General features: G+C 39.7%; 1 non-coding gene and 1 pseudogene across 1 annotated transcript; both read left to right on the top strand.

Annotated features, from left to right (window-relative positions):
* The first annotated feature begins 57853 nt into the window (after window positions 1-57853).
* LOC139319998 (U6 spliceosomal RNA) lies at window positions 57854-57946 on the top strand (annotated as a pseudogene).
* A 39379-nt stretch (window positions 57947-97325) lies between these two features.
* On the top strand, window positions 97326-97432 carry LOC139319996 (U6 spliceosomal RNA). Its single transcript, XR_011600664.1, has one exon. It is a non-coding gene; the product is annotated as a U6 spliceosomal RNA (small nuclear RNA).
* Window positions 97433-288358: the final 190926 nt, after the last annotated feature.

The following is a 288358-nucleotide window of genomic DNA, read 5'->3' as shown; positions in this document are numbered from 1 at the left end:
AGGTGGGGGGGCAATGGTTTCTGGTACATGCTGCAACTCTGGAGTCCATTGCTACAACCAGAAGGCAGAGGCAGGGGGAGGCACATGATGTGGACCTCTGGATGTGCTTACTCCATCCCACTGTGTCATGCCCCCATTGGAACCTGGATCTGCAGGGGAAGATGAGCTGGAACAGAAGCCAACAGAGATCGAGGGGGTGGCTCGGTTGGCTTTGGGGAAAACTGGGAAAGGGCAGAGCCAGTCCAGACAGGACTTTTCAGGATTAGAAAGGCTTGTAGACAGGGAGGAGCAGGAGAGGCAGAGCTTGGGCGATGAGCAAGGACCACCCCCTCCTTATCCTAGAGCACAAAGAGAAGAGAGAAGACAAGAACAATGCAAACTGAGCCAGCTACACCCTGTCCTCCCTTCACAAGGCACTCCTGGGAACTAAGATGCAAGGAGATGCCAGTGGGAGGGGCATTTGTCGGGAAAAAGCATTAAATCTGTGGAGCCTCATGGGCACTTGCCGAGGCCTGGAGGTTACTGTGGCCAGACTTCTAGCCTTGGTTACTGCTTTGCTTACTAGACTTTACCCTTGCTTACTAGACTTTACACTTGCTTACTAGACTACTCGCAGTCAGAGGCTGTTGAAGGTGCGTGTGAGAGCTTTGCTCCAGGACTTGTAGTAAACATGGAATGTTTGGGGGCAAAGTTGGAGAAATAAAGGGGAGTTAGATTTGTTCTCTGGCTGTGTTGCTTTCGTGACATGCCCCGGGTCATCACACACTGTCTGTTTTGCTTGTTTTTGGAGAGCTGATCATCTTCTCCTCAAGCCCCTCACAGGTCACCTCAGGCCCCTCACAGGTCTTTCCCTTGGCCTTCACATGGAGCATGTTCCCCTCATGCACCCAATGCACCTTGGCCCTGTTGCCACCGCAGCCGCTCAACAGACCCACCCAGCATGAAGGAAGTGAAGTGGCCATTTTCTTGCTTATTGTAATTTTTATTTCTAGTTTGTTTTTTAGAGTTATATTTTTTGTTAGCTTGGGCTATGGTTTCTTTTTGCATGAAGACTGATGCAAAGAATATGTTAAGCAGTTCTGCTTTCTCTCTACTTTCTCTAACTTCCTTATCATCTTCTCTCTTTGGTGGACTGACTATTTCCTTGACTTTTCTCTTGTTATTTATATGTTGAAAGAAACTTTTTTTTAATTATCTTTGATAATAAAATATGAAATATCTTTTGTTGCAAGTCTTTGTTTATTCTGAGCCTTTGCTTTCCTGACTTCATCTTTGCAGATTCAGGCTATCTGCTGATATTCTGCCTTAGTACAAATCCATTTTTTGTACTTATATTTTTTGTCTTTCAGTTTACCAGAGACATCTTTGTGCAACCATGCTGGTTTCTTCTTGGATTTCTTGTTTTTCTTTTTCAGTGGTATTGTGCTGGAGTGGGTTTTTATGATTATATTTTTCAGAATTTCTCAAGCTTCTTTAGTTGTTTTCCTCTTTAGGATTTTCATCCAAGGATGAAATGAAAATGGAATTAAACAAGAAAAGTTTTTTTTCTTTGTAAAAGACCAGTTGAAATAAGAAATAGAGTACTTTAGGACTAAAGCCTGAATTAATAGTCAGAATGCTAAATTGCTTGTGGAAATCAACCAGCATTTGTGCCTTGCCTTATTCATCAGGAATCCTAAGAAATCAGGTAATCTCCAGACTATAGATCTTTCAAAAATTCATTTGTTACAAAGATGAAAGGAGCATCTCCATGAATAATTAGTGAAATGAAAGTGAGAAATATTCAGGGTAAGGTAAAAAGAATATTTGCCTTCTGTTTAATCTCATTAAAAAAATGGCAAACAAAAACGTAGGTTTAAATTTGTTTCTAGAATTCACAGAATCACTGCAAAATGTGATCAATAGCTGTTTTTTCTCCTAACTATAAGGAAGAAATGCATTACACATCTATTATGATTTACTCATAATTTGAAGATGTTTGTAAATCTTTAGGATTAAGTAAGATCTTTTTACTTCATGGTGATATGATAACTAGCATAAATCTTGTCTATAGGTTGTATAGCTGCATGTTGTAGTCCAGAGCATGTTGATAATGGAAGAACCAGGGATATGTGGGGAAATGCTGCCACAGTTTGGATGAATAGTACTGGGACAGGGAAAGGGGTGAAATCCAGCAGGTTCTGACAGGTTCTGGAGAACTGGTAGGGGAAATTTTGAGCAGTTTGGAGAACCGGCAGCAGAAATTTTGAGTAGTTCAGAGAACTGGCAAATACCACCTCTGGCTGGCCCCTGAATGGGCTGGGAGTAGAGATTTTGCAATATCCTTCCCCTGCCATGCCCACCACGCCACCAAGTCACACCACGCCCACCAAGTTACGCCCACAGAACCAGTAGTAAAAAAATTTGGATTTCACCACTGGACAGGGATCTATTAAATGACATGAATAGATAAATGGGGATAAGATTACAGAATACAGAAAAATGTCATTTAGTCTTTTGAAGAAACAAGAATGAGAAGGATGGTTGCTTGGTAAGAATTGGCTTAGGAAAAATCGCTAGGGAGATTCTCAGCCATGGTTGTCCTAAATGTGCTTCAAAAGGCAACTGGACTTTGTTTTTCCTTGGAGATGTTTCACTTTTCATCCAAGAAGCTTCTTCAGTAGGAAAAGTCCGAGTATTTATTAGGTAGTTTTAAGCATTTGTATTCATAGGTACATATGGAAAAGGAATGAATGAACAAGTCTGATTGATTTAATGGTTCACACTGAAAATTGAAAACAATTAATGAAGGGAATTACAGAAAATTACTGAATTATATAACTTCTGAATGTAAGACAGATAAGTTGTGCCAGAGAGATGGGGACATTGGCAATGCCTGATACGCCCCTTCTCGTTGAGTGGAGACAGCAGCCAGATGTGGGTTATGCTCATTGGTCAAATGTGGACTGAGCCTGTCAATTAATTATTAAATCCTGCCCCTATTCCTAGGGATTCCAGCTTTGGTGAAGGAGGAAGACAGACTCTGAGTGTGGAAAGTAGAAAAAAAAATAAACAAACTGTTAGATAAATTTTACTCTTAGTGCCCAGACTGATACTGGGTGGGACTGGCTGCTGTCTCCACTCAACGAGAAGGGGCGTATCAGGCATTGCCAACGTCCCCTTCTCCCTTGAGAGTGGAGACAGCAGCCAGATGTGGGACATACCCAAGTTCACTGTCCCAACTCATGGGAGGGAACAGTCTGGGCCGAAAAACTCCTCCCTGACCTCAACACCTTGTAATACTCTTCTCCCAAAATCAGCCTCTGCAGAGGCAAATTTATCTAATTTATAGTGTTTAACAAATGGAGAAGGAGAGGACCAAGTAGCTGCTCTGCATATTTCAGACAATGAAGCCTTAGAAGCCTAAGCAGCTGTAGTTGCAGCACTTCTGGTGGAATGAGCTGTCACCTTGGTAGGAGGAGGCAAAGATCGCAGTTCGTATGCCATCTTAATCGTTGTTCGAATCCATCGACCTAACGTCGAAGAAGATACCTTATTTCCTAATGAAGACGGAAGATAGGAAATGAACATTGACTCTGTCCTACGAATATCCACCGTCCGCTAGATGTATAACTGCAGTGCCCGTCTGACATCCAACATGTGTAATTTGTTTTCCAATGGATTGGAAGGTGAAGAATAAAAATCTGGTAAAACAATTTCCTGCAAACGATGAAAAGATTTAATTTTAGGTATAAAAGTAGGATCCAATCTGAGGACCACTCTATCTACATGGAATACACATAAATCATCTCGGACCGACAATGCTGCAAGTTCTGAAATACGTCGCGCCGAAGTAATCGCGACTAGAAAAACAACTTTTTCTGACAATAGACGTAAACTGGTAGAGTCTATTGGTTCATATGGCGAACCCATAAGTGAATCCAACACAATTGAAAGTTCCCAAGAAGGGTATCGATGTATTACTGGTGGACAAAGGTTAGCTGCTCCTCTGAGAAAATGACGAATCATGGGATCTTGTGACAATGAATTATTGGAATTATATGTCAGGATAAATGAGATAGCAGCCACCTGTCTCTTTTTTTTTTTTATTGCAAAAGTTTTACAATTACATTTTCACCCCTTTTTTCATCCCCCCACCTCCCTCCCCAAACTTCCCATCCTCCCTAACCCTCCCCCCCCCAGACTTCTCTATTACATACTCATAACTAATAACACTAATATATAAACCTGAACCCATCCCTCCCCCTATATAATTTTTCCTCTTTGTCTCTTTACATTAAAATATTTCTAATACATTATTTTCAAATAAAAGCTATTTGATACTTTCTAGTTTGGTATTTGTTCTGAACATATTCTATCCACCTTTTCCATTCCCATTCATAAGTCTCTTGTGAACAATCTTTTAAATACGCCGAAATCTTCGCCATCTCTGCAAAACTAGCCATCTTCAAAGTCCATTCCTCGATAGTAGGCAAAGCTTCATTCTTCCAATATTTACCTATCAGCAATCTTGCTGCTATTATCATATACAATATTAGTTTTATTTCACCCCGTGTAAAACCCTTAACTATACCCAATAAAAACAATTGTGGAGAAAATTGAATTTTTTTCTTCAAAACATTCTGCATGACCCACCAAATTTTTATCCAAAAAGCCTTAACTTTCCTACAGGTCCACCAAACATGATAATACGTAGCATCCAAACATTCACATCTCCAACATTTTGGCTGAACATTAGGGTACATACATGACAACTTTTTGGGATCTAAATGCCATCTATAAAACATTTTATAAAAATTTTCCCTCAGGTTCTGCGACTGTGTAAATTTAACATTCTGAACCCAAATTTTTTCCCATGTTTCCAACATCACTGGTTCTTCAAAATTTTGTGCCCACTTAATCATACAATCTTTAACTAATTCAGTTTCTGAGTCCCTTTCTAACAAAACATTATAAAGCCTTTTAATATGCATTGGACCTTTCTCTCTTATATGTCTAACCAATTCTTCCTCATGCAACATAATACCAGTTTTTTGGTCCTCTTTCCATCTCAATTGTAGTTGATTATATTGTAACCAAGTTAAGTTAATTCCTTCATCCAACAGTGTCTGTAATGTCTTCAGCTGCCATCTGCCCGCATCTGTAAAAAGAACCTCTTTATATAAAAACCCCCCGAGTGACATTATATTTGTATTCCACATAGTATGACCAAGATCCAGCCATAACGGTATTTTATAATCCCATTTGAGTCGGTGCTTCTTCCAAACTCTCATCAAAGATTCTCTAAGTATATGACTTTTAAGTACTTTATCTGCTTTGTCGTCATAAAATAAATAAGCATGCCATCCAAATTCAAGATCAAAACTTTCTGCATTCAGTATTCCAGTCTTTTTACTTCCAAACCAATCACTTGTTAAAGTTAAAGCTGCTGCATCATAATATAACTGTAGGTTTGGGAGTTTAAGGCCTCCTCTTTCTGGAACATCTTGCATAATTTTCAGTTTCACTCTCGGCTTCTTCTCGTTCCAGACAAACTTATTCACACCAGACTGCCAAACTTTCAGTTGTTTATCACTTTTAAGCACCGGAATCATTTGAAACAAAAACAGAAATCTTGGCAAAATGTTCATCTTAACTGCTGCTATTCTTCCAAGTAAAGACAGTTGCAGCTTTTTCCAAGTCTCCATATCTTTCTGGACCTCTCGCCACAACACCTCATAATTATTTTGAAACAATTTCATATTTGATTCTGCAACCTGAACTCCAAGATATTTTACCTTAGGTACAATTTCAAAACCTGCCCTCCTTTCAAGCTCATGTTTACGATCTTGTGTCATATTTTTTACTATCATTTTAGTCTTTTTTGAATTCAGTCTAAAGCCTGAAACTCTACCATAGTCTTGTATAATGTCGTTCATCAAGATTATTGATTCCATTGGTTGTGATAGGGTAACAACCAGATCATCTGCAAATGCCTTTATTCTGTAATCCTCTTGCCTTATCATTATGCCTTTCAAAATTTTAGAGTCCCGTATTGTATTTAGCAAGACTTCCAATGTTAAAATAAATAAAAGTGGGGACAACGGACATCCCTGTCTTGTTCCTTTTTCAATTTTAAACTCTGTCGTCAAACTTCCATTAATAATAATCTGTGCCTTTTGCTCTTGATAAATTGCTGAGATCGCCTGTATAAATTGGTCCCCAAAGTCCATCTTTTTTAAAGTCTTTAGTAGAAAATTCCAATCCACTCTATCAAAGGCCTTCTCTGCATCCAAAAAAGCCAGCACTGCAGGAATCTGTTTATTCTTATCAAGATATTCCAATAAATCTATTACTTGCCTTACATTGTCCTTCATATATCTGCCTTCAATAAATCCCGCTTGGTCCTCATGAATCACCTTTTGGATTACTGGCATCAACCTGTTGGCTAATACCTTCGCATAAATTTTATAGTCTGTGTTCAAAAGAGATATTGGTCTATAATTCTCTGGTTTTTTAGGATCAACTTGTTCTTTTGGTATCAAAGATATATAAGCAGTTGTCCAAGATGGGGGTATTTTACCCCCTTGTTGAATATTACAAAATAAGTCTCTAAGTTGTCCCACCATTTCAGCTTGTAAAGTTTTGTAATACACTGCAGTCAAACCATCCGTGCCAGGAGCTTTGGCTGTTTTTAACTGTTTAATTGCTGCTGTTATCTCCTCCTCTGTTATAGGATAATTCATTCTTTCCTTTTGTTGATCAGTAATTTTTATAACTCTCTTATCATTTAAATATTTTTCTATAAGTCCATTCTGCACCTCTTCTTTAGCATATAGTTTAGTATAATAGTCCACAAAAGCTTCTTTAATTAATTTTTGTTGAAAGATTTCTTTCCCTCCAATATCAATACTATCGATAGTCCGTATACTTTGTTTTTTCCTCAATGTGTAAGCCAACCATCTGCCCGGTTTGTTAGCGTTGCAAAATGTATTATGCTTCGCATATTGTAGACTTGTTGCAACTTGTTCCGCCATAAGCATTTGAAATTGGTCTTTCAAAAGTTTTATAGCACTTCGAATTCTTTCATCTGTTGGGTTTTTAATAAGTAACTGTTCTTTATTCTTTATCTCCATTTCCAACTCAAGTCTTTTCTTTTGTCGGAACAGTCTATGTTTAGAATTCATATAGATAAGTACCCCTCTCATATAAGCTTTACTTGCGTCCCAAACAATTTCAATTGGAGTACCTTTATTCAAATTTATTTCAAAAAATTCTTTCAAATGCTTTTTAAGTTCTATTATATTTTTTTCATATCTAAACAAGTTCTCATTTAATCTCCAAGAGCGTCTCTCAACCTTGTCCATCTCAATTTCTATCCATACAGGGCTATGGTCAGTCAAAGTTCTTGGAAAAATCTTTGTTCTTTTTGTCTTGACAAGTAGATCATTTGACAACAGGATAAAATCAATCCTAGAAAAGGATCTATGTCTATCAGAGAAAAAAGTGTAATCCAATTCATTTAAATTATGTATTCTCCAAACATCTTTTAGTTCCATATCTTCTTTCATATCAAAAAAAGTCTGTGGTAGTCTAATTCTAGACTTTGCCAAGCTCTTTTTGTCTAGTTTAGAATCAATTACTCCATTCCAATCTCCCATAATTAAAATAGATCTATAGTCCCATTGCAATATTTTAGTATGTAACATCTTATAAAAATAGTCCTGTTGTTGGTTGGGAGCATAAATTCCAATCAGAAGAATTTGGCCATTTGCTGTAAGCAATTCAATTGCTACAAACCTACCATCTTGATCTACTTCTATAACTTTCGCTGTTAATTTTTTATTTACATAAATAACCACACCATTCTTTTTCTGCGAAGTTGAAGATATAAAATGTGCTCCTAGTTTTGAATTTATCAAATATTTTTGATCTTGAGTTGTGATATGCGTTTCTTGTAAACATATTATATCATTATGAAATTGTTTCAAATATGTAAATAATTTCTTCCTTTTCTGTGCTGAATTCAACCCATTGACATTCCAAGATAAACACTTAAAGGTCATCAGCCTCTTTCTGGAGCGCAGAGCAAAATATTTGAAGTTCATCCGAGAGCTTCGATCTCGCTCCTCCCATAGCGCCACTCTCTTGTACGGTACTCTTAACTGCCTTCTTGTCTTGTCTTTCCTGTTGTTGTTGTTGCTTTTGTTTAAGTAGCTTGGATTGAGCTCTAGTTATACGTTGATCTTTAACTTCAGCCAACTGAATCAAATCCAAAATTGGAGAAGAGTCCAGCAAGGGCTCACTCAAAAAACCTCCTTCTGCACCTTGCACTGTTTCTAATTCCTGCTTAGACTGTTCTTTCAGTTGCCTCTCTTCACTCTCCTTAATCTCCAAAACCGTAGATGTACGTGGAGATGGTGTTCTTTCCTTAAGAATAGTACTATAAAAGTGTTGTGCCTTCTCCACGGTATTCAACCGATATCCTTCTCCCTTATATCTAAAAATTATCCCAGCTGGTGCGTCCCACCGGAAGGGTATCTGTAAGTTTTTCAATTCCTTAACAAGAAAACCAAATTCTTTTCTGGCTTTCAGCATTTTAGGAGGTAATTCTTTAAAAATTTCAAGTCGTGAACCCCCCACTTGTACAGAAGTATGAAAAGATTTTTGCAGGATATCATTTCTAATTTCTCTATCAGTAAAATATATGACCACATCTCTGGGCAGTTGTCTTTGTCTGGCCACCCAAGAGTTCACTCTGTAAATTTTATCTATTTTATGAAATACCAAATCAGGATTAGCTTGTAAAATCTTAGCCAAGGCTTCAGAGCAAACTTGTCTCAAATCCTGTCTCTCCTCCTCTCGAATTCCCCGAAGCCGTATGGCGAATTCCATCGCCCGGAATTGTATCATAACAATCTCATCTTCAATTCTCTGCATTTTATTGTCAACTTCATCAATTTTATAATCATTGTCTTTCATCTTAACATTAACTTCTGATTTAAATTCTTCAACTTTAAAATCAACTTTCCCAATAAATCCTACCAGGCCAGACGCCACTTCTGATATTTTTTTGGTCACCTTTTTTTGATTCTGATTCACCATGTCTTTAACTTCATTAATTTCCTGCATAAATTCCTGATGTGATTTTTGAAGTTTATCATCTATCTCCTGTTGAGATTTTTGAAATTTATCATCCAAAGTTTTAGAAATAAATTCTTTTAAATCTCCCACATCAAATTCTTTTTTCTGAGTTTGTAGCTGTTGAGCAGGGGGAAGTTGCGTTTCATGTTTGTGTGTGGGGGATCCCCCCCCTGATGCCTTCCCTTCCTGCTTCTTTGAAGCCATCCTGGCTCGTGATCTGGTTTTTCTAAAGAGGGAAGTTCCTTTTCCTTTCCCTCCTGCACAAAGACTTCTAAAAAAGTCCCCCAGATTTAATCAAATAAGGGTTAAAATAAAGCAAAGTCCAGTATTAAAAGGGGAGAAATTGTTGTTTCTCTTATAACAAGCAAGGCAACTTTGTAGCAACTTGGAAACTTTGTAACAAAACAAGATAACTTCACCAATCCACATTCGCTGGCTCATTAACTCTGAGGCTAGGCGCCATGTTTTTTCAAAGCACTTTCACTCACTCGCATTTCTCAAATTGAAAGTCAATAAAGTGCTGATACTTGCGTTTCCAAATTTCAGGATTCAGGTAGTTTCGCTGTTTATTAAATCCGGTTCTTTCACTTTAAGTTTCCTGCAGCCGGCTTGTTCTGCAAAAGCAGAATCGTCCCACGTTGCTCGGAGTTTCAGCAGGCTGGAAGGGAGCCACGCCTGTTCTCTCCCCAGAAACTTCCCTGGGGGGTTACAGGGGCTCAACCTGTGCCCTGCGATCTCTCTTCTTCAATCCTTTAGGATTTAGAAGTTTTCGAGCCGCTTCTTCGTTTCGAAGCGGCTCTACGGGCGGCGGGGCTGGCGGAGCTTCAAAGAGCGCCGCCGTCGCCGAAGACAAGGAAACCGGAAGTCCCGCAGCCACCTGTCTCTTGAGAGTGTTGGGAGAAAGTCCTTTTTCTAAACCAGCCTGTAAAAACATCAGTACCTGCAAAACAGAAGCTTGAAGAGCAGAAAAACCTTGGGTCTCACACCAAGATGTAAATGTGCGCCAAGTTGCTGAATAAATTCGTTGTGTTGATGACCGCCTAGATGCCTGCATGGTTCTAATTATTGGAGATGGAATGTGATTTTGCTGGAGAGCATCCCGCTCAACCGCCATGCGGTCATCTGTAGCCATTGTGGTTCCGGATGTGTGATTACGCCCTGGCTGAGGCAATTCGTGATACATGGTATCCTCCAAGGAGGAGCCACTGATAAATTCATGAGGTCTGCAAACCATGACCTTCTTGACCAATGTGGCGCTATTAGAATGATTTCCACCCTTTCCAGTATTAGTTTCCAAATTACCCTCGGAATTAGAGGAATTGGTGGAAAGGCGTACAACAGACCTTGTGGCCAAGGGGAGCGTAGAGCATCCACAGCTTCTGCAACGTCGAACGTTCTATCTTTTATGACCCTGGCCACAAGAGATCTCAACCCGGGTTACGATCCGGGTAGAGGAAAAACTTACCTTCAACTAAATCAAATATAGTTCCTAAATGAAGAATTATAGTCATCTAGGAACCATAATTCTAGAATCATAGTTCCCAAATGAAGAATTCTAGTCGAGAGTTTCAGATGGCTTTCTCTATGTTAACAGAGAAGCTGTGTGAGGCCAGTGTCTGAATGGTAAATTGGAGATCTGAAATGTCCTGCTGAGGAGTTAAACAGAAGAGACTTAAACAGAGCCTGGGGAAATAGGCTCGTGAATGCAGGTTGATCCGGAGGTAAGCCCTCAACCTCCGACAACTCTGGTTCCTGAGGCTCCATCTCTTCCGATACAGAGTGTCTACTGACATAGGAGATGGATGGAGAATCTGAGCCCGCAAGCGAGAGGGCATCTTTCAAATCGACTCTGTCCAGCGAAGCCGAATAGTCCGAATGGACCGAATACACTGTAATCGGTCTGGCAGTCGAGAAAGTATGAGTCAACAGGGATCGTTGCCCCATTGCTGCAATCATACATTGAATGTCCTCTGGACGTAAAGGGGTAGAATCATGGTCTCAGGCTGGGTCGGCCTCTGTAGAGGCTTGAACCAGAGCAGAAGATACAGGAGAATGAACCACCAACCCAGCTGGAGTGCTATACTCCACAGCAGGGCCGGATTTTCCTATAGGCTAACTAGGCTTCAGCCTAGGGCCTCAAGATCAAGAGGGGCCTACATTCAAATTGTTAGCAAAATTAAAATTACACTTTCATTATAGGTGAAAGGGCCTCATAAGTGAAATAGCCTAGGGCCTCTTTTCATCTAAATCTGGCCCTGCTCCACAGCATTGATACCCCACAGGTGGGGGAGATCCCAATAAGTCAGCTGACTCAACTGACACCAGGAAGTCTTGCAGCAACATCTGATCTGGGTCGGAGAGAGGTCACGTCTACGTTCCCCTGGAGAAACCCTGGCTGTTGTAGATGATGTGGGACCACTGTCCTTGGTCTTGACTACAGGCTTCCATAGAAGCTTTCCCTTGCGTCTAGCAGAAAACTTAGCCTGAGGTTTAATGGATACTCCATCCCCTTGCACATGCTTGGCATCTTATGCTTGGAAGCAACTGACTGTTCCCTTACTGTGGCCTGGTGGCCATGTTTTGACTTGTCCAGAGCCTTAGGCATGATAGGCCATATAACACCCAAGAAGTGGAAAATAGACTCCATGTTAAGCAAGACAGTCCTGTATCAGGGGAATGTCAAATTCTAGATGTATTCTGAGATAAATATGCGAGGCAGCAACAGAGAAAAGAGAAGGCAATTAACCCCAAGCCTGTAAGGTGAAGCAATGTCTGCCAAAAGGGCTGAAGGCAAGGTTAGGCCAGGGTAGCAGGCACAGCCAGAAAGACTGGAGGCCTGAGAGAAGCTCAACGTGTCGCCTCGCCCCTAAACATAATGGCGGCCAGAACTGCCAACTCAGGGATCACAAAGCTCCGTTACTGGTCAGAACAGCAATGTCAAACAGCTGAGATGCGGACCGGTAAGAGAAGTCAAAGAGTCGAGCAGGTATAAATTAGGGTGATTTTACATATCACCAAGCCCTTGTGATGTGACCACAAGTGGCAAACCACAGGGAGCGTGAAAACTCCACTTTGAAGCCGGTGGCAAGGTCAATCAGCTGAGAAGCGGTTAATAGTGACAGCGGGCAGAGCTTTGTTCATTTCCGCAGGAGAGAATCAGAACCTGGAGGAAAAGAACCGACAAGCGGTGATAGGGAGCGCAAAGACTCCACTCAGAACCCAGCAGCTAGTCTCAAACAGCTGAGAAGCGGCTCTATTGAGTCTGCTGGAGAAAAGCTGTGCCTGAATGAAAGGCTGACAAGCGGCGAGAGACAGGGAGTGCGAAAAACTCCACTAACAGTTATGTGTCTGGCAGTGACAAAAATGACTGCCCAAAGACCGTGGGGAGTGCAAGACTCCGCAAAGAGAAGTCGCTGTTTAAAATGCAGGGCTCCACTGGCAAAGCCGGTGATTTTTAGCCACCCATGGGAGCGGAAAGCTCCACCAACATACAGAAACTTACCAGTTCGATGAAAGGATGTCCAGCAAACAAAGAATAGCCAAGTACGACATCCAAGGTCAAATCCAAACAATCAGGTATGAAAGAAAACAGTCTAACTCTGAAAACTGTCAGAGCTAGCTATCCACAAACTGTGCCACCGTAAGAGTGGGAGTGCTAGACTCCACATTATTGTTACTTCGAACAGGAGGAGGAGATTCCCATAAATCAGATGGCTCAACTAATAGTGGGAAATCTTGTATTGACATGTGATCCTGGGTCAGAGAGGAGGCATGTCTACATTCTCCTGGAGACCCAACCGTTATAGCCAATGGGGCAGAGCCAGTGCCTTTGTCTTTGCCAATAGTTTTTCTTAGTAGCTTCTCCTTGCGCTTAGGAAGAGCCTCAGAACAAGGCTTAATTGCTACTCCTTCCCCTTGTGTATGCTTGGAAGCTTCCATTTTAGAATCCACTGACTGCTCTCACACTGTGGCACTAATTTTGACTTGGCCAGAGCCTTAGGCATGACTGGCCTTAATTAATCAATCGGGTTGAAAGGACCCCCTAAAATTTTATCAGCCCTGTAATAGGTCAACGTAAATTTAAAAGTAGTTTAAATTAATATAAACATGTTATAGATGTAAATTATATCTCCAACACCATTTCCAGTAGCCAGATGTGGCAGTCTTAGTTTATAAGGACAGAATATGCTTATAGCCAGTACAGAACTAAGGATTGGAGGCTTGATAGAAAAAAACTGTGCCCTTGCCCTTAAACCAAATGGCGGCCGAGCAGTCACCTAAGAACTCGAGCTGGCGTAACTGTCAAAAACTGAAGCACTGCTCAGTCTCAAATGAAGGCAGATCTGTCTTAAACAGTCTAATTTGGCCAAATAATCAAAGCACTGATAAACGGAGATAGCCAGAGAAAGTCAAGCCTCGTAGTCGAAAATGTTAATTAGCCTCAATCAGCTGTGAGGCAGTTTAAAATAGCAGGGAAAAACTCTGCGCTTTCTTAAAACTGCTGAAAAGCGGCAAGAATCAGGGAGCGAGATAACTCCTCAAATGCAAAAGTTTATGGCAATAGTGAAATAGCATCATCCATATTAATCATATGTTGAATGTCCTCTGTGCGCCAATTGATTTGCACTTGATCTCGAGCCTGGTCCACTTCATTAGAAATTTGGATAGGAACAGAGGATGTAGGTGCATTAAGCACTGAGAACGTGGGAGCGCTAGACTCCTCAGTAGTGGTTGTACCCATAACGGGATTAGAACCCCAAACTTCAGATGATTGAACTAAGAAACCTTAGAGTCAGTATAATTATTTCTTTTACGTGACTTTTTAACAGTCTTGTCCTGACTGATGACAGCACTGGGAGTCACCAAAGAATGTTTTGCGGTTGTGCGCATAGGAAGTACACATTCCTTTTGTTTCTGATTATGATCCTCCCTAAATGAAGCCTGTGATTGCTCTCTTACTGTGGCCTTTCGGCCATGTTTGGATTTTGAGATAGCTTTAGACATAATAATAGATTGGGAATCAGACCAAATCTATAATCAGTAAGATGTAAGTTATTTAAAATATTTATTATTTTTCAATAGTTTGAAAGGATAGATAAAGGCTAATATGTTTAATGTTCTCAGGTAAATGTAAAATTCTAGCTGCGCCAGTAATCAAAATAGCGTTTCAGCACTCAACTGGCACAGCCTGATAGGCTGGAGGCTCTCAGGAATGGAACTTGAGTTATTGCCGGTATTCAAATGGCAACCGGCTCAACTGTCAATGTGAGCGCGAGGCTCAACTGTAAGGCAGAGATAAAATTCCAACAGTTAAAAGCCGTTAAGGTAACTATAAGTACCTATGTAGAATAATTATTAAATGAGGCTTTAATTGCTCTTGGGAGCGTAAATTGATATTGGGAGCGTAATTCTCCTCTTTCGGCTAGATTTGAAGCCGCAACTCAGCTCTAAGCAGCTGAAATCAATTTATGTTAGAAAAGGTTTTTAGATGATCTTGGGAGCGTGAGACTCCTCTTTTCGGCTAAATTTTTAGCCGCATTTCAGCGCTAAACAGCTGAAATCAGTTAAAGTCAGCAGCAGCAAAGGGAGGCTGTTTTTAAAAGCGTCAAAGCCGACTTTGATGTAAAGATTGTAGCAACAATCTGTAAAGCTATGACTTTATTCAGTGGCCGACAAGCGGTTAGCATGAGGGAGTGCGAAACTCCACTTTAATGGTCAGCTTAAATTAGCTGTGACAAGGTGAGCGCAAGACTCAACAATTGGTTTTTTTTTTTTGTTTTTTTACATTTAAAATAGCTTCTGCTGATAAAGGCAAACTTAAACCCCCCGCCCCCTTAAGGGAGCGGAATGCTCCAAGGAAATGATTAACTGACCAGTTTCAACGATGTTTTCTGATGCTGAAAGTAGAAAACGTCCTCAGATGTCCTAAGAATCTTCTGAAGTATAGGTGAATTAAATTAAAATGTTCAGTAGATAAAAGAACTGAAGAAATTAAACAGAAATAACATTCTAACGCTGAAAAGCAGATAGAGCACACTTTCCACACAACTGTCCAGTCTGACGACTGAGCAAAAAAGCTGGAATCCCTAGGAATAGGGGCGGGATTTAATAATTAATTGACAGGCTCAGTCCACATTTGACCAATGAGCATAACCCACATCTGGCTGCTGTCTCCACTCTCAAGGGAGAAGCCTCCTTCCACACAAGCAATTTGCTTCTACCTACCTGTCTTAAATAGCTTGGTTCATAGTGTTCTGTCTCACTAAGGAACAACATAAAAGTCTCATCAATATCAGTCATGTTATGCAAAAGTGTTATGCAAAAGTGAAAACAAAATTTCACTGGACAATTAAACCCATATAATCTTCCCATGAGTTATAGTAATTGTAGGTCTAATAAGCCATGAAACTTCTCAGTTAATCTGCATTCTCCTTTTATCTTTCTATCTGCCCATTGAATTTTAGTAATAATACTTCAATTCCTTTGAGTAAGTATGGTGATAGCACTGTTTCAATAAGGCTAGAAGAAGCTGCAGTTGCTCCCGTGACACTCTGATCCTCTTCAGAAGATCATTGCAGACCTTCTGTTATGGGCTAGATACTAAAGGGCAAGAGTACTTTCCAGAACAAAGAAACTGGTGGAATTGGAAAAAAGTGAATCTGTCTGTGAATCTGTCTGTCTGTCTATGAATGTAATGGATATCTCAATCTTCTCCCCACCTCTCCAGGCACATCATTCATTCCAAGCATGGGACAGCATTGCTTAGTAGAGCATTTCCTTTGTTTAACTAAGGCTTTTTCATAAAGCTTACTCTTAGATGAATCTATATTCTTTATTTTAATTAAGCTTTTCCTTAAATCTATTTGCTGAATATTGCTGCCTAGTCATTTAGTGCAGTAACAAAAATATTTTGAACATTCATAATTCTGTTTTTATTACTATGGTCTTCTTAACCTGCTTCCTTCTAACAAACTAGTTTCAACTGTCATTTCATGATTAAGAACTGGCAGGGTAGTTTTGGTAGATCAGTGGCTGTATTGAAAATAAGTGAGACAAAATAAATAGTGAAATCAATTTGGTTTTTTTTAAAAAAATCCAAAGTCTGCTCTGTTCCTGCTCTGAAAGAAGTGTGTGTGTGTGTGTGTGTGTGTGTGTGTGTGTGTTGTATGTTAAATTTTACAGATAGAAGTTGAATAATATTGGGGGGGAGGGGAAATGCAACAGAGTACTTTATCAAGATAACAAGACTGAAAAAGAAACAGTCTTTTAGTTCAGCTTTTATTTTCAGATACAATTTTCACCCATAAGAGAATTTGGAAGTTGTTTTTAGCAAAATAAAGCCAATTTGCATTAGAAGAATTAGTACAATATGTTTTTTCATTTATTGTATTTATTTAAAATATTTGTATAATACTTCCTATTTTGAAAAACCTTAAATTTGTCACCTGATCATGAGTGAAATGAGCTATATATAAATATAGTAGTCATTACATATTGTACTAAAACTAATGACTTTAAATGGCTTAAAAAACTAGAGTAAGGCTATTTTGAACCTCCAGTACAGCTTTCTACGTGTGTGTGTGTGTGGGGGGGAATTCTGACTATTTTCCTTAACATCTTCCCACATGAATTTGATGTATCTGTCCACAGAGTTGATATGTTTGGTAAATGCTTCCAATTCATATGTTTTGATCTTGCCCCAAGTATCGTCCACATACCTATACCAGTGAGTGGATGGAATTCCTGTGAAGGAGTTTAGGGCTTTGGTTTCTACTTCTTCCTTGTAGAGATTTGCCACAATGGGGGACACAGGTGAAATCATTAAAGCTACCACTGTCTGTTACAACATTTCAATTTGTCATCCATATTATATGAAGTTTTCATTGTCTACATTGTATGGAACTTATTAGAGATTTTGGTAGGATTTATTAACCTACATTGTATGAACTAATAACTTCCAATATTATGAAAAATGTATTAGTTTTTTAAAAGCAGAACTAGTATCAAATACTCACAGATAGTCCTTTACTTACAAACACAACTGGGACCAGAATTTCATTTGCTAAGCAAGATGGTTAAGTGAGTTGCACCTGATCATAGCTGTGATGAATCATTGCAGTTCTCTTTTTTTTTTTTGAATTTTTAAATATAACAAAACATAAAACAACCATCATCCATTACAATTACAGAAAGTATGTCGATCGGTTAAAATTCTTTTGTGCTTAATCTCATATCCAGAATTTACAAATTATTTAATTTCTCTTATTTGACAATTTTATATATCCTTTTGTGTTATTATTCCCATTTGACAATTATTTAACAAAGGCTTGACTCCCATAAGAAAACATTTCATATATTTTATCATTACATTAATTTCATATTTTATACTTCATTTCCATGCCTTATTATCTAGCCATTGATAAAACAAATCCCATATCAAATAATATTGTTTGTCTTCCTGTTCTCTAATTTCAAATGTCAATTTGCTCATTTCAGCACATTCCATAATTTTCTTAATAGCTTCATCTTCAGTAGGTATTTTCTCTTTTTTCCAATTTTTAGCAAATACAATTTTAGCCGCTCTTAAAACATTCACAATTAAATATCTCAGTTTTCTATTATACATTTCTGGTAAAATCCCTAATAAAAATATCTCAGGTTTAAAGTCAATGTGTTTCTTTGTCATTTTTTCCAACCATGTGTGGATTTTAGTCCAATATCTTTTAGCTTCTGCACATGTCCACCACATATGGTAATATGATCCTGATGACATTTCCAACGTTTCTCCGATTTGTTCTTGAACATTCTGGCTATTCTTGTCGGAGGTAAATGCCACTTGTAAAACATCTTATACAAATTCTCCTTATATGCTGTAGACATTGTCATTTTATAATTTTGCAACCACAATTTTTGCCATTTCTCTAAATCAATCCCATGGCCAAATTTTTTTCCCCCATGCTATCTTTGTTTCTTTAACTTGTTCTTCTTCCAATTTTACCTCTAATAAATAACCATACAATTTTTTAATTATTGGTCAAGACATAGACCAATAGAAACCTTCTTGTTTAAAATCTTCTTCATATCTAGAATGTATTTGCAAATAAGAAAACCAATCCATCTTAAAACCTTGTTTTTCCAGTTCTTGCTTTAAGTTCACCCTTTTCATCCATTAATTCACTATATCTAACAATTTGTTCCCTTCTAAATATTACTGAATATGAAAATGCTTCAATCGTTGATACCCAGACTGGAATTTTCAAATAGTGTTGTTTTTTAATCTTCTCCCAATTTAATAACAAAGCCTCACGTATATGATGTCTTCTAAAATACCCTGTATTTTTGTTTCTTTATACCATAAAAAAGCATGCCACCCCATCAACAAATCATGACCTTCTAAATTCAATTATCTGGTATTTCTTAACATTATCCATTCTTTAATCCACATCAAACTTGTCGCTTGATAGTAAAATTCCCAATTAGGTAAACCAAAACCCCCTCTCATTCTGGCACCTTGTAACAACTTTAATTTTATCCTCGCCTTTTTTCCCTGCCAAATATATTTTAACACTATTTTATTCAATTCTTCAAAAAAGTTTTTCCCCAATCTAATTGGGATTGTCTGGAACAAGTATAAAATTCTAGGCAAAATATTCATCTTAATGGTTGATATCCTTCCAATCAAAGAAAGCTGTAAATTTTCCCATTTCACCAAATCTGTCCCTATCTGTTGTTTAAGTTTATTATAATTATTTTCTTTAAGCGTGCTACATCTTGCTGTCAAATATATCCCCAAATATTTGAGGATCACATTTATTTGTGATCTGCATCTTTAATATGTCCGCCAATTCTTCTTTTTGCTTTACCAACATATTTTTAGTCAGAATTTTCATTTTGTCTTTATTAATTTTCAAACCAGCTACTTTCCCAAACTCTCCTGTTTTATCTATCAGTTTAGTTATTGATGTTAGTGGATCTTCAAGAATAAAGACCAGGTCATCCGCGAATGCTTGCAACTTGTATTCTTCTTTTCAAATTTTCATTCCTTTTATATCTTTTTCTTCTCGGATACTTCTCTTTAGCACTTCTATTAATATGAACAACAGAGGGGACAGTGTACAACCTTGTCTGGTACCTTTTTTTATCTCAATAGAATCTGTCAATTCTCCATTTATCATTACTTTTGCCATTTGTTTATGATATATAGCTTCTATTGCTTGAATGAATTTTCTGCCAAAGCCCATCTGTTCCATTTGAAGCAACATAAATCACCAATTTATTATTATTATTATTATTATTATTATTATTATTATTATTATTAATTTAATTTGTATACCGCCTTTCTCCCAGAAGGGACTCAGGGCGGTGAACAGCCAAAATTAAAAAACATACAAATGCAAAAGTTAAGATAATTAAAAGAATTAAATCACTGGCTACCCAATTTAAAACCCCAAATCCATAAAATTTAAAATCCCAATTAAAAACCATTTAGGCTAGGCCGGCTTGATGAAATAAAAACGTCTTCAGGGCTTTACGGAAGGTCCAGAGGTCCGGGATCAATCGTATTCCAGGAGGCAGCTCATTCCACAGGGCGGGTGCCCCCACAGAGAAGGCTCGCCCCCTGGGGGCCGCCAGCCGACATTGCCTGACCGACGGCAATTTACATTGTCAAAAGCTTTCTGTGCATCTAAAAATATCAAAGCCATTTGCTTTTCAGGATGGGCTTCATAGTATTCCAAAGTGTCCAGAATTATTCTCATATTATCTCTAATTTGTCTTTTTGGCAGAAACCCATTTTGATCTGAATGTATAAAGTTGTTTAAATATCTTTTGAGTCTTTCTGCCAATATTGAAGCAAAGATTTTATAGTCTGAATTTAGCAGGGTAATAGGTCTATAATTTGTTATGGGTCTGTATCTTCCTTAGAGATCAATGTAATATATGCCTCAGACCATGACTTGGGTATTTCCTTCTTTGTCATCACTTCATTCATAACTTCTAAAAGTTGGAGACTCAAAGATTCCTGCAATGTCCTATAATATTCCACTGGCAAACCATCTGGCCCTGGTGCATTCCCATTCTTTTGTTTCTTAATTGCTTCAGTTAATTCCATCATCGTTGGAGCTCCTGGAAGCACGAAGTCGAGAACACCAGCCTGAAGATGACGAATGAGACTTCGTCGAAACGTCGCTAAGACACTTCCAATTTTACGTGGGAGAAGACCCGAATAACCAAAGACCTACATACAGACACCCGCGAAAACCTGAGAAAACAAATATATATATATATATATATATATATATATATATATATATATATATATATATATATATATATATATATATATGACTCTTTATTTAATTCTATACATTTCTATTGAATAGTCGAAAATTATGTTTATATTCCTATTTTTGCCTCCAGCCAGCTGTACCATCTTTGCCATACTAAATAATAATCAGTATCATCTTTCTCTTGCAGTTCTTTTGTGAGCTTATCCATTTCTGCACATTCTGTAATTTTAGCGATTATTTTGTCCTCTGTGGGTAACTGCTCAGATTTCCAATGTTGGGCAAAAAGTATACGTGCTGCTGTGAGGATATGGATGATCAGATATTTTATTTCTTTGGTGTATTGTGCTGTGATTATTCCCAATAAAAAGATTTCCAGCCTCATTTCCAGTTTTTGTTTTATGATTTCTTCGATCATTATCTTAATTTCTTGCCAGTATTGTTTTGCCTTTCGGCATGACCACCAGAGATGATAATATGTCCCTTTCTATGATTTACATTTCCAGCACATTGGAGACGTATTTGGGAACATCTTGGCCAGGCGCGCCGGTGGGAGGTGCCATTGGTAGAACATTTTGTAAAGGTTTTTCTTATAGGGTATAGACATTGTCATCTTATAATTTATCTTCCACAATTTTTCCCAATTGTCCAGTTCAATATTATATCCTATATTTTTGGCCCAAGTTATCATGTTCTCTTTGACCACCTCCTCTTCTAATTTGTATTTTATTAGATACTTATAAATTTTGGTAATCATTTTCTCATCTGTACTTTGTAATATTTTATCCAATTCATTTGGTTCATTTTGGAATCTGATTTGTGCCCGATCTGTTTTATATCTTGATTCTATTTGCATGTATGGCCACCAATCAATGTCTATACCCTGATTTTTTAATTCTTGTCTTGTTTGTAGATCTCCTTCACTGTTCAATAATTCTTTATAACTCCTCATTTTCTCTATATCCATGGTGTTGGGATATATTAGTGCTTCCATTGTCAATAACCATTGTGGGATTTTAGTGTAGTGCTTTCTAATCTCTTGCCATGTGTTTTTTCCATTTCTATCTCTCCATGCATCTTTTAAATTTATTTCCTCAGTCATCTTAAAAAAAGATTTTGATAATATCTTTCTACTGTCTTATTGTTTTATGTGTTTTATAGTCCAAATTTTCATCCACTATACCATTAAAATCTCCCATGATACAGATATTATCATATTCCAATTCAATTATTTTCCTGTGCAATTTTTTATAGAAGTCACTTTGATTATTATTTGGAGCATATATTGCTACTAGAAGAACTTTCATTTATGTTTATCTATTATCTCCACCATCAGAATTCTGCCTTCGTTGTCTGCATATATTTGCTCCACTGGTATTACATTTCTAATATATAAGACAACCACTTTTTTTACATTGTGGCAAAGATGTAAAGATTTTCCCTAATTTTGAATGTACCAATAACTGTTCGTGTTGCTTTTTAATACGCACTTCTTGTAGACAAATTATATCAAATTTTAATTTCTCTAATTTGTGAAATACCTTTCTTCTTTTAACAACTGAGTTAAGTCCATTTATGTTTATTGAAATCAATTTTCTCTCTTCCATATTCATACTTTATAGGCAGGCTTTACTGCTCTAGTTGATCTTAATTCACACTGTTCTTTGTGTTCCACAACCCCCCCCCCACTCACCTTCTGCTTTTTCAATCATTGCTAGTTCTTCTTCTTGAAATTCTATTGGTACTACTGTCGTTTGGAATTCCATTTCCATTTCCTTCTCTTTAAAGAATTCTGCATAAAATGCTTTCGATTTGTCTATTGTATCTATTCCGTATCTTTGGAGTTGCCACGTTAACACTAATCCTTCTGGTATCAGCCATCTGTAGTTCACACCTTTTTGAAGTAGTATTTTAGTCAAAAATTGATATTCTCTCCTCATCTCCCTCACTTTTCTTGGTATTTGCTTCAGAACCACAATTCCTTTCTCCTTGTACTTCAATGCTTTTTCTCTGGCAATCTGTAGTATTTGTGCTTTGATCAATTTCTTAGTAAACCTTATATGCACTTCCGGTGGTAACTTGTTGCGCATTGCATACCTAGTATAAACTCGATATATCTCATTCACGTCATCCATCATCTTCTCCTTGGTAATTTCCAATGCTCCTGCCAAAATTCCTATTATTATTTCTGCCAAATTCTCTCCTTTTTCTTCTTCTACATTTTGAAATCTGAGATAAAATTCTGATCTGTCCATCTCCCATCCAATTAGTCCATGCCTGTCATGTTCAACTTCTCCCAACCTGTTGTCTATATCTTTAATTTTTTCCTCCTTTTGCTCCTCATTTTTCTCAAGTTTTTGCAGTCTCTCTTCATATTTCAACATCATTTGCTGTATACTCGCCACTTTTTCATCTGTCTTTAATTGTTGTTGTTCAATCTTCTGGACTACTTGAAGAATCATTTGTGATGTTGTATCTTTCTCTCTTTCTTTTTCTTTCTCCTTCTCCTGCTGAAGTATCTTCTGAATAGATCGCTGTCCTCCAGATGGCGATGAGGAGGGTGTAGTTGAGGAGGATCCAACTGATGTTACTTTTCTACTCATTCTGTCTAGTAGTCACCAATAGCCAAAAGAAAAAAAAAGAGAAAGCCAAGAAAAAAGAGAATATATATATATATATATATATTTAAAAAAAAAGAGGGAAAAGGAAAAATTCTTCAGGTTCTTCAATACCCTAATCCACTTTAAAAAAGACTTAAATTAATCCCAATGTCAGTAAAGTTGAGCAAACTAAAAAAGAAAAAAAGAAAAGCCAAAGAACTGACTGAAGAGAAAAATAAAAATCAAAAATCAATCTTCAGGCACTTGTACACCTTAATCCAACTCAGTTATATATGAACAAAAAAAAAATCCATTAAAGATATTTAAGCAGGAGAAGAGTACAGAGAATTATCACTTAGCAGGAACAAAAAAAGTAATAGAAAAAGAAAAATTTCAATTTCTTCTGCAGTACTCCTGCCGAAACATTAACAAGTCTCTCTCATTCTGTCTCAGACTCCTACTTCTGATAGTTCCCCAAAGAGCACCTGAGTAAACAATACAGATGTGCTTCCAACTATCTTATCTGCAAGAAAGTTCAGAGTCCTTGAGTTGTAGCAAAATATAATACAATTGTTTCAACTTGTTGCTTCAGTAAAAAAAGAATAACAAAGTTTCCAGTCCAGTAGATGGCAGTATTACACACTCTCCTTCTTCCACGCTAATATAATCCAAGAGTTCTTTGTCAGTAAAATGGAAAGTTAAAACAATCTTCAAACAAAGAAAAAGAAAAGAAAAAATTAAATCCCAAAAGAAAAATACTTTAAATATTGCTGAGCACATTGTAAGCCGCCCTGAGTCTTCGGAGAAGGGCGGCATATAAATCAAATTAAAATAAAATAAAATAAATAAATCGAAGGCACAAAGGCTTAAAAATGTAAAACAGCTCTCAATTCTATCAGTCCTTTACAATCCAGTCCTGGTCAAAAACAAAACAAAGATTTATAGCTCCACCAATATAAATGGTTTAAAAATAAAAATAACTCCAGCTTAATTTCGCCGCTTAATTTCCTTTTATCTCCAATTTAATTTCCACTTCAATCTCAGGGTGTTCTTTTATATTGATTTAAATTGAAAGTCTCTCACCACATCAACTCACTGTCCTTCTATTCTTCTTCTGGAGCTATCCAAACTTCAGCAGCTACAATGGCTGCCACTCCGCCGCTAGAAAAAGGCTTCTCCCGGATCAACCAGGAGATCCAGTGTCCCTGGGATTGTCAGGATGTGCCTTCCACTATCGCAGTCAAAACAAGACTGTGAGATCCAAAAAGGACCGTCCGGCAGCGGGATTTTCGGCGGCGATCCTGGAGCCCAGGAATCCTCCAACCGTTCCGTCGTGACGTCAGCTCCTCCCCTCGAATCATTGCAGTTCTTAAGTGAATCACATGGTTCTTAAGTAAATCTGGCTTCCTCCACCAATTTGTCAGAAGCCAGCTGGGAAATGACACTCACATGACCTCTGGATCAGTTGTGGGTTGCCCCCGATTTGCACCGGTTCTATAGAACTGGTAGTAAAACCGGCGGGAGGATCCGCCCACTGATCCAGATGTCATCAAAATGCTTCTGCGAATGCGCAGAAGAGCGTGCACGCAGCCCCATTGTGAACCGATAGTAAAGGTAAGTAGAACCCACCCCTGCTCTGGATGCTGCAACCATGGTAACACATACCATTTTCATTTTTTTCATTTTCATTTTATTAAATTTGTATACCGCCCTACTCCCGAAGGACTCAGGGCAGTGAACAGGCACAAAATAAAACACATAAATACGAAAGTTAAAACATGATTAAAACCTAATTAAATAATTTTTGCCCGTGACAACTTAAAACTCCCAATAATTTAAAACAAATTAAAATTTGAGTTTAAAAATTTAAAAGAAGGGGAAAAAATTAGGCCAGGCCGGCCTGCTGGAATAGGAGTGTCTTCAAAGCACGGCGGAAAGTGCGCAGATCCGGGATCCTCCGTATCTCCGGGGGCAGCTCGTTCCAGATAGTAGGTGCCCCCACAGAGAAGGCCCTCCCCCTAGGGGCTGCCAGTTGACATTGTTTGGCTGACGGCACCTGGAGGAGCCCCTCTCTATAAGAGCGTACTGGCTGGTGGGAGGCTGTTTGTGGTAGTAGGCGGTCCCGTAAGTAGCCAGGTCCTAAGCCATGGAGCGCTCTAAAGGTGGTAACCAAAACTTTGAAGTGCACCCGGAAGACCACCGGGAGCCAGTGCAGCTCGTGCAGGAGAGGTGTCACACGGGAGCGCCATGTTGCTCCCATAACCACCCGCGTGGCCGCACTCTGCACCAGTTGGAGCCTCCGGGTGCTCCTCAAGGGGAGCCCCATGTAGAGAGCGTTACAATAGTCCAAGCGGGAGGTACCGAGGGCATGAGTGACTGTGTGTAGGGAGTCCCGATCCAGAAAGGGACGCAACTGGTGGATCAGGCGAACCTGATGAAAAATCCTCCCGGTCACGGCCATCAAGTGCTCCTCTAAAGACAGTCGTGAGTCCAGGAGGACGCCCAAGTTGCGAGCCCTCTCCGTGGGGGCCAGTGATTCGCCCCCAATAGTCAGCGATGGTGTCAACTGACTATATCGGGACGTTGGAAACCACTGCCACTCAGTCTTGGATGGGTTGAGCCTGAGCCTGTTCCTCCCCATCCAGATCCGCAAGGCCTCCAGACACCGAGACATCACTTCAAGGGCATCGATGGGGTGGTCCGGGGTGGAGATGTACAGCTGGGTGTCATCAGCGTACTGGTGGTACTTCACCCCGAAACCACAGATGATCCCAGCAGCTTTACATAAATGTTGAACAAAAGGGGCGAGAGGACCGACCCTTGTGGCACCCCACATATGAGGGGCTTCGGGGTCAACCGCTGCCCCCCTGCCAACTCAGACTGCAACCGGCCGGAGAGAAAGGAGGAGAACCACCGTAGTACAGTGCTTCCCACCCCTAACCGGTGCAGCATGATACCATGGTCGATGGTATCAAAAGCCGCTGAGAGGTCTAACAGGACCAGGACAGAGGAGCACCCCCTGTCCCGAGCCCTCCAGAGATCATCAACCAACGTGACCAATGCCGTTTCTGTGCTGTACCCGGGTCTGAAACCCGACTGGAAGGGATCCAGATACGTCGTCTCATCCAGGTGCTGGGGAAGCTGTTGCGCAACCACACTCTCAACAACCTTCGCCACAAAATGAAGGTTGGAGACTGGACGATAATTAACCAACATTGCCGGGTCCAGGGAAGGCTTCTTGAGGAGAGGCCTCACCACCGCCTCTTTCAAGGTGGCGGGGAAGACACCCTCACCCAATGAAGCATTTATAATCCCCTGGAGCCAGCCTCGCGTCACCTCCCAGGAAGCCAGCACTAACCAGGAAGGACACGGGTCCAATAAACAAGTGGTCGCATTCAGTCTGCCCAGAATCCTGTCCATGTCCTCAGGGGTCACAGGATCAAACTCATCCCAGATAACCTTCTCAAGACCTGCCCCAGTCCCTCCCCCTGAGACTACCCAGTTGGAGTCCAGATCTTCCCGAATCTGAATGATTTTGTCATACAGATACTGAACAAAATCCTCGGCTCTACCCTCCAAGGGGTCCTCCCGCGCTTCCTGGTGGAGCAGGGAGCGGGTCACCCTAAACAGGGTGGCCGGGTGGTTATCTGATGATGCAATAAGAGCAGCAAAATAACTACATTTCGCTGCTTTTATCGCCACTAGGTACTTCCTAATATGGGATCTTACCAGTGTCCGGTCCGATTTAGAAAGACTGGCCCTCCAGTCTAGGTGTCTTTTCTGGTGTTTCAATTCCCTCAGCTCCTCAGTGAACCAAGGAGCCAAATGAGATCAGTGCCGGGTCAGAGGCCGCAAAGGCACGACCCGATCCAGAGCTCCAGCGGCTGCCTTGTCCCAGGCGGCCACTAGGTCTCCAATCGAGGTGTGTGCCAGAGCCTCAGGAAATGGCCCAAGCGCCATCTGGAACCTATCAGGTTCCATCAGGCGCCTGGGGCGGAACCATCTTACCGGCTCCGCTTCCCTGCAGCGGGGTGCAGTGGTTCGAAGGTCGAGACAAAGGAGAGAGTGATCTGACCATGACAAGGGCTCGGTGACTATATCCCCTATCTCAAGATCACTCAGCCACTGTCCAGAGACAAAAACCAGATCCAGTGTGTTTCCCCCCCGTGTGGGTAGGGCCATGAATTAACTGGGTCAGGTCCATGGCTGTCATGGAAGCCATGAACTCCCGAGCCACCTCAGACGCCTCACCCATGGACAGCAGGTTGAAATCCCCCATGACCATAAGCCTGGGGGTATCAACCGCCACCGCGGCGATGACGTTGAGTAGCTCGGGCAGGGCTGTTGCCATGTGGCAGGGAGCCAGGTATGTGATCAGCAAACCCATCTGAACCCCATGACCCCACTTCACGAGGAGGGACTCACAGCCGGCCGTCTGAGGAACAGTGGCGTCCCTCGATCTCAGACCTTCTTTAATAATAACCACTACTCCCCTGCTCCTGCCCTGTAACCTCGGCCGATGAAATGCGAGGAAACCTGGTGGGCACATCTCGACGAGGGGGACCCCCCCTCCTGGCCCAACCAGGTCTCCGTAATACCCGCCAGGTCCGCTCCCCCCTCACAAATAAGATCACAAATGAGGGGGGCTTTATTTACTACGGACCTGGCATTGCACAGTATCAGCCGAAGGGTCGGGTCCTGAGGGTCTGTGCAACCTGGGGAATGGGTGGAGCCTTGGGGGCCGGAGCATGTCACCGCTTGTAAACAGCGGGTACGTGCTCCCTTGACTCGATATGGCCCCCTGCTCCCGCCATACCTACCCCTCCCACTCACGGTAATGATATTCAGAACACTATCTGGACAAACTATGACTCCCCCCTCGACCCCGAGATCCCCACCTCCCACGCTGTGCTTCCTTGCCTTCCACCCCTCCCCTTTGTGGGCTATCCCCCATACCCATGACCCGTATTCCAATCAAACCCTCCCCCTCCCTAGAACCCCTTAAAATATTTACAAAAATTTTTGATATAAAACCCCTCAACCCTCTCGTTTTTGCATGCCATCTCTTGGGGTTCCAAAGCCCATCATCGAGGTGGGCCCTCGATAAAGTGGAGGGCCAAACTTGTGAGAGGGGGGAGTCTCGCAATGCTAGTAGGTCAGCTTTCTTGTACGTCATTGTACGTCCGAGTCCAAGGTGGAAAAGAGGGCCAGTCCAGGGTTCATAGTCCAGAGAGACCCTTCAGGGTACAGATGGATTTCATAGAGTTTCATAGAATTTCATAGAGCTGGACTCCACTGTCCTCTCACAATAGGGAGAAGGTCCAATGTCCTTTCCACTCCAATGGGGCAATGATCAAGCCACCCTCTCACACTGGCTGGTCTCACTGGAGGTAGTCATACCAGGGGTGTTACTACAGCTCCTTTGCTGGAGTAGAAATGGATCCCTCAGCTCCCACATAGTCTCTCTATCCGGCTAAGGTGTAGGTGAAATGAAGAATAAGGGGGAGGTCCCGCGTGATTATTCTGGAAGCAGTCCTGCGGGGGGGGGGGATGGGGGGGGAGGGGGAGAGGGGGAGAGCAATATCCCCAGAGGAGGATAACAACATCACCTCCTCCGCCATGTTGGCCACCATCATGCTGTCATATCTCGGCTACGGTCATCTGCTGCTACTGCCTCGAATCCGCCGCCTCCAGTTGACAAGCAGCCACATTCTGATCACATGATTGTGGAGATGCTGCAATGGTTGTAGGTGTAACTATCAATTGTAAGTCACTTTTTTCAGTGTTGCTGAAATTTCAAATGATTGCTTAATAGATGGTTGTAGTTGAGGACTATTTATAGTCTTTAAAGACATTTTTAACTACACTAAATAACACTACATGTCATCTAATTTGGTTCTTGGGTTCCTAATGCGCATAAGTATCTGTCAGAAAGGAAAGGTCACACAAAAGCATTTAGCTGGTCAGGAACCTCAATAGTAGACAGTTCTGGCTTGTGTAGAGGAGTCTGCATAATTAACTCTACAAACAAGGCCTTCTCTCTGAAGACTTTGTGCTGTCCCCATAGATGCCTGTCCCACAATGCATGTGATGTTGGAGCACAGATAACATAATCATTCTTCTGATTATATGTTGCTTTACTACCAAACATAACAGAAGTGAACTAAAACAACATGTTTCCTTAGTGCTAATTGGGTGTTACCTAAATGAATGCATTTGCAAATTGAAAAATAGCTGTGCAAAGAGCTAGTTTAATTGAACTTCAATTAGAAAACAACCCTTGTCAAATGACAGATGATATGATGTCATGACAAAATATAACTGATACTCAGAGGATCTCAGAAACTATCAGAATTTTGTTGCCTCACTTCTAAAACTTTCAGTTGATAGAATCATCAAAAAACGGTTGATCTCACTGGGGTCTCAAGGCATTTTGCAGTGAGAGGCAAAAACTCTGTCTGCTCAGATTAGCAATTGGTAGGATATTGCATCTAAATCAACAGCTTAACCTAAGGATAGAACATGGGAGCACGGGAGGACCCCCTGGAAGGCAGGGCTGAGGATTTCAGACAATATCTATATGACAAAATCGCTCAGATCCGGGGGTAGTTGGACTCTGAATGGGTAGATTCGGGCAGGGTGATGAGGAATAGTCTTGAGAATGTTATCTGGGAAGAGTTTGACTTTATGACCCCTGATGACATGGGCAGGATTCTGGGGAGACTTAGTGCGGCCACATGTTTACTGGACCCGTGTCCCTCCTGGTTAGTACTGGCTTCCCGGGAGGTTACACAAGGCTGGCTCCAGGGAATTATCAACGCTTCATTGAGTGAGGGTTACTGTCCCATGGCCTTGAAAGAGGCGGTGGTGAGGCCTCTCCTCAAGAAGCCTTCCCTGGATCCAGCAATATTAGCCAACTATCGTCCTGTCTCCAACCTTCGCTTTGTGGCAAAGGTTGTTGAGAGTGTGGTCGCACGACAATTTCCGCAGTACCTGGAGGAAACCTCTTATCTAGATCCCTTCCAGTTGGGTTTCAGGCCCGGGCACAGCACGGAAACGGCATTGGTCGCATTGGTCGATGATCTCTGGAGGGCTTGGGACAGAAGTTGCTCCTCTGTTCTGGCCGTTAGACCTCTCAGTAGCTTTTGATACCATCAACCATGGTATCATGCTGCACCGGTTGGAAGAGTTGGGGATGGGGGGCACCGTGCTATGGTGGTTCTCCTCCTTTCTGTCTGACCGGTCGCAGTTTGTGTTGGCAGGGGGGCAGAGGTCGACCTCCAGGCTTCTCATATGGGGAGTGCCTCAGGGGTCGGTTCTCTCGCCCCTTCTGTTCAACATTTATGTGAAGCCGCTGGGTGAGATCATCCGTGGCTTTGGGGTGAAGTACCACCAGTACGCTGATGACACCCAGCTGTACATCTCCACCCCTGGCCACCCCAACAATGCCCTTGAAGTAATGTCCTGGTACCTGGAGGCTGTGCGGATCTGGATGGGGAGAAACCGGCTCAAACTCAACCCTTCCAAGACTGAGTGGCTGTGGTTCCCGGCATCCCGATATAGTCAGATGACTCCATCTCTGACTATTAGGCGTGAGTCTTTGGCCCCCTCGGAGAGGGCTCACAATCTGGGAGTCCTTCTGGATACGCAGCTGTCCTTGGAGGAACATCTGATGGCTATGGCCAGGGGGACTTTTTGTCAGGTTCGCCTGATACACCAGTTGCGGCCCTTTCTTGATCGGGATTCCCTGCACGCAGTCACTCATGCCCTCGTCACTTCTTGCCTGGACTATTGCAACGCTCTCTACATGGGGCTCCCCTTGAGGGGCACCTGAAGGCTCCAACTGGTCCAGAATGCGGCTGCACGGGTAGTTACGGGAGCTGCATGGTGCTCCCATACAACACCTTTCCTGCGTGAGCTGCACTGGCTCCCAGTGGTCTTCCGGGTGCACTTCAAGGTGTTGGTTATCACCTTTAAAGCGCTCCATGGCATAGAACCTAGATATCTTCGAGACCACCTGCTGCTACCAACGGCCTCCCATCGACTTGTGCGCTCCCACAGAGAGGGCCTCCTCGGGGTGCCATCAGCCAAACAATGTAGGCTGGTGACACCCAGGGTGGGGCTTCTCTGTGGGGGCACCTACCCTCTGGAACCAACTGCCCCCAGAGGTAAGGAGAATCCAAGACCTCGGTGCTTTCTGCCGTGCCCTTAAAACTTTCTTTTTTCAGCAAGCCAGGCTGGCTTAACACTTTTAAATGTTTTTAATTGGTTTGTCATTGTTTTTTTAAATTACGGGGCCAAATTTATATATATCTTTTTAATAGTATTTTAATGTTTGTAGTCTATGTTTTTATTTGGCTGTATACTGCCCTGAGTCCTCAGGGAGAAGGGTGGTAAATAAATTTGATATAAAATAATAAATAAATAAATAAATGTAGTCAACATTACTGCTCAACTAAGTAATATAGGGAACAAGGGGAACTCCAACTCCAACTTCACCATCTGAAGGAGTGTAATGCTGCTGCCTATTATGAATCACTCAAAAGGTGGGTCCAATCTATCTAATACAGCATTTCTCACTCCCTGCAATTTTAAGATAGATGGACTTCAACTCCCAGAATTTCCCAGCCAGCATATTGAGGTTGAGAAAACACTGGCCCAAATGAACAGCCTCCCTAGAAAATGCTTTGATTGACAGCCTTATTGATTTAGATACCCTAGCTAATTCTTTAAAAATTACACAGAAATCACCTTACAAGCAATAGTTATCTATAAGAAAGCATTTTTGCAACCAGAGTACCCCATTTTTTATCTCCTGTTTTAAGGTCAAAAATAAGCATCACTACAATTTATTGTTTTGTCTCCAAAATTTGACAGCATATTCTCACAGGGACTAAAGAGGCGTTAAGTTTCAATCATAGGTTCCCTACCCTTGTCTTAGCTCTAATGCTATGAAAAGTAGTGATTTTATTGTTCTCAGGTAGGAAAATGTATGTACATTAAATAATATAAGTCATACCATGCTTAATAGAGTTTATTATTGCAATTGTCCCATTGAGAGGCAGACTCTTGTGCCACCTATATCACTTAAGTAGAGTTTGCACTAAATAAGATATTCGTAAACTTTGGTTGTAAGACTGAATTTAAGACTTTCTTTGCTTTACTATGTAATGGTTCAGTAGTTTTCCATATGATGAAATAAAAACCCTTTGTCCTGCAAAGAAACACAATACTGGCAATTACAGATTCCTGTGTGACAAATATAGAGCAGCATAAATATGGCCGATAGCAGCAGTTGCTATAACTGCAAATTAGACTAGTAAATCAAAGGAAATCTAAAACCATTTCATTTGAGGAAAAGAAGCAAATAAGCAAATAGGCCTTGAGAGTTAACAGTTCACAGGGGGAAAATGTGAAATTTGTCACATCTGATTTCCTTAAAAATACTTTTAGAAAGGTTGCCATTGATTTATCACAATGTCATTAAGCAGCTCATGGTGCATTTGTCAAAAAACTATAATAAAAGATGTCACTGGTATTTGTAAATACACTCTGTCTTTTGCAATAGTCCTAATAGTAACCTTGAGATTCCTGTTGTCAGCTGATACATGATGAACTCTATGACTTGCTATATATAACTGGTGCATTTAAGCATGCAGTTTTTATGAAGAAAGTATATACCTTAATAAAAATGGCCCCGATAAAATATTCACAGTGTATGCACAGAGTATGATGCCACCTTACTAGGAATGTACCGAAGTCATTTACTCCACTCAATCTGAGAGGACAGGCAAGAGAAGAAAAAAGTCAGAAGGTCAAACAGTTAAGAGGAGAATTCAAACCCCTGACCTGTTCAGATGTCAAATTTATAAATCTTTATAGGTGTTAAATGATAAAACTTGACCTATTCTGACATTGCCAACAGGTTTTTTCATCAGGTTCGCCTGATTCGCCAGTTGCGTCCCTTTCTGGATCGGGACTCCTTACACATGGTCACCTCCCGCCTGGACTATTGTAACACTCTCTACATGGGGCTCCCCTTGAGGAGCACCCGGAGGCTCCAACTGGCACAGAGTGCAGCCGTGCGGGTGGTAATGGGAGCGACATGGCGTTCCCATGTAACACCCCTCCTGCGCAAGCTGCACTGGCTCCCGGTGGTCTTCCGGGTGCACTTCAAGGTTTTGGTTACCACCTTTAAAGCACTTCATGGCTCAGGACCTGGGTACTTGCGGGACCGCCTACTACCACGAATAGCCTCCCACCAGCTGGTATGCTCTCATAGAGAGGGGCTCCTCCAAGTGCCGTCGGCCAAACAATGTCGACTGGCGGCACCCAGGGGGAGAGCCTTCTCTGTGGGGGCACCTACTATCTGGAATGAGCTCCCCCCAGAGATACGGAGGATCCCGGATCTGCGCACCTTCCGCCGTGCTTTAAAGACCTTTTTATTTCACCAGGCGGGCCTGGCCTAACTTTCTCCCTCTTTTTAAACATTTTTAATTTATAATTTTTTAGTATTTTTAATATTCAAAGTTAAATTTGTTTTAAATTGATTGGGGTTTTAAATTTGTCTGGGCCAAATTATTTAATTCAATTTTATCTCTGCTTTTTAAATTTTGTATATATGTATTTTATTGTTGGCTGTTCACCGCCCTGAGTCCTTTGGGAGTAGGACGGTATACAAATCAAGTAAAATGAAATGAAATGAAAATGAAAGGTTCCCTTTTTGGTAAGTTCAAAGTTCAAAGTAGTTTTAGATAGATTAAATTCTTTTATAACATCTTATCCAAAGGACTGAGTTAAAATTGTGTCTTGCTACTAGTGGGATATGGACAGATCCTAGGAGAGATCCTGACTTGTCTGTCTTAATGTGCATCTAACTTGCAAAATCTTTGCATTATATTCATGTTTCCAGCTTTACATATACAATATGATTTGTCTGCTTATGTTACAATATTCATTGCATTGATTTCAAGGATGATTCTAGAGCTTGGTTCCTTATTTGTCCAATGAGGAGCATGTAGCTGCCATCTTTATTTTTTTTTTTTTAAAAAAATGCATTTGGTAAAAGTAATAGTTACAAACACTAAGATATAATCAATTTTATGGACCCCAGTATTTGGCTTGTAAATGTTGACTGGAACAACAGACTTAAATGTTCTAGTACTGTGATGGCAAACCTATGGTATGCGTGCCACAGGTGGCACGTGTAGCCATATCAGTGGGCATGCCAGGTTAGCTCTGGCACACATGTGCGCAGTGGCCAGCTGATTTTCGGGCCTTTAGGGCATACCAGAAGCTGTTTCCTGCCTCCGGAGGGCCTGGGGGGGCGGGGAAGGCCCATTTTTCTTTCTCACCTGGCTCCAGATCCTCTCTATGCATCTGGGGAGGGTGAAACAGCCTTTTCCACTCCCTCAGAGGCCCTCTGAAGGCCTGAAATGGCCCATTTCCCAACTCCTAGTGGGACAGGAAGTGACTTTTTTTGCTGTCCCCAGCCTCCAGAGACTCCTAGAGAGCCATTGCGTACCAGGAGCGGGGGGGAGGGGGTTGCACACGCATGTGCAGGGCAGGGCGCATAGAATTATGGGTGTGGGCACATGCGCGCACGAACCTCCCCTGCACCCCCCTTCCTGGCACGTGATGACAAAAAGGTTAGCCATCACTGTTCTAGTATAATAAACTGACCATTCTTTGGAAGGACAGAGTGAAGCTGAAGCTCAAATACTTTGGCACCAAGAAAAGAAAGAGTTTATTGGAAAAGACTCTGATATTGTGAAAGTTTGAAGGCAAAAGGAGATGGGGACAGCAGAGAATGAGATGGTTAGATAGTGTCATTGATGCAATGAACACAAATTTGGGCAACTCTGAGAAACAGTGGAGGACAGGAGGGCCTGGTGTTCTATGGTCCTTGGGGTTGTGAAGAGTCTAACATGACTTAGCGACTGAACAACAACAACAGATAATAAGCAGTCCTATGTTTGTTTTTAATTGAACTATGAAATCAGCTAGTACTCAGCCCTATCAATTGATTTTGTTTCCATTTAAGATTAGCCAGGAATGCTTTGCAAATGAATTTATGTGGATAAACTTATTTTGTTAGCTGTAGAAATATCTTTAAAACTATGATGAAAAGATGCAATACTACTTCTGTATTAGACATTGTATTGACATTTTTCTTGTTATTAGTTTTTGAATTAATAAATACAATACTTAAAATAGAGTGATTTGGTGGGGTAAAAACATTCCATCTTTTTTCTTATGTATGGAACTGATATTTGAAAATAGCTGTGAAAATGTTTTCTATATGGAAATATTTGAGGGTGAAGGCGATAGAAGCAACTTTATATTAAATTCAATGACATGGCTGCAACACAATCCGTCTTGAAAACTGCATCAAAAAATCTTCCCTATATTTCTTTTTCTTTTTTTTTAAAATATACTTTATTGATTTTAAAATTTTTAAAAAAACATCAGATCTCTGTTGACATCTGAGGTGCCGTGTAATTACATATTTACATTATATACATTATATACATATCAAATACATTCGAATCTACCATTTTTGAAAATAGACGTAACCTTACAATCTCATTCTATTATTCCACCATTTGTACCACCTTTCCCATACTGCATTGAATTTTGAGTTCACATCATTATTAAGATCACTTGTTAATATTGCCATTTCTGCGCTTTCTAAAATTTTGTTTATTATTGTTACCTCTGGAGGGGTTAGTTTGTCCTTCTAGTATTTTGCAAAAATTAGCCTGGCTGCTGTTATAACATGTATTATAAGATGTATCTTATCTTTAGAAAATCCATCTCCGATCATTCCTAATAAAAAGATTTCAGGGGATAATTCTATTTCTTTTTCCACTATTTCTCGTAACCAGTTTTGTATTTTTATCCAAAACTTTTTTGTCTCGGGACAGGACCACTACATATGATAAAAGGTGCCAACCTCCTTTCCACACTTCCAACTGAAATTGGAAGCACTGGGAAATATTTTTGCTAATCTAGCTGGCGCTAGATACCATCTATGGAAAATTTTGTAATGATTCTCCCTATAGGTTGCTGATTTAGTCAGATTGTAGTTTCTGTTCCAGGCCTCCTCCCAGTCATTGAAATTTAATCTATAACCAATATTTTTTTCCCAAATATTTAATTGATTTCTGGCTATTCCTTCTGCCCTGTCCTCGCCTAGTAGAAAATTGTAGAATTTCGCTAACATTTTCTTTTCAATCCCCAACATAATTTTGTCCAAATTATTATACTTCACCTCTATACCAAATTGGTCCCTATCTTTTTGATATCTTGAGCTTATCTGTAGGTAGCTCCACCAGTCTAAATTAAAGCCTTGATTTCTTAATGTTTCTCGAGATTTAAGGATACCGTTATCATCTAATATGTCTTTATACGTGCCGAATTTTAGAATATCTCTTTTGTTTGAGGCGGTCAGAGCCTCCATGATTGAAAGCCAATTCGGTACTTTCACATAAAATCGTTGCCTAATTTCTTCCCATGTTTGAATAAGGGTCTCCCTTAATTTGTGTTTATGGAAATATGATTTTTTCTTGTTCTTTAAATCCCATAAATAGGTGTGCCAGCCTGCCTGTAGATCGTGGCCTTCTAACGTCAAGATTCTCTTGTTTTGTAATGTGACCCATTCTTTGATCCATACTAGTTTAGCCGCCTTCTGATATACCGTATTTTCCGGCGTATAAGACGACTTTTTAACACATGAAAATCTTCTCAAAAGTCGGGGGTCGTCTTATACGCCGGGTGTCGTTCTCCTGTAACCAGGCAGACCAGCCCGAAAGGCTCTGACGAGCCTTAAATGGCTCTGGCGATCCCAGCTCTGACGATCCCAGCTCTGACGATCCCAGCTGAGTTCCCTGCAACTCAGCTGGGATCGCCAGAAACCATGTAAAAGGAAAAAAGTTTTTTCCCTTTTACTCTGACGATCCCAGCTCTGACGATCCCAGCTGAGTTCCCTGCAACTCAGCTGGGATCGCCAGAACCATGGCTCTGACGGTCCCAGCTCTGACGGTCGATCCCAGCTCTGACGATCCCAGCTGAGTTCCCTGCAACTCAGCTGGGATCGCCAGAACCATGGCTCTGATGGTCCCAGCTCTGATGGTCGATCCCAGCTCTGACGATCCCAGCTGAGTTCCCTGCAACTCAGCTGGGATCGCCAGAAACCATGTAAAAGAAAAAAGTTTTCCCCCTCCAGCTTGCTTACCTCAGCTGCTTGTCGCAACGCTTGCCTTGCTTCCTTGCCTGAATCTATTCCATCAGCAAGCAACTCCCTGCCTGCAATCAAGCAAGCAGGGAGTTGTGGACTTCAACTCCCAGAATTCCTCAGCCAGCAAAGCAAAGCTGGCTGAGGAATTCTGGGAGTTGAAGTCTACAAGTCTTAAAGTTGCCAAGTCTGAAGATCTCTGTTCTATTGGGTAAGATTTTTTCCCCTTTGGGAGCTTTAAAAAAAATAGTCAATTGGGGTTATAATTGGGGGGTTTTTTAGTTGTTCTTTTTTAGACCTAGCCATTTAAAGTTTAGGAAGTTTTAAATTTAGCTTTCATATAAAAATAAAAATAAAATAAAATAATATTTGTGCAGCTTTCTGAGATTTAGTGTGTTTTTGTAGTGTTTCACTCTAACTACACAAACACACAAAATCTCACAAAGCTATATGTGGAATTTTGTGTGTGTAAAGTGTGAAAGTTGGTTTTTTGGACTTTTTGTGGCTGTGTGAGGTTCCTGCTTGTTGCAGGGGCCATTTTGGGTCTAGCACAGTTGCTTTTACATTGTGGGTGAGCCAGTTGTGTTGTGTTGTGTGTGTTTAGAGTGTGAAAGTTTTTTGGGGGGCTTTTTGTGGCTATGTGAGGTTCCTGCTTGTTGCAGAGGCCATTTTGGGACTAGCACAGCTGCTTTTACATTGTAGGTGAGCCAGTTGATGTTTTTTAATTTTTATTTGGTGTGCATTGGAAGAGGGGTAGTCTTATATGGCGAGTATAGCCCAAACCCTATATTTTAACAGGAAAAGTTGGGGGTCATCTTATACGCCCAGTCGTCTTATACGCCGGAAAATACGGTACTTCCCAATCAGGTAATCCAAAGCCGCCCATGTTTCTTTTCCCTTGCAGTGTCTTATATGCAATCCTCGCCTTCTTCCCTTCCCATAAAAAGTCTTGCACCTTCTTTTTCAGATCCAGAAAATATTTTTTATCGAGATTCATTGGTATAGTTTGGAATAAAAATATAATTTTGGGGAGAATGTTCATCTTAATTGCTGAGATCTTACCTGTGAAGGATAATTTTAACTTCTTCCATCTATCTATATCCTGCTTTATTTTTTGTAGTAATGGGATGTAGTTATCCTCCTTTAAAGAGGAATATCTTGAGGTAATCCACATTCCCAAGTACTTTATTTTTTTCACTATCTGAAGATCTAAGGACTTTTCTAGCTCTTTCTTATTTGCCTCTGTCATATTTCTTACTAATATTTTAGTTTTTGTTTTATTAAGTTTAAAGCCGGCGACTTCTCCATACTGTTGTACTTCCTGGAGCAATTTAGGGCCAGATTTCAGGGGATCTTCTGTTATTAAGGCCACGTGATCTGCAAAGGCTTGTGTTTTAAATGTTTCTTTCTTAATTTGCAGTCCTTTAATTTCTTTGTTATCTCTGATCTTTCTAAGTAAAATTTCCAGCGCCATTATAAAAAGTAGAGGGGACAAGGGGCATCCCTGTCTAACTCCCTTTTGTATCCAAAATGTCAGCGTCTTGTCCCCGTTTATTAGAATTCTCGCCCTCTGTTTATGGTAAATTTTTTCTATCATCTTTCTAAAGTTTGTTCCAAATCCCATTAGGTCAATTTGGTTAACCATAAATTTCCAGTTCAGGTTATCGAACGCCTTTTGGGCGTCCAAAAACACTAACGCCAACTGTTTTTCCGGGTGCTGCTCATAGTATTCTATGACATTTATTACAGTCCTCAGATTATCTCTCATTTGCCTCCCTGGGAGGAATCCCTTCCGATCATTATGAATCCAGCCATTTAGAATTTTTTTTAGTCTTTCCGCAATTATACTTGTAAACAATTTGTAATCTGAGTTTAGTAAAGAAATGGGCCTATAATTTGCTATTTGTTTTGGGTCAGCACCTTCTTTCAATATGAGTGTAATATAAGTTTCCTTCCAAGAGTCTGGGATTCTTGTACCAACTAAAACCTCATTAAATATTTCTAACAATTCTAGTTGTAGTTCTTCCTCAAATTTTGTATATATTTCCCCCGGAAGACCATCTGGGCCTGGTGTTTTATTTTTTTTAATTTTGATAAGAGCCAATTTAAGTTCTTCTATTGTGATTCTATTGTTTAGCATTTCCTTCTCTTCTTCCGTTATCTGTGGCAGGTTAGCTTCCATCAGGTATTGTTCAGTTTTGTCTGGGTCGATCCCTTCATCTTTATATAGGGCTTCATAGAATTCTCTCGCTCTTTCTAATTTATCCTCTTCTTTTGTCAAAATATCACCTTTGGAGTCTTCTAATGTAAGAATTTGATTTTTTTTCCTGTTCTTTTTTTAATCTATAAGCCAGCCACCTTCCAGACTTATTAGCGTTCTCAAAATGATAGTGTTTTATTCTCTTAATTTTTTGCGCCAACTCCTCCTGATCCAGAATATTGAGATTATGCCTTGCCATCATCCATTTTTGTTTAGCCACCTCGTCTCCCGGGTTTTGTTGTAATTTATTATCCGCTTCTTCTAGCTTCCTATTATAAGCCTCCCTAGCTTTCCTTTTTTCCTTATTTTTAAACGCCATATGCGATATCGCTACTCCTCTCACATACGCTTTCATGGTATCCCATACAATTTCCTTCGCCGTGCCTTGCTTGCCATTCTCAATAAAGAAGTGCTTAATTTCTTCATTTAATTTTATTATAAACTCTTTTTCATTCAAAATGTTAGTCCTTAGACTCCATCTCTGTTGCTTTCTCTTATTTGTATAATGCCAATTTACTTCAAGAAGTTTATGATCTGCCCAGGTATTTGTACTTATATCCACTTTCTTAACTTCTAGACCTAGTTTTCTAGTAGTCCATACCATGTCAATTCTGGACCAAGAGTTCTGTGAAGTTGAGTAAAAGGTATATTGGGAGTCATGCGGATGTAGTGTACGCCACATATCAATTAAATTTATTTCATCCACCAGATCAAAAAAGCTTTTTGGCAGAGGTAGCCTTTTATTTTTTTTTCCTTTCCCCACTTTTATAATCTTTCTCTGGGTTGACAATACCATTAAAGTCACCTAACATACATATTTCAACATGGGCCCAGTTTCCTAATTGTTCATGTAATTTTTTATAAAATTGTCCCTGTTTTTTATTCGGGGCATATACCCCCACCAACATCATTTTTGAATTACCTCTCTTGATTTCTACCATTAGAATTCTCCCTTTGGTGTCTTTATATTTTAATTCTGCCTCAGTTCCTTTTTTCACATACATAACCACTCCCCTTTTCTTTTTCTCTGCTAATGACATAAATAATTTGCCAAATTTAGTAAATTCTAGACAATTTGCCTCATCTTTTTTTATATGGACCTCCTGTATACAAATTATGTCTGGGTTCTGTTTTACCAATTTTGATAGAATTATCTTCCTTTTTTTGTGGTTGTTTAGACAGTTAACATTTAAGGATAAGGTTTTTAAGCCGTCCATTTCTTGTGTTGTGTCCGGTTTCTAGTTCTTGTTTGTCTTTAATGTTACTGCTCTTACTGGTCTAGTCTTCTTTCCTTTTTCTTCTGCTTCTTCTCCTCCTCCTCTATTTCTTCCTTTGTGCTTTGCTCTTGTGAGGTTTCTTCTTCCGTGTTTACTGTATCGATCTCTTCCTTGCTAATTTGTTCTTCTACTCCTCCTCTTAGTTGGTCTAAAAAATCTTGTGCTACACTTAAACTATCAATTTTGATTTTTCTTCCTTGCCATGAAACTAGCATTCCCTCTGGCAGGATCCATCTAAATATGATATTTCTTCTGTCCAGTTGGCTCGCCAGAAACCTGTAATTTTTCCTCACTTCCCTCACTCTTCTCGGTATTTGTTTCAGAATATTCACCTCCTTTCCTTTGAATACAATCTGTTCTTCTCTCGCAATATTGAATAGAATGTCCCTTACTTTCTTTCTGGCAAACCTCACGTGGACCTCCCTAGGGAGCCTATTTCTCCTCACATAATTCGTTTGGACCCTATAAACCTCATCAAGTTCTCTAATAATGTCTTGTTTGTCTTGCTGAAGGGCGTCCGCTATCAGCTCAGCCATTTTGTCACCTAAGTCCTCTTCCTTTTCTTCACAAATATTTTGGAAGCGAAGGTAATATGGACCCTTGTCCATTTCCAATTGTATCAGAGATTCTTCGATTTCTTTATTCTGTATCGCGAAGGTCTGGTCCACCATTTCTAATTTTTTTTCACTTTGTTCCATCCTTTGTTCTACATTTTGGATTCTTCTCTCATTATTAGCGATAGAGGATTGAATCTCATTCATTTTTGAATCCAAAACGTGAATGTCCATCTTTAATTTGGAATGATTATTTAACAATTTCTCCTGCATTGCGAGCATGGTCTCCTGAATTAATGACAAAGAGGATTGTACTGTTTGGAGAGTTGGGGTTGTTGGTGGCTTGTCTAATTTCTGCAGGCCTTCTAATGACTTCTGAGTCGCTGGAGACATCGTTGACAAGGTAGGGTTAGATGGAGTTTTTTTTGCCAGTTTTCAGAATTGTTGAGGTCATAGTTGCCATTTCTTTCAGAGTTAGCTTTTGTTCTCTTATAATTTTCTCAATATTTCTCCAAATGATCATTCAATGGCTTTTGCCCCTATTTCCCCTGTTAGTTCCGCTTCTTAAGTTCCTATTTGAGAAATTTACTATCTTAACTAAAAGGGATCAATTCATCAAAGCTTCTTTCTTAAATCAAGTTCTTTTAGCACAGAGAGATTCTCTAACTTCCTTAATAATTTAAAGCTAATAGGTTAAATCACATTACCAAGTTCCAAATTAATTCTCACCTATAATTACAAAACCAAGATTTTATACCTATATATATATTCATACCTATATATATGTATACCTATATATTCCGATAAATACTGTGATTCTTATATAGTTAAGTTAAAATGTTAATGTAAATAGTTGATATAAATAAGTTAATAAATACTATCCATGAGAATAAATATAATGAAATAATTAATTAGTTATTTATAAATCTAAATCCTTATATGTAAATATGTCTAGTAACAACAAGGTAAAATCAACACTTAATTTCTATATTCCTTAACAATTAACAGTTCTTATTAGCAATAATGTTTAAGGGATCAAAATTAGAGTATTAGAGACAAAATCACTGAAAGGAAAGGGAGGAGGAATAGGTATCAGAGTATCAGAATTATATATACAATAAGGATATAGAGATCCTCTTCTTCTTCTCTTTTCCTTCTTTTTTTTATTTCTTTAGTTCTTTAGTTATGTGTAAATAAATGTTTATAAAGAATAATGTTCACGTAGTCGTGAGTCTTCTCCTCTCCGCTCCTGGTGAATTCTGACACTACTCTATGATGAATCTCGCTGCTAGATCGTCTCCTTATCTCCTTGTCAGTCTTCTGCTCTCTCACTCCTGATGATGATGGCTGCACTTCCTGTTTCACTGAAGCACTCAAAAATAATTCAGTCTCCTGCTTGCATCCCCCTTCGCTAATTGATCACAGCGCCAGCCACACAAATATTTGCTTTCTCTTCTCTCTCTCCGCGCCCTCCAAAGCTCTCTATGCAAGCGATCTGCTCCCTCCGTATTCTCTTCTCCACGTCGGCTTGTCGGCTCTCCGCCTCTACGATCTGCTCCGCACTCTCCGTCGCCGCCTCTCACTGCACCGAGCTCTCCTCTCCCGACTCCACCGATCTCCTCTCTCGAAGATATATCGCACCAAGGTATGGAAGGTATGGAAAGCGTGATTCCAGATCTAACACGGCACCTCTGATCTCCCTCTTAGCTCCCGTCTTTTTGTTGGTTATTACAGCTTCAGGCCCGCCATCAGCTGGCCGACTCACCATGTTGGATCGACAGTGCCGCCCGGTCTTGCGAGAAGTGTTTGCGCCCCACTTTCTTGCTCGCCTGGCTCTCTCTTTTGTCCGCAGGGCTCTCTGGGTCCCATGCCCCTGAAGGGATCCCCAAAACGCAGTGACAAAGGGTGTTGAGGAGTAGCGGAAGTCCCCTATATTTCTTTTTCACTTCACTACTGATCAGAAGTGATTTCTTATCTTCAATTTAAACATTCTAAGAAGTTTTAAAATGTATGGATTGGTTTGAATCCACTTTCTTATCCACTTTCCCTACCCACAAGGCAGGGGTTATGCAGTTATTCCATGAAATGGAAAACTGTGCTCATCATTTATTTCAGTTCTGATAATCATGCTCTTTTACTTGGGAGTCAGTTTCATTGACTTCAGTATAGGCGACTATTGCGAATAAAGAGGTATTGGATTACATTGCATACTGGAAAAAACTATATATTGTTATGTTTGGAAATGATGAGCACAACTATAGAAATAGGAGCTGAATATATAGAGTATATAGCTGAGCACTAAATTTAGCACAAAGTTTGGTTGTCACCTTTTGACCTAGAAATTTTCCTGATATTGATATTTACACTTTTGGATTTTTCTTTAATTAGAAGTAGTGCACCATCTTCCATTGCCTGAAGAGATACTGTAAAAATATGGAACTAGGAGCCATTTCTGGGTGGAGCACAAGACATTTAAGAAGTAAACTGGATAAGCTCTTTCAAATTTGACATTGCACATTCTGAGACAAGCCCACCCACCCCAACTCCTCCCTCCCTACCATACAAGGAAGGACAAAAAGTTTTGAAATGATTCCCTCTGGGGGACTGTACTGTAGTGCCTGTGGGCTTCCTTTTTATAGTATTTTGTATATTTATAGTATTTAGTATATACTGCAAAATCTCCATTCCCACGCTACTCTGGGGCCAGCCAGAGGTGGTATTTGCTGGTTCTTCAAACTACTCAAAATTTCTGCTACCGATTCTCTGAACTACTCAAAATTTCCACTACCGGTTCTCCAGAACCTTTCAGAACCTGCTGGATTTCACCCCTGACACACACCCTTTTATCTTTATTAATTTACACAGTAGAACAGCACATATTTTTTTCCCATTAGCTTACTGATGCAGTGGTGAAAACCTGGATATTTGCATCTTATTGTTTTTAATAAGTAAACTACCACTGAATTGATTTTCTATCTCTTCCCACTTATGACTAAACCATGTTGCTTATATCTTTACAATTTATATTGTTTTATTTGTTTCCTAGTATGATTTGATTGCTTATTAATAACCTATGACTATCACTAAGTGTTGACTTATGACTCTTGATGAATGAATTTTATTTTTCTTTATGTCACAAGCAAATTCCTTGTGTGTCCAATCACACTTGGCCAATAAAGAATTCTATTCTATTCTATTCTATTCTATTCTATTCTATTCTATTCTATTCTATTCTATTCTATTCTATTCTATTCTATTCTATTCTATTCTATTCTATTCAGCAGGAGAAAGGTGAAACAGTGGACTTCCTTTTTTTTTTTACCAGATGAACTTGACATGTTCTGCTAGTTTCTCATTTTAGCCCATGCTCAGGAAGGAAAATAAAAATGTGGTCTATTCTGGTGTCTAACTCTTTCAAATAGTGAAAACATGAGCCTTTCTTTTTCATTTGCTACTAAAATTTAGAAATGTGCTACTTTCTTTCATCCTTCCAGTGATGGAAGAACTGTAAAATGGAAGTAAGTTTTTTTTTTTTTAATCATTGCCAAATGATATGTCCGAAGAAAAATAAGCAATGAATGCCTATTTTTTTCAGTGTGGCTGATTGGGCAAAGAAGCAGGGAAACCATTAACTATAAATATGATACTCCCTTTTTAGACAGAATAGTTTCCAAAAATCTCTTTCAAAAAACCAAAGGTATTTGAGCTAGCAAATTTCAAGCAGAAATTACCTCCTACTTAGAGTATTTACACTTTGTTAAATTTGGGTATAGATGTTACAGTAATGCTGTCTGGAGTTTTTAAAAATTTCTTAAATAATAATTCTGTGCATGTCTATTTAGTGAATTCTGTGGATCAAGCTCATTTGCCACATAGTTTAATATTATGTTGAAGTGTTCTGAAGAATCTGTACTTTTCATTGGAATGTACTTTTCATGTACATTGGCCATGTACTTTTCATTGGAAAAGTACATGGCCCATTCAAGTTCCTAAAGTTAATTAAGTAAAATACAATTCCAAGAGTTATTCAGCATTTGTGGTTCCCACTAGTTTGCCTATTGGTATTAAGTCTTGAAAATGGGGGAAAAACAATATTGACATTGAATTTAATAAAAATCATTTTTGTAGGAAGGGAAAGTCAATACATATTTAGCTACTGAGTGTTTCATGATTTCAGATTTATAGATCATTGTTCTGCACTAAGGTGATAATCAGATTAAAACGTTTTCAGAAATCCTTTAGGATAGCAGAGTCAAGGAAACAGAAAATGCAATGTTATATTTAAATTTAAAATAGGAGATACAATAAGTCCCTCCTTACATATTAGTAAAACACAGATTATTATTTAAGATAACAATTTCTCCAATAAAGCATGTTACATTTCTTCTGCAACTGAAAAGTGGCAACTTAGAAATCAGCATCCCTTCTCAGCATGGTTCTGACCTTCTGAGCTTTGAGCAATTATGATCAATTAATTGTATGTTTTGCTCTAGCATTAAGCTACATTTTTTGTTAGAAGAATGCAGAACTGCTCTTTCTGAATGTGAAAACTGAGCAACAAATTGCCCAGCAGACTTCAGTGAGACATTTGTGGCATCCAGAGAAAAGCTTTGATCGCTGATGGATGTTCTCTGTATTCTGTTTGTGACTGCCAGCATTCCTCCTCCTCTTTAAAGCCTGCTTATAGTGTTTCCTGCTCTTCTCCCACTGCTTTTCCAGTCTTACATAAAAGCTGCCAAGCTTCAATCTGAGACAAGAAGGAACCTGGCACATCATGAAGAAGAGACATATCTAATCCTGATTTCGCAAACAGATTGCTGCAATGTGTCTTTTAAAAAAAAGCAAGAGGAAGTATGGTGTTATGGCAACAAGCCTGAACAAAGGCATGACTTGATCATACATACTGTATGCTGAAGAAATGTCTTTGAATGAGTCTGAGAAGCTACATTCACATTTGTTTCTAAGTTAAAAACCACAAATTAACAAATAAACCAACAGAATTAGAACAATGCTGTGAAACATTCGCTGAGCATTGACTGTGTTCAGTAGAGCTCATGGTGAGCTAAAAAAAAAACCTAGCACACAACCTATCATTCTACCCACAAATATAGTCTTGGTTTCACAGACTCTTAGAAAAAATGCTCCATTTAAGTTCATTTACTTTCATCTATAAAATAGAAATTGAAGGACCTGCACCTAAATATCAACTAATATTTGTCTAATATTCAACATACTAAGCCTGAAACCTTGCTTCATAAACTAGAGATGCTTGCTTGTACAACATTTTAAGCTCAAAGCAAATGTATCACATTATAACTTAGTGTTGTATGTGTCTTCACCATGGTGTGTTCATGCAATGCTTTGGGTATTGTATGCATAATCTGATTGGGTTCTGTCCATCTTGTGGCTGAAATTTAGCTTCCTGTCTGTTTATCTTTTAGTGGAGGAAACAAACTACTCACTTAGAGTCTTAGAAACACTGTATTTCCTTTGTAATATCCATCCAACCCAAAAGGATTGTTTGTTTTTGAACATAAGCAAAGTAAGGCCATGGGAAAATTTGATTCAGAGATGTAATTTGAAGGTGATCCATCTGAATTACTCCTTCAAATTGAATCTTTGAATCAAGTGATCAAAATAGTTCAATGGAATGAATGAAAGTAGACATCATCAAATTAATTTACACGATTGATGATCTCAGTCTATTAGTGAGCTAGCCTTGTGATTACGATCTTACCCCTTATTTCCACACTAAGGACAGGCTCATGATATGTAAAATCTGTTAGGCTTCTTCACTAATTATTTTGCAGGGAAGTGGATTGACCAGCTTTGATGGGAACCACAGAGCCCAGGTAGGATTTGTAGTAGGTTTCATGTTTGTTGTTTTCTAATGATTCAAGGCTAGGGAGAAGGAATTTCAGTGTACGGTAATTGTGGAGAAAGACTCTAAACAAAGGCCACAAGAATAATATAAAGGATAATTACACATTAACAGAAAGCTAACATGTCTGAACTTTTCATAACAAATTTAAGGAATTAATTCCTATTCAATGTTTGGTCTGCATGCATATGCATTTTTCAGTTTTTATCCCAATAAAAGCTTATAAAGAAATAAAATCCATTTATATTTATTTGTTTGTTTGTTTTTATTGATCACATTTTTGAACCGCCCATTTCCCATAAAGATTACATTTGTTTCCAATTATCTTGAGGTACTTGTTCAACAATAACCTTAATAATATGTAGGAAAAGTTTATCTATGACAGCTTAAAAACAGTAAATCTGGAAACTATTTACTTGAGATTTAAATTTCAGGGCTTATTTTAAAAAATGTAAACAATTTGTAATACAAATCTCAGGTGTGAAAATATACTCTGATTGTGACTTGGTATTGACTTAAAGCTTCAAATGAACAATATTCAGATCTAACCAACATATTCCAGAAAAAGAAAATTGTGACAATGAGGATGAATTTGTTAGAGAGATTCTTTGTTGTTTTTATTTAACAATCATTCTATAACAAAGCAAAGGACTTATGGACAGTATAGTAGCTTATTTCATCACAACAGAACACTAAGAATACTTCACTAGCTCATACTCTCAGAGAAAAGAACTCTTCTAGGCATAATAGCAATCACATTTTTGGTCTACAGGGTGCCAAGGCAATTTTTAATTGCTAGATATCTGCAGAATTTCCATGGTACATATAGTATAAACTTTTTCTATGTGCCAATGAAAGGATTCTGAAAGGAGCACTTTTGATTCTTGAGCTTCTTGAGCTTAAGCTTCTGCTAAAAAAAAAAAAAGAGAGAAAGAAAGAAAAAGAAAACCAAATTATTTGAGACATTGGGTGAGACCTGAAGCCCATATGCTGTACCATTTGCATCTCTGTCCCACGTATCAGGAAAGGGGACAGATAAGATTTCTGTTACAGATATATGAATTAACTATAAATACCATGAGATGGTGTTTTGTTTCATGGAGTTACACCACTGCATTTTCACAAAAACGTGAAAGCAGAATAGTGAATGAAGTGAACACCTAGCTTGCTGAAGAAAATAGGATCCTGTTTCCCTTCAGAGTTTTCATTTCCAATGAACTTCTTTGAAGGCTTGCCCAGTTCTAGTTTTCATAATGATCATGCATGTATACAATGCAAATGAGACCTACTTGAAGATCAATTGATATGTTAATTAGATGAATCAAATCAATGGGAAAAATAAAAGTATAGAACTAATGAATAAATAGCATGACATCTTAATTTATATAGATGTAATTCATAAGCCAAAATTATAAGCCTCAAATGGATGATGTGCAGTCTATGGCACCCAGTATCAAATGTTCTGTCTGATATCCCATTGCTAATCAGGAATTGGCATGCAGTGTCAGAAACTGGAAGAGGTGTAGGATGTGGTGCAATTCCCTGATTCCCTCCCAATTGGCTGACAATAGTACCTAGCTTTTGGCCAGTGTTCAAATCTTGAAAATGTATCTGTAAGGTTTTGTCTCTCCAATCTGCCCAAGAAAGCAGGACTCTTGAAACTGCAGTTGTTCCAAAAGGAGATTTTATTGGAAGGTTTGTGACAATAAGAATCTAGGCAAGAACTGAAGCTTCTCACTTAAGACCAGCTATTTAAAGCAATGCTAACCAAGTCCTCCCACACTACATCATTGCAGGAAACAGAAACAGCAACTTCATATAGCGATTAATACAGTAATGCAAGAAATAGAAACAGAAACTTCATATACAGATCACTCCATTCCTCCCCCCTTCCTCCCACCAAAATGCCAGTGTCCCTGTAGAAATATCTGGAACCTGACTATCATGCAGCAGGATTGTCCTAACCTATGGACAAACTGAGGCAGCCACCCTAGGTAGCAAATACAATGAAAGATCAGCCTTTTCCAAGTTACATGTCAATGTTTCTCATATATACAGGCTGCTGGATTGAACTGAAGAGTAGCTATCTTTAGAGTAAGGAAAAAAAATAGAGAAAAATAAACCACTGATACCAAATGCTGAGCAGTGAGACTGAATACATAGTTTGTCCTTAAGAACATATGTTACTTACTACACATGGAAAATATGGGAAATCATCATATTTTTCATGCCAGGCAACATTGAACTATCCCTAATACCAGTGACCAATATTCCAAGACCTAGAATGTATCACTGCTTTGGACAATCGTTAGCAATATTTTTTTTTCTCATGGCCCCTAATTTGGAGGAAAATATCCTGCTTTCTAAAATAAAATATTGTTCCTTTCCTTGGGCTGACAATTCAGATATTTTTCTCCTTAAACTTTGTCTCATTTGGCTTGAGTATGTTCGTTGTAACCTTTGAAAGCATTGTGACTGGAAAAACACAGCTGTTAGCAAGATTTCCTAAAATGTCCATGAAATGCTTTCCCAGGCATTTGTCCCTGGTGTATCTAATGGAGAGATTATGCCAAAAGCATTTCAGTGCAGCTAAATACAGAAAAAGTGCTGCAATCCATATGTACAGTTGTAGATGTTGTTATTCCAGATATGGATTGTATAAGCTGTTTCCAAAAAAGCAAATCAAAGGCAAAAGTAGTAATGAGTATTACTAAACTAAGCATGAATTCTTAAGGATATTAGTTCTGTAGATCATCTTATAGAACAGTCTTGTTCTGCAGCTAACAGAATATATTCTGTTGGGTTTATTGTGACTCTCTTCTGAGAAATTGTGCATAGAATTGCAGGGCTAAGTTATTCTGACACATACTGAATTATACTTTCATTTTTTTTTATTGCAAAAGTTTTACAATTACATTTTCACCCCTTTCCCCCCCCAACCCACCCCAGCCTTCCCAACCTCCCTAACCCTCCCCTCCCCCCGGACTTCCACACAGTATACTCATATCAAGTAAAAAAAAAAACCCCTTTGTATAAAACTTATATAAAACTTGAACCCCTCCCTCCCCCTTATAATTTTCTTTTTTATCTTCATTACATTAACATATTTCTATCTTAATATATCATTTTCAAATGAAAGCTATTTGATACTTCCTAGTTTGGTATTTGTTCTGAACATAATCTATCCACTTTTTCCATTCCCATTCATAAGTCTCTTGTAAACAGTCTTTTAGATATGCTGAAATCTTCACCATCTCTGCAAAACTGGCCATCTTCATAGTCCATTCCTCGATAGTGGGCAAAGCTTCATTTTTCCAGTATTTACCTATCAATAATCTTGCTGCTGTTATCATATACAATATCAACTTTGTTTCACCCAATGTAAAACCCTTAACTATACCCAATAAAAACAGTTGTGGAAAAAATTGAATTTTTTTCTTTAAAACATTCTGTATAACCCACCAAATTTTTATCCAAAAAGCCTTAACTTTCCTACAAGTCCACCAAACATGATAATATGTAGCATCTAAACAGTCACATCTCCAACATTTTGGCTGAACATTAGGGTACATACACGACAATTTTTTGGGGTCTAAGTGCCATCTATAAAACATTTTATAGAAATTTTCCCTCAGATTTTGCGACTGTGTAAATTTTACATACTTAACCCAAATTTTTTCCCATGTTTCCAACATCACTGGTTCTTCAAAATTTTGTGCCCACTTAATCATACAATCTTTAACTAACTCTGTTTCTGAATCCCTTTCTAACAAAACATTATAAAGCCTTTTAATATGCATTGGACCTTTCTCTTTTATATGTCTAACCAATTCTTCCTCATGCAACATAATACCAGTTTTTTGGTCCTCTTTCCATCTCAATTGTAATTGATTATATTGTAGCCAAGTTAAGTTAATCCCTTCAGCCAACAGTGTCTGTAGTGTCTTCAGCTGCCATCTGCCCGCATCTGTAAAAAGAACCTCTTTGTATAAAAACCCCCCGAGTGACATTATATTTGTATTCCACAAAGTATGACCAAGATCCAGCCATAGCGGTATTTTATAATCCCATTTGAATCGGTGCTTCTTCCAAAATCTCATCAAAGAGTCTCTAAGTATATGGCTTTTAAATACTTTATCCACTTTGTTGTCATAGAATAAGTAAGCATGCCATCCAAATTCAAGATCAAAACTTTCTATATTCAATATTCCAGTCTTTTTCCTTCCAAACCAATCACTTGTTAGAGTCAAAGCTGTTGCATCATAATATAACTGTAGGTTTGGAAGTTTAAGACCTCCCCTTTCTGGAACATCTTGCATAATTTTCAATTTCACTCTCGGTTTTTTCTCGTTCCAGACAAACTTATTCACTCCAGTTTGCCACACTTTCAGTTGTTTATCACTTTTAAGCACCAGAAACATTTGAAACAAAAAAAGAAATCTTGGCAAAATGTTCATCTTAACTGCTGTTATTCTTCCAAGTAAAGACAGCTGCAGTTTTTTCCAAGACTCCATATCTTTCTGTACATCTCGCCACAACACCTCATAATTATTTTGAAACAATTTCATATTTGATTCTGCAACCTGAACTCCTAGATATTTAACCTTTGGTACAATCTCAAAACCTGCCCTCCTTTCAAGTTCGTGTTTTCGATCTTGTGTCATATTTTTAACTATCATCTTAGTTTTTTTCTGGTTCAGTCTAAATCCTGATACTGTACCATAGTCTTTTATAATGTCTTTCATCTGGATTATTGATTCCATCGGCTGTGTTAGGGTAACAACCAGATCATCTGCAAATGCCCTTATTCTATAGTCCTCTTGCCTTATCACTATACCTTTCAAGGTACTCGAATCCCGTATTGTATTCAGTAAGACTTCTAATGTTAAAATAAATAACAGTGGGGATAACGGACAACCTTGTCTTGTTCCTTTTTCAATTTTAAACTCTGTTGTCAAACTTCCATTAATAATAATCTGTGTCTTTTGCTCTTGATAAATTGCTGAAATGGCCTGTATAAATTGATCCCCAAAGTCCATCTTTTTTAAAGTCTTTAGTAGAAAATTCCAATCCACTCTATCAAAGGCCTTCTCTGCATCCAAGAAAACCAGCACTGCAGGGATCTGTTTATTCTTCTCAAGATATTCCAATAAATCTATTACTTGCCTTACATTGTCCTTCATGTATCTACCCTCGATAAATCCCGCTTGATCATCATGAATCACCTTTTGGATTACTGGCATCAACCTGTTGGCTAATACTTTTGCATAAATTTTGTAATCAGTATTCAGAAGAGATATTGGTCTATAGTTCTCCGGTTTTTTAGGACCTGCTTGCTCTTTTGGTATCAGAGATATATAAGCTGTTGTCCATGATGGGGGTATTTTACCCCCTTGTTGAATATTACAAAATAGATCTCTGAGTTGTTCCACCATTTCTGCTTGCAAAGTTTTATAATACACTGCAGTCAAACCGTCCGTTCCAGGAGCTTTGGCTGTTTTTAATTGTTTAATTGCTACTAATATCTCCTCCTCTGTTATAGGATAATTCATTCTTTCCTTTTGTTGGTCAGTAATTTTTGTAACTCTTGTATTAACTAAGTATTTTTCTATAAATCTATTCTGCACATCCTCTTTAGCATATAGTTTGGTGTAATAGTCCACAAAAACTTCTTTAATTAATTTTTGTTGAAAAATTTCTTTCCCTCCAATATCAATACTATCAATAGTCCGTATACTCTGTTTTTTCCTCAATGTATAGGCCAACCATCTGCCCGGTTTATTGGCATTACAAAATGTATTATGCTTCGCATATTGTAAGTTTGTTGCAACTTGTTCCGCCATAAGCATTTGAAATTGGTCTTTCAAAATTTTTATAGCACCACGTATTCTTTCATCTGTTGGATTTTTAATACGTAAATGTTCTTTATTCTTTATTTCTGCTTCCAATTCAATTCTTTTCTTTTGTCGATTCAGTCTATATTTAGAGTTCATATAAATAAGCACCCCTCTCATATAAGCTTTGCTTGCATCCCACACAATTTCAATTGGGGTACCTTTATTCAAATTTATTTCAAAAAATTCTTTCAGGTACTTTTTAAGTTCTATTATATTTTTTTCGTATCTGAACAAGTTCTCATTTAATCTCCAAGAGCGTCTTTCAGTCTTGCCTATCTCAATTTCTATCCATACTGGGCTATGGTCAGTCAAAGTTCTTGGAAAAATCTTTGTTCTTTTTGTCTTGACAAGTAAATCATCTGACAACAAAATAAAGTCAATCCTAGAGAAGGATCTGTGTCTGTCAGAAAAAAAAGTGTAGTCCAATTCTTTTGGATTATGTATTCTCCAAACATCTTTTAGTTCCATATCTTCTTTCATGTCAAAAAAGGTCTGTGGTAATCTGATTCTAGACTTTGCCAACTCTTTTTATCTAATTTAGAATCAATTACTCCATTCCAGTCTCCCATAATTAAAATAGATCTGTAGTCCCATTGCAATATTTTAGTATGTAACATTTTATAGAAATGGTCCTGTTGTTGATTGGGAGCATAAATTCCAATCAGAAGAATTTGGCCATTTGCTGTAAGCAATTCAATTGCTACAAACCTACCATCTTCATCTGCTTCTATAACTTTAGCTGTTAACTTTTTATTTACATAAATAACCACACCATTCTTTTTTTGTGAAGTTGAAGATATAAAATGTGTTCCTAATTTGGAATTTATCAAATACTTTTGATCTTGAGTTGTGATATGCGTTTCTTGTAAACAAATTATATCATTATTAAATTGTTTCAAATATGCAAATAATTTCTTCCTTTTCTGTGCTGAATTCAACCCATTCACATTCCAAGATAAACACTTAATCGTCATCTTTATCTTTCTGGAGCAAAGAGCAGAATAACCGAATGTCTTCCAGAATCTTCGGTCTTGCTCCCCCCATGGCTCCAGTCTCTTGTGTAGTACTCTTAGCTCCCTTTTTATCTTGTCTTTCCTGTTGTTGCTTTTCTTTAAGTTGCTTAGACTTAGCTCGAGTTATACGCTGATCCTTAACTTCAACCATCTGAACCGGGTCCAAGATTGGAGAAGATTCCAACAAAGGCTCATCCAGAAAACCTCCTTCAGCGCCCTGCGTTTCCTCTGGTTCCTGCTTAGACTGTTCTTGAGATTCTTGTTGAAGTTGCTTTTTATCACTCTCCTTAATCTCCAGAACTGTGGATGTACGCGGAGATGGTGTTCTTTCTTTAAGGATAGTAGTATAAAAATGCTCCGCCTTCTCCACAGTGTTCAAACGATGTCTTTCTCCCTTGTATCTCAAAATTATACCAGTTGGGGCATCCCACCGAAATGGTATCTGTTGATTTTGCAATTCTTTAACAAGAAAGCCAAAATCTTTTCTGGTTTTCAACATTTTAGGTGGTAATTCTTTGTAGACTCCAATTTGTGAGCCCCCCACTTGCACAGTAGTATGAAAAGATTTTTGCAGGATGTCATTTCTTATTGCTCTGTCCGTAAAATATATGACCACATCTCTAGGCAGTTGTCTTTGTCTGGCCACCCAAGAATTCACTCTGTAAATTTTATCTATTTTGTAGAAAACCACATCAGGATTAATTTTTAGAATCACAGCCAGTGCCTCAGCGCAGACCTGTCTCAAATCTTGTCTGTCATCGTCTCTGATTCCTCGAAGCCTTATTGCGAATTCCATTGCCCTGAATTGCATCATAACAATTTCATTTTCAACTCTCTGCATTTTATCATCAACATCAGAAATTTTATAATCATTATCTTTCATCTTAACATTGACTTCTGATTTAAATTCTTCCACTTTAGAATCAACTTTAATAATAAATTCTGCAAGGCCAGACGCCACCTCTGATATTTTTTTAGTCACCTTGTTTTGATTCTGTTTCACCATATCTTTAACTTCATTAATTTCCTGCATAATTTCCTGTTGAGACTTTTGAAGTTTATCATCTATTTCCTGTTGGGATTTTTGAAATTTATCATCCAAAACTTTAGAAATAAATTCTTTTAAATCTCCCACATCAAAATCTTTTTTCTGAGTCTGTAACTGTTGAGCAGGGGGAGGCTGCGTTACATGTTTGTGTGTGGGGGATCCCCCCCCGCTGCATTCCCTTGTTGCTTCTTTGAGGCCATCCTGCCACGTAAGCTAGTTTTTCTGAAGAGGGAAGTTCCTTTTCCTTTCCCACCTCCACAGAGACTTCTAAAAAAGTCCCCCAGATTTAATCAAATAGGAACTAAAGTAAAACAGACAGCATCACCACCAGATGGATTTGTAACTGGCTGACCAACCACACTCAATGTGTAGTCCTCAATGGAACTGCATCTACATGGAAGGAAGTATGCAACGGAGTACCCCAAGGCTCTGTTTTAGGCCCAGTACTCCTCAACATCTTTTTTTTATTATTAGAAAAGTTTTACAATTACATTTTCTCCCCATTTCCCCCCCCCAACCCTCCCTAACCTTCCTAACCCTCCCTAACCCCCCCTAACCCACCCCTCTCCCCTGGACTTCCACAGAATATAATCCAAATCAAAGTCCCCTTTTTATAAAACTTGAACCCCTCCACCCCCAATATATTTTCTCATCTTCACAAAATTCAAATATTTCTATCTCTATATAACACTTTCAATTAAAAGCTATCTGATACTTCCTAGTTTGATATTTATTCTGCACATAATCTATCCACTTTTTCCACTCCCATTCGTAAGTCTCTTGTGAGCGATCTTTTAAATATGCTGAAATCTTCGCCATCTCTGCAAAGCTGGCCATCTTCAAAGTCCATTCCTCAATAGTGGGCATAACTTCATTTTTCCAGTATTGACCTATTAGTAATCTTGCAGCTGTTATCATGTACAATATCAACTTTGTTTCACTCAGTGTAAAACCCTTAACTCTACCCAATAAAAACAATTGTGGAGAAAACTGAATTTTTTTCTTCAAAACATTCTGCATGACCCACCAATTTTTTTTTTTTTATTGCAAAAGTTTTACAATTACATTTTCACCCCTTTTTTCACCCCCCCACCTCCCTCCCCAAACTTCCCATCCTCCCTAACCCTCCCTAACCCTCCCCCCCAGACTTCCCTATTACATACTCATAACTAATAACACTAATATATAAACCTGAACCCATCCCTCCCCCTATATAATTTTTCCTCTTTGTCTCTTTACATTAAAATATTTCTAATACATTATTTTCAAATAAAAGCTATTTGATACTTTCTAGTTTGGTATTTGTTCTGAACATATTCTATCCAGCTTTTCCATTCCCATTCATAAGTCTCTTGTGAACAATCTTTTAAATACGCTGAAATCTTCGCCATCTCTGCAAAACTGGCCATCTTCAAAGTCCATTCCTCGATAGTAGGCAAAGCTTCATTCTTCCAATATTTACCTATCAACAATCTTGCTGCTGTTATCATATACAATATTAGTTTTATTTCACCCCGTGTAAAACCCTTAACTATACCCAATAAAAACAATTGTGGAGAAAATTGAATTTTTTTCTTCAAAACATTCTGCATGACCCACCAAATTTTTATCCAAAAAGCCTTAACTTTCCTACAGGTCCACCATACATGATAATACGTAGCATCCAAACATTCGCATCTCCAACATTTTGGCTGAACATTAGGGTACATACATGACAACTTTTTAGGATCCAAATGCCATCTATAAAACATTTTATAAAAATTTTCCCTCAAATTCTGCGACTGTGTGAACTTAACATTCTGAACCCAAATTTTTTCCCATGTTTCCAACATCACTGGTTCTTCAAAATTTTGTGCCCACTTAATCATACAATCTTTAACTAATTCAGTTTCTGAGTCCCTTTCTAACAAAACATTATAAAGCCTTTTAATATGCATTGGACCTTTCTCTCTTATATGTCTAACTAATTCTTCCTCATGCAATATAATACCAGTTTTTTGGTCCTCTTTCCATCTCATTTGTAATTGATTATATTGTAACCAGGTTAAATTAATCCCTTCGTCCAACAGTGTCTGCAATGTCTTCAGCTGCCATCTGCCCGCATCTGTAAAAAGAACCTCTTTGTATAAAAACCCCCCGAGTGACATTATATTTGTATTCCACAAGGTATGACCAAGATCCAGCCATAGCGGTATTTTATAATCCCATTTGAGTCGGTGCTTCTTCCAAACTCTCATCAAAGAATCTCTGAGTATATGACTTTTAAATACTTTATCAACTTTATCATCATAAAATAAGTAAGCATGCCATCCAAATTCAAGATCAAAACTTTCTGCATTCAATATTCCAGCCTTTTTATTTCCAAACCAATCACTTGTTAAAGTTAAAGCTGCTGCATCATAATATAACTGTAGGTTTGGGAGTTTAAGGCCTCCTCTTTCTGGAACATCTTGCATAATTTTCAATTTCACTCTCGGCTTTTTCTCGTTCCAGACAAACTTATTCACACCAGACTGCCAGACTTTCAGTTGTTTATCACTTTTAAGCACCGGAATCATTTGAAACAAAAACAGAAATCTTGGCAAAATATTCATCTTAACTGCTGCTATTCTTCCAAGTAAAGACAGTTGCAGCTTTTTCCAAGTCTCCATGTCTTTCTGAACCTCTCGCCACAACACCTCGCTTCGGCAGCACATATACTAAAATTGGAACGATACAGAGAAGATTAGCATGACCCACCAAATTTTTATCCAAAAAGCCTTCACTTTCTTACAGATCCACCAAACATGATAATATGTAGCATCTAAGCAATCACATCTCCAACATTTTGGTTGAACATTAGGGTACATGCACAACAATTTCTTAGGATCTAAATGCCATCTATAAAACATTTTATAAAAATTTTCCCTCAAATTCTGCGACTGTGTAAATTTAACATTCTGAACCCAATTTTTTTCCCATGTTTCCAACATCACTGGTTCTGCAAAATTTTGTGCCCACTTAATCATACAATCTTTAACCAATTCAGTTTCTGAATCCCTTTCTAACAAAACATTATAAAGCCTTTTAATATGCATTGGACCTTTTTCTTTTATATGTCTAACCAATTCTTCCTCATGCAACATAATACCAGTTTTTTGGTCCTCTTTCCATCTCAGTTGAAGTTGATTATACTGTAACCAAGTTAGATTAATCCCTTCATCCAACAGTGTCTCTAGTGTCTTCAGTTGCCATCTGCCCACATCTGTAAAAAGAACTTCTTTATATAACCCCCCCCCCCCCCGAGTGACATTATATTTGTATTCCACATGATATGACCAAGATCCAGCCATAGCGGTATTTTGTAATCCCATTTGAATCGGTGCTTCTTCCAAACTCTTATCTGCGCTCCTTCCGCCGTGCTGTGAAGACCTTTTTATTCCATCAAGCAGGCTTGGCCTGATCTCTTCCCTTTTTAAATATGTAAATTTTAATCTGTTTTTAAATTATTGGGGTATTTTAATTTAATTTGTCTGGGCCAAAAAGTTTAACTTGATTTTATCGGGTTTTTAAATTTTGTGTATTTGTGTATTTATGTATTTTATTGTTGGCTGTTCACCGCCCTGAGTCCTTCGGGAGTAGGGCGGTATACAAATCAAATAAATAAATAAATAATAAAGAATCTCTAAGTAGAATGCCAACCAAATTCAAGATCAAAGCTTTCTATATTCAGTATTCCAGTCTTTTTCCTTCCAAACCAATCACTTGCTTGAGTAAGAGCTGCTGCTTCATAATATAATTGAAGGTTTGGAAGTTTAAGACCTCCCCTTTCTGGAACATCTTGCATAATTTTCAATTTCACTCTCGGTTTTTTCTCGTTCCAGACAAACTTATTCAGTCCACTTTGCCATTCTTTCAATTGTTTATCACTTTTAAGCACCGGAATCATTTGAAACAAAAAAAGAAATCTTGGCAAAATGTTCATCTTAACTGCTGTTATTCTTCCAAGTAAAGACAGCTGCAGTTTTTTCCAAGACTCCATATCTTTCTGTACATCTCGCCACAACACCTCATAATTATTTTGAAACAATTTCATATTTGATTCTGCAACCTGAACTCCTAGATATTTAACCTTTGGTACAATCTCAAAACCTGCCCTCCTTTCAAGTTCGTGTTTTCGATCTTGTGTCATATTTTTAACTATCATCTTAGTTTTTTTCTGGTTCAGTCTAAATCCTGATACTGTACCATAGTCTTTTATAATGTCTTTCATCTGGATTATTGATTCCATCGGCTGTGTTAGGGTAACAACCAGATCATCTGCAAATGCCCTTATTCTATAGTCCTCTTGCCTTATCACTATACCTTTCAAGGTACTCGAATCCCGTATTGTATTCAGTAAGACTTCTAATGTTAAAATAAATAACAGTGGGGATAACGGACAACCTTGTCTTGTTCCTTTTTCAATATTAAAGTCTGTTGTCAAACTTCCATTAATAATAATCTGTGCCTTTTGTTCTTGATAAATTGCTGAAACCGCTTGTATAAATTGATCCCCAAAGTCCATCTTTTTAAAAGTCTTTAATAGAAAATTCCAGTCCACTCTATCAAAGGCCTTCTCTGCATCCAAGAAAACCAGCATGAAAGAAGATTTGGAATTAAAAGATGTTTGGAGAATACATAATCCAAAAGAATTGGACTTTACTTTTTTCTCAGATAGACATAGATCTTTTTCTAGGATTGACTTTATTCTATTATCAGATGATTTACTTATCAAGACAAAAAGAACAAAGATTTTTCCAAGAACTCTAACCGACCATAGCCCAGTATGGATAGAAATTGAGATGGGAAAGATTGAGAGAAGATCATGGAGATTAAATGAAAATTTGTTTAGATATGAAAAAAATATAACAGAACTTAAAAAGCAGATGAAAGAATTTTTTGAAATGAATTTGAACAAGGGTACCCCGATCGAAATTGTGTGGGATGCGAGTAAAGCGTATATGAGAGGGGTACTCATTTATATGAATTCTAAACACAAACTGAATTGACAAAAGAAAAGATCTGAAATGGAAGCAGAAATAAAGAATAAAGAACAGTTACTTATTAAAAATCCAACAGATGAAAGAACACGTGGTGCTATAAAAATTCTGAAAGATCAATTTCAAATGCTTATGGCGGAACAAACTGCAACAAATTTACAATATGCGAAGCATAATACATTTTGTAATGCTAATAAACCGGGCAGATGGTTGGCTTATATATTAAGGAAGAAGCAGAGTATACGGACTATTGATAGCATTGATATTGGAGGGAAAGAAATCTTTCAACAAAAATTAATTAAAGAAGTCTTTGTAGATTATTACACTAAACTATATGCTAAAGATGATATACAGAATGGACTTATAGAAAAATATTTAGAAAATAAAAGAGTTACAAAAATTACCAACCAACAAAAGGAGAGAATGAATTATCCTATAACAGTTGAGGAGATTATTGCAGCAATTAAACAATTGAAAACAGCTAAAGCTCCTGGAACGGATGGTTTAACTGCAGTGTATTATAAAACTTTGCAAGCAGAAATGGTTGAACATCTTAGAGACTTATTTTGTAACATACAACAAGGGGGTAAAATACCCCCATCATGGAAAACAGCTTGCATCTCTTTGATACCAAAAGAGCAAGCAGATTCCTAAAAAACCTGAGAATTATAGACCTATATCTCTTCTGAATAATGATTATAAAATATATGCAAAAGTATTAGCCAACAGATTGATGCCAGTTATTCAAGAGGTGATTCATGATGATCAAGCGGGATTTATAGAGGGCAGATATATGAAGGACAATGTAAGGCAAGTTATAGATTTATTGGAATATCTTGAGAAGAATAAACAGATCCCTCAACATCTTCATCAATGACTTGGACGAGGGGATAGGTGGGGAACTCATCAAATTTGCAGATGACACCAAGCTGGCAGGAATAGCCAACACTCCAGAAGATAGGCTTAAGATATAGAAGGATTTTGACAGACTTGAACATTGGGCACTATCTAACAAAATGAAATCCAACATGAAAAAAGTAAGGTTCTACATTTAGGCAAGAAAAACAAAATGCACAGGTACAGTATATGTGGTACCTTGCTCAATAGTAGTAACTGAGAGGGATCTTGGACTCCTAGTGGACCACCATTTAAATATGAGCCAGCAGTGCACAGCAGCTGCTAAAAAAGCCAACACAGTTCTAGGCTGCATAAACAGAGGGATAAAATCCAAAATCACGTGAAGTGTTAATACCACTTTATTTATTTATTTATTTATTTATTTATTTATTTATTTATTTATTTATTTATTTATTTATTTATTTATTTATATTTATATACCGCCCTTCTCCTGAAAGACTCGGGGCGGTGAACAGCCAACAGATAAAATATAAGAAATACAAAAATTTAAAAACAGTATTAAAATCTGTTTAAATTACTTTGGCCCACAATTAAAAGCACCCCTGTATTAAAACCCATAATTAAACAATTTAAAAATTAAAACAATTTAAAAGAATTAGGCCAGCCCGGCTTTTTGGAATAAAAACGTCTTTAGGGTACAACGAAAGGTGCATAGATCCGGGATCCACCGTATCGCCGGGGGCAGCTCATTCCAGAGGGTAGGTGCCCCCACAGAGAAGGCTCTCCCCCTGGGGGCTGCCAGTCGGCATTGTTTGACTGACAGCATCCTAAGGAGTCCCTCTCTGTGGGAACGTACTGGTCAGTGGAAGGCTATCGGTGGCAGAAGGCGGTCTCGTAAATACCCGGGTCCTAAGCCATGGAGTGCTCTAAAGGTGGTAACCAATACCTTGAAGTGCACCCGGAAGACCACCGGGAGCCAGTGCAGCTCGCGTAGGAGAGGTGTTACATGGGAGCGCCGAGTCGCCCCCATATCCACCCGCGCGGCCACATTCTGGACCAGTTGGAGCCTCCAGGTGCTCTCCAAGGGGAGCCCCATGTAGAGAGCATTACAGTAGTCCAGGCGGGACGTGACGAGAGCATGAGTGACTGTGCATAAGGCATCCTGATCCAGAAAGGGATGCGACTGGCGGATCAGGCGGATCAGAACCTGATAAAAAGCCCCCCTGGCGACAGCCGTCATATGTTCTTCTAAAGACAGCCGTGTATCCAGGAGGATGCCCAAGTTGCGAGCCCTCTCTGTGGAGGCCAACGACTCGCCCCCAATAGTCAGTGATGACACCAACTGACTATATCACCGTGGTAAGGCCACACTTGGAATACTGCATTCAGTTTTGGTTGCCACGATGTAAAAAAGAGCAACAAAGATGATTAGGGGGCTGGAGGCTAAAATATATGAAGAACAGTTGCAGGAACTGGGCATGTGTAGTTTAATGAAAAGAAGGACTAGGGGAGACATGATAGCAGTATTCCAATATTTCCGGGGCTGCCACAAAGAAGATGGAGTCAAGCTATTTTCCAAAGCACCTAAGGGTAGGACAAGAAGCAATGGGTGGAAACTAATCAAGGAGAGAAGCAACTTAGACCTAAGGAGAAATTTCCTGACAATTAGAACAATTAATCAGTGGAACAATTTGCCTCCAGAAATTGTGAATGCTCCAACACTGGAAGTTTTTAAGAAGATGTTGGATAACCATTTGTCTGAAGTAGGGTAGGGTTTCCTGCCTAAGCAGGGGGTTGGACTAGAAGACCTCCAAGGTCCCTTCCAACTCTGTTATTCTATTCTATTCTATTCTATTCTATTCTATTCTATTCTATTCTACTCTACTCTACTCTACTCTACTCTACTCTACTCTACTCTAAACATAGGAGAACATAGGAGAACAAACCCATCCGGACAAGATTCAGCGGTCCATCTGCATTTAAAAGACAACGGCCACTGTTTTGAAGACAGCAAAAACCACATTTTGGACAGAGAGGACAACTGGTTTGAAAGAGGCATCAAAGAGGCAATCTATGTCAAAATTGAACAGTTCTCTCTCAACAGAGGGGGAGGGATATGACATCATCTATCTCAAGTCTACAACACAGTCCTTTCAACTGTTCCAAAAAGGCTCCACCGCCATTTGCATTACTCAGGTGACCCTCCTAACATAAATAAACCTCTAGGTGGCCTCAATGTCTCTCTAAAGGAATGCAAATGACCAGCTGTCTAAATGGAAGGAGTATAAATCCTTCCATTCCTTCCATTCCTTTCTCCATCATCCAGTCAGAGCTGAACAATCTTCTTGGATGAGAAGTGAAATGTCTTCAAAGAAAAAACCTGAAAATCCAGTTGCCTCTTGAAAAAGCATATTTGGGACAAAATATATTAAAAAGCAGTCTAGGGACTGCCAACAGCCATAGTATTGAACTTAAACTATTTTCCATGGAAATTGTATCCAAGAGAAATGTTTTGTTTTTATACTAGGAATCAGGAAAGGGGTCCTCCTAATCCACCATAGGGGTAAATGGTTTATTGTCATGGTACTGTGTTTATCTAATAAAATCCACAAAGATAACAGAGATGTACAGTAAGTCAAAGGCTGTACTGAAACAGTTTGTTAGGGCTGTGAATAGTGAGTAATTCAATTTAATAAAGTTTTGGTTGAATCATACCTTCAAAATAGATTTGTGAACTAAAGTGAAGATTCTTTCCAAGCAACATACTAAACCAGGTGATTTCAAAATGCTTTCAAGCTTTCCATAGCACTTAAGGTTTTTGCTGCTTCGAAGATGACAACAGACAATATATAGTGTTGTAACTTCAATTTGGTACATGGAGAAAGTTGAAAGGGAGTCTGAATGGCATGATGGCTTTTCTGACATTGACACAAGTAACAGACAATGAGATTTATCACCGCATTAAACTGTCTGCCTTTCAGAGCAATTTTGAGGTGGCAAGGTTAACATCACTTTGGACTTCATTCACTTCCTCACCTTCAGTTTTCCTGATGATCTGCAGGAATGTGAGGGTATCAAGCTAACATCTAAAAACTAGAAACAAAAGAAAATTTACATATGCTTGGATTTTTACTGTTTTCTTATTAATTTTTAAAATAAACCCCTCCCATTAAGTAATTATATGAAGGCTGAAGATGCTTAAAAACAGTTTTTGATAAAGATTCCTAAATCATGTGTTTCTTACAGAGGGATGGCTATACATATACTAAGGTACTGTTTCAATATTAAAAATCAGTCATCTATTCAACTTCAGAATGAAAAGCCACTGATGAAGAAAGACTTTAATCCAAATTTCTTCTTAATAAAAAAATGACTAATTGGGTTACTAGCATATGAAAAAGTTGGGATGTTCAGGTGAAGGTTCAGGATTTTGAAAACAGAAGTTTGTATTTCATAGTGATTTATTGATTTTTCACTTTTCTCAGTGACATAGCTATTACAGTATAATTTAGCCCTATAATAAGATTTGCTTCACACCATAGAAGTGCAAAGTTAATGTAATGCTGACTCTTTTTATCTATCTTTGTGGTAGTCCCATGTAGTGTGCAAACAGTTAATTAATAAACTGACCAAATAATTATGGCAGCCACTTGGAATGAAGACAATAATTTCTTCTCAAAAGATATGGATGGAATATGCAACCCAACATCTTTAGAGAAAAATCATTGACCCCTAAACCCTGATCATGTTTCCTTTCTGAGGAGTATAGAAAAAATTAGTGGTCTCCTCTCTCTCCTCTTATATTTCTTAATTTTTTTATTTAAAGTATCTTTCTGAAATTCTTTTTCCAATTTCTTATAGTCCTCTTCTAATCTTGCTTCTTTCTGCCGTTTCTTTTTGTTCTTTTTCCCCAAGTACATTATTGCTAGGCCTCTAATATATGCTTTCATTGTATCCCATAAATTTTGAAATGATGTATTCTCTTTCTTATTTATTTTAAAAAAATACTTCCAATTCTTTTTCTGCAAAGTCCTGAAACTCTTTTCATTTAAGATTGTTGCGTTCAAAGTCCACCTTGTCTTTTTCTTTTGTCATTTCCATATTATTGTCATCGGGCTCTGATCAGCCCAAATATTTGAACCAATATTTACTTCTTGCACAGCGTCTGTAAGTCCCGTTGACATCCATATCATATCTATCCTCAACCATGATACATGTCTATTTTAATAAAAAGTATATTGTCTTTCTTTAAAGTGTTTTTGTCTCCAAATATCTTGAATATTTAATTCTTCTATCATTGTAATAAACGATTTTGGCAGTGTACTTCTAGGCTTTTTATTTACCTTCATTGTTTTATAGTCAAGTCTGCATCTACTACTGCATTGAAATCTCCCATTATACATATATTTTCATAGTCCAACTCTATGATTTTCTGATAAAATTCTTCTTGTTTTTCATTCGGTGCATATAATGCTATCAAAAGTATTTGTTTAAAGTTCTTTTTTATTTCCATCAGAATCCATCAGAATCCTGCCTTCCTCGTCTTCAAAAATTAACTTGGGTTCTAATTTTCCTTTAATATACAATACCACACCTCTTTTACTTTGATGTGTCAATAATGTAAATAAGAGTCTTAATTTAGGATATTGTAATAATTGTAAGTATTGTTTTCTAATATGTACTTCTTGTAAACATACAATGTCCATCTTCAAAGTATTTAATTTAGTCAATGTTCTATTTCTTTTAATCGCCGCATTGAGTCCATTTACATTTAAGGAAATTTCCTTTCTTCTCTTATATAACAGCTGGAAATATGTATTATTCTATGGTTTACAATACCAGGACTGCAGCAGTTTAATTTGGGAGGCATGGAAGAAAGAGAAAATCTCATGGTACTGCGTCCAGTTTCCACTCCAGTCTACAGATGCAGCTGTGCTCTGATTGGCTGTTTCAATTCAGGCACGAATATATAAGGAGCTGTCAAAGTACTTACAGCTGCTGCTCCTGTTAGCTGAGCAGCCTAGCTGGCCGCAATGCTAGCAAACCTGTTAAAATGCATTTAGCGAAATAAACCTGTTAGCTTTTACCTCAACCTGTCTTGCCTCAGTCTGTTCCCCTAACAGGGACATACAGCTGGTGATGGAAGGTGGGATAATTATCCCAACCCACCTGAAGTACAGACAAGAGGAGAGGAAGTCACTACGCTGAAGTCACTACTAAAGAGCTGAAGCGCAAAATGCAACAAAAAAGTCACCTGAAGGTTCCTGATTGAGCACTGAGTTCCCTGACTGTAGAAAATGACAGCCTTGCCTGTTTTCGCTGCCTTTAACCCAGAGAAACAATCCTGGGAGAATACTTGGAGGAATTTGAATGCTTCTTACTGTCTAATGACTATGGAGGCATCTCCAATGATAGGAAAAAAGCATATTTTCTATCATACTGTGGAGATGAGGTGTTTGAAACTGCAAAAAAATTTTTTGCACCTCAGAAATTGCACACAGTACCTTGGGATGTCATCCTAGAAAACTTGAGGAATCACTATTCTCCATCACCTTCCTCTAAAGCAAGGAGGCACACATTCTATCATAGAGACCAAAAAGAGGGGGAAACCATTAATCAGTACATTGCCGCCCTCAGAGCTGCTGCTCTTTACTTTGAGTTCGAATATCTAGAGAATTCATTAAGAGACAGAATAGTATGTGGCATCAGAGATTTAAAACTACAATGCCACCTCCTGACAAAAACAGTACTCCCTCTCCAATTGGCTCTGGATGAGGCAAGAGCTGCTGAGCTGTCCAACAAATCTTCCTCAAACATACAAAAGACTATTGCTAAATTTCCCGCCAAAACGGAGGCTGTGCATTCTGAGGCAATTGACACAGAAGGGACACAGTGGAAGAAGAGGAGGGAGACGTAAATTGCCTCAGCCAACCCAGAGACCAGAAAAACAACAAGGAAAAAACAACAAGCCATATGTCCTGCCTGAGCTGTGGAGGACAACACATGAGAGCTACCTGCAAATTTCGGAATGCAGACTGTCTGAGATGTGGTAGAAAAGGCCATTTAGATAAGATGTGCAGAGCCACACAACCAACTTCAAAACATTTTGAGACGCCAACCAAATTTTAAAAAATCACAATTCAAAAATTTGAACAAGGGTGTGGACTACTACACTGTAAACGATATTAGCTACCTCCCTGAGAATATAATTGGAAATGCAATTGGGAACAGGAAAAAGAAAAAATTTGTCACCATCCAATCTGAAGGGTCCCCATGTAAAATAGAGGTGGACACAGGGTCCTCCATGTCCCTGATGTCCTGGCCTACAATTAAAAGACTAGTTCCTCATTTTTCAAAAAATAACATTAAAGCCATAGACACTAAATTAAGAGACTATCAGGGCAAAATTATACCCATTCTAGGGACTTGCCCCTTCCATGTTCAATATGGAAGTTTTTCAGGATTCCTTCCCACCATTATCGTGGAAGAAGAACGCCCCAGTCTCTTAGGCCTGGAGTGGTTTCATTGCCTGGACCTCTCTATTTCAGGCATACATCAAATACAAGAGCCCCTTCTTACCAATCTCATACATGAGTTCAGCAATGTCTTCACTGAAGGCCTCGGTAAGTACAAGGGCAAACCCCTTTCATTCAATTTAGATCCCCAAATAGCTCCTATCAGACTTAAACCCAGGAGAGTGCCTTTTGCTTTAAGGCAAAAGGTAGACACTGCCCTAGACAAATTGATTTCTCAAGGGGTCCTTGAGCCTATAGACTATTCCAAATGGGAGACACCCATCATCACCCCAATAAAACCGGATGGCTCAGTCAGAATACGTGCCGACTATAAGTGCACATTAAATAAAGCCCTACAAAATTCCACCTACTCAGTGCCTGTTGTTCAACATTTGTTTCACTCATTAGGCCAAGGCAAAATCTTTGCTAAATTTGACTTGACACAGGTTTATCAGCAAATTCCAGTAGACAAAATAACAGCAGAGACACAAACCATAGTCACGCACAGGGGTGCCTTCAAATGTAATAGGCTCCAATTTGGTGGCATGTGGCCCCTGGGATTTTCCAATGCCTAATGGAAAGACTGCTCTAAGGTATCCTAGGGGTTGTCTCTTATTTTGATGATATTCTGATCACCACTAACGATACAACTCAATTAAGAGATCGCCTGAGAGCTGTCCTAACAAAGTTTCAAGGTGCGGGGCTCACTTTGAACCAAGAGAAATGGCAAGTAGCTGTAAAGGAAGTAGAATTCCTGAGATATAGAATAGATGCCTCCGGACTGCATCCGACTGAGGCTAAGGTCAGAGCTATTCACGGGGCCCCTATTCCAAAGAATAGAACAGAGTTACAAGCCTTTTGGGGCCTCCTAAATTTTTATAGTCTGTTTCTGCCTCACAAGGCTTCAGTAGCAGAGCCTTTACACAGGCTCCTTGATTCCAAAAGACATTGGTTGTGGGGCTCTCGAAAGACAGCCTCCTTTATTTATTTATTTTTTTAATACAATTTTATTGATTTTTTATACACAAATAAAATATAATAACAATTCTGTTTAACATCGGATTCACAGTGTTTATACATATATACATGAATAAGTGTCTGGTGTCATTTGTACTATACATTTCTAATTAATTTCTGCACCTTTTGTTTCTTCCTTAATTCTATCATTTATCCATTCGTACCATCTTCTCCACACAGTATCATAATCAGAATTTTCATCGTCATTTATCTCGTGAGTTAATTTACTTATCTCTGCACACTCTGATATTTTATTAATTATAAGGTCATCTGGTGGTAGGTTTTTCTTTTTCCAGTATTGAGCGTATGCTAGTCTGGCAGCTGTAGTTATGTGTATTAGGAGGTGGACCTTTTCCTTTCCGTACCCTTTCTTTACCATTCCCAGGAGAAATATTTCTGGATTCAGATCAATGTCTTCTTTAAGTATGTCTTTCAACCATCTCCAGATTTTGCTCCAGAACCTTTTTGCTTCGGGGCATGTCCACCACGTATGAAAGAAGGTACCATGGCCATGGCCACATTTCCAACAATTTGGCTGCGCATTGGGGAACATCTTTGCTAGTCTTGCAGGTGCCAAATGCCACCTATGAAGCATTATGTAGTGATTTTCCTTATATGTGGCTGCTCTAGTTAATTTATAATTTTTATTCCAGGCTTCTTCCCATTCATTAAAATTCAAACTGTGTCCAATATTTCTCTCCCATGCTCTCAATTGATTTCTAATTGTATCCTCATCTCTGTCTTCCTCTAATAAATAGTTATACAGCTTGGCCAACGCTTTTTTCCCTGGTCCCATCAAAATTTTGTCTAATCCATTATATCCTAATTCTAGGCCATACTCTTCTTTATCTTTCTGGTATCTTGATTTTATTTGCAGATAAGTCCACCAATCTAGAGTTATACCTTGGTCTCTCAGGGTTTCATTAGATTTAATATTTCCCCCCTCCATCGACAATGTCTTTGTATCTGCACAATTTCTCCATTCCCCACCTGTTGGGGTAAATCATTGCCTCTACCGTGGAAAGCCAGTTTGGGACTTTTGAATAGTATCTCTGCCTGATTCCCACCCACGTTTGTATTAGGGAGTCTCTAATTTTATGCCTGTGGAAATAGGTTTTCTTTTTATTGTCTTTGTCCCATAGATATGCATGCCACCCTTTCTGTAGGTCATGTCCTTCTAACACTAAGATTCTCTTATTCTCCAAGGTGATCCAATCCTTTATCCATATCAGCTTTGCTGCTCTGTAATACATTTCCCAATTTGGGAGTCCAAATCCTCCCACATTCCTTTTTTCTTGTAGAATTTTAAGTGAGATCCTTGATTTTTTTTCCCTCCCAAACAAATTCCCTAACGGTCTTATTTAATTCTGAAAAAAAAAAAATTCTTTAAAATTACTGGTAAATTTTGATATAAAAATAAGATCTTGGGGAGGATGCTCATCTTAATTGCCGCAATTTTGCCAATAAGTGATAATTTGATCTTTTTCCATCTATCCAGATCTTGTTTTAATTTATTAATTAATGGAGTATAATTGTCTTCTTTTAGAGATGAGCACCTTTTGGTTAGCCAAATTCCTAAGTATTTTATTTTTGGGACAACTTGTAAGCCCAAGGTTTCTTCTATCTCTTTCTTCTGCATCTCAGTTACATTCTTAGTAAGTATTTTGGTTTTAGATTTGTTCAATTTAAAGCCTGCCACCTCCCTGTATTTACCCAATTCCTCTAATACTTTTTGTCCAGATATTAATGGGTCTTCTAATATTAACACCACGTCATCCGCAAAGGCTTGCGTTTTATAAATCTCTTTTCTAATTTTTAGGCCTTTGATTTCCTCGTTGTTTCTAATGTTTCATAGCAAAACTTCCAGAGCCAAAATGAATAGTAGCGGTGACAAAGGGCAGCCTTGCCTTACACCTTTCTTAATTTGAAAAATTCTTGTCCTGTCACCATTTACTAAAATGCTCGCCCTCTGATTATCATAGATAGTTTTTATCATTTTTTCGAAGTTTTGCCCGAATCCCATTATTTTAATTTGCTTGGTCATAAAATTCCAGTTTAGATTATCGAATGCCTTTTGGGCATCCAAAAAAACTAAGGTCAGCTGCTTTTCTGGATGTTCTTCGTAGTATTCTAGAGTATCTAATACAATTCTCAAATTGTCCCTAATTTGTTGTCCTGGGAGAAATCCATTTTGGTCTTTATGAATCCAATTATTTAATATTTTTTGGTTCTTTCTGCCATTATACACATAAATAGTTTGTAATCAGTGTTTAGAAGTGAGATCGGTCTATAATTTTGAATTTTTTTTGGGTCAGCACCTTCTTTCGGCAGTAGTGTAACATGAGCTTCCCTCCACGAGTCAGGAATTTTTGAGCCCGTCAAAACCTCATTGAAAATTTCCATTAATTTGGGTTGTAGAATTTCTTCCAATTTTTTATATATTTCTCCTGGGAATCCGTCTGGGCCAGGTGATTTGTTGTTTTTGAGTTTGGAAAGGGCTTTTTTAAACTCTTCAGTTGTTATCTTAGCATTTAGCATCTCCTTCTCTTCCTCCGTTATTTGCGGGAGCTCCGCCTTTGCCAAGTATTGATCTATTTTTTCCTCCGAGGTCTCCTCTTCTTTGTATAGGGATTCATAGTACTCTCTCGCTCTTTCTAGTTTATCTTCTTCTTTATTTAAGAGATTTCCCTCAGCGTCTTCTAATATCTGAATTGTCCCTTTTTCATTTTCCTTTTTTAATTTATAGGCCAGCCACCTGCCCGATTTATTTGCGTTCTCAAAATAGTGCTGTTTTGTTCTTTTTATTTTTTGGGCTAGCTCTTCTTGATCTAGAATATTTAATTTATGTCTCCACACCATCCAATTTTCTTTTACTACAGTATCTCCAGGCGTTTTCTGGAGTTTCTTTTCTGCTTCATCTAGCTGTTTGATGAGATCTTCCCTGGATTTTCTTTTTAGTTTGTTTTTATATGCGGTGTAGGATATTATTACCCCCCTCAGGTAGGCCTTCATTGTGTCCCATACTATTTCACGGGGTGTCCCTTGGTTCTCGTTTTCTCCAAAAAAAGTCTTTATTTCTCCTTTCAGTTTTTCTACGCACTCTTTGTCACATAATAGTTTTGTATTGAACCTCCATCTCTGTTGTTTCTTTCTCTTTACATTTCTCCATTTTATTTCCAGGGGATTGTGGTCTGCCCAGATGTTTGGGCTAATTTCTGCCATCTCTATTTCTAACCCCAGCGTCCTGGTAACCCAAGCCATATCTAATCTCGACCATGACTGTTGCGAGTTGGAATAGAATGTAAATTGTCTTTCGCTTGGATGCAAAGTTCGCCATATGTCGATTAAATTCATTTCCTCCACCAAATCGAAAAAGGTTTTTGGTAAAGTCACTCTTTTGTTTTTATTCATTTTATTGTTTTTATGGTCGTTATCTGGGTCTACAATTCCATTGAAATCACCTATCATGCAGATTTCATTATGTTCCATATTCCCTAATTGTTCACGTAACTTTTGAAAAAATTCTCCTTGTTTTTTGTTTGGAGCATAAATGCCCACTAGTAACATTTTAGAGTTTTCTATCGTAACTTCAACCATAAGTATTCTGCCCTTTGTATCGTTATATTTCAATTCTGCTTCAATTCCTTTTTTAACATAAATTGCTACTCCTCTCTTTCTTTTTTCTGCTAATGAGGTAAATAGTTTACCATATTTTTTATACTCCAGACATTTGCCCTCATCCTTTTTTATATGGACCTCCTGTAGGCAAATTATATCCATATTTTGTTTTGCTAGCTTTGTAAGTGTTAATTTCCTTTTTTTACTATCGTTTAAACCATTGACATTTACTGAGATTAATTTCAAATCCTTCATTCCTGTTTTCCTTGCTCGGTTTTAGTTCTTATTTAGTCTTACGGCTCTTACTGGTCTTGTTTTTTTCTCCTTAGCTTCTTCTTCGGTCTTCTTCTCCTCCGCGGTTTCTTCCTCTTCTAGATTTGTCGCCTCTACTTCCTCCTTACTACTTTGTTCTTCTTCTGCACCTCTTAACTGGTCGAGAAAGTCTTGTGCTGTGCTCAAGCTGTCTATTTTTATTTTTCTCCCCTGCCAGGTGATTAGCATCCCCTCTGGCAGGAGCCATCTGAATAATATATTTCTTTTATTCAATTGCACAGCCAAAAATCTGTATCCTTTTCTCACCTCCCTCACTCTTCTCGGGATCTGTTTTAGTATTATCACTTCTTTTCCTCTGTATGTTATTTGTCCATCCCTCGCCATACTGTATAAGATGTCTTTTACTTTTTTTCTTGCGAATCTAATGTGGACTTCTCTGGGGAGCCTATTCCTCCTCGCATAGTTTGTTTGGACTCTATAGACGTCGTCCAGTTCTCTAATAATCTCGCGTTTGTCTTGTTGGAGTACTTCTGCAATTAGTACCGCCATCTTCTCTCCCAAATCCTCGTCTTTTTCTTCTTCCACATTTTGAAAGCGCAAGTAGAACGACGCCCTGTCCATCTTTAATTGTGTTAATGAATCTTCTAATTTCTTATTTTGCATCGTCAACGTCTGATCTACCATGTCCAGTTTCTTCTCATTTTGTTCTATTTTTTGCTCCGCCTTCTGGATCCTTTGTTCGTTGTTCGAGATTGAGACTTGAATCTCATTCATCTTCTGGTCCAGTTGGTGGATATCTGTTTTTAGTTCAGTGTGGTTATTGGACATTTTTTCCTGCATGGCCATCATTGTTTCTTGGATTAATGTCAATGTTGACTGAACTGTTAGTAATGTTGGTGTTGCTATGGCCTTGTCCGTTTTTTGTAATCCTTCCGTTGATTTTTGGGTAGCCGGGGAGGTCATGGATATGGTAGGATTTGAGGGGGTCTTCTTCCCTGTTTTCAGGATCGTTGATGACATGCTCGTCATTTCTTTCAAAATTATTTTTTGTTCTCTAATTATTTTCTCGATATTTCTCCAAATTTTCATACACTAGCTGTCACCTTTTTTTTTATACTTCTTCAAAGTATAGGAGGGAGATTTTTTTTTTTTCGATCGATGTCTATTTATCACTTATGTCACATGTATCACTTCCAATCACTATCTTAAATAAACTTAACCATCAATATCTATTCATCAATCTACATTACTTCTAATCAATGTCTTAAATGAATAACAAGAGTTGATTTATAACTTATAGTTATATAATTATAATAATAATTAATTGGTGTATTAAATAGTAATTAATTAATAGGGGCTTATTTCTACTTATTCGTAGTTAATTCAAGACCTGGTAATTCTAATCACAATAACCCATTAACTCCTAGATAAATCTATGCTCTATAACCACAATTCTTATGTCTAAATTACTGCTTAAAAAAGATTATTAATTCAAATTTCTATACTTCTGATTATCAATAAGTTAATATGTGTAGGAATTGTGATTCTAATATAACAGTATAGCAATATATAAAAATATTATTTGTACAGATATATATAAATGTAAATAGATATAATTAAATACAATTAAATGGTTGAATAAATAGATATAAATCTAATAAACTCTATAGGAATATATCTTGTATATAAGCAATTAATTAATATAGAGATCTACGCTTCTTGTTGATAACAATGTTAATATGCAGAGGATCAAAATATTTAAAAAAAGATTTTTCAGAAGAAAGAGGGAAAAGAGGGGGAAATCTCCAAGTTTTTAGTTGGGAGCAAGCAATATTTTCCCAAAAGCAAAGGGGTGATATTCTTTCTTTCTCACTCAGCCGCCAGTCTCATCCAGTCCTATCTTCTTCTCACGTTTACTTTGCCACTGTCAAAACTCTATGGTAAGCCTCGAAGCTAGATCGTCTCCGTGCCTGTCCTTTTCAGTTTGCTCTGTCAGACTTCTTCAATGGCTGCACTTCCTGTTCTCTGGCACAATTAGGTAGAGTCCAATCTCCAACTTAGTTCATCTTTCTGCTTTAACCAGCAAATAGAGAAAAGAGAAGTTCTTCTGAATTCTTTTAGCTTCCTTACTCCCTATGCCCACCGATCCTCTTCTTGCGCAGGTAATTTAGCGACCTCAATTTCTTGTTCTCTGCGCCGGCTTGTCGAGCTCCGTGATCTTTCAGTCTATTCTCCACTCTCCGTCGCCGCTCTTTTCTGTTTAAGCCCTTCTCGCCCGACTCCGCCGGCCCCTTCCTGATGTTCACTCTCACGTAGGCAGGGAGGACACGGTTCGATCTCGACACTGCAGCCTCCGATCTTCCTTGCTTCCCGTCTGGTTGTCAGCTACCACAGCTTCGGGTCAGCCATTGAAAGGCTGACTTCACACGCGTTGGCTTGACAGAGCCGCCCGGTTTAGCGAGAAGTGTGTGCGCTTCACTTTCTCGCTCACCCGACTCTCTCTATTGTCCGCGGGGCTCTCCAGGACCCGCGCCCCCGAAGGGATCCCCAAAACGCGGTGACAAACGGTGTTGAGGGGTGACAGTCACTCACTCAGCACCATGTCGCTGCAGCTCGCCAACCGGAAGTGAGGACAGCCTCCTTTAAAGCCGTCAAACATCTTCTCACCTCTGACAACCTACTAATACAATATGACGAACAGCTTCCATTGATTTTAACACGTGATGCCTCTCCTTATGGAGTAGGTGCTGTTCTAAGTCACAAGCTGCCTAACAACCTAGAAGCCCCTATAGCATATTTTTCAGGAACCATGTCCCCCACAGAGAGGAATTATGGACAAATTGACAAGGAAGCCTTGGCCTTAGTCACCGGCATCAAGCGCTTCCATGCATACTTGGAAGACATTTCACTTTGGTAACTGATCACAAATCGTTACTTGGAATCATTGCAGGAAACAAACAAACACCCGAAATACTATTCCCAAGAATGACAAGGTGGACAGTCTTCTTAGCTGCTTATGATTATATCTTAGAACACTGCCCTGGAAAACACCTAGCACACGCTGATGCCTTGAATAGATGCCCACTTCCCACAGCTGTAGAGGACCCCACCCCTGTTTGCAATGTGTTACTAATTGAAGAAATGCCTACACCACTGATGGCTAGAGACGTGGCTAGACACTCTGCTAAAGATAAGATAATATCAAAGGTTTTGGACTGGACTAAGAGAGGATGGCCATCAGGACCTGGCCTGAATATAAACCTTACAAGGAAAGGCAATTTGAACTGTCTACAATGCAGGCCTGTTTGTTATGGGGACATAGGGTTGTCATTTCTGTCACACTACAGAAGCAAGTGCTAACCTCATTACATGACAGCCACCCTGGCATAGTCCGAATGAAATCCTTGGCCAGAAGTTACCTGTGGTGGCCAAAATTGGACCAACACAGCTGTGAGTGGGTCTCTGGGTGTACAGACTGTCAGGAGTCCAGACCTAACCCTCCAAGAGCTCCCCCAATGGAATGGGACAAACCACGAGCCCCTTGGTCACAACTCCACATAGACTTTGCTGGCCCAATACAAGGGCATATGTTTTTAATTGTGGTTGATTCATTTTCCAAATGGGTGGACGTTAAATTAATGTCCTCAACAACTTCTGAGTCATTAATTAAAGCAATGGAGAACCTCTTTGCAACACATGGCATACCAGATTGCTTGGTTTCAGATAACGGTCCCCAACTAGTATCGGCACATTTCGAACTTTTCCTTGCAGGGCTGGGCATCAAACATTCACTCACAGCCCCTTTTTTTCCAGCTACAAATGGCCGAGTTGAAAGAGCTGTGCACTCTGTAAAAGAGGCTCTGGCAAGGATGAGGCCGGGAGACTGGAACTCTAAAATTTCTAAATACCTCTTAATACAACATGCTACCCCTTGTCCAGACACTAATCTAAGCCCAGCTGAACTCCTGATGGGAAGACGCATAAAAGCAAAATTGGACAAACTATACCCAACATACTCACCCGACACAACCAGGGAAACCCATCCAGCAGGGTGGATAAAAATCAATGATTTTTTTTAAAAAATAATTAAAAAAATCAGATTTTTTTTATTTAAATCGGATTTTTTTAAATAAAATGCTTTTTGAGGAAAATATATTACCATCCAAAGGTTATTCCATCATGAAATAAAGATTAGTTTTTTAATTATGTAGAATAAGGCTATATATGTTTAATTTCTATGGTAAATAAATTCCATTAATCCATTCACAATATCATGCTCTTCCAGAGGTTTTTGTAAGATTATTGGGCAGTTTCTCTGCCTACAAGATATTATCAATGATGCTTGGTTTACTTTTGCAGTTCTCAAAACTGAATTTGACTCAGCAGAGATCACATGCCTCTTCTTCACAGCAAAAATGTTATAACATGAACAGAGTTGAGAAAAAGACCTTAATCCTATTGTTCTACAAACCTGTGAATACAGAATCAACCCCTTCAGTGCTAAGTTTCAAGAAATTCAGTGAATAGAATAGAAACAATATTTTTCTGATTGTTTGGAGTGGAATAGATCTGCACAAGAAGAAAGTGAAACTAAGTGTAAGGAGGAAGGGGCAAGCAGACAAGCAGTACAAAATGAAAGTGAAACCTTCTGAGCATAATACTGCACAGCCACAGACAGACAAGTCTTTTTGTGTGTATGACCTGAGGTTTATCACATTCTTTCCTTGGAGGAAAAAAAAACTATAATGGCAGCAGGCCGTAAAAGAGACCCAGTTTGGCAATATTTTAATAAAGTTCCTTTACCTATCGGTAAGGCAGGCATGTGTGCAAACTGCAAACACTGCAACAAAGAAATGCAAGGCCTGGTGGCCCGAATGAGGCAACATCATGAGAAGTGCTGTGATGAAGATGACCAAAGAAACACATTTGAACAGGCAGGATCTTCAGGTTGGTAAACATTTTTATTGAATCATATTTCTAAAGACTGCCTTGAACTGTCATGTTTGAGCAAAATTATATTTCTTATTATTACTGCATGTTACTGTCATTTGGTACAGTTATGAAGAAAAGCAAATATTCCTTTTGGGGCAGTGCTGTGTACAATAAGCAGAAATTGTATAAACAATAAAATAACAGCATTGACTTTTTTTTTAGGGGAATTCATGGATTCTGGAAACTATCCACCTTCAAGATCACCATCTTCCTGTTCTACAGTTTCAGAGTTATCCATCCAGGATAGTGCTTCATTAGCATCATCATCATCAGACACCCACAACCACATATCACTATCACCTAAAAGAAAGAAAAAACCCTTCCCTCCTGGAACCACCATAGATAAGTTTGTGATAAAAACTAGCAGATTAGAAAAAGAGTTAATTGATGAAAAAATTGCCCAGATTGTTTATGCAACGAACTCTTCTTTCCGTCTGACTGAGAACCCACATTTCATTAATATGGTTCAGTCACTGAGACCAAGATACAGTCCACTCAGCAGAGCAGATGTTGAAACCCATCTCTGAAGCTTTAAACAAAATACAGAAAAATAGCTGTTTTATTGCTGATGCTGTTGAAATTTGGAAGGAACTGAGTGAACACTTAAAAACGGAACTACACATGGACAGAATTAAATTACAAGCGTTAAAAAAACGAATGGGACAAGTACTGTCTCCAGCTCATTTTTTGGCAAATATTGTCAATATCTAGTATCAGGGTCAAAACTTAAGTGCTGAGGAAGAGGAGTTAGCTATGACATGGGTATCCAGCAATCATCCATCTGCAATGCCAACTATAATAAACTTCAAAGCTAAGGGGGAACCATTCAAGAAATATATGTTTGCTGAAGGTATTTTAAAGAAAGTCACACCAGTGAACTGGTGGAAGTCACTTAAGCACTTGGATTTAGAGACTGTTCAAGTAATGATTTCACTTTTAACAGCAGTAGCTTCTTCTGCAGGTGTTGAAAGAATATTCACTTCCTTTGGACTCATTCATTCTAAATTGAGAAATCGTTTGGGACCCGATAAAGCAGGAAAGCTTGTTTTTCTTTCCCAGATTATGAACAAAGAAGAAGATGAAGATGACAAGTGAGCTACAGAAGACAGTATTTAAGTTTTTCATGTGTAGGCTGGGCTGACAGTCTAAGTTTCTTAAAATATATATATTTTGTTTAGCCAAATTAGTTAACAAACATGGATGTTTGTTTAAGCAAATAACTTATGCTGTAATGTTATTGTTTCAGTTGAATAAATCTATTTAAATTGTTATTATTAAGGTAATGGTTATTTTTCTCCTTCCTACATACAACAGAAAAATTGTCCAAATATGAATTATTAACCTATTAAACTGGGGATAAAAAAACTAATATGAAAAGTTGTTATTCTAAAAATCTTCATCTACTTGCATATTAAAGTTATACCAGCAAGAATTAGTCTTTATGTAGAAAACTATGATTTAAATGAAGCCTTACTGACTAGTGATTTAAATCGTGATTTAAATCGTGATTTAAATCAGTTTGATTTAAATCAAATCCACCCTGCCATCCAGGCCTCAGAAGTTTCAAATGTTCTGTCCCCGTACCATGCACACACCCAACCAGTCAGCCGAGGATTAAATAAACTCTTCAAACACTCAACGTCAGGGATAAGGAACTTGGCAGCAACTCCGTGGCTGCCTGCCAAGAACTTTTACTCCGATAACACGACAAAAATACACACAGTTTGAATAGTCCAGTTTGTAATTAAATCCACAGCAAATAGGTGTTATGTCCGAAGGTGCAAAGTGCCTCGCCAGAGATTAGCTTTGTCCGTCACAGAGTCCGAATGGCCACCACACTCCCTTTTATAGCCTGTGGGGTGTGGTCCAGTGACTCAGCTTAATCTCTGGCACGCCTCCTTTTCTGCTGCACCTGCTTGTCTCTCCGACGCTGGCGTGGGTCCAACCACAATGTTTCTTCGTCACTAACCGATGGCTCGGAAACACCTGGCTCCTGGCCAATCTCTTCTCCTTCGGGAGACACCTGAGGCATTGCCAGAGAGGAAGGTCCTGGAGAGGGAGGCCTAGCCGTCTCCTCTCCTTCATGTTCGGAGCCTTCTTCCTCCAATAAGATAGGCTCGGAGGATGGAGCCACAACATCAAATCAGGGGATTCTGTCTATGCAAGGAATTACTCAGGCCCTCCACTGTGGCTCCCTGGGGTAGTGACACATGTTACAAGGCCCAGGTCGTATGTAATAACCCTGGAGGATGGAAGAATGTGGAGAAGACACATAGACCAATTAAGGGGACGACACATTGACTTAAATGATTCAAATAATAAAGCACAACCACCAGATAAAAGGTTTCTTACAGATGAGCCCAGTGAGCCGGAATCAGAAGTCGAGGACTGCAATGCAACTCGAGGCGAGGACAATTTACCAGGACCTGAGGACTTTGTTCCAGTGATGGCACCTCCCCAAGCTGACAAAGAACCTACTGACACCACTTCAGGAACTTCTTCGGTACTTCCACCTAATCTACACGAACCAGAAGGCCTTTGGAGGTCAGGACGCGTCAGGAGAAGGCCTACCTACCTCAAGGACTATGTGTGCACCCTCTAGTGAGGAAGGGATGCTGTGTCTAAGCTCCACTCCGGTTTACAGACGCAGCTGCGCTCTGATTGGCTGTTTCAATTCAGGCACAAGTATATTAGGAGCTGTCAAAGTACTTACAGCTGCTGCTCCTGTTAGCCGAGCAGCCTAGCTGGCTGCAATGCTAGCAAACCTGTTAAAACGCATGTTAGTGAAATAAACTTGTTAGCTTTTACCTCAACCTGTCTTGCCTCAGTCTGTTCGTCCCTAACAGGGACATAACACATGGCTCTTTCTTTTCTCCTAGAAAATAAGATATCATTGTATTTTGTATTTAAAATTATTGTATTTTGCTAAGGAAATGCTCATTCTCCTGTATGCATGTATGAGGAAGTGTGTGCATTTGCAAAGACAGTGTGCATTTATTAGTGTGGATGCATGCATATAAAATAAAAATTATATGTGCCCATGCATATAGACCCATATTTAGGGAACGTAAGATAGGAGCAAAGGACAGTGGTGCAAGGTCACCATTGGAAAGAGCAGAAACATAAATGACGTAATTTTATTAACTGTAATAATTTTTCTTTAATCGACTACATTTCTTTTGCCTTGTTCATAATGGAGTGACAAACATCTCACTAGAGAATATATTTTTATTACAATGATTATTTGTAGGTTAAAAAAAAAAACATTGTTTGATTTTCTTCCAATGTTCTTTCTTTCATTTTTTATTCCTACAGGTGTTCCCATAGTATGGTTGCTTCACAAAAAGAGAAACATTTTCTCAGGGCTCCTAATTATCTGCAATACATGTTTTCATTTTAATAACATATTTTTAATAAGGGGTCCTCAGCAGAAACAATAGAAGAATGCAAATTAGGTTTAGATTAATTTAAATGACAAATACACAGTCAGAAAATGACTTTGTTAGATTGTGTGATCCTTACTCTAAGTAGATATTGAATAACTCAATTTCACTCTTCAATACCTATTTTATGAACAGGCTTTGAGTATTTAGTGATCCAGCTTAATCTGGACCATTATAGCCATAGAAGATGCATTCACACATCATGTTATATGAGTGCAATCCAGTGTGTCAGCCAACTGAAGTGGGATCAATATCAGTCTGTACACATAGAAGATTCCATATATTGAACAGTTTATCGTTCATTTTATACTAGATTTAAATACAACTGGTATCTGTTTGTATGCCAATTTCTGTGGGGTGAGGGTTAGACTGCTTAAAAAAATCAGGGGAAGTGTTTTAAAGCATTCTTCAGAAATATTTGAACACTCCTTTCTTGCCTGTTTCCTTAGTTTGCTCCAAATAGTGGCATCTGCAGTTAATCAACTCCTACCCTCAAAACAATGCTATAGAACACTGAACACCAAGACAACTAGATACAAGAACAGTTTTTTCCCGAATGACATCACTCTGCTAAACAAATAATTCCCTCAAACTGTCAAACTATTCACTAAGACTGCATTACTATTGCTATTGGTCTTCTCATCGTTCCTATCACTCATTTCCTCCCACTTGTGATTGCACGACTATAACTTTGTTGCTTATATCCTTGCGATTGATATTGATATTGATTGTTTCCTAGTATGATTTGATTGCTTATTGTACCATATGACTGTCACTGGGTATTGTGCCTTGTGATTCTTGACGAGTGTATCTTGTCTTTTTATGTACACTGAGAACATATGCACCAAAGACAAATTCCTTGAGTGTCCAACCACACTTGGCTAATAAAGAATTCAATTCAATTCAATTCAATTCAATTCTATTCTATTCTATTCTATTCTATTCTATTCTATTCTATTCTATTCTATTCTATTCTATTCTATTCTATTCTATTCTATTCATCACAATGATGCCAGAATGACATTTATATTACTAGATTTTCATGCAAATTTTACTATTATGTACTTGACCCCTGAGGTTTAATGTAAGCACTTAAGTCCAATATTATTATTATTTTTTTAAATATTTTTTATTTTTTCCCCCAACATAAATATAAAATATGTCTTTTAAGAATGAAGTCTTGATCTGGTCATAAATAGGTACAATCGCTTACATTTTTTAACAAACTCCATTCAAAATTTCCTCATTGCATCTTTTAAAATTACAAATCAAAACAAAAAAATTTAACATCAATGTTAACATCTTAATTTAGGCCATACTATTATATTACGACAAATGTTAATTCCCAAATAAACTCCACTCATTTTTATATCCAAATATAAATCAAAGTTCATTCTAACTCTTTCCTAAATTTCCTCCATTACTTCTTTTAACATCAATATCAAAACACAAATTTAAGAAATATTATAACCTCTTAATCTAAGTATTTATCTTACTATTTTATCACCACAAATTAATTTCCAATATATACAACTCTATTTTTATTTCAATTTATAAATCAAAATTCTATCTGTATTTCTTAATGACTGGACTCATTTCCTCCAATCTTTAGATCTTAAACTTTGTCAATTTACACTTAATTTTCTTTAGCTTATAATTTATTACACATTTCATTTTACATAGAAAAATCTCAAAATCGTTTCACTTCATTTTAATTGTCTTCCAACATATTCTTTTTCACCCCATATTAATTTGACTATTTTCCAGTATATTCTTCTCTATATTTCAGCTATTGTTTGGCTGATTTCCAGCATATTTTATTTTGGCTGATTTTCAGCATATTCTCCTCCACATCTCCACCTCTTATTTGGCTGATACCCAGCATATCTTGTTTTGAGTGTTTTCTTTTCAGTATATTTATCTATTATTTAATTATTTCCAAATATACTTTTCCAGGGGGTTTCCCAACCTATTTCTTAATGTTGATCATTTCCAACATACATTAAACTCAATTGCAATTTGTTACTTAAGTCTGCGTTTCTTATTTTATCATCCAATAGTTCATTAATCATTCACATTTAATCATATTTACCATTCTCAACTTTGTTTACCGTTTAAAATTAAAACATGTTAGATCAAACATATTGTCCACTTGTTCTCCCATAATCTAATAAATTTTACAATTTAAAATTACAACATATTGCATCAGACATATTCTCCACTTATTCTCCCATACTCTAATAAATTTTCTTAAGTTTGTCTCATATTAATATATACTCTTATGCTTTTGTAAAAATATCATTTTTAACTACCTTAACATCAAATTTCTATTTTAGTTACCTTCTTTTATTTTCCATCTTTATTTCTCCATAGACACCTCCTGCTTATATTTAAAACTCATTTAAACATTTAAACATTACATTTTAAGTTTATCTATTTTATTTCTTCATTTCCCTATCTGTCCATAAGTATTCCACTTCAAAATCAGTATATCCATGTTTGAAACTCTATATATCATTTTACTTTTATTGTAAAATCTGTTCCATGTAGAATCCATCAGTTTCCTTATTTTGTTCCTGCACCACTTCTTTTGTCCCTGCGCCAGTTAGTTTCGATTTTATTAGTTCCATTATATTTCTTCTTTCTTTATAAAACCACCCATAGGCAGAACAGGAATCTCAAAAATCCAAAAATCCATAGTTATTTTCTAAGTAATCCCAGGTAAGTAGCCAGTCAAAGTAGTTTTTTTTCACGCAGAAGGCGAGTCTCTGCAATTTACACTTTCACTTAGTCACAGCAATCTCCATTTTGTAGCAATTATGTAACCATCCGTTTGCCTTGCTTCATCTAACTTTTAAAGGTGTTAAATCCTTATTTGTCGCTTTTCTCTTTTTCCAAAGATCGAATCTGTTCCTATTTGAAGGAAAACTCAGTTTTCTAATTTGTTAATAGCCAATTCGTTCAAAACAATCAGTACTAAAGTAAATTCCTTAATGGGTCATTATCCCCTATTGTTACTTTACAAAATCTTCAAGCCCCGCAAATCTACAGCCGCTGTTTAAGGCTGGGGGTCTTATTAGTAAAAGTCCATAGTCTAAGGTTGTTTCTCGCCTGGGTAGGTGTCACTCACCCGGCTTCAAAGCACATCGTACTTTCTTTTGTCAGCGTTCCAAATTAGGCTCTCTTCCAGCGCTGACATAACAAGATGAAGCAGAGAGAGCAGAAGCTTGATTTATTGCTGAGATGAACTTTTACCTAGTTTTTGTATGTTACAGATAGTGTTTCCTGGGAGACGAGGATGGGGGCTACATTCCTGTGAAAAGAACGTGCCGGGATGTAGAGATGGATCTGCATGATGGCCAATGGGAGATTGGGGTTGGAGAGCGGAAGAGGAGGGGGTTGGAAGGAGGGGCCAGTTTGGCTGCAATTTGAATCAGAAATGTCGGATTCTGCTATTCTTAAAATAAAAATGATTCATTAGAGAGTTTGCGCTTGAGAATGAAGTTTATTCAAGATAGCACCGAAACCTGACAGACAGCCAAACTCACCTCCAAATCCAGGCTGGCTGAGTTTAAATCATCCCGTTCCCTCCCAGACATCTGGTCGGACGGACTATGGCTGAAGCCAAGCTCTCGGAGGAAAGCCTGCTTCAAGAAACGGGAGGAGCAGAAGCGGTCGTGATTCCAGCCAACTTGGAAAATACAAAGGTTCAACTTTCTCCACCTTCCCTCCCCGCAGAACTTCAAGCAAAGAAACGTGAGGCAGATAAGTACCCGGGGACTGTGCCAAAAGCCTTAGAGGCGGAATTTCCTTTTGCAAATGTAAAAGATAAAGAAAAACCCCTAAGTGAATTGGGAAGGGCGAGCTGGGGATGGGAATGGCAGCAAAGCCCAGACAAAGCAGCACCTCCCCACCCCAGGATGAGAGACGAGGCAGAGGACTATCAACACCAAGGCTGGCCCTCCAGAGCTCAGCACAGAGAGGAGAGGGCAGAGAGGGAGGAGCCACCCCAGTTCAGAGGGAAGTTTGATGGTGACCCAGACAACCTCGCCCAATTCCTCGATTCAGCTGAGATATACATAGAGCGGTTCGGACACCTCTACCCTTTCCCCAGAGCCCTAGTGAATGCTATCTCGAAAGGGCTGGAGGGAGAAGCAAAGAGGTGGTCAGCATCACTCTACAAATACAGGGCCCCCCAGCTACAAGATGCGGATGGGTTCTTGCAACTATTGAGAGCCCGTTATGAGGAGGAGGAGGAGGACCCCTATGTGGAAAATGAGCTCAGAAACCTAATGCAGAGGGGGAAGCCCATCAGAGAGCATATCCATGAATTCAGGAGAGTCATTGGGACACTGCCTCCCTTACCAGAGCGATTGCTGGTGTATTTTTTTAGAACAAGCCTAGATAAAAGAATTTCCCAAGTGACTGCCTATCGTGACATCCCAAACCGACTTGCTGAATGGTTCCGGGTAGCGATAAAAGTCGACAGAGGGCTGCGGGCGAGTGACACGTCAAAACCACCAGAGGGAAAGGAGAGAGGCCGACCAGACCAGGGGCCACTCAACAGACGAGAAACCCCAACATCACAGCCCTCCTACAGACCAACTGCCCCACGGAGCCCACTGAAATGCTACAGATGTGGAGGAAGCGGCCACATAGCAGCAAGATGTGGAACGCCTAGACCGGGACCAGCTCCACCGCCCAAAGCACGACCGGAACGAGGGCCCAAGCGCGTCACCCACGTACCGCGGGAAGCTCCCCAAATCCCTGAGTTTTTCGCTCATCTGACCGAAACCAGAGGAATCCCAGATGAGGGAGATCAGTCCCCCGAACCCTATGACACAGAAGACGAAGGCGAGGATGACCCGATGGTGAGTGGACCCGTCCATCCTTTTCTTTTCCCCATACGCCTAACAGCCCCCAAAACAGGTGCCCAAGAGACTTTCCAAGCCCTAATAGACTCGGGTAGCACATGGTGCCTAATCAACCTACCCACAGTTCTAAAATTGGGAATCTGAGCTAAACAGCTCAAACAACCAATTCGCTTCGAGCAAGTTGATGGGTCCCTAGTGGGAGGAACGTATGCCACACACTTGACTGAACCCGTGAGACTAGAACTCGCAGATCACTGGGAGACGATCCGCTTCATAATAGCCCCCAAGATGACAGAACCATGTGGCCCAATCATTTGCTGGCAAGAGGGAACCCGCAGGCTGAGAATAGCAAAGGGGCCCCAACCCCTGCCGCCCCGACCAGAAGAATTCCCTCCCACGCTGAAACCCCAAAGCAGCCCTCCACTACAGAAGAAAACACCACCAACACAAGGGTCCCTCCTAGAAGGTGCAGCAAAGCAATTGGCAGCCGCACCCACCACCGCTTGTAACGCAAACCAGATCCCAAGGGAGTACCAAGACCTTGCAGGGGTATTCAGCGAGGCCGAGTGTGACATTCTGCCCCCCCACCGCGAGACCGATTGTGCCATCGAGATTATCCCAGGAGCGAAACTACCTAAACCTAAAATGTATGCCATGACGCCCCGAGAAATGCAGGAAATGCGGGACTACATAGACAAAAACTTACAAAGGGGATTTATTGAGCCAGTGAAACCAAGGGTAGCGGCGCCGGTCATGTTTAAAGAGAAAAAGGACGGCTCCATGAGACTGGTGGTCGACTTTCGAAGTATCAACGCTGTTTGCGTACACAACTTGTACCCCCTCCCCCTCATGAAAGACATGTTAGCCCACCTAGCTAAAGGGAAGATTTTCACCAAACTAGACCTTCGAGAAGCTTATTACCGAGTACGCATAAAGGCAGGAGATGAATGGAAAACAGCATTTAACTGCCCCCTGGGTAGTTTCCAGTTTAAAGTAATGCCTTTTGGATTGCAAGGAGCCCCGGCAGTATTCATGCAGTTAATAAACAAAGTCTTACATGAACACCTTTACAAAGGGGTCCTCGTCTACCTGGACGATATTCTTATCTACACGGAGACCATGGACGAACATATACCCCTCGTCCGCCAAGTACTGAAAAAACTGCTACGGGCAAACCTATATGTCAAACTGCCAAAATGCGATTTCCACCAATCACGGCTAGACTACCTGGGCTACCGAGTATCAAATGAGGGGATAGAGATGGACCCAGCCAAGGTCCAATCAGTTCTACAATGGCAGCCCCCTCGCACCCGCAGACAACTGCAAAGTTTTCTAGGCTTTGTGAATTTCTACAGACAATTCATCCCCTCGTTCACGAAGATTGCCAAACCTTTGATGGACCTCCTAAAGACAGGAAGCCCAGCGATGAAACCTCGCCTGGGACAACCCCTACAGTGGGACCTGACCTGCCAACAGGCATTTGAGACGCTAAAAGGACTATTCGCGAAAGAACCTGTCTTAAAACACCCGGATCCGGAACAGCCTTTTGTCATCCAAGCAGACACAAGTGATGTGGCAGTAGGAGCTGTGTTACTCCAAAAGAACAACCAAGGTGATCTACAACCCTGCGCCTACACCTCCCGCAAACTCACCGATACGGAGAGGCGATGGGCGGCGTGGGACAAGAAAGCGTTTGCAGTAAGGTATGCCTTGTTGACCTGGCAGCACCTTCTAGAGGGAGGCCAGAAACCATTTGAAGTCTGGACTGATCATAAAAACCTAGAGGCCCTAAAAACCCCACGAAAACTGTCGCCCAGGCAAGTGCAGTGGGCACAATACTTCAATCGTTTCAATTTTGAGCTTAAGCACATCCCAGGAGGGAGAAATTTCCTGGCTGATGCCCTCTCCCGGATGCCCCAATACAACAGTGAGTGGGAGCAGGCAGTGAATGCCATCATCCCCTCCACCCAAGCTGCGGCCCAGGTGATCACCAGACGGCAATGACGTGACCAGCAAGGCCAACTTGCAAGTGACTTAACTGCAAAATTAAAAAATGAAACGCTGACAGACCCCTGGTATCGGGACAATCAACATCTCTTAACAAAAAGAGATGAACTAGCATGGAGGGGGACAAAGCTCTATGTCCCACAGAGTTTACGCATCCTGATTCTCAAGAGGAGCCACGACGTCAAACCAGCAGGACACTTCGGGTTCCTAAAGACTCTGCACCTAGTTCGAAGGCAGTTCTGGTGGCCACACATAAGAAAGGACGTAGACAGTTATGTAAAAAGCTGCACCATTTGTGCCACGATGAAGACAAGGCCAGGGTGCCCGCCTGGATTGTTGCAACCAGTAGCTGAGCCAACAAGACCATGGGAGGAGATTGCAATGGACTTTATAGTAGACCTACCAAGGAGCAGTGGAAATACAGTGATCTGGACTGTAATAGACTTATTCTCCAAACAGGCACACTTCATTCCTTGTAGTGGACTGCCTTCAGCCCGTCAGTTATCCAAACTGTTCCTGAAACACATTTACCGCCTACATGGAGTCCCCAGGAGAATCATTTCCGACAGAGGGGTCCAGTTCACAGCAAAGTTCTGGAGGGAGTTTCTACGATCCATAGGTTCATCCCAAGGGCTCAGCTCAGCATTTCACCCGAGCACCAATGGGGGGACAGAAAGACTGAACGCTATGGTAGAACAGTATTTAAGATGCTACGTCGACTACCAGCAGTCCAATTGGGCAGACCTCCTATCTTTTGCGGAGGTTGCATATAATAATGCTGTCCACAGCAGCACGGGGCTAACCCCGTTCAAAATAGTGAGTGGCATGGATTTTGTTCCCATGCCAGAATACCTGAGGGAGCCCCCTTCCTCAGTCAGTTTGACCGACTGGATGGCAATGTTGAGACAAACTTGGGAAAATCTTAAGAGGGCGCTGGCAAAGGCGGCTCAATCTTATAAGGAACAAGCAGACAAGCACCGAACTCCCCAAAGACCATTTCAGCTGGGAGAGAAAGTTTACCTCTCCACCAAGTACTTGAGACTTAGACTCCTGAGCAGGAAATTGGGCCCAAAATTTATAGGACCATTTCCTATAATAAAAATAATCAACCCCGTTACAGTGCAATTGCAGTTGCCACGGCTTTTGGGGAAAATTCACCCCATTTTTCACAGTAGCCTTCTAAAACCTGTAGTGGGGTCTACTTTAAGGCCAACGCCACGTGAACCCCCTGGGCCCCTGGTTATTGGGGGCCAAACGCACTACGAAGTGCAGCAGATTCTTGATTCAAGATGGCACAGGGGGCGCCTCCAGTACTTAATTAAATGGAAGGGTTACCCATTGTCAGAGGCTTCCTGGGTGAAGAGCGCAAACATTCAAGCTGATCGCCTTATAGCAAAATTCCATGCAGACCACCCGGGAAAGCCGGGAGGGGGGGTGCACAGCCAGGGAGGGGCTGATGATACTTATCTTGTTGTGTTTTTTCCCTATGGGATAGGTGATGTCGCAGAAGTGAAGCGAGAGGGGCCGGATGTCAGCGTTCCAAATTAGGCTCTCTTCCAGCGCTGACATAACAAGATGAAGCAGAGAGAGCAGAAGCTTGATTTATTGCTGAGATGAACTTTTACCTAGTTTTTGTATGTTACAGATAGTGTTTCCTGGGAGACGAGGATGGGGGCTACATTCCTGTGAAAAGAACGTGCCGGGATGTAGAGATGGATCTGCATGATGGCCAATGGGACATTGGGGTTGGAGAGCGGAAGAGGAGGGGGTTGGAAGGAGGGGCCAGTTTGGCTGCAATTTGAATCAGAAATGTCGGATTCTGCTATTCTTAAAATAAAAATGATTCATTAGAGAGTTTGCCCTTGAGAATGAAGTTTATTCAAGATAGCACCGAAACCTGACATCTTTCTTCTTTCCTCCTGCACAATTCTTTCCTGGTTTGTCCCAGCTTCGTGGCAGCCGCCACGGCTGCCTCCCCCCACCGCCGACTCAGAGGGTTCCCTCCAGCCTCCGAGGAACTTGCCTGTTCCTCTCAGCCGTCCGAGGTGCCCCTGTCCTTCCCCTGTCCCTACAAGACAGGTTTGGTCCAAAGACCCATCGGCAGCGGCTCGTCAGTCAGGATTTTCGCAGGGCTCATCAGAGCCCGCTATTTCCCTGACTGCTTCTCTGGGATGCCAAACCAGAAGTCCAAGCCTTGGAAGTCCCCAAGTTTAATGTAAGCATTTAAGCCCAATATTATTATGTCTTTTCATTATTACTCACCCACCATATCTCCCCTTAGTTATATACCTATGGAGAGGAATAACTGGCAGTAGTTTGTCAATTAGGCAGGTATCAGTCTAAAGGTCTGAATACACATGACCATGAATGTTCAAATCAGCCATGATTTGACTTTAAACTTAAATGTATTATCAAATTTAAACAATTCAATTTGATTTAATTTGCATTTTGATCTGCTAAAGATATACATTCACATATGCACATTGCTTCCAGTAAGAATTGCTGTGGAATTTAGAAGTATGCCTTCAGAAGGAGCGCTCTACCAATCAGTGCAAAGAATGACCAGGTAGATCATATTTTCTAAGGATATAGCAATAGCAATAGCACTTAGACTTATATACCTTCACAGTGCTTTACAATCCTCTCTAAGCAGTTTACAGAGTCAACATATTGCCCCCAACAATCTGGGTCTTCATTTTACTGATCTCAGAAGGATGAAAGGCTGAATCAACCTTGAACTGGTGTGAATTGAACTGCCAAACTGCTGGCAGCCACCAGTCAGCAGAATTATCCTGCAGTACTGCATTCTAACCACTGCACCACCACAGCTCTAATGCGCTATTTGTAGAATTATTCAGATATTCATATACTGTACCAACAATGGTTCATAGTGTGTCTGAGAAACATCCTGGGTATAGGAATATAGCATTAAAATGAATGAGTGCTGTGATGTCCAAGTACCAGTAGTTTGAAAAAAGTCAGAATTCAAGTAAATCCAAAATTAAAAAAGAAAATTGAAAGTGCTAAAAGAAGTGTTAGTTGAGAGACTTCCGGTTTGCGAGCTTCGGCGACGGCGGTGATTTTCTAAAGACCGCCAGCCCCGACGCCTGTAGAGCCGCCCCGCGAACGAGGAGCGGCTCGAAAACTCCGAAATCTCGAAGATTGCAGGAGCAGAGACAGCAGGGTACAGGTTGAGCCCCTGTAACCCCCCCAGGGAATCGCTTCTGGGGGTGAAAACAGGAGCGGCTCCCTTCCAACCTGCGGAGACTCCGGGCGGCGTGGGACGATTCTGCCTTCAGCAGAACAAGCCGATAGCAGCAAACTTTTAAAGTGAGAGGAACTAATTCTAACAAATAGCGGAAATATCAACTTGAATCCAGAAACCTGAAAATTGCAAGTATTAGTGCTTTATTGACTTTTTAAATCAAAGAGAAAGTGAGCGAGTGAAAGTGATTTGAAAAAATATGGCGTCCAGCACTTGAGTTAACGAGCTAGTGAAAGTGGATTTGCGAAGCCTCTCTGCTTTGCTACAAAGTTGAAAAGTTGCTACAAAGTTGTTCTACCTAAAGGAAAAAATTTTTCTTGCCAAAATTTGACTTTGCTTTACTTCAGTTTTACTTGATTAAATCTGGGGGACTTTTTTAGAAGCTTCTGTGGAAGAGGGAAAGGAAAAAGAACTTCCCTCTTTAGAAAAACTAGCTTACGTGGCACGATGGCTTCAAAGAAGCAGGAAGGGAAGGCATCAGGGGGGGGATCCCCCACACACAAACATCAAACGCAACTTCCCCCTGCTCAACAGCTACAAACTCAGAAAAAAGAACTTGATGTGGGAGATTTAAAAGAATTTATTTCTAAAACTTTGGATGAAAAATTTCAAGAATCTCAACAGGAAATAGATCATAAACTTCAAAAATCACATGAGGAATTTTTGCAGGAAATTAATGAAGTTAAAGATATGGTGAAACAGAATCAAAATATGGTGACCAAAAAAATATCAGAAGTGGCGTCTGGCCTGGCAAATTTTATTGGGAAAGTTGATTTTAAAGTTGAAGAACTCAAATTAGAAGTTAATGTTAGGATGAAAGATAATGACTATAAAATTGAAGAAGCTGACAATAAAATGCAGAGAATTGAAGATGAGATTGTCATGATACAATTCCGGGCGATGGAATTTGCCATACGGCTTCGGGGAATTCGAGAGGAGGAGAGACAGGACTTGAGACAAGTTTGCTCTGAAGCCCTGGCTAAGATTTTACAAGTTAATCCTGATTTGGTATTTCATAAAATAGATAAAATTTACAGAGTGAACTCTTGGGTGGCCAGACAAAGACAACTGCCTAGAGATGTGGTCATATACTTTACTGAGAGAGAAATTAGAAATGAAATCCTCCAAAAATCTTTTCACACCTCTGTACAAGTGGGGGGCTCACGACTTGTAATTTTTAAAGAATTACCTCCTAAAATGCTGAAAGCTAGAAAAGAATTTGGTTTTCTTGTTAAGGAATTGAAAGATTTACAGATACCCTTCCGGTGGGATGCACCAGCTGGGATAATTTTTAGATATAAGGGAGAAGGATATCGATTGAATACCGTGGAGAAGGCACAACATTTTTATAGTACTATTCTTAAGGAAAGAACACCATCTCCACGTACATCTACAGTTTTGGAGATTAAGGAGAGTGAAGAGAGGCAATTGGAAGAACAGTCTAAGCAGGAATTAGAAAATGTGCAAGGTGCAGAAGGAGGTTTTCTGAGTGAGCCCTTGCTGGATTCTTCTCCAATTTTGGATTTGATTCAGTTGACTGAAGTTAAAGATCAACGTATAACTAGAGCTCAATCCAAGCTACTTAAACAAAAGCAACAACAACAACAGGAAAGACAAGACAAGAAGGCAGCTAAGAGTACCCCACAAGAGAGTGGAGCTATGGGAGGAGCAAGATCGAAGCTCTTGGATGAACTTCAAATATTTTGCTCTGCGCTCCAGAAACAGGCTGATGACCCTTAAGTGTCTATCTTGGAATGTTAATGGGTTGAATTCAGCACAGAAAAGGAAGAAACTATTTACATATTTGAAACAATTTAATAATGATATAATATGTTTACAAGAAACGCATATTACAACTCAAGATCAGAAATATTTGATAAATTCAAAATTAGGAGTACATTATATATCTTCAACTTCGCAGAAAAAGAATGGTGTGGTTATTTATGTAAATAAAAAATTAACAGCAAAAGTTATAGAAGTAGATCAAGATGGTAGGTTTGTAGCAATTGAATTGCTCACAGCAAATGGTCAAATTCTTTTGATTGGAATTTATGCTCCCAACCAACAACAGGATTATTTTTACAAGATGTTACATACTAAAATATTGCAATGGGACTATAGATCTATTTTATTTATGGGAGATTGGAATGGAGTAATTGATTCTAAATTAGACAAAAAGAGCTTGGCAAAGTCTAGAATTAGACTACCGCAGACCTTTTTTGATATGAAAGAAGATATGGAACTAAAAGATGTTTGGAGAATACATAATCCAAATGAATTGGATTACACTTTCTTTTCCGATAGACATAGATCCTTTTCTAGGATTGATTTTATCCTGTTGTCAAATGATCTACTTGTTAAGACAAAAAGAACAAAGATTTTTCCAAGAACTTTGACTGACCATAGCCCTGTATGGATAGAAATTGAGATGGATAAGGTTGAGAGACGCTCTTGGAGATTAAAGGAGAACTTGTTTAGATATGAAAAAAATACAATAGAACTTAAAAAGCATTTGAAAGAATTTTTTGAAATAAATTTGAATAAAGGTACCCCAATTGAAATTGTTTGGGACGCTAGTAAAGCTTATATGAGAGGGGTACTTATCTACATGAATTCTAAACATAGACTGTTCCGACAAAAGAAAAGATCTGAGTTGGAAATGGAAATAAAGAATAAAGAACAGTTACTTATTAAAAACCCAACAGATGAAAGAATACGAAGTGCTATAAAACTTTTGAAAGACCAATTTCAAATGCTAATGGCGGAACAAGTTGCAACAAGTTTACAATACGCGAAGCATAATACATTTTGCAATGCTAATAAACCGGGCAGATGGTTGGCTTACACACTGAGGAAAAAACAAAGTATACGGACTATTGATAGTATTGACATTGGAGGGAAAGAAATTTTTCAACAAAAATTAATTAAAGAAGCTTTTGTGGATTATTATACTAAATTATATGCCAAAGAAGAGGTGCAGAATGGACTTATAGAAAAATATTTAAAGGATAAGAGAGTTACAAAAATTACTGATCAACAAAAAGAAAGAATGAATTATCCTATAACAGAGGAGGAGATAATAGCAGCAATTAAGCAGCTAAAAACAGCCAAAGCTCCTGGCACGGATGGTTTGACTGCAGTGTATTACAAAACTTTACAAGCTGAAATGGTGGGACAACTTAGAGATTTATTTTGCAATATTCAACAAGGGGGTAAAATACCCCCATCTTGGACAACTGCTTATATATCTTTGATACCAAAGGAACAAGTTGGTCCTAAAAAACCAGAGAACTACAGACCAATATCTCTTTTGAACACAGATTATAAAATTTATGCGAAGGTATTAGCCAACAGGTTGATGCCAGTAATCCAAAAAGTGATTCATGAGGACCAAGCGGGATTTATTGAGGGCAGATACATGAAGGACAATGTAAGGCAAGTAATAGACTTATTGGAATATCTTGATAAGAATAAACAGATTTCTGCAGTGCTGGTTTTTTTGGATGCGGAGAAGGCCTTTGATAGAGTGGATTGGAACTTTCTACTAAAGACTTTAAAAAAGATGGGCTTTGGGGACCAATTTATACAGGCGATTTCAGCAATTTATCAAGAGCAAAAAGCACAGATTATTATTAATGGAAGTTTGACGACAGAGTTTAAAATTGAAAAAGGAACAAGACAGGGATGTCCGTTGTCCCCACTTCTATTTATTTTAACATTGGAAGTCTTGCTAAATACAATACGGGACTCAAAAATTTTGAAAGGTATAGTGATAAGGCAAGAGGATTATAGAATAAAGGCATTTGCAGATGATCTGGTTGTTACCCTATCACAACCAATGGAATCAACAATCCTGATGAACGACATTATACAAGACTATGGTAGAGTTTCAGGTTTTAAACTGAATTCAAAAAAGACTAAAATGATAGTTAAGAATATGACACAAGATCGTAAACATGAGCTTGAAAGGAGGGCAGGTTTTGAAATTGTACCTAAGGTAAAATATCTTGGAGTTCAGGTTGCAGAATCAAATATGAAATTGTTTCAAAATAATTATGAGGTGTTGTGGCGAGAGGTTCAGAAAGACATGGAGACTTGGAAAAAGCTGCAACTGTCTTTACTTGGAAGAATAGCAGCAGTTAAGATGAATATTTTGCCAAGATTTTTGTTTTTGTTTCAAATGATTCCGGTGCTTAAAAGTGATAAACAACTGAAAGTCTGGCAGTCTGGTGTGAATAAGTTTGTCTGGAACGAGAAAAAGCCGAGAGTGAAATTGAAAATTATGCAAGATGTTCCAGAAAGGGGAGGCCTTAAACTCCCAAACCTACAGTTATATTATGATGCAGCAGCTTTAACTTTAACAAGTGATTGGTTTGGAAATAAAAAGGCTGGAATATTGAATGCAGAAAGTTTTGATCTTGAATTTGGATGGCATGCTTACTTATTTTATGATGATAAAGTTGATAAAGTATTTAAAAGTCATATACTCAGAGATTCTTTGATGAGAGTTTGGAAGAAGCACCGACTCAAATGGGATTATAAAATACCGCTATGGCTGGATCTTGGTCATACCTTGTGGAATACAAATATAATGTCACTCGGGGGGTTTTTATACAAAGAGGTTCTTTTTACAGATGCGGGCAGATGGCAGCTGAAGACATTGCAGACACTGTTGGACGAAGGGATTAATTTAACCTGGTTACAATATAATCAATTACAAATGAGATGGAAAGAGGACCAAAAAACTGGTATTATACTGCATGAGGAAGAATTAGTTAGACATATAAGAGAGAAAGGTCCAATGCATATTAAAAGGCTTTATAATGTTTTGTTAGAAAGGGACTCAGAAACTGAATTAGTTAAAGATTGTATGATTAAGTGGGCACAAAATTTTGAAGAACCAGTGATGTTGGAAACATGGGAAAAAATTTGGGTTCAGAATGTTAAGTTCACACAGTCGCAGAATTTGAGGGAAAATTTTTATAAAATGTTTTATAGATGGCATTTGGATCCTAAAAAGTTGTCATGTATGTACCCTAATGTTCAGCCAAAATGTTGGAGATGCGAATGTTTGGATGCTACGTATTATCATGTATGGTGGACCTGTAGGAAAGTTAAGGCTTTTTGGATAAAAATTTGGTGGGTCATGCAGAATGTTTTGAAGAAAAAAATTCAATTTTCTCCACAATTGTTTTTATTGGGTATAGTTAAGGGTTTTACACGGGGTGAAATAAAACTAATATTGTATATGATAACAGCAGCAAGATTGTTGATAGGTAAATATTGGAAGAATGAAGCTTTGCCTACTATCGAGGAATGGACTTTGAAGATGGCCAGTTTTGCAGAGATGGCGAAGATTTCAGCGTATTTAAAAGATTGTTCACAAGAGACTTATGAATGGGAATGGAAAAGGTGGATAGAATATGTTCAGAACAAATACCAAACTAGAAAGTATCAAATAGCTTTTATTTGAAAATAATGTATTAGAAATATTTTAATGTAAAGAGACAAAGAGGAAAAATTATATAGGGGGAGGGATGGGTTCAGGTTTATATATTAGTGTTATTAGTTATGAGTATGTAATAGGGAAGTCTGGGGGGGGAGGGTTAGGGAGGGTTAGGGAGGATGGGAAGTTTGGGGAGGGAGGTGGGGGGGTGAAAAAAGGGGTGAAAATGTAATTGTAAAACTTTTGCAATAAAAAAAAAAAAAGAAGTGTTAGTTGTAAAATAGGATACCTTCAGCTAACAATGGATCAGAGATAGGAGGCATCATGTATCTACAGTTCAGGATGCCTGAATAAAATGTATTTTTCTGTCCATTAATATTTGGATCCTTCCCAGTTGAAAAGTCATCATCAATGTCTTCTGTAACACAATTATGAAATCTTTCTTAACCCTGCCAATATATCACAGCCTTTCACCTTATAGTCCCTCCCGTCCAGTCCTGTGAACTGATTCTCAATTAAATAACAGCACATTAGGGCTCCAAGTAGAATTTCTTTGAAAGATGATATTTACAATATTAATTCAGAATCCCAGCATGTGAATTAATGATACTGATCATTGTCTTAAGGAACATAAACTATCCATCCATTTCCAGTTCTACCTTCTTAAGGATTTTTATTCTTAACAATTTATTGTTTGGCTTATTACTGTGAATAGCTTTCAACAGAAAGAATGTAACTTGAAGGCTAGAGTGGTCTGTTTTGCCTATTTATTGTGGTTGAACCCAATAAAAGCAGATTTATTTTAACCAGCCAAAATTTATAATGCTCGCCTTGGCAGCATATATACTAAAATTGGAATGGTATTGAGAATATTACCATGGCCTCTGCTAAGGGATCACACACAAATTCATGAAGTCTTCCGTAACTTCACCAAAGTTATGACTATTTTATTCAGAATTTCATATCCCAGTTATATTTATATATTTCTCTCTGAATTTATTGGTCATTCTTAGGTGCTTTTGAAAGTGTTTCAAAAGTACTCCTTTCAGTATATAACTGAGTTTGTAATGCTGTAAATAAGCATGGGAAACCCACATATGATAATCATCATTGATAGAAAGACAGCAAGATCTAATGAGTACACAATTAAGATACAATAATGCTTATGACTTTGACTATATTAATCTGAGGTCCCCAGTGTGGCATCTAGTAAACCAACTTTTCCATCACACAGGACTTTGTTTTTCATTTTTCATTTTGTTAGCTAGGGTCCAGTGTTCAAGTCTATCAAGATCCATCTGGCAGGTCTGAAGGCCTAATACAAAAGATGGAACCCTGACACCATCTGGAACTTGAGCCTATCATCTAGGGTGTTAGATATTCCTGCCAGTTTAGTATCATCCACATATTTGGTAAGTTCCCCTTCTATTCCCTCATCTAAGTCATTTATGAAGATATTGAAGAGTACTGGGTCTGACTTCCATTTGAATGGCTGGAAAATAGTGGAGCGCCACTGGGGTCTGTGAAATGCAGCCGGCAACTGCTTGCCAGGATACCCTATGGGGTCAAGCCACCCTGGAGGGGTGGTGAAGAAAGGAGAATCACTTCATCAATCATGAGGAAACAGCAATTTCTTCATTGTTCTGAAGAAAGCTCTCCCGAATGGCAGCAGGGATGATGGCCACTTTGGTCTGTCACAAGCTGGGACAACCGAGACACTAAGATTTTGTGCTGGAGTGATGCGTGGACAGAGCAGTGAAACTGAGTGAGATAACTTCCAACTTTTACCCCAAAGATTTAACTCAAATTAAAAATTTAAAAAAACAATCTCCAGATAGTAAGAAAGTGGCGATTGGATTTATGGAGAAGGATTAAAGGCTAAAAATTAAAAAGAAAGACTAAAGATTAAAGACTCAGACACAAAAGAAATATTTAAAGAATGTTTTAAAACACAGAATCCCTGGAAAAAGTTGAACAACATTGTGAAAAGTAATTATTGGGAGAAATTGCTTTTCTAAACTCTATTTTCAGAGTTTAGAGTCCCTTGGGAGTTGGGAGGCATTGAAATGTGACAAAATAAATAAATAAATAAATAAATAAATAAATAAATAAATAAATAAATAAATAAATAAATAAATGAATGAATGAATGAATGAATGAATGAATGAATAAATAAATAAATAAATAAATAAATAAATAAATAAATAAATAAATAAATAAATAAATAAATAAATATTTTCAACCCCCCTGAATGGCTGACAATCAGCTCTTTTAGGAGCAGAGGAGCCATCTACTGGAGGAAGAAGATTACTGCAATGTGGGAAATTTGACTGAAAATGATGAAAGGAGAAAAAGCAAACAACACTTGGAAGGCTATTTGACCTTGACTTTATCTTAGTAGGTGATTTGGAGGCTTGGAAATATCTACTGAGCTGTTTGAAGATTTTTAAAGCAACTGAACTATAAATACCAAAACTTTATTGAACCATTATTGAAGGTGGATTTGAAAGATTTGAGGAAACCTGGTGGGCCAAGCTGGATTTGATTCACTAACATCATTTGATAGATCATCCTACAAGGCAAAAAAAGAAAAACGATAAAAAGGGGGCAAAAAAGAAAGGAAAAAAAAGAGAAAAAGAAGAAAAGACAAAAGACTCTAAAATTTGGACAATTGGGAAAGTGTAAGTTGGAAACTCCCCTTCATGGATCATTGCCTTGTCATGGCGAAGGGGCTTGCATAGCTCAATGAAGCTATGAGCTATGTCATGCAGGACCACCCTGCATGGACAGGTCATAGCAGAGAGCTCTGATAAAATGTGATCCACTGGAGAAGGAAATGGCAACCCATTCCAGTATCTTTGCCACGAAAACCCCACGGATAGTACCAAAAGGCAAAAAAAATTGACACTGGAAGATGAGCCCCTCAGGTCAGAAGGTGTCCAATATGCTACTGGGGAAGAGCAGAGGGCTAGTACTAGTAGCACCAGAAAGAGTGAAGCAACTGGGCCAAAGCCGAAAGGACGCTCAACTATGGATGTATCTAGTGATGAAAGGAAAGTCTGATACTGTAAAGATCTATACTCCATAGGAACCTGGAATGTAAGATCCATGAATCAAGGCAAGCTGGATGTGATCAAGCAACAGATGACAAGACTGAACATTAACATTTTAGGAATCAGTGAACTAAAATGGATGTCAGATCCATGAATCTGCCGTTTCTCAAGGGGGAAGAGGGGGACCCTTGCATTTATTATTGCATTCATACTTTATGGCTTTCTCCCTGATATATCCTGTATCCTGCGACTTACTGATTTATACCTTCTAGCCTGGCACCTAAGCGGCCTGGCATTTTCTCACCTTTGGGGGAATGTAAGGGGAGGGAGGGCCATGTGGATTTCATCACTTGAGAGCCAGTGGAAGGATGACCCTGAGAAAATTCCCTTATCACTTTTTCAGAGCGCCAGTATAATAACATCTTTGCACCTGTGGATTGGCTGAATCCACATCGGACTGTTGGGAGAGGTTTCTAATTCCTTTATTCTAACTGCATGGCCTGAAAGCCCTCAAAGCCTGCTTTCCTTTTGCCCTGCTATCATCTCTATTCAATAAAAGGTTCCTTTTGAAATGCCAAGTTTCAAGAGTCTTTACTTTCTTGAATAAGGGGGAGAGGCCGGGCCTTACAATGGACAGGAATGGGTGAATTTAATTCAGTTGACCATCAGGTATACTACTGTGGGCAAGAATCCCTCAGAAGAAATGGAGTAGCCTTCATAGTCAATAAAAGCGTAGGAAAAGCAATACTGGGATACAATCCCGAAAATGACAAAATGATCTCAGTTTGAATCCAAGGCAAACCATTCAATATCACAGTAGTCCAAGTCTATGCCCCAACCACTGGTGTTGACTGGTTCTCTGAAGCCCTACAACACCTTATAGAATTAACACAAAAAAAATCATGTCCTTATCATCATGGGGAATTGGAATGCTAAAGTAGGAAGCCAAAAGATAACCGGAATAACAGGCAAGTTTGGCCTTGGAGTACAAAATGAAGCAGGGCACAGACTGGTAGACTTTTATCAAGAGAATACGATGGTCATAGCAAACACTCTTTTTCAACAACCCAAGAGATGACTCTACACATGGACATCACCAGACAGTCAACACAGAAATTGGATTGACTATGTGCTCTGCAGCCAAAGATGGAGAAGCTGTATACAGTCAGTAAAAACAAGACTAGGAGTTGACTGTGGCTCAGATCATGAGCTTCTCGTTGCAAAATTTAGGCTTAAATTGAAGAAAGTAGGGAAAAGCACTAGGCCATTCAGGTATGAACTAAATCATATCCCTAATGAATATACAGTAGAGGTGACAAATAGATTGAAGGAATTAGATCTGATAGACAAAGTGCCTGAAGAACTATGGAAGGAGGTTCACAACATTGTACAAGAGGTAGCAACTAAAACCATCCCAAAGAAAAAGAAATGCAAGAAAGAAAAATGGCTGACTGAGGAAGCTTTACAAATAGCTGAGGAAAGAAGGAAACCAAAACACAAGGGAGAAAGATACACCCAACTGAATGCAGAATTCCAGAGAATTGCTAGAAGAGAGAAGAATGCATTCTTAAATGCATTCAGTGCAAAGTACAGTGCAAAGAAATAAAAGAAAACAATAGAATAGGACGGACCAGAGATCTCTTCAAGAAAATTGGAGATATGAAGGGACCGTTTCATGCAAAGATGGGCATGATAAAGGACCAAAATGGCAGGGACCTAACAGAGGCAGAATAGATTAAGAAGAGCTGGCAAAATTACACAGAAGAACTAGACAAGAACGAGTTTAATGTCCCTGATAACCACGATGGGGTGGTCAGGCAGGATTTCAAAGAGGCAAAGAAACTAGATGTTCTGACCTAGGCTTCCTGAGTCAGTAAAACACATGAGTAGTCCCAAAACCTCTTTTATTGCAACAGCTGTGAATTCTGTTGATTCACAGATGAGTCCCAAATAGTTGTAAAGAATCCTTCAGGATAAGGCTGATAATCACCCACCTTTATCTCCCTTGACACGCTGCCAAAGATCTAATTGGTAAAGCCACATGGAGTCCAGAATCAAACAGAGCTTCAGACTTTAAACTGAACAGAATTAACAATGTTGCTTCCTGCAAAGGCCCACGTGTCTTTGTGCCTCTTTTAAGTCTTATGGGAGGGGCCAATCATCTCCAAGCCCTACTCCCGAGTTGTCCCTTTTGTTTTAACTGTTCTTGCCTTCTGGTAACTCTCCGCATGTGTGCACTGGGAACAGACTCCCCCTGTTCCTCTGCCTTGCTGAGGTCCGACTCTGGAGGCTCCGGAGGCAGCACGTACCTCCCAGATGGCCCTTTCTCTGCCTCCAATGCAGAGCTCTTGTCTGAACCTTCCCCAGACTCCATGACTGGCCAATGTTCCTCCCCAACCTCCTCACTGTCCAACTCTGCTGCCAGCTCTGTAGGCCGCTGGAGGACCACAACACTAGAGATCAAATTGCCAACAAATGCTGGATCATGGAGAAAGCTAGGGAGTTATAGTTTGCGATTGCGTGCCCCGGTCCCCTTAGCTCTTCCCGTTCCTCAGGCTGCTTAGAGTCTCAGGGCCTGAGTTTCCGGCTGATGTTTTGTAATGCCAGGTCCGTAGTAAATAAAGCCCCCCTCATTTGTGATCTTATTCAGGAGGGGGGAGCGCACCTGGCAGGTATTATGGAGACCTGGTTGGGCCATGAGGGGGGGGTTCCCCTCGTGGAGATGTGCCCATCAGACTTCCGTGCATTTCATCAGCCGAGAGCTCAGGGCAGGGGCGGGGGGGGTGGCGGTCATTATAAGAGAGGGTCTTGATCCGAGGGAGACCACTGTGCCTCAGATAGCCGGATGTGAGTCCCTTTTTGTGAAGTGGGGTCGTGGGGTGCAGATGGGTCTGTTGATCACGTACCTGGCTCCCTGCCATGTGGCAACGACCCTGCCCGAACTCCTCAATGTTATAGCCGAGGTGGCGGCTGGTACCCCTTCTGGTCATGGGGGATTTCAACTTGCCATCCATTGGTGAAACTTCTGAGTTAGCTCGGGAGTTCATGGCTTCCATGACGGCCATGGACCTGACCGAAGTAATTCACGGCCCTACTCACATGGGGGGACACACTCTGGACTTAGTTTTTGTCTCTGGTCAGTGGTTGAGTGGCCTTGATATAGGGGATATAGATACTGAACCCTTGTCATGGTCTGACCACTCGCTCCTTCGACTTGACTTTCTGACCGCCGCACCCCATCGCAGGGAGGCGGAGCCGACCAGGTGGTTCCGCCCCAGGCGCCTGATGGATCCTGATAGGTTCCAGATGGAGCTTGGGCCATTTCCTGAAACTCTAGCTCACGACTCGGCTGATGACCTGGTGGCCGCCTGGGATAGTGCGGCTGCCGGGGCTTTGGACTGGGTCGTGCCTTTGCGGCCTCTGACCCGGCGCTGAACTCACTTAGCTCCTTGGTTCTCCGAGGAGCTGAGAGAGATGAAGCGCTGGAAAAGACACCTAGAGAGCGGTTGGAGGGCCAGCCGTTCCGAATCCGACTTGACACTGGTAAGGTCTCATATTAAGACCTACCTAGTGGCGATAAAAGCGGCGAAATCTAGCTATTTTGCCGCTCTTATCGCATCATCAGATAACCGCCCAGCCGCCCTGTTCAGGGTGACCCGCTCCCTCCTCCATCTGGGAGCGCGGGAGGACCCCTTGCAGGGCCGAGCTGAGGATTTTGTACAGTATCTGGATGATAAAATAACTCAATTCGGGAAGACTTGGCCACTGACTGGGTTAGTTCAGACGAGATGACTGAGGCAGGCCTTGAGAATGTTATCTGGGAGGAGTTCGATCCTGTGGCTCCCGAGGACGTGGACAGGATCTTGGGATGGCTGAACGCCACCACATGTTTATTGGACCCATGTCCCCCCTGGTTGGTGCTGGCTTCCCGGGAGGTTACACGAGGCTGGCTCCAGGGAATTATCAACGCTTCTTTGAGTGAGGGTGTCCTGCCGGCCGCCTTGAAAGAGGCGGTGGTGAGGCCTCTCCTCAAGAAGCCATCCCTGGATCCGGCTGTTTTGGCTAACTATCGTCCAGTCTCCAACCTTCGCTTTATTGCGAAGGTTGTTGAGAGTGTGGTGGAGCGACAGCTTCCACAGTACCTGGATGAAGCTGTCTATTTGGATCCGCTCCAGTCCGGCTTCAGACCTGGGTACAGCACGGAAACGGCATTGGTCGCATTGGTGGATGATCTCTGGAGGGCTCGGGATAGGGGTTACTCCTCTATCCTGGTCCTGTTAGACCTCTCAGTGGCTTTTGATACCATCGACCATGGTATCATGTTGCGCCGGCTGGAGGGACTGGGAGTGGGGGGCACCGTTTTGCAGTGGTTCTCCTCCTATCTCTCCGACCAGTCGCAATCCGTGTTGACAGGGGGGCAGCGGTCGACCCTGAGGTGCCTTGTTTGTGGGGTGCCACAAGGGTCGGTCCTCTCACCCCTCCTGTTCAACATTTATGTGAAGCCGCTGGGTGAGATCATCCGTGGTTTTGGGGTGGAGTTCCATCAGTACGCTGATGATACTCAGCTGTACATCTCCACCCCAGACCATCCCAACGATGCCTTGGAAGTGATGTCCCAGGGCCTGGAGGCCGTGCGGGTCTGGATGGGGAGAAACAGGCTTCGACTCAACCCTTCCAAGACCGAGTGGCTGTGGCTGCCGGCGTCCCGGTATAGCCAGCTGACGCCATCGCTGGTTATTGGGGGCGAATCATTGGCCCCCATGGAAGGGGCCCGCAACTTGGGCGTCCTCCTGGACGCACGGCTGTCTTTAGAAGGGCATATGACGGCCGTGGCCAGGGGGGCTTTTTATCAGGTTCGCCTGATATGCCAGTTGCGCCCCTTTCTGGATCGGGACTCCCTACGCACAGTCACTCAAGCACTCGTCACCTCTCGTCTGGACTATTGTAACGCTCTCTACATGGGGCTCCCCTTGGGGTACACCCGGAGGCTCCAACTGGTGCAGAATGCGGCCGCGCGGGGGATTATGGGAGCGACTGAGCGCTCCCATGTGACTCCTCTCCTGCGCGAGCTGCATTGGCTTCCGGTGGACTTCCGGGTGCACTTCAAGGTGTTGGTGATCACCTTTAAAGCGCTCCATGGCTTAGGGCCAGGGTACTTACGGGACCGCCTTCTGCCACCAATAGCCTCCCACCGGCCAGTTCGCTCCCACAGAGAGGGCCTCCTCAGGGTGCCATCGGCTAGACAATGCCGGCTGGCGAACCCCAGGAGGAGAGCCTTCTCTGTGGTGGCACCTACCCTTTGGAACAATCTACCCCCAGAGATACGAGTGATCTCCGACCTCCGGACCTTTCGTCGGGCCCTAAAAACTCATCTCTTTCAGTTAGCCGGTCTCTCTTGATTTTATGATTTTATGGTTGGTTTTAAATTTTGATATGGATTTTAAATTGATAAATTTTAAACTATGGGCCAAATTTAATTATTTTAAATCTATTTTTTAATCGCACTTATGTATAAATGTTTTTTATCTTGGCTGTTCACCACCCTGAGTCCGAAAGGAGAAGGGCAGTATAGAAATTCGAATAATAAATAAAATAAATAAATAAATAAATAAATAAAAATAGTTATAGATTAGTTTATTATATTTATGTACCACCCCCTCTCCTGAGGGGCTCGGGGCGGTGAATAGCTAGCAAATAAAATACACAGATACAAAATTTAAAACAATATTAAAATCCAATTAAATCAATTTGGCCCATAGTTGAAAACCCTATATTAAAACCTCTAATTTTTTTAAAACAATTCTTTTTAAAAAGAGTAGGTCAGGCGAGCCTGGCTTGATGAAACAAAAACGTCTTTAGGGCAGTTTGGAAAGCGTGAAGGTCAGGGATCTGCTGTATCTCTGGGGGCAACTTGTTCCAGAGGGTAGGTGCCCCCACAGAGAATGCTCTGCCCCTGGGGGCCGCCAGCCAGCATTGTCTGGCCGACGGCACCCTGAGAAGGCCCTCTCTGTGGGAGCGTACTGGTCGGTGGGAGGCTACTGGTGACAGAAGACGGTCTTGTAAATACCCGGGTCTTAAGCCATGGAGAGCTCTAAAGGTGGTAACCAGTACCTTGAAGCGAACCCTGAAGACCAGCGGGAGCCAGTGCAGCTCACGTAGGAGAGGTGTTACATGGGAGTGTCAAGTCGCACCCATAACCACCCGCGCCGCCACATTCTGGACCAGTTGGAGCCTCCAGGTGCTCCTCAAGGGGAGCCCCATGTAAAGAGCATTGCAGTAGTCCAGGCGGAACGTGACGAGGGCATGAGTGTGCGTAAGGCATCCCGATCCAGAAAGGGCCGCAGCTGGCGAATCAGGCAAGCCTGATAGAAGGCCCCCCCTGGCCACAGCCATCATATGTTCTTCTAAGGACAGCCGTGAATCCAGGAGGATGCCCAAGTTGCGAGCCCACTCTGTGGGGGCCAGCGACTCGCCCCCAAAAGTCAATGTTGGTACCAACTGACTATATCGGGATGCTGGAAGTCACAGCCACTCGGTCTTGGACGGGTTGAGCCTGAGACTGTTTCTCCCCATCCAGATCCATACAGCTTCCAGGCACTGGGACATTACATCAAGGGCATCGTTGGGGTGGTCCGGGATGGAGATGTACAGCTGAGTATCATCAGCGTACAGATGACACTTCACCCCGAAACCATGGATGACCTCACCCAGCGGCTTCACATAAATGTTGAACAGGAGGGGCGAGAGAACCGACCCTTGCGGCACCCCACACACAAGGCGCCTTGAGGTCGATCTCTGTCCCCCTGTCAACAAGAACTGTGACCGGTCAGAAAGGAAGGAGGAGAACCACCATAAAACAGTGCCCCCTATCCCCAACCCCTCCAATCAGAGCAGCATGATACCATGGTCAATGGTATCAAAAGCCGCTGAGAGATCTAATAGGACCAGGACAGAGGAACAACCTCTGTCCTGAGCCCTCCAGAGATCATCCACCAATGCGACCAATGCCGTTTCTGTGCTGTGCCCAGGCCTGAAACCCGACTGGAACAGATCTAGATAAACCGTTCCCTCCAGGTACCTGGGAAACTGTCGCGCCACCACACTCTCCACAACCTTCGCCACAAAGCGAAGGTTGGAGACAGGACGGTAATTAACTAATACAGCTGGGTCCAGGGAAGGAGGGGCCTCACCACCGCCTCCTTCAAGGCGGCAGGGAAGTTACCCTCGCTCAAAGAAACATTGATAATCCCCTGGAGCCAGCCTCGTGTAACCTCCCGGGAGGTCAGTACCAACCAGGAGGGACACGGGTCCAGTAAACATGTGTGTTTACATGTTAAGGATATTATTGTTGTGTTACCAACCAGCAAAGTGTAGAGCACAGAGAAACATTGCTGAGAGCAATGAATAAGAGATGTGCAAACTGGTTTATCAAAAGTTTACTTTATAGTGAAAAAACAATCTCATAGTCTTTAAACGCGGCATGGGGGGTGGGGGATCTGGGCTCGAGGGGGGGGGTTAGAGCTTGTCTGGATAGTTTTTTTGAACATCAGTACTGTAGGTGGGAGGGGTAGATATGGCAGGAGCAGGGGGCCATATCATGTTAGGGGAGTGCGCACTCGCTGCCTACGAGCGGTGGCGTGCTCTGGCCCCCAAGGCTCTACTCGCTCCTCAGGTTGCATAGACCCTCAGGACCCAGGCCTTCGGCTGACACTGTGCAATGCCAGGTCCGTAGTAAATAAAGCCCCCCTCATTTGTGATCTTGTTCAGGAAGGGGGTGCGGACCTGGCAGATGTTACGGAGACCTGGTTGGGCCAGGAGGGGGGGTTCCCCTCGTTGAAAGGTGCCCGCCAGGTTTCCAAGCATTCCATCAGCCGAGGTCACAGGGGAGGGGCGGGGGGGGTAGCGGTTATCATTAAAGAAGGTCTGAGACTGAGGGAGGCCACTGTTCCTCAGACGGCCAGCTGTGAATCCCTTTTTGTGAAATGGGGTCATGGGGTTCAGATGCGTTTGCTGATCACATACCTGGCTCCCTGCCACATGGCAACAGCCCTGCCCGAGCTACTTAACGTCATCGCAGTGGTGGCAGTTGATACCCCTAGGCTTATGGTCATGGGGGATTTCAACCTGCCATCCGTGGGTGAGACGTCTGAGATGGCTCGGGAGTTCATGGCTTCTATGACAGCTATGGACCTGACCCAGTTAATTCATGGCCCTACCCACACAGGGGGAAACATGCTGGATCTGGTTTTTGTCTCTGGACAGTGGTTGAGGAATCTTGAGATAGGGGATATAGTTACCGAACCCTTGTCATGGTCAGATCACTCTCTCCTTCATCTCGACCTTTGAACCACTGCACCCCGCCGCAGGGAGGCGGAGCCAGTAAGATGGTTCCACCCCAGGCGCCTGATGGAACCTGACAGATTCCAGATGGAGCTTGGGCCATTTCCTGAGGCTCTGGCACATGCCTCAACTGGAGACCTGGTGGCCGCCTGGGATAGGGCGGCTGCTGGAGCTCTGGATCGGGTCGTTCCTTTGCGGCCTCTGACCCGGCGCCAATCTCAATTGACTCCTTGGTTTACCGAGGAGCTGAGGGAGTTGAAGCACCGGAAAAGACACCTAGAGAGTAGTTGGAGGGCCAGTCTTTCTGAATCTGACCGGACACTAGTAAGATCCCACATTAGGAATTACCTAGTGGCGATAAAAGCAGCGAAATGTAGCTATTTTGCTGCTCTTATTGCATCATCAGATAACCGCCCGGCCGCCCTCTTTAGGGTGACCCACTCCCTGCTCCATCAGGAAGCGCGGGAGGACCCCTTGGAGGGTAGAGCCGAGGATTTTGTTCAGTATCTGTATGTCAAAATCACTCAGATTCGGGAAGATTTGGACTCCGACTGGGTAGTCTCAGGGGGAGAGAGAGGGGCAGGTCTTGAGAATGTTATCTGGGATGAGTTTGATCCTGTGACCCCTGAGGACATGGACAGGATTCTGGGCAGACTGAACGCGACCACTTGTTTATTGGACCCGTGTCCTTCCTGGTTAGTACTGGTTTCCCGGGAAGTGACACGAGGCTGGCTCCAGGGGATTATAAATGCTTCGTTGGGTGAGGGTGACTTTCCTGCCACCTTGAAAGAGGCGGTGGTGAGGCCTCTCCTCAAGAAGCCTTCCCTGGACCCGGCAATATTGGTAAACTATCGTCCAGTCTCCAACCTTTGTTTCGTGGTGAAGGTTGTTGAGAGTGTGGTTGCACAACAGCTCCCCCAGCACCTGGATGAAACAACGTATCTAGATCCGTTCCAGTCGGGCTTCAGGCCCGGGTACAGTATGGAAACGGCATTGGTCGCGTTGGTAGATGATCTCTGGAGGGCTCGGGACAGGGGATACTCCTCTGTCCTGGTCCTGTTAGATCTCTCAGCGGCTTTTGATATCATTGACCATGGTATCATGCTGCACCAGTTGGAAGAGTTAGGGGTGGGAGGCACTGTGTTGCAGTGGTTCTCCTCCTTTCTCTCTGACCGGTCGCAGTCTGTGTTGACAGGGGGGCAGAGGTCAACCCCAAGGCCCCTCATATGCGGGGTGCTGCAAGGGTCGGTCCTCTCGCCCCTCCTGTTCAACATTTATGTGAAGCCGCTGGGCGAGATCATCCGTGGTTTTGGGGTGAAGTACCACCAGTACGCTGACGACACCCAGCTGTATATCTCCATCCCGGACCACCCCAACAATGCCCTTGAAGTGGTGTCCCGGTGCCTGGAGGCCGTGTGGATCTGGATGGGGAGGAATAGGCTCAGGCTCAACCCATTCAAGACCGAGTGGCTGTGATTTCCGATGTCCCGATATAGTCAGCTGGTGCCATCACTGACTATTGGGGTCGAATCATTGGTGCCCACGGAGAAGGTGCGCAACTTGGGTGTCCTCCTGGATTCATGGCTGTCTTTAGAAGAGCACTTGACGGCCGTGACCGGGAGGATTTTTCATCAGGTTCGCCTGATCCGCCAGTTGCTTCCCTTTCTGGATCGGGATTCGTTACGCACGGTCACTCATGCCCTCGTCACCTCCTGCCTGGACTATTGCAATGCTCTCTACATGGGGCTCCCCTTGAGGAGCATCCGGAGGCTCCAACTGGTGCAGAGTGCGGACACGCGGGTGGTAATGGGAGCGACATGGCGTTCCCATGTAACATCACTCCTGCGCAAGCTGCACTGGCTCCTGGTGGTCTTCCGGGTGCTCTTCAAGGTTTTGGTTACCATCTTTAAAGTGCTCCATGGCTCAGGACCTGGGTACTTACGGGACCGCCTACTACCACCAATAGCCTCTCACCGGCCGGTATGCTCCCATAGAGAGGGGCTCCTCCAGGTGCCGTCGGCCAAACAATGCCGACTGGTGGCCCCCAGGGGAGAGCCTTCTCTGTGGGGGCACCTACTATCTGGAACAAGCTCCCCCTGGAGATACGGAGGATCCCGGATCTGCACACCTTCCGCTGTGCTCTAAAGACCTTATTATTTCACCAGGCGGGCCTGGCCTAATTTTCTCCCTCTTTTATAAAAGATTTTTAATTTTTAAATATCTTTTAGTATTTTATATATTCAAATTTTAAAATTGGTTTTAAATAGTTGGGGTTTTAATTTGTCTGGGCCAAAACTATTTAATTTGATTTTAATTCTACTTTTAAATTTTGTATGTATGTGTTTTATTGTTTGGCTGTGCACCGCCCTGAGTCCTTCGGGAGTAGGGCGGTATAGAAATCAAATCAAATCAAATCAAATCAAATCAAATCAAATCAAATCAAATCAAATCAAATCAAATCAAATCAAAAAATAAATAAATAAATAAATAAATAAATAAATCCAAGTCTTTGCCAGTTAAATCAGTCCAGTGATACAAAAATCTTCTTACCACACAAACAGTAGTTGGTTAGAATAACAAACTCACTCTGGTAACAAACCACGATGGTAGCAAATCCATCCAACCGATGATAGCACAATGATTGCAACTCCACACACAATGGTAGCTTATCATCAACTGAATACGTTATAGTACCTTTCTTAAATACGTTCACAACTAATTACAGCATGACTCAGCATTACAATGAATCAGCAGGAAAACTTTAAAGTCACACAATACATATTCATATTAAAGTCACAGAACACATATATTGCCTGGACAACTTGTTAGGCTCAAACCATATCCTAACAATGTGGCTGCGCTAAATCTACCTAGAATCCTGTCCACATCCTCAGGAGCCACAGGGTCAAACTCCTCCTAAATGACCTTCTCAAGGCCCGCCTCTGTCACCCCGTCTGAAACTACCCAGTCAAGGTCCAATCCTTCCCGAATCTGAGCGATTTTGTCATACAGATATTGAACAAAGTCCTCAGCTCTCCCCTGCAAGGGGTCTTCCCTCGCTCCCTGATGGAGAAAGGAGCGGGTCACCCTAAACAGGGTGGCTGGGCAATTATCTGATGACGCGATAAGAGCGGAAAAATACTCCAATTTTGCCGCTTTTATCGCCACTAGGTAGGTCTTAATATAAGACCACACCAGTGTTCGGTCAGATTCGGATCGGCTGGCCCTCCAACCACTCTCTAGGTGTCTTTTCTGGCACTTCATTTCCTGTGAGAAATAGAGAAATTAGGATTATTCCTGTAAAAACGTATAGCCTAAGTTACGCCATTTTAAAATCATGTCAAGGCTTTATTTTACTCTGTATAACCTGATTATATAATTTAGCTGACATTTAAGAACATGAGAAAGGAACCGTGTAATTCCTGTGTTCTTGAGAATGTGTTTATCTGGCAGGAAATATGCTTCAGGTCATCTTGCCCTCATTAAAAAGGGGAAGTACGCATATGCTGATATTACATATTATACGTATAAGCGATATTTTAAGTAGGGTATTTTTATATACTGGAATTGTGGGGACTTTCCACAAGGGGAAAACATGTGATTACTTGTTATATAAAGTCTGAAATTGTACTCAAGGGACATGCTTGTATCCTGGTTTGTATCCTGTACAATGTAACCTGAAATTGTATAAAAGACTGTAAGCAAGACACTGAAATTTGCTCTCTCACTTTGAGAGGGACCTTTGCAAAGAAATTTTTCTTGTCTTATCTCTCAACTCTCTGTCAATTATTTTCCGGGTGACAGGTATTTCCTGTGTATTACAATTGGCGCTGAACAGGGACCTGAGGACCTTTCGTCTGGTGAGCAAATAAATCTAAAAAAAGCGTGCAAAACACTGTTTTGGTGTAAGGTTTGTTTTCTTGCCGAACGGGAGCAGCTTCTCTAAAAGCCCTGAGACGGAGACTTGGACGTTAAGAGAGGAGACAAGAGGAACGTTCCGGGGGACTGCACTGGGAGTGAGTGAGTATTCTTTCCTCTCTCTGGGGTTATTATTAGGTGTGCTTAGTGTGTGTGGTTTGTGTGTGAAAGTGACAGTATGGGGCTTTCTTGGAGTAAACGTGGTAATAATACTAACAATGAAATACCCTCCATCCCTCCGATATCACCTTTAGGGGAGTTGTTAACTCAGTGGACAGAGGACTGGTTGAAGGTTTATACCAAACAGTTGGATAAAGTAGCTATGATTAATTATTGTACTAGGGTGTGGCCGAAATTTATTTTGATAAAGCCTAATTATAGGTGGAGTAAGTTTGGGGAGTCTGACCCGTATTGGATTAATGCCTTGAAGAAGGTATTGGAAAGCAAAAAACTTATTTCTCAGTTGCCATATGTTGAACCGTGGTTTCATGTTCAGTGGTTTGACCCTTTTCCCCCTAGAGATTCTAGAGTGTTGTATGGGGATGAGGAAGAAGAGAAAAGGTGGGACCCTTTGGCTTATGCTACTTGCCCACCTTTACCTCCTCCATATAACCAGAATGCTGCTGGGGCAGTGGGTGGCCTAGATGAGGCAGCTGCTGCTGGGAGCAGTGGGGGAGGACCTTCAGCAGCTTGGCAATATCAGCAGTTAAAGAGGGAGTCTGAGGAATTGCCAGTACCGGTAAGACCTCCTTCCCCTTGTAGGACACGTTTACAAACTAAAAGAATGTTGCCTTTAAGGGAGATGCCAAATGGTTTAACTGGTGCAGGTCTCCCGGTTACAACATTTGTAAATGTGCCTTTAACATCTTCAGATCTGAGAAATTACAAGAGTACCATGCCGTCCTTGCAAGCGGATCCGATTAAGTTGTCAGAATCGCTAGATCTATTTTTAGGGCCCAATTTGTACACATATGCTGAGTTGCAGCATATTGGGTTATCTGTTCTCCCCTGAGGAGAGGTCACAAATATGGAAAGCAGCTATGGCCTATTGGGATAAGACCCAGGTCGGAGCTGCTCAACCCATTGCTGCAGAGACTAAGTTTCCATTAGCTGATCCTGGTTGGAATAATAACAATGTAGCTGACCGGGGGCAAATGGAGGACCTGAAGAGAATTATACTTCAGGGAGTTAAGACAGCTGTACCTCAAGGAAAGAATTTAACTAAAGCTTTTGAGGTGGAACAGCTGCGAGATGAAACACCTTCAGTGTTTCTGGAACGTATTAAGAACAATTTAAATAAGTATTCTGGTCTTTCTCCTGAAACACCAGCTTATGAGTCCTTAATGAAAATGCAGTTTGTGACAAAGGCATGGCCAGACATCAAGAAGAAGATACAAAAAATTGATGACTGGGCTGGGTCTGATATTACCGCTCTGTTGAAGGAGGCTCAAAAAGTGTATGTAAATAGAGATGAAGCAAAGACTAGGCAAAAGAGTCAGATGATGGTGTCGGTAATGAAGGCTGCAAATAAGCCAGCAGACAGGAAAGAAATGATAGGGCGAGGAAGAAGTTTTGGAAAAAATCCTTCCACTGTATTGAAACAGCGTCCTGGAGTAGGGAGAGGTTTTCCCCAGTTGAGAAAGCCTGGAGTTAGTGGCCAGGAGAGTAGGAAATGTTTTGTGTGTGGCAAAGATGGACATTTTGCTAGGAATTGTCCAGAGAAGAGGAGGTCCCAGAGGATGGAACCACGCCTCTACACCCTTATGGGAGAAGAGGATGATTAGTGGGGTCAGGGGCTTTTGATAGAGGGATCCCACCAAGAGCCCTTGATAAATTTGTTAGTGGGACCAGAAGAAGAGGAATATGTGTTTTTAATAGACACGGGAGCAACCAGAACTTCTATTTGTAAATTACCTAATGGAGTGCATCAAACAGGTGCAACCATTAAGATAAGGGGTGTTCAAGGAATACCTTTTGAAGTGCCATTATTGAATAATATGACTTTAGGTTGTGGAAAGCGAAAAATCTATCTAGATGTGATATTTGTACCAGAAGCTGGCATTAATTTGCTTGGGAGAGATGCGTTATCACTTCTTGGGTGAGAGTTAAAATTCTCCTGTAATGATTCTATAGTTAATGTGTTGACTGAAGAGCAGGAAAGGAATATTGACCCTATTGTGTGGGAACAGGAAGGTAATAGGGGTCTTTTAGATATCCCCCCGTTGACTTTGAAGGAAGGGACAGTTCCTGTGAAGGTTAAGCAGTACAATATTTCTATAAACTTGAGGAGGGAGTTAAAGCCAGTGATTGAGAAGTTGTTAGCTGATGGATTGATTGAGCTTACTATGTCACAATATAATTCACCTATATTACCTGTTAGGAAGTCTGATGGGTCGATTAGAATAGTTAATGATCTGCGAAAGATAAATTTATTGGTTGCCAATCGACATTCAATTGTAGGAAATCCTTATACGTTGTTAGGGAGAATACCACATAGTCATAAATATTTTAGTGTGATAGATTTGAAGGATGCGTTTTGGACATGTCCTTTAGATGAGGAGTCAAGAGATATTTTTGCTTTTGAATGGGCTGATCCAGATACTCATAGGAACCAGCAATATCGATGGTGTGTTTTGCCACAGGGCTTTTCTGAAAGTCTGAACTTGTTTGAACAGATGTTGGAACAGGTGTTGGAAAGGTTTTGTATTCCTTCTGGATTGCAGGTGTTACAATATGTAGATGATTTGTTGTTATCTGGAGAGAAGAAGGTTGAGGTTGAAAAAGGAACAAATGCATTGTTGAATTTCCTGGGAAGAAATGGCTTGCAAGTGTCTAAAAGGAAACTTCAATATGTGGAGTTAGAAGTTAAATATTTAGGTCATCTGATAAGCCAGGGAAGTAAACTGATTAATCCTGAGAGAGTAGAAGGAATAATAACTCAGCCTTTGCCAAAAACTAAGAAGGAAGTTAGGAAATTGCTTGGTTTGGTGGGTTATTGTAGATTGTGGATTGATGATTATACGGACAAGGTGCGGTTTTTATATGATAAGTTAATAGAGGAAGAACCTTGGACAGTTGTATGGAAGGAAGATGATGAGTCTAGATTGAAGGAATTGAAAAGATCTTTGATACAGGCTCCGGTTTTGAGTTTGCCAGATTTGAAGAAACCGTTTCACTTGTTTGTAGCAGTAGAAGATGGAATTGCAAAAGGGGTGCTTGCTCAAATGTGGGCAGGAAGGAAAAAATCTATAGCTTTTTTGTCGAAATTAATGGATCTGGTAGTAAGAGGGTGGCCGCTGTGTGTTCAAGCTATAGCAGCGACTGCCTTATTGGTGGAAGAAAGTAGAAAATTGACATTTGGGGGTGCATTAGTTGTGAGTAGCCCACATCAGGTTAGAACTATTTTGATGCAGAAGGCGCATAGGTGGTTAACTAATGCAAGACTTTTGAAGTATGAAGTTATTTTCTTGTCTCAAGAGAATTTGGTTCTTTCTACAGATAGGAATTTGAATCCGGCAGAATTTTTGTCAGGAGAAAGACAGGAGTGGGATTCTATAGAACATAACTGTGTGGAAGTAATTGACTTACAAACAAAGGTTAGGGACGATTTAGAAGATAGTCCACTAGAGAGCGGTATTAACTTATTTATTGATGGTTCTTCTTGAGTTGAGAACGGAAAGAGATTGAATGGCTGTGCTGTTGTGAATGGGGATACTTCGGAGATTTTAGAAGCTGGGAAGTTACCGTCTGAATGGTCGGCACAAACGTGTGAGGTTTTTGCTTTATTGCAAGCTTTGCATTTGTTGGCTAATGAAGTGGGAAATATCTATACAGATTCAAAATACGCTTATGGTATTTTAAATACTTTTGGTAAAATCTGGATGGAGCGGGGATTGATTTCTACTAAGGGAAAAGAACTTAAACAAGTTGATCTCATAACCGCTGTCTTAAAAGCAGCTGAGGGCCCTACTAAGCTTGCTGTTATACATGTTGAAGCACATAAGAAATTGTTGAAGCACACTTCGAAATTGATAGTGGGAAATAGGTTGGCAGATGAGGCAGCTAAGGAAGCAGCTTTAGGGGAAGAAGCTATTATGATTTTAGTCCCGGCATTGACTTTTGACGTGACGCCAGTATTTACTAATGATGAAGAACAACAAATGATAAATGAGCGTGTGCGTCAGGTGAATGGTAAATGGATTACTAAGAATGGGGTGCAAGTTTTGAATAAAGCTATGATGAGGAATGTACTTGAACGTGTGCATGAGGGAACTCATTGGGGAACACAAGCTCTTATTGATTTTGTTAAATGTACATATGTGTGTAGGGGGATGTATACAATAGCTATGCAAATATTATGGAAGTGTATACATTGTGTAAGAATTAATAAAAAGATTATGAGAAAACAACTTATGGGAGGTAGAGAGTTGGCTGTCTGGCCTTTTCAACAAATCCAAGTGGATTATACAGAAATGCCAGCGGTTGGAACTCTTAAATACTTATTAGTTATTGTGGATCATTTGACGGGATGGGTTGAAGCTTTTCCTTGTGCGAGGGCAAATGCTCAAATGACTGTTAAGATTATATTGGAACAATTGATACCACGCTTTGGGTTAATTGAATCGATAAATAGTGATAGAGGTACACATTTTACGGCCCAGGTGGTGAAGCAAGTAATGAATCAATTGGGAATTGATTGGCAGCTTCATTTAAGTCATTTAGCTAGTTCCTTTGGACGTGTGGAGAGAGCTAATCAGACTATAAAATCTGTGTTAAAAAAATTAATGCTAGAATTGAAACTGCCTTGGACAAAATGTTTGCCTTTAGCTCTATTGAGGATAAGAACAAGTCCGAGAAAGGATATAGGAATATCTCCATATGAGATGATGTTTGGATTGCCGTATACAGGGAAAGTTGGAATGCCCAGAATAGAATTGAAGGATGTTTTTCTAAGAAAATATATACAAGGACTGTCCCAGTGTTTTTCTTTTTTAAGATCTAAAGGATTATTGGCGCAGACCCCACTGCTTGACTTCCAAATCCATGAATACAAAAGTGGAGACTGGGTCCTGATCAAAGCACTTAAGGAGAAAAAGTTGCAGCGGTGTGGGAAGGACCGTTCCAAGTTTTGCTGACTACTGAATCGGCTGTGAGGACAAAGGAACGAGGTTGGGTGCATTATTCCAGAGTAAAGGGACCGGTGGCTTCACCATATGGATGGACGGTGGCTGCGAAATCTACAGATCCTCTTAAACTGACCTTTCGTCGACAACCCTTAGACAATTGATGACCAACGGATGGAAGCAGAGTTTTATGAAGAATTTTGTATTTGGCTAGGAGTGATATTAGTTTTTGTTGTATTTTTGATTGTATTAAGAAAAGATATAATTGACTGGTATAAATCTATACTTTGGTATCCAGTGGATGCAGGTTCATCTCGACAGTTTGATACTTTGGTGGTAAGATAATAATATTTTATCTTTTTGGAAGCTATATTGAAGAGGGGGGCTTAGTCCACTAGGAAGATGGGATATATGGTGTTTCTATTTATTCTTTTGAAGGTGGAGATAGGGATGGAAAAAGAGATGTTGGATGTGTTACATGATTATCCAATAACATGGCAGCAGTTATGTTTCCATACTGAACTCGAGCACCAATATTCTTTAATAGAAACACTGACCCTGATAGAAGGTGCTGAAGAAGCTGATATATGTATAAGATCATCTTTTGTGGATGGTATACCATTGGGCAGATATGCCAGTTGTAACAATACATATGACATAACCCCTAAATACACTGATTTGTCAGATAGAATGGAGTTTTTATATAATCAATGTACTGATTTATATGGTAATCATACTCCTTCATATAAAATATTCCGTATTTTGGAGGAGGGATTACACTTTCCATATTTTGAAATAAAAGCCCCTTCGAAGTTAATGTTTCTATGTGGAAATTTGGCTTTGCCTAAATTGCCTTATTTCTGGAAGGGAAGATGTGCTGTTGGTTATCTTAAGGCACCTTTACGATATACCAGAAGTATTGCTGAACGGAGAACGAGAGAAGGCAATATATTTCTGGATTTAATGAAGGTAGCTTTAAACAGTACTTCCTTTTGTATCAGGGGTGAGACAACTGTCTCTGATATAATGACTACATGTTTTGTGGGGGTACCAGTACCGGGAAAGTTTTTATTTGAAGAAGCAAGTATCATAATAGAACCAAATAATCTTAATTTGTCACATATTATAACATTATTTGGGAGTCCACAAAAGCCAACTAAATGGACTAATCAGAAGAAACTGGTGATTGAAGTTAAAACAATATTACCAGCATATGATTGTGTATTATATAAACATCCTGAGAAACGACCAGAGAAGGTAATATATGTTCCTGTGCCTACTAAAAAGGTTTTTCACTGCTCGGAGACGGAGGAAGTGGAAGCCATAAATCAGGTTCTATATTTACCTAAAGGTTGGTTTCTCTTTTGTGGATTGTATGCTTATGCATATATTCCGGCACATGCTGTAGGTGGTCCTTGTACTATTGGCCGTTTAACTACTGTTATGGCTGTTGCACATTTCAAAGATATAAACTATAAAACAGAGTTTTACTATGAAATGATGAATGCAAGTTTGTATCATACTGACCGTGTTCAGAAGAAAGTGATGACTAAGGTAACTATGCATGAAGGTGTTGAAACTGTAGAGGGACATGGAGATGGAGAAATTCCTAGGCCTGAAAGAGAACCTCATTTAATTATATATGCTCCTAAGGATCCTACTAAATGGCATATTACACCAATAGAATCATATGACCATGTTGGAGAAGGAACATATAAGGGGGTTTATAGAGGTAAAAGAGATGCTACACATTTGGAGTTTGATGCTAACTGTAATGATGAAGTGGTAGTACTGAATAAAGTTCAGGCTGGACTTTTGGGAATGTTTCCATGGATGTCTACACAATATAGCCAGAATCAACTTGGACACCTAGCTTGTGCTTTAGCTAAAAGTATAAATGAAACATCGTCTGCTATTGCTGCATTAGCTGATGAGATGGGAGAAATAAGACAATCATTATTACAAAATAGAGTGGCTATAGATTATATGCTATTAAGAATGGGTCATGGGTGCGGTTTGCGAGCTTCGGCGACGGCGGTGTTTTTTTAAAGACCACCAGCCCCGCCGCCTGTAGAGCCGCCCCGCGAACGAGGAGCGGCTCGAAAACTCCGAAATCCTGAGGATTGAAGGAGAAGAGACAGCAGGGTACAGGTTGAGCCCCTGTAACCCCCCAGGGAATTGTTTCTGGGGAGGAAACAGGTGTGGCTCCCTCCCAACCTGCTGAGACTCCGGGCGGCGTGGGACGATTCTGCCTTCAGCAGAACAAGCCGGCAGCAGCAAACATTTAAAGTGAAAGGAACCAACCTTAACAAGCAGTGGAAATATCAACTTGAATCCAGAAACTTGAAAATTGCAAGTATTAGTGCTTTGTTGACTTTTTAATTCAAGAGAAAAAGCGAGTGAGTGAAAGTGATTTGAAAAAACATGGCGCCCAGCATTTGAGTTAACGAGCTAGTGAAAGTGGATTTGTGAAGTCATCCTGCTTTGTTACAAAGTTACAAAGCTGCTACAAAGTTGCTCTATTTAAAGAAAAATTCCTTTTTTAAAAAATCTGACTTTGCTTTACTTCAGTCTCTATTTGATTAAACCTGGGGGACTTTTTTAGAAGTCTCTGTGGAGGTGGAAAAGGAAAAAGGATCCCCCTTTTCAGAAAAACTAGCTTACGTGGCAGGATGGCTTCAAAGAAGCAGGAAGGAAAGGCAACAGGGGTGGGGATCCCCCACACATAAACATGAAAAGCAGCTTCCCCCTGCTCATCAGATACAGACTCAAAAAAAAGACTTTGATATTGAACATTTAAAAGAATTTATTTCTAAAGCTTTGGATGATAAATTTCAAAAATCCCAACAGGAAATAGATGATAAACTTCAAAAATCTCAACAGGAAATCATGCAGGAAATTAATGAAATTAAAGATATGGTGAAACAGGATTATGGCAAGGTGACTAAAAAAATATCGGAGGTGGCGTCTGGCCTTGGAGAATTTATTATTAAAGTTGACTCTAAAGTGGAAGAATTTAAATCAGAAGTCAATGTTAAGATGAAAGACAATGATTATAAAATTTCTGATGTTGATGATAAAATGCAGAGAGTTGAAAACAAAATTGTTATGATGCAATTCAGGGCAATGGAATTTGCCATAAGGTTACGAGGAATCAGAGAGGATGATAGACAGGATTTGAGACAGATTTGTGCTGATGCTCTGGCAAGGATTTTAAAAATTAATCCTGATGTGGTTTTTTACAAAATAGACAAAATTTACAGAGTGAATTCTTGGGTGGCCAGACAAAGACAACTGCCTAGAGATGTGGTCATATACTTCACGGATAGAGCAATAAGAAATGACATCCTGCAAAAATCTTTTCTTACTTCTGTGCAAGTGGGGGGTGCACAAATTGGAATCTACAAGGAACTACCACCTAAAATGCTGAAAGCCAGAAAAGATTTTGGCTTTCTTGTAAAAGAACTGCAAAAACAAGAGATACCATTTCGATGGGACGCCCCAACTGGCATAATTTTGAAATATAAGGGAGAAAGACACCGTTTGAATATTGTGGAGAAGGCGGAGCATTTTAACACTACTAATTTTAAAGAAAGAACACCATCTCCACGTACATCTACAGTTCTGGAGATTAAGGAGAGTGACAAGAAGCAACTTCAACAAGAACCACAAGAACAGTCAAAACAGGTGGAGCTAGAGGAAACGCAGGGTGCGGAAGGAGGTTTCTTGGATGAGCCCCTGTTGGAATCTTCTCCAATCTTGGACCCGGTTCGGATGGTTGAGGTTAAGGATCAGTGCATAACTCGTGCAAAAGCTAAGCAACTTAAAGAAAAGCAACAACAACAGGAAAGACAAGACAAAAAGGGAGCTAAGAGTACCACACAAGAGATTGGAGCCATGGGGGGAGCGAGACCGAAGATTCCGGAAGATATTCGGTTATTCTGCTCGTTGCTCCATAAAGATAAAGATGACGATTAAGTGTTTATCTTGGAATGTGAATGGGTTGAACTCGGTACAGAAAAGGAAGAAGTTATTTGTATATCTGAGACAATTTAATAATGATATAATTTGTTTACAAGAAACTCATATCACAACTCAAGATCAAAAATACTTGATAAATTCCAAACTAGGCACACATTTTATATCTTCAACTTCGCAAAAAATGAACGGTGTGGTTATTTATGTAAATAAAAGATTAACAGCTAAAATTATAGAAGCAGATGAAGATGGTAGGTTTATAGCAATCGAATTGCTTACAGTGAATGGCCAAATTCTTTTGATTGGAATTTATGTTCCCAACCAACAACAGGATCATTTTTATAAAATGTTACATACCAAAATATTACAATGGGACTATAGATCTATTTTAATAATGGGAGACTGGAATGGAGTAATCGATTCTAAACTAGATAAAAAGAGTTTGGCAAAATCCAGGATTAGACTACCACAGACTTTTTTTGATATGAAAGAAGACCTGGAATTAAAAGATATTTGGAGAATACATAATCCAAAAGAACTGGATTATACTTTTTTTTCCCGATAGACATAGATCCTTCTCTAGGATTGACTTTATTTTGTTGTCAGATGATTTACTTGTTAAGACAAAAAGAACAAAGATTTTCCCAAGAACTTTGTCCGACCATAGCCCAGTATGGATAGAAATCGAGATGGGTAAGACTGAACGACGCTCTTGGAGAGTGAATGAAAACTTGTTCAGATATGAAAAAAACATAATAGAACTTAAAAAGCACTTGAAAGAATTTTTTGAAATAAACTTGAATAAAGGTACCCCAATCGAAATTGTGTGGGATGCGAGCAAAGCTTATATGAGAGGGGTGCTTATCTACATGAATTCTAAACACAAAATGAATCGACAAAAGAGAAGATTTGAATTGGAAATAGAAATAAAGAATAAAGAACAGCTACTTATTAAAAACCCAACAGATGAAAGAATACGTGGTGTTATAAAACTTCTGAAAGACCAATTTCAAATGCTTATGGCGGAACAAGTTGCAACAAATTTACAATATGCGAAGCATAATACTTTTTGTAATGCCAATAAACCGGGCAGATGGTTGGCCTACACTTTAAGAAAAAAGCAGAGTATACGGACTATTGATAATATTGATATTGGAGGGAAAGAAATTTTTCAACAAAAATTAATTAAAGAAGCTTTTGTGGACTATTACACTAAACTATATGCTAAAGATGATGTGCAGAATGGACTTATAGAAAAATATTTAGATAATAAAAGAGTCACAAAAATTACAGATCAACAAAAGGAAAGAATGAATTATCCTATAACAGAGGAGGAGATAATGGCAGCAATTAAACAATTAAAAACAGCTAAAGCTCCTGGAACTGATGGCTTGACAGCAGAGTATTATAAAACTTTGCAAACAGAAATGGTGGAACAACTTAGAGATTTGTTTTATAATATTCAACAAGGGGGTAAAATACCCCCATCATGGACAACAGCATATATTTCTTTGATACCAAAAGAACAAGCAGGTCCTAAAAAACCGGAGAATTATAGACCAATATCTCTTCTTAATACTGATTATAAAATTTATGCAAAAGTACTAGCCAACAGGCTGATGCCAGTAATTCAAAAGGTGATTCATGATGACCAAGCGGGATTTATCGAGGGTAGATACATGAAGGATAATGTAAGGCAAGTAATAGATTTATTGGAATATCTTGAGAGGAATAAACAGGTACCTGCAGTGCTGGTCTTTTTGGATGCGGAAAAGGCCTTTGACAGAGTGGATTGGAATTTTCTATTAAAGACTTTAAAAAAGATGGACTTTGGGGACCAATTTATACAGGCGGTCTCAGCAATTTACCAAGAGCAAAAGGCACAGATTATTATTAATGGAAGCTTGACAACAGAGTTTAAAATTGAAAAAGGAACAAGACAAGGTTGTCCATTATCCCCACTGTTATTTATTTTAACATTAGAAGTCTTACTGAATACAATACGGGATTCGAGTACCTTGAAAGGTATAGTGATAAGGCAAGAGGACTATAGAATAAGGGCATTTGCAGATGATCTGGTTGTTACCCTAACACAGCCGATGGAATCAATAATCCAGATGAAAGACATTATAAAAGACTATGGTACAGTATCAGGATTTAGACTGAACCAGAAAAAAACTAAGATGATAGTTAAAAATATGACACAAGATCGAAAACACGAACTTGAAAGGAGGGCAGGTTTTGAGATTGTACCAAAGGTTAAATATCTAGGAGTTCAGGTTGCAGAATCAAATATGAAATTGTTTCAAAATAATTATGAGGTGTTGTGGCGAGATGTACAGAAAGATATGGAGTCTTGGAAAAAACTGCAGCTGTCTTTACTTGGAAGAATAACAGCAGTTAAGATGAACATTTTGCCAAGATTTCTTTTTTTGTTTCAAATGATTCCGGTGCTTAAAAGTGATAAACAACTGAAAGTCTGGCAAACTGGAGTGAACAAGTTTGTCTGGAACGAGAAAAAACCGAGAGTGAAATTGAAAATTATGCAAGATGTTCCAGAAAGGGGAGGTCTTAAACTTCCAAACCTACAGTTATATTATGAAGCAGCAGCTTTGACTTCAGCAAGTGATTGGTTTGGAAGGAAAAAGACTGGAATATTGAATATTGAAAGTTTTGATCTTGAATTTGGATGGCATGCTTACTTATTTTATGATAACAAAGTGGATAAAGTATTTAAAAGCCATATACTTAGAGACTCTTTGATGAGAGTTTGGAAGAAGCACCGATTCAAATGGGATTATAAAATACCGCTATGGCTGGATCTTGGTCATATTATGTGGAATACAAATATAATGTCACTCGGGGGGGTTTTATACAAAGAGGTTCTTTTTACAGATGCGGGCAGATGGCAGTTGAAGACACTACAGACACTGTTGGACGAAGGGATTAACTTAACTTGGTTACAATATAATCAATTACAATTGAGATGGAGAGAGGACCAAAAAACTGGTATTATGTTGCATGAGGAAGAATTGGTTAGACATATAAAAGAGAAAGGTCCAATGCATATTAAAAGGCTTTATAATATTTTGTTGGAAAGGGATTCAGAAACTGAACTGGTTAAAGATTGTATGATTAAGTGGCACAAAATTTTGAGGAGCCAGTGATGTTGGAAACATGGGAAAAAATTTGGGTTCAGAATGTTAAATTTACACAGTCGCAGAATCTGAGGGAAAATTTCTATAAAATGTTTTATAGATGGCATTTAGACCCCAAAAACTTGTCGTGTATGTACCCTAATGTTCAGCCAAAATGTTGCAGATGTGATTGTTTAGATGCTACATATTATCATGTTTGGTGGACTTGTAGGAAAGTTAAGGCTTTTTGGATAAAAATTTGGTGGGTCATGCAGAATGTTTTGAAGAAAAAAATTCAATTTTCTCCACAATTGTTTTTATTGGGTATAGTTAAGGGTTTTACTACGGGTGAAACGAAGTTGATATTGTACATGATAACAGCTGCGAGATTATTGATAGGTAAATATTGGAAGAATGAAGTTTTGCCCACGATTGAGGAATGGACTTTGAAGATGGCCAGTTTTGCAGAGATGGCGAAGATCTCAGCATTTTTAAAAGACTGTTCACAAGAGACTTATGAATGGGAATGGAAAAAGTGGATAGATTATGTTCAGAACAAATATCAAACTAGGAAGTACCAAATAGCTTTTAATTGAAAATGATATTTTAAGATAGAAATATTTCAGTGTAATGAAGATGAAAAACTTACAAGGAGGAGGGAGGGGTTCAAGTTTTATATAAGTTTTATATCAAGGGTTTTTTTTTACCTGATATAAGTATATTGTGTGGAAGTCCGGGGGGAGGGGAGGGTTAGGGAGGGTTAGGGAGGATGGGAAGTTCAGGGTGGGTAGAGGGGGGGGAAAGGGGTGAAAATGTAATTGTAAAACTTTTGCAATAAAAAAAAAAGAATGGGTCATGGGTGCGAGGAATTCCATGGCGTTTGTTGTTTCAATATATCCGACCGATCTCAATTTATAGAATCTAAGATAAAGACATTACATAATATTACTACACATTTAACACATGTAACTGAGAATACAGCTTTTAGGGGAGTTTGGGATATATTAACCTCATGGTTACCTAACTTTGCATGGTTAAGGGAATTGTTTGTAGGCATATTATTGATTATAGTTATATGTCTTATTTCTTGTCTTTGTATTAAATGCATACCTATTTGCTGTGATTTTTGGAAGTGTTGCTGTCGAATAAAGAAGCGAAAGAAATTGGACGGAGATTCGCATGGTGGCTTAGGGAGAAAAGAAGTTTCTATAATGATGCAAGATATACATAATTTACAGGAATAAAAAGTAATGAAGAGGAGAAGGGGGGATTGTGAGAAATAGAGAAATTAGGATTATTCCTATAAAAACGTATAGCCTAAGTTACACCATTTTAAAATCATGTCAAGGCTTTATTTTACTCTGTATAACCTGATTATATAATTTAGCTGACATTTAAGAACATGAGAAAGGAACTGTGTAATTCCTGTGTTCTTGAGAATGTGTTTATCTGGCAGGAAATATGCTTCAGGTCATCTTGCCCTCATTAAAAAGGGGAAGTACGCATATGCTGATATTACATATTACATGTATAAGCGATATTTTAAGTAGGGTATTTTTATATACTGGAATTGTGGGGACTTTCCACAAGGGGAAAACATGTGTTTACTTGTTATATAAAGTCTGAAATTGTACTCAAGGGACATGCTTGTATCCTGGTTTGTATCCTGTACGATGTAACCTGAAATTGTATAAAAGACTGTAAGCAAGACACTGAAATTTGCTCTCTCACTTTGAGAGGGACCTTTGCAAAGAAATAAACTTTTTTCTTGTCTTATCTCTCAACTCTCTGTCAATTATTTTCCGGGTGACAGGTATTTCCTGTGTATTACATTTCCCTAAGCTCCTCGGAGAACCAGGGAGCCACACGGGATCAGCACCAGGTCAGAGGCCGCAAAGGCACGACCCGATCCAAGGCTCCAGCGGCCGCCCTATCCCAGGCGGCCACCAGGTCCTTGGTTGAGTCGTGAGCCAGAACCTCAGGGAATGGCCCAAGCTCCCTCTGGAATCCCTCAGGATCCATCAGGTGCCTGGGGCGGAACCACCTGACCGGTTCCGCCTCCCTGCGGTGGGGGGCAGTGGTACAGAAGTCCAGTCGGAGGAGCGAATGATCAGATCATGACAAGGGTTCAATGACTACATCCCCTATATCTAGATCATTCAGCCACTGATCTGAGACAAAAATCAAGTCCAGAGTGTGTCCCCCGATGTGTGTTGGGCCATGAACTACCTGGGTCAGGTCCAAAGCCATCATGGAAGCCATGAACTCCCGAGCTGCTTCCGACGTCTCGCCGACAGATGGCAGGTTGAAATCCCCCATGATCAAAAGTCTGGGGGTCTCCACTGCCACCCCAGCTATCACATCAAGCAGCTCGGGCAGGGCCGCTGCTATGTGGCAGGGAGCCAGGTACACAGTCAGGAGGCCCATCTGAACCCCATGACCCCACTTCACAAAAAGGGACTCACATCCGGCTATCTGAGGAACAGTGGCCTCTCTCGGACTTAGATCTTCTTTAATATGATTATATTAGATGATTATATGTATTCGGTGCTGCTACCGACGACCTCCCATCGACCTGTGCGCTCCCACAGAGAGGGCCTCCTCAGGGTGCCATCAGCCAGACAGTATAGGCTGGTGACCCCCAGGGGGAGGGCCTTCTCTGTGGGGGCACCTACCCTCTGGAATCAGCTCCCCCCAGAGATAAGGAGAATCCAGGACCTCAATGCCTTCCGTCGTGCCCTTAAAACCCATTTTTTCAAGCAAGCCGGGCTGGCTTAAGATGAAATTTTTAATTGTTTTTAAATGTTTTAAACGTTTTAATTGGTAATGAGTTTTAATTGGGCCAAATTTATATATCTTTTAATTGTTTTTTAATATTTGTCCTGCATGTTTTTTAATTTTGGCTGTACACCGCCCTGAGTCCTCAGGGAGAAGGGCGGTATAGAAATTCAATAATAAATAAATAAATAAATAAATAAATAAATAAATAAATAAATAAATAAATAAATAAATAAATAAATAAATAAATAAATAATGACCGCCACCCCACTGCCCCTACCCTGATTTTCTGAGTTCCAGAAAATCATCTGCTTCTGCTTTGACTATGCTAAAGCCTTTGACTGTGTGGATCACAACAAATTGTGGCAAGTTCTTAAAGAGATGGGACTACCAGACCATCTTATTTGTCTCTTGAGAAACCTATATGCGGGTCAAGAAGCAACAGTGAGAACTGTACACGGAATCACTGATTGGTTCAAAATTGGGAAAGGAGTCTGGCAAGGCTCTATACTGTCACCCTGCCTATTTAACTTATATGCAGAGCACATTATGAAAAAGGCGGGGCTAGATGAATCAAAAGTTGGAATTAAGATTGCCGGAGAAATATCAACAACCTCAGATATGCAAATGATACCACTCTAATGACAGAAAGTGAAGAGGAACTAAAGAGCCTCTTGATGTGGGTAAAGCAGGAGAGTGCAAAAGTTGGCTTGAAACTCAATATTAAGAAAACTAAGATCATGGCATCCAGCCCTCTCAATTCCTGGCAAATAGATGGGGAAGAAATGGAAATAATGACAGATTTTATTTTCCTGGGCTCCAAGATCACTACATATGGGGACTGCAGCCAAGAAATTAAAAGACGCTTGCTCCTGGGGAGGAAGGCTATGGCAAATCTAGACAGCATACTAAAAAGCAGAGACATCACTCTGCCAATAAAAGTGTGTATAGTCAAGGCTATGGTTTTTCCAGTTGTAATGTATGGCTGTGAAAGTTGGACCATAAGGAAGGCTGAGCACCAAAGAATTGAGGCCTTTGAACTATGGTGCTGGAGAAGACTCCTGCGAGTCCCTTGGACTGCAAGGCAATCAAACTGGTCAGTCCTAGAGCAGATCAACCCTGACTGCTCTTTAGAAGGCCAGATTCTGAAGATGAAAGTCAAATACTTTGGCCACCTAATGAGAAGGAAGGACTCACTGGAGAAGAGCCTAATGCTGGGAATGATTGAGGGTTAGGTTAGGCAAAAGAAGAAGGGGACGACAGAAAATGAGGTGGCTGGATGGAGTCACTGAAGCAGTCGGTGTGAGCTTAAATGGAGTACGGGAGATGGTAGAGGACAGGAAGGCCTGGAGGAACGTTGTCCATGGGGTCGTGATGGGTCGGACATGACTTCATGACTAACAACAACAACAACGTTGGAAACTATAAAGACTGTAAAGTATATATTTATAGCTTTTAATGACTGGAAAGCTAGTGGATTTGGTGGAATAATTCTGGGATGGATAAATTTTATTAATAATTGACTTTTTTGGAGTTTTTTTAGATATTGGGACACTGGAATATTAGAGATATATTGAGTAATTTGTAATATATTAATTTGATACAAAATGATTCAGCAGTAGACAATAAAGTTCTATGATGAAATGTTAATGATGACTAAACATTTTTATGAAAGTGTGACAAAGAATCATAAGGAGATGATGGGATTGTCCAAAGATGAAGAAGTGAGTGTAGAAGATCCTCAACAAATGGTGGGAAAAGATTAACAAAATACTCAGAAGATAGATGAGAAATCAGAAGGAGTGGTGGAGGAGACAAATCAAAATAAGCTACAAGAAAACAATAACAACGAAAAGATAATAACAATAAATACTAAGAATCGAATAGATAATTCCTTAAGAGCTTACAATAGCACACAGAGAGAAAAAGACTTCACAAATATGTGAAGATACATATAACAAATATATAGATATATAATAAAATTCATTATAACCATAAAACATACTAAGGTTAGGAGGTGGAAGATTGTGATTTGGCATATTTAAATGTATTATTATGAGTAACAGTGTGCAAAAAATATATTGGAATTTATAGCTTTTAAAGACTACAAATTCAGGGAACTCAGAGATATAATCCCAGGACCGATTAAATTTTATTAATAAGTCGTTTTATTGGTGTTTATAGAAAACTGAGTTATTGGAAATATGGTGGAATTTGAGTAATACTTAAAATATTAAAAAAATGGTGACTTAACAGAGGTAAACAAACACATTGTATGAAGAACTGTAATGGATGTTGAAATATATTTCTAGAGAAAGCAATAAAGACTTATAAAGAAAGAATAGTATTGTTTAAAGATAAAGAGGTAAATATGGAAGAACCCCAACAAGTGGGAAAAATTAAGTAGAAATTGGGGAAAAAGTATTATACATATTGATACATAAAAGAATATATTATAATTATAATGAGCATGTTAAGGTTAGAAGTTGGAAGATAAAAACTATGTATATATAATTGTATTATTATTGTTAGCACTGTGTAAAAAATGTATTGACCCAGTCATTACACTGTCCACAAAATATGTTGGTTGTTAAAGGAAAACTGTAAATAAAACAAATACCAAAAAAAAAAGTACTGGGCCTAAGACAGAACCTTGTGATACCCCACTGCTTACATCCCTCCATATAGACATAGACCCATTAAGGACTACTTGTTGAGTATAGTTTGTCAGTCAGTTACAAATCCATCTGGTGGTGATGCTCTCTATCCCACTTTTTTCTAGCTTACCAAGAAATAGGTTGTGGTCTACTTTGTCGAATGCCTTGCTGAAGTCTAAGTATATTATGGCCACAGTATTTTGCTGGTCTACTAATTTAGTCACTATGTTGAAGAATGAAATAAAATTGGTTTGGCATGATCTGTTTTTAACAAACCCAGGCTGACTGCTAGTTAATACTTTACTCATTTCTAGATGTTTGCAGATCTATTTTTTTATCATCTTTTCCAGTATCTTCCCAGATATTGATGTTATGCTGATTGGGCTGTAGTTTCCTGGGTCTGTTTTTCTTTTTTCTTCCTTTTTTGAAGATGGGAACCACATCAGCTCTTTTCCAGTCCGCTGGTAGTTTTCCAGTGCTCCAGGATTTTTGAAAGATGTAGTACAGTGGTTCTGAAATGACATCTGCCAGCTCCTTTAGAACTCTGGAATGTAATCCTTCAGATCTTGGTGATTTGTATTCATCAAGATCAGACAGGTGTTCTCTCACTATTTTTTTGCTTATTTTAACTTTTATTTCTAGTCTGTCTTTTACAGTTACGTTTTTGGTAGGTTGGACTATAGTTTCTTTTTGCGTGAAGGCCGATGCAAAGAATGAGTTAAGCAACTCAGCTTTCTCTCTGCTGCCTGTTACTTCCTTACCGTCTTCTCTCTTTAGTGGACCAAGTGTTTCCTTTTTTTTTTCTTGTTATTTATATATTGGAAGAAACTTTTTAGAAATTATCTTTGACTTTTGTTGCAAGACTTTGTTCATTCTGAACCTTTGCTTTCCTTTGCAGATTTTGGCTATCTGCAGATTTTGGCTATCTGCTGATATTTCTACCTTAGTTGTGTGTCCCTCTTTCCATTATTTGTACTTGTCCTTTTTGTCTTTCAATTTATCAGAGAGATCTTTGTACAGCCATGCTGGTTTCTTCTTGAATTCCTTGTTTTTCTTTTTCAGTGGTATTGTGTTGGTATGGGCTTTTATTATCATATTTTTCAGAGTTTCCCAAGCTTCTTGAGTTGTTTTCCCCTTTATCCAAGGAATCTCTCCTAAATTCTCTCTGAGTTTGTTAAAATCAGTTCTTTTAAAATCTAAGACTCTGGTATCATTATGATCTATTGCTTGTGTTTGCATTATGTTGCCTTCTAGTATGACTTGGTCATTCTCACCCAAGTTTCCTCCAATTTCAACCCCCTCTATCACTTCTTCTCTGTTTGTAAGAATTAAGTCCAGTATGGCTGTCCCTCTAGTTCCCTCCTCTTTGTTTTGGATAACAAAGTTGTCAGTTAGGTTGGTTAGGAACCTATTTGATTTCTCACTTGGTGCAGAATTAGTCTTCCAATTGATGCCAGGGTAATTGAAGTCCCCCATTACTATTGTAGTGTATTTCCTACAGATATTTGTTGGTTAGCAAAAAGGACATCTATTTTTTCTGCTTGATTGGGTGGCCTATAGTATACATCTATGGCCTATTCAATTTATTTATCCCTCATTCAATTTATTTATTTATGCATTTATATAATCATGTGCTGATGTATGTATATATATATATATATATATATATATATATATATATATATATATATATATATTGGTTCACTTTGATTCTACAGACTAATAGAAATTCTCCACTTAATTATGGGTAGAAGGAATTGATGTCATTGAGGCATAGACTGAGAAACTAGAGAGCTGCTTTTGGTGAGAACAGATCAACTTGGTCTGGAAATTTTGACAATATATAGACTTTTATGTCCTTAATATAGAAATATAGAAAAGTTAGAGCTTGGCAATTTTTCAGGCATGAGGCACAAAATATATTTAAAAAACGTATCAGTATAATAATCAAGAGAGCCTTAAAATGCATAGTCTAACAAAAGAAAATATCTAAAATCAAATAGTATATGTCAGTGATGGCTAACCTTTTTGCCATTGTGTGCCAGGAGAGGGGGGGCCAGGGGAGGGTCACGCACGCACGTGCCCATGCACATGTGTACGCAACCCCCTCCCCCCTCCCCCCCGCTCCTGGCACATGATGGCCTGGTAGGCCCGTTTTTCTTTCTTACCTGGTTCCAGATCTTCTCTGTGTATCTGGGAACGGCGAAAACAGCCTTTCCCACTACCTTGGAGGCCATACGGAGGCTGAAAAGGCCCATTTCCCAATTCCCGGTGGGACAGGAAGTGACATTTTTTGCTGTCCCCAGCCTCCAGAACCTCTCTAGGAGTCTCTAGGAGCCTCTCTAGGAGTCTTTGGAGGCTGGGGACAGGAAAAAACGTCACTTCCTGTCCCACCAGGAGTGGGGAAATGGGCCCTTTGAGCCTCCGTAGGGCCTCCAAGGGAGTGGGAAAGGCTGTTTTTGCCGTTCCCAGATAAATAGAGAGGATCTGGAGCCAGGTAAGAAAGAAAAATGGGCCTTCCCCACCCCCCAGGCCCTCCAGAGGCAGGAAACAGCCTGTTTCCCTACTTCTGGTGGGTCCAGAAGGCCCGAAAATCAGGTGGCCGGCGTGTGCATGCACCCCAGAGCTGAGCTGGTGTGCCCACTAATATGATAATAAATATAAATAAAAATAAATAAAAAGATAAAGGAAAAACGGAATATTACGAAACATAAGATTAATTTGATAACACAAAAAGAAATAGTACAGAAAATTAGGATAGTGAAACAAAATTATTTTGAGAATGTGAATAAAACAGGCCAATGGCTAGCATATAAATTAAGAAAAGAAAAAGGAAGGAGATTAATTCAACAGTTACAAGATGAAAATGGTATAATACAGTATAGGAGAGAAGAAAAAAAGGAAATAATACAAAACTTCTTTACAAAGTTTTACAAGCAGGAAGACATAGCAGATGGGAAAGTTAAACAATATATAGAAGTGGCCAAAATAGAAAAAAATTCTGATGAACAAAAAGAAATGTTAAATAGACCAATAACAATAAATCAATCAGCCCTGAAAAAACAAAAGAACAATAAAGTACCAGGCCTGGATGGGATTCCGATTGAGTTATATAAAAATACAGAAGAGGTACTACAATGGATAATGTTGGAGACTTATAATGAGGTGATAGAAATAGCAAAAATTCCAGCAACCTGGACATTACCCCCATACCCAAAGAAGGCATGGATATACAACAAATTCAAAACTATAGGCCAATTTCTTTGCTGAACACAGATTATAAAACATTTGCAACAACAATAGCGGAGAGAGTAAAAATTTGTTGGAATAATTATATACATTCAGACCAAAATGGTTTTCTGACGGGGTAGTAAATTAAAAATAATACGAGGATAATAATGAATGTTCTCGAATATTATGAAAGTCATCTGGAAAAGCAAGCGGCATTGGTTTTCCTTGATGCCCAAAAGGCCTTTAACAATTTGAATTGGAACTTCATTATAACACAATTAAATTACATGGAATTGGGGAAAAGATTTGAAAAAATGGTGGCAAACATATATTCCAAACAGCCAGGGTAGTTATAAATGAGGGGTTGACAGAAAAAAAATGATATTACAAAAGGGGTTAGGCAAGGGTGTCCCCTTTCTCCTCTTCTATTTATTTTATCATTCGAAACTCTTCTAACGAAAATTAGGGAAGATCAGGAAATAAAGGGATTAAAAATTAGGTAGGAAGAATACAAGACTCAAGCATTTGCCGATGGCATGGTATTCTTTTTTTATAAAAAGTTTTTTATTTTTTTTAAGACAAACAAATATATAATACATCAGTTCTTCCGTGTGTCATCTCGGTGTTTCTTCGGTGACTACTTCTTCTTTTTGTTACTCTTCCTCTTCTTATTTCTTCCTTAATAAATCACATTTCTCTATTTCAATATTTCTCCAAAAATACATATATTTAATGTAACTTTCTCATATTTGCTTATCGAATTCTTTATCTATATCTCTTTTCTCTCCAATCATAAAATTTCCCCCATATCTTAAAATATTCCGTATCCTCTTTCTCTTTAATCATTAAAGTTAATCTATTCATCTCTGCTCAGTCCAAAATTTTTCTAATTACTTCCCCTTCTAGAGGGATTTTTCTCTGCTTTCCATCTTTGTGCAAATGTTATTCTTGCTAAAATTATTATATATATATAATCAAGTATACATTTTCTTGACTAATTTTCTCTGGTAGGATACCCAGTAGGAATAACTCAGGTTTTAAATCAATATGTTGTTGAGTCATTTCTTCTATCCATATCTTAATTCTGCTCCAATAATCTTTAGCTTTTGGACAAGTCCACCACATACGATAATAAGATACTGGTATTTGGTGGCATTTCCAACATTTAGCTGATTTATCTTTAAACATTTTTGCCAATTTTGTAAAACATTTTATATTGTTTCTCTTTGTATGCAGTCAACATTGTTAGTTTATAGTTCCTTTCCCATAACTGTTGCCATCTATCAAGCTCAATTGAGTAGCCACAATTTTTTGCCCATGCAATCATTGTTTCTTTTACTTGCTCTTCTTTTAATTCAATACTAAGCAAAAAGTTATGATTTTTAAAAATTATTTTGTCCTATCCAGATCTGTCATTTCTAAATAGAAACCATATAATTTTGCATCTTTTTCATATCTTGCTTCATATTTGCATATACATCACAATCCCTTGTTCTATCAATTCTTGTTTCCCTTTGAATTCCCCCTTATCTGTCAGTAAATCTTTATATCTAAAAATATTTTTAAAATTAACCATATTTGGATGTATTAGTGCTTCCATTATTGATAGCCATGTTGGAATTTTCATTTTTAGAGATAATATTTATCTCTAATCTTCTCCCATACTAATAACATAATGTCTATGAAAATATGTATGTATCTTACTTCTACCATACCATAAAAAAGCATGCCATCCCAATTATAAATCATGCCTTCCAAAGTTAATAATCTTGTATTTCTTAATTCTATCCATTCTTTCATAATGGATATAGTTCTATGACATCTTTTCCTCATCAGATTCCTGTGCAATTTGAATCCAGTTTGAGCTTTCTTCATTTTCTTTCAGTTCCTTGGACTGCTTAAAAAAACTGGAGAAGTGTTTTAAAGCATTCTTCAGAAACACTCCTCTCTTGCCTGTTTCCTTAGTTTGCTCCTAATTGTGGCACCTGTACTAAACCACAAGGATGCCAAAATTACTAGATTTTCATGCAAATCTTACTATTATGTCCTTGAACCTGAGGTTTAATGTAAGCGCTTAAGTCACGATGTTATAATGATGACATCATGTCTTTTCATTATTACTTACCTGTTGAGCCAGATTTGAGGTATGGCTTGGTAAAAATACACCAAAGAACCAGAGATTGCCTTTTAGATTACGTGTTTATTCAGCTGAACAAAGATGGGCCTCTGTATGTGAAAGGAAGCTCCAAACAGGCAGAGTTTCTCATATTTGTACTTTTCTTACATTTCACCCAGCTCAGCAGGCACACAAGAGATACAGGAAACATCCAGAAAGTCTGACACACATTAGATAAGGTATCAAGATGTTCTTAGCACATATGGAGGTTCTTGTTACAAGGAATGTTGGATCAGGCCCAATAAAGAGACTTGAGTCATCAAGTAAAATATATCTCTTTTATTTGCAGGTTCATCACATCATCACTTGAATGCATCAGGAACTGAGACATGGAGGAGTGTGCCCACCTTTTATACCTGTGGGCGGGGATTCAGGTAAGGAGGGGTCTATGGGAGGAGCTGACCAGGTGGGAGTCTGGGTTAACCCCTGCACTACTGCGCTATAGGTGATCCCTGGCACGGGTAGGGTATTTATGCCTGACAAATCCCCCTCTAAATGCCTGACCCGTGTCTGTAGGCCTGACTGAGTAGTTGGTACCTTGGGGTGAATGTTGAGCTTGGAAACTAAGTGTGAGTGTTGTTTGCCCTGTAGGGGTTTCGTGAGTATGTCTGCGGTCTGTTCTTCTGTATCGCAGTGTATGGCCTTTATGAAACCAATTCTGGAGAGCTGTCTAACGTGCTTATACTTTATGTCTATGTGCCTTGACCTTTGCCCTACAGCGTCGGACATGGATATCTCTATGGCGGCTTTGTTATCTTCGTAGATATTTATTGGGTAAGCTGGTTCTCTCCACACGCTGGCAAGTAGGTCGTCGAACCAGATGAGGTTGTTGGCGGCTTTGGAGAGGCATATGTATTCTGCTTCAGTAGTCGAAGTTGCCACCAGGATTTGTTTGCCTGAGTACCAATGCACCGGACAGTTATTTAAGTAGAATATGTATCCAGATGTGCTTTTGCGGCCTTTGGCGTCTCCGGCCCAGTCAGCATCAGCGTAGCATGAGAGGATGGGTTCTTCAGATTTTTCAGGCTCTAGGGTTAAGCATGCATTGACACTCTGTTTCAGGTATCTTAGCACCCTTTTCACTGCGTCCCAGTGGTATGTGGTGGGTTTGCTCACGTGCCTGGATAGTAAATTGACAGATAGAGCAATGTCTGGCCTTGTCCAGTTAGCGATATACAGGAGGGAGCCTATGATTGACCTGTACAGTGTGTTGTCTCCAAATTCGGGTGATTCATCATGCATGTTTTTTAGGAAGTCCGTCTGCATGGGTGAATCGCATCCCTTGGCGTCTGCCATGTTGCACTTATAGAGTAACTCTTCTATCTTCTCTTTCTGTGACAGCTGGAAACCCTTTGGCGTCTGGTTGACTTGTACCCCCAGGTATCGGTTTATCCTCCCAAGGTACTTTAGGGTGAAATGCTCGCTCAGCCTGCTGGCGAAGGTGTTGCGGTTGGCTTCGTGTTTGCTGATGTATAGAATGTCATCCACGTAAACTAGGATGTATTCTGGTGAGTCCCCCTCTTTCCTAGTGAAGAAACAGTTGTCAGCTATGGTCGCCGTGAATCCCATAGACTTCAGGGCCTCTACCAGGCATTCGTACCATCGTTTGCCTGATTGTTTTAGTCCATACAGGCTCTTATGAAGTAACCAGGTGTCCCCTCTGTTGGTTTCCTTGCTGTGGGGGGCTCTGATGTATATCTCCTTGTCTAGTTTGGCGTGCAGGTAGGCGGTCTGCACGTCGAACTGATGCACTTCCAGCCCTAGCAAGGATGCGATGACCAGGGCGCTTTTGACGCTCTCTGTTCTTACGGTGGGCGAATAGGTGTCTGTGTAGTCCTCCGGAAACCTTTGAGCAAACCCCTGGGCAACTAATCTTGCCTTGTAGAGGCTTTGGCCGCCCTCTAAGTTCTTGACTTTGAATATCCACCGGGTGCCTATTGTGTTCTTGCCCTCTGGGACTTTGGTGGGGGTGTATACCTCCAGCTTCCTCAGGCTGTCCAGTTCTTTGGCCATGGCTAACTCCCACTTTGCCCTCTCCCCCTGGGGTAGTCTCAGTACCTCTTCGTAGGAGTTTGGCGTAACGTGGTTTGTGTGCACGTGCATCACGTAATCATTCAACCTTTTTGGCAGCTGGTTTCTGGTTGACCTGACCGGTCTGGTTGCTGCCTGCTCAGTGTCATGCAGATATCTGGCCTCTCTTTGTGTCAGTGATTCGACACTTATCTTGGGATGATTCTCCTTCCATCCCTCAACCTTGATGCCTTGGAGGTCGGGCTTGGGCCTGTTCCCTTCCTGTCTACTCACGGTCTCGTTTTTGTTTTGGGTTTGCTCGACTGGACTATCCTCCCGCTCAGTGGGTACCTCATTTAGGTGTAATCTGGACCAGTTGGCTTGCTCATGGAATGCCGCTGTTCTAGAGATCACAAACCTATTATTGCTGTCCACAAACCTGAAGCCTTTGGTTCCTGGCTCGTATCCCATAAACCTGAGCCTTCTGGACACCTTATCCCCTTTCTTGCGCAACTGCTTGGGTATGTGTACATCAGCCGTTACACCGAACACATGTAGGTGTGCTATCTGTGGCTTCTTGTTATACATGACCTCGTAGGGTGTTTTATCTATCACACTGGACCAAGTTCTATTTAATGTATAGTTGGAGTAGACCAGGGCTTCAGACCAGAAGTGTTGGCCAATGCCCGCGTCCTCTAAGGCGCACCTGACCATCGTTTGCAGCGTGGAGTTCCGTCGTTCTGCGACCCCGTTCTGAAAGGCGGAAAACGGGGACGACGTAAAGTGAATCACGCCTTTGGACCTGAGCCAATGTGAGAAGTCCTTAGATAGAAACTCAGACCCTCTGTCGGTCATGATCTGTTTGATCTGTTTGTTGTTTTGGGTTTCTACTCTTTTATAAAACTCTTTGAATTTTTGGAAGGCCTCATCCTTTTTTCTTAAGGTGTAGACGAAGCCATATCGACTATGGTCATCCACTATGGTGAGGAAGTACTTTTTCTTATAATTTATGGATGGCCTTAGGGGCCCTACCAGGTCCATGTGTACTAAGTCGAATATTTGGTTGGCGGCGCGTAACGACTTCTTGGGTCTGGGTTTTACCTTCAGTTTTGAACACTTGCACACCGAGCACTCGAGGTAGTTTTCACAGTTTTTTATTATGGCACCCTCGGTACAATTGGCCATTTTCTGTATCACGGGAAAACTGGCGTGTCCAAGCTTGCGATGCAGCAGATGGGCACAGTTGTCATGCAATGGTTTGCCTATTGAGGGTCTCTTTTGAGTGTGTTTGTTATGTTGTGTTTCTGGTGTCGTGTTACCATCGTTATCTACCTCTCTCCCGTCTACCTGTTCACCCTCAGTCCTGCCTTGGTTAGTGTCTTCTGCGTTCTCTGAACTGGTGTTTATGCTGTGGGCGTAATCCTCATAGAAAGTTATGTAGGGTAACCCTTGGTTAATGGTTACTCTTCCTATATCTTCCCCGTCCTTGCTAACCTTGACGTTGCCTTTTGAGAATATCATCTCAACCCCTGATTCCTTGCTAAGCTTTACTGCGGCCAGGATGTTGTGGGGTATCTCCGGGACTAGTAGTACCCCCTCTATTTTCCCTACACCTGGTAATGTAATTGACCCTTTGCCTGTTACTCTAACCTGGTTTTGGTCTGCAACTTTGATCGAAAAATCCTCTCTCTTGAATGATGAGAGTAGTTTCTGATTGTATGTGGTGTGATTGGAGGCCCCCGAGTCCAGGAGCCAGGAGCTGGTGTCTTTGTCTTGGTGTGTGGTGTGTGTGTGATCCCCTATCCCATATAGGGACCCTGTCCTGCTGTCGCGTGAACTGTCTCTGTTCCCCCTCTTATCCCTGGGGATGGGTGAGTCTCTACGTCTATACCTTTCTTCAGATGTGTGCCTTTCTGTTTGTCTGTACCTATGCTCTGGCCTGCCCCTCTCCCTATAGTTCTTGGGGCAGTCCCTTTTGATGTGTCCCCTTGATCCGCAGGTGTAGCACTCGGGCGTGTTGTATTGTTTCTCTTGGAAGACTACTCTCTTCTCACTTTTGTGTTCTCTGGGAGGGCCGGGGCGGCTCCTCCTCAGATTATCTTCTGCGATGAGCCTGTTGGATAGCCTCTCCACGGACAGCATCCCTAGGCTAACGGTGTCTAAGTGTGTCAGGAAGTTATTCCATGAGTGATCTAAAGAGTTGATTATCACACTCTTCATGATTTGGTCGGAAATAACTTCTCCCCTAAGGTGTAGCTCTGCTCTGGTACCGCTTAAGGACACTAGGTGCTCACTCATGGGGGTCCCTGGCTTAAGTCTGGCGGAAAAGAAGTCCTTGGAAATTTGTGTGGTGGTGGACACACTCTCACTATAAAACAATCCAAACATTTTCCCTATAATTTCTGATACTGTGAGGTTATGGCCAATACAGTGGTAAATTGTGGGGGAAATACTGGCAATTAAAAGGTAGAATGCCTTATGGTGCATGCAATCCAGCTCTAAAGACCATGGCCTCTCTGGGGGGTCATTAATAAAATGAGACATGTTTTCTTTCAGAAACACCACCTGGAGCTGCTGTGACCACTCTAGGATATTGCCCCCATCCATCCTCAACTTGGGAAAGTCTACTGGTAAGTTTCCAGCACTATTAGTAAAGTTACTTACTGCTGGCTGCTGTCCATGGTTCCTTATGTGCCTATAGCAGCAGTAAGGCATGGGAACGCTTGCCGGTAGTTTAAAAGTCCCGCTTTGTAATTTTTTTCTTTTTTCTTCCTCTAGGCGGAAGAGCGCATGCGCGAAGTCCATTTCAGCTCCGCCGTCGCCGAGGAAGGACCTGTTCGTCGCGGCTCCGCTGTAGAGGCCTCTGCCAGTCGGGTAGGCCTCGGCCTCGGCCTTGGGGGTCCAGATGTGCTCCGGAAGGCGTCATCCAGCAGCTGCTTCTCCGGAATGAAGATCCTGGCGGTGCTGGGGCTCCGGCGACGGTTGTAAGTAGCTGCCCCAATCCATGCGGTCCGGGGTGCGCGGCCTGGGCGATCGGAGGCGCGGTGTCCCTGGGGTGCGAAGGTGGGCTGGTGAATCGTCACGGGCGTCGGTGGCTCTCGGGTGGGTGCTCCGCTGCCCCTCTCCTCGCCTTCCCTTCTGTTTTGGCCTCTCTGGCTTCTCTTTGGTGATTTTGAGGCCTGGGCCGAAGGCGGCGGCAAGGGTCTTCATGGCCCTATCCACTTGCCGCTCGCTGGGGGTGTACCAGGGGTCAGAGTCAGATTCGGTTCCCTCTCCCTGGTCACTTTCATCATTGTTTATGGTCTGGCATTTTTCGCGCGCCGGCCAGTTTGAATTCGGTTTGCTGATTGGTTGGGGGTTGGCCATCTTGTCTGACCACGTGGACAAAGATGGCCGCCGTTTCAAATTTAGAGCGGGGCTTTGGGGCTCGGTGGCCATTGGGGGTGCCCTTTTGGGCGATCCACTCACCGAGTCCAGCTCCTCGAGTTCGGAGTCCGAGCCCTCTTCGCTCCTTGCCACCTCGCGGTCAATTATGAAGCTCCGCAGGTCGGCAAGGAGGTTCTTGTCGCCGGTTCGCTCTTTCAGCAGCTGCAGGACGTCGAGTCGCAGCCTCTCTTCCTCTTGATCGTGGTGGTGGGCCCTTTTCCCTTTCTCGATCTCCCCCCTTTCTTCCGTCGCAGTGGCTTTGGGGGTGGTTGAGGTTCCTGCCTTCCCTGGCGAGTCCGATGGGTTGCTTTCCCGTTGCTTCGGAGGTGTCGCCATTCTGCAGGTAGGTATGGGTCCTTGTCTTGTGGCTTGGGATCTTTGGGCCTTACCAACCATCCTCTGCTACCATTTTGTTACAAGGAATGTTGGATCAGGCCCAATAAAGAGACTTGAGTCATCAAGTAAAATATATCTCTTTTATTTACAGGTTCATCACATCATCACTTGAATGCATCAGGAACTGAGACATGGAGGAGTGTGCCCACCTTTTATACCTGTGGGCGGGGATTCAGGTAAGGAGGGGTCTATGGGAGGAGCTGACCAGGTGGGAGTCTGGGTTAACCCCTGCACTACTGCGCTATAGGTGATCCCTGGCACGGGTAGGGTATTTATGCCTGACAGTTCTTTATGGACTTTGCGTGGTCCCTGGCATCTCAGGACATTGGGTGTTTCCCTGGGGACTTTCCATAACCCTGCAGGTGCCTAGAAATAAGGGTCTCCCTAGAGTCGGGGTCAACACACCCACCTGATCTCCCCTTGGCTACAAGCCTATGGAGAAGGAATAACTGGCAGTAGTTTGTCAACCAGGTAGATATCGGTCTAAAGGTCCGAATACACATGACCATGAATATTTAAACCAGCCATGATTTGACTTTAAACTTAAATGTTTTATCTAATTTAAACAATTCAATTTGATTTAATTTGCATTTTAATCTGCTAAAATATGCATTCACATATGCACACTGCTTCCAGTAAGAATTGCTGTACAACTTAGAGGTATGCCTTCAAGAGGAGTGCTCTACAAATCAGTGCAAAGAATGACAAGGTAGATCATGTTTTTTTAAGGACAGAATGTGCTATTTGTAAAATTTGCCTTCCAATAATGGTTCATACTGTGTTTGAGAAACACTCTGAGTATAGGAATATAGCATTAAAATGGATGAGGGTTGTGATGTCCAAGTAGTTTGAAAAAAATCAGAATTCAAATAAATCCAAAATTAAAAAAGAAAATTGAAAAGCCTAAAGAAGGGCTAGCTGCAAAAGATACTACCTTCAGCTAACAACGAATCAGAAATAGGAGGCATCACGTATCTACAGTTCAGGAATCCTGAATAAAATTTATTTTTCTGACCATTAATATTTGGATCCTTCCCATTAAAAAGTCCTAGCTGAGATGTCATCATCATGGTCCACTGTAACACAATTGTGAAGTCTTTTTTTATCTCTGCCAACATGTATATATTTTTATTTGTTTTCTCTTGACACGGTACAGACACGGTACAGAAATTATTTGACATTGCCTTCTGCCAGGGTGTTTTTCAGCTTCCCAAACTAAACTACAATTTTGTAATTTTTTTTATTTTATTTATTTATTTATTTTTATTTTTATTGACATAACACAAAACATAAATATACATACATACATACAAAAAAAAATTGTATTTTTTAATTAACCAGTTTTGATCCTGCTTACCTTTATTAGGATTGGTGAAGCTAAGGTAGATGCACCACCTGTTGTGATCCAGTTGTTTTTAGCTATATTAAAAACAAATAAACAAGTAAGCAATGTCCATGCAGGAAAATTAAAACATTTTCAGTTTTGATTTTTATATTTATTTATTAAATTTCTATGCTGCTGATCTCATCAAGGTGACTCTAGGTGAATATTCATATCTCAAATTCTTTATGCAATTGGGAAATTTTGGATATTTTTTTATTGTAAAACATTGAATCAAATTATAATCTATAACAAAATTATTGCCATCCAGAATCTCCTTGCAGGGGAGATGGGCAGCATAGAATTTTAATAAATAAATACTATTTATATTATTTATTTTTATTTTATTTTTGAATTTGTATACCGCCCTTCTCCCTGAGGACTCAGGGCGGTGAACAGCCAAATAAAAACATCAAATACAAATATTAAAACACAGTTAAAAATATATATATAGATTTGGCCCCATTAATTAAAACGATAAACAAAACAAAACAATTAAAAACCCTTAAAAAGAAATTAAGCCAGCCCGGCTTGTTGAAAAAAGAAAGTTTTAAGGGCACGGCGGAAGACACTGAGGTCATGGATTCTCCTTATCTCAGGGGGCAACTGATTCCAGAGGGTGGGTGCCCCCACAGAGAAGGCCCTCCCCCTGGGGGTCACCAGCCTGCATTGTTTGGCTGATGGCACCCCGAGGAGGCCCTCTCTGTGGGAGCGCACGGGTCGGTGGGAGGTCATCGGTGGCAGTAGGCGGTCTCGAAGATAGCTAGGCCCTATGCCATGGAGCGCTTTAAAGGTGATAACCAACACCTTGAAGTGCACCCGGAAGACCACCGGGAGCCAGTGCAGTTCACGCAGGAGCGGTGTTACATGGGAGCGCCACGCTGCTCCTGTCACTACCCGCGCTGCTGCGTTCTGGACCAGTTGGAGCCTCCGGGTGCTCTTCAAGGGGAGCCCCATGTAGAGAGCATTGCAGTAATCAAGGCGAGAGGTTACGAGGGCATGAGTGACTGTGCACAAGGAATCCCGATCAAGAAAGGGCCACAACTGGCGGATCAGGCGAACCTGATAAAAGGTCCCCCTGGTTACAGCCATCAGATGTTCCTCCAAGGACAGCTGCGTATCCAGGAGGACTCCCAGATTGCGAGCCCTCTCTGTGGGGGCCAAAGACTCGCCCCCAATAGTCAGTGATGGAGTCAACTGACCATATTGGGATGCCGGGAACCACAGCCACTCAGTCTTGGAAGGGTTGAGCTTGAGCCTGTTCCTCCCCATCCAGATGTGTACAGCCTCCAGGCACTGGGACATCACTTCAAGGGCATCATTGGGGTGGCCTGGGGTGGAGATGTACAGCTGAGTATCATCAGCGTACTGATGGTATCTCACCCCAAAGCCACGGATGATCTCGCCCAGCGGCTTCACATAAATATTGAACAGGAGGGGCGAGAGGACCGACCCCTGAGGCACTCCACATATAAGAGGCCTCGAGGTCGACCTCTGCCCCCCTGCCAACACGAACTGTGACCGGTTGGAGAGAAAGGAGGAGAACCACCGTAACACGGTGCCCCCCATCCCCAACTCTTCCAACCGGTGCAGCATGATACCATGGTCGATGGCATCAAAAGCTGCTGAGAGGTCTAACAGGACCAGAACAGAGGAGCAACCCCTGTCCCGAGCCCTCCAGAGATCATCAACCAACGTGACCAATGCCGTTTCCGTGCTGTGCCCAGGCCTGAAACCAGACTGGAACGGATCCAGATAGGATGTTTCCTCCAGGAATTGCGGGAACTGTCGCGTGACCACACTCTCAACAACCTTCGCCAGAAAGCGAAGGTTGGAGACAGGACTGTAGTTGGCCAATATTGCCGGATCCAGGGACGGCTTCTTGAGGAGAGGCCTCACCACCGCCTCTTTCAAGGCCGCGGGGAAGTAACCCTCACTCAACGAAGCTTTGATAACACCCTGGAGCCAGCCTCATGTAACCTCCCGGGAGGCCAGTACCAACCAGGAGGGACACGGGTCCAGTAAACATGTGGCCGCACTAAGTCTCCCCAAAATCCTTAATTAAATCCTATAATTAAAAATTATACTATTGAAACCTCTCTATATCAAAGTGATTGGAATGGTCAAATGGACCAAGTTTGATTTGCTTCTTCGTTTCCATCCTTAGGTTCATTTTGGCCCACTTCTCCTTCAGTGTGCTAATTGTTTTGTGCCCACAGTATTCTAGTCAATACTTGTATATTTTCTTTTGTTTGCATTCCACCCAGTGCACACATTTTTGGATACACTCTCACTCAGAGAGTTCATTATAAAACTTCAGAAGATAAGCATGCTCTGGTTCAATTTAGTAGTGCAAAGTGGAAAAGAATGAATCAGACTATATAAGAGCCATTCCAAAATAGATTCATGCCACTTCTGAGAAAAGTCAGAATATTGAAAACAAATTTTCTCTATATTTAATAGACATCTTGGGTTTACCTAAAATTTTCATTTTGAATCAAGAACCAGAAGGCTATAAAATATATGTCTATTCTCTTGTATTGACTCGCTCTGAAATGTTACACATGAACTGACATCAGTGCTACTCAACATATGGAGTAAACACCTGGTAATATTTCTGCCTGGTTATGCTGACAGGGAGATTTAAACATATGCTTAATATACCCTATTTAAACAGAATGTTGAAATGTTTGAACTTGCTACAAGAATGCCAAGAAATAATCTCAAATCAAGTCTCCAAGTAGGGGATGGGAAAAGGAAATATTTCCCCTCAAGATTAGTCATGATATTTTTAATCCTAATCTGTTCTTCTGATCATCAATTTACAATATATGACAAAATTTATGAAGGAAATGAATAAATTATAACTCATACTATAGGCAGTAAGAGGGCAGTAAGCCCTCTTACATTTCTATGTTCTGGTTCTGTATATTGCATAAACAAAATAAAAGTGGTGCAGGTCCTCTATACAACAAGAATAGCCAACACTCAAGATGAGAGGCAATTGGCAGGTTGTGCTTCACTGACATATGGCAGTTCATTGTGATGGACTGGCACCAGGAACAATCAGCCTCAAATCCATTCTCTGTCACAGAATCGCAGTGAGTTACTTTGGACCAGTCATGCTCTCTATGGGGAAACATGGGAGCAGGGAGTATTATGCACTCTATATTGAGCTTCTGATCAAAAGACATAAATGTAAGAAATCCCTCTTTTGTTTGCAGTTATTCTAAAGAAAGCAACTTAATGCTGCTTGATGGAGAGACTCGTGCCAGTTTGCAGTATTAAGAACAAATATGAACCTGCCTGGCATCTAACACAACTCTTTGCAGAATTGCTTGGGAATGACATCTCCCTAAAACAGATTTGCTTGAAACCTCAATGAGTGACTTAACATCTGCCCAGTAGGTTTCCTAGAAAGATGTCTCAGTCCAAGGTCAATACTTACCTTTACTAACAGTGTAGTCTTGATCATTTATCTATTTGCATCTCTCTCTCTCTCCCTCTCTCTCCCTCCTTCCCTCCTCTCCAAATAAGGAGCCAATAGATAGTTCCAGTTGGCTATGTGCTCTATCAGTCAAATTACATTTTTTAATTTTATCCTGAATCCATGAATGAATTTTTATTGGTTTTTATGTTGTGATTTTTAATGTTGTAAGCCACTCAGAATTACCTGTGAGTAAGTTGGATGGCCACATAAATTTGCTTAATAAATAATAAAGAAATGGATTTCTGTACATGTAGATCTAGCTTGTACCACCATCTATTACTAAAACAGGATAATATAAAACAATGAATGAATGAATGGATGGATGGATGGATGGATGGATGGATGGATGGATGAGCTGGAAGGGACCTTGGAGGTCTTCTAATCCAGCCCCCTACTCAAGCAGGAGACCCTATACCATTTCAGATAAGTTACTGTCTAGACCAGTGGTTCCCAAAGTGGGCGGTACTGCCCCCTGGGGGGTGGTGGGATGCTTTGGGGGGTGGTAAGAGGCAAGGGGGTGGCAGGGCGTGCTAGAGGCAAAAAGGGGTGGCAGGAGGCGCTAAGTAGCAAGGAGGGTGGCCCCCACCCTTTGGCCTGTGCCTCGCAGCAATTACCTCCTTGCAAGCAAACAGCAAGAAAAAACTGTTAAAAGCTGGATCTAGCCCAATAACTCAAAGACAGACTCCAATTCTTTTCTGTAGCTTTATTATTGATCTGTTGGTACTGGAGGTCACTGACCTTGTACCTTTCTCTTTCAGGTATACATCTGGAATCATCTGTGGACCATGTGGTCGGACCTTTTGTACCCAGGAGGAGGGGCTAAGAGGTAAGGAGTGGTTACAGGGATTATGGGATATGTGGTTAGTTAACCCTTGAAGGTCCGGGTGATCAGGGAGATATAGTAGTTAGGCATTTATTATGACAAAACCGCCTCTAAATGCCTAACTGGGTACCTGGGGTGGTGTTTGCATACATACAGAGAATACACAGGTACAGGTATGAATTACAAGCAAACACGCATTTTTGACATGAGGTAAGCATGTTGTTTATGTGGTAGGGGTTTAGTGAGGATATCTGCTGTTTGCTCCTCTGTGTCACAGTGTACTGCCCTAATGAAACCTATCTCTGAAAACTGTCTGACGTGTTTGTATTTAATGTCAATGTGCCTAGAACGCTGACCTATGGCATCGGCCCTAGAGATCTCTATCGCTGCCTTGTTGTCTTCGTGGATAACTATTGGATATGAGGGTTCAGCCCAGATGTCGCAGAGCAGGTCATCGAACCATACTAAATTGTTTGCGGCCTTTGATAGGCAAACAAATTCTGCTTCCGTAGTTGATGTGGCCACCAGTTTTTGCTTTCCAGTGTACCAATGGATGGGGCAATTGTTGAGTAGTAGCACGTAGCCTGAGGTGCTTTTTCTGCACTCTATGTCCCCAGCCCAGTCAGCGTCAGCATAGCAGGTTAGCTTTGGTTTCTCAGATGTTTCTGGTTCTAGGCAGAGTAGGGCATCCGCACTGAATTTTAAGTATCTAAGTAGTCTTTTGATGGCGTTCCAGTGTGTTACCGTGGGTTTGCTTACATGCCTGGACAGCAGATTGACGGCTAAGGCGATGTCGGGCCTGGTCCAGTTGGATATGTACAGCAGTGACCCTATCGTTGATCTATACAATTTGTTGTCTGTGAAAGGTTCAGATTCCTCATACATGGTCTTCAGGAACTCAGGTTGCATGGGGGTCTCGCTGGGTTTTGCTTCGGACATGTTGCATTTGGACAGCAGCTCGATGATCTTTTCTCTCTGGGAGAGGCGGAAACCCTTGTTGGTTTTTATCACTTGGACCCCTAGGTATCTGTCAATCTTTCCAAGTGACTTTAAGGAGAAGTGGCTACCCAGGTCAGTGGCGAACTTGTCACATCTGTCCTTGTGTTTGCTGATGTACAAGATGTCGTCCACGTAAACAAGCACACCTTCGAATGTGTTGTTTTCTCTCCTCGTAAAGAAGCATTTGTCGGCTGAGGTGGCCTCGAAGCCCATGGATCTGAGGGCCTTGGCCAGGCAGTCATACCACCTTTTGCCTGACTGCTTGAGCCCGTACAGGCTTTTGTTCAGCAGCCAGGTTTGGTTCTCACCTTTGTTGTACCCAGGCGGCGCTTTGATGTATATTTCTTTATCCAGCTCGGCGTGCAAGTACGCTGTTTGTACGTCGAATTGGAAGACCTCCAAGCCCAGGATGGTGGCCACCACCAGGGCGCTTTTGACGCTCTCCGCCCTGACGGTTGGCGAGTAGGTGTCTGTATAGTCTTCGGGGTATCTTTGGGCGAAACCCTGCGCGACTAGTCTTGCCTTGTATAGGACCTTGTTGTCCTCTAATGTCTTAACCCTGAACACCCATTTGGTTCCTATTGGTTTTTTGTCCTCTGGAACTTGGGCAGGTGAGTATACCTGGAGGTTCCTTAGGCTTTCCATCTCCTTCTCCATGGCAGACATCCATTTTTCTTTCTCTTCCTGGGGGAGCCCGAGGATGTCTTCATATGAGCTGGGCGTGAAATGGGTGTTGTGGATGGTCATAACGTAGTCCTCTAACTTCTTTGGTAGCTTGTTTCTGGTTTCTCTGATTGGCCTGCTGGGGGTTGGCTCGGTTTCCTGCATGTTGTCTGCCTCTTTGTCCGTCAGGTCATCTATCTTCAGTGAAGGGTGCCCTTCTTTCCAACCTTTGACGCTCGCCTTGCGATGGTTGGCTTTGTGCCCTGTGACCTCTCTGACCTCCCTTTCCCCTTGGTCATGCTCGAACGTGACCCTATTGGTTGGGATGTCATTGGAGTGTACCCTCAACCAGTTTGCGTTTTCGTGGAAACTGGCTGATCTGGAAACCACAAAACGGTTATTGTTGTCGACAAATCTGTAGCCCTTTGTGCCCGGTTCGTAACCCACGAACCTCAACCTTTTTGATAATTTCTCCCCTTTTCTTCTTAGCTGTCTGGGAATGTGAACATCAGCTGGGGCGCCGAATATGTGTAAGTGTGCAATGTTGGGCTTTTTGTTGTATAGCATCTCATATGGTGTCTTATTGATAGAGCTTGACCACAGTCTATTCAGGGTGTAATTAGCGTAGTGTAATGCCTCTGACCAGAAATGCTGCCCCATCCCAGCATCCTCCAGGGCGCATCTCATCATGGTTTGCAACACCCCGTTTTTTCTCTCTGAGACTCCATTTTGAAAGGGGGAGAAAGGTGAAGAGGTGTAATGCGCTATGCCCTGCTCCCTCAGCCACCTTGTGAATTCTTTGACCATGAACTCTGAGCCCCTGTCAGTCATTATCTGCCTTATTCTCATGTTATGTTGCATATCTACTCTTCTGTGGAATTCCTTAAACCTTTGGAACACTTCGTTTTTGTGTCTGAGGGAGTAGACATACCCGTATCTGGTGTAGTCATCCACAATCGTGAGGAAGAATCGCTTCCTATGTCCTACAGAGGGTTTCATTGGCCCTACCAAGTCCATATGCACCAATTGGAAGGGGTATTCCGTGGTTCGTTTGGATCCCCTGGGGATGGCCTTAACCTTGATCTTAGAATGCTTACAAACTGAACACTCCAAGTAGTTTTCACAGTTCTTTACTTTGAGACCCTCGGTACATTCCGTCATTTTCTTTACAATGGGGAAGCTTATGTGTCCCAGTCTCCTGTGGAGGAGGTGGGCGCAGTTATCATGCAATGGCTTGCCGATAGATACAGACTTGTTTGTCTTCTCATGGCTACATCCTGCCTCCTGCTGCACCCCCTCTGTTTCTGGATACTTATCTACCTTGTGGTTTGTGCTGGTATCAATGCCTTCATCCTCCCTTGCGTTGGGTTTGAAGTAGGGAAGTCCCTCGTGTATGGTTACCTTTCCTATCTCTTTCCCTTGCTTGATCAAGTGTGCCTTTCCATCTTTAAATTTTATTTCTATATTTGTGTCTCGTGTCAGCTTTGTGATGGCTAGCACGTTGTGGGGAATCTCTGGTACGTACAGTACTCCTTTTAAGTCCCCTACCTGTGTGATGTGTACGTTTCCTTTCCCCACTACTTTGACCTTGCTTTGGTTTGCCACCTTTATTTCTGAGTCTATTTCTGTGAGTGAGTCTAGCAGCTCTGGGTTACAGGTAGTGTGACTTGTGGCCCCTGAATCTAGAAGCCATGAGTTTCTCTCTATCTTGTGTTTGTCATTTGGGTCATCGTGCCTGATCCCGTACATGGAGCCAGAGTTACTGTCCCTGGAGTGGTCTCTGCGCTCGTGGTGTTTCCTGGGGTTGGGTGACCACCCTCGCCCTATTTCCTTTGGGTACCTGCGCTCAGGTGACCTTCCCCCTCTACTGTCGTGCTGTCCCCTATCCCTATGGTTCCTGGGGCAATCCTTCTTTAAGTGGTTCCTTGATCCACAAGAATAACATTCTGAGGTATCCCTGGCCCTATCCTGGAAATCCACCCTCTTTGTGGGTCTAGGGTCCCCTTTGGCTAGTTGGCGTTCCCTCCTCAGAGTGTCCTCTGCAACGAGCTGACTGGTCAGTGCGCCTAGTGTGAGGTATTGCAAGCTGAGGCTATTTAGTTGGGTCATGAAGCTGTCCCAGCTGCTATCAAGAGAGTTTATGATTATGCTTATCATGCTCTCTTCAGTGATGATTTCCCCCCTCTGCATGAGTTCTGCCCTTGCAGCATTCATCTTCAAGATGTGCTCACTCATGGGGACCCCTGCCTTATGCTTGGTGGAGTGGAACTCCCTAGATAGTCTAGTGGTAGTGGCTCTGCTTTGGCTATAAAACAGGTTACATAGTTTTTGCATAATATCATAAACAGTTAGATTGTCCTCAATAGATGGATACATAGCAGATGGAATGGAGGTTAACATGATGCAAAATGCCCTGTGATGAATGCAGTCAATTTCCAGTGACCAGGGCTTTTGGGGAGGTCTGTTAGCTAGGAACAGTGCATTCTCTCTCATGAGAGCAACTCTTAATTGTTGGCTCCATTCTATAATATTACCCCCATCTAACTGCAATTTTGGCAAATTGGTATAATTTGCCCCAGAAATATTAGTAAGGTTACTTACTGGGGGGAGCTGTCCATGGTCCAAAATGTGATTAAACTCACAATAAGGCTTTGGGATGTCTGTGGCCATTCTGTACTTGCTTGGATCTATGTAACTTGCTTCTCTTGTTACAGGCAGGTACTGGGCATGCGCGAAGCTCATTCCGCGCTGGAGTCCATCGGGTGAGGTTCCTGTTGCTGGAGCTCCCAGGCCTAGGCCTAGGCCTGTCGGTGGGAGGCTGGACCCGCCCCCGGTGGGTCCGAAGATTCCTCCTGAAGGTGGACACCACTGCTGGATGGCCGGATCCCCGGCGAAGAAGGGCAGAAGGTGTGGGGGCGACGCGGTTGCAAGTCGAGGACTTTCGCGGGTCGGCGGCGCGGCAGCAGCGGAGGTCGTAGGTTGAGGATTCCCTGCACCCAGCGGCTCGGCGGTAATGGCGGCGGCGGCGGCAGATCCTCCCTCGTGGTCGCTGGTCCCTGGTCGCGTGGACTGGCCTGATGGATGTCGTGGCGTTGGTGAGTAGCCGGTTCTTCTCTTCTCCCTCGGGCCTCGCGTTGTCGGTGTAGCGGGTGGTGAGTTCGAGTTCTGCGGTTGATTCTTCCTGCAGGTGGGCGGTCTTTTGTGCCGGTTGTTGGTGTGTGCGGTGTTTTTAGTTGGCTGTGACTCGGTTGCCTGGTCTTTGTTGGTTGTCCTGGCCTTCTTGTGCTTTCCAGGATTTTTCTTTGATTTATTGAGTGCCGCAGGAGGCTCGAAAGCAGAGCCTAGGGCAGCGGTGATGGTCTCGATTGCCTTTTGCAATTCGAGATCGGTAGGCGTTTTTCTTTTTGTTATTGTGATCTCTTCGTGGTCGCTTTCAGAGTCGGGCTCTTCGTAGTCGCTTTCTGAGTCCCCCTCGTCTGTTTTGGGGTTCGGGCATTTTTGCGCCAAGGGATTCAAATCCTGGCTTCCCATTGGCTGGTGCTTGTCCCAAGATGGCCGCCGGGAAGGGGGCGCGGAAATGGATTCTGCCGGCTCAGGATCATCGGGTTGGGGTGGCTTACCCTTTTTTGCTGGCTTTTCTTTCTCGGTGGTCTTTGGGGCCTCAATCGCTGCTTCTTGTTGCTCGAAGAGGCTTTGAAGGTCTGCGATGAGGTTTTCTTTGTCGCTGCTTCCCTCCATCAGTTTCAGGATGGAGAGTTTGAATTTATTCATTTCCTGTGCTGTTTCTTCTTCGGGGGCGGTGATTTCCTTGGATGGCCCCTCTTCATCTGATTGTGAGTCCAGGCTGGAGTCCTGCTCGCTTCCAGCTTCTGTCTCCTCCATGGCTGTGGCTTTGGTTGCAAGCTTCTCAGCCATCTTCTTGGTAAGAGCTCTGGTCTGTGCTCTGTTTGCTTCTTCAGGGTAGGTGTTGGGTTCAGTCATTGTCTGGAGTTATGGGCAACCGACCTCTGCTACCATTTTGTTAAAAGCTGGATCTAGCCCAATAACTCAAAGACAGACTCCAATTCTTTTCTGTAGCTTTATTATTGATCTGTTGGTACTGGAGGTCACTGACCTTGTACCTTTCTCTTTCAGGTATACATCTGGAATCATCTGTGGACCATGTGGTCGGACCTTTTGTACCCAGGAGGAGGGGCTAAGAGGTAAGGAGTGGTTACAGGGATTATGGGATATGTGGTTAGTTAACCCTTGAAGGTCCGGGTGATCAGGGAGATATAGTAGTTAGGCATTTATTATGACAAAAACAACTCCTTTCAGCTTCAGCATAGGCTAATTAATCAATGTGAAAAAGTACATCAAGGAAGGACTGGAAAGCCAATTCATACTGAGACCAATATTGAATACTTAAATTTCAGTAGTCACCAATCCCAGTCTTAAAATGAGTTTAGAATCAGTGGAAGTCACTGATAACAATGAATTAACTAGCTACTGATAATGACTCCAGTCCTGCATTTCTTTTCCTTCTGTCCAAGTTTTGCAAGTACTTTTTCCAGGTATATCTTTTATTCCAAAGTATACAAATCATTATTGTTAGGGAAAAATGGGTCTTCCAAGCAATTTTAAAAGACACTGTCAGAATGACTCTGCACTCAGTCCCCCTTGTGGCTCCTTGAAAAGCATCCCCCCCAACATATATAAATGAAAAGAATAAGCTTTAAAATCCTAGCCTTTTAAAATTGGAGCAGAGTCCTGTGCAAAATAGCTGAGAGCAAATCAGCTGAGAGTCAGGAGGCCGATCTAATCAATGGGCTAATTAGCCTATGCTGAAGCTGAAAGGAGTTGTTTTTTCTTGCTGTTTGCTTGCAAGGAGGTAACTGCTGCAAGGCACAGGCCAAAGGGTGGGGGCCACCCTCCTTGCTACTTAGCGCCCTCTGCCACCCCCTTTTGCCTCTAGTGCCCCCCTGTCACCCCCCTTGCCTCTTACCTCCCCCCTAAGGCATCCCACCGCCCCCCAGGGGGCGGTACCACCCACTTTGGGAACCACTGCTTTAAATCATATATACCACTTGGAAACATTTGCATCATAAGTAGGCTAAAATTTCTTTTATGAATGCCTTTTTTGTTCCATTTTTCATTTCCAATAAATTTGACTTGCCTGGGACAAATCTGGCTAGATCATCTCAGTTCTCTACAGAACAATTCTTACATATTTTTTCCTTCCAGTTTGATGAAAGAGACTTCACTTTTCAGCTTTAAAATCCTAGCCTTTTAAAATTGAAAATATGGAGAATTGGGAGGATGAATATGAGACACTAAGGGAGATGTTTCAAAAAGAAAGGGAGGCATTTAAGGGAAATAAAGAAGCAGAGAATTGGTTAGCTTGCAAAAAAAAAAAAAGAAAGAAAGAAAGAAAGAAAGAAAGAAAGAGAAAAGATGAATGAGAAGCAAGAGAAACAAGGAGATAATATTGAAAAGGAAATAATTGAAAAAAGATAAAGATGATTACACTGGGTTCAATAGTAATAGAATAAAAATGGATATGGGAAAATACATCTCAAATATGAAGAAAAGAGAAATAAATGGGGTAAGATTGAAAATGAAAAGTAATAGAGTTAAAATTAAAGGAAAAAGGCTGAAGGGGAGATATAAGAACAGGAAAAAGAAGAAGGTAAAGAAATGGGAGAAAGGGAGGAAAACATCAAGAAAGAGAACTGTGGAGAGACTAAAAGAAAATGGTTAAGAGTCAGTGAAAACGTTAATTTGTTAATAACGAGAAGGATGCTAGTTGTAGAAATTATATGTGAAAATGCTGTTAAAAGAAAAATAGAACAATGTAACGTGAAAGAAAGAATGATATTGGAAGAAGCACTAAAAGGAGAAAATAAATTATAATATAAGAATTAATTGAATAAGATGGAATATGGAAATTAAATGTAAAACTGAATGAAATTGAAATGCAAAAAATGATTCAAATGATATACTTGTAAGAAGTAAAGTAAAAATATATTGTTAAAAGTAAAAAGTCTAAGGATTGGAATATTGTTTGAGTAAAGCTTTAAAAGCAAAAATGGAATAAGATGAAATATACTGCTAATAATTAAAAAGATGAGAGGAAATTTTGAGAAATATACTTGATAAATGAAAGAAAGACTGGGGTTGCCTGGACTCCATAGTGGAAAATATAAAATTGAAAATGAACACAGCAATAGAAAGAGATGAAGGAAGGAGAGAGGGAAAGAAGAGAAGGGAGGAAGGAAGAGAAGGGAAATTAGAATAGGAGTGAGGGTAAGAGAGGGAGGAAGAGAGGAGGAGAAGGAGAAAGGAAGAGGAAGTAGGGAAGAGAAGAAGAGGGGTGGGAAGAGAAAGTAAGAAGGAAAGAAAAGAGAGAGGTGGTAGGTTTGAGGAGAAAGATTGCTGTACAATAAAAAAGATGAAATGGAAGAAAAGCAACCCCAAACAAATATAAAGATATCAAGATTAAGAATGAATTGTTAAACTTTAAAGAATAAAAGAGAACAAATATGAATAAATAGCAATAATTAGAAACACACATACAAATATACAATGTATTTTCTTTGAACAGAGTATTTGGCCGGTTCACAAATTTAAACAGTGTTTAGTCATTTCAATTAAATTTACAATTTCTATATTTCCTTTTTGCCATATTTATTCCTCATCTATTTTTGTAAAAAACCAATATTACCCTTCATCCTCATCTCTAATCTTAATCAAATTCAATTTTTCCCTTCTATTCTATATTATACCCCTTCCCATTGTCATCTATTTTTATATCCATCCTCACATTGGTTAATTATGTAATATTACAGTTGTTTAATACAAATTCAACATTTTAATATAAATCAATTAGTTATATGACTATCTTTTTTGTATATCAATCAATATGAACATGAATATTCCAATTATTTCCATGCAATCCAATTTCTTACAAATCAATTAATTATATTTACCAATAATAATAAACCAAATAATTTCCCCCATATATTCCTCCAAACCACAACTTAACCATTTCTGCTTTCAACACAATAGACAATTAATAGTATCTCAATTATTACAATTCCCTAGTTAAATAGAGCTTTCCCCTTATGTTACTCATTTTCACATCTTAAACTCTCCCAATAACCCAAATAGTTTTGCCCATATAATCCTCCAAATCACAACTTAATCATTTCTGCTTTCATCACAATATATAATTAAAAATATTTCAATCGTTACAATTTCCTTAATTAAATTTAAAAATGTTCTAGCTGTTATCCAAGCTACAACTTAATCCTTTTTACTTTCACCACCATATACCATTCTTTTATTGAATTTCCATTTTATGGAAATTGAAATACCATTAAAGGTATTTCAATTGTTACAGTTTATACTTATTCATATTTCTATAAAAAATAAAAAAACAAAAACTTATCATTGTCTAGATTTCAAAAATACAAAGACAAATATTCCAATTATTATTCATTTCATTTTTACAATCATGATTTCCCATTTATTTCTTACTACTATTTATATTTCAATTCTAAATATGTATAACATCTTTCTCTTTCATTTCTTTTTCTTTCTTCCCATTTTTCTTTTTGCCTTTTTTTTTCTCCTTTTTTTCTTTTGTATTTTAAAATCTTGAACTCTCCTCTTTTGCCCTAAATTTCTCATTGTTTGCACCTACCTTTTTTGGTGAGGAAAAAGAAAAAGAAATCTGCATCTGCTTAATTTTCCAACGTTGCAGCAAACAGCAAACAGCCAACAGCCTGCTTTACTTTCAATTTCGTTTTCAGCTTGATTAGCACGAGGAGAAAAAAAAAATGCTCCAGCAATTTAGCACTTTGCAGTATGGAGCAGAGTCCTGTGCAAAATAGCTGAGAGCAAATCAGCTGAGAGTCAGGAGGCCGATCTAATCAATGGGCTAATTAGCCTATGCTGAAGCTGAAAGGAGTTGTTTTTTCTTGCTGTTTGCTTGCAAGGAGGTAACTGCTGCAAGGCACAGGCCAAAGGGTGGGGGCCACCCTCCTTGCTACTTAGCGCCCTCTGCCACCCCCTTTTGCCTCTAGTGCCCCCCTGTCGCCCCCCTTGCCTCTTACCGCCCCCCTAAGGCATCCCACCGCCCCCCAGGGGGCGGTACCACCCACTTTGGGAACCACTGCTTTAAATCATATATACCACTTGGAAACATTTGCATCATAAGTAGGCTAAAATTTCTTTTATGAATGCCTTTTTTGTTCCGTTTTTCATTTCCAATAAATTTGACTTGCCTGGGACAAATCTGGCTAGATCATCTCAGTTCTCTACAGAACAATTCTTACATATTTTTTCCTTCCAGTTTGATGAAAGAGACTTCACTTTTCAGCGATGTTTCAAAGAGAAGAATGTTGGTGAAATTCTCAAGAGAGGGTGAGGTATTCTTATACTTATTTAATGACAAGACAGTCAAGGGGTGTGTATATGGGTAGGAATGTCCTGTTTATCATGACATAATCCTTCCAGATTATTCCGGGTGTGATTCAAGAAATTGGTCACCGCCTTTAAAGCGCTTCATGGCATAGGACCCGGGTACCTTCGAGACCGACTTCTGCCACCAATAGCCTTCCACCGGCCAGTTTGCTCCCACAGAGAGGGTCTTCTCAGGGTGCCATCGGCCAAGTTATGTCGGCTGGCGACACCCAGGGGGAGGGCATTCTCTGTGGGAGCCCCAGCCCTGTGGAATGAACTGCCCCCGAAAGTGCATAAAATCTTTGACCTCCGGGTATTTCACTGTGCACTCAAGACCCTGTTGTTCCACCAGGCCGGGCTATCAACATAATAATTTTAAATTGGGTGTTTTAAATTTCTGGGCTTTTAAATTGAGCCGAATTATTTAATAATTTTAAATTATTTTAACTGATGTTTGTCTTGTGCTTTTAATAGGCTGTACATCACCCTGAGTCGTATGGGAGAAGGGCGGTATAGAAATAAAATTATTCTTATTCTTATTCTTCCCCAGAAATCTCTTTCCACTCAAAGAAAGACTTCATGAGGAAACTCTTGTTTTTATTTTAGAATAGAGAATGTGGGCAGCCAACAAGTAACAGAAGATTACAACAGAAGTTTTTAACAGCACTATCACCCACTCTTTAACAATAAAATAAGCTTGAAAATACTACTAATAGAAATGCAATTCTCAAGTATCTTGACAATAAAATAGAAAAAACTGAAGTCTCTTTGATAGGCAAATAAAATTCTGAAGGTAAGGCAGTTGGGGCTCAGATCACACAGAAATAAGATTTCTTCCAATGAGCTGAAAAAGAGATTTAATAATAACTCTTTTGCGCTTCAAATATTAAAAAAAAATGTTTGAAATGCTCTTTCTTATCCTGTGCACTGTTTACAAACAGAGCTTGGCCATATGTTTATCTCCATGTATATATTCATATATTTCCATGTTTCTTTGTCCCATTTATTTGCAGCCCAAGCATTTCAGTTCTTAATTGCTTCCTACCATCCCTGCTTCATATCTGAAGTGAGAGGATCATCATGGTGAACTATTAAACTTGGAAAACAATTGAGATATTTTTGCATGCAAGACACTAGGACCATCAGTGTAAACATGTTTGCTCACTATTCTCCATTAGGCTCCCATCGCTCCATTTTCATCTTGTATTATTCTGACATTTGAGTTGAAATTAATCTGCATTAATGTTTTCTAAATGGGAAGACAGCAGGAGATCAGAAAATATAGATGAACTACAATATGAAATTGCATTGCATCTTGTTCCATTGACGATTCATTTACAAAAGTAATTCCTTTCATATCTTCCATTCCTCCACATTGAATTGAATGCATCTCACTATTGACAATACTCCATGGAAAACTGATATAGGATTACTATTGATTTTACAATCCTGACCCCGTCTGCATATCCACAGTAGGGATTACATATATAAAGAACCTGTTTTGTTTACCTGCTAAATAGCTAAAGAATTTCCATGCTACTATTGAAACCTAGAGGCATTAAAGCAACAACTTTCTGCATGCAGATATAGTGGGGGATGGGGCCAAAGCCTGGATGGTAGAAGCGTACAACAAATCAGCACTCAGCACTGATCAGCTGGACAGTGACTGGTTGGGCCAGAGGCCCATATGACAATGGTGCACTTCAGCACATAGCTGATCAGCACTGAGTGCTGATCAGCTGTGTGATGACAAATTGCCAATGCCCTGGTGCTAGACTGGGGTTGAATACAGGTACAAAAGGGGATGGTACCTGGTGGGCAGCTAGTGGTATGTTCCAGGACTCACCAAAAATTAGAGGGAAAGAGGCAGCTTAGGGAGAGAGGGTATAAAAAGGAGAGTGTGTGGCACAAAGGGGGAGAAAAAAAAGAGAAGAGAAGAGAAGAAGGAAGGGAGATAGAGAGTGAGAGAGAGTGAAGAAAGTGGAGAAGCTACTTAAGGAAAAGGAAAGAGTGGACATCACTGGAGAAGGAAACAAAGCAATCAGAGGAGGACATGAGAGAGAGATGGGAGAATAAAGCATAGAACTGGGAAGGAGGAGAAGGGGTGGCCTGCAGGCCACCATCCCATTTCATGATGCCTGCATGGTGGGGCTGCATGAGAAGCAATATGGGACAGAGAGTGAGAAAGAGAGGGAGAGGGAGAAGGAGAGGAAGAGGCAGAAGCTGGCACGTGAGTGGGCAACCAAGTGACCAGATGAGGCACCATGTTGGATATTTATCCTATGGTTGGGTAGGTAATATATAGAAAAACTATGTTTGTGACTTTAAATGATATAAGAAGAATGATTGGCTGTGCTATTATCAGGCAGCCATAAAAGTAGACAGGAAGCCCGGGAGTTCCTGCTCCTGCTATTTGATGATTGATCTCCTGAAGAGGGACTGTGTGTGACTGAAGAGAACTGTAAGCAAACTATGTTTTGTCTTGGAGAGTGATTATTCGAAGATGTGTTATCATTGTTTTGAGAAACCAAGTTTGTTTTTTCACTAAGAGTAAAGAATTTTTTTTTCCCATTCAGAGTCTGTGAGTATCTGTGTGTTTAACCAGCAATGGATCTCTTTGCTGTCTGGTCTGTTGCCTACTATGCAGAGGGAAGTTTTACCCTCAACACACCAGACACACCAGAAGACAACAGAGTGAGTTAATTCAGGTGAGTGAGTGAGTGAGCCACTGATCAAAGGGGGTTCCAGACACAGCAAACAGAATAAAGGTGAGCTGATTCAGGTGCATGGGCGAGCCAGTGACCAGAGGGGCATCACATACACCAGAAGGCAGCAGAGGCAAGATGATCCAGGTGGGTGGCCAAACGAGTAACCAGAGGTGCCAGACACACCAGAAGACAGCAAGGGTGAGCTGATCCAGATGAGTGGGCAATTCAGTAACCAGCAGGGTGCCAAACACACCAGAAGACAGAAGAGTGAGCTGATCCAAGGAAGTGGTGAGTCATTGACCAGAGGTCCTGACATCCACACTAGAAGAGAGCAAGGCTAAGATCCAGGTGAGTGGGAGAGCCAGTGGCTAGAGTGTGCACCAGACACATCAGAAGACAAAGGAGGTGGGACTTCCGGTTGGCACCTCAGGCGTTGTTGACGGTCTCTTCAGACCGCCAGCCCCGTGATTTCGTAAAAGCCGCCTTAACAGCGCTAATCAGCTGTTTGACGGCTTAAAAACCTCTCCATTGGGAGAAAAAGGAGAGGAGAGCCGGTGGCTGCGAGTAGAGCTCCCCAAAAGTCCTCTGGAAGGATTCCAGAGGCTTGGAGGGTGAGAGCTCCTCGGTCAACCCACTAAGAAGCTCCGGATCCGGGACAACTCTGTTTTAAACAGAGCCAGATGCCGCATCCAATCCTGCTGTCAAAAGTGAGTTTGATTGAATACAAGCGCAGGCAGAGCAAAAACAGGAGAACAAGCTTTAAAAGTAACTGTGCTTAACTCCGGATTTACATTGTTTCTAATTGAATCTCTTTGAGCTGGAGGCTGAAGATGGCGCCTTTGTTATGGGTGTGAAAGTGAAAGTCAGAAACGAAAGTGTTTATTGAGAACTTTGCACTTTGAGAGTGGATTAAAGCTGCTGGGAATTGAGAGCTTGTGGAGAAAAGACTATTTTGCTGGATAAATCATAGACTATAAATTACAAGCTTTTGAAAATTGTTCAAGGGATTTTGTGGCAATGAAAGGAAAAAAGATTTTTTTTTTAAAAAAAAAGATGGCTTCTAAACAAGTTAAGCCAGGAGCTCCTAGGGGTGGAGGGAGTTCTCCAGTAGTGTCAGTAGTGACACAGAAAGCACAACTTCCAGCTGATTCACAGAATCAGGAGGCTTCTTTTAATGAACTCAAAGAATTTATAAAAGAAGCCATGAATAACCAAGCTGCAGCTATGAATAACCTAACAGTAATTATGGAAGGGAAATTAAAGAAATTTGAGGAGGATATAAAGTCAATTAAAGAAGTTGTTGAAGTAAAGCATGATGAAATAAGAGATGATATTGTTTTTGCAGTCTCAGGATTGTCAAAACTTATTATCCAGGTGGAAGAGAGAGTGGAAGAAATTAATGAAGCCAATCTGAACCTGGAAAACAAAGTAGGAGACATTATGACTAAAACAGAGAAGGTGGATGATGAACTGGTAATGTTACAATACAGATCTATGGAATTTGCTTTGAGACTGAGAGGGTTAAAAGAAAATAGCCGGGAAAACTTAAAGGACATTTGTGCAGAAGCAATTGCAGGGGTAATCAAAGAATGTCCAGATGATGTGGCAAGTTGAATTGATAAAATCTACAGGATTAATTCTTGGGTGGCAAGACAAAGGCAGTTGCCAAGAGATGTGGTGATTTATTTTACAACCAGGAGGATCAGAAATGACATTTTACAAGCTTCTTACAAGGACAAGGTTCAAGTGGCTGGACAAGAAGTGGTGGTTCTGAAAGAGATCCCTCCAAAAATGCTAAGAAGCAGAAAGGATTTTGGTTTTGGTAAATGAACTGAGAAATCAACAAGTGCAGTACAGATGGGATGTGCCAACTGGACTAATAGTGAATTATAGTGGAGAAAGATACCAGTTAAACACAGTTTGGAAGGCAAAAGATTTTTATGTTAATGTTTTAAAGGCTGAACATCCACCCTCACCAGGAGGAGGTAGAAAGAAAATGGAGATATTACAACAAGAAAAAGATGGAAAGCAGATACAAACTTATGCTGAAGTTGCAGCTGGAGGAACCACCATGGAGGAAGATTTGGATCTTGGGGGCCCACCCCCAACTCTGGAACCACTTAAGAAGGAAGAGCCAAGAGAACAACAACTGACCCAAGCAACTTATAAACGTCAAGAACAACAACTAAAAGAACTTCCGCTTGGCTCCGCAAGCTTTGAAGACGCTCTTTTACGAGCGCCCGATTCCTGGTTCTGTAAAAGCCCCAGAACAGCTGAAAAACTGCTGTCTGGAGGCTTGGAACCCTCTCCCCGGGCAAAGGGGAGAGAGAAGAGTCGACAGGCAGAGGTAGAGCCTCCCAAGTGTGCTAGGAGAAATCCTGGGGCGCAAAGGGTGTGGGCTCCCTATAGAAGCCTGTCAAGCTACTCCGGACCAGAGACGACTCCGCTAAAGCGGAGCTAGAGGCTGCGACCAAAATCTGCTGAAAATCAACGGGGGGACTTTTAACATCTTTACTTTGATAGCAGACAGAGCAAATCAGGAGAAAACAAAAGGAAAATTTGCAAGTAACACTTTAACTCCGCTTTTAAATGCAGAAAATGGCGCCTGAGGGAGGGAGGAGGAAACTACCAGGGAAAGTGCTTGTTAAGGCTTGTTAAAGTTTGCAACAGTGATACAGCTACTGGATTACACCCTAAGAAAAAGTTTTAAAGGGGAAGCAGCCAGGAAAAGAATTTGGTATTGAGGAAAAGAATTTGGTACTGATTTTAACTAAAATCTGGTTTTTATACTGTGTGGAAAAGAGTTGAATTGTTGTCCTGATAGTTGGATAAATACAAAGTGGCTGAAATATGGCTAACAACAGGGCTGGTGAATCAGCAAATTCCCAAGCCGTGACTGTCCAGGCTTTTCAAGAACTTCTAGACTTTTTTACTTCAGCCTTGTTGGATACAATCGAAAGGGCTTTTTCAAAAAACAGCTCGGGAAAATATAAGCAGTTGTTAGAGGGACAGCAGGAAATTATTCAGATAAATTTGTTTTTGGAAGATCAGGAGATGGACAGGATTAAGACACTAGCTGGTACAGTTGAAACAAAGGTTTTGGTGGACGTTTCCATTCAAATGACAGAAAAGCAACAAATAGTTTCTTTATTGCAAGCTGGCAATCTTTATGGCAACAAATTTTGGCTATATGGACAAAGAAATGGACTGAATGATTATACAAGCAAGAAGAGACAAAATGGGGATTTCAACTTAGAAAACGCGCATCAACCTCAAATCACCATTTTAAAAGTTTCAAAAATAAAACTGGGGGGGACTGTTGACAGAATTTATAAAAAAAGGATTGGAAAAAATATAGAAAGAAGAGAAGAACAGAAGATTAAGGAAGATATCTACCTGTGGATTTTGAAATTGGCATCGGGCAAATATGTGTTTTAATGGCATTAAGAGATTTTTAAAATGTTTAACATAAGGTTATATTATTTTACAAGATATATGAGATAAATTGTATAAGCTTTTAAGATGTCTAACCCTTTGAAGCGAAGAGGATTAATGTTAAATTCCGAATTTTATTGCAAAATGATAATTAGTTTTGGATAGTTAAGGGTTGCTCTCTAAAAAGTTAGAGGTATTAAGATGGTTAATTGAAAAATTGAAAGACACCCTCCTGTAGATTCTGAAATTTATATTTGGTAATAAGTGCTTTAAAGGTATTAAAAGATTTTTTAAATGCTTAACATAAGACTATATTATTTTAAAAGATATATGAGATAAAATGTGTAAGATTTTAAGATGAAAAATTTTTCTTTTTTTCTTTTTTTCTGGAATAGAAATGGAATTTATTCATGATTTCTACTGTTTGTAAGACTGCTAAAGTATCAGATTATACATCAAGAAAAAGTTTTCTCTTTTTCTTTTTTATAAGTAGGAAGAATGAATTTAATTTAATTGGTTTTGAGAATTTATAAAAGGGAGGTTGATGAATTGGAGCAAGGGAGTTAAAGAACATGCGGGAGTTTTGAACTTTATAATTTGTTAGTTTATTTTAGTATATGTTTGTTAGATGCTATACCCTGTTTTTGCTCTGGGAAGTCAGGGGTGGGGTGGGGAGGGGGGGATAAGGGATGGGGGGAAAGGTGATGAATAGAGAAATGTTTTAGTAGAAGAAAGTATATTCTATGAGTAGAATACAGGAGTTGCTCAGACACTAAAGGAGGAAAATATTTCACAGCAAAGAAGTTAGAAAGGAGAGAGGAGGAGGGGGTAGGAGGAGGAGAGGGAGGGTGAGGAATGGAAGAAAGGAGAGAAGGAAGGGAAGGGGATAGGGGTAGGAGTGAAGGCAAGAAGGGGGAAAAGAAGAGAGAAGTGGGGGAAAGGGAAAGGAAGTAGGATGAGGTGGGAGAAGAGGTAGCAGAAAGTAGGAGAGAAGAGGAGGGAGTGAAGGGAAAGAAAGGAGGAGAAGAAGAAGGTTTGTTGTGGAATGAGGGAAGAAAGAGAAGAAGAGCAACTCCGAATGTAATTAAAATGTCTTATTTTAATGCTTTCTTTAAGGGAAACATGTATATGTAGGATTTCTTATGTATAAGAAAATGTACAATTTATGTGGGGAAGGGGAAAGGGTGGGGGGGAGAAAATTGTTTGAATTTCTTATAAAACTTTTCAATAAAAAAAAAGAACAACAACTAAAAGTGCAACAACTTCAAGATTTACCTCAAGAAGTTCAAAAAACAGAGGCAAGGAGGGGGGGCTAAGCCGAAGAGTAAGGTGGAGGAGGATGTTCAGTTGATGCTCTTAAAGCTTCGAAAGGCCAAAGATGGCAACTAAACTCCTATCTTGGAATGTTAATGGTTTAAATTCACCACAAAAAAGAAAGTTTTTCATTATTTGAAACAATTTAAGAATGATGTTATTTGTCTGCAAGAAACACATATTAAATTATCAGACCAAAAATATTTGATAAATTCAAGATTAGGTACACACTTTGTGGCATCAGCGCCAGAGAAGAAAAATGGCTAGTTATATCTGTAAAGAAAGGACTATCAGCTAATTTAATTGAGGCAGATATTCAAGGAAGATATATTGCAATTGAATTATTAACTCAGACTGGAAAAATGCTTTTAATTGGAATATATGCCCCAAATCAACAACAAGATAAGTTTAATAAATTTTTACACACTAAAATAATACAATGGGTCTATAAATCTTTTATCTTAATGGGTGATTGGAATGGAGTAATAGATACACAGAAAGATAAAAAAAGTTTATCAAAGATCTCAACATGTGCGAAATTACCTAAATCCTTTTTGATATGATGGAAGATATGGAATTGAGTGATACTTGGAGAGAACGCAATGTTGAGGAGAGAGAATTTACATTTTTTTCCGATAGACATCAATCTTTTTCTAGGATTGATTTCATACTAATTACAAATGATTTTATTTCTAGGGTGAAGAAGACGAAGATATGTCCAAGAACTCTAACTGATCATAGTCCGGTTTGGGTGGAACTGGAACAGGAGAGGGGAGAAAGGAGGTCTTGGAGGCTAAATGAAAATTTATTTAGATATGAAGAAAATGTGAATGAGCTTAAAAAACAAATGAAAGAGTTTTTTGCCAATAATATGCATAAGGGTACTTCTATGGAAATGGTTTGGGATGCAAGTAAGGCTTATATGAGGGGAACTTTAATATATATGAATAATAAATATAGATCAAAACAACAAAAGAAGCGGAAAGAGATAGAGGAGGAAATAAAAAAGGAAGAACAATTACTCATACTTAATCCAGGAGATAAGAAAGTAAAAGAAACAATAAATATACCAAGAGAGCAATTTAATATGTTAATAGCTGATCAAGTGGCAACTAGTTTACAATATGCTAAACACAATACATTTTGTAATGCTAATAAACCAGGCAGGTGGCTGGCCTATGTGTTGAGGAAAAAACAGAAATCACGAGTTATTGGTAAGACAGAATTTAGAGGTAAGGAAGTTTATCAACAGAATATGATCAAAAAGATCATTTCTTAGAATTTTATACAAAGTTATATGCTAGTGATTCAATGCAAGGTATAGATATAGATAGATACCTAAAGGAAGAGAATATTCCTGAATTAACGTTAGAACAGAGGGAAGGGCTGAATCAGCCAATAACCTCTGAGGAGATTATTGCAGCAATTAAACAGTTAAAAACAGGTAAAGCTCCGGGAACAGATGGCTTAACAGCTGTTTATTACAAGAATTTACAGTCTGAAATGGTAGAACTGCTTAGAGCATTATTTTGTAAAATTCAATCAGGGGGAGGAGTTCTTCTTGGAGAACAGCTTTTGTGTCACTGATCCCGAAGGAAGATCAAAACTGTACCAAACCTGAAAACTTTAGGCCAATATCACTTTTGAACACTGACTACAAAGTTTTTGCCAAGATATTAGCGAATAGGTTAATGCCAGTTATGCAGCAAACAATTCATAATGACCAATCAGGTTTTATAAAAGGGAGGCAAATGAAATATAATGTTAGACAAATTGTAAATTTATTGGAATATTTGGAAAAAAACAACCAGGTCCCTGCAGCATTTATATTTCTGGATGCAGAGAAGGCATTTGATCGATTGAATTGGCAATTTTTGTTTAAGATAATAGAAAAAATGCATTTTGGAGAGTATTTTACACAATCAATTAGAGCAATATATCAGGAGCAAACAGCACAAATAATAGTTAGTGGAGGTTTAACAGATGCTTTTAAAATTGAGAAAGGTACAAGGCAGGGTTGTCCTTTGTCTCCATTGTTGTTTATTTTAACTTTAGAAGTTTTGTTGAATAAGATACGTGACTCTGATAAAATAAAAGGGATTGTAATTAGACAGCAAGATTACAGATTAAGAGTGTTTGCAGATGACTTGGTTGTTACTTTATCTCAACCTATAGAATCGGCTCCATATATGTTGGACATAATAGGTCAATATGGCAAGGTGTCCGGATTTTAAGTAAATCAACATAAGACAAAGATGATAACTAAAAATATGTCCATATCTCAAAGAGAGGATTTAGGAAGGATAACGGGGATTGAAATAGTTAAAAAGGTTAAATATCTAGGAGTATATATTGCAGCTTCAAATACAAAATTATTTAAAAACAATTATGAAGTTCTTTGGCAAAAAGTGCAGAAAGAAATGGAAAATTGGAAAAAGCTACGATTATCTCTACTGGGAAGGATAGCAGTAATAAAAATGAATGTATTACCTAGGTTCTTATTTTTGTTTCAAATGATATCAGTGCTTAAGAAAGATGGAAACTTGAGGGAGTGGCAAAAAGGGGTTAATACCTTTATTTGGGGCGGGAAGAAACCAAGAGTGAAACTGAAAATTATACAGGATGTACGTGAGAGAGGAGGTCTTAAAATGCCCAATTTAAGATTGTACTATGAAGCAGCTGTTTTATCACAAATTAGTGATTGATTTAATTTAACTGAAGAGAGAATGTTAAATATGGAAGGTTATGATTTGTTATATGGATGGCATGCTTATTTGTTATATGAAAAAAAGTGGATAAAGTATTTAAGGGTCATATACTTAGGAATGCGTTGCTGAGAGTTTGGAAAAAATATCAATATAAGCTAAACTACAAGATACCTATATTGGCAAATCCCAGACATGCAATAGAAAATATAAGTATAGAACAAAAAATGGAGGTGATTACTTATAAAGAGCTTCTTTTTATGGAAAGGGGTAAACTGCAATTGAAATCTTTAAATGTATTGAAAGAAGAAGGGATAATCTATACTTGGTTTCAGTATGGTCAGCTTCAAGCTAGATGGAGGGAAGATCAAAAAATTGGTGTCATGCAAAATGAGGAAAACCTGGTAAAGCAGATTAGAGATCAAAGTCAGATGAATATTAGAAGGTTGTATAACGCTTTATTGGAAATAGATTCAGAAACAGAATTGGTTAAGGATTGTATGATAAAATGGGCACAAAACTTTCAGGAACCTGTGATGATGGAAACATGGGAAAAGATTTGGGTTAGAAATGTTAAATTTACGCAAGCACAAAATTTGAGAGAGAATTTTTATAAAATGTTTTATAAAACATTTTATAAAAATGTTTTGGCACTTAGATCCTAAAAAATTATCATGTATGTACCCAAATTTATAAGCTAAATGTTGGAGATGTGAATGTGATGATGCAACTTATTATCATATATGGTGGACTTGTAAGAAAATCAAGGCATTTTGGATAAAAATTTGGTGGGTGATGCAGAACATTCTGAAAAAAAGGTTGAAATTTACTCCTCAATTGTTTTTATTGGGTATAACGACGGATTGTACAGTATTAGAGACTAAACTGATCTTGAACTTAATATCAGCAGCTAGGCTGTTGGTAGCGCAATATTGGAAGAAGGACTCTTTGCCTACTATTGAAGAATTGGCATTGAAAGTAGAGAACTTAGCGGAAATGGTGAAAATTTCAGCATATCTGAAGGACTATATACAAGAAAGATACATATCGGAATGGAAAGATGGATTGATTATATTCAAAATAAGTATCAGACAAGAAAATATCAAATAGCTTATGAATGAATGTTAAACATTATTTTAGAAGTATTATGTTATCTATAGTGGAGTTAAGGTTTCAGGGGGGAATTAGGTAGTTTAAGAATAGTTAGGCTAATTTAGTTTATGATTGTTAATTGAAATACCCTGTATTTTGCTCTGGGAAGTCTGGGGGGGGTGGGCAGGGTGGGAAGGGGATGTGGGGTGTGGGGGTGGTGGGGAGGGAAAAAGGGTGGGGGGAATATTGGGGGGGAATTTTTCTTTGTAAAACTTTTCTTTTTTTTTTAAATACTTTATTGAATTTTCCAATTTTTAAAAAGACAATGTATAATCACAATCTTGATCCTGATCCAAGGTGCAGTGTTAACACATTTCATAGATCAAACATTAGGTGAATTACATCCATAACTATACAATATACAATTCTATACAATTCTCTACATTTCTATACAATTACAATTTACAATTTTTCTTTGTAAAACTTTTCAATTAAAAAAAAAAGAAGACAAAGGAGGTGAGCTAATCCAGGTGAGTGAGTGAGTGAGTCAGTAATCAGAGAGGCCATCAGACACAGCAGAAGCTAGTAGAGGTGAGTTGATCCAGGCTAAGTCAGTAACTAGAAGGCTGCCAAACATGCCAGAAGACAGCAGAGTGAGCTGATCCAGGTGAGTGGGTGAGCCAGAGACCAAAGGGGGTGCCAGACATAACAAAGAGAGCAGAGGTAAACTGATCCAGGTGAGTGGGCATTGTGAGTGACCAGAGGAGGTGCCACACAAACCAGGAGACAGTGGAGTGAGCTTATCCAGGTAAATTGACGAGCCAATGACCAGAGGGAGCACCACACATATCACAAGGCAGCAGTGCCAAGATGATCCAGTTGGGCGGGCAAACGAATAACAAGAGGTGATGGTGCTAGACACACCAAAAGACAGTGGAAGTGAGCAGTTCCAGGTGAGTGGGCGAGGTGCCATCAGACACAGCAGAAGAAAGCAGAGTGAGCTGATCTGGGTGAGTGAGCAAGCTAGTGACCAGAGGAGGTGTCAGACATAACAAAGAGAGCAGAGGTGAGCTAATCCAGTTGAGTGAGCAAATCTCACGTGACCTAATCTACGATGCATCAAGTGAGCACATTCATTGTGCAACGGCTCACCTGTAGCAATTGCATTAGCATTTTCAGGTTTCCTACTATTTGACTCTAAGTTAAAATTTAAAAACTTTTTATTAACTTTACATTTGTCTTTACAAGGCTTCCTCTGGTGAAAGTCTTGATCCTCATCACCTAGTTCTAACTGTGATTCATTGTTACTACCAAATGAGATAGCATAATTGCTATCACTGCAGGACTCAGCATTCGTATTGGGGGAATAATAAGGCAAGCCACCTATCTTCAAAACCTCCCCAATCACACATTTGTTGTTTTTGATCACAGCTGTTCCTCCTGAGAACAGAATCTCCACTCTAGGGTTCTCACATATCCTCATCAGGCTTAGCAGATTATGATCTATCTCTGGTACATACAATGCTCCGTGAATCTCCCCTATCCCAGGGATATAAACATCTCCAATGCCAACAACATTCACCTTTTTACCGTTTGCAACTTTGACCATGGATTGATGCCTTCTCATATTAGCAAACAACCTTCGGTCACTGACAACATGGTTACTGGCTCCACTATCCATTAACCATAGTTGCTCTCGCTGTTCCCTTGTAAGCTCTGACTCAGTAGTTTCCACTATACCTACAGAGCTATCATTAAACCTGGGATTGTTCCCTTTGTTGCCTCTATTTGGCTTTTTACCCCTTCTGTGGTTAGGAACATCTATACTTGGCTTTCTACCAGGAGGCAATGGCCTCCTTTTACATTTATTATCAGAAGGTGCCTTTGAACATGCCCTAGCATTCACATTTTGTGGGCAATCCCTTCTATAATGTTCTCTTGAACCACAATTGAAGCATTCTCCGATAGTATATGCTCTATCTGAACTATCGGGCCTTCTTAAAGGTTTTTCCTTTTTGTGAAAAGCCGCCCTGCATTTTCGCAAGTTATCTTCAGCAATCAGTCTGCCAGATAACACTTCTAAAGATAAGTTATTGGGGGTGGGACCTTCCGGGGATCCGCTCTAGCCAAATACTCTCTAATCTCCTGGTCCTGTTCATCTCCAGCTGAATACAAAGCAGTAAAATATTCTTGTATTATTTTTCCTTTCCCTTCCTTATCCGAAACACATCTTCCCCTTTGGTCCTTCAAACAAACTATCCTATTTCTCTCCTGTTGCTTCTTCAGTCTATAAGTAAGCCATTTTCCTGCTTTATTTGCATGCTCAAAATGCCTTTGTTTTGCCCATCTAATTTTAGTAGCCAATTCTTCCTGATCTAATAGGTTTAACTGGTGTCGGGTTATTTTCTTCTTCTCAACTAGTTTTAAATTCCCTGGGTCTGTCTGCAACCTCGCTTCCACTTTCTCCAATTCACACCTCAATTTACTCCGTTTCAGTCTTTGGGTCTTCCTCTTTCCAATTATATGAGATGATACTACTCCCCTGATCACCGCCTTCGCCGTATCCCAGATAATCTGTGGACTAGTATCCTCTTTCCTATTGACCCTAAAGAAAAAAACCATCTCCTCTTTTAGCTTTTGGAGTAAATCCTTGTCTTTTAATACTCCTACATCCAACTTCCATCTCTTTATTCTGCGGGCTCCTCTCCATACTATTTTCAACGGGTTATGGTCTGCCCAGTCATTAACCTCAATTGCCACATCTAACACCTGGTCACATAATCCTACAGTCATCCAGGCCATATCTAATCTGGACCAGGAATGATGTCTGGGGGAGAAATAAGTACCCTGTTTCTTTCCCGGATTTCTATCCCTCCATATATCTCTCAACCCTGTTACCTCTCTAATCTGTTTACAAATTTTTGGCAGAAGTTTCCTCCTCTTTTTCCCGGCTTTACCTCTCTCTGGTATATAATCCAAGTTTGGGTCTATAACCGCATTAAAATCCCCGAGCAAACAAATATTGGCATAGTTAACCTCTAATAGCTTCTGATATAATTTCCTGTAGAAGTTTACTTGGCATCCATTTGGGGCATAAATTCCAACCAACAAACATTTCCTTTGGTCCATTGTTACCTCTACCATCAGGACTCTACCTTTTTTCCCGGCATAAATTAATTTAGATTCTAAGTGTCCTTTTACATATATCACTACTCCCTTCTTTTTTTGATCTGCCAGGGAGGCATACAAATTTCCCAGTCTTTTATTCTCCAGTATCGCTTTCTGGTCTCCTTTTATATGAACCTCCTGCAGGCATATCATATCATAATTTCCTTTTACCAACCGGTTAAACACTCTCTTTCTCTTACATGGATTATTTAAACCATTAATATTAGCTGAAAATAAAGATACCCCCACCTTTCCCTTTATCATCCTCCTTACTACTTACTTATTACTTGCTCTCTGTTTTGTTTTTAGTCTGTTGGGTTCTCCTTGGGGAAAGGGGTTCTTTCCTTCCACCAACTCCTTCCCTCTCTATCTTTCTCTCCTTCCCATCTGTTCGTTCCTTACATTCTTCATCCTCCTGTAGGTCTTCTAAGCTTCCATTTTCCGCTTCCCCCTCAGTCTCCAATTCATTCGCCTTAAAGTTTAGTTCATAGAAATCTCGTGCATCTCTCAAGTTCTCAATTTTAATCCTCTTATCTCGCAAAGTTATCAGTAAACCTTCCGGTATCAACCATCTATATAGAATTGCATTTTTCCTTAATTGCATCGTCAAAAATTGGTATCTTCGCCGCTGCTCTCTAACTTTCCTAGGGATTTGCTTTAAAATCATAATTTGTTGTCCTTTATATGATATCACCTGGTCCCTTGCCTTCCTATAAACTTCCTCCCGTATATCCTTCTTACAAAATCGAATATGAATTTCTTGAGGCAAATTATGTCGCTTTGCATATCCCGTAAATACCCTATAGGCCTCATCAATGTCTTTCATTATTAACTCCTTATCTTTTTCCAAGATTTCAGTTAAAATACTTCCAACTACTTCTCTCACACATTCTTCTTTATCTTGAACCACATTCTGCATTCTTAGGAAAAAGGAGGAGCGTTCCATCTGTAAGAAAATTATTTCTTCTTCCATAATCCTCGTAGTTGCGGCCTGTTCACGTTCCAGTCCTGCCAAGCGTTCTTCATATCTGTTAGTACGGGCTTCCACTTCGTGAAGCCTTCCCTCTTGTTTAACCATTACCTCTCGCACTTCTGTCAATTGTTCATTTAATATTTTAATGTCTCCCCGCACCGCTCCCATTTCACTTCTCAAATTCATCGTTAAGTCCTCAAAATTTTTCATCATTACCTCTTGCATCGTCTGCATCATTCCCTGTAAATTCTGTAATGAGGGGGACTTTCCCAATGTATTTGCATCTTCTATAGGTTTAGATGACATTTGGGATGATAATACCGGTGATGATGCCGAGGGGGGCAGTAAAACTTTCTTGTTCCCTTTAGTAACGGTTGTAACTGCTGCAATGGACATCTCTCCTTGAGGTCCTCCTTGATTTTTATTTGGAGACCAAAAATTCTTCCAACCCAGCATACACACTAAGTTCTCTCCACTTTTCTGCTTACTTAATTTTCTCTTCCTCAAATTCTCTATTTATCAATTAATTTAAATCAGCTAAGTATATAGATATATTAATTATTTTCTACTGTAACAATAGTAAATCTTATTTAAGTTTCTATTCAGCCTGATATATCACTCAGGCCTGATCAGTAAATAAAGGTTGAAGAAAGGAGGGAGAGTACTGTCAAAGATTAACCAAAAAGGGGAGGAAAGAGGAAATGAGGAGGACCAAATCTTTAGATTTTAAATTTCCTCTAAGTACAGCACGAAGTTTCTTTTGGGGTTTCCAAGTCTGCCACTAGATGGAGTTGCTGATCTTATATTGCCGACAGTTCCAAGCAAAGACGTTTTCAGCTACAAACATAGAGTACCAGAAAGCTAGTGATTCAGCTTAATAAGGGAGATTATTGATAGTTTGTCCCGGATTTATAAGTTTATGATAGAAAAAGAAAAGTCCACAGCCAAATCCAATAATCCAATCAAGGAGATAGCAGATGCAAAGGAGAGAAAATTTACACTCCGTTACCAGCTCTTCCCCTATTAAATAGGCAGATTTCTTCACTGTCCGGGTTACTCTCACTCAGCCGCTGATCAAGTGAGGCTGTTTCGCCTCGCAGCTTGTCCCGGCAATTAGAGCTTCACCCTCTCTCTCTCCACGTTCCTCACCTCCGAGTTCAAAAATCAGAGTTCTCCAATTCTCCAGCTCTCTGCAATCGGCTTCCTATCCAACACGATGAGTCATTCCTTTGGGGCCGCCATTCCTCGGCGCCCTCTCCTTGACTTCAGAGACCGAAGGAGGATCAAGCCTTCAGCGCGTGGGATCGCCACATCCACGCGCGCCCTGCACTCCTCACTCTCCCCGCTCCCTCCAGGGGCGGTTTCGGCAGAAAAAGAAGCCGTCTGAGTCAGGGAAAAGAAGATCAGGTCAGGAGTACTTTTCCTATCCTTCTTCTTCTTGTGGTGACGTCACCGGAAGTCCCACCCCCAATGAGATAAATATTGAATGCAGAGATTACCTTGAAGGAAGTAGAGTTAGTATTAAGGGAACAAAAGGGGGGAAAGACCCCAGGTACGGATGGTCTGCCAGTAGAAATTTATAAGGCCCTCCTTGAGACTTTGGGGGAATTTTTGACTCAAGTATTTAATGAGGTTCTGGTCTTTGGTCAAATGCCACCCTCCTGGTCTGAAGCATATATCACACTAATTCCGAAGGAAGGCACTGATCCGCTTCTGATTAAAAACTACAGACCGATTTCCCTACTTAATTCCGATTATAAATTATTCTCTGCGATTTTAGCGAAGAGACTAAAAATTTTCCTGAATGAGTACATCCACGGAGACCAGAATGGCTTCCTACCTCATAGACAATTGAAAGATAACGTGAGAACTATAATGAATATATTAGAATATTATGAGTGTAATTCTGATAAACAGGTGGCCCTGGTCTCCATGGATGCACAAAAAGCCTTTGACAGAGTGAGCTGGAAATTTCTCTTTGCACAGTTGAGTGAAATGGAATTCGGGGAAAGATTTACCAGGGCAATCCGGACAGTATACGCAAAACAGACAGCGAAAATACTTATTAATGGGGAGGAGTCTGAAAAAATTGATATAAGTAAAGGTACTAGACAGGGATGTCCATTATCTCCACTTTTATTTATTTTAACCCTAGAGTTATTATTGAATGAGGTCAGAAGAAATCAAGGAATTAGAGGGCTAAGAAACAGAGGGGAAGAGTTTAAGCTCCAAGCCTTTGCGGACGACTTGATATTTGTCTTGGAAGAACCTTTGGAATCGGGACCAATCCTGCTACAGGAATTGGAGGCTTACGGGAAAGTAGCGGGATTTAAATTAAATAAAGATAAAACCAAGATCCTAATTAAAAATATGACGAAGAATCAAAAAGCGCAGTTAGAGGAAGAACTAGGGATCCAGATAGTCAAAAAACTAAAATACTTAGGAATTTGGCTTTCATCTAAATGCTCGACCATTAAAGAAGACAACTACCAAAAACTACTTAGTCAAACTAAAGAAATGTTGGAAGGATGGAAAAGTTTACAGCTATCATTATTAGGTAGAATTGCAGTAGTTAAGACGTATATCCTGCCTAAATGGATTTTTCTCTTTCAGACAGCCCCAGTTTTAGTAGATACAAATTTTTTTCATTCTTTAGATCAGTGCATACATAGATTTGTATGGCAGAATAAAAAACCAAGGATTAAATTGAAAATGCTTCAAGAATCCCCTTCCAGGGGAGGATTTGGCCTACCTAAATGGGAGCTTTATCATCAGGCAGCTGTCTTAACTTGGATCAGAGACTGGATTACCTTGAGGAGGAGGAGAATCCTTAGCTTGGAAGGCCACAATTTGCAACAGGGGTGGCACTATTATCTGAGTCAGGAAAGGCCCAAAAAACATAAATATTTTATGGACCACTTTATTCGAAAGGTTTTGATGACCATATGGGATCGAATAAGAAATAAATTTTACCTGATGACTCCGATTTGGCTTTCCCCTTTAGAGGCAATGACACACCCGACTCTTTACAACAGAAATAAACCACTAATCTACCAAGCTCTGTTGGATCCTTCAGGCAAAGTAAAATCTCGAAATATGCTGGGGGAATTAGGCTATGAGCTAGATTGGTGGTCATACAATCAGATCCAATCTAGGACAGCTCAGGATAAAAATAAAGGAGGAATTTATAATTCTCTACAGGAACTTGATAAGATCTTGTTGGGGAAGGAAGAGAAGGTATTATCCAAACTCTATCAATTCCTCTTAATGGACTGGATTGGAGAGGAGGTCATCAAAGACTCAATGATTGCCTGGGGGAGAAATTTGGGATACTCGATTGAACTTGAAAAATGGGAAGAAATCTGGGGGACAACCTTAAAATTAACAATGTCAGTTTCCTATAAGGAAAATATATACAAAATGCTATATAGATGGCACCTGCCCCCGGCTAGATTATCAAAGATGTTCCCGGGGACCTCTCCGGTTTGCTGGAAATGTAAATGGGAACTTACTTTCATAGTTGGTGGACCTGTCCCCGAGCAAAAGAATATTGGGTTAGAATTCAAAAATGGATTTTAGAAATCATAGGATGTAGAATAGATTTGAACCCGGAAACGTTTTTACTAGGCATGAAACCAGAGAATTTAAACAAATCTAATTGGTATCTCGCTCTCCACATCATCATTGCAGCCAGGATCTCGTTCGCGCAAGAATGGAAATCTAAAAATATCCCATCGGAGGCTACGTTAATTGCAAAGATCATGGACTGTGCAGAAGCAGACAAGCTTACTGGACTTTTGCGAGATAGACAAGAATCGGGGTTATATAGGAGCTGGGACAGATGGTATGCTTGGCTGCAAAAAAAGAAATCTTAAGAAGAACGAAAATATTAACCTTAATGTGAACGTGGGTAAATACTTCCAGGAGTACTGCATGACGATTGAGAATTTTTTTTCTGGTTAAACCTTCCTTTCTTTTGATGAGTTAGTTTAATGGAAGTTTGTACTTTCTCCAGGCGAAAATTGATACTTTAAAACTCTATATGTATTATATTACTCTCTGCAATTCTATCCATATTATTATATTTTTTTCTGTATTTTTTAATAATTTTCAATAAAAAATTCAATAAAAAAAATAAAAAAAAATAAAAATAAAATAAAGATAAGTTATTACAACTAACATTATCCAGTTGTGATATAAAATTATCCCAGCTAGGGTCAAGGGAATTGAGTATAACAGTAATGAGACACTGTTCATTGTCTGACAATTCAGACACTGTTTCCCCCCTCAACATCAATTCCTGCCTTAACCTGTTTAACTCACATAAGTGTTCATTAATATCTACTCCCGCCTTCAACCTTGCGGAATAGAACTCCCTATAAACTCTGTTTGTAACATGGGAGCTTTTTGAACAAAATAGCTTATGCAGTTTCACCCAAACTTCTGTTACGGTCAGGTTACTAGGTAAACTGGGATATAGTGCAGGGTCAATGGACATCAATAAAATACAAAAGGCCTTATGATGTAAAAGATCAACTTCTAAGGACCATGGTCTAGGTGGGGGTTTTAACAGCAACGATAAAACATTTTCTTTCATTAAAATTACTTGAATACTTTTAACCCATTCCTTAAAATTTCCTCCACCCACACTTAAACTTTTAAAATTAGGAGGAAGGACCTGTACATTATTAAACATGGAAACAGACATTAATTGATGTTCAAAATGTGGTCCATCCTGGAACGGGCAATAAGGCATTGGAATGGAAGCACACAGCACAGTGTCTTCCATCAGGCATTCTGACGATCGTTCCTCCCCAATGGGAGGGATTAAAACTTCAGGTTGTGCGGATGCAAAGCTCATCCTGGCTTGATCACAAAAACTCGGGGGTCCTCTCTGGTGCACATCTCTAGGGATTTTTGGACGCGCTCCCAAATTTCTATCTTCAGTTGAGGTAGCCTCCGGAACCGTCCTGGATGTCGATGTCGTCACGGATGGATATATCCCACTCGTGGCGTGCGCTGAATTAGTCGCAGACATCAGGGGTGCTTTGGTATGTGCAGCTACTATTTGTTGAGCCGATGGTGCCTGCAAACCATCGCCTAAAATGGTTGCCAAAGTTTCTATCACACTTGCAACCTTACGCTCAACATGAGAGTCTCTTAAATTTTTAGCAGAAGTCACTGGTGTCATCAAGGGAGCTAAAGTCTTTATGGCCTGATCTATGATGGCTTCAACAGCAGGTGGTGCAATATCAACTTGGCCATGCTGGTTTAACAAAAAAGCAGGAACATTCGAATCAGGCAGTCTGTTATCCCCCATTCTCCACTTATGGTCTGAGGTGGGGGTTTTAGGAAAAGATTGAAAGTCTCTTACCGATCTGGTGTTTTGTAGGACTTTGATCTTCTTTCCTTTCACAGCTGGATTCTTTAATAATCCGCTAGAATCAGCAGTCGGGTTCTGACTTACTGTGGGCAAGCCTAAAAAATGAAGGATTGCCTTCCTAAACTCATCATCCACCTCTGTATTTGTTTTCAAGACCTGAAGTGGTGTTCTTCCAGTCTCTACTTCTTTAGGTGATGATGGTTTACTCACTATCTTAGGCCCTTCAGAAGTTGAGGTCTCTGCTCCAAAACTTACAGCTCCACTATTCTCTAAATCAATTAGAGTTTGGGGTTTTTCAGCCAAAACATTTTTGGCCTGAGCCCCAGACAGTCCAGTTTGTGACTTCATACTTTTTGCTGCTGCTGCTGCCCTAGTCAACATCTATTCAACTGCAGACATTCAGTCTAGCGCGTTACCACATGAGGGTAAGTTCGTTAAACCATCCTCTGCTACCAACTGTGACGAAAATGGGGTTGAGGGGTACCCCGGACCGTGAACCAGCTCATGAGTAAACACACTGAGACTGAAATGATTCTGACAGAGGGGTCTTGTGTAAAAATATAATTTACTTTAAAACATTTAAAAAGCACTATGTCTTTAAGAAAACACATTAAAAACAAAGTCTTATCTAGGTATGTGAAGCAAGGCTATCTCCCTAGATCCCTCTCCACAATACCGAAACAGTTCACAAAAGAATAAAGCTAGCATGAAGGTAAGCAACTTCGGCGTCGATACATCATCAAGGCCATCATGGTGGGAGCAGCACCAGCTTCACAGCTGAAAGTCACCTGAAATAAAATCAGTTCAAACAGCAAACATTGCTTGAAGCTTGTGGGAGGAAGAAGGTCCAGCAACAGCAGTCCCGATGATGGCTTGCGTGCTACAAAACAGCAAAAGGCAAGCATCCGTGGGAGTCTCTCTGTAATGTCTGGAGTCCTTATCTGCATTCTTCTCCCATCTGCGGCGTTGCACCAAGCTTCCTGCAGGAGCTGTGCATTTAGGCCTAGAAGACTAGGCCCGAGTAGCAAGCAAAAGGTCCTTGCTTATATAGGGAGTTAACCTGCAATTAACTAGGGCGGGGAAGGCTTGCAGGTAATTGCCAACAACAGATGGCTTGATTAAAACCATACTGTTTGTGAGTAGGCAGATAGCCACAGCAATCCTGGAAACACTCGTGACAAGTAACCAGAGGGATTGCCCAACAAACCAGAATACAGGAAAATGAGCTGATCCAGGTGAGTGCATGAGCCAATGAACAGAGGGAGCAACACAAGTGGCAGAGATAAGCTGATCCAGATGTGTGGGCAAGCCAGTGACTGGAGATGGTGCCAGACACATCAGAGGACAGTGAGGTAAGCTGATCCAGATAAGTTGATGACCCTATGACCAGGGGGGCTTCCATACACATCAGAAGACAGCAGAAGTGAGCTGATCCAAGTGAGTGGGTGAGCCAGTGGCTATAGTGTGTACCAGCCACACCAGAAGACAGCGGGACTAAGCTGTGTTTGGGGCACCAAACACAGAAGAAGACAGCAAAATAAGATGACCAAGGTAAGTAAGCAAGTCAGTAACCAGAGGGGCAGTCAGACACATCAGAAGACAGCGGAGGTGAGCTGATCTAGATGAGTGGGCGAGCAAGTGACTAGAGGGGCACCAAACTATAAGACAGCAGAGTGAGCTGATCCAGGTGAGTGGGCAAGCAAATAGTTAAAGTATGTACCAGACACATCAGAAGTTAATGGATGTAAGCTGATCCAGGTAAGTGGGTGAGGCAGTGACCATAGTTGGTGCCACTCATGCCAGAAGGTTGCAGAGGCAAGCTGATCCATGTCAGTGGGCCAACCAGTGACCAGAGATGTTGCCAGACCCATCAGAAAACAGCGGAGATGAGTGGGTGAGTTAATAAATTCACCAGAAGACAACAGAGTGATCCAGTTGAGTGGACAAGCAGTGACCAGAGAGGGTGCCAGACACAGCAGAGTACAACAGAGGTGAGTTGATCCAGGTGAGTGGGCAAGCCAATGACCGGAGGGGGTGTTAGACATACCAGGAGATAGCTGAGGTGAGCTCACCCAGGCAATTGTGGAGTCAGTAACCAGAGGGGCTCCAAACACAGCAGAAGACAGCAGTGTGAGCTGATACAGGTGAGTGGGCAAGCCAGTGACCAGAGGGGCTGCCAGCTACACCAGAAGAGAGTGGAGGTGAGCTTCTCCAGGCAAGTGAACGAGACCATGACCAAAGGGGCCACCAAAAATATCAGAAGACAGCAGAGATGAGCTGATCCAGTTGAGTGGGTGAGCCAGTGACCAGAAAGCGTGCCAGATACATCAGATACATATAAGCTGTTCCACCAGAGGCAAACTGAACTGGGTGAATGGAGGTCACCAGACAAGTGTTCAGAATAGGCTGATGGCCAGGGCAAGGACAGAGTGAGAGACCCTAAGAGGTCTGGCCAATGACTAAGAAATCAAATTGCCTGGGAAAAAGGAGAGACGGATCTTGACTCCTGCAGTCTTTTCGGGGATGGTACTACAAATGAGGGCTCATCCAGGATTTACCTCTAGCCCTTTTTCACAGAACGGGTGATCCCATCCAGGGACCCGAGTCATATAGGCAAAATGGACTCCACAACCATTATTTAAGTTGCGTGAGAAGCAAAATAGTGAGGTAGAGACAAGTGTAGTAATTGATATTCCTAGGGATGCCTGGATAGAGGAGCAAATTCTTAGATAGTGAGTGCCCTTGCTCCAGATCAGAAGGTATTTGTGGTAGACATGAAGGTGGACCAGAGCTCTTCTCATTCTTCTCACTACTGGAGTGGAAGAGGAAAGTGGATGAGCCAGTGACAAGAGTCCCAGACATACCAGAAGAGTATGCTGAGGTGAGTTGATCCAGGTGCATGGGCATGCTAGTGACAATACAGGGTGCCAGACACAACAGAAGACATCTTAGGTAAGCTGATTCAGGTGAATGGGTGAGCCAGTGATGAGAAGGGGGTGCCAGACACAACAGAAGACTGCAAAGGTGAGCTGATCCATGCAAATGAGTTACTATAGGTAAATCTATAGGTATTTCTGGTTCCTGTGTTGTATGATTTAATCCTCCCCTTCCTCATTCCCTTCCTTCTCTTCCTCAAGTGAAAATCAAATAGAAAAATGTTGGGTTTTTTCTTGCTTTCCATGGGTTGTAAACCATCACTTTCCACTTGAGGACTTTTTTACACATGACCAAATCAAAACCACATGTGTTTAGACCAGATCGCTCATTAAACTGTTTGGTTGAATAGCAGCCCAAAGCAGTCTGAGTGTGAACTTCTGGACCCAGAGGCTTTCAACATGATTATCATTTCCCAAGAAAAATCAATGAAAAAGAGTTCATATGAGCTTCTGTATGATATCTTTGCTTTGCTGCTTCACTTCAGAGTTCAGGTCTGATTCATTTTCTTTTCTCTTTTTTTTTGGAAATTTTTTTTATTTTTAAACAAAACTTAAAACATAAAACAATTATCATCCATTACAATTATAGAAAGTGTATTGATCGGTTACAAATCTTTTGTGCTTAAATCTCTATCCAACATTTTCTTATTTAACAGTTTATTACATTATTATTCTCATTTACCAATTATTTAACAGTAAATTATCCTCCATAAGGGGAAAAAAACCCTTTATATGTTTTATTATCTTATCCATTTCATATTTCATATTTCATTTCAATTCTTTCTTATCTAACCATTGATAAAATAAATCCCATATCAAATAATATTGTTTATCTTCTTGTTCCCTAATTTCAAATGTCAATTTACTCATTTCAGCACACTCCAAAATTTTCTTGATAACGTCGTCATCCGTGGGTATCTTCTTTCCTTTCCAGTCTTTAGCAAATACAATTCTAGCTGCCGTTAAAACATTCACAATTAAATATCTCATTTCTCTTGTATATTTCTGGTAAAATCCCTAATAAAAATATCTCTGGTTTAAAGTCAATATGTTTCTTTGTCATTTTTTCCAACCATTTGTGGATTTTAGTTCAATATCTTTTAGCTTCTGCGCATGTCCACCACATATGGTAATATGAGCCCGGAGTCTGATGACACTTCCAACATTTCTCCGATTTATTCTTATACATTCTGGCTATTCTTGCCGGGGGTAAATGCCACCTGTAAAACATCTTATACAAATTTTCCTTATATGCTGTTGACATTGTCATTTTATAATTCTGCAACCATAATTTTTCCCATTTCTCTAAATCAATCCCATGACCCACATTTTCCCCCCATGCAATCATTGTTTCTTTAACTTGTTCTTCTGCCAATTTTACTTCTAATAAATGACTGTACAATTTTTTAATTACATGGTCATCAGAACCTGTTAAGATTTTATCTAAGTTTGTCAAGTTACTATAAAAACCCTCCATTTTAAAATCTTCATCTTATCTAGACTGTATTTGCATATATGAAAACCAATCCATTTCAAACTCTTGTTCTTCTAGTTCTTGCTTCGACTTAAGTTCACCCCTTTCATTTAATAATTCACCATATCTAACAATTTGTTCCTTTCTAAATGTTATTGCGTGTGAGACTGCTTCAATAGGTGATAACCAGACTGGAATTTTTAAATAGTAACATTGTTTGATCTCCCAGTTTAATAACAAAGATTCTTGTATCATATGCCTTCTGAAATAACCCTGTACTTTTGTACTTTTATACCACATAAAAGCGTGCCAACCCAACAATAAATCATGTCCTTCTAAAGTCAACAATCTAATATTCCTTAGCGTTATCCATTCTTTAATCCACATCAAGTTACAAGCTTGATAATATAATTCCCAATCTGGCAAACCAAAACCTCCTCTTGATCTAACATCTTGCATCGATTTTAGTTTTATCCTTGCCTTTTTGCCCTGCCATATATATTTTAAAACCATTTTATTTAAATCTTCAAAATATTTTTTCCCAACTTAATTGGAATTGTCTGAAATAAATATAAAAGTCTGGGCAGTATATTCATTTTAATAGTTGATATTCTCCCTATCAATGATAGCTGCAAATTCTCCCATATTGTTAGATCTGTCGCTATCTGTTGTTTAAGCTTATCATAATTATTCTCCTTAAGAGTACCATATCTTACTGTCAAATGTATTCCCAAATACTTAACCTTATTCGTGACCTGCATCCTTGATACTTCCGTCAATTCTTCTTTCTGTTTTTTTAACATATTTTTTGTCAATATCTTCGTTTTGTCTTTATTTATTTTCAAACCAGCCACTTTCCCAAAAATCTCCTATTTTGTCTATCAATTTGTTTACAGATTGAACACCAGGTCATCAGCAAATGCTTGCAATTTATATTCTTGATTTTGAATTTTCATTCCTTTTATTCCTTTTTCTTCTCTGATATTTCTGTTTAGTACTTCTAATGTTAACACAAACAACAGTGATGACAATGGACAACCTTGTCTCGTTCCTTTTTGTATTTCAATAAATTCTGTCAGCTCTCCATTCATCATTATTTTTGCTGTTTGTTTATAGTATATAGCTTCTATAGCTTGGACAAATTTCTCTCCAAAGCCCATCTGTTTCAATTGTAGTATCATAAATCGCCAGTTCACATTGTCAAAGGCTTTCTGTGCATCTAAAAACATCAAAGCCATTTGCTTTTCTGGGTGCGCATCATAATATTCCAATGTATCCAAAATTATCCTCAAATTGTCTCTAATCTGCCTTTTTGGCAGAAATCCATTTTGATCCAGGTGTATAAAATTATTTAAATATCTTTTAAGTCTTTCTGCTAGTATTATAGTGAAGATTTTATAGTCTGAGTTTAGCAAGAATATAGGCCTATAGTTTTTGACTTGTTGTAGGTCGGTATCTTCTTTTGGAATAAGTGTAATATATGCTTCTAACCATGAGTTGGGTATTTCCTTCTGTAGCATTACTTCATTCATAATTTCTAGTAAATGGGAGACTCAGTGATTCCTGCAAAGTCTTATAATATTCCTCCGGTAATCCATCTAGACCTGGTGCTTTCCCACTTTTTTGTTTTTTAATTGCTTCTGTCAACTCCATCATTGTTATATTCCCTTCTAACATCATCTCAACATCTTTTGGAATCTGAGGTAAATTCGCCATGTAAATATTATTTAATATTTTCCTCTTCTATCTTTTCTTTTTCATATAGCTTTTTATAATAATCTTATACAATGTTCTTCTTCTCCTCATTTCCAAATCTAATTTGTCCTTGATCATCTATTAACTGTGTTATTTTCCTTGAGTTCCTTTCTTTTTTCAATTTATATGCTAGCCATCTGCCTGGTTTATTAGCATCTTCAAAATATTTCTGTTTAGCGTTCCTGATTTTTTGTGCTAGCTCTTCTTTCTCTAGTAATCCCATTTTATGTTTAATCGTGTCCATTTTCATTTTAATGTCTTTTTTTTTGTGGGAACTTCTGCAGTTTTTTTTCTAAAGTCTTATAATCATCTTCTAGAGTTTTATATGCATGCCTTTTCTTAATATTTCTTTTCCTTGTATAGTCAATAATCAGGCCTCTGGCATAAGCTTTCATGGTATCCCATTGGTTCTGCAGTGATGTATCCTCTTTTCTATTTTCTTTAAAAAAAAAGCTAATTCTTTCTCCATGTTCTGTAGGAAATCCTTTTCTTTTAATATTGTAGTGTTTAAGGTCCATCTAGACCTTCTCCTTTGTCCTTTCCATCTCATCATTATTGGATTATGATCTGCCCAAGTATTAGCCTCTATGGCTATTTCTTCTATGTTCGAGGTCAAGTCCATTGTCAACCATATCATATCTATTCTGGACCATGATTTTTATTTTATTTATTTATTTTATTAAATTTCTATACCGCCCTTCTCCCGAAGGACTCAGGGCGGTGAACAGCCAGAGGATAAAACACAGAGATACAAAATTTAAAATAGATTAAAACAAATTAAATAATTTAGGCTGAATTTTAAAATACCCCATAATTAAACAGATTAAAATTCGTGTTTAAAATTTAAATTTAAAAAAGGAGAAGATTTAGGCCAGGCCAGCTTGATGAAATAAAAACGTTTTAAGCGCGCGACGGAAGATGCGAAGATCCGGGATCCTCCGTATCTCCGGGGGGAGCTCGTTCCAGATCATAGGTGCCCCCACAGAGAAGGCTCTCCCCCTAGGGGCCGCCAGTCGACATTGTTTGATAAATGATAAATGTCTATTGGAATAAAAAGTATATTGTCTATTTTTTGCATTTCTTTCTCTCCATATATCTTTTAAATTTATTTCCTCTATCATCTTAAAAAAAGATTTCGGCAAAGTTTTCCTACTTTGTTTTGTTGTCTTTTGTGTATTATAGTCCATTTTCTCATCTACTATTCCATTGAAGTCTCCCATCATACAGATGTTATCATAGTCCAGCTCTATTAATTTTAAATGTAATTTTCTGTAAAAATTTTCTTGATTGTCGCTAGGAGCATATATCGCTGTTAGCAATATTTTCCTATTGTTGTCTATCATTTCCACCATCAAAATTCATCCTTCTCCATCTTCATAAATTTTTTCCACTAATATTGTATCTTTAATATACAAAACCATTTCTCTTTTCTTACACTGTGGCAGTGAAGCAAATAATTTCCCTAATTTAGGCTGTACCAAAAGTAATTCATGCTGCTTTTTAATATGCACTTCTTGTAAACAGATTATATCCATTTTCAATTTCTCCAATGTGTGAAATATTTTTCTTCTTTTAGTTACTATATTAGGTCCATTTATATTTATTGTAATTAACTTTTTCTCCTCCATGTTTATACTTTATGTGTTGGTTTTGTTGATCTATTAGGTCTCAGTTCACGTTGTTCTTTGTAGTCTATAACACTTCCTACTGCGCCTTCTAATGCGCTCTCCTCCTTTCCCATCATCAGGAGATCCTCTTCTTGTAGTTGGAGCAGTGTCTCTTCCCTTCTTGGCTCAGCATCTTTTTCTCTTATATATTCCACAAGGAATACTTTAGCTTCGTCAATTGAATCTATTTTAAATCTTTGCATTTGCCATGTAAACACCAATCCTTCTGGTATCAGCCATCTGTAGTTCATTCCTTTCTGGAGCAGTATTTTTGTCAAAAATTGATACTCTCTTCTCAGTTCTCTTACTCTTCTCGGTATTTGCTTCAGCACCTGTAATTTCCTTGCTCTTGTATTGCAACGCCTTCTCTTTTGCTGTCTGCAATATTTGTGTTTTAATTGATTTTTTAGTAAATCTTATGTGGACTTCTCTTGGTAGTTTATTTCTCATTGCATATCTAGTATATACTTGGTATATGTCGTCAACGCCATCAGACATTTTTTCGTTAGAAATTTCTAGAACTCCTGCAAGAATTTCTATCATTTTTTCTGCCAAATTCTCTCCTTTTTCTTCCTTCACATTTTGGAATCTTAAATAAAATTCTGATTTATCCATCTCCCATCCTAAGCTGCTTCTATCACGTTCAACTTCTTCTAATCTATTATCCATATCTCTGATTTTTTTTATCTCTTTGTTCCTCTTTTTCTTCAATTTTTTCAAGTCTGTCTTCATATTTCTTCATCATCTGTTGTATATTCTCCACTTTTTCATCTGTTTTCTCTATTTTTGATTTTATATCTTGTATTCCTTGCAAAATCATCTGCATTGTCGCATTCTTTTCTTTCTCACGTTCTTTCTCTTTTTCCTGCTGAATCATTGTCTGTATTGATCGTTGTCCTCCAGCTGGTGATGAAGAGGGGGTCGATCCAGAGCTAATAACTGCTGCTTTTTTGCTCATTTCTATAAGTAATCCAACTTGACACAGTGAAATAATATATCTTCAGGTTCTTCTCAACCCTGATCTGTTTTGTAGATGGCAGGAGATTACAAAAGGATAAAAAGAAAAAAGAAAAAAAAAACAGAAAAGAGACCAAAAAAAAAAAAAGGAAAAAAAGGAAAAAGAAGAAAAGAAAAAAAAAATACCCCAAAAAACCCCAACACTCTTCGGCTCTTGTGTGCCCTAATCCAATCATCTGGAATAGCCAAAAACAAATTCAAGTAAGAATCTCCAATCAGCAAGTAAAAAAAGAAAAGGAAAAGGAAAAGAAAAAGGGCCAAAAGAGAAAAAAAGAAAAGTTTTTTCAGACTCTTGTATGTCTTAATCCAATTGTGTAAAATAGCCCAAAACAAATTCAAATAACAGTCTCCAATCAGTAAATTAAAAAGATCAAAAAGAGAAAAAAAAGAAAAGAAGAAGAATAAGAAGAAAATTCTTCAGGCTCTTATGTGCCTTAATCCAATTAAGTAAACACTTATTGTGAAGGAATAAAAGAATAAAAGAAAAAGAAAAAAAAAGGGAGAAAAAAATATATGTATATGTCTGCTCCAATGTTTTAAAAATAAAAATATTAGGGAAGTGGATAGGTAAAACTAGAAAGGGGAAGAATTTCCATCTAATTTAAAAGTCCACAACTGTGTAACATTCAAAATCTCTTTCTTGTGCACACTTAATCTAACAGCTCTCTTTTCCAGAGCCGCTGTTATTTTCTTCTTTCCAGTTTTAATCACCTTTCAACAATGCTTTTCCCAGCAAGACACCTGTATAAACAGATTTGTAGACATTCTTTGATGTCCTTTTTAAGTTTTATCTGTAAGTTAGCCAATTGACCTTGAAAAATAACACAGTTGCTATTTTTTTCCCTTTCCCCTCAGTTAAAAAACAAAACAAAAGGAAAATACAATGTTTCAATCCATTAGATGGCAATGTCTCTTATGTCTTCCACTTCCACTTCTCCTTTCAATTAGCAATAAAGCAGAAAAAATGTTAAAAAATAAAAGTCTGCCAAAAACAAAAATGACAAATCTAATTCCAAAATTAATAATCTCAATCTACATCAAAAATTTAATATTTAAGCAGATAGAAAAAGGTGAGTCTCCTTTCCAGTCCAGTCCAGTCAGGTTTAAAGTAAAACTTTCCACTGACATCCACACACAGGAATAGTTTATGTTCTAGGAAAATTAACTTAAATTCAGGCTCAATTCCGCCGCTAAGTTACTTCTATATTGAATCCTAATTGCATTTGCTCTTCAGGGTGTTCTTAAAATCAAATTAGAAAAACTCTCACCAGATCGTAACACTTTCACTCATTCTCTTCCATTCAGGTCTGTCCCAACTTCAGCAGCTTAATGGCTGCCTCTTCAGCGCTGGAAAAAAGAGCTTCTTCTGGATCAACCAGGGACTCTGCAATGTCCCTGGGATCAACAGACTGTGCCCTCCTCTATCACTGTCTCAACAGGACAGTGAGATCCAATTTGGATCGTCCCGCAGTGAAGATATTGGTGGTAGTTTTGGAGCCCCGAAAACTTCCCGCTGTCTTGTCGTGACGCCAGCCCTGCCCCTCCATTTTCTATTAAGGTTGGAAAAGGTGGTTTTCAGTCCCATTCTGATCAATAGTGCTCCATGTGCATATACATTTTTATGAGTTCCTTGGCAATCTATTCTTATTTACCAGTATTTGGACTATTGGCTCTGTAATCAAATCTTCACAGGTTATTTTTTTCTCTTCATGAGGACTCGAAGGTTTTCCAATTTGTCTTATGACATATGGTAGAATCTAGTCAGGGGTGGGTTCTACTTACCTTTACTACCAGTTCGCAATGGGGCCGCGCACACGCTCTTCTGTGCAAGCGCAGAAGCATTTTGATATCGGGGTAGGTGGGCAGAGCCTCCTGCCAGTTTTACTACCGGTTCGATAGAACCGGTGCAAACCAACAAGAAGGAAAGAGGGGGTTTCGGATTACCTAAATGGGAGTTATATCAAAAAGCTGCAAACCTAGTATGGCTGAAAGATTGGGCAACCCTGAGAAATAAAAGACTGTTAACTTTAGAAGGGTATGATCTCCAGAAGGGTTGGCATGCATATCTCTGGGATACTGGGAAGAAGATAAAAACTTATTTCCATAGGCATAAAATAAGGGAGATCTTGATAGAAATATGGGGAGAGATGAGACAGAAGCACTATAGGAAAATTCCAAGATGGCTTTCCACCATGGAGGCTATAATATATCCAAATGTATTAGAAATGGGTAAAACGGTCAGATACAATGAATTATTAGATGGGGGAGGGAATCTTAAAACAAGGGAAGAATTGATGGAACAAGGTATTTCTATAGACTGGTGGCCATATAACCAAATTAAATCTAGATATAAAAAAGATAAGAAGGAATTTGGCATTGAAATGAGCATAAATGGATTTGACAAGATATGCATGGGTACGGATGACAAAATTCTAGCTAAATTATATAATTACTTATTGGAGTACGATATGGCAGAGGAAGTAGTTAAAGAACCGATGTTAGCCGATGGGCCAAAAATATAGGACAGAATATAAATCTGAACGAATGGGATTCAATATGGAATAATAATCTTAAAATGACAAAGGCGACGGCTTACAAGGAAAACCAGTACAAGCTGTTTTATAGATGGCATATGGCCCCAGCTAGGATAGCGAAGATCTACCCCAATTCGAGCCCTAAATGTTGGAAATGTGACCATCAGCAGGGTACTTTCTATCATTGCTGGTGGACATGTAATCAGGCACAAAAATTCTGGAGGATGATATGGATGTGGATTAGAGAAATAATAAAAGAAAATTTTGATTTCGAACCAAAAGCCTTTCTCCTGGGAATTTTGAAAACTGAATATGCAAAAAAGAAAAAGTATTTAATTATACATATTCTGACAGCCGCTAGAATTTCCTTTGCCCAGTATTGGAAAGAAAAACAAATACCACCTCAAGAACATGTTATTGGAAAAATATTGGAGTGCGCCGAAATGAACAAATTGACTTCAGAAATTAATGACAGAGAAGATTCGGAATTTTATAGCGTGTGGGACATGTGGTACGAATGGATGGGGAAAAGAAATAAAGAAGGAAATAGAGATTAAATATTAATTAATTAACAAAATCCATATGAATAGTATTATATTTAGTCTTAGAGATTTGAGCACTATTATCTTTAAGTGTTTTGAAATTAAATCTAGCTTTAAGAAACAATATCAAATAAAAGACAAGTAATAATGCATGTAGATGTATATATGTATATAATTGCACCAATGAACCGAAAATGTACCGAATGTATCACTATATGTTATAATAAAAATCAAATTAAAAAATAAATAAATAAATAAATAAATAAATATTTCCACCATGTCGAAAAAAAAAAAAAAAAAGAACCGGTGCAAACCGGGGGCAACCCACCACTGAATCTAGTGCCTTTTTGAACAGTTAGGTTATTAAATTCTAAGATTCCAGTGCAAGAGAGTCAACAATTGTCTGGGCAGAGACGTAAATTATGTCAAAATCCCAGACCACTTGGCTTCAGGACAATGCAATTTAGGGTAAAGAGTTTGATGCAATATGAGAAAAGCAGGAAGAACCTGTAAAGTTAAGTTGCCATGGATGTAAGAGGGGAACTGAACTTAACGCTGACACAAGGCAACCAACTGTTCAATACTGTTCAATACAAAATTCTAGTTTTTCAGTAAAGAATATATTTACTGCATCTTTTTGTATATTTCAGAGGCTTCTGCTAACTGAATTTTAGAGGCCATGTGAAATTGAGATTTATTGCTACATCCTCACCTCTGGAGTCTGAGAAGGAAGGTTATTTATCTATGGATTAGAACTTCCAATTATTTTCATACTGATGACATAGGTTAAGACTGCTAGATGTTTAGTTTAGCAAAATCTGGAAAACTATCTTATATTCCTCATCTAACAATCTCTCTTCTATTTTGTATTAAGTCCCATTTAAATTAATGGTTCCTTTTCCAGACAAAAATACCCAGAATTTAGGTATTTTTGATCTGAGCTGTAATTTTTTTAAAAAGAAAATATTTGATACAAATAATTTACAGTGCTTTAAGGCCATGCATTTATTCAAGAGGATTATGAGATTTTTAAAAGTTGAGCTTTTCTGATGGCTTATAAAACACACACGCATATGTGTCTGTGCATGTGCACATGCACACACACACACACACACACATATGGAAATATTTTGCCTGTTCTGATATGGACCATCAGCTTCTTCTAAACCCAACCTGTTTCAAGCTGGTTCAGTCTATGATCTAATACTTTAAGCATGAAACAAAATAAACAAGAGTGATAGGAAACATTCCCAGGCAAACTATTTCAGGCTGGAAGGCATAAGCATAAGAAATGACTAACAAAGAATTCAGTTTGAAGGCTTGGGGGAATTAAATTAGAAAAGCAATGAAAACATTTCCATGTATCAAACAATTTGTTAAGAAATAAACCATCCATGTGAAGCACACATGCACTCACATATTGTAGATGGAAAAGTTTACTGATTCAAAACTAACTAAAAATACAAATGGGAGGAATGAGCAAGAGTTTAGCACTTATGACTTATTCTCAGAGGGCCTGAATACTCAGGGGCTCCCTTTCTCATTCTTTTAAATGCAGCCAATTAGTGTCCATCCTTAGTCATGTGATCTCCAAATAAAATGCTTGCAACATTTAATAATAAAATTGAATATTATTTGTAATGGGACAGGCTACCTTATTTCCTGTCTCTGGGTCAAGAAGTTTCTGAGCTCTAGATCTCTATATGGTAGTTCTGCTTTGTTAAGTTTAATGTCCCTGGTCTTGAGATTTCTTAACTGCGGCCACCATCCCAGGTTAATAATTGGATGCTCATGGACTACAAGGACAGTGAAAGCAGTAGGCTGTTTTTCTGCAGGTTTCTGTACCTAATTGAAAGCAGGAACCACTATGAACAAACAAAACATTAAAGTGAAGAAGACAATACTAAGAATTTTCTTTCCAGAAAGGATTTTCTCTGGAGCAAACTATCATTTTTGGCTAAGGGAAGTATTTTCTTCCTATTGAAGTCAATGAAGCAAATAACAGTTCCAAGCATACTCAAATATAGATGACCTACACAATCCCATACACATGCCTCTATTCATCCACACAAACTAATCCTATTATCCCCTTCACATCCATACATCTGAAGTGTGGGAAGATATTTTATCTTATCCATTATTTTAATCCAGCCCTACCTTTTAAAAATTGAAAGAGTCACAGTTAACCAGTTGGATGACTTATGCTAGCAAATTTGTGAGAAAAACTCAGACTTCTGTTTCTATCCACTCCTTCTAGGAAAGCCGTAGAACTCTGAGAAGAGAATCAGAATTCCTATTTGGGTGATAGGATGTTTTCATTAATGGTTGTTCCCCTTTCTTCCAAATGATGGTTGCCAAGTACCATATAAAATAGGCCATGAAATTTCACTGTCTATCTTGACCTATAAATGAACTAGGCAGGGCCGGATTTTCCTATAGGCTAACTAGGCTTCAGCCTAGGGCCTCAAGATCAAGAGGGGCCTACACAGTGGTGGGATTCTGGGGGTTCTAGGGGGTTTGGCCGAGCCCTTTGTTAAATTGCTGGCTTGCCCGCCCCTCGCTTCCCACCCGCGCGGCGCCAGCCTACCGTAGCCAGGGGTGGGCAATTGCTTGGCTGTCTCAGGAATTCTGGGAGTTGAAGGCCACAGGTTGTAAAAGAGCCACAATTGCCCACCCCTTCCCTAGCCTGAGTGGGAAGGGGTGGGCTGCCACGTGGTTCCCCACCGGCTCCGGATGGAGAAAGCAGCTTCCACGCCTCACTCTCTGCTCTGTTGGATCGCCGGCCGTTCGCTTACCCCGCCCACTCCCAATCTATTGCTGCCTCCGATGGCTAGAGGAAAAAAAAAACTGCAAATTCTTGCCGCGGGGCTTCAAAGGGCCGCCCTAGAGCCAGTGGTGCAGCCGAACCCTTTGTTAAATTGCTGGCTTGCCCCGCCCCTCCGCACCACTATTTATTGCCAATAAATAGTGGTGGGCGAGGGGCGGGGGAGCCAGCAATTTAACAAAGGGTTCGGTGGTTTTTTTTGTAATTTTATTGGCCCCCGGAGCTTCAGCAGAGGCTAATTAGCCCTTGCTTAGATCGGCTCCCGACCCCCAGCTGATTTGCTCTCAGCTGTTTTGCTCAGGGCTCTTTTGCTTGCTTGGAAAGAGTGCAGATTTTTTTCCCCCTAGCTATACTGAAAAACGAAAGAGAAAGTAAAGCAGGCTGTTGGCTTTGCACGTTGGAAAATTAGGCAGGCAGATTTCTTTTCTTTTTCCTCACCAAAAAAGGTAGGTGCAAACAATGGGAAATTTAGGGAAAAAGAGGAAATTTTAAAACACAAAAGAAAAAAAGCTCTATTTAACTAGGGAATTGTAATAATTGAGATACTATTAATTGTATATTTCTGAAAGCATAAATGGTTAAGTTGTGGTTTGGAGGAATATATGGGGGAAATTATTTGGTTTATTATTATTGGTAAATATAATTAATGGATTTGTAAGAAATTGGATTGCCTGGAAATAATTGGAATATTCATGTTCAAATTGATTAATATACAAAAAAGGTAGTTATATAACTAATTGATTTATATTAAAATGTTGAATTTATATTAAACAACTAATATTACATAATTAACCAATGTGAGGATGGATATAAAAATAGATGACAATGGGAAGGGGTATAATATAGAATAGAAGGGAAAAATTGAATTTGATTAAGATTAGAGATGAGGATGAAGGGTAATATTGGTTTTTTACAAAAATAGATGAGGAATAAATATGGCAAAAAGGAAATATAGAAATTGTAAATTTAATTGAAATGACTAAACACTGTTTAAATTTGTGAACCGGCCAAATACTCTGTTCAAAGAAAATACATTGTATGTTTGTATGTGTGTTTCTAATTATTGTTATTTATTCATATTTGTTCTCTTTTATTCTTTAAAGTTTAACAATTCATTCTTTATCTTAATATCTTTATATTTGTTTGGGGTTGGCTTTCTTCCCTTTCATCTTTTTTATTGTACAGCAATCTTTCTCCTCAAACCTACCACCTCTCTCTTTTCTTTCCTTCTTACTTTCTCTTCCTCCCCCTCTTCTTCTCCTCCCTACTTCCTCTTCCTTTCTCCTTCTCCTCCTCTCTTCCTCCCTCTCTTACCCTCCCTCCTACTCTAATTTCCCTTCCCTTCCTTCATCCCTCTCTATTGCTGTATCCTTTTATGCATATGGCCTACTCAGAGGGCTGAAAAAGTTATTTCTGACTGGTCCTCGCACTTTTGACCAGTCCTTGAACTTACGACTGTCCTCACATTTTACATTTTTGCCCTATCTTGTCACCATGGTGAAGAGAAGCAGTTGTGAAATGAGTGACATGGTTGTTAAGAAAGCTGCACGGGCATAAATGTGAGGATGGTCATAAGTGTGAGGACTGGTCAAAAGTGCGAGGCCCAGTCAGAAATGACTTTTTTCAGCCCTCTGGGTAGTCCTTTTGTGCATATGAACTACTCAGAGGGCTGAAAAAGTTATTTTTGACTGGTCCTCACACTTTTGACCAGTCCTCGAACTTACAACTGTCCTCACAGTTTACGTTTTTGCCCTATCTTATCACCATGGTGAAGAAAAGCAGTTGTGAAATGAGTGACATGGTTGTTAAGAAAGCTGCACGGGCATAAATGTGAGGATGGTCATAAGTGTGAGGACCGGTCAAAAGTGTGAGGCCCAGTCAGAAATGACTTTTTTCAGCCCTCTGGGTAGTCCTTTTGTGCATATGGACTACTCAGAGGGCTGAAAAAGTTATTTTTGACTGGTCCTCGCACTTTTGACCAGTCCTCGAACTTACGACTGTCCTCACATTTTACGTTTTTGTCCTATCTTGTCACCATGGTGAAGAAAAGCAGTTGTGAAATGAGTGACATGGTTGTTAAGAAAGCTGCACGGGCATAAATGTGAGGATGGTCATAAGTGTGGGGACCGGTCAAAAGTGCGAGGCCCAGTCCGAAATGACTTTTTTCAGCCCTCTGAAAAAAGTCTATGCACATAGCCACGCCCACCCGGTCACATGACGAGATACCCATGCCTACACAGTCACGTGACCAGCTAGCCACGCCCACCGTCACATGATTGCCAAGCCACACCCCCAACTAAGCCACGCCCACAGAACCTGTTGTTAAAAAAATTGAGTCCCACCACTGGTGAAAGGGCCTCATAAGTGGAATAGCCTAGGGCCTCTTTTCATTTAAATCCGGCCCTGGAACTAGGACTTCACTAGAATTATAGTTTATGATTTAATTTGTTTTTTTATTAGTAAATAAAAATGAATAAAGCCATACCTGACCGTTTTTTTCTCTTTCATTACTGTTGCCACATTCATTGATCAGTGATTCTACTACAATAGAATTTCTGACTCAAAGTTCACCCTTACCAGACTAGAACAGGAAAGTATCCAAATTCAACAGGGGTGGCGTGTCATTATTTTGAAAGTAGTGAAATGGTTATAAGGCAACTAAAATAATCTCATGTTCTCATTGCTCCAGATTGAGCTAGGTGGTTTGGAGAGGTCTACAAATGAAACTGCCTTCATGAAATCATTTTAGAACAACCGTTCTCAATTCTTTTTCCATTTGCTTCTTTATGCCTTTCAGATTTTCTGCTTGTTTGGGGCAAATTATCATCATAGTGAAAGCAGAAAATTAAAGCTGAAACACACAGACTTGCTTCTCCCTTGTGAGAAGTAGCTTCAGGCTGTTGTTTTAAAGCCTTTGAATAATTAAAACAACAATAAAATAGTTTCTGTGACTTAACAAAGGAGGAATTATTCTTGTATCTGGAAAGTGATATCAAACAAGATGCAATCTAAACAGTACTTTCACAGTTCTCTCTATGTGTGCCTGTGCATAGTGGTATAGTTGATTTAGCTGCCATTCATTAATAAGGCATTTTTAAAGCAATACAATGAAAGAAAGTTCTGCTACTCCATTATGCTAAGCAATTAGAAAAAGTCATGTTGACCCATCTCAGTTACTTACAATATCAACAATATTGGCACAGACAGTCTGGTGCAGATGGCACTTCAGAGGGTTGGAAACTCAAGCTAATGTTTTCATACATATGTAATGTATTTGTGACCTTTTCAAGATGAACAATTCTACTGAGCCAGACATTGAAGGAATACTCAGGTGTATCAAAGACAGATCCTCAAGATGAGGGCTGCATCCATGTAGTCAAAGTCCATCTTTGTTACATGCATTGTGTGCACTGATATATATAAAGCTGGAAGGGGCTTCAATCATCTGGTTGTGTCCTCATCTTGAGGTTTTGTTTTTTTTACCCATTCCATAGCCACCTACAGCCCAAGCTATTGTTAAGCAAAGTGTAAATAATTGCAGCTGTTCCAACTGTGAAGTTAGGTCTCTGGCCTGGAATCTATGAAGTGAACCACAGATCATAGCTGGTAGTTTCTTATTATCCAGTCCTTTGGAAGCAGTTTGATTTTTACCAACAAAAAGCAAAGTTTCATTTCCCTGGCCTAGGGAGACACAGATTCTGCCATAATAAAAACTTGCTGTCCATAAATGATGAAGAAAAATTATTTTGTACAGTGTTGGTATGCCTGTTTAGATGCAAAAATATCTGGTGAGTCCTATGATGAAGGGGCTTAAAAAGTATCATACTACCGTTTCCTTTCAAAGACCTGAAGGTCAAGAATTGACTGCACAGTGAGACAGGAGTTCTTGCCAAAAAAAAAAAAGAGGTGCAATTTCAGCTCAGCTGGAAATACCTTAGCTCAACCTTCAAACACTGTTTGCGCTATGGAATCACAAAGTTTTGAAGTCCAGGGAATTTATAATTTATTCATTCATTTATTTAAAACATTTATACAGCAGCCCATCTTATAACCCAATCAAAAGTAAAAATGTAAAAATCATAATAAAACTATGAAACTAAGTGCATTAAAAATATTAAAAGCAACAAAAATCTAGCACCAAATCATATCTTTTATCCCAGTGCTTGAGGGAAAAATCAGTTCTTCAAAGCTTTACAGAAATCTAGGAGGGTAGAAGCAGAGTGTTCCTTAGGGCAGGGGCTGCCACAGAAAAGTCATGCTTCTAGCTCCCATCAGATGGGCAACTAGGAGTGTGCCTAATAGAGACCTGAATACAGAAATCAGTATGGTTAACATCTCAGCAATACACTAATTCAGAATTAGGGAACTATACTCATCTAGAGTTTGCTTCTGTTTCTACATTTACAAAGTTACAAAAGAACAAAACTTATAGTTGGAATTACAGAAACTTGGTGGGATGAAACCCATGACTTGAACATACTAATAGAAGGATACAAACTGTTCAAAAAACCCAGACCCCATAAAAGAGGAGATGGAGTTGCACTGTATGTACAGGACCACTATATTGCTACAGAAATGCATGAAACCAAAGATGAAAACCTCCTAGAATGCATATGGATCAATATAAAAGAAAAAAAAGAATGCCATAGGTGTATACTACAGGTCACCAATCACGCAGAAAAAATAGATGTAACTTTTGTTAACCAACTAACAATTATATGTAGAAAACACACTACAATAGTAGTGGGGGACTTCAATTACTCTGACATCAATTGGAAGACTAATTCTGCACCAAGTGAGAAATCTAATGGGTTCCTGACCAACCTAGCTAACAACTTTGTTGTCCAAAAGGTAGATGAGGGAACTAGAGGGACAGCCATAATGGACTTAATTTTTATAAACAGAGAAGAGGTGATAGAGGGAGTTGAAACTGCAGAAACCTTGGGTGAGAGTGATCATGTCATACTAAAATTCAACATAACGCAAACACAAGCAATAGAACATAATGATACAAGTCTTAGATTTTCAAAGAACTGATTTTAACAAATTCAGGGAGAACTTGGGAAAGATTCCTTGAATGAAAATCCTAAAGGGGAAAACAACTGAAGAAACTTGTGAAACTCTGAAAAATATGACAATAAAAGCCCAGACCAGCACAATACCACTGAAAAAGAAAAACAAGAAATCCAAGAAGTAACCAGCATGGCTGCACAATGTTGTGGTTCGTCGACTGCCAGTGGAGTTGAGTCAGATGAATCAGAGGAGATGGAGGGGTGCCTGGGTTACGACTGGAGCCAGCGGAAGGCTCTGAGAAACAGGAGGTCTCACAGCCAGATTCAGAGCAGGACCCATCTACTCATGCTCAGGCAGAGAGACAGTTGTTTTCGGGGCCTGAGATGAGCAAGGGGGAGGAACAGCTGGGCCCTGTCCCAGATGCACGTATGCGCAGAGAACTGCGGAGAGAAGAGCAATGCAGGACTGAGGGCCAGCTATCCAGGAAAAGAAGGATACATTAACAAGCCTCTCCCTGGCTGGGATATAAAGAGGAGGAGTGTGGGAGGTGTCGGTGTCAGAGACATCCGTTCATAGTCCAGAAGAGTTCTCTCCAGCAGATTTCTTGCCAGGATTTTCTTGCCACTAACAAGGTCAGTCAGGATCTTTGTGTTGATATTGAAGTGCTAATTGAGGCTTCCTGCGGGGAACTCAGAGATTGTTATGGCTTGTGAATCACCTATGGATGTATGACCTGGAGCTTTGTCAGTGAATGCCATGAATTCCTGCCTTTCCAAATAAAAAGGTTTTTTTCCCTCATGAGTAGGCTGTTGGTTTGGGGCTCATGAAGGCTGGGTCAGAACACACAAAGATCTCTCTGATAAATTGAAAGACAAAAAGAACAAGTACAAAAAATGGAAAGAGGGACGCATAACTAAGGCAGAATATCAGCAGATAGCCAGAGACTTGCAACAAAAATAAAAGATAATAATAAAAAAATCTTCCAACATATAAATAACAAGAAAAGGGACTTCCAGTTTGACATTGCGGTAACACAGTCAGAGATAGCGGGGCTCCATGAATCTTGGCCAATTCTTCTCCAATAGGAGGCTTAAAGGGCCAAAGTCACCCTGGAGGGTTGACAAAGAACGGAGGGATTCCTTGTCAATCGTGGGAGAATGGCATCTCTCCCACTCGATCTGAGGCACCCTCCCGATCGAAGTAGAGTAGGGTCTCCTGCTTGGGGGGGGGGGAATTGTACTAGAAAACCTACAAGGTCCCTTCCAACTCTGTTCATCTGTTATTTTGAAGACAGATATCTTGTTTGTCTTCAAGATAAGCATGTCTGAGCTTTCTCTTGCAAAGGAAACTTCAACCAGACTTAATTCAAAATGAGTTGGCAATCAGATTCCAAGATTCAGTTTGAATTGACTGATTTGGTCAAATCACCTATGGATGGAAATTTCAATTAAAAGTCTTAAACAGCCCAAATTAAGAGCTGTTCTTATTTCATAGACTTTATCTGTATAACTTGCTTGGTTTGGGGGAATAAAAATTAAATTTAAAAAGTTTAAAGACAGAGTAGGGGTGTGTATTTGTGTGTCTGTGCATGTGTTCATAGGTAAATATGAATGTATAGGTAGACATTCTTTCAACTTTTTATTTTCCATTATTTTGCTTCTTCTTTTTATAGTAAACTACATCTAAGGATAAACAAAGATGTAATTAAAAATTTTTTAAAACTTTTAACAAAGTAAAAACCATAAAATGTAATAAAGCAAGTTAACAAATAGTGAAAAAATAGAAAAATAAATATCAATAGCAAGAGAAAAGAAAGAAAAGAAAAAGAAATATTATAAAGAAGCAACTTTTAATCTTCTTGACGGCAGTTTAAATAGATTTATATTTTGTCCTCTCTCTCTAAAGTTGCAACATAATTTCCTTCTTTCCATAAGATACCCTTTCTAATCTTCAAACCACAAATCTTCAAATCACAAATTCATTTTTTTTCTTTTTTTTAGCAAAAAGTCTATAAGGTGTTTCCAGTCATTGCTAAATGTTCTTTGTATCATTATATATATTTGAACCCAGAAATGTTTGGCTTTTTACAAGTCTACCAGACATGACCCCTCATGTTGTCCATGTTTCCAACATAAATTTGAAGTACCTGTATGCATTCTTGTAATTTTTTAGTCATACACCAATGGTACATCATTTTATAATTTTTATAATTTTTTTTTAATTTTATCATTTATAATCTTTTAGATTATAACAATGTAACTTTCAATCTTTTAACCACTTATTTTCCACCAATATATTGTGTCCAAGGAACTTAGCCCTTTTTATCATGCAGTCTTTCATTTGCTCTTCTTATATTTCAAATTTCAATAAAAGTTTATACATTTTAGCAATTACATATTTGTCATTTCTACAGTTTTCTGCTGCTCAATTCCAAATGTCCTATATCTACTTGAAATGTTGAACATGGTCAATTGCTTGAATTTATAATGATTCTAATATTGAGAAAGCTTAGTTACCAGTATGCTGAATGCAAATAAGTGTCAGCCCACCTTTTTCTTTAGATCTTCAGGGCTGCCACACTTAGAGCTGTGGGAAGTTGGTAGGGGGAATTACATGGAGTTGTGGGGATATCTAGTCACAATAACATTATTTTCTCTGAGAGTCAAGGATATCCAGCCTGCATCTGGAATGGCGTGATTCGGAGGCATCTCCAGTTGGGACAGTAAATTGATTGGACCATATGATGGACATATGGGTGCAGGGGAAAGGATTTGGACTTTTCTATGGGTGGGGAAAACCTGGAAGCTTTTAGATTAGTGTTTTCCCAGATGTGCCAATATGACATCTCTAATAAAATGGAATTTTGAGGAACTTCTGGCCTCAGAGTCTTCTTTCATTGGGGGTGTTACTTGGAACCCTGACATTAACCCGAATCTCCTTTAAAACTTCAACCAGCTCCAGGGTACTGTCCGGGATCCTGAGGCCCAAGTGCCAACCTGATACCGGGCGGCATCAAGACTCAGGGAATATGGACTTCCGGTTTGGTCTCCGCCGCCGCCAGATGGTCTTTTTTTAGACCGCCAGCCCCGCTGTCTGTAAAGAGCTGCTTCGAGAAAGGAGAAGCGGCTCGAAAAACTCCAAATCTGTAAGGAATTGCGAGAAGAGCCAGCGGGATTTGGTTGAGCCCCTGTGAAGCCCCCAGACTGCTTTTTTTGCTTCTGGGGGAGGAAACAAGTGTGGCTCCCTCTCCAGCCCGCTGAAGCTCCGGACCTTGGGGACGCTTCTACTTCGTAGAACAAAACGGCATGACCATCCAAACAAGCAAAAGTAAAACAAATCTCCTAATTGAACAGGGTGAAACCGGGACTTGAACCTCAAAACCGCAAGTATTTTTGCTGTGCTGTGCTAGCCCTGTGATCAAACTTAAGTGGGAGATAGAAAGTTTCCTGAAAATGGCGCCTGGCTTCAGCGCAGAGGAATGCTGAAAGTGAAAGTGGATTTGCCTAGTTACTTTAATAAGTTACAAAGTCTCACTGCTTGTAACAACTGAAGAGAAAAGAATAAAAGACTAAAATAAGCAAGCTTGATTTTGACTTAATTTTATTTCTAATCTGATCAAACCTGGGGGAATTCTTTGGAGGACTTTGTGGAGGAAGAAGGGAAAGAAGAACCTCCCTTTTTGAAAAAGTTAGGTTACGTGGCAGAATGGCTTCTAAACAGTCAAAGCAAAATATGAAGGCGGCGGGGGGGGGATCTCCCACCCATAAGCCACAACAACAGCCTTCTAGCCAGCAGAGTCAGAGAAAGGAGATTGATCTTGAGAGTTTGAAAGAGTTTATTGCCCAGGCTTTGATGAAACAAGATGAAAATTTGGATGAGAAGTTTAAAAAATCTCAACAGGAAATTAAGCAGGAGATTAAAGAAATTAAAGAGGTGGTTCAAGAAAAATATGACAAGGTGACTAAAAAGTTAATGACAGTGGTGACTGGTCTTTCAGCTGCAGTTGTGCAAATGGATAAGAAAGTAGAGGAATATAAATCTGAGATGGATGTTAAAATGAAGAAGACAGAACATAAAATTTTCAATGTTGATAATAAAATGCAAAGGATGGAAAATGAGCTGACAATGATGCAATTCAGGGCTATGGAATTTGCTATAAGACTTAGAGGAATAAAAGAGGACATTAGGGAAGATTTGAGAAAGATTTGTGCTGATGTCCTAGCTGTGTTGTTAAAGACCAGTCCTGATGAGATTTATGGCAAGATGGACAAAGCTTATAGAGTGAATTCCTGGGTGGCTAAACAAAGACAATTGCCTAGAGATGTGGTAATATATTTCACAGACAGAAGAATAAGAAATGATATCTTGCAAAGGTCTTTTGTTTCTGCTGTGCAAGTTGATGGAAGAGAAATTGGAGTTTACAAAGAGTTGCCACCTAAGATGTTAAAAGATAGAAAGGACTTTGGATTTTTAGTGTCTGAACTAAAGAAACAACAAACCCTATTTAGATGGGATGCCCCAACTGGTATAATATTTAAATATGAAGGAGAAAGGTACAGACTGAATACAGTTGAGAAAGCGGAAGAATTTTATTCTGCAGTTTTTTTAAAAAACAGGTGCAACATCCCCACACACATCTTCAGTGTTGGAGATAAAGGAGAATGATAAGGAGAAGCAGTTTGAACAAGAGACCGAGGAGCAGTGCAAACAGTTGGAGCGGGAGGCAATGGAAATGCAGGGAGCTACAGGTGAATTTCTAGATGACCCTTTGTTAGATCCCCCTCTGGAACCATTTTTTGGAGTACCTACAAACACAAGAGAAGTGGCTTTGGACCTGGCCCGGATGGCTGAAGCTAAAAAGCAGCGTATAACTCGAGCAGTTTATAAGCAATTTAAAGAAAAACAACAACAGGAGAGGTCCAAGCCACAACAAGATAAGAAGGGAGCTAAGGGCATACAAGCACGTGAAGCCATGGGGGGAGCTAAGCCGGAGACTACCAATCTGGAAGAAAGTCTTCAGCAAATCTTCCTATCGCTTCAAGATGTTCCAGATGATAATTAAGTTTTTATCTTGGAATGTAAATGGATTAAATTCACCACAGAAGAGGAGGAAATTATTTAATTATTTGAAACAGTTTAACAATGATATCATTTGTTTACAAGAAACTCATATTCGAATACAAGATCAAAAATATTTAATAAATTCCAGATTAGGAACACAATTTATAGCTTCTAGCTCGGAAAAAAAGAATGGAGTAGTGATTTATATAAATAAAAGACTATCATCTAAACTTATAGAAGCAGATGACTTTGGGAGGTTTATAGCAATTGAACTGTCACAAGTAAATGCCTTATTCTCAAATGGGGAAAATGTACATACACAGGGTATCAGGAGTTAATTTATTCTTCCTTCCTTAATATATTCATATGTAACCACTCCCATCCTTTACTCCGCCTCATTGATATAAAAGGGGATGTATGCACCTCCTTCCTTGCTTCTATCTACGATCATTCAGAGAATATAGAATGCCTAATGTAAATAAATAGTGCTTTGTTTAAATACTTTGTTCCTGAATCATTTATTGAGTCTGATCCTCAAAAATACGCAACAATCTGGTAGCAGAGGATGGTTGGACTGACTCAATAAAAATTAGATATGCCTAAGAGAGAAAACTCCAGAAACAAAAGAGAAAGACCCAACACCAGGGCACATAATAAAGAGATGGAAACGGATCAAGAAATGATTGATGAATCCACAACTATAATAACAAAAGAATCTGAAGACTGCGTATCATGAATTACTTTCATTCACAGTCAGCAAGGTTTGTCCAAACAGTTTTTTAAAGGATTATTTAGCAACAGACCTTATCTCATTTGGTAAGCTGTCATGTAACTTGTTTCCAAATGCAGAGTAAGGCAAAATGTGGCACAGAGTCTCTTAGAGTCACCAACAGAAACTTCCACTTTTGAAACTACCGAATGAATGAATTGTTTCCTGTAAAAGCCCCCTCCCTGTTCGCTTCTCTTTTGTTTCCTATGGGAGGGGCCAATCATCTCCAAGGTGTGGCTCTATTCCCAAGTCAACCCTGTTTTCTGAGTTGATCTTGTCTTCTGGCAGCTCTGCGCATGTGCACACTGGGAACTCTGCCAGCTGTTCCTCTGTCTCACTGCTGTCTATCTCCCTTTCTGCCTCTGACGCAGAGCCCTCGTCTGAGCTTTCCCCAGGCCTCAGGACTGGCCCATGTTTCTCCCCAACCTCCTCACTGTCTGACTCTGCTGCCAGCTCTGCTGGCCACTGGTGGGCCACAACATTTACTCCCCTTCTGAATCTGTGGTGAAGGCAGCGGAGGCCACCAAAGTGTCCCACTGACAGGGCACCTGGCCCAAAGAGCCAGCACCCTGGCAAGCTGCTCAACTGGATCCCTCTCTGTGGGGCAAAGCTACAGGAGCTGCACCACCCTGAGAGTTGATGACTGGGGCAATGCTCCGGGAAGAGCAGACAGAAGTAGAACAGACCCAGTGTCAGACTTCGATGCTATCTCAAAATAAAATGAATTTCCAAACTGCCAATCTTTAAGGAAATCTTTTCTTTAATTGAGCACAGCCACTGGATCATGACTCAATGCGGACAAGACTGACCTTTTGCCCCCCAATCCCTCCCTTTCCGATCCCCAAATCTCTGCTTCTCATTGGCTATCTTCCAAGTCATTCTTCAGACTCCTTGTCTTGTCATTTCCCAGGAATGTCTCCCCCCTTCATTTCCATGACAACTTGACATCAAAGGGATTTATCAGGCAAAAGTTCAGAGCTTATCTCTCTCTCTCTCTCTCTGCTCTCTATGCCAGCATCAAAATGCTGACATCCGGCCCCTCTCCCTTCACTCTCCCAATGGGGCCTGCATGAGATAAACAAGTTTAGTACCTCACTCCCTCCGAGGGGGTACCCCACCCCCTCCCGGCTTGTCCGGGTGATCTGCATGGAATTTAGCTATGAGGCGGTCAGCTTGGATGTTTGTGCTCTTCACCCAGGAAGCTTCTGACAAAAGGTAGCCCTTCCACTTAATTAAGTACTGGAGGCGCCCTCTGTGCCACCTCGAATCGAGAACTCGCTGTACTTCATAATGGGTCTGGCCTCCAACAATTAAGGGCCCTGGGGGATCACGTGGCACCGGCCTTAAAGTTGACCCTACTACAGGCTTCAGGAGGCTACTGTGAAAAACGGGGTGTATCCTCCCTAGTAACCGGGGCAACTGCAGTTGTACTGTAACCGGGTTGATTACTTTTACTATTGGAAATGGCCCTATGAATTTCGGCCCCAGTTTTCTGGTCAGGAGTCAGAGTCTCAAGTACTTGGTGGAGAGGTAGACCTTTTCTCCCACTTGGAATGGTCTCTGGGGGGCTCGGTGCTTATCTGCTTGTGTCTTATAAGACCATGCTGCCTTGTCTAACGCCCTCTTGACGTTCTCCCAGGTTTCTCTTAGCATTGCCATCCATTCGGTCAAGGTAACTGAGGAAGGAGGCTCCCTCAGGTACTCTGGCATGGGGATGAAATCGATGCCGCTCACTATCTTAAATGGGGTTAGTCCTGTACTACTGTGGACAGCATTGTTATATGCGACCTCCGCAAACAATAAGAGGTCCGCCCAGTTCGATTGTTGGTAGTCCACGTAGCACCTCAGGTACTGCTCTATCATGGCATTCAATCTCTCCACCCCCCCATTGGTGCTCGGGTGAAACGCTGAGCTGAGGTCTTGGGGTGATCCTATGGATCGAAGGAATTCCCTCCAGAACTTTGCTGTAAACTGGACCCCTCGATCAGAGATGATTCTGCTGGGTACTCCGTGCAGGCGGTAGATGTGTTTTACAAACAGTTTGGCCAATTGGCGGGCTGAGGGTAGTCCGCTGCAGGGTATGAAATGTGCCTGTTTGGAGAACAAGTCTCCAAACAGTCCAGATCACTGTGCTTCTGCTGCTCCTCGGCAGTTTGACTATGAAGTCCATAGCAATCTCCTCCCATGGCCTTGACGGTTCCGCTACTGGCTGCAACAGCCCCGGGGGCCTTCCTGGACGGGTTTTCATCGTGGCACAGATGGTACAACTTTTTACATAGCTGTCCACGTCTTTTCTCATGTGGGGCCACCAAAACTGTCTCCGAGCTAAGTGCAGAGTCTTTAGGAAGCCAAAATGTCCCGCTGGTTTGACATTGTGACTTCTCTTGAGGATTAAGGTGTGCAAGGTGTCTGGGATATAAAGTTTCGTCCCTCTCCATGCTAGGCCATCTCTCTTTGTCAAGAGATGTTGATTGTCTCAGAACCAGGGTCCGCCAATGTTTCTGCCTTGAGCCTCGTCGTTAGGTCACTTGCGGGTTGGCCCTGCTGGTCTGCCGTCTGGTGGTTACTTGGCCCACTCCCTGGGCAGAAGATGATGGGATTCACTATCTGCTCACATTTACTCTTGTATTGAGGCATTCGGGAGACGGCATCGGCCAGAAAGTTCTTCCCCCCTGGGATGTGCTTCAGCTCGAAGTTGAAACGATTGAAGTATTGGGCCCACCGGACTTCCCTGGGTGATAAATTCCATGGGGTCTTGAGGGCCTCTAGGTTTTTGTAGTCAGTGCAGACCTTGAAGAATGTCTGGCCTCCTTCTTGCGTCGGTGCCATTTTCTTTTGTTCAGCCGGGAGACATTGGGGCCCGAGTGTGGGGGGTGTTTGTTCTAGTTGGAACGGCAGAAGTTGGGGCCCTTTGGCTATCCTCAATCTGCGGATCCCCTCTTGCCACCAGATAATTGGACCCCACTTGTCTAGCCAGGAAAGTCCCAGTATGACTGGATTGGCCATCTTGGAGGCTATTATGAACCGTATCGTCTCCCAGTGATCCTCTAGTTCTAGCTTCACTGGTTTGGTCAGGTGTGTGGCGCAAGTTCCGCCTACTAGGGTCCCATCAACTTGCTCAAATCGAATTGGGTGGTTGAGCTTCTTAGCTCGGATCCCCAATTTTAGGACTGTGGGTAGATTAATCAGGCACCTAGTGCAGCCCGAGTCTATCAGGGCTTGGAAAGTCTCTTGCTCCTGGCCCCTCCCCTCCCCTCCACGCCCCTTCCAAGAATCCCCCGCACCCCATTTTGGCTCCCAGGTAAGTGCAGGGAGTAAGTGCAAAATGGGGTGTGGGGGGCTGTTGGGGTCTTTGGGGCTGTTAGGTGTATGGGGAAAAGGAAAGGGTGGATGGGTCCACTCACCATTGGGTCGTCTTCACTCTCATCCTCGCTGTCATATGAGTCGGGGAATTGGTCTCCATCATCTGGGACTCCCTTTGTCTCGGTCAGGTGGGCGAAGACCTCTGTGCTGGGGAGAAGACTTTGTGGCACATCAGTGGCTCGCTTGGGGCCCCATTCTCGTCGTGCCTTTGGCTGAGGGTTTGGTCTCGGGCCCGGGGTTCCACAGGCTGCTGCTAGATGGCCCATTCCTCCACATCTGTAGCATCTCATTGGGCTCTGCGGAACAAAAGGCCTTTGGGTAGGCCGTGGTGCCATGGTTCCTCGTCTGGTTTGTGGCCTCGGGTCCGATTGGTATCTCTCCCTGGCCTCTGGTTGCTTTAGCATGTCATTGGCGCGCAGTCCCCTTTCAACTTGCATCGCCATGCAGAACCATTCAGAGAGTCGGTTCAGGATGTCCCGATAAACGGTCACTTGAGCGATCCGCTTATCTAGGCTCGTTCTGAAAAAATACACTAGCAGTCGCTCAAGTAGGGGAGGCAAGGTGCCCATGACTCTTCGGAATTCACGAATGTGTTCCTTGATGGGCTTCCCTCTCTGGACTAGGCTTCTGAGTTCGTCTTCCACATATGGGTCCTCCCCTATTTCCTCGTACCTCGCCTGCAGTAGTTGCAAGAAATCATCTGCATCTTGCAGTTGGGTGGCTCTATTCTTGTAGAGGGCTGATGACCAAGTCTTTGCTTCTCCCTCCAGCCCTTCTGAAATGGCATTGACCAGGGCTCTGGGGAATGGGTAAAGGTGCCCATAGCTCTTGATATAGACCTCAGCTGTGTCGAGGAACTGCGCCACTTGGTCTGGATCCCCATCAAATTTCCCTCTGAACCGGGGTGGCTCTGCCCTCGGTGGCCCATCCTCCCATGGCCGGGCTCTGTGTGCCTGTCTGGGGTATCATTGGGCTTCTTCCTCATCTCTCATTCGGGGGCAGGGGGGGTGATGCCTTGCGTAGGCTGGTATGTTTGCTGGGCAGAGGAGTAACCCATGGGTGCAAACTGGGACTTTCCTTCCTTCTGGTGTGGGAGGGGGAAGGGCTGGGCCCCCTTCTATGGTGACTTAGTTCAACAGGGTCAGCTGGCCTCCTTCTATCTTTGGGCCTGCAGGATGGACCGTCATCCAGGCTGATGGCACGTTCAAAATTTTGCTTTAACTCCTCCATGGGGCTTTCGAGTGGCAGGGTTGAAATTTCTTTCTGTCTGGTCTTCTGCCAATCCCATAACCAATCCACTCTTCCCAGTTCACTCAGGGGCTTCCCCTTACCTTCAGCATCTGGAAAGGGGAATTCAGCTTCTGCAGATTTTGGCAAAGTCCACCAAGGTTCATCATTTTTTCTTCTCTTGGGCTGGAGCACGATCGTCTGTCCTTGGTAATTCTGTGGCAGTGGGGGGGGAAGGGGGGGTTGCAGCTTTGCTGGGGGAGGGGGTGGCCCCTTTGCATCCAAGCTGGTTGGAGTAGGGAGGGGTGGCTGGTTCACAGCTGTTTGGAGTAGACTTTCAGTAGAGAACTGGCTTGCTGCCATGGCTTCAGAACCTTGCCTCCAATTCGTCCAAACATCTGGTAGGGAGCTGGAGGGCTGGAGGTTTGCCAGTTTGGCTTGGAAAGTTGAGTCTTGTCCGTCTGTCAGACTTCGATGCTATCTCAAAATAAAATGAATTTCCAAACTGCCAATCTTTAAGGAAATCTTTTCTTTAATTGAGCACAGCCACTGGATCATGACTCAATGCAGACAAGACTGACCTTTTGCCCCCCAATCCCTCCCTTTCTGATCCCCAAATCTCTGTTTCTCATTGGCTATCTTCCAAGTCATTCTTCAGACTCCTTGTCTCGTCATTTCCCAGGAATGTCTCCCCCCTTCATTTCCAGGTCAGCTTTTGCCCTGTGTGTATGTGTCCAAGAAACTCACCGACACTGAGAGATGGTGAGCAATTTGGGAGAAGGAAGTCTATGCAGTCTGCTGGGCCTTCCTATCCTGGAGACAATTTCTTGAAGGAGATAAAGTGCCTTTCAAGGTTTGCACCGATCACAAAAACCTCAAAGCCCTAAAACCCCCCTAGAAAACTCTCTCCCAAACAAATCCATTGGGCACAATACTTCAGGCAGTTTAACTTTGAGCTAAAACACATCCCGGGGTGGGGGAAGAACTTGCTAGCTAATGCATTATCGAGAAAACCACAGTTTGATAGTCGGAGGGAAGAAGTCATCCAAGCCATCATCCCTCCTTCACAACTAGCAGTGCAATTCACTACTATGGGCCAAGACAGACACCAACCTGATCCTGCACAGGACAAAGTGACAGCTGAACTGAAAGCAGCACTCCCAGCCGACCAATGACTCACCAATAATAAAGATGTCTTGACCATGAGGGATGGGCTGGCTTGAAAAGGGTCCAAACTGTATGTCCCTGCCAGCTTGAGGCTGGAAGTCTTACAGTACAGCCACAACTCATGACTGGCAGGCCATTTTGGGTTTTGAAAACTCTGCACCTGACCAGAAGACAGTTTAGGTGGCCAAAGATGAATGCCAATGTGGAAGATTATGTAAAAAGCTGTGCCATTTGTGCAGCCATGAAAATGAGACCCAGGAAACCTCCTTGGCTCCTCCAACAAGTAGCTAACCCCAGCCAACCCTGGGAGGAAATCACAATGAGAATGGATGAAATACAGTGATTTGGACAGAGATAGACTTGTTTTCGAAGCAAGTCCACTTCACTGCCTGTTCAGGATTACCCTCAGTGAAGAAACTGACAATGGTGTTTATCAAGCAAATTTACTGACTGCATGGAGTACACCACTAGGTAATCTCAATCCAATTCACCCTGCCGGGTAATCTCGATCCAATTCACCGCTAAGTTCTGGATTGTTGTGGTCCACCAGCAGCCTGCGGACCTGGCAGCGGAATCAGACAGTGAGGAGGCTGGGGAGGACAATGGGCCTGTCCTGGAGTCAGGGGAAGGCCCAGATGAGGGCTCTGTGTCAGAGGCAGAGATGGGACCAGGGCCATCTGGGAGCAATGCACGGACTCCAGAGCCTCCAGAGGTGGACAGCAGAGAGGCAGAGGAACAGGAGGAGCTTGTTATTAGTGCATGCATGCGAAGAGCTGCCAGAAGGCAAGAGTAGCTGAAGCAAAAAGGACGACTCGGGAGTAAGGCCAGAAGATGATTGGCCAATCCCATAAGGCTTAAAAGAGCAGCAACAAGCCGTTGGGTTCTTTGTAGAAAAGCAACGTTGATTCCAGTGCTTCTTGTCAGTGTCTCTTTTTTTTTATTTTTTTTTCATTGCAAAAGTTTTACAATTACATTTTCACCCCATTTTTCCCACCCCATCCCACCCCCCACACCCCACCCTAACCCCCCCAAACCCCCCCTAACCCTCCCCCCTGACTTCCACAAAATATAATCCCATCAAAATCCCCTTTTTATAAAACTTGAACCCCTCAGACCCCCTTAAAAAATTTTTTATCTTCACAGTTTTCATACATTTCTATTTTTATATAATACTTTCAATGAAAAACTACTTGGTACTTTCTAACTTGATATTTGTTCTGCACATAATCTATCCATTTTTTCCATTCCCATTCATAAGTCTCTTGTGAGCGATCTTTTAAATATGCTGAGATCTTCGCCATCTCCGCAAAACTGGCCATCTTCAAAGTCCATTCTTCAATAGTGGGTAAAGCCTCATTTTTCCAATATTTACCTATCAATAATCTCGCTGCAGTTATCATGTACAATATCAACTTGATTTCATCCAGTGTAAAACCCTTTACTATACCCAATAAAAACAATTGTGGAGAAAATGGAATTTTTTTCCTCAAAACATTCTGCATAACCCACCATATTTTTATCCAAAAAGCCTTAACTTTCTTACAATTCCACCAAACATGATAATATGTAGCATCTAAACAATCACATCTCCAACATTTTGGCTGAACATTAGGATACATACAGGATAATTTCTTGGGATCTAAATGCCATCTGTAAAACATCTTATAAAAATTTTCCCTCAAATTTTGCGATTGCGTAAATTTAACATTCTGAACCCATATTTTCTCCCATGTTTCCAACATTACTGGTTCTGCAAAATTCTGTGCCCATTTAATCATGCAATCTTTAACCAATTCAGTTTCTGAGTCCCTTTCTAACAAAACATTATATAGCCTTTTGATATGCATTGGACCTTTCTCTTTTATATGTCTAACCAATTCTTCCTCATGCAACATAATACCAGTTTTTTGGTCCTCTTTCCATCTCAATTGTAGTTGATTGTATTGAAACCAAGTTAAATTAATCCCTTCATCCAACAGTGTCTGTAATGTCTTCAACTGCCATCTGCCCGCATCTGTAAAAAGAACCTCTTTGTATAAAAACCCCCCGAGTGACATTATATTTGTATTCCACATAATATGACCAAGATCCAGCCATAGCGGTATTTTATAATCCCATTTGAATCGGTGCTTCTTCCATACTCTCATCAGAGAAAAGTATATGACTTTTAAATACTTTATCCACTTTGTTTTCATAAAACAAGTAAGCGTGCCAACCAAATTCGAGATCAAAACTTTCTATATTCAATATTCCAGTCTTTTTCCTTCCAAACCAATCACTTGCTTGAGTCAAAGCTGCTGCTTCATAATATAACTGTAGGTTTGGAAGTTTAAGACCTCCCCTTTCCGGAACATCTTGCATAATTTTCAATTTCACTCTCATTTTTTTCTCGTTCCAGACAAACTTATTCACTCCAGTTTGCCACTCTTTCAATTATTTATCACTTTTAAGCACCGGAATCATTTGGAACAAAAAAAGAAATCTTGGCAAAATGTTCATCTTCACTGCTGCTATTCTTCCAAGTAAAGAAAGCTGCAGTTTTTTCCATGTCTCCATGTCCTTTTGTACCTCTCGCCACAACACCTCATAATTATTTTGAATCAGTTTCATATTAGATTCTGCAATCTGAACTCCTAAATATTTAACCTTTGAAACAATCTCAAAACCTGCCCTCTTTTCAAGTTCATGTTGTCGATCTTGTGTCATATTTTTGACTATCATCTTAGGTTTTTTCTGGTTCAGTCTAAATCCTGATACTGTACCATAATCTTTTATAATGTCTTTCATCAGGATTATTGATTCCACCGGCTGTGTTAGGGTAACAACCAGATCATCTGCAAATGCCCTTATTCTATAGTCTTCTTGCCTTATCACTATACCTTTCAAGCTAGTCGAATCCCTTATTATATTCAACAAGACTTCTAATGTTAAAATAAATAGCAAAGGGGATAACGGACAGCCTTGTCTTGTACCTTTTTCAATTTTAAAGTCTGTTGTCAAACTTCCATTAATAATAATCTGTGCCTTTTGCTCTTGGTAAATTGCTGAAACCGCCAATATAAATTGATCCCCAAAGTCCATTTTTTCCAAAGTCTTTAATAAAAAATTCCAATCCACTCTATCAAAGGCTTTCTCCGCATCCAAAAAAGCCAGCACTGCAGGGATCTGTTTATTCTTCTCAAGATATTCCAATAAATCTATCACTTGCCTTACATTGTCCTTCATATATCTACCCTCTATAAATCCCGCTTGATCATCATGAATCACCTCTTTAATTACTGGCATCAACCTGTTGGCTAATACTTTTGCATAAATTTTGTAATCATTATTCAGAAGAGAGATTGGCCTATAATTTTCCGGTTTTTTAGGACCTGCTTGCTCTTTTGGTATCAAAGAGATATAAGCTGTTTTCCATGATGGGGGTATTTTACCCCCTTGTTGTATATTACAAAATAAGTCTCTAAGTTGTTCCACCATTTCTGCTTGCAAAGTTTTATAATACACTGCAGTCAAGCCATCTGTTCCCGGAGCTTTGGCAGTTTTCAGTTGTTTTATTGCTGCAATTATCTCCTCAGCTGTTATAGGATGATTCAGTCTTTCCTTTTGTTGATTAGTAACTTTTGTAACTCTTTTATTTTCTAGATATTTTTCTATAAGTCCATTCTGTATGTCTTCTTTAGCATATAGTTTAGTATAGTAGTCTACAAAAACTTCTTTAATTAATTTTTGTTGAAAAATTTCTGTCCCTCCAATATCAATACAGTCGATGGTCCGCATACTCTGCTTCTTCCTTAAAGTGTAAGCCAGCCATTTGCCCGGTTTATTGGCATTACAAAAAGTATTATGCTTCGCATATTGTAAATTTGTTGCAACTTGTTCCGCCATAAGCATTTGAAATTGGTCTTTCAGAAGTTTTATAACACCACGTATTCTTTCATCTGTTGGGTTTTTAATAAGTAGCTGTTCTTTATTCTTTATTTCTATTTCCAATTCAAATCTTCTCTTTTGTCGATTCATTTTGTGTTTAGAATTCATGTAGATAAGCACCCCTCTCATATAAGCTTTGCTCGCATCCCACACAATTTCGATTGGGGTACCTTTATTCAAGTTTATTTCAAAAAATTCTTGAACCTTGTGGGGTTTTTGCCAAGAAAAGCCTTTGGCAGGTTGCCAAAGACATCAAAGGTTGGTGATAAGACCGATGGACTGGTTATGAAGAATTTGTTTTGGACTAAGCTGAGAATGAATTAATTCTCAGCTGTTTTAATAAAATAAGTTTGTTCTGAATTGTTTTTGGTAATCACTATTTGGCCTAGGTCACAACATGGATGGAGTTCCTGAAATTGGTCAGGTCCATTCAGGGACTTAGCTCAGCTTTCCATCCGAGTATGAATGGGGCCGTGTAACGAGTGAACGCAATGGTGGAACAATATATAAGATGTTATATGGATTACCAACAAGAGAGCTGGGACTGACCAACACCCAAGCCTATAGTGGTGCAAGGAGAGACTCATTAGGAAGTTAAGAGAACCCAAGACTCTATATTGTATACAGATTGGTTACAATATTTAGTTCGTTGGAAAGGGTACCTTTTGTCTAAAGCTACTTGAGTTAAGAGCTGGGATGTAAAGGCAGAAAGACTAGTGAAACAATTCCCTGATAAATTTCCTGATAAGCCAAAGGGTACTCCTGGGGGTGGAGGTGGTTAGGGAATATGGTACTAACCCCCTATGTTCCTCTTGTTGTAGGACATAATCATCGGTTGAGGGGGGGCAGCCTGTCAGCCCTGGAGGTCATCTTTTTCTTTAGATCTTCAGGGCTGCCACATTTAGAGCTGTGGGAAATTGAGAGCGGGGATTGCATGGAGTTGCGGGGATATCTAGCTATAATATTCTTTTCTCTGAGAGTTAAGGACATCCAGCCTGCACCTGGAATGGCATGATTGGGAGGCATCTCCAGGTGGGACGGTGTGTTGATTGGCCCATATGATGGACATATGGGTGCAGGGGAAGGGACTTGGACTTTTTTATGGGTGGGGAAAACCTGGAAGCTTTCAGATTAGTGTTTTCCCAGATGTGCCAATATGACATCTCTAATAAAATGAAATTTTGAGGAAGTTCTGGCCTCAGAATCTTCTTTCATTGGGGGTGTTACTTGGAACCCTAACATTGATGGAATTCACATTTTGACAGCTTTGCGTAGAGTTAAGCGGCGAGGAGTTTTTTCAGCACTTGCCGCACTAGCGTTACATGCTTTTTGAGGGTCTTGCTGAATATGAGAATGTCATCCAGGTAAACTAGGACTAGGACCCTTTGTAAAAGTGTTCATGCAGTACTTCATTGATTAATTGTATGAAGACTGCTGGGGCTCCTTGCAGACCGAATGGCATGACTTTGAATTGGAAGCTGCCAAGCGGACAGTTGAAGGCTGTTTTCCATTCATCTCCTTTTTTGATTCTGATTCAGTAGTAGGGTCCCTTCAAGTCTAGTTTCGTGAACATCTTGCCCTTGGCTAAGTGGTTTAGCATGTACTTCATAAGTGGGAGGGGGCAGGTGTTCTTTACACACATGGCATTAATTTCACAAAAATCCACACAAAGCCTTATCCCCCCATCTTTTTTTTCTTTGAACAGTACTGGGGCAGCCACCCTGGATTTTGTGGGTTGGATGAAGACCCGCACTAAGTTGGCATCAATGTACTTTCTCAGCTCTTCCATTTCCTTGGGGGTCATGGAGTACATCTTTTGTTTGGGCAGCTTGGCCTCCAGCATGAATTTGATCACACAATCTGTCGCGCAGTGAGTGGGGAGGCAGTTGCAATCTTCTTCACTAAAAACTCCTGATAGGTCCCAGTATTCCCTTGGCACTTACAGACCACAATGACAAATCAAATGAGTTCTCAGTGATAGCCCATTTCTAGTCTGATCAGCTCTGTGACTAGTGTGGCAGGGGCTCTGCCGATTAGTGTCCCATCAACTTGCTCAAAGTGGATGGGGTGAGCTAGGGATTTCATGTGTATGTCTAGCTGCTTGACTATGGGGAGGCTGATTAGGCATCTGGTGCAGCCGGTGTCCATGACGGCCTCTATTTCCCCTTGGGCCCCTGTTTCTGGCACTACTATCTGGGTTTTGATAGTAAAGGGGTGGATGGCTTCACTTACCATCAGGTGGTCATTGCCACTGCTTCCCTCAGCGAGGGTTGGAAGGGTTTCCTTGGCTGGAGTTCCCTCGACTTCAGTGGGAAGGAGTGGAACCTCCACAGCCTGCTTGGTAATTCTTCCTTTACCGGATGATCTCTGCAGGGTCTTCCTTGCCCGTGGTGTGGCTGAAGTCTGGGCTTGGGGGACCGGGGCCAAAGCCAAGCATTCGGAAGCTGGGTGCCCATGCAGGCCACACTGGTAGCACTGGATGGTCCCGGATGGTGTGGGAGGTGGCACTGCTGGCAGCTTTGTTGGGGTTTGGTGACCCAAAGGCCTTCTCATGGGTTTCTCTGTAGTAGGCTTTCTGTGGGGGTGAATTTACAGATCTATGGCCATAGTGGTATTGTACCATGGTTGTATGCCTTCTGGTACTACCCTGATGCCACAAGCTTGCCTAAGGTCTGGACTGAGGGTTTCCTTGAAGTGGTAGACCAGTAGGCATTCTGACCAGTCTCTCAGCTTCCCAGCTGGTCTCCAAAATTCCCAAATTAGCTCCTTGGGGGCCCAGCCGGGTTGCTTTAGTGCCTTAATATGGGACACAGATTCTACTCTGTGGACCATGTCTTCAAACTGGCCTCAGAGTAGTTGGATGAATTCATGGCATTGTCCAGGTCAGGGGCTTCTTCGTCATGAAGCTCCACTATCCAGTTCATCGCCTTTCTCTTGTTCATGCCATCTGTGATCCGATGGGTATTGATTTCCATATTGGTCAATCTAATCCCAGACCTGGTTGAGGAAATAGGCTAGCTTCCCTGGAGTCCTGTCAAAGGCTGCCCTGAACTGAGAGTGGGGAGCTGCTGGGCCAGTTGCTGAGCTTGCGCAGGCTGTTGGGCTGGCATTGACTTCTGGGCTGGCACTGGCTGCTGGGCTGGAATCTGTTATGGGGCTATGGCCAGTTGTTGGAGCTGCACAGGTGGTTGGGCCAGTATTGGCTGGGGTCCCAGCCAATACATTGATAGAAGTTGATAGATAGATATGGGCTGCAGGATTGGGGCAGGTGTCCATTGGTATTGCACCCATCCCTGGTTGGGATAAAATTCCTATCCAGGAGGAATCTGGACTGCCAGAGGTAGTCTGAATGCAGGTTGCTGGGGTAGAGCACTTGGTCCCAGCAGCCCTGGTTGTGGTCCTTGCAACACCATGCCGGGCTGGCTCAGTAAGCTCTGTTGCTGCGCCATTCCAATCCCTACAGTGGCTGTCATTCTAGTAGCTCAGCCCGGTGCGGGAGACTGTGGAACAACCTTCTGGACATCAAATAAAAGGAGGTAGATGCCCTGCTTAGTGGTGCCGCAGCTTCCTGCGTTGAGTTTCCTCAAAGTTCCACTTTATTAGAGATGTCATATTGGCATATCTGGGAAAACCCAAATGAAAGCTTAAAAATAATAACATTTACTGAATTAATACATGGTTTGAAAGATTAAGAAATGTACCAAGGAATATTCTTATGTGCTTTGTCAGAAAGAAGATCAGAGATCAGGTTTTCCACCAGCATTTTACTACCAGATTGAAGATTAACAATGCAGATATTACAGGTGGCATCTACCCCGAGCGAGGATAGCTAGAATGTTCCAGAATAAATCGGAGAAGTGTTGGAAGTATCATCAGACTCCAGGATCTTACTACCACATGTGGTGGACATGCGCAGAAGCAAGGAGATATTGGACTAAGATACACACGTGGTTGGAAAAAATGACTAAGAGACATATCAACTTTAAACCAGAGACATTTTTATTAGGGATCTTACCAGAGACATACAGTAAAGAATTGCAATATTTAATTGTGAATCTTTTAACAGCAGCTAGAATTGTGTTTACTAAAAATTGGAAAGGAGAAAAGATACCTATTGATGAAGAAATTATTAACAAAATGATTGAATGTGCTGAAATGATTAAAGTGACCTTTGAAATTAGAGAAGAGGAAGATAAACAATATTACTTGATATGGGACTTATTTTATCAATGGATAGATAATAAATCTTGGAGATAACTATGTAATAAGTGGAAGTTGATATAAATTAAGTGATATAATTTCTAAAGGAAATGAGCTTGGGACGTCTAGTGATAATTACAAGAGTGGAGGAGCACAAAAGAATGTCACCGACTGATATATTGTCTGATTGTATAGAATGATGAATGTTTTTATGTTTTGTTTTTGTTGTTTGTTTTAAAATAAAAAACTTTTATACAAAAAAAAACAATGCAGATGTTATTATAGTTAAAGAAATCCCAATTAAACATTGCAAATGGAAATAATCTTTATTTTTGACTGTCAAACTCAAATATAAAAGATGCCATTTTGATGGACTAAATTGGAAGGAATGGTCACTTATAAACAAGAGATGTTCAGATTGAACTCAGTCCCAAATTTCTAGAAAAGTTCAAATGGGAAGTAGAAGAAATGCAAATGAAATGATAAAGGGCTTTGACACTTTGGACCCTAAACAGCTACAACAAAAAACTGAGGAGGAGACCACCACACTAAGTGCTACAGATCTTAACTTTTCTAAGTTCTAGTCATAAAAATGGATTATAAATGTCTAACATGGAATATAGATAGAGCTCCTCAAAAATTATTTCACAATTTTAAAAAATTGCAACATATATTAGGAAAAAAGGAAGTAAAATATTTGATTTGCAAAAAAAATTGGGCAAAAGATTCATTTCAGCAGGATTTAAAAAGAGAAATTGAGTTGTTTTGTATACCATATATACCCCAATTATACCTAGAACTGATACTGACTAATGATTGTGTTAAATATATGAGGGTGGAGGCGATTTTGTATGGAACCAAGACTCTGATAATGAGAATTTATGTTCCAAATAAATACAAGGTTACTTTTTACAAAGGATTTATGGACAAATTAATAGACTTACCATATGAAGATTGGTGTTTAATGGGGGACTGGAAGGAAGGAATTTCTCCGCAAAAGGACAGAGCCTCAGAGAAAGACATTAAAATAAGACAAGGGAAATCACCGAAAGTATATATTTTTTTACATAATGGACAATTTAGAGTCAGTAGATCTAAGAAGACACAAAAATGGTGATGTAAAAGTATATACATATTTTTCTAAAAAAATATATCTTTAAACGAAACATTGTTGAAGAAGGAAATAGTAATGGAGGACTGTAAAACGAAATATGTCACTTTCAATCACTTTTTCATTATAGACTATTTCTGCACTGGTTTGCCCATTTCCCCCCAAAATAGCCTGAATATTTCTTTACATTTTTGTTTACATTTCTCCTAGATGCATATTTTTGTTCATCCTGTATGTTTTTGAATATATGTTTCCCCCAACACACAATTTTTTTGCAAAAAATGTTGACCAATAAACTGGGTTGCATAATGTTTCTCTTAATACATGTAATGGAAACTGCTTTGCAAATTTATGAAATTACAAATATTAGCATATGACTTGGGTGAATGCAGGAGCTATTATATTTGTCTTCAAAGTCAAATAAATATTATATATTCCCTGAAAAGATCTGGCAGGCACCATATTTACAAGGTGTCAAATAAATTCCAACCTATTTGTAACATCTTCAGATCATTTTCACATTGTTGCTATCACTAACTATAAAATTATAACTATATCAATAATTGGTATCAATAATTATAAAGTTATTTAAATGAGAAATACAAGCCTAGCATCCATAAATACTGATGAACATTTAAATTTTAAATGTCTAATTTAAGCCAACATTACTTTGATTCAGGATAAAATGATACTATAGACTGTCATCCTGAAGTTGGGATATTAGATAATGAAAATGGAATTCTCATTATTTTGTTCAAGATTGTTGTGTAAAGCAGAAACATAAAAAAACAGTCTTTGTTAACCAGACGCCAACATTTAGCCAACTCTGTCTGGGCTTTGAAGCTAAGTAGGATTGGCCAAGTTAGTGGTTGGATGCGGGAATCTCCATTTCAAGGCTAGTTGAGAATTGGGGAGAACAACAACAAAACAACTTTTTAAAAAACAGATTAACAGAGTTGGAAGGGACCTTATAGATCATCTAATCCAACTCAAGCAGGGCAGTGGTGGGTTGCTCCCGGTTCGCACCGGTTCTCAAGAACCGGTAGTAAAAATCTCTCATCGTTTGGAGAACTAGTAGTAGTTGCTGGCTGGCCACGCCCCCAAACCGGTTCCCTGGCCGGTTCATCACCGCCATGTTCTTTGCACATGCGCATCCTATTGCCTTGCAAGTCCAATGGAATGTGCATGCTCAAAGAACATGTCGACAATAGCAGATGCTTTTTGGCAGCCTGTGGAGAAAGTGGCTGGCAAAAAAGCCTTTTCGGAGGCTTTCTGGCCAGCCACTTTCCAGCACTGACAGCTGGTTGGGGACTGCCAAAAACTCGGGTTAGCTTGCCTTCCCAACTCTGGACCAGCCACTGTGGAAGGTAAGCAGCCAAAAAAAGAAGCGGTGGTGGGGGAGGAAGCATGTCGGGGCTGCTCAGCTAGCTAGCTCCCTTCCTCATGACCCTACCATGCTTGCCTGCCTTCCAGCCCGGCCAGTGGGTGGGCAGGCAGCCCTTCAGGGAGACAGAGCTGCTATGTTGGAGGTGAGCAGGGCAGGAGCAGCAGCAGTGCTGGGGGAGGGTGGCTGGATGTGTCTCTCTCTCTCTTTCTCTGTCACACACACAAATGCCCTGCCCTGTTGCCTCCACTGCCACTTCTTTTGCGTTGGCTTCTCGCCTCTCTTAAAGTTGATCATGAAGAGCTGGAAGACGTTTCCTTAGATTTCCCCCAAGTCATTGTGCAACGTCAGAGACATTGTGTGTGTGTGTTTATCCCTTCGCAAGGACTTGGAGGCAGCCCCTCTGAAGGAAAGAGGCGGTAGCGAAGCCCTGGAGAGAGGGAGAGGACCCTCTCCCGGGAGAGGACCGCAGAAGGACACACACACACACACACACCTATTGGCTCCGCTGCATTTTGCATTGGCTTCTTGCCTCTCTTAAAGTTGATTGTGAAGAGCTAGAAGACTTTTCCTTAGATCTCTGATGCTCCAACAATGACTTGGGGGAGGAAACACGCCTGGTTCCACTTCCGGGACAGGAGAGGTGAGGAGCAGCAGCTGCTGCAAAGTTGGAGGCTCTTGGAAATGTTGGGGGGAGGGCGAGAGGGAAATAAATCTCTTCTTGGTCTTGGGGGAGAAGTTTGTCAAAATGCCACCTTTTTTTATGTGCATCCACGTTAAGGGGGCTTTGTCCCTCTCTCCCCCTTTAGTCACTTCCCCACTCTTCGTCCGACCTGTTACTCAGAGACTGAAGCCCTGATCGGAGGAGTTTGTGGTTTGATGAGGCAATTAAAAGAAAGGCTGTTTTTCTAGATATTAAGTGTCTCTCTCCCCCCCGCCCCCTCATTTTCCAGTTTGGGCTGCTAGGCAGGCAGGCTTTTATTTTGTCAGCCCAAGGGTCAGGGGAAGGTACATAGGAAATTGCTCTGTCTCTGCAGCATCGGTCATGTGACTGAGTGGGCATGGCCAACTTGATGTCACTCACAGGAAGGTGCTGCCCCACCTTGCCATGAGTGACTTTGAGTTGGCCACGCCCACTCAGTCACATGACCACCAAGCCACGCCCACCAAATAAGCCACACCCACAGAACCGGTAGTAAAATAGTTTGGAACCCACCCCTGAAGCAGGGGTTTTCCCCCCCTCCAAACTTTTTCCAAAAGAAGGCTATTATTATTGCCAAAAGAACTATATGTTCTTGTAGTTACCAGAAATGACTCAGCTTTTTTTTTTTTAAGACTTCTTTTTGTTAAGGCTGTAGCCAAATAACTTTTAACTCTATTTCATGAATCTTTGCAGTCTTCTGTCCTTTTAACAACCCTTGACATATTGCAAAGTTTATATGAGGCCCCCAATTCCCCCCAGATCTGTACAACTATACCCCAGAGCAGAGGTGAAATCCACTTACCTTCACTACCGGTTCAGGAACGGGAACGCACGGGAGCACGCACGCACTATGTGTGTGCTTGCCTCTTCTACACATGCACAGAGGGTCAAAAACGGGACGTAATGACGTCCCAGCAGGTGGGCAGAGCCTCCCGCCAGTGGTACTACTGGTTCGCGCAAGCGAGATAGATCTGGCCAGATTTCACCACTGTCCCAGAGATTAGATTTAGAATGGAAGATCTGACTATTATTTAAACAAACAAACACATTAAATAAAGACATATCTGGGGCAAGAGAAAAATCCAGATTTTTTAAACCACCTTCAAAAAAACCCAAAAGAGATGGAAGAGTATATATATTAAAAAAGCTAAAATTTTTGAACACTAAACATTTCCATTCAGATATGTTTTTGAAATCTGGATACAGTGATAAACATTCAAATAGATCTGAAAAAAATGAAATGGAAAACTGCAGTTATGAGATTTTTAGACTACCCTACATCTACTATAATAACAGATTCTTTCACATAAAGTTGGCACATTTGTGATGTAACTGCATGTTGGAACATCAGAACAGTTTGGATTTCAGTCAAGATCTGAGGAAACATTTGGACCACAGTTCCTTTTGTTAGAGGAGTTTTTCCCCCATCAGTGCACTACAAGCAGATGTTCTTGTAAAGCCCTGTACTATGTTTTCATCTCTGAAATAATAATTGTTTAAGCCATTTCTCAATTATTGCACATTGTTGTTTGGGAGCCAAGTTAATGTTCCATATGCATTCCCTTTTGGTTCCTTCCAAGCATCTTCTGTTTATGAAGATTTTTTTCTACTTAAATTTCCTTATAATTCTTTCCAAATGCAATCTATCACAATATTTATATATCACAATTTATAGCATTTTATAGTTTTCAGATTTTAATTTTATTAATCAGGAAAGAAAGGCTGGCAATAAAATCATTGTCATGTCTACTGATATGTAAGTTCCATTGCTTCCATTTATTAAAAATGATATACAGTATGCAGCTCAATAAAGTTACTAAAGCAGTGGTATGTTTTGATGGAGGAAATTACAATAAAATAAGTTTGGAGAGAAGTTGAGATCCAAAGTGGACGAAGGAAGGATGCAAAGTGGACAAAACTGTGCCACATATACATTTATGAGCATAAATATCTGAAATTTTGTTTGGGATTTTTTTTTCTGTTGAGATGGGGGATAGACAGTGGAGGGCTGGTTCTTTGCTTTTAAACAAAAGATACCATCTTAGTAATATTTTAACAGTATGATCTGCCAAAATGAAATGCATTATGACCCAAACAAGCACAGAATCTAGACAACTGAATTCAGTGGAAAACATTTGGGCAATGTTATATCTGCATAGATTAGGTGGAATGGATACAAGGTGCCTATTCCAGGAATTGATATTCATGAAAATGGTGTGAATGTAGATATCTTTTTAAAAGCTATATAATGGAAAAAATTAAACAGAGCAGGCTGAACACTGAATAAAAAGGAGGCTATAGATAAATAATAGGAACTCATGCACATATACAAACACATAACTATCACCTCCTCTAAATCAGACTGCAAATGGTGAGACCAGCTTTCCTCCCTGATTACTTCTGCAGAATGGATTGTCATAGGAGTTTTATGGGAGCTCTCTGCAGACACAAACATGTCTGTTATGAGGTAGACAAAGAAAAGCAAGTCTAGACAACAGTATACACAGGGAGGCTGAGAGAATGTCTCAAATCTTTCTTTTTCTCCTCTTCCTGAAACAACAAAAGCCAGTTGACATCATCTTATTTGGAAATATTTTCCATATGTTCAGTAGTGTCCACAATGAAGTCAAATATCTCAACACAGCAGCCAAAACTATGCAATCAAGTTCTACCCCTTTTACAACTGTGCAATCATTCTTCATGGATGCCCTTTCTTTAGAGGCCCTTTGAATATGTAATGGTGTGAATCACCAATTCCCTCTGACAGTGTTAATTTCAGGAAGCATCAAGTTGATGCTTGGTAGTTAAGAGGTTGATGTTTCTGCCACTTGCTGGCAGAAAAAGAGTCCACAAACCATCCATCCAGTTGGTCTAATCCAGACAGATCTAAGAAATTGAGTAATTTGTCCCCTCTATATAGAAATTGACATTATCAATACTACAATTGATAAAGTCCATCTCTATATAGAAAAAAACAAATTATTCAGTTCCTTAGATCACTCCCCAATCTTTGAGGTATGTGAAACCATTACTGTACAAAATAACTAATAGTATTTAAAGTTCTGATTTCAGTCATTTTTCATGGGTAAAAGTAAAGCCAAGGGAAAACTAGTTCCAATGTATACAAGGATGAAGAAGAATTTTATTTCTGCCATATTTTAAAGCAAACAGATGTTTAAAGCAAATCAGAGAATTCTGATTAATATTGTAATACAATTTTTGGCTGAGAACTGCATATAGCTCACAGTTGTTTCATCTTTAAGTAGAAAGGTAGTAGGAGCATAATTTCTATCTCTATGAGCTAGAAATTGACCTAATATTTTAAAAAAGCATAAAATTTGAAGGCAGGCTTAAAAAAAGATTTTAATGAAACAATATTAACATTTCTTAAGAAATTATGATTCTGAATGCTCAGATCTTTGATAACATCTAATGTAACATTTGAAAAGATATTAAAATGTACAGTCAAATGTTTTAATTGTATCCCGTGTAATAAGTGTGGTGGGACCTGTCACATACTAGATAAACATCTTTTTTTGTTTTGATTTTTTTTTCCATGTGCAGCCATTCACTTTTGATATCTTGTGTCATCTGAGTTTTCATGTACTCACATGTGAGACTCATGAGATATTCACAAATCACTTCTTGCCCTCCATTTGATTCACTCTACAGAAAATATTAAGTCCAATTATAAATCAGCTTGTAACTACACTGAAGAATATATTAAGTTACATTTTTTGCAGGGCAGGCTTATGATAAAAATAATTGATTGCAAAACATTTTCTCATGCCAAGAGGCCTCGAAATATTTTGTTATATTGATTAAAAGCTCAGACTTCCTATATGCAAAGGAGATTGTTTGTTTGTCTAGCAACTTGCCAGGATAGAACACCAGGGACTTAAGATAAACTTAAAAGTTTATTTTAAAAATTAAATATGTATCGATTTGTATTTTTTATTACATTTGTCACCATGAATTGGAAGCAGATTTCTCCATTTTGTTCTTTCACTTGGGAGGAAAAAACCCCTCTTGCTTAATGTTTTATTTGAAACACACAGACACAGACACAGAGAGAGAGAGAGAGAGTGAGAGAGAGTGAGAGAGGGCACTTTATAAAACCATATAAATACCACAAGCATTTGTTAGTTTTCAGGATCCAAACAAAATAGATATCTAAAATTCCCACTGTAATTATGAAATAAAACCTTTACCATTTTGGAACAGGATAAATTGTCCTGAGGAATCTGCAGGTGAGCTATTCATACTTAACATATCCAACACTCTCCTTCCTCATTTCAAGACAATTGTTTTCCCTTCGACAGTTGCCTTAAATCTCCTGCCTTAATTGCAACATTTACTTTTTATATTTTGCCAATTGATCACAATGTCCTGGGGAGTTAAACGGGTATTATCAATTCTTATCAACTAAATGTTCTCATACTCCAACAAGGAAATTTTATTTTTTATTTTGAATTGTTCCTACACTCCTCATACTCAATCAAAGTTGACTTCTGAATATATTTTTTGAAAATCAAATTTTAATGCCTGATCTATAGAGAGCTACAGACATGACCTAGAAGAAACTACATGGGTATGTTACAAAACATGCTGCAAGTTCAGGAAACATAGAAAACATTGGAAAAACAGTAAGATTGGGCCCATCTTAAATCCCTAGGTATAATGGAAGGGAATAGAAAATAACATGATTCAAGAATTAGGGTTTTTGCTGGTACACTTGGCTACAACTTTTTTTTAATCAAACTGAATCCTGAAGAAATAGATCTAAAGTAGATTAAGAAAACCTTTAATTGCTAGCAGAAGGATGGATAAAACATATTTATTTTCTGAAATTTACCTGTGAATGAACTACTATTGGTGAAATGATAATAAAGATTTTAATTATTTGCCATCTGTTGGGATTTTAATTAGTCTGTTTCTCAGTATGGCTAGTTTCTATAATCATTTTATCCAGTATTTCTTAGAAGACTGCCTGCATAGACAGATTATCTATCTATCTATCTATCTATCTATCTATCTATCTATCTATCTATCTATCTATCTATCATCTATCTATCTATCTATCTATCCATCCATCCATCCTCTAACTATACACACATACTACCATGCACACATGTCCATTGATTTTATAATATATAATTTCAAAGTTCAGAAAAATCATAAAATATGAATATTATTAGGTATTTACATTTCAGAATAAGTGGTAGAACAAGGTAGAAGGATCATTTTCTTGCATGTGTTAAGCAAATTCATTACAAAATTGTTACAGAATTTATTCCAAACAATTAGTGCTACTGGAAATGGCCCAGATTGTGGTATAGGACCTATTTTACTCAATAAGGATTTTTTGTTGCATACTTCTACTTGCTCTCATAGGCTTGGAAATTATAATATGTATAAATTCTGAGCTATCTAAAGAAAATCCAGAGGTAAATCAGGTTTTTCCAGCCTTTTTTATTATTCTCATCACTGGTGCCCAGTTATATACTGTATTTTTCGGAGTAAAAGACTCACCGGAGTAAAAGATGCACCTTAGTTTTTGGGGAGGAAAATAGGGAAAAAAAATCTGCCTACCAGGTATTCATCTGGCTAGAATCCTTAGCCTGGTCAGCTTCAGCACATTAGTTTGCTCACTGGTCTTGAGGTTGGGACTGGGGGGGGGGCTAAAAAACAGTTCTAAAGCACAGCTGATCATCGGAGGGATCAGCAATTAGAAAAGCAGGCAAAGCGCGGAAGATCGCTTTGCTTGCAAGCGCCGCGTTCGGGCTCAAGAACAGCTTCAAAAGCACAGCTGATCATCAGAGGGAGCTCCAGTGAGTAAAGCGGGTAAAGCACAGAAAGGGTAAGAGAAGGCAGCAGCTGTTCCGGGTAGTCATTTTGGGCACCACATGTCACGTTTTCAGCCTCCAAATGCATTGTGTTTTCATGTGGCAATTGGCAGTGATGTGCTTTGGCGATCCCAGCAGCCTTGAAGGGCTGTCAAACGGAGCACTTGGAGGCTGAAAACGCGATGCACAGAGCCCAAAAACACAAGTCATTCTCGGTGGCAATCTCTGCAGCCAGGAAGAGGATGCACAGAGGCTGAAGGATGGGGGCCAGCGGGTGGGCGGGGTTACATTCGGAGTATAAGATGCACCCAAATTTTCAGCCTCTTTTAGGAGGGAAAAAAGTGTGTCTTATACTCCAGAAAATACGGGTAGATAGTGATCAATATTGGTTCTTCTAATTTTTAGATAAAATATAGGGTGAAATATACAAACTATCTGTGATATTGCTTGCATGGTGGAAGGAAATCCTACATTCGATGTAGAGAAATTATCATTTTTGAAAACTGAAATATTTGAAGAAATAATAATTTCAAAACCTTTAATGGACATAAAGTCACTGTGATATTTTATAAAATACGTTATGCAAAACTGTTCATAAACATATGTACAATATAAGATTTAAAAGTATATTTGTTCAGGAAGGAAGGAAGGAAGGAAGGAAGGAAGGAAGGAAGGAAGGAAGGAAGGAAGGAAGGAAGGAAGGAAGGAAGGAAGGAAGGAAGGAAGGAAGATTTTGGATGCTCCCTGCCAGCTTCCCACAAGGAAAGTGAACAGAGAAGCCAGCAATAAGTCAGAAGTCACTCTCACTTCCACTGATTCTTTGCCCATCTGTGACTATTCTTTTTGTCTGTTTCAGTAAGGAAATATCTCTGAAACAATGATCCAATGGGGCACGGGCTGTCTAGTTATCAAATGAACATGTGACACATATGCAGGACAATAATAAATTATTAACTTTTTTATGTTGTGAAAAGTGGGAAGATCTATTTATTTATGAGAAATATTTAGAGCAACTTATTAAACTGACATTCAACCAAAAAGAATCCATGCAAGTTCTCTTTCTAGGTTCAGTAGTAGATTCCTACAAAACTGTACTCTCTGAAAAGATCTGCTGGTACCACCTATTAGGATACTTTTCAAAATAAATAAAATTGTGTGAATTTTTACAATAGTTTAGTAATGCCTCATTATGTTTTGAGCTCTCAAATTACAATAGAATGCTGAATTCAATCTTGCATGAAATGCCAAAGTTTCACATAAAAACAGCAATCTTGCACAGAGTAAGGGGCTGAGGCTAGTGAAGTACGAAGTTGTCATACTAAACTCAGATAGAATATTAGAGTCTGCTTTTATCAACAAAGTTGCAGTCTTCCTATTTCTTATATTTTGTTTAAAAAGTGTAGAAATTCATCAGATTAATTAGGGACAGATGAACATTTAATTTTAGACTTTATAAGATGATGGTGTCTATTTTAACTTTTTTTAACTATTAAAGTAATTAACCAGCAGAGGTAGACTTTTTGAAGGTTGTAGCTACTGTTTCAGTATTTCTTAAAAAGGCCATCTGGCCACATATCTAATCACTTTATCCTAAAATGCCTTATATCATTTTACCCATCTTTTCCATTTTTTTTCTTTTTCCTTTTCTTCCATTCAATTGTTGGAAGAAATGTCCATCTGGGTTCAGTTCCAAGTGGGGAGGAAGACACTGGAAACATGGAGGCTATTTCGAAAGATGGTTTAATGGTGGACAGGGCCACATGGTTTGAGGTCCTGGGCAATTGAGTACATGGGTGAGAGACAAAGAGAGATTTATACTCTCTCTTGGGCCCTGCCTTGGAGCTTCCTATTCCTGTGTAAGGGCAGGTATCCCATTGGTTGTCAGACTTCCATGGGGCCATGCACAGGTAACTTTGTAGGTTGTCTTGAGTCCCAAGCTTGGTTGAATCTTGCTGGGTGATGATGTAATGAAGGGGGTTGGGCAATTCCTATTATGGCTTAATGTCTTTGTCCTGATTTGGATCTTGAGTGAGGGCTAATCCTATCATGTCCTGAGGGTGAAGGTCTTTTGTTTTGTAGATAAGCTGGCTCAGCCTTTTGTCTTGTAGATAGGTTGGCACCAAAATATCTGTGGGGGGTGGGGGGGCAGGGAGCTGAGTGTTCCCTGGGAGTAACGAGAGGCACAAGCAAGCTAATGACAACAGCTCTTTAATTCAGGGTGAGACTTCAGCAAAGCAACACAGGCAACAGCCCTCTTTATATACAGTTCTGAAATACCCGTTAACCAATCACAAGCATTGCTGCATTTGAATTTCCCGCACAAAATAGATACATACATAACACTGAGGCTCTGAGTTTATGTCTTTAGAAACATATTTCTCCTTTAAATATAATATTCTGCCTTTTAAAAATTGCAATTACAAACAGATCGGTGATTTTAAATGGTTAAAGTGTAGTTGTGTGTTATTTGTATTCATTGTTGGCCCTGAATTTTAAATGTAATTATATTTCAGAAATATCTTCATACAGCTGCTTTTGCCATCTGAACTAGATTTTTACAAGTTTTTCCACCCACAATGTTTATTTATTTATTTATTTATTTATTTATTTATTTATTTATTTATTTATTTATTTATTATTCAAATTTCTATACCGCCCTTCTCCTTTCGGACTCAGGGTGGTGAACAGCCAAAATAAAACATTTATACATAAAATACGATTAAAAATAGATTTAAAATAATTAAATTTATTAAATTTATCAATTTAAAATCCATATCAAAATTTAAAATCAACCATAAAATCATAAAATCAAGAGAGACCGGCTAACTGAAAGAGATGAGTTTTTAGGGCCCGACGAAAAGTCTGGAGGTCGGAGATCACTCGTATCTCTGGGGGTAGATTGTTCCAAAGGGTAGGTGCCACCACAAAGAAGGCTCTCCTCCTGGGGGTCACCAGCCGGCATTGTCTAGCCGACGGCACCCTGAGGAGGCCCTCTCTGTGGGAGCGAACTGGCCGATGGGAGGCTATTGGTGGCAGAAGGCAGTCCCATAAGTACCCTGGCCCTAAGCCATGGAGCACTTTAAAGGTGATCACCAACACCTTGAAGCGCACCCGGAAGTCCACCGGAAGCCAATGCAGCTCGCGCAGGAGAGGAGTCACATGGGAGCGCCCCGTCACTCCCATAATCCCCCGCGCAGCCGCATTCTGCACCAGTTGGAGCCTCTGGGTGTATCCCAAGGGGAGCCCCATGTAGAGAGCAATAGTCCAGATGAGAGGTTACAGTAGTCCAGACGAGAGGTGACGAGTGCTTGAGTGACTGTGCGTAGGGAGTCCCGATCCAGAAAGGGGCGCAACTGGCATATCAGGCGAACCTGATAAAAAGCCCCCCTGCCCACAGCCGTCATATGCCCTTCTAAAGACAGCTGTGCGTCCAGGAGGACGCCCAAGTTGCGGGCCCTTTCCGTGGGGGCCAGTGATTCACCCCCAATAACCAGCGATGGCATCAGCTGGCTATACCGGGACGTCGGCAGCCACAGCCACTCGGTCTTGGAAGGGTTGAGTCGAAGCCTGTTTCTCCCCATCCAGACCCGCATGGCCTCCAGGCCCTGGGACATCACTTCCAAGGCATCGTTGGGATGGTCTGGGGTGGAGATGTACAGCTGAGTATCATCAGCGTACTGATGGAACTCCACCCCAAAACCACGGATGATCTCACCCAGTGGCTTCACATAAATGTTGAACAGGAGGGGCGAGAGGACCGACCCTTGTGGCACCCCACAAACAAGGTGCCTCAGGGTCGACCGCTGCCCCCCTGTCAACACGGATTGCGACCGGTCGGAGAGATAGGAGGAGAACCACCGCAAAATGGTGCCCCCCACTCCCAGTCCCTCCAGCCGGCGCAACATGATACCATGGTCAAAGGTATCAAAAGCCGCTGAGAGGTCTAACAGGACCAGGATAGAGGAATAACCCCTATCCCGAGCCCTCCAGAGATCATCCACCAACGCGACTGTTGCCATAATTCGAGGATCTGACTCAATAATAGACACAGACTTCTTTTTCATTCAAACAGAAGATAATTTATTTACAGATATCATTCTTCATTCACAGAGTGATCGCAGGAAGAAGAGAAAAAGTGATGTGCTCCACCTTTTATACCAAGGAGGCGGAATTAAAGGTAGGGAGTGGTTTGTGAATAATACATTTAGAAGGGAGGAGTGAGTTAACCCTTATCATCCCAAAGCATGTTTTCTCATCTGGTATGAGTGAGGCATTTATACATGACAAATCCCCCTCTAAATGCCGAGCTGATACACAACAATAATTACATTCAGAAGTAGAATAATATTGGACACATAATTTCGATGCTAAATATTTATGTTGCTTAGATTGTAACGGTTTAGTTAATATATCAGCTATTTGTTCTGTAGTGTCACAGTGAATGGCTTTGATGAACCCCTCTTCAGATAATTGTCTTACATGTTTGTGTTTGATGTCTATATGCCTAGATCATTGCCCAATAGCGTCTGCTCTTGATATTTCTATTGCAGCCTTATTATCTTCATATATTATAATGGGTTGTGATGGGTTCTTCCAGATATTAGTTAATAAATCATTAAACCAAATGAGATTGTTAGCTGCTTTAGATAAACAAATGTATTCTGCTTCCATAGTCGAAGTTGCTACTAAATTCTGCTTTCCAGTATACCAGTAGACTGGGCAATTGTTAAGAAAGAATACGTAACCGGATGTACTCCTCCTACTCTTAGTGTCGCCTGCCCAGTCAGCGTCAGCGTAACAAGTGAGAATAGGTTCTTTAATATTGTCTGGTTCTAATAATAAGCAAAAATCTAAGCTGTGTTTCAAATATCTTAATACTCTCTTTACCGCTTCCCAATGATATACTAAGGGTTTGCTTACATACCTAGATAACAAATTAAGAGGTAAAGCAATATCAGGCCTGGTCCAATTAGCAATATACAAAAGGGAACCGATAACTGATCTATAAAGCGTATTGTCATTAAATTCTGGAGATGATTCGTTCATATTTTTTATAAAGTCAACCTGCATGGGAGTGTCACAAGATTTTGCATTAATCATGTTACATTTGTTTAAGAGTTCGATTATTTTATCCTTTTGTGATAGGCTAAATCCTTTTTCAGTTTTATTGATATGTACTCCAAGATATTTATTTACCTTTCCCAGTGACTTCAATGAAAAATGTTCCCCTAGTTTTGTTACAAAAATGTCCCTCTTATTTTTATGTTTACCAATATATAGAATATCGTCCACATATATTAATACAAACTCTAATGATTCGCCTTCTCTCCTAATGAAAAAACAATTATCTGCTGCTGTGGCGTTAAAATTCATGGTTTTGAGTACATTAACCAGACATTCGTACCAACGTTTACTGGATTGTTTTAATCCATATAGACTTTTGTTGAGTAACCATGTGTCATTTTTGTTTGTGTTTTTACTGTGTGGGGCTCTTACATAAATTTCTTTATCAAGTTTGGCGTGTAGATATGCTGTCTGTATATCATACTGAAAAACCTCAAGATTAAGTGCTGATGCTATTACTAAAGCTGTCTTGACACTTTCTGTTCTCACCGTAGGATAGTATGTGTCGGTATAATCCTCAGGGTATCTTTGAGCAAAACCCTGAGCTACTAATCGTGCTTTATATAGTATGTTACCCTCTTCCAAATTTTTGATCTTAAAGATCCATCTGGTGCCTATGATTGTTTTATCCTTTGGTACTGGGGCTGGAGTGAATATGTTTAATTCCCGTAAACTGTCCATTTCTTTAGACATAGCTAATTCCCATTTGGTTCTTTCTTCTAGAGGAAGTTTTAATACATCTTCATATGTGTTTGGTGTAACTGGGTCATTGTGTATGTGCATTATATAGTCTTCGAATCGTTTTGGCACTTGATTTCTGTTGCATCTAATTGTTCTTTCTGATTTATCATTGCTATCATGTAAGTATCTTGCTTCTTTTTGTGTTAGAGAATCTATTTTAATTTTGGGGCGATTTCCTACCCATACCTTAGTAGTGTCTTCCTGTGTTTTGTATGTTTGTTCCTTCTTCTCTGTTTTGTTTTGTCGATTAAAGTTGGGCCTTGTTATTGAATGTATTTCATTGAGATGTATTTTGGACCAATTAGTTTGTTCGTGAAACACGGCAGTCCTACATACTATGAATTTGTTGTTATTGTCAATAAACCTATATCCTTTTGTACCTGGTTCATAACCCATGAATCTAAGCCTTTTGGACACCTTATCTCCTTTACGTCGTAATTGTTTTGGTATGTGTACATCTGCTGTAACTCCAAACACATGCAGATGAGCTATCTGGGGTTTTTTATTATACATCAATTCGTATGGTGTTTTGTTTATGACACTAGACCAAAGTCGATTCAGTATATAGTTGGAATATACCAGGGCTTCTGACCAGAAATGCTTACCTAATTCTGCATCTTCTAATGTACATCTAATCATGGTTTGTAATGTAGAGTTTTGTCGTTCTATGACTCCATTTTGAAAGGCTGAAAAGGGGCTAGAGCTAAAATGTAACATTCCTTTTGATTTAAGCCAATGAGAGAATTCCTTTGACATGAATTCGGACCCTCTATCTGTCATAATTTGTTTGATTTGTATGTGATGTTGTGTCTCTACATGCTTATGAAATTCTTTAAACTTTTGAAATGCTTCATTCTTATGCCTTAAAGCGTAGACAAAACCATAACGACTGAAGTCATCTACCATAGTGAGGAATTATCGTTTTTTATATGTAATTGATGGTGTTAATGGACCAACTAGATCCATGTGTACTAAATTGAAAATATGATTGGTTGATCTTGTTGCCTTTTTGGGTCTGGGCTTGGTTTTTAATTTTGAACATTTGCATACTGAACATTCCAAGTAATTTTTACAGTCTTTTATTTTAACACCTTCAGCATGATTACTCATTTTTTGTATTACAGGAAAACTGGCATGTCCTAATTTTCTATGGAGTATGTGTGCACATTCATCATGTATTGGCTTTCCTATTATGGGTTTCCTGTTTGTGCATGTATTGTTGTCTAGTACAGCTTCATCATCATGTTCTGTTTCACATTCGTCATTGTCACTATTTTTACCTTCTTCTATTTCTATGTTAGTGTTTGATTCTATATTTGAATTTATGTTATGTAGCCATTTTTCTTCTGTATTTAGGTATGGTAGATCCCCTTTGATAGTTACATTACCTATGTTTACCTTGTTTCTCTCTAGTGATACTTTTCCTTTTGAGAATGTTATGTCTATGTTTGATTCTCTGCTTAATTTGATCGCACTAAGAATGTTATGGGGTATTTTAGGTACTAATAGTACCCCCTCTATTTTTCCTAATCCGGGTAGTTCTACGTTTCCCTTTCCAATAACTTGAACTTCGTCTTGATTAGCTACTTTAATTAAAAATTTCTCTTCAATGAAAGAAGATAATATTTTCCTATCGTGCGTTGTATGATTTGTTGCTCCAGAATCAATGAGCCATGCACTGTCTTTTGTGTCTAGATTCTTGGGTTTTGTATGTTTTTCTATCCCCTATAGTGACCCAGATTTTCTATCTCTTGAGTTATCTCTGCTTCCCCTTGGTTCTCTAAAGTTTGGAGAGTTTCTGTGTCTATACCTGTCAATGGATGATTGCCTATCACGATATCTGTTCCTTATGTCTTGTCTTTGTTTCTCTCTAGGAGGCTTGGGGCAGTCTCTCCTATAATGTTCTTTGGACCCACAGTTATAACACTCTATCGTGTCCTGGTGTCTATCTTGGAATACTACCCTTTTGACGTGTCTGTGTTCTTTGTGTGTATTGTAGCGATTTTTTCTCAAATTATCCTCAGCAATTAGCCTGTTTGATAAACTCTCGATAGATAGATAGCCTAAGTTAATTGTATCTAGATGTGATATAAAGTTATCCCATGATGTGTCTAATGAATTAATAATAACGCTTTTGGTCAAATATAATTTCTCCCCTTAAATGTAATTCTGCTCTGGTGGTATTTAATGATAATAGATGTTCACTTATAGTGACTCCTGGCTTAATCCTAGCTGAGAAAAAGTTTTTAGATATTCTGGTTGTGGTTGCTACACTCTCACTATGAAACAGTTTAAACATACAATGAATTATTTCTGAAACAGTTAAATTATGCTTAATACTATGATAAATAGCAGGTGAAATACTGGAGATTAGTAAATAAAGTGCTCTTTGATGTAGCCAGTCCAATTTTAGTGTCCATGGTTTTTTAGGAGGGTTAGTAATGAAAAACAATAAATTTTCTTTTAAAAAAACAACCTGGAGTTGCTGACTCCACTCCAGTAAATTAACACCGTCTATTCTCAATTTGGGAAAATCATTAGGTAGATTTCCAATGTTATTTGCTATATTACTCACAGCTGGTGGCTGTCCATGGTGCTGGATATGCTGGTAATTGCAGAAGGGTGTAGGTATACTCGCAGCCAGTCTGAACGGTTCCTTCTGTTCTTTACTGTCTCTATGTTCGTCTAGATGTATTTGCGTGTGCGCGAAGCTCATTTCGTTTCTGAAGCTGTCGGGGAAGGGTCTTGCTGCTGCAGCTCCCTCGTAGTGGTCTTCCTCTGAAGATTCGCTTTCTGGTTCGGCTTTGGGTGTCCAGTGGTGAAGCGAGGCTTGTCCTCTCCTCTCGTAGTCGTCATGGCGGAGGTCCCTGGCTCCTGGATACATCTGCGGTGTGGGTGAGTATTTGCAAGATCCCCTGGGCTCAGGTGTTAGCAGCCTTGTCGATCGGATCGGAGTTGATTTTAATCAACGCTGGGATGTTTGTGTGTTTATTTCTGTGCCTTCTTCTTTTGGACGTGCGGCTGGTCTTTTCTTTGTTATTTGGTCGGCTCTTTTTGGCGTTTTCGGTGGTTCTTTTGAGATTTTTAGATTTGGGCCGAAAGCTGCGAAAAGCGTTTTCATAGCCGTTTCGATTTGAAGTTCAGTTGGAGTTTCTTCGGTGTCTGTATCGGATTCTTCCGACCAGTAGAATTTTTCTTTTATATTCTTTTTGATGTGTGGAGTTTTTCGCGCCGGCCATTTTGAACTCTGTTTTCTGATTGGTTCTTGGTCAGTCATTTTGGTGGGCTGGCAAATCAAAGATGGCTGCCATTCGAAATTTTGCACGGGATCGCTAGCCTTTGCCTTACTCATATTTTCTTTTATAGGTAAATCGCTTACCAGTTCGTGGTCTTCTGGTTCTGGTGTGTTGATGTAGTTTTCTCTCGCTGCTCCGCTATCTTTTATGATGTCCTGGAGGTTCGCGATGAGATTTTTGTCGTCTTTTTTGTTCCTTAGTAGCTTTAGTATTTCTGATCTCAGTGTGTTGCTTTTGGGCGTGCTTGCTTCTTGGTCGCTCGATTCATCGATTACCTCTTCGTCATCTGTGGTGAGGTTTTCAGGTTCTTCTGTCATTTTCATTGGAATTTCGCTGATCACTTCTTGATCTGTTTCCATTTCTTTGGTGTGTGCCCTGGTGTTGGGTCTTTTCTTTTTATTTCTGGAGTTTTCTTTCTTTGGCATGTCTGCTTTTTTATTGAGTCACTAAACCATCCTCTGCTACCAATTTGTTGCCATAATTCGAGGATCTGACTCAATAATAGACACAGACTTCTTTTTCATTCAAACATAAGATAATTTATTTACAGATATCATTCTTCATTCACAGAGTGATCGCAGGAAGAAGAGAAAAAGTGATGTGCTCCACCTTTTATACCAAGGAGGTGGAACTAAAGGTAGGGAGTGGTTTGTGAATAATACATTTAGAAAGGAGGAGTGAGTTAACCCTTATCATCCCAAAGCATGTTTTTTCATCTGATATGAGTGAGGCATTTATACATGACAGCGACCAATGCCGTTTCCGTGCTGTACCCAGGTCTGAAGCCGGACTGGAGCGGATCCAAATAGACAGCTTCATCCAGGTACTGTGGAAGCTGTCGCGCCACCACACTCAATGTTCAATGTTTATTCAGGGAAACATGTAAATCCTGAAATTAACTGGTGCTGGGAAATGACTAAAAACTTTTTAAGGGTAGGGAGAATAATGTGTGCTTCTTCCATCTCCAAGAAATATTCATGTAGTCAATGCTGTGTCATAAAATAAGAGAGCTACCAGCCTAGTTAAATCAGTGGCCAGAGGATAGGTCTATGTGAAGGCTGCAGCTTTTTATTTTTTGTCATCACTGAGCAAAAGAAAATGTCAGCAGTGAGATTTGTTGCCCCAGTGAGAAATTTGGAAGTGTTTGAGTGCCACCTACTGCCTGGATCAGTGTTTCTCAACCTTGACAACTCTTAAGATGTGTAGAGTTTAATTGGGGAATCCTAGGAGTTGAAGTCCACAAACCTTAGAATTGCCAAGTTTGAAAAATATTGGTTTAGATACTTGTAAAATACAACATTTGTTAATGAATTCACAAAACGTAAGTTCCTATTTCTTGGTGAAATAAAGGAAAGTATTTTTCCTCATCCAGCGTGCTTTAATATTAAGTTTTGCCCTTTCAGTAAATGCAGACTTTTTTTTTTTTTACAGAATTGCTTGCTTTGGTAAACTGACTTCATTTATCAGAAAAGAAAAATGATTTCACATATAAATGTCCTTATATATATAAGAGCCAGAAGTGGGTTGCAGCAGGTTCTGACCAGTTCTGGAGAACCAGTAGCAGAAATTTTGAGTAGTTCGGAGAACCAGTAGTAAAAATTCTGACTCCACCCCCATCTATTCTCTGCCTCCCAAATCCCAGATGCTAAGGGAGGAAATGGGGATTTTGCAGTATCCTTCCCCTGGATTGGGGAGGGAATGGAGATTTTACAGTATCCTTCCCCTGGGACCCCCACAAAGCCACACCCACCAAGCCATGCCATGCCCACCAAGCCACGCCCACAGAATCGGTAGTAAAAAATTTTGAAACCCACCACTGGTAAGAGCCTATCTGCATAAGCACATTCCAGAATCTCCTACTAAAGTTATTATATTTCTAAATCCAAATATATCAAATTGATATTAGGAATACCTCATTATTTGGTGCAGGAATAAAGGTCAATGTTAAATGTGTACTGAAAGGGTTTGAGGCTTTGGTCACATTCCAAACATTACTCTGAAAGCTAGTTCTGTTAGCTTCTTGCAGCAAAAACAAGAAAAGCATTTCTTAGGGCAGTTTTGAGACTGCATGGTTCTCATATCCTGTTGTAGACAATAATTCATTTCATCAGATGCATGCATTAGCTTTTCTTAAAAATGAACATATAACAAAGGTGATGAGTACAAGGAGTGTTAAAGACCTGCCACTCTTCCGTTTTTCAGGATTAAAAATATAGTTTGAGGCAGTGGTGAAATCCAAGTTTTTTTACTACCGGTTCTGTGGGAGTGGCTTGGTGGGTGTGGTGTGGCATGGTGGGTGTGCAAAATCCCCATTCCCTCCCCACTCCTGGGGGAAGGATATTGCAAAATATCCATTCTCACCCCACTCTGGGGCTAGGCAGAGGTAGTATTTGCCAGTTCTCTGAACTACTCAAAATTTCCGCTACTGGTTCTCCAGAACCTGTCAGAACCTGCTGGATTTCACCCCTGGTTTGAGGGAGATAAATAAGAAGCAAAAGTAATATCATGAACTTCTTGTCTCGGAGTTTGTTTCTTTTAGGACCTGAGACTTAGAACAACCCTTTTGTCTTCTTCATTTGATCCTGTTCATAAATGTTTAGAAAATGATGTCTTCCTGAGAAGTGTCTCTTCTCAGATGTTTGAACATCTGAACATATATATTGGGGTGTTGACATTAATACTAGGCATATTTGTGCAATGTCTAAGATTTTTAAGCCAGGAATCCTCAATTCTGTTGGTTAGAGGGTGCATTTTTGAATTTCATAAGAATACTGTGTGTATGATGACTCCCATCTTTGCTTCATCCATTCACAAAATGATAAATGTAGTGGGCGTGGCCATACAAAAAATAAACTAGTTAGTTGGTCAGGCAGGCTGGTATTGTAACAACTATAGTGTGTCCACATGCATCCAATCAAGGGCCTTCACCCTAAGGTACCAATGATTCTAATTATTTGCAAAACAATGAAGAAAGGAGAAGGATGTGAAAGTATAATCTTATCTATGTTCAAATATATATAAAATAGAAATTTAGCAGAAAGTTCCATTTTTTTCATAAATGAGATGAAATGAATTTGTGTGTGTTTTTTAAAAAAAAGATTAATAAAGCCTTCAGTTTGTTTATCTAGATCATGGGTGTCAAACTCACCACATTACATTGCTATCATGTGATGTTTCTCGATGTTTTCCCCATTTGCAGAGCTTGGGTGGGCGTGGACTGCCTCTGATGCATCTGGCCCATGGTCCACCAGTTTGACACCACCGATCTAGACAATCTGGTAACCAATCTTCTACCAATTTTCCATTAAATTTCACCCTTCTAGCACCAAACTAGAGCTAGAGTCCAGCTTAATTGTGGACGACAGATCCCAGTTATGAGCTAATTAGACTGACTCACAAGCCAGCTAGCATTTCATCATGACCACATCCACTGTAAGGTTATCTTGGATTTTTTATGTGACATAGAATTTTTCCCTGTTTTCTCCAGATCTGCTTGCCCTTGAAAAGCTGTACTGTTTCCAGTAAAAAGTGCCATGTAATCCAGTTTCTTTTATTGTGTTAAACTCTTTCTTTCTTTTTTTATGCTTTATTTATTTTATTTATATAACATTCAATTTCCATCAACCAGTGTGTGATCTGGGTACAGTTACTTTTGAACAGTCATAATCCACATATTTGTTGTAATATTCATCACAATAATATTGATAATATAATGATATAATAACAATAATACTTAACATCATCTTCTTTAACAACTCTCCACATTAACATTTCCTCTTTTTATGTTTCCTCCTTTCTAACTTCTGTTTCTATTGTCTAGCCATTGATAAAATACATCCCATATCAAAAAATATTCAGTTTCTCCTTTATCCTTAATAGTGAGCATTAATCTATCCATTTCTGCGCATTCTAATATTTTCTTAATTGCCTTCTCCTCTGACGGAATCTCATCATTTTTCTATTGCTGTGCAAATACAATTCTAGTTGCGGTTAGTATATGTAAAACCAGATATATAGTCCTTTTATCATATTTTTCCAGTAAAATATCCAACAGCCTTGGTACTACAGTGGTTTAAAGCACCCTGTTATTAACACAGCTGCCTGCAATTTACTGCTGGTTCGAATCTCTCCAAGGCTCAAGGTTGACTCAGCCTTCCATCCTTTCTAAGGTAGGTTAAATGAGGACCCAGTTTGTGGGGGCAATAAGCTGACTTTGTATAAATATACAAAAGTATGAAGGCTATTGCTTAACGCACTGTAAGCCGCCCTGAGTCTCCGGAGAAGGGCGGCATATAAATCAAATTAAAAAAAAACAAAAAAAACAAAACAAAATTATCTTTAGTTTCAAGTCTATGTGTTGCTTTGGCATTTTTTCCAAACAAGTATGTATTTTTGTCCAATATTCTTTAGCTTTTGGGCATGTCCACCACATATGGTAGTATGAACCAGATGGTTGATTACACTTCCAGCATTTAGCAGATCTATCTTTATATATTTTTGTCAGTCTTGCCAGTGCAAAATGCCATCTATAAAACATTTTATACAAATTTTCTTTATATGCAGTTGACATAGTTGATTTAACATTTCTGTCCCATAGTTTCTGCCATTTATCTAATTCTATTGCATATCCAAAGTTTTTAACCCAAGCAATCATTGTCTCCTTTATCTGCTCACTTTCAAGTTTAATACTTAATAAATAACAATGTAATTTCTTTATTAGTTTATCATCTGTTCCAGTTAATTTCTGGTCTAATTCTGTTAACTCTTTATTAAAACCATACATTTTAGCATCTTTCCTGTAATGGGATTGTATCTGCATATGTGGCCACCATGCAATGTCTATGCCTTGGGTATTAAGTTCCTGTTTAGTTTTTAATTCCCCTTTATAATTCAAAATATCTTTATATCTTACAATTTTTTCCATGTTAATAACATTAGGATGTACCAATGCCTCGAATATGGAAAGCCAGACTGGTATTTTCAAATAGTGTTGTTCCTTTATTTTAAACCAGACTAATAAAAATGCATTCCTAACATAGTGTCTTTGAAAATAACTATGTATCTTATTCTTCCCATGCCATAAGAAGGCATGCCAGCCTGGTTGGAGATCATGTCCTTCTAATGTTAATAATCTTGTGTGTCTCAAGCTGATCCATTCTTTCACCCATGTGAATACTGAGGCTTGGTAATACAATTCCCAATCTGGTAGTCCAAAGCCCCCTCTTTTTTTGGTTTCCTGCAAAATTTTCAAGCCTATTCTTGCTTTTTTCCTAACCAAACATATCTTAATATTGTTTTATTTAATTCTTTTTTTAAAAAAATTCTCCAGTTTTATTGGTATTGTTTGGAATAAGTATAATAGTCTTGGCAAAATGTTCATTTTTATAGTAGCTATTCTAATTATTTGTGAAACAATGAAGAAAGGAGAAGGGTGTGAAAGTATAATCTTATCTATGTTCAAATGTATATAAAATAGAAATTTAGCAGAAAGTTCCATTTTTTTCATAAACGAGATGAAATGGATTTGTTTTTTTAAAAAAAGATTAATAAAGCCTTCAGTTTGTTTATCTAGATCATGGGTGTCAAACTCACCACATCACATTGCTATCATGTGATGTTTCTCGATGTTTTCCCCATTTGCAGAGCTTGGGTGGGCGTGGACTGCCTCTGATGCATCCGGCCCACAGTCCACCAGTTTGACACCACCGATCTAGACAATCTGGTAACCAATCTTCTACCAATTTTCCATTAAATTTCACCCTTCTAGCACCAAACTAGAGTTAGAGTCCAGCTTAATTGTGGACGACAGATCCCAGTTATGAGCTAATTGGACTGACTCACAAGCCAGCTAGTGTTTCATCATGATCACATCCACTAGGTTATCTTGGATTTTTTATGTGACATAGAATTTTTCCCTGTTTTCTCCAGATCTGCTTGCCCTTGAAAAGCTGTACTGTTTCCAGTAAAAAGTGCCATGTGATCCAGTTTCTTTTATTGTGTCAAACTCTTCTTTCAATTCATTGTTTATCCTTTTGCTGTTCAAGTAGCACCTCTAATACTATTTGTATTTTGATTCAGTAACTTGCTATACTTGTTTCCAAGTTTCTGTTTTAATTCCTGAAATCTGAAGGAATTCCATTTGTCTTGTTGCATGTATGATATATAAGATCTTCATGGGCCATCATACACCACTGGATTTTTCAGATCTTGCAAGGTGACACTACAATTTTCCTTCATAACATCACTTACGGTTATAGTCATTCTTGTTCCACAAGTCTTTTCAAATATCACGATAGGGAATTGAATATCTCCAGCAGTTTAATGTATATTACTATAATCTACATTGTTTTTCTCCAGTTTGCCCTCCATATTTCTTCTATTTTGCAAGCTGGAACTCTTATGTCCATTTTAGCTAGTCCTTAAGGTTTTTTGTTTCATAGGAAGTCATATTATTCTTTTTCTGACAATGGATGCTGATGGCAAATATAGAATCATGGGTGTCCCGAAGATTCAGATCACTGACTTTCATCCATTTCTTATTTTTTGAATGTAGAATAGTAAATGCCCTAACATTAATTTTCTCCTCAGTGTAGATATTCACAAAAAATTGATGAATGTCCATATCCGCCATGCACTGTAGTTTGGAGTTAATTTTCAATCAGACTTTAATCACTTTAAGCTTGTAGCCATGTCAGTTTTCAAATTCTGTCTAATACTAATTACTGTATAAGAGAAAATTACCATCCAGTTTTTTAACAGCTTTTCTGAAGAACCTCATTCTGGAAAGCTTGTCAGTAATTTCTTAATAGGAAGATCAATAATAGCAGATCAACTTTTCAAATCACAGCTTTTTAGACTAGTAATTTCCCTTTGTATCACAAGGAAATATGCTGTTGCTTACACATTAATACATTCTCAATAAACCAGGTAGCTTGCATAGAGTGAGTTTACAAAATAAACCAATGTGGGAAATACTCAGCCTAGACAAGGAGTAATCACCACAACTCACTTTTTGAGATAATGTAGATAGCCTTGCCTCCAGTATTCTAGTGTGCCCAGCTGCTCACAGAAACTTTTTGTCAGATCCCTAATTTGGTACTGCCATTCAAATGGAGGGAGGGGGGAGCATGAGGATAAGCTGTATTTTTATAACCTTTTTCCTGGCATCTAACGGCCTGCAGTAGTCTCACCTTCTTTGGAATGTAATAAGGAGGGAGGGCCAGGGGTGGGTTCTAAATTTTTTTACTACCGGTTCTGTGGGTGTGGCTTATTTTGTGGGCATGGCTTGGAGGTCATGTGACCGGGCGTGGCTAGCTGGTCATGTGACCGGGTGGCCATGGCTACGTGTATAGGGACTACTCAGAGAGCTGAAAAAAGTCATTTCTGACAGGTCCTCGCACTTTTGACTGGTCCTCACACTTATGGCCATCCTCACATTTATGCCCGTGCAGCATTCTTAACAACTATGTCACTCATTTCACAACTGGTTCTCTTCACCATGGTGATAAGATAGGGCAAAAAACGTAAAATGTGAGGACAGTCGTAAGTTTGAGGACCAGTCAAAAATGATTTTTTCAGCCCTCTGAGTAGTCCATATGCACAAAAAGACTACCCAGAGGGCTGAAAAAAGTGATTTCTGACAGGTTTTCGCACTTTTGACCGGTCCTCGCACTTATGACTGGTCATCATTTATGCCCATTGTAGCATTCTTAACAACTGTGTCACTCATTTCACAACTGCTTCTCTTCACCGTGGTGATAAGATAGGGCGAAAAACGTAAAATGTGAGGACAGTCGTAAGTTCGAGGACTGGTCAAAAGTGCAAGGACCAATCAAAAATAACTTTTTCAGCCCTCTGAGTAATCCATATGCACAAAAGGATACAGCAATAGAGAGGGATGAAGGAAGGAGAAGAGAGGGAAGGAAGAGAAGGGAGGAAGGATGGGAAGGGAAATTAGAGTAGGAGTGAGGGGAAGAGAGGGAGGAAGAGAGGAGGAGAAGGAGAAAGCAAGAGGAAGTAGGGAGGAGAAGAAGAGTGGGGGAAGAGAAAGTAAGAAGGAAAGAAAAGAGAGAGATGGTAGGTTTGAGGAGAAAGATTGCTGTACAATAAAAAAGATGAAAGGGAAGAAAGCCAACCCCAAACAAATATAAAAGATATTAAGATAAAGAATGAATTGTTAAACTTTAAAGAATAAAAGAGAACAAATATGAATAAATAGCAATAATTAGAAACACACATACAAACATACAATGTATTTTCTTTGAACAGAGTATTTGGCTGGTTCACAAAATTAAACAGTGTTTAGTCATTTCAATTAAATTTACAATTTCTATATTTCCTTTTTGCCATATTTATTCCTCATCTATTTTTTTAAAAAACCAATATTACCCTTCATCCTCATCTCTAATCTTAATCAAATTCAATTTTTCCCTTCTATTCTATATTATACCCCTTCCCATTGTCATCTATTTTTATATCCATCCTCACATTGGTTAATTATATAATATTACAGTTGTTTAATACAAATTCAACATTTTAATATAAATCAATTAATTATATAATTATCTTTTTTGTATATTAATCAATATGAACATGAATATTCCAATTATTTCCATGCCATCCAATTTCTCACAAATCAATTAATTATATTTACCAATAATAATAAACCAAATAATTTCCCCCATATATTCCTCCAAACCACAACTTAACCATTTCTGCTTTCAACACAATAGACAATTAATAGTATCTCAATTATTACAATTCCCTAGTTAAATAGAGCTTTTTTTCTTTTGTGTTTTAAAATCTTGAACTCTCTTTTTCCCTAAATTTCCCATTGTTTGCACCTACCTTTTTTGGTGAGCAAAAAGAAAAAGAAATCTCTCCCTGCCTCATTTTGTCACGTTGCAGCAGAGCCTGCTTTACTTTCAGTTTCGTTTTTTCCCTAGCATAGCTACTCATTTGTTTTCTTTTAACACTGATCAGCTGTAGGGCGGCCCTTTGAAGCCCCGCGGCAAGAGTTTAAACAGGTTTTTTCCCTCTAGTCATTAGCTGGGACTCAGAAGGCAGCAATAGATTGGGGATGGGGTCAAATAAAGGGTAAGAATAACACCGGGGGTGTGTGGAGGGGCGGGGGGGAGAACCGGTTCGGTGACATCATATCGTCACCACTACCGGCTCGCGGGAACCGGTGCGAACCAGGAGCAACCCACCACTGGGGAGGGCCATGTGGATTGTTTCAGTTTGTTGAAAGCAGAAGAAGATCCTGGAAATGCCTCCTTATCTGTTTCTCAAGATGGCCTGTTCTGCTATCTCTTCTTCTCAATAAAAGGTTCCTTTTGAAATACCATGTTTCAAGAGTCTATACTTTCTTGGGAAAGGAGGAGAGGTGATAGTTTCAGAGATATTATCTTACCTAACTAGAGAAACAGAATGGACAAAGGCAAAAACCAGTGGGAGCAGGAGCAACTTCCAATTTATTGCTGACTTGACTACAGCTGAATGCCTTCCAGTAACTGATGGTTAGACCAGTCTATTAAAGTCAGATGGCCAGGGTAGGATCAGTCTACTTAACTTCCTGGTGGTGCCAAATTTGCCAAATTTCAATCCCATGACAGTCATGGATCCTGGAATTTGGGTGCATTCTGTAAATTAGCCCAATTGAGATATCTTGGTTCAAAAATTGTTGCACTATGATGCACTGTTTTGCCCATTTAAAGATTACAGACATGAGAATTTTAGTAGTACATAGATAGATTGTAAGGAGTGTGGCAGGGGTGAAATGCTCCCAATTTGGACCAGATCGCCCGATCCGGTAGCGATGGCGGCGGGTGATTCAGAGAACTGGTAGCAAAAATCCCTGCCTCCCCATGCCCAGCTGAGCCGCACGATCATCAGAGGCTTTTTTTTAAAACTTTTAAAAGCATTTTTTCTAAAACCTCTTCAGCTGAAGAGGTTGTAGAAAAAATGCTTTTAAAAGGTTCTGACGATCCCAGCTGAGCCGCATGATCATCAGAGGCTTTTTTTTTTCTTTTAAAAGCAAAAAAAAATGCTTTTAAAAGAAAACAAAAGCCTCTGACGATCAGGCAACTCAGCTGGGATCGTCAGAGCCTTTTAAAAGCATTTTTTCTACAACCTCTTCGGCTGAAGAGATTGTAAAAAAAATGCTTTTAAAAGTAAAAATAAAAAGTTGGCCATGCCCACCCAGTCACATTAACCCCCACCAAGCCACACCCACAGAACCAGTAGTAACAAATTTTACATTTCACCACTGGAGTGAGGGATTATTTCAGTTCTGAAATTCAACAAGTTCTAAAGTAAGATCCACTCTGTAATTTCTTGGATCTGTAAGATCATTCCTTGCACAAGAACATTTCACCCTGATGGTGATAAAATGAATAAATTATGGCATGCTGTTAAGTGCAGCTACAAAGAACATTTATGACTACTTCGAGAGAGCAATCTTTTCTTCAGTAAGTAAAAAATATCAGGGAATTATTATAATAATTTGTAACTCTTATGCATAGAATTATGCATTAGATAAGGTTTTTCTAGTCTGTATGAGACAAGGGAAATAGCCTTTGTTCCAGTAAAAAGTTATTAATCGTATATCTACAGAGTAATGTCTGAAAGTCCTTCTTGACAATGAGATCAACTTGCATAGAGTGTCCTGAGAGAGAGAGATTTCCAAATAATCTCTTTCTCAGTGCCTTGCCTATTTATGTGCTGAGTAGAATGTTCTTACTCATCTCCGTATGATTTTCTTCCAATGTATTTGTCAAGGCATTTTAAAAGATTGAATCTTTTTTATTTTTTTAGTGTTTCTAATCTTTTAAATCAAGTGTAAAGTGGAGAGAAGCAGCAAGGGCCAAGCTTTCTGATACTGCTAGTGGTAAAAAATATACCCTCCTTTTGGTTTAACTGTGAAATCAGCTGTCAACATTTCCCTTCACTCTAGCTGTTATAGCAAGACCGTGAAGTGAACTGGAGTGGCAACTGATGGTTTTCTTCTATTCCAAAATACTTTAATCATATTCATAATACTATACTTTTTCATCATGATAGAAGATGACAGAATTTTGGGACAGTTCTAGGAAATGTTTTCTAATAGCCCTATCTATAAATTATGAATGTTTCACAAACTATAAGAACAATTGGCTTGCTTTGCTCAATATCAAGTGTTAGCTTGCTCTTTGAGTCTTCAAGCCTGACCAGATATTATTATAAAGTTTAAAACAGAATGCTGATCCCATGAGAATAAAAATTAGATACAAATTGAAGCAAAGTACTCTATAATAATAATAATTGTAAAAGGCAGTTTTATTTGGAACAACAAGCTTGCATCTTGTGAAAATACCTTTAACACTATCAAACAACATCTGCCTATCCAGGTGGTTGGATAGATGGATCAATAGATGGATAAAAATGCCAAATCTAGTCTAAACATTTTGCTGACTATGCAATGAATAATAATAATAATAATAATAATAATAATAATAATAATAATAATAATAATAACTTGAACATTTTGACTCTACAAAAAACCACCTTACTCGGAACAGCTTACATCCTCCGACGATACCTTAACAGTTCCTAGGTCCTTGGTTAGGACTCGAGCTGCTGAGCTATTAACCAGCCTCAAAGGCTGTGAATCTCACTAAAGATTAAATAATAATAATAATAATAATAATAATAATAATAATAATAATAATACACTTAATGAGGCACTATCTTGACGTTGTTGTGAGGCTTTGTGCTCTGAGGAAGATGAGACCTATGTTGTAGGTTCAATCAAAATTTCCCTCAGTATGTGTTTTAAAATGGACTTTTTTGTTCTTGATAAAGATCCATACAGCCCCTATCCTGTCTCCTTTAAGCAGGCCATAAAATTTATGTCTTTCCCCAGAGGTAGGGTATATAACAGACCTTAATGGAAATGTTTTGTGTTTAATTTTGTAGCTTATTGTTCTGTCTGGAGCTTTATTGTTCTTTCTTATTATTGTTTTGAACTATTTTTAATATTGTACTCTGCCCATAGTCATTACCAAAGTCAAGTTTAAGAAACAGTCCTTTTTCTGTGTACAACTTTCCCGTGTATATATTTCTTTTGGAATACATCTTTCTCAGATTTACAGTTCTTTGTGTGAATTTTTGAACAAACAATGACAGATTTTAGAGGGCACTATTCACTGCTCACCTTTGTGATAGTATCTATTTCTGTGCATTGTACAATTTCAGTCCCAATGAAATCTGTAGCAGGTTGGTTTAAACAGCTCAAGCCTTCTATTCAAAGGCAAGATGGAATGTGAGGTGTCAACATTCCAACAATAGGCACATCTGAATAACTCAAAGTATTATGAGTTATTATAACATATAAAACATCACATGTTCATACAAGTGGAAAATAAAAATAAAAATGACTTTCTTTCCTAAAGCAATCACCAAGTGAAATTGCCAGAAGTCTCCAAATGATGCTCTATTGTTTAATCAAATTCCTATTGCCCTGCGGGAATTAACTGAGGTGTCACAACTACAAAAACATTTTTACACCAGTAAACATGACTTGAAGAGCAGATGTAAAAAAATTCTGCTGATTGTAGTACATTTAGGCCCTCTTTCATAAGAGTAATTGCTACTGTGCTGGTGTGGTACCGAAAGCTTTTGCTCTGCCCAAACTGAATTGTCATGCTGTTGAATTTATGCGTGTCCTGCTGTTCCTCAGAAATGCTTGTCTGAACGTGCAGGCAGGGGGAGAGGCATTCTCTGTGGAAAATACTTGTCTTCTTTTCAAGTCAAAAGGTCTGGCTGGTATTTCAGTCCCTGTTCAGTGGTTTGCTATTTGCTTTATCTGTGGGAGACTGAAGGGGGGGGGGCATTCTGCAGAAAAGATTGTAGAACTAATTTTTACTCAGAAAGACTATGAGGAACACGTTAATACAAATGAAATAGGGGAATGAAAGCAAAGAAAATAGAACCAAAGCTTCACCAAGAAAAATGCAACATTCTTCCTCACCCTTAGGAAATGAAATTATTCTGACAGGATCAGGAGGATTCTGCTTGGCAAACCATCTTAAATTAATTACCTTTTTGACATTTTAAAGGAAGGTTTCAGATTGTAAATTTAACCCAGACAAAGCATTCTTTTTAATCTTGTCAGTATGCAAACTACTTGCCACTGCAGAGGGTAAAAAGCAAAATCATGAGTATTTGATCCACAGTCTGATGTCATTTTAAAGCTTAGATACCTATTGCAATTGCTTAATTTTTTTTCTTTAAAAAGATGCACCAGTTCTTTCACTCTTGCAATTCTTTCTCAGAAATTCACTTTTAATGCTTTGTGGAAGTTTAACTCATGCAGATTTCTCAAACAGATATGACCAACTATACAGTATTGGAGGGGGGATCATCTTGATGCCAGTCCTGTATCTGATCCCAGGCATATGCATTTTATTTATCTCATTTTTACATTGAAGTACTGTATAGCAAAGACATTCTAATTTTTTTTTAAATTTGATTTATATGCCGCCCTTCTCCGGAGACTCAGGGCGGCTTACAATGCGTTAAGCAATAGCCTTCATACTTTTGTATATTTATACAAAGTCAGCTTATTGCCCCCACAACTGGGTCCTCATTTCACCTACCTTAGAAAGGATGGAAGGCTGAGTCAACCTTGAGCCTTGGAGAGATTCGAACCAGCAGTAAATTGCAGGCAGCTGTGTTAATAACAGGGTGCTTAAACCACTGTACTATCAAGGCTCAAAATTAAATTAACACATCCAGGTACAAAAAAGACAAATAATAATAATAATAATAATAATAATAATAATAATAATAATAATAATAATTAATAATAATAATGACAGTATGCACAGCAAATGAGATGACCATGATGGATTTCATATCCCAAATCACTGGTCAAACACTTCACAAGCGTTTAGGACTGTGTAATGTATCGGCGGATTATGCGAGCAGATCCCAGTAAAGTGGCCTTCTGCAGCTGACCAATGGTGATCTTGTCAGCACCAATTGTTTTTAAGTGTTGCCTAGGTCTTTAGGCATAGCACCCAGCGTGCCAAGTACCACTGGAACCATCTGCACTGGTTTATGCCAGAGTCTCTGCAGTTCGATTCTCAAATCTTGATATCTTGTGACTTTTTCAAGTTGTTTCTCGTCAATTCTGCTGTCAACGGGTATGGCAATGTCGATGATCCACACTTTTTTCTTCTCCACAATCGTGATATCCAGGGTATTGTGTTCCAAAACTTTATCAGTCTGTTATTATTATTATTACTATTACTATTACTACTACTACTACTACTACTACTACTACTATTATTATTATTATTAGTTAATCTTTAGTGAGATTCACAGCCTTTGAGGCTGGTTAATAGCTCAGCAGCTCGAGTCCTAACCAAGGACTTAGGAACTGTTAAGGTATCGTCGGAGGTTGTAAACTGTTCTGAGTAAGGTGGTTTTTTGTAGAGTCAAAATGTTCAAGTCCGGCAAATTTAGAATTTCTAAATAGCAGGGTAGCCCTTTGGGTATTGCTCCAAGGGCTCCAATTACAATCGGGACAACACACGATTTCTTTTTCCACAGTCGCTCAACTTCAATTTGCAAGTCCCGGTATTTTGTGATTTTTTTCTTGCTGCTTATCTTCAATCCATGCATCACCAGGTATTGCAATGTCAATGAACCATACACAATGAACCATAGTAATTGAGCTCGCTGCTCAATTACTTCTTTCTAATATTCTGCTTTTGTTTTAGTGGTCTTTAAAAAGCCTCCTTTATTTACTTCCTTAATCATTGGTTCTTCACTTTTCTGGATGTAATCATTCAAGCTGCGTTTTTCTTCTTCCACAGTCTGCTTTACTTGTAGGAGTCCTCGACCACCCTCTGCTCTCGGTCAACATCACTTTTAGGGTGTAAGGCATGATTCATTGTCATAAGCTTCCTTGTTTTTCTGTCCAAATTGTCTAACTCCATTGGGTCCAGTCAATTATTCCTGCAGAGTATCTAATCACAGGTATAGCCCAGATATTTATGGCTTTTATGATGTTTCCTCCACTCAATTTGGACATTAATATCTTATGAATTCACCAAATGTACTTGGCTGAAGTTAATTCCTTGACATTATTATGCATTAAGTCAGAGGCTTCTAAAATCCCCAAGTACTTGTAGCCTTCTTCTGATTTTACTGCCTTTATCATTTCTTCATTCTCTAGTTCTATTCCATCCTCTTCTATGATCTTGCTTGCTTTGGTTGCTATTGTTGCACATTTGTCAATTCCAAACTGCATACCGATGTCTTGGCTGAATTCTTTTGTGTTTTCAATTAATAAATTCAGTTCAGCTTTTCTTTTACCAAACAGCTTCAAATCATCCATGTACATCACGTGCGAGATTTTCAGTCCTTTCTTTGCAAGTTCATATCCACAGTTCATCTTCTTCAAAATGATTGTCAGTGGTAGCATTGAGAGTATAAAAAGTAGGGGTGAAAGGGAATTGCCCTGGAAAATGCCTCATTTAATTTCAACTTCACCCAGTTCTTCTTCATTAGCCATAAGTTTCATTTTCCAGAGGTTCATTGAAGATTCCATGAATTTTTGTATGTTGCTGCTGATGCCTAAGATTTCCAGGCATTTCTTGATCCAGCTATGGGGAACTGAATCAAATGCTTTCTTATAGTCTATCCAAGCCATTAACAGGTTGGTTCGTCTTTTCTTTGAGTTCTTTAGGATTAGCTTGTCGATCAGCAATTGATCCTTTGTTCCTCTTGAGTTTTTGCAGCATCCTTTCTGTTCTACAGGAAGCAAGTTATTTCTTTCCAGGTATCCATAGATTTGGTTTGCAATGATACCAGTAGGAAGCTTGTATGTTGTTGGCAAACAGGTGATTGGCCTGTTTCCAGGATCCTTTCCTTTTTCTTTATCTTTTTGGATCAAAAATGACCTTCCAGTTGTCATCCATTCATCATTTTCAGGTGTTTTTAGGATCTGGTTCATCTGGGTTACCAATCTTTTGTGCACACTTGTAAGTGCCTTTAACCAGAAGCCATGCAGCTCATCTGGTCCAGGTGCACTCCAGTTCTTCACTTTTCTTGACTGTCTTTGCACCATTGCTTTTGTTATTTTCACGTTTTCCATTTTATGCACTTTAATAGAGTCCTCAACCGGTTTGATCCATTTTGCATTTCTGTTGTGCTTCTTGTTGTTTTCCCACAAATTCTTCCAGAATTTTAGAGCTTTTTCTTTATCAGGCTTTTCATTTGTTGTTACTCCGTCTCCATTTTCTAAGCTCTTATAAAACTGGTGCTGATTTGCTCTGAACTGTGAGTTTTCCTTGAACTGAGTTACTCGGTTTTCATACCTTTTAATCTTTTCAACGATGGCAACAACCCTCTGCTTCAGCTCTTCAATTACTACTGCAATCTCCTTATTCCTCAGATCGTATCTTGCTTCCAGGCTGCTTTTGACCTGCTTGTTCTTTAACTGACCTTGCCTTAGGTTCTTCAAGTTGCTCAAATCTCCATGTACTTTTTTGATCTTCAATTCTAACCGAATTTTCCACTTAGGCTTCCCCTTCTTGCCTCTTTGATTCTTTTGTATTTTCAACCCCAGTTCTTTGGTGGTTATGACAGCTGCTGCATATATCAGTTGGTTTGTTTCGGCTAATGTAGTGGTTCGAATAGTTTGCACAGCCTCATTGACCTTTTTTAGTACATTTCTCAATTCTTTCCAGTTCACTTAGTTCAGCTTTGGCAAACGTGTTCTTTCAGCATCTTCCATTTGATGCTTTATTTTTCTGTTGGTGTTTGTTCTTTAGTGCTTCCTTATTCTTTATCTTCATCCATTTCAGTATCCTCTTCCTCCCTTTCTTCCTCAATTTGCTTTTAAGTCTGCAAATCATTCTTGATGTTACTCTTCTTTGTTGATGTACTCAGACCATTAATTGCTTTCTCTTCTATTGCTATTAATTCTTCTGTAGTGAAAAATTTGTGGTTTACGATTACACGTCGTTGGTCCATTAACCTTTGTTCACTGGTGTCACAGTCCGTATGGTTCATCTTCCATATCTGAATAATAATAATATTAAGTGTTGTTGTTGTTGTTGTTGTTGTTGTTGTTGTTGTTGTTGTTATTATTATTATTATTATTATTATTATTATTATTATTATTATTTATTGGTTAATCTTTAGTGAGATTCACAGCCTTTGAGGCTGGTTAATAGCTCAGCAGCTCGAGTCCTAACCAAGGACCTAGGAACTGTTAAGGTATCGTCGGAGGATGTAAGCTGTTCCGAGTAAGGTGGTTTTTTGTAGAGTCAAAATGTTCAAGTCCGGCAAATTTAGAATTTCTAAATAGCGGGGTAGCCCTTTGGGTATTGCTCCAAGGGCTCCAATTACAATCGGGACAACACACGATTTCTTTTTCCACAGTCGCTCAACTTCAATTTGTAAGTCCCGGTACTTTGTGATTTTTTCTTGCTGCTTATCTTCAATTCGTGCATCACCAGGTATTGCAATGTCAATGAACCATACTTTTTTCTTTTCAACTATTGTTATGTCAGGTGTGTTGTGGACCAAGTGCCTGTCAGTCTGAATCCTAAAGTCCCACAAGATCTTGAGTTTCTCATTCTCTAAAACTTTCTCAACCTGATGTTCCCAGTGGTTTTTGCTGTACTCAAATCCAAACTTCTGGCACAATTTCCAGTGAATGATTTTAGCAACACGGTCATGGCGTTGTAGGTAGTCAGTTTGTGAAATTTTGCTGTACCCACTGATCAGGTGGTCAACTGTCTCATCTTTCTCATTGCAGAGGCGGCATTTGCTGTTGGTGGTAACATGTTGAATTTTTGCCTTCATACAGTTTGTGGCTAGGGCTTGTTCTTGAGCTGCCAAAATAAAGCTTTCAGTTTCTTTTTTCAGTACTCCTGATCTTAACCAGTTCCAAGTTAGTTTCTGGTCAGCTTTGCCTTCAATACTTTTCAAGTATTGGCCATGCAGAGCTTTGTGTTTCCAATTTTCAGCTCACTGCTCAATTACTTCTCTCTTATATTCTGCTTTTGTTTTAGTTGTCTTTAAAAGGCCTCCTTTATTTACTTCCTTAATCATTGGTTCTTCACTTTTCTGGATGTAATCATTCAAGCTGCATTTTTCTTCTTCCACAGTCTGCTTTACTTGTAGGAGTCCTCGACCACCCTCTGCTCTTGGTAAATATAATCGGTCAACATCACTTTTAGGGTGCAAGGCATGATTCATTGTCATAAGCTTCCTTGTTTTTCTGTCCAAATTGTCTAACTCCATCTGGGTCCAGTCAATTATTCCTGCAGAGTATCTAATCACAGGTATAGCCCAGGTATTTATGGCTTTTATGATGTTTCCTCCACTCAATTTGGACATTAATATCTTACGAATTCGCCAAATGTACTTGGCTGAAGTTAATTCCTTGACTTTATTATGCATTAAGTCAGAGGCTTCTAAAATCCCCAAGTACTTGTAGCCTTCTTCTGATTTTACTGCCTTTATCATTTCTTCATTCTCTAGTTCTATTCCATCCTCTTTTATGATCTTGCCTGCTTTGGTTGCTATTGTTGCACATTTGTCAATTCCAAACTGCATACCAATGTCTTGGCTGAATTCTTTTGTGTTTTCAATTAATAAATTCAGTTCAGCTTTTATTATTATTATTATTATTATTATTATTATTATTATTATTATTATTATTATTGAAAAAGTTTTACAATTACATTTTCTCCCCAATTCCCCCCCCAACCCTCCCAGACCTCCCTAACCCTCCCTAATCCCCCCAACCCTTCCCTCCCCCCCAGACTTCCTCAAAAAGTAATCCAAATCAAAATCCCCTTTTTATAAAACTTGAACCCGTCCACCCCCTGTATATTTTTCACATCTTCACAAGTTCTATTATTATTCTATCCCTATATAATACTTTCAGTTAAAAGCTATCTGATATTTTTTAGTTTGATATTTATTCTGCACATAATCTATCCACTTTTTCCACTCCCATACATAAGTCTCTTGTGAGCGATCTTTTAAATATGCTGAAATCTTCGCCATCTCTGCAAAACTGGCCATCTTCAAAGTCCATTCTTCAATAGTAGGCATAGCTTCATTTTTCCAATATTGACCTATCAGTAATCTCGCTGCAATTATCATATACAATATCAACTTTGTTTCACCCAATGTAAAACCCTTAGCTATACCTAATAAAAATAATTGTGGAGAAAACTGAATTTTTTTCTTCAAAACATTCTGCATGACCCACCAGATTTTTATCCAAAAAGCCTTCACTTTCTTACAAGTCCACCACACATGATAATATGTGGCAACTAGGCAATCACATCTCCAACATTTTGGTTGAACATTAGGGTACATGCACGACAATTTCTTAGGATCTAAGTGCCATCTATAAAACATTTTGTAAAAAATTTCCCTCAACTTCTGCGACTGTGTGAATTTAACATTCTGAACCCAAATTTTTTCCCATGTTTCCAACATCACTGGTTCTGCAAAATTTTGTGCCCACTTTATCATGCAATCTTTAACCAATTCAGTTTCTGAATCCCTTTCTAACAAAACATTATAAACCCTTTTAATATGCATTGGACCTTTCTCTTTTATATGTCTAACCAATTCTTCCTCATGCATCATTATACCGGTTTTTTGGTCCTCTTTCCATCTCAATTGAAGTTGATTATACTGTAACCAAGTTAAATTAATCCCTTCTTCCAACAGCGTTTCTAAAGTCTTCAGTTGCCATCTGCCCGCATCTGCAAAAAGAACTTCTTTATATAAAAACCCCCCGAGTGACATTATATTTATATTCCACATGATATGACCAAGATCCAGCCATAACGGTATTTTGTAATCCCATTTGAGTCAGTGCTTCTTCCAAACTCTCATCAAAGAGTCTCTAAGTATGTGGCTTTTGAATACTTTATCCACTTTGTTCTCATAAAATAAGTAAGCATGCCAACCAAATTCAAGATCAAAGCTTTCTATATTCAATATTCCAGTCTTTTTCCTTCCAAACCAATCACTTGCTTGTGTCAAAGCTGCTGCTTCATAATATAATTGTAGGTTTGGAAGTTTAAGGCCTCCCCTTTCTGGAACATCTTGCATAATTTTCAGTTTATCTCTTGGCTTTTTCTCATTCCAGACAAACTTATCCAGTCCTCTTTGCCATTCTCTCAGTTGTTTATCACTTTTAAGCACCGGAATCATTTGAAACAAAAAAAGAAATCTTGGCAAAATGTTCATCTTAACTGCTGCTATTCTTCCAAGTAGAGACAGCTGCAGTTTTTTCCAGGTCTCCATATCTTTCTGTACGTCTCGCCACAACACCTCATAATTATTTTGAAACAGTTTCGTATTTGATTCTGCAACCTGAACTCCTAGATATTTAACCTTTGGTATATTTCAAAACCTGCCTTGCTTTCAAGTTCCTGTTTTCGATCTTGTGTCATATTTTTAACTATCATTTTAGTTTTTTTCTGGTTCAATCTAAATCCTGATACTGTACCATATTGTTCTATAATGTCTTTCATCTGGATTATTGATTCCATCGGCTGTGTTAGGGTAACAACCAGATCATCTGCAAATGCCCTTATTCTGTATTCCTCTTGCCTTATCACTATTCCTTTCAAGGTGCTCGAGTCCCGTATTGTATTCAACAAGACTTCTAATGTTAAAATAAATAACAATGGGGATAACGGACAACCTTGTCTTGTTCCTTTTTCAATATTAAAGTCTGTTGTCAAACTTCCATTAATAATAATCTGTGCCTTTTATTCTTGATAAATTGCTGAAACCGCCTGTATAAATTGATCCCCAAAGTCCATCTTTAATAGAAAGTTTAATAGAAAATTCCAATCCACTCTATCAAAGGCCTTCTCCACATCCAAGAAAACCAGCACTGCAGGGATCTGTTTGTTCTTCTCGAGATATTCCAATAAATCCATAACTTGCCTTACATTATCCTTCATGTATCTGCCTTCTATAAATCCCACTTGATCACAATGAATCACCTCTTGTATAACTGGCATCAACCTGTTGGCTAATACTTTTGCAAATATTTTATAGTCATTATTCAGAAGTGATATTGGTCTAAAATTCTCAGGTTTTTTAGGACCTGTTTGCTCTTTCGGTATCAATGAAATATAAGCTGTTTTCCATGATGGGGGTATTTTACCCCCTTGTTGTATACTACAAAATAGATCTTTAAGATGTTCAATCATTTCTGCTTGTAAAGTTTTATAATACACCGCAGTTAAACCATCCGTCCCAGGAGCTTTAGCTGTTTTCAATTGTTTAATTGCGGCAATAATCTCCTCAGCTGTTATAAGATGATTCATTCTCTCCTTTTGTTGATTAGTAATTTTTATGACTCTTTTATTTTCTAGATATTTCTCTATAAGTCCATTCTGTGTATCATCTTTGGCATATAATTTAGTATAATAATCTACAAAAACTTCTTTAATTAATTTTTGTTGAGAAATTTCCTTCCCTCCAGTATCAATACTATCAATGATCCGTGTACTCTGCTTCTTCCTTAGTGTATAAGCCAACCATCTGCCCGGTTTATTAGCGTTACAAAATGTGTTATGTTTCACAAATTGTAAATTTGTTGCTGTTTGTTCTGCCATAAGCATTTGAAATTGATCTTTCAGAAGTTTTATTGCTCCTCGTATTCTTTCATCTGTTGGGTTTTTTATAAGTAATTGTTCTTTATTCTTTATTTCTGCTTCCATTTCAGATCTTTTCTTTTGTCGATTTAATTTGTGTTTAGAATTCATATGGATGAGTACCCCTCTCATATACGCTTTACTTGCATCCTACACAATTTCAATAGGGGTACCCTTATTCAAGTTCATTTCAAAAAATTCTTTCATCTGCTTTTTAAGTTCTGTTATATTCTTTTCATATCTAAACAGATTTTCATTTAATCTCCATGATCTTCTCTCAGTCTTTCCCATCTCAATTTCTATCCATACCGGGCTATGGTCAGTTAAAGTCCTTGGAAAAATCTTTGTTCTTTTTGTTTTTGCAAGTAGGTCAGCTGATAGTAAAATAAAATCAATCCTAGAAAAGGATCTGTGTCTATCTGAAAAAAAAGTAAAGTCCAATTCTTTTGGGTTATGTATTCTCCAAATATCTTTTAATTCCAAATCTTCTTTCATATCAAAAAAAAGTCTGTGGTAGTCTAATCCTTGACTTCGCCGAACTCTTTTTATCTATTTTAGAGTCAATTACTCCATTCCAATCTCCCATAATTAAAATAGATCTATAGTCCCATTGCAATATTTTAGAATGCAAACTTTTGTAAAAATTGTCCTGTTGTTGATTAGGAGCATAAATTCCAATCACTAGAATTGGGCCACTTGCTGTGCGCAGTTCAATTGCTATAAACCTACCACATTCATCTGCTTCTATAATTTTAGCTGACAGTCTTTTATTTATATAAATAACCACACCATTCTTTTTTTCCAAATTTGAAGCTATAAAATGTGTTCCTAATCTTGAATTTATCAGATATTTTTGGTCTTGTGTTCTAACATGAGTTTCTTGTAAACAAATTATATCATTGTTAAATTGTCTCAAGTATGTAAATAATTTCTTCCTTTTCTGTGGTTAATTTAATCCATTCACATTCCAAGATAAAAACTTAATTGTCATGTACACTTTTTTGAAGCGACAAGCACATTTGCCGAAGTTTTTCCGAGTCGGTAGTCTTCAGCTTTGCTCCCCCCATGGCTTCACATTCTTGTATATTACCCTTGACTCCTTTCTTATATTGGCTTGGGCCTTTCCTGTTGTTGTTTTTCTTTGAGTTGCTTAGAAATTGCTCGAGTTATACGCTGATCTTTAGCTTCACACATCCGGGCTAGGTCCAAAGCCACTTCTCTTGTAGTCTTAGGTGGTTCAGTCACAATTTTCGAAGGAAGATCTAGCAGGGGCTCATCCAGAAAACCTCCTGTAGCTCCCTGCATTTCCATTACCTCTAGTTCCAGCTGCTTAGGCTGCTCTTCCATCTCTCGCTGAAATTGCTTCTCCTTATCACTCTCCTTTATCTCCAACACAGAAGATGTACGTGGGAATGGTGAGCTCTCTTTAAAAACATTAGAATAAAATTCTTCCGCCTTCTCAACAGTATTTAATCGGTATCTTTCTCCCTTATACCGCAAGATTATACCAGTTGGAGCATCCCACCTAAATGGAATTTGTTGTTTTTTTAATTCATTCACTAGAAATCCAAAATCCTTTCTATCTTTTAACATCTTAGGTGGTAGCTCTTTATAAACTCCAATCTCCTTCCCCTCCACTTGCACAGCAGAGAGAAAAGACTTTTGCAAAATATCATTTCTCATTTTTCTATCTGTAAAGTATATCACCACATCTCTGGGCAATTGTCTTTGTCTGGCCACCCATGAATTCACTCTGTACACTTTATCCATTTTGCAAAAAATCTCTTCAGGGCTAATCTTTAACAGCACAGCTAGAGCATCAGCACAAGTCTGTCTCAGGTCTTGTCTATCATTCTCTTTTAAGCCTCTCAGCCTTATGGCAAATTCCATAGACCTGAACTGCATCATTGTGATCTCATTTTCAAGTCTCTGCATTTTATTGTCAGCATCAAAGATTTTATAATCAGTCTCCTTCATTTTAACATCCATTTCTGATCTAAATTCTTCCACCTTAGCATCAGTTTTAATAATTGCTTCTGACAATCCAGTCACCACTGTCATTAATTTTTGGGTCACCTTGTCATATTTTTCTTGCACCACCTCTTTGATTTCTTTAATCTCCTGCTTAATTTCCTGTTGTGACTTTTTAAATTTCTCATCCAAATTTTCATCTTGCCTCATCAAAGCCTGAGCAATAAAATCCTTTAAACTTTCAAGATCAATCTCTTTTTTCTGGCTTTGCTGGCTGGGAGGCTGCTGTTCAGGTTTGTGTTTGGGGGATCCCCCCCCCCTGCTGCCTTCACTTCCTGTTTAGTCTGCTTAGAAGCCATCCTGCAACGTAGCCTAGCTTTTCCAAAAAAGGAAATCCTTTTTCCCTTTCCTCCACCACAAAGTCCTCTAAAAAATTCCCCCAGGTTTAGTCAAATTAAAGGTGAAATTGAAGCAAAATCAGGCTTGTTTTAAAAAAGATTTTCTTTTCCTCCACTTGTTGCAGTCAGTGCTACTTTGTAACTTGTTGAAATAACTTTGCTAATCCACTCTCGCTTTCAGCTCGTTAACGCTGAAGCCGGGCACCATTTTTAAGAGACTTTCACTCATTCACTCTTCTGTTTTAAAATTAATCACAGGGCTAGTAATACTTGCAGTTTCGTGGTTCAAGTTGTTATTCCACCCTGGTTGTTTGAATTTGCTTTGTTTTCAGTAGAAAGGTTGCTCCTGCCGCCTTGTTCTACACTGGGTAGACTCGTCCCACGCTGTCCGGAGTCTCGGTGAGCTGAAAGGGAGCCACGCCTGTTTCCTCCCCAGAAGCAAAGGGTAGCTATTTGGGGGCTCACAGGGGCTCAACCTGCTTCTCACCAACTCTATTCCGCTAATCCTTGAGGATTCGGGAACTTCCAAGCCTCTTCTCTTGATCGAAGCAGCTCTGACAGGCAGCGGGGCTGGCGGTCCAAAAATGGGACCGTCTTTCGGCGATAGGAAGCAAACCCCTATTGTGATTATTCTTGACTTGATATTTATTTATTTACCAATTTCTATGGCTGCTTATTATAATCTAATTGACTCCTATTTATTTGTAATATTTATATGGCTCTCCATATTATATTAAATAACAAAAGATGAAAATCCTTAAAAAGCACCAAACGTCATAACAAACTCAGTACAAAACGACAAATACCAGGCTCATCTCTCCTTCCAACTCAGCACCTGAAGCATCAGGACTTAGAATCAGAATAGAGCTGGAAGGGACCTTGGAAGTCTTCTACTCCAGCCCCCTGCTCAAGCAGAAGATCTATAGCATTTCAGACAAGTGACTGTCTAGTCTCTTCTTAAAAACCACCAATGATGAAGCACCCACAACTTCTGAAGGCAAGTTGTTCCACTGGTTAATTGTCCTCATTGTTAGGAAGTTTCTCCTTAATTCCAGGTTGCTTCTCTCTTAGATTCCAACCATTGTTTCTTGTCCTGCCCTTTGGTGCTTTAGAGAATAATTTGACCCCCTCTTCTTTGTGGCAGCCCTTCAAATACTGGAACACTGCTATCATGTCCCTTCCTAGTTCTTCTTTTCTCTAGACTAGCCAAACCCAAATCCTGCAACCATTCTTCATATGTTTTAGTCTCCAGGCCTTTAATCATTTTGGTTGTTCTTCTTTGCACTTTTTCCAAAGTCTCAATATCTTTTTTATAATGTGGTGACCAAAACTGGATGCAGTATTTTTTTTTTTAATTTGATTTATATGCTGACCTTCTCCAGAGATTCAGGGCGGCTTACAATGGGTTAAGCAATAGCCTTCATACTTTTGTATATTTTATACAAAGTCATCTTATTGCCCCCACAATCTGGGTCCTCAGTTCACCTCCTTTGAAAGGATGGAAGGCTGAGTCAACCTTGAGCCTGGTGAGATTTGAACTTGCAGTAATTGCAGGCAGCTGATGTTAATAACAGTGCTTTAGTCTGCTGCACTACCAGGGCTCTTTCAGACTTAATAATGTGATCTTATTAAGGCTTTATAAAGTGGTACTAATACTTCACTTGATCTTGAGTCTAAGCCTCTGTTTATACAACCAAGGATTGTATTAGCTTTTTTGGCTGCTGCCACACACTGCTGGCTCATGTTTAAGTGATTGTCCACTAGAACCCAAGGTCCCTCTCACAGTTACTGTTTTTGAATCAGGTTTTGCCTAATCTGTACTTATAACTTTGATTTTTCCTGGTGTAAAACCTGGTTTTTCTCCACATTAAATGTAATGTTTTTGGATTGTTCAAGTCTGTCAAGATCTTTTTAGATCCTGAGTTTGTCTTCTGGAGTGCTGGCTATTTCTGTCATCTTGGTGTCATCTGCAAATTTGATGAGTCCCTCGTCTATTCCCTCATCTAAGTCATTTATGAAGATATTGAAGAGTCTGGGCCTAAGACAGAACCTTGTGGTAACCCCCTGCTTACTTCCCTCCGTGTAGATATAGTACCATAAGGACTACTCATTAAATACGGTTTGTCAATCAGATACAAATCCATCTGATGGTGATGCTGTCTATCCCACATTTTTCTAGCTTACCAAGAAGTAGGTTGTAGTCTATTTTGTTGAATACCTTGCTGAAGTCTAAATATACTATGCCCATAGCATTTCGCTGGTCTACTGATTTAGTCCCTTTGTCAAAGAATGAAATAAGATTGGTTTGGCATTATCTGTTTTTAACAAACCCATGCTGGCTACTACTTATAACTTTATTTGTTTCTAGATGTTCACAGATCTGTTTTTTGATTATTTTTCCCCAGTATCTTCCCAGGTATTGATGTTAGGCTGATTGGTCTGTAGTTTCCCAGATCTGTTTTTGTTTGTTTGTTTGTTTGTTTGTTTGTTTGTTTGTTTGTTTTTGAAGATGGAATTCACATCAGCTCTTTTCCAATCCTTTGGTAGTTCTCCGGGCTCCAAGATTTTTTAAAGATATGATATAATGGTTCTGAGATAACATCTACCAGCTCCTTCAGAACTTTGGGATGTAATCCATCAGGTTCTGGTGATTTATATTCAGCAAGATCAGACAGGTGTACCATTTTCTTGCTTATTTTAATTTTTATTTCTAGTGTCTCTTTTACAGTTATGTTTTTGATAGGTTGTGCTATAGTTTCTTTTCGTGTGAAGACTGATGCAAAGAATGAGTTAAGCAGCTCTGTTTTCTCTCTACTGCTTGTTACTTTGTTGCCATCTTCTCTCTTTAGTGGACTGACTGTTTCCTTGACTTTTTTTCTTATTATTTATATGTTTCTTATTATTTATTAGTATCTTTGAATTTTGTTACAAGCCTTTGCTCATTCTGAACCTTTGCTTTCCTGACTTCATCTTTGCAGATTCTGGATATTTGCTGATATTCTGCCTTGGTTATGTGTTCCTCTTTCAATTTTTCTTTCAGTTGATCAGATAGATTTTTGTACAACCTTGCTGGTTTCTTCTTGGATTTCCTGTTTTTCTTATTTATTTAGCCTTCTGGAAGACAAGGAGGGTAGGTATGGAATTGACTGGCTGAGAGTTAAGAACTTTTGAGCAGAACTTTATTCAACTCCTCCACATCCAATTATTTTTGGTTCAAGAGGAGCCCAGAATGATATAACTTGAGGCTCCTTTCCAACACTCTCAGATGTCTTCCCAAGCTTAACATATGGTTGTAGAAGTTCTATCTCTATCTAAAAGCTTCTTGACAACATATTAAAATTGCCAAGATCTAGCATCTTACTTTAGATTTTATGTATGAACTGTCTAATGAGCATCAGTTAACAATTTTTTGTAACAAAATATACTTACACATTTTTAGAAACTAAAAATTGAGGTATATTTAACATATAGAGTTAAAACATGAAAAAAGCAGTGATTACTTCATATTTGGGTCCATATGGTATCATTAAGAGTAGCTTTCATATTTCTCAATGTTTCATTCCAATTAAACTTTAACCACAAAGTATATTTGAAATATTATAATCAACATGAGATGAAAGGTCATTTTGCCAAGTGAGTACCACATGTCTACCTCCTCACAACTTCCCTCTTAAAAATGGAAACCAGAATCAGACCATTAGTATAAAATATTGTAAATTTCAGCTTGCTGATATTCATGAACTGACATTTGTTTCTCTACATATTTACACAACTCATTCCCATCTGTTCAATAGAAACAAATTTTTTGCTAACATAAAGTGGTAGCCTGTTTTACTGGCCTATGGCTCATATAGTCATGAGATTTTTTTCTGATACCTAGCCTTTTACTCTGGATTTCATCCTGACTTCTACTCCCTTTTCTGTGTGACATCCCTTCAGATTTTTTGACAACTGCTATATTTCCCTTTTGTTTCATTTCTATAGGTCTAAAGATATCCAGATGCCTTTACCATTCTGATATCCCTCTTTTGAACATGCTCCAGTTTATCAATGTCCTTTTGAATTATGGTGCTATACCTGAATACAATACTCTAAATGAGTCTCTATTCAGTTGCAATCATCATTTATTCTAAAGAGAAAATAAGAAGAAATGGAACTGGGGTTATCCTTATTATACGTACAGTACCTTGCGAGCAATTAAACATATCCCACACCTAAGACAGCTTCTTTTCAGAAATCTGGAGGGCCTCTATCCCTTGGTGTTCCAGAAGGCTATGAAGACTTGCATATTCCCACAAGCACTGGGCCAGAATAAGGTTTGAGCCCATCATATATATTTTTGGAATGAGACTATCGCACTTTGGCTGCATGTGAAATTTTAACATCATGGAAGTTATGTTACGCAGTCATGCAGGCTAACTCTGCCATTCGATTCTGACCGCCTTAACATTGACTCTGCCTTCCATCCTTCTGAGATTGGTAAAATGAGGACCCAGATTGTTGGGGACAATATGCTGACTCTGTAAACTGCTTAGAGGGCTGTATGTCGGGGTTCCAAGTAATAGATCCATTGCAAGCAAAACCTCTGAGGCAGGTGAGTTCCTCAAAGAATAGCTTTATTGGAAATATCATATTGGCATATATCTTTTTTTTTTTTGACAAGTTGTATTGGTTCCCCCCAATACACACCCACATATTTTTTGAAACAGAGTATTGACCATATCATATCATTTACAATTTATCATATCCAAGTATATTTTACTTAATTACACTTTCTGCCAAAGTGTTCTTTTTCCATATTTGAATCCAATCTTAATTTTTCTATACTATAAACAGTATCTTCTTTCACCCTCAAGTTTTATTTTTTCCATTCTTAATCATATACATTCCCCTTTAATTTTTTAATAATTCATTCTTTAATTTAATATATTTAAACATGTACGGGATGCCTTTCTTCCATTTCATCTTTTTTTTGTTTTACAGCAATCTTTCTTCTCTTTCTCTTCCTCTCCCTCCCTTCTTTTATCCTTTCTACCTTCTTCTTCCCCCCTCTCCTATTCCTTCTCTGCTTCCCCTTCCCTTCTCCCCCTCCTCCTTTCCTCATCCCTATCTAACCTTCTCTCCTACTCTTATTCCCCTTACCTTTCTTCCTCTCCTCTTCTGTTCCTCTCTCTCTTTCTCCCTTCCTTCAATCTCCCTACTCTTTCTTGTGTCTCTCTCTATTGCTGTATTTTTACATATAAACCATTCTGTATCTGCTGGTCTACTTACAACATTTTCTTACATCATTTATTTAACATTTCAATTTCATTTCTTACTTTCAATTTCCTTTGTTTTTTCAATCTTTAGCACACATTTCTTTACTTTCATTTCAATTTTATGTCTTAATTTCAATTAAATATTCCCCTTTACAGTAATCTATATATTTTTCAGTTTATTTCTTACATACAACTTTTACTACTAATGCCATCCCCTTAAATCAACATATTACTGCTTTGATTCCTTTCTATTACATTTTTTTCTTTTCCCTTTTAACCATTTTCTTTTAAGCTCTCCTGAATTCCATTTCTTAATATTTTCTCCCCTTTCTCCCATTCATTTATTTCTTTCTTCCTCTTTTTCTTTTTGTGTTTATTGTATCCTCCTTCCTGCATCTTTTCTCTAATTTTTAACTTTATTACCCTTTTAGTTCTCCCCCTTACCCTTTTCCCATTTCCTTCTTCTTTCTTCTTTTTTGAGAGATATTTATTTATTTATTTATTTATTTATTTATTTATTTACTTACTTACTTATTTATTTATTTATTTATTTATTTATTTATTTATTTATTTATTTATTTATTTTATTGAATTTCTATACCGCCCTACTCCCGAAGGACTCAGGGCGGTGAACAGCCATGAAATAAAACACATACATATAAAAATTTAAAATCGAATAAAATGAATTAAATAAATTTGGCTGAATTAATACCCATGATTTAAAATACCCATATTTTAAAACACATTAAAATTTAAAATTTGCACTTAGAAGGGAGAAGATTCCCTCCATCTATTTTTATTTTATCACTGTTAATCTCAGTGTGATCATCTATATTTTTCCTTCAATTATTTTCTTTCCAACATTATATTCTTGCTTCTCATTTATCTTTTGTCTTTCTTTCTTTTTATATTCTATCCAATCTTCCACTTCTTTGTTTCCCTTAAATGCTTCTCACACTTTTTGCAACATCTTCCTTAACTCCTCATACTCATGCTCCCAATTTTCAATTTAAGAAGAAATAGCTTTTATTTTAACTTATTATATAGTTCGAATTCAAGTCCATTTCTTTTCTTCCTTCTTTCCAAATAATATCCAATTCAGATAGTCCTTTAAGCCTTCCCAGTTCCAGATTTTATTCTTTCAACTTCTTTTTGTAATCTTACTGCAGCTGTTTAAACAAATACTTCTCAGGTGGCTTCTCATGCTGATTTAAGTGCAATATTTCTTTTCCACCAGCAGATGACTCTCTCCAATCCACAAATCCCCAGGCAAAAGTATCAATTGTAAAATCACAAAAGGAGTGCTTCCTGTTCTTCAATTAGTTCCTTTTGTTGTTAAATAAATGCTTTCTCTCAGTTTCCTTTTCTTTATATTATTCTTAATTTTTTCCAAGTCCAATTTAAATCCGGGTGGTTTAAGGTCCAAGCCCTTTTAGGGCTTTCATTTTTAAAGTTCCTCTTTAATTTTTTTCCCCTTCGTTTTAAATTCCCGGATGCCAATTAGCCACTTATTTCAGGTTGGGACCTCTTTTAAAGTTTAAAAATATTTTCTTCTTACCTATGAGTTCGCCAATCACTCATTTGGTAACAATACTCTGTTTCATCACCGCTCCTGCTCAGTTCTTAATCTGGTTGTCCCAGCTTGTAGGGGCTGTTTCAATGGCCGCCGCCACCAGGTCAAAGAGCTGCCTCCGACCTTTCAAGGAAACTTGCCTGTTCCTCTTGGTCTTCCGAGGCACTTCTCTCTCTCCCCCATCCCTACAAGACGGATCCGGTCAGAAGACTCCCCAACAGCGGTTTGTCAGTTTGGGTTTTCGCGAAGCTCACGGAGCTTCGCTAGTCCCCAACCAGTATCACTCTGACGCTTCCGGTTTCTCCATATTGGCATATATCTGATAAAAACCAACCATGACGGTCCCCTTGATTTTCACCTAATTAAAAGTAAAAGTTTTTCCCTCAACCCCAAACATTCAGTCACATCGCCTAATCAAGGCAATGTCCGCTGGTCTGGTAACATTACTCCTTCTTCTGGCCAGGCGTGAGAACATCCTTGGTTCCCAAGAGAAAATATTTTATTTTGACTACACAACCCCAGCTATCTCTAATCCCCCGCTTCCATATCCCTCACTCCAGTGTGACAACACTGAAGCTTCAAGATGGCTTCAGCAAGGTCAGCTTCAGGGTTGACACAGTAAAGCACTATGAAGCAGTATATAAGTCCAAGTGCTATTGCTATTGCTATTGCTAATGCTAATGCTAATGCTAATGCTAATGCTAATGCTAATGCTATGTTATTGTTGTTAGCTGTCCAGGATTATATTATATATGATAAGTGGACGTATAAACAAAATAAAATATACAGAACCTAAAGGCCTTAAGGAAACACTGATGACATATTTAATCTCTTCTCTCTTCTTACTTTGCCATATGTGATTCTGAAGAAACCCATTACTACCACATTCAATTTAATTTCTGTTTATCTTCGCATGTTGTACAGGTAGTCCTCGACTTACAACAGTTCATTTAGTGACCATTCAAAATTATAATGGCACTGAAAAAAGTGACATGATTGTTTTTCACACTTACAACAATTGCAGCATCCCCATAGTCATGTGATCAAAAATTGGGTGCTTGGCAACTGGTTCATATTTATGACAGTTGCAGTATCCTGGGATCATGTGATCCCCTTTTGTGATCTTCTGACAAGCAAGGTCAATGGGGAAACCAGATTCACTTAACAACCAAGTTAGTAACTTAACAACTGTAATGATTCACTTAACAACTGTGGCAAGAATGGTCATAAAATGGGACAAAACTCACTTAACAAATTTTCCCTTAGCAACATAAATTTTGCACTCAATTATGAGGACTACCTGTACCTAATTCTCATATTCAGGGGGTTTATATACATTCAATTCTCATCCAGCAGTTAAGCATATTCTTATTCACAGTTGTTTTCACTTCTTTTGACAAACATTCATTCCTTATAGTAGACTATGTAATAACTACTACCCTTCTACCAGCTTTTGCACATTTTTAACATTTGCTGCATTTTTTTGACTTTTCAGCTAAGAACATGGTATGGTGGCGTGCAAAAATGCATATCTGTACATAATTCCAACCAATGTACCTTTAACATTACTACAAGCAGTTCTTATGCATGTATCCATAAATACTCTATATCAGAAAACTAAGGAGACATTGCTTATGTTTCCTGCTTAGAGCTGAACTATTTACTAAGAATTTCCAGGTGTGCTTTATTTCTATCATACATTATCTTATTACATTCAGCATCCAACCTTCATTCCATATTCAAGCAAAATGTTTCATCATTCAAGCTTAGTCATATTATTTCTCTAAATCACTGTGTAATAAACTTTCTTGCATTCACACAAGGTAAAAGTATTCAGCAGCAACAATGCTTTTTTTTTTTTTTTGCAAATCCTTATTTCCTTGTATAAATTTTATTTAAATATTAACAACTCTTTTGTAGAGTAGATGCAAATCTAGCCACTATTGATATTTTTAAGAGAATATATAATCTAGTAATATTCTTCCTGGGAAAGTGGACTAGATAGGCAGCAGTGATTGATTATGATCACTTATGACTGCACATTCACTTACAGACAAGAACTAAAATATTCTGTGGCATACTTTCAACAATTATACTGAAAATTCTTAACTAATACAAATTCCAACTTTATCCTTTTTTCACATTTATATAATAATACATCTGTGTACTCATCTACACACAATTCAAGTAGACTTCCAGTGATTCCAGCTCCTTTTCCCTTAATAGAATTTATTCAAAATTTAGGTACCATATTTTTCAGAATATAAGAGGCACCTTTTCTCCCCCAAAAAAGAGGGTGAAAATCTGGGTGCATCTTATACTCCGAATGTAGCCCCGCCCAGCCTTGCAAATGGAGATTTCAGAGGCTGAAAGAAGCCTCTGAAAGAAGCTTCAGAAAAAAAGCCTCGGAAAGGTTTTTATATAAAATAAAATGGAAAGCAACAAAAGAATTAGTAAAGGTTCTAACCAAACTATGCTAACAAATCTGGAGAATGACACAATAACCAATAGATCAGAAGAGGTTAATCTATTTACCAACACCAAAAAAAGGAGATTGAACAGAGTACAGATAGTCCTTCAGAATAAAAGCCTCTGAAAGAAGCTTCAGAAAAAAAGCCTCTGAAAGAAGCTTCAGAAAAAAAGCCTTTTTTTCTGAAGCTCTGTTTCAGAGGCTTTCAGAGGCAGAAAAAAAACCAAGGCACAGAGCTCACAACCAACGAACCTGTTGCTAAAATGCACCTCTGGGAACAGCTGATTGGGAGTATTCTGGGAGGCCAATCCACCCACCAATCAGCTTTTTTCTTATCCCCCCCAAAAAAAACTCTAAGGTTATACTCCGAAAAATATGGTATGTCTAAAAACTGATGTTGAAATGCAATTATCATCAATCTTAACCTGTTTGGATAATGATGAGGGATGCTGGAAATTATAACTCAGCAACTTTTGGAAGGCACAGTTTTACCAGTCCTAATTTGGAGGAACAATATAACTTCAATAATGTTTGGACAGTTCAGTATTCTTGAACTGTTATGTATTCCTGTCTTTGGTTTTGCTTTAATCCTGCTTTTGTTTTATGCCTTGACTATGATTGTTAATGCCTTTTGATTCCAATGACTATGCAGTCTGATGACATCTCATCTGCTTATTACTTACTTTGACTGGTTTCCACTCACTAGCATTAGATCTTGAATTTCAGACATGAGGAAACAAATAAAAAGCTAAAATGTTGTAATACTCCAGAAGATATTATAGCACAAGAATACTCAGCTTTCCAATAAAACAACTAAAGTTTATGAAAAACTTTTGTGTAAAGTTTTCAGGCTGAGGATCATACCAGACTGCTACCTGACTACTACATTCTAACAGATAGAGCCCAAATAGATATTTGTTTTTTTATTTTTTCACATCTAGCATCATTCATTATCAATAAAAGAATCAGATGTGGCTGGACAAGGGGAAACAATTTGTGCAGCCAGGTTTTGAGTGGCACATTAGAAGCAATCCCAGGGTAGAGGAGCTGGGTTGGGAGCTTTATAGAAGAAGAACCCCACAAATTGGAATAACTTTTTCTATGGGTAGTTGAGGGTCAGATTGTATTTATGAGATTGAGCAAGAGAGATAAATTGTAATGCTATTACTATACCATCCTCCCAGGATGGTATAGCCTGGGCTATTTAATCTCATTGTGGGCATATAATTTTGTATGTGCTTACTGAAAGGCATACAGTTAAACATGAGTTATAATTTCATTTCACAGAAGATTACATTTTTACCCAAGGGATTAAAATTATCACTTAACACTATATAATGCTAGCAGAAACGTGAATACATAGTGAATCAGCGCTACTACTTAGTGGTTATATTTAGGACTTGATTCAGTGCCTCAACAAACTCAATGACATATTATATGAGACCCAGATTGTTGGGGGCAATAAGCTGACTCTGTAAACTTAGAGAGGGCTGTAAAGCACTGTGAAGTGGTATATAAGTCTAAGTGCTATTGCTATTGCTATATACATGGAACTATCTCACAAGCATTCAGATTGTTCACTGACAGATGGGAACACTTTCTTCATTCATATAACAGATTCCAGGCAAATCTTCCTGAGTGCTCAAAAATATATCAAAGATTTTAGCAGGCCATGCAATTTAGCTTCTTTTTTGACATAACCAGCAGAAAAGTTGTGGCTATCCCAACATACCAAGATAAAAGTGAGAAGTTTCCACATTGGTAAGACAATTTATAATTGATTAAGGTTCTCTGTTGTTATCATGGTAAAAGAATAAACTGAGCATCTAAATATGCCGGAGTGAGCTCAAGTAGGATCATATAGTTCGTAGTTCCATATGTTCTGGGCATTCAGTAATTGCCTTGGCATGTTGCATAAATCAACATGTCAAAGAAGCTATAGTGTGATATGATTAGAGAAATAATTTTAATTCAGGTTTAGGATTGATTGTGTTGTTTGAATTCAACCATAACATTGTCAAAATGTATCATTGTAATCTATTTTAACCCTTTGCCAATACAGAATATCCACAACCAAAACATCCATGAAAGATGTTCCTGCTTAAAAACTTTCAGCGATGGATTGTCTTCAGATACAGCTTTCATACAGCTTTACTTGTCCTGATGTATTTCCTAATGTTTAGACTAATTCTTCTTTTTGTACGTGAATTTAGACCCCATTGGCCTGAAACTTATTTTTCAAAATAACAAAAAATAAATATAATGCATACGCAGAAGAATAATCTCTTCTGCACATGCCCCAAAATGGCGACGCTTACCTAAGCCGTGGTAAGGAATGGGTAGCTTTTGGCATTGTTAGGGGTCCTTTGGGGCTGCTATGATTACTGGCAGCCCCAACCCTGGCTGGAGGAACCTCTTACCAACCTTTTGAGGGGTTTTTCACCCTCCGAAATATCGCGGCTGGCAAGGAACTAGAAGGCGATGCCAAGGGAGACTAGCCAGCATCGGCCTGCAGTGGCGCCCGCTTTTCTTCCTGCGGCCAAGGCGGAGGGCGGCGGGACAGCGGCAGCGATGCGTTGGCATCGGCGAGGAGCTTAGGGGGCCCCCCTGGCTCCCTCCTGGCTCCAACCACCTTCAGGTATTCCGAGGGTATGTTGGGAGTCTGGAGAGGCTGAGGACTGGTGATGGCATCGCGGCAGCAATGGCAGCCTCTGCAGGGAAACCGGATGGATGGCGGGATGGCTGTGGACAGGAGATGTCAGATGCTGGCGGGAAGGTACAAATGTGGACGGTTATCAAAGCTTGGAGCTTTGGGACTTCTGGTTGGCACCGCAGGCGTCGTGGACGGTCTCTTCAGACTGCCAGCCCCGCGATCTCGTAAAAGCCGCTTTGACAGCGCTAATCGGCTGTCTGGCGGCTTAAAAACCTCTCCATCAGGAGAAGGAGAGGAGAGCCGGTGGGTGCGAGTAGAGCTCCCCAAAAGTCCTCTGGAAGGATTCCAGAGGCTTGGAGGGTGAGAGCTCCTTGGTCAGCCCACTAAGAAGCTCCGGATCCGGGACAACTCTGTTTTAAACAGAGCCAGACGCCGCGACCGATCCTGCTGTCAAAAGTGAGTCTGATTGAATACAAGCGCAGGTAGAGCAGAAACAGGAGAACAAGCTTTAAAAGTAACTGTGCTTAACTCCGGATTTACATTGTTTCTAATTGAATCTCTTTGAGCTGGAGGCTGAAGATGGCGCCTTTGTTATGGGTGTGAAAGTGAAAGTTAGAAACGAAAGTGTTTATTGAGAACTTTGCACTTTGAGAGTGGATTAAAGCTGCTGGGAATTGAGAGCTTGTGGAGAAAAGACTATTTTGCTTGATAAATCATAGATTATAAATTACAAGCTTTTGAAAACTGTTCAAGGGATTTTGTGGCTGTGAAAGGAAAAAAGATTTTTTTAAAAAAAGATGGCTTCTAAACAAGTTAAGCCAGGAGCTCCTAGAGGCAGAGGGAGTTCTCCAGTAGTGTCAGTAGTGAGACAGAAAGCACAACTTCCGGCTGATTCACAGAGTCAGGAGGCTTCTTTTAATGAACTTAAAGAATTTATAAAGGAAGCCATGAATAATCAAGCTGCAGCTAACAGTAATTATGGAAGGGAAATTAAAGAAATTTGAGGAGGATATAAAGTCAATTAAAGAAGTTGTTGAAGTAAAGCATGATGAAATAAGAGATGACATTGTTTTTGCAGTCTCAGGATTGTCAAAACTTATTATCCAGGTGGAAGAGAGTGGAAGAAATTAATGAAGTCAATCTGAACCTGGAAAACAAAGTAGGAGACATTATGACTAAAACAGAGAAGGTGGATGATGAACTGGTAATGTTACAATACAGATCCATAGAATTTGCTCTGAGACTGAGAGGGTTAAAAGAAAATAACCGGGAAAACTTAAAGGACATTTGTGCAGAAGCAATTGCAGGGCTAATCAAAGAAAGTTCAGATGATGTGGCAAGTCGAATTGATAAAATCTACAGGGTTAATTCTTGGGTGGCAAGACAAAGGCAGTTGCCAAGAGATGTGGTGATTTATTTTACAACCAGGAGGATCAGAAATGACATTTTACAAGCTTCCTACAAGAATAAGGTTCAAGTGGCTGGACAAGAAGTGGTGATTCTGAAAGAGATCCCTCCAAAAATGCTAAGAAGCAGAAAGGATTTTGGCTTTTTGGTAAATGAGCTGAGAAACCAACAAGTGCAGTACAGATGGGATGTCCCAATTGGACTAATAGTGAATTATAATGGAGAAAGATACCAGTTAAACACAGTTTGGAAGGCAAAAGATTTTTATGTTAATGTTTTAAAGGCTGGACATCCACCCTCACCAGGAGGGGGTAGAAAGAAAATGGAGATGTTACAACAAGAAAAAGATGGAAAGCAGATACAAACTTATGCTGAAGTTGCAGCTGGAGGAACCACCATGGAGAAAGAATTGGATCTTGGGGGCCCACCCCCAACTCTGGAACCACTTAAGAAGGGAGAACCAAGAGAACAACGATTGACCCGAGCAATTTATAAACATCAAGAACAACAACTAAAAGTGTAAAAACTTCAAGATTTACCTCAAGAAGTTCAAAAAACAGAAGCAGTGGAGGGGGGGGCTAGGCCGAAGAGTAAGGTGGAGGAGGATGTTCAGCTGATGCTCTTAAAGCTTCGAAAGGCCAAAGATGGCAACTAAACTCCTATCTTGGAATGTTAATGGTTTAAATTCACCACAAAAAAGAAAGAAAGTATTTCATTATTTGAAACAATTTAAGAATGATGTTATTTGTCTGCAAGAAACACATATTAGACTATCAGACCAAAAATACTTGATAAATTCAAGGTTAGGTACACACTTTGTGGCATCAGTGCCAGAGAAGAAAAATGGGCTAGTTATATATGTAAAGAAAGGATTATCAGCTAATTTAATTGAGGCAGATATTCAAGGAAGATATATTGCAATTGAATTATTAACTCAGACTGGAAAAATGCTTTTAATTGGAATATATGCCCCAAATCAACAACAAAATAAGTTTTATAAACTTTTACACACTAAAATAATACAATGGGACTATAAATCTTTTATCTTAATGGGTGATTGGAATGGAGTAATAGATACACAGAAAGATAAAAAAACTTTATCAAAGATTTCAACATGTGCGAAATTACCTAAATCCTTTTTTAATATGATGGAAGATATGGAATTGAGAGATATTTGGAGAGAACGCAATGTGGAGGAGAGAGATTTTACATTTTTTTCCGATAGACATCAATCCTTTTCTAGGATTGATTTTATACTAATTACAAATGATTTTATTTCTAGGATGAAGAAGACGAAGATATGTCCAAGAACTCTAACTGATCATAATCCAGTTTGGGTGGAACTGGAACAGGAGAGGGGAGAAAGGAGGTCTTGGAGGCTAAATGAAAGTTTATTTAGATATGAAGAAAATGTGAATGAGCTTAAAAAACAAATGAAAGAATTTCTTGCTATAAACATGCATAAGGGTACTTCTATGGAAATGGTTTGGGATGCAAGTAAGGCTTATATGAGGGGAACTTTAATACATATGAATAATAAACATAGATTAAAACAACAAAAGAAGTGGAAAGAGATAGAGGAGGAAATAAAAAAGAAAGAACAATTACTCATACTTAATCCAGGAGATAAGAAAGTAAAAGAAACAATAAATATACTACGAGAGCAATTCAATATGTTAATAGCTGATCAAGTGGCAACTAGTTTACAATACGCTAAACACAATACATTTTGTAATGCTAATAAACCAGGCAGGTGGTTGGCCTATGTATTGGTAAGATAGAATTTACAGGTAAGGAAGTTTATCAACAGAATATGATCAAAAAGGCTTTCTTAGAATTTTATACAAAGTTATATGCTAGTGATTCAATACAAAGTATAGATATAGACAGATACCTAAAGGAAGAGAATATTCCTGAATTAACGTTAGAACAGAGGGAAGGGCTGAATCAGGCAATAACCTCTGAGGATATTATTGCAGCAATTAAACAGGTAAAAACAGGTAAAGCTCCGGGAACAGATGGATTAACAGCTGTTTATTACAAGAACTTACAGTCTGAAATGGTAGAACCGCTTAGAGCATTATTTTGTAAAATTCAATCAGGGGGAGGGGTTCCACCCTCTTGGAGAACAGCTTTTGTGTCACTGATCCCAAAGGAAGATCAAAACTGCGCCAAACCTGAAAACTTTAGGCCAATATCACTTTTGAACATTGACTACAAAGTTTTTCCAAGATATTAGCGAATAGGTTAATGCCAGTTATGCAACAAACAATTCATAATGACCAATCAGGTTTTATAAAAGGGAGGCAAATGAAATATAATGTTAGACAAATTGTAAATTTATTGGAATATTTGGAAAAAAACAACCAGGTCCCTGCAGCGTTTATATTTCTGGATGCAGAGAAGGCATTTGATCGATTGAATTGGCAATTTTTGTTTAAGATAATAGAAAAAATGCATTTTGGAGAGTATTTTATACAATCAATTAGAGCAATATATCAGGAGCAAACAGCACAAATAATAGTTAATGGAGGCTTAACAGATGCTTTTAAAATTGAGAAAGGTACAAGGCAGGGCTGTCCTTTGCCTCCATTGTTGTTTATTTTAACTTTAGAGGTTTTGTTGAATAAGATACGTGAGTCTGATAAAATAAAAGGAATTGTAATTAGACAGCAAGAGTATAAATTAAGAGCATTTGCAGATGACTTGGTTGTTACTTTATCTCAACCTATAAAATTGGCTCCACATATGTTGGACATAATAGGTCAATACGGTAAGGTGTCTGGATTTAAAATAAATCAACATAAGACAAAGATGATAACTAAAAATATGTCCATATCTCAAAGAGAAGATTTCGGGAGAATAACAGGGTTTGAAATAGTTAAAAAGGTTAAATATTTAGGAGTATATATTGCAGCTTCAAATACGAAATTATTTAAAAACAATTATGAAGTTCTTTGGCAAAAAGTGCAGAAAGAAATGGAAAATTGGGAAAAGCTACAATTATCTCTACTGGGAAGGATAGCAGTAATAAAAATGAATGTATTACCTAGGTTCTTATTTTTGTTTCAAATGATATCAGTGCTTAAGAAAGATGGAAACTTGAGGGAGTGGCAGAAAGGGGTTAATACCTTTATTTGGGGCGGGAAGAAACCAAGAGTGAAACTGAAAATTATACAGGATGTACGTGAGAGAGGAGGTCTTAAAATGCCTAATTTAAGATTGTACTATGAAGCAGCTGTTTTATCACAAATTAGCGATTGGTTTAATTTAACTGAAGAGAGAATGTTAAATATAAAAGGTTATGATCTGTTATATGGATGGCATGCTTATTTGTTATATGAAAAAAAAGTGGATAAAGTGTTTAAGGGTCATATACTTAGAAATGCGTTGCTGAGGGTTTGGAAAAAATATCAAACTACAAACTACAAACTAAACTACAAGATACCTATATGGGCAAATCCCAGACATGCAATAGAAAATATAAGTATAGAACAAAAAATTTCAGCATATCTGAAGGACTATACACAAGAAAGATACATATCAGAATGGAGAAGATGGATTGATTATATTCAAAATAAGTATCAGACAAGAAAATATCAAATAGCTTATGATTACTTATAAAGAACTTCTTTTTATGGAAAGGGCTAAACTGCAATTGAAATCTTTAAATGTACTGAAAGAAGAAGGGATAATTTATACTTGGTTTCAGTATGGTCAGCTTCAAGCTAGATGGAGGGAAGATCAAAAAATTGGTGTCATGCAAAATGAGGAAAACCTGGTAAAACAGATTAGAGATCAAAGTCAGATGCATATTAAAAGGTTGTATAACGCTTTATTGGAAATAGATTCAGAAATGGAATTGGTCAAGGATTGTATGATAAAATGGGCACAAAACTTTCAGGAACCTGTGATGATGGAAACATGGGAAAAGATTTGGGTTAGAAATGTTAAATTTACGCAAGCACAAAATTTGAGAGAGAATTTTTATAAAATGTTTTATAGATGGTACTTAGATCCTAAAAAATTATCATGTATGTATTCGAATTTGCAAGCTAAATGTTGGAGATGTGAATGTGATGATGCAACTTATTATCATATATGGTGGACTTGTAAGAAAATCAAGGCATTTTGGATAAAAATTTGGTGGGTGATGCAGAACATTCTGAAAAAAAGGTTGAAATTTACTCCTCAATTGTTTTTATTGGGTATAACAACGGATTGTATAGTATTAGAGACTAAACTGATCTTGAATTTAATATCAGCAGCTAGGCTGTTGGTAGCGCAATATTGGAAGGACTCTTTGCCTACTATTGAAGAATGGACATTGAAAGTAGCGAACTTAGCGGAAATGGCAAAAAATTCAGCATATCTGAAGGACTATACACAAGAAAGATACATATCAGAATGGAGAAGATGGATTGATTATATTCAAAATAAGTATCAGACAAGAAAATATCAAATAGCTTATGAATGAATGTTAAACTTTATTTCAGAAGTATTATGTTATCTATAGTGGAGTTAAGGTTTCAGGGGGGGATTAGGTAGTTTAAGAATAGTTAGGCTAATTTAGCTTATGATTGTTAATTGAAATACCCTGTATTTTGCTCTGGGAAGTCTGGGGTGGAGGGTGGGATGGGAAGGGGGGAAAAGGGTGGGGGGAATATTGGGGGGGGAATTTTCTTTGTAAAACTTTTCAATAAAAAAAAAAGCTTGGCGCTTTAGAGGAGTGCAGGACATTGGCCCAGACTTTTGGGAGCCTGCCTCTGCGGGACCCATAGATACCCCATTGAGACCAGGGGTTGGAAGACGGAGGTATGGTGAACGGGACAACTGCTGGGGTGGTATGTACGATCTGGGGTCGGAGGGGCCGGTGGATAGCCTAGAAGTGATTATTGGGCCTCCATGGAAGACCTCTCCTCCCCCCTCTTCACCCCCTTTTTTGTGTGGCCTGACCATTGGCTTTGTTTTCAGCCTCCTCCAACTTGTATGAGACAGGAATTCTCCCTCCCTTAAATATATCTTCCTTCAGTAAGATTGTTATCACTCTGTTTTTATTGAGTGGGACTAATTCCATCTGGATTCTGCCTCTACTGAGTTGATTCCAGCTGAACTCTCCTTGCCAGACGATGATCTGGACAGAACGGCGTGGACCCTGAGTGAGATGGCGTCGTTTATGAATCATCTGCTATCAGAGGAGTTGGATCAATGAATCCTAGTTCCCAAGTACATCTGGCCAGGCCACCATGAGAGGGTGGCCTGAAAACTTCCCTCTGAATGACTGAACTAACGTTGTCTCCTTCCACTGCCATGAGAGGACAGTGGGGACCAGGTTCCACTTATACTGAGATCTTCTGCTCCAGGACTTTTTGGACCCTACCCAAATTGGCTTTTCCCATCCTGGTTTATTTGATGCTTTTTGATGTATTTGGCGGCAGAGCTGTTAACATTGTGAAATTCCCCCCTTTCGCAGCCTGGCCCTCCACACTATCGAGGGCCTATCTTGATAATGGGTTTTGGAGCCCTGAGAGATGGCATGCGGCAAAGAAAAGGTTGAGGGGTTTTTTAACTGGGTTTTTAATTAAAATTTTAAGGGGTTCAGGGAAGACTGGGCCCTGCGAGAGGGTGCGGCATCAGGGATACGGGGTCAGGTGTGTGGGAGGGGGCGGGAGCTCGATCCAGGGAGGGTTGTTCAATCAGTACTGTAGGTGGAAGGGGCAGATATGGGGGTGGCAGGGGGCCATATCATGCTTCGGGAGTGCGCACTCGCTACCTTCGAGCGATTGCGTGCTCCGGTCCCCAATGCCTTTCTCATTGCCCAGGTGGTTCGGATCCTCAGGCCCTGGACCTCCGGCTGATGTTATGTAACGCCAGGTCTGTGGTAAATAAAGCCCCCCTCATTTACAATCTTATTCAAGAGGGGGGAGCGGACCTGGTGGGTATTACAGAGACCTGGTTGGGCCCGGAAGGGGGTGTGCCCTTGTAGAAATGTGCCCACCAGGTTTCCAGGCATTCCATCAGCCGAGGGCCCAGGGGAGGGGAGGGGGTGGCTGTTGTTATTAACGAAGATCTATGTCCGAGGGAGACCACTGTTCCTCAGATAGCTGGATGTGAGTCCCTCCTTGTGATGTGGGGCCGTGGGGTGCAGGTGGGCCTGCTGATCATGTATCTGGCTTTCTGCTACGTGGCAGCGGCCCTGCCCAAGCTGCCTGATGTGATAGCCGGGGTGGCGGTTTGTACTCCCAATGGTGGTCATGGGGGATTTCAACCTGCCATCGGTCGGTGACACATCAATGGCAGCCCGGGAGTTCATGGCTTCCATGATGGCCTTGGACCTGACCCAGTTAGTTTGAGGCCCTACTCACACGGGGGGACACATTCTGGATCTGATTTTTGTCTCTAGTCAGTGGCAGAATGATCTAGAAATAGGGGATTTAGTTACGCAGCCCTTGTCATGGTCTGATCATTCACTCCTTTGACTGGATCTTTGAACCACTACCCCTCGCTGCAGGGAGATGGAACCGGTTAGATGGTTCCATCCTAGGCGCCTGATGGATCTGGAGAGGTTCCGGATGGAGCTTGGGCCATTCCCTGAGGCTCTGGCCCATGACTCAACTGAAGAACTAGTGGCTGCCTGGCATAGGGCGGCCGCTGGGGCTTTGGACCGTGTCGTGCCTTTGCGGCCTCTGACTCGGCGCCGATCTCAATTGGCTCCTTGGTTCTCTGAGGAGCTGAGAGAGTTGAAGTGCCGGAAAAGACGCCTGGAGAGCGGTTGGAGGGCCAGCCGTTCCGAATCTGACCGAACACTGGTGAGGTCTCATATTAAGACCTACCTAGTGGTGATCAAAGCAGCAAAATTTAATTATTTTTCCACTCTGATTGGGTCTGCAGATAACCACCCAGCCGGCCTGTTTAGGGTGACCCGCTCCCTTCTCCATACGGGAGTGCGGGAAGACCCCTTGCAGGGTAGGGCTGAGGATTTTGTGCAATATCTGCATGACAAAATCACTCAGATTCGGGAGGGTTTGGACTCTGACTGGATGGGTTCAGATGGGATGACAGAGGTGGGTCTTGAGAATGTTAGCTGGGAGGAGTTTGACCTTGTGACTCTGAAGGACGTGGACAGGGTCTTGGGGAGGCTGAATGTAACCACATGTTTGCTGGACCCTGTGTCCCTCCTGGTTGGTGCTGGCTTTCCGGGAGGTTACACAAAGCTGGCTCCAGGGGATTATTAACACTTCTTTGAGTGAGGATTTCTTTCCCGCCACTTTGAAAGAGGTGGTGGTGAGGCCCCTCCTCAAGAAGCCTTCCCTAGACCCAGCTGTTTTATCAAATTATCGTCCTGTCTCCAACCTTCATTTCGTGGTGAAGGTTGTTGAGAGTGTGGTGGCACGACAGCTTCCTCATCACCTGGATGAGGCAGATTATCTGGATCTGTTCCAGTCGGGTTTCAGGCCTGGGTATAGCATGGAAACAGCATTGGTCGCATCGGTTGATGATCTCAGGGGACAGAGGTTGTTCCTCTGTCCTGGTCCTGTTAGATCTCTCAATGGCTTTTAATACCATCAACCATGGTATCACGTTGCGCTGGCTGGAGGGGTTAGGAGTGGGGGGCACCATTATACGGTGGTTCGCCTCCTTCCTCTCCAGCCATACGCCGTCTGTGTTGGCAGGGGGGCAGAAGTCGACCCCAAGGCACCTAGTTTGTGGGGTGCCACAGGGGTCGGTCCTCTCGCCCCTCCTGTTCAACATTTATGTGAAGCCGCTGGGCGAGATCATCCGTGGTTTCGGGGTGGATTTCCATCAGTATGCTGATGATACTCAGCTATACATTTCCAACCCAGGCCACCCCAATGATGCCCTTGAAGTGATGACCCGGTGCCTGGAAGCCATACGGATCTGGATAGAGAGGAACAAGCTCAGACTTAACTCCTCCAAGACCGAGTGGCTGTGGTTTCCGGCGTCCCGTCATAGTCAGTTGACTCCATCACTGACTATTGGGGATGAGATCTTGACCCCCTCAGAGGGGGCTCGCAACTTGGGCATCCTCCTGGACTCGCAGCTGTCCTTAGAAGACCATCTGACGGCTGTGGCCAGGGGGGCTTTTTATCAGGTTCACCTGATTTACCAGTTGCGTCCCTTTCTGGACCGGGACTCCTTACGCACAGTCACTCACGCCCTCATCACTTCCCGTCTGGACTATTGTAACACTCTCTACATGGGGCTCCCCTTGAAGAGCACCCGGAGGCTCCAACTGGTCCAGAATGCAGCCACGCGGGTAATTATGGGAGCAACTCGACGCTCCCATGTAACACTGCTCCTGTGCGAGCTGCACTGTCTTCCGGTGGTCTTCCGGGTGTGATTCAAGGTGCTGTTTGCCACCTTTAAAGCGCTCCATGGCTTGTGACCTGGGTATCTATGAGACCGCCTTCTGCCACTGATAGCCTCCCATCGACTGGTACGCTCCCACAGAGAGGGGCTCCTCTGGATGCCGTCGGCTAGGCAATGTTGGCTGATGACCCCCAGGGGAGAGCATTCTCTGTGGGGGTCGCTACCCTCTGGAATGAGCTGCCCCCAGAAATTTGTAGGATTCCCGACCTGCGTACCTTTCGTCATGCCCTAAAAACATTATTATTCCAATAAGCAGGGCTGGCCTAAATAATAATAATATTTTACTATTTTAATGGGTTGTTTTATTAGAGTTCTCGGCCAATTTAATTGTTTTAAATTGCTTTTAATTTTTATATTGTCATGGTTTTATTTCTGGCTGTACACCGCCCTGAGTCCTTCGGGAGAAGAGCGGTATAGAAATTTAATAAAATAAAACAAATAAAATAAATAAATAAATATGTATGCATAAATAAAGCCTCCTAATACGCAATAAGAATATCACAAATGGGTAAAAGGCAGACATGTGCAGGACAAACAATTGTTGTTCCCCTTAGATGTTCCTGTGAACAGCCTTGCAGAACAACTACAATTTGAAATCTCGATACATTTTTTAAATTGTTTTTATTTTATTTATTTGTCAAGAACATATTAGGTAATATATATAAGTATAAGCATGAACTGAATACATAAAATAGATACAAATAGAGGAAACATTAGGACAGGGATGGTAGGCCCACTGGTGCTCTTATTCATGCCTCTTACAGACCTCTTAGGAATGGGGTGAGGTCAACAGTAGGCAGGTTAAAATTTTGGGGGTTTTGGGATGAAACTACAGAGTCAGGTAGTGCATTCCACCACTCTGTTGCTGAAGTCATATTTTCTGCAATCGAGTTTGGAGTGGTTCACTTTAAGTTTGTATCTATTGTGTACTCGTGTATTGTTTTGGTTGAAGCTGAAGTAATCATTGACAGGTAGGACATTGTAGCAGATAATTTTATGAGCTATGCTTAGGTCATACTGAAGACGGCGTAGTTCTAAGTTTTCTAGGCCCAGAAATTCAAGTCTGGTGGCATAAGGTATTTTGTTGCGAGCAGAGGAGTGGAGGACTCTTCTTGTGAAATATTTCTGGACACGTTTGATTGTATTAATGTCCAATATGCAGTGCAAGTTCCAGACATATGAGCTGTATTCAAGAATTGATCTAGCAAATGTTTTGTATGCTCTGGTTAGTAGTGTGATATTACCAGAGAAGAAGTTATGCACGATTAGGTTTACAACTCTTAATGCCTCTTTGGCGATGTTGTTACAGTGGGCTCGGGCACTTAGATCATTAGATATGAGTACTCCAAGGTCCTTGACAGAGTGAGGGTCATCTACAAGGTCATGTCCACTCAACTTGTATTTTGTGTTCTGATTCTTTTTGCCAATGTGTAAGACAGAGCATTTGTTGGTTGAGATTTCGAGTTGCCAATTGTTTGACCATTCCAACACAAAGTCAAGGTCTTTTTGAAGGGTAGCAGCATTGTTGGTGGTGTTAAATATTTTTACATCATTGGCAAAGAGAACACAGTTGCTTATAATATGGTCATTTATGTATAGTATGAAAAGTGTTGGTCCTAGAACACTGCCTTGGGGGACACTGCTATTAACAGGTGCAGGATTTGATAGGACGCTCCCTATTTTGACCATTTGTTGTCTGTTTGACAGGAACAGAGCTATCCAATTATGTAGGGGTCTGGAGATGCCATAGGATTTTAGTTTTAGAAGTAGTTTGTCATGTACCACTGAATCAAAGGCTTTACAGAAGTCTATGTAAATTGTGTTTATTGCTTTGCCCTGATCGAGATTTGTAGTCCACATGTTTTTGCAGTGTAGAAGTTGTAGATTACAGGATAATTTTTTTCTGAAACCATATTAGAGAGTAAATTGTTTGTTTCTAAGTGGAGGGTAATGGATTGGTTAATGATTGATTCCATGATTTTGCAGGTGATGCAGCATAAAGAGATTGGCCTGTAATTTTCAACTAGGCTGGGGTCTCCATTTTTGAAGATAGGGATGACTGTGGCTAGTGACCATAGGTTGGGTAGGGAGCTGGTCCTGAAGGATTTTTCAAAGATTATGCTTAGGGGTTCTGCTATAGCAGTGGAAAGCTTTTTTAAGTAGTATGCACATAGAGATGGTTTTAGTCTAGGTAGTGCCTTTTCAATGTTATCTTCTGTGAAATCTATTTGTGTTAGATCGTTGTAGTTATTTGTGGTACGATTAGGGAATTTTGGTCATGAGCCATTTCTGTTTACAAAGACTGAACCGAAGAATGTGTTGAAGAGGTTTGCTTTAACTGCTTCATCATTGCATTCTTTACCATTAGGTCCTTTTAAGAGTGGGATTTTTAAACTTTTAAGTTTGTTGTTTACAAAATTATAGAAGGCACAATTGGATCTCGTGCGCAGGAAGTTCTCTTCTTGTTTTGGTGTGGTAATTGGTGCTTTCATTCTTTATTTGGTGGCATATATTTTTGTAGTGACTTTTAAAGTTAGCTACATAGCCAGTTTTGTTTGCGGGATTTATTTATTTATTTATTTGGATTGGAGCTTTCTTATTGATATGGATAATTTGTTTTTCCTGGTTTTGGTGGTGATTAGCGGTACATATAGTTTAATAACTCTATTGGTTTTAAGCAAGAAAATGTTATAATGGTCTTCGGCAGTTTACAGCCAGAGAATAGAATTTGCCAATCAAGAGATGAGAAGTCCGAGTCTATGAGATCATAGTTAGCTTTTTTGAAGTTGTAGTTGGTGTCCCATTATTTTGGTGATTTTTGTAAGGGCATATATTGAGACAAAAGTCAATCATGCTGTGGTCACTGTTGGAAAAGGGTTCTTTTACTTGTAATCCATAAATTGAGTTTAAGCTGTTGCAGAAGATGAGGTCAAGGCAGTTGTTTAGTCTAGTGTTGTTAGTTACTAGTTGATGTAGACCAAGATTTGTAACAGCATTGTATAGGGTTGTATAGATGGGTTCAGTTGTACATTCATTTATTGTCCAATTAATAAGAGGTAGGTTGAGGTCACCAAGAAAGATGAGAGGGTATGGGCAGGAGACTACCCACGTTAGTAATGAAGTTAGCTTGTTCGCATGTGTGATATCGTAGTCAGAAGCTCTTTAACATAGTAAGAAGTGAAGAGTGGTGTTTAAGGACAGTTCACAGATGATAGTTTCTGGAAGAGCAAGTTCATGTGCAATTTAAATATTTTTTAGGTTTAATGACTTTTTGTAGAAACTAGCTACTCCACCCCCTCTGCAGGTTTCGCGGTCAGACCGGTAAATGTGATAGTCTCTTACTGTAATAATGGAGTCAGGGATGGATGCGTTTAGCCGTGTTTCACAGACAAATATGATGTCAAATGTAGCAGTATTTAATAAGAGGATGAAATCAAATCAAATAATCAAATCAGTCTCACAATTTGCCAAAGAACTTGAGGAAAGTAGTAAAATCAGATGCGGTAGGTTATCAGAAATGTTGCATGGCAGGGCTCTCCAGAAGAATAGCAGTCTAGCCCTATAGTTGCTAAAGAAATTTTATTGATTGATTAAATTGCATATGAATCTTGTCTCATGGGATCATCAGGGTGAATTGAAAGCATGCTTCCAGTGTTGTAAATACTTACGTAAATATAGGTATTGTTTTGCACTGTAGGAATTTATGTAAGAGGAATGAGTCCATGTCAATTAGTTCTCCTGCAATATTTTTGTCTTTGTCTTTCCTCTGGTGAATAAGGAAACCTATATTATTTGAACACAAATAAGCTAACCAAGACTACTTGCCAATTACATGTTTCTTATATTTAAGTCAGCATACATGAAAACACTTTCCATATTTTCTGCTCAACAAAACAAGTCTGGGGAGCTACAGATTATTTACAATTTATAGAAGGATATTAGGGGATTACAATGTATGAAACTTTTTACCTATTCTGTGCAGGACAGCTGCACAGTACAAATGGACAACAAGTGATCCTTCAATGGCTTTTTGTACCCACCAGAGTCCTCATCACTGAGGACTAACTAATCTACATCGTGGCATGATTACTAGCAACTTTAAGGTAGGTAATATTCAAATACAAGAGCCTTGGTACTACAGTGGTTTAAAGCACCCTGTTATTAACACAGCTGCCTGCAATTTACTGCTGGTTCGAATCTCTCCAAGGCTCAAGGTTGACTCAGCCTTCCATCCTTTCTAAGGTAGGTTAAATGAGGACCCAGTTTGTGGGGGCAATAAGCTGACTTTGTATAAATATACAAAAGTATGAAGGCTATTGCTTAACGCACTGTAAGCCGCCCTGAGTCTCCGGAGAAGGGCGGCATATAAATCAAATTAAAAAAAAAATATATATATATAGTAATGCAAACCTCCAAATCATCTTTAAAAGTTCTTCTCATCCCCACTAGGTTCTTTCGAACATTGAGGGGGAGTCAACAGAAGATCCTGCTCAATTGCCACCCCTGGCCTCAGCCCATAAAAATACATTTCCCCAACCCCCCTTTTGTGGCAGCCCCTCAAAAGCCTGTTTTGTGATCTGCCTATCACGCTCTTGGGCAAAGCATGCGAGCCATTTCCTCCTTTCAGTCGCCCATGAAAGTACATCTATAGTATGTAGATGCAGATAATAAAGTCGAAAAAAGGTGAACAACATTTTTATAGAACTCTAGATACGTTGAGGCCAGGCGTGACAAGGAGTGGCTGGGAGAGGAGGGATCAGGTGAGGCACCCCTTGACATGAGTGACGTTGAGTTGGCCACACCCACCCAGTCACATGACCATACAGCCACGCCCACCTAGTCACACCCACAGAACCTGTTGTTAAATTATTTGAATCTCAACACTGAAACTGCATCAATTAAGTCTATGTTTCTTTTTAGCCACTTGTTTGAAATGTTTTAGGCATCAAATGATGTCATCTTTCATGAACTAATTGTTTTGCTATAATATAGGAAAATGACAAATTTGCAGTATAGATATGCAATCTTTTTCGGTCTCTCGGTCACGCTTGGGTTGCATGTGCAGCTGTATACAGAATAGCAGACAGGGTGAAGAATGAAAAGAAATTAAAAAAAGAAAAGAAGGTACAACCAGAGACACAAAAAACAGGTTTATTTTTAAAGGTAAAAATGGGTACAGATTTTAAAAATTATTAAACCCTTCAAACTCAGGGCCTGGACAACTAAGGACCACTTTTCCTTACCTATTGGTAATATCTGGCATGTTAACATTAATGTAATGAAGCGGGCTCTGATAGATGATCACTGGATAACTTTCTATTCACTCTATTCTAAAAAGCAATGCATCCGGTTGGAAAAAGTACAAACTCAGCCAAAATCCTTTTGGTTCCTCTAGGAGGCCTCTAAGTTGTCAGAAGAAAGGAACATTCTAATGACATACAGCTTAAAGGTTGGTTAGGTCAAGGGGATCCACATGAGTTAAAAGTTGTCTATCGTCAGAAGATGATTTGAATCTATGCTTCAGTAATCTACAAAAAGAATTATAACTGTTTTGCAAAGAAACTCTGTAATTAGGAAATGTCAATTAAAAATGATAAATGTATATGACCATATGAATTGCTGAGTTAACAGAATCCTTTGTCTAGAAGGGTATAAAACCATTGTACCTAATTTCTGTCTTTGTTCAACGCTTCATGTACAGAGCTTTAAACCTATTGCGCAATATATAAAATTTGTCTCTGATTAATCTAAAAGTTGTGTTTGTCTTATTAAATCCACAACAACATGTTCCAGCTCTCCTTGGTAAAATGATGCTGTCTTATGGGAAGTCAGAGAATGGGCCTTCTCTATTGCTAGCCCTGCTCCCTTAAACAACATTTTAAAAAGTTTTTTTTTAATCCCACCTTTGTTATTTTTTTATAAATAACTCAAGATACCTAACAAACATAATACCTTTTCCTCCTCCTATTTTCCCCACAATAATAACCCTGTGAGTTGGGTTGGCTCAGAGAGAGTGACTGGCCTAAAGTTACTCAGCTAGTTTTCCTTTGATTCAAAATAAAAGTGTTTTTCTGATGCTGACTCTTACTTTTTGTGTGTGATTATTTTTCTTTTTGTTATTGATCTAAATTACACTTACAATAGTGTTATACTCTGTCTAGATTTGTTGTGGTAACTGAGTGGCTTATATGCTAAATAAATAAACACAGGCTTATTCTCAGCTGTTCAGTTAGTAAATCCAAAAAGTGAATTCCTGGGACATTGTCCCAGGAAGAAGTGAAAACAGCTCTGAGTGTCCCACACAAAAGCCCACACAATTAAACTTGATTTTCCCCTTTGGCCTTCCCCCTCAGTTCATTGTGTTATCCAATTGAATCTGCTCTTGAACGGATTTTGAATGTTCAAAACACCTGTGCAACATGACTTTGGGGGCAGCAGCAGAGTATCACAATCTGCAGATGGAGTCTTGGCATTCCATTCCCACCTCAGACATTCCAATCACACACACTCCTCCTGATTGTGAGTGAAGAAGTAACTAGGTGAAAGAGTGAATCACCCTTGACATTTATAAATGTGTTGTTCACCTGATTATTTATTCAGATTCCTGTAAATATATCAGTTGTTGCATTCAGAAATATGATTGTCTCTTTGTCCCTATACTCATAATGTTCATAGGTTTATGCAGAGACTTTTATTATTTGAAAAGTCTTAAAGCTGCAAGTCTCTAGTTTGCTGTGGCTTAATTGGGAAATTACAACTTAAATAACAAAATCTCTTTAATGCAGGGTTGTCAAACTCATTTTGGGCCGGATGCAGTGGTGGTATTCAGCTGGTTCTATCCGGGCGAACCAGTAGCGGAGGCTGCAGGGGGCTCCACCCACCCGCCCAGACATCATCACATCGCGTTGTTGATTTTCTGCACATGTGCAGAAGGTCCTGCGTATGTGTGGAGGTGGTGCACATGGGCAAACGCTTGTGCAGCGTGCTCACATTTGTGAACCAGTAGCAAAGGTAAGTGGATACCACCCCTGGTCGGATGCGTCATGTGCTGACCAGGCCCATGTCCGGTTTAGTGAAGGGAGGGGAAAAAAGGTCCGATACATCATGTGACGCTGCCATGATGATATGAATTTGATACCCCTGCTTTAAATGCATTAGAATTTTCGTCGGGCCCTAAAAACTTACTTTTTTCAGTTAGCCGGTCTGTCTTGATTTTAGGGTTGGTTTTAAAATTTTGATACTGATTTTAAATTGACAAGTTTTAAATTATGGGCCAAATTTATTAATTATTTTAAATCTATTTTTAATTGTAATGTTATGTATAAATGTTTTTATTATGGCTGTTCACCGCCCTGAGTCCGAAAGGAGAAGGGCGGTATAGAAGTTTGAATAATAAATAAATAAATAAATAAATAAATAAATAAATAAATAAATAAATAAATAAATAAATAAATTGTAAACATGCCAAACTCTGTGCCAAAAACAAAGTTTCATTGTTTCAAATACAAAAAGAGATGTTCAACTTCCCTTCTAAACTTAGAGATAACCCT

This window comes from Pituophis catenifer, unplaced genomic scaffold, assembly GCF_029215685.1.
Source record: "Pituophis catenifer annectens isolate HBS135680 unplaced genomic scaffold, rPitCat1.0.hap2 SCAF_7, whole genome shotgun sequence".
NCBI lineage: Eukaryota > Metazoa > Chordata > Lepidosauria > Squamata > Colubridae > Pituophis > Pituophis catenifer.
The sequence above is the reverse complement of the archived record's forward strand: the minus strand, read 5'-3'. Positions and strand labels throughout refer to the sequence as shown.